This window comes from Phaeodactylum tricornutum, chromosome 7 (genome assembly GCF_000150955.2).
Source record: "Phaeodactylum tricornutum CCAP 1055/1 chromosome 7, whole genome shotgun sequence".
Taxonomy (NCBI): domain Eukaryota; phylum Bacillariophyta; class Bacillariophyceae; order Surirellales; family Neidiaceae; genus Phaeodactylum; species Phaeodactylum tricornutum.
In genome coordinates this window covers 1-212826 of record NC_011675.1, presented here as the reverse complement: position 1 = coordinate 212826, position 212826 = coordinate 1, and the positions used below count along the sequence as shown (strand labels likewise).

Sequence of the window (212826 nt, the reverse complement as noted above, 5' to 3'; positions counted from 1 at the left end):
ACGGCATGCACTTCGTGTTAGAGACAGGGCAATTAAAAAGGTCAAGTCAAAATACTGGAAGCGGTCGCACAAGTACAGCATTGAGTTACCTCATTCTGTCAGAGAAGCACTTCGTATCAATAAGGAAACGGGGACCACATTTTGGCGCAATGGAATTGCGAAAGAAATGAAAAATGTGATGCCTGCGTTTGAATTTCGCGACAATGACCGGATGCCGGTCGGCTACAAGGAAATCAAATGTCACATGATTTTCGATATCAAGGCTTTTTCACTACAAAGAAAAGCACGCCTAGTAGCAGGAGGTCACACGACGGATCCACCAAAAGACACGACATTCGCAAGTGTCGTTTCTTGGGACAGTGTGCGAATCGCGTTCCTATTGGCGGCGTTAAATGACTTGGACATTCTCGCGGCTGACGTACAGAACGCATATTTGAACGCCAAAACAAAAGAGAAAGTCTGGACGCGCGCTGGAAAGGAGTTCGGATCAAACGCCGGACGACCAGTGTTGATTGTTTGTGCACTATATGGATTAAAGTTGAGTGGAGCTAGATGGAGAGACCATATGGCTGCGACCCTACGCGAGGCGGATTATATCAGCAGTAAGGCTGATCCTGATGTTTAAATGCGTCCCGCAACAAAACCAGATGGTTTCAAGTACTGGGAGTACGTTCTCGTGTATTCTGACAATATTCTTGCCATTAGCCATGACCCGAAAAGTATGATGGACTATCTAGAGTCCAAGTACACTCTCAAGAACGGTACCGTTGCGGAGCCAACGACTTATCTTGGAGCTGAGATCAAGAAGTGGCGCATTGAGGGTTCCGACGATCCAGCGAAGATTCGCTGGGCAATGTCTTTGGAGACCTACATCAAGTCGGCTATTGCTGATGTTGAAACAGAGTTGGCAAAAGTTGATAAATGCCTTCCTACGAGGGTATCAACGCCTCTCAGTGCTGGCTATAGGCCAGACCTAGACCAGAGTCCGGAATTGGACGCAAGGAGGGTCACGTATTATCAGGGTCTAGTGGGGGTCCTAAGGTGGATGTGTGAATTGGGCCGGATCGATATTCTGGTGGATGTTGCAATGATGTCTCGCTTTTTGGTGCTACCACGCAAAGGGGCAATTGCAGCAGCTATTTCATATTTTCGCATATCTAAAGGCTCACAAAAGGTCAACCTTGGTTTTTGACGATTCAGTTCCTACATTTGATGCTGAACGGTTTGTTCAGAAAGATTGGTCGGAATTTTACCCGGGTGCAGCGGAGCCGATTCCGCCTAACGTACCGGAACAACGAGGTAGATCAGTGTCAATGACGTGTTTTGTTGATGTGGATCATGCCGGGTGTCGGTTGACTTGCCGGTCACATACAGGAGTATTGATTTACGCAAACCGTGCGCCGATTTTGTGGTAGCAGCAGAACACGCTGGAATCAGCAACGTACTCGGCAGAGTTTTGTGCGATGCGGACGGCAATTGACATGATTGAAGGATTGCGGTATAAGTTGAGGATGCTTGGAGTTGGACTGGACGGACCAACCCATGTGTTGTGTGACAACCAGTCGGTTGTTATCAGTTCGACTGCGCCAGAGACAGCATTGAAGCGGAAGCACAATGCGATAAATTATCACAGAACGCACGAGGCGCAGGCAGCAGGAATTGTCTCAATTGCTAAGGAACCAACAGAGACAAATCTGAGTGATTTTCTGACAAAGAGTGTTCCTGGTCCGCGATTGAGAATGCTGAGTGGTACAGTTCTTTGGTAAAAGACCAAAGGCCAACAACGGGTGTACTAAGGTATTCCAAACCCCTGTGGAAGTTTCCAAAACGGATTCTGAAGCCAGCCTCTGGAAGAGTGTGCTTTATTGGGCTAGATGCGCAAGAGCTTTTGCTGTGTGCGGAGATATTGCGGTTCTAGCTCGAGGGGACTGATTTGATAGAGCCATACTGACCTGGATATGGGGAAGTAAGGTTGAGGACAAATGACCTTAGAGGACATCTCAGGATGAGATGCTAGGGTCATCACATTAGTCTAGTCTTAGGTTTATTCTAAAGCACTTTGCAAGCTGTACTACTAGTCCTCTTGTGTGCTTTGTTAGACTTTGCCATGGCCATGCATTAGATGGTTTCCGCCGCAGCGGAATCATCGGTCAAGCAACAGGACAACAATGAATGGAATCATAGTCCGAATATTGTAGTGCCAATGCTGTACAATCAATTTACATTGCATCATCCAGGTTTCCAAAAATACATTTGTCTAAATTCTAGGAGGGCTGCTCCTGAGCTTGGGCAGCCGCTGCCCTTATTGACGCAATACTGGTCACCCCGGAAGATTCCTCTACACTGCCTTTAGGCAATGCTTTCCAATCTGACTGTGAATAATGAGAGTCCATTATACCATCGTCGCCACGGTTTGATACCATTGACATTGAGCTCATAGCAATCTCTTCAGTCGAAGGTGTACCATGCGAGACAACGACCTGCCGTCCGTTCTCTTTCGGTTTATGAAGCATTTTTGGAACAAAGATAAGTCCGATTATCGCCAGAGTAATCACAAAGACCAACAGAATTCGAAGTAGGTAGTACACGGGAGGATTGTCGACTGTCAGAAGCAACACTGGCAAGCCAACAAGACTCACTTGCATCATTCCCGCTACCACTAAAGCAATGTACTTCGACTCACTAAATTCGCTCTGAATACTCCGGGCCTTGTAAGCTTGAATGTTCGCAAACAAGAGAGCTCCCAGGTTGACAGCAACCAGCGCTGACACAAACGGTACAGAGCGCTGGCCTTCCCTAGTCATGCAGGTCCCATAGCTTGATATGACGCGGTTCCAAGGATCAGTTCCGAGATCGTCTCGTCGTACGTATTCCAACGGCGCAACAACCGTCCAGCAAATCAGTATGATCAAATTGGCTACCATCAGAAGACAGAACGGTAAAATGACGTCCCGCACCGTCACAACTTGCTTGTTGAACCTCTGAGCTGACTCCACCACCCGATTGATTCGCCACAGCTTGCTAAAGAGCGCCGAGAAAACGGTGGAAAAGCCTATAGAGAGCAACCAAGGGGTGGCGATACAAGCTGCCGAACAGGCACCAACACTGTAATTCTCGTTGTCGAAGCCAATTGGAATTATCGAGGAACTCATAATTAGTGCACCAACAGCAACCACAATGAGAAAAATGGGCTGAGAAGCCCGAACTATGTATGTCTTCCGTTTCATCAACACCCATGCCATGACGACAATCGAAAGCGAAGCAAGGATGCAGAATAAGACGTAGCCGAGGATGCGATAATTTCCAACAAAGTTCTGGTCGACAGTCAGTGTGGGTAGAATCAATGGTATTCGCAGCAGCAAAGACAAATTGGTCCCGAAAACCAGGTCTGAGCTATTTCTGTGCGCAGAAGGTTTTCCACCCGATTCCCGACGTAGATTTAAGAGGGTGTCGATGCACACCTCCCCAGATTGGTACGGTAGTTGTCCTACTAAACCATCAGCGAAGCCGCGTTCCAATAGGGATATTTGGTTCGATCCAGCGTCGGCTATAACGTGCGTGAGGTCTCGGTGACTATCAACGTATTTTATCCAAAGGTCTTCGTACTGCATAACAGTTCCGTAGAGCGGAATGATTGCTCCAAGGTCCGGATTTGCCACCTTCAAATCCCTCATATTCTGAAGTGTTAGCGTTATGTTGCCCGCTTCTTCGTACAAAATGGAGTCGGGAGGTTCTGTCCAGGTAGAGCCTAATAGTGCGGATCGTATACCGCGAACTCGCAGCTCCAAATTTGGCGTTTGGATGGAAACCAGTGCGAACATCCCACCGGTGGGTTGGAGTTGCAACAAAACCTTTCCGAGCTGCTCACCAAACGCGACGTTATCGGTTCCAACGTATGCTTGACGATCCGAGTTAGCCGCATCGCTGTCAAAACAAATAACCGACATTCCCGAGTCAAGCGCTCTTCGAATTGGCTCCTTCACGGACTCCTCGTTTACAACCGAAATGGCAAGTCCGTCGAGCGCCTCAGGGTCGCCGGCGAGCCTTTGATCTATCATTCGGTCAATCCATTCTACTTGGGCGGCACCCGTCGGCTCTTCCTGCTCTGGCCCAATCCATACGCATACTACGTTTCCGTAAACATCCGCTCGAGCTTCACAACCTGTCCGGACGGGGTCGAAGAAAGGATTATCTAGGCTCTTCGGCAGAATGCCGAATCGAAAAGTCTCATTAACAGCGCTGACGCATGGTTGTGAAGGCGCAAAGAAGACCAGACAAAGAAGCACGACCAATGCTTCTAGAGTGTTCATGGTAGCGTGTCGCAAGTTATATTGTCGCGTTGCGAGGGGGGGGGGGGGGGGTTAAAAGCATACGCTAATGGTACAGGAATACGAACGGGTAGTGTTCGTGGAGGAAGGACCTTGCTTAAAAGTAATGTAAATTCATGGTAACTGTCAGTCTCCCAGTGTACGAGTGGAGGGCGACCAAAAAAAGCGCGTTTTACTGTTAATATAAAACAATTTTTTCCCTACCTAGCAGGAGCGCAGCCCCTTTGGAAAAGTGAATAGATTTTACCACGACTGACAATATTACTTAGAGATATTTTAACATATTTTGCATACAATTTCGATCTCAGAGTCAAACATTATGGTGTTCCCAGAATTGCAATTCTTGTGATATAGCTCTAATTGGCGAAAGCAAATAAGATTTTGGTCAAAATACCCAACAATGACCGGGAAGGACTTAACATGACAAATGAGAGCCTCAGGATCAGGCTAACTCTTTGGCACCCATGGTATGATTTTTGGTTGGAAACTTCCGACCTAACTATTCTGGTTTCCTAGTGTTGCCGTATTCAGTTGATGATTTTTAACCTATAAGTGTGAAGAAGGGGTGTGCTCCTATTTATGGTGGAAACATACATACTTCATCGAAGATGAAAATCTTATGAAATTTGCGCGGCTAAGCATCTAACTCTTTTGAAAATAGGATTATCAAAGGCCTTATATACAATCAAAAGGGCACTAGTAGAATGGATGAGCGTTTAAGTATGTTATGACACTGGTTAGAGCCAAATTCATGTGGAAAGAAGCGTATGGATGAGGAAGCTTGGGTCCCTCCCTATAAGATCTCACTTGCTCATTCTTGCAATACAACGGGCTTTCAGATATATAAAATGTAGAGGAAAATGCTTTGTTCTACTCTACACCCATGTTTTGGGCTTCTTCAGTACTTTCAACAAGTCATCTTCTGCCGACCCCGACTCGATTCGATGATTGTACTCGTATGCGATTCGTGGAGGCGCCGAAACCATGACACCCTCGACACGCGGATTTGTGTTAGCGAGACCAAATTTGACGCCACGGTCGTACAGTAGGTTAAATTCTAGGTAACGGCCGCGCCGTAGTAGTTGCCATTCCTTTTGCTCCGTTGTATACGACGCTCCCGAACGTCGCTCTACAATGGGCAACCAGGAAGGCATCCAAGCATCGGCCACACCCTCTACAAATGCTTGCGAGGCACGAGTTGCCGTCATGTCGTCGAAAAAGATACCCCCCGTGCCGCGGTGTTCGTTACGTGCGGGTAAATAAAAGTACTCGTCACAAGCTGCTTTCATGTTGGTGTACGAGTAGCCGGGAATGCCATCCGTGTGCGCTTCACACAAGTCCTTGTAAATTTGGTGAAAGTCTCGGATGTCGGCGTCGAACAAATAGTAGGGCGTCAAATCGGCGCCTCCGCCAAACCACGCCATACTTGTCGGGTCGTTGCCGTCATCCGTCGATGAGGAGGATCGCACTTGAAAGACACGAATATCAGAACGAAAGGTAGGTACCATGGGACTGGCCGTGTGCAACACCATACTGAGCGCCGCAGCACTGTAAACGTCACCGGCTTGGATATTCATACCGTTTTCGGGTTGTCGGGAGCGTATCGTGGCGGCGCGTTCGGGCGTCAAGATACCCTGTTCAATCAAAGTCAGTGAACAGGCGCCCTTTTCTATGACGGAACCTCCTTGAAGTACTCGCGTCAAACCGCCACTGGAAAGCTTGCCGGCTTGTGCGTCCTCGTTCGTTTCATCCATCATACCCCAAGCATCTCGCGTAAAGTGGGCACCCGAGGACTGCTCTATCGCTTCCAACTGTACGATGATACGGTTTTGCTTTTCCTTTAAAAACTCCACAAAGTCGGTAAAAATTTCGTTGCTGGACAAGGATGTTTCCGAGGAAACGGCTGTTGATGATGAGGAGGCCGAAAGACACTGTCGGCCTGGGGCGTTCGACGACGCCCCATTGGTTGGAATCCAGGCAGCCGCGGTGGCTAATATTGAGAGCATGTAAAAGAACCTTGGATCTATTCTCGTCATGACGACGGTGGGAGATCGACCTACGTAGATAGGAGGTATCTGTCGCAGTGTCACATTTAGTGGAGTGCTTTCGTCACACGATTGTGGCTTGTTCTCGTTGCTTCCCTGGGAGATCGGTGGCGTCTCGTATATTGTAATGTCAAACGTTGTTGGTGTCACACATTCGTACCTACTTTTGGCAACGCGTGCGCGCATCTAATCGGTCTCCTCCCGCAAGTTGTTCGTTCACATGGCGCGTCAACTCGTTTCCAGCGCGAAAGCTAGGAAAACCTCCTGACTGCGGATCCAATAGTGTTAGAGTTTCCCTGTTACTGGTAACACGTGGAAGTGCGTTGCGGAGGACAACCCAACGCATACTCACGACGTCAATGTCTGTTGTCGTCCGAATTGGGCGATGGCTCCGAAACGTTTGGCCGGCGAGTTGTCGCTACATAGTACGTGAGGGACAGGAACATACATCATACAGGGCCAAGTTCCAGTGTTACAGTTCCAGTTAGTAGGAACGAGGAAAAGGCATTCCGGTCCCGAGCACGAGCGACGGTGGGCAGTGCGTAACATCCGTTCTCCCCCGCCATAATCCATCCTGAATCGAATAAGTGTCCTACTTGAGCGAGACCTGCTACTGTGGCAAGATGTTACAGTACGACGATAACGGATTTTATTTCTTCGCGCTGAGTACGCTCAGCTTTTACTTGGTACCTTGTACGTTCGAATGGGTACATCGGTTGGTCGCGGTCGATGTCCGCCATTCGTCACTCACGTAGGTCACCCGTTCCTTGTCTTTTCTCTCTCTCTCTTTCTCGCTCTCCCACAGCCTGGTATTCCATTCTACAAAAAGTGTTCAACGCCTTTTGGGTCAACGATGAAAAGATTGGTGCCGTCGCGCGGACTTCCGCCGAACAGAAAAAGGCCGATCAGCTCAAAAAGTCGCAAAAGGGCATGAGCGTCCTGCATTCCCAAGGCTTCCTCATCAACGTCGGTATTACCCTCGCGCTCAGTATGCTCTTCGTGTGGCTCTTGTTTATGGTATCGCAGGACGGCGAAGTCAACTCGTTCGATCCCTTCTCCATTCTCGAAATTGATCACGGCTCGGACTCGAAATCGATCAAAAAGGCGTACCGCAACCTCTCGCTCAAATACCATCCCGATAAGAATCCCGGTAACCGCGCGGCGGAAGCCAAATTCATGATGGTCAGTAAGGCCTACGAAACATTGACGGACGAAACGGCCAAGGAAAATTACGAAAAGTACGGCAACCCGGACGGCAAACAGAGTTTGGAAGTGTCCATTGGATTGCCGTCGTTCTTGCTCGACACCAACAACCGTAATCTAGTCCTTATGGTGTACCTTGTCATCATGGTGGGGGTCATTCCCTTTTGCGTTTGGACCTACTACAGTGATTCCTCCAAGTACGGAGAAAAGGATGTCATGTACGATACCTATTCGTGGTTCCATCACACTCTCAACGAACACACGGTCGTCCGAGCCCTCCCGGAAGTCCTCGCGGGTTCCGCCGAATTCCGCAAACGCAACATTCCCCGTGACGCGGACGATAAAAAGGCCGTTTCCGCCGCCGTGACCAACGTCAAATCGCTCATGCCTAAACCCAAGTACAATCATCCCGTCTGCGTCAAGGGCAACGTACTCATGCATTCCCATCTTTTGCGCCAAGACGTCGCCAAAGTGCACGAAGAAGATTTAAAGTACATGCTGCGCTACTCCACTGCACTGATTGATGCCATGATTTCCGTCTGTAAGCATCAAGACTCAATTCAGACGGCGGCTAATTGTATTGAATTCGGACAGTACGTGACCCAGGCCATGTGGACCAAGGATTCGCCGTTGTTGCAGCTACCGCACTTTACGCCGGCAGAAGTAGCACACGTGGATAAAGGCAAGGTCAAGATTGGAACGGTCCAAGAATATCGCGCGCAGGCGGAAGACCAGCGCAAAGGCATGGCCACATTTTCCGACTTGCAGAAGAAGGATATCGCCAACTATCTCCACATTTTCCCGGATATCACGGTTGAATCCAAAGTTTTTGTGGACGACGACGAAGATGACAACGTGTACGAAGGGGATTTGGTAACCATTATGGTTACAATAACTCGGAACAATCTGGCAGACGGTGAAAAGGCGGGTCTCGTGCACGCACCCCGATTTCCCTTTCCCAAGAAGGAAGCTTGGTGGATTATTTTGGGGCAACTTAAGGAGGGCAAGATCATTTCGATTGATAAGGTTGGTAATTCCAACAAGAAGGTGCAACACGCCATCAAGTTCTTGGCACCGCCGCAGGGTACGTACGAATTCGATCTACTTATCAAATCGAACGGATACGTGGGTGTCGACCAAAAATTGAAAGTAGACATGACCACATTGGACAACTCGGCCTTACCGGAATACAAGGTGCATCCGGATGATGCCGAGCTGGACGATGAGCCGACACTGTTCGAGGAGATGCTGAACGCCCACATTGAGCAGGATTCGGATGATGATGATTCGGACGAGGAAGATTCCGATGACGAAGATCAGCCACAAACAGAAGCCGCCAAGAAAAAGGAGCAATTGCGAAAGGCACGGCAAGCTGACAAAGATGACGACGACGATGATTCGGATGACGAAGCGGAAGAGGTGTACGCCGATAAGTAGACTCCTCCGGCGTTACACTTCCTATTTCGGCCCGATACATTTCTAACTATTAAGAACTTATAGGTTGGATTTACATATACAGAACGAAACTAACTGTAAATGGCGGAGCTCAACTAGCTAGCTTGCGCTGGAAGAAGATGCCACGCCACTAGTATGTTCCGCTCCGCTGTTGGTTGACATAGCCGTCATTCCCGTGAACGAATTTACTGTTGGGCGAGTGCCACGGGTGCTCTTCGTACCTGTAAATGTTACTCGTATTGGACGTGAAAAGCGAATCGTCATTTACAGTTAGAGGAAGAACATTGATCCCTGTATGATCACGAATGGAAGACATCCGGGTTATACCATTGCCCTTTCCAAACTACGATCGTGTTCCAGAGTACGATCCAAAAAGTCCATCCGTCGTAGATTTATGCGTGACTTTGATACCGAATCAAACGTTTCCGCGACCTATCGGAACTCGCGCCAGTCGCGACAACATCGTTTCCCACACTGGTGACGATATTCACTTGGATGGACCTCTTTCGGTCGCTGTGGCTGACCAAAACCCCGTCCCCGAATCGTCAATACCGTCATGACGGAGTCGTCGACGCCATCCAGTAGGCGAGACGAAAGTCCAGGTCCTGGATGGTTCACCGCGTACTCCGTTCCAGCGACGCGGCCTGAGGAATCCGAGCTGCCCCTACGAGTTCCGCGGCTCCGTCGCGTGCGTCCGCGTTCCGCAATGAACCACGGCGGGTCGAGCGATACCCTCGCCGATCCGTCGATCCAACTCGGAGCGCCACCGCGGTACTACATGTTCCAGGACTTTTTCCGAGACGGGCGTGACGCGGTCGAAGATGCGCCCGATGATGGCGAGGATGGGTACGGCCAAGAACCTCTACCCAAGCGACTCCGCTGGATACACACTCCCACACAATGTACCGTGGAAAAGGACCAAGACAGTGCGAGCGACCTTACCGCGTCTTCTTCTTTTAATGAAGCCTCCGAGGATGACTTCAGCGAAGACGGAATATCCAACGTCCATGCAACGAAGACGAGTTCCGGAACTAGCAATCAAGAGTATACAGTGTCATTCTTTTCGTTTGGGGACACACCGCTCGCTCACACCCAGGCGCTTCGTAACGGCAACAAGTCTCCTCCACCGCTGCTACTACCGTCACCAACCAGTACAGCACAATCGAGCGTTCCCAATCAAAAAGGGGGCATTGCTCCCAAGAAGCGATTCATGGATCGGTACAGGCAAGCTTCGTGGTCTACCCCCTACGCCGAACAGCACGGTACGGACGTCAGGAGGTATTTATAGATTCACCAGATTTCTCGGCTTTTGTGTTTGATGACAGGAATTGATTGTTCCTGCTAGAAATTCGGAGCAACCGGAGGGCCTTCGAGGCGTGTCCCGCGAAGTCGGCACCGTGTTGGATCGTCGGGCGGCGACCACGTTGGTGGAGGTGTCACTACAAGTGGGAAATGGAAAATGGGGAGGATACCGGTTTGGTGGATGCTCCGGGTTAGTCCCGGATCAATTGGTAGACGGACCACGTGTTTCGCAAATAGATAGCACTGTGTTGTTAACGGTAAACATATTGATGAATATATGCATGCATGCTATTTTGGAGAGTGTCCTACCTGAGACAACTTTGCAAGTGAGCACCTGTCAGAATCAGTTCTTGTAGAACCAATCCGTGTGCTGCAGTTGGAGTCGTATCATGGTTGTTTTGAGATGGATATATGACAGCAGTTGAGTCCGGTAAAGAATGTCAAGCGATAGGTCACTAACGTGAAAAAGAGGATCCAACTGGTTTCTAAATACGCAGAAAGTATTGCTTCAGATGTAAAGACAATGTAGAAGAAGAGTTGTGCTCAAGGGTTGTTCCGCACTACACAATCCATTTCACCAAGAAAATTGGCCGAGGACAATAACTTCTTCTTACCCAATTGCACCCTATAATATGGTGCTAAAACTATCTTTACGTGACATCATAGTTAGCGTGTGCTTCCATTCTATACGTCTACTTGCTTTGCTCACAGAGTTATTGAACGGCAGCACTCGCGAGGCTTCTTCACAGTGCTGGGCGCTCCTATACGATAGCATGTTATATGATAAAGCTACGCCGGACATACAACCCCAGGTAGATTGAACATGCCCACTACTACTGCAATAATTCATGCCAACCTCGACTCCGATGTCAAAACCTCCTCAAATTTCGAAACCGTGGATGCATCTCACATCTTTTCGACAGTGAAAACATTCTCTTGCAAACGGACCCATTTCGTGTTGCACTCCGGGTCGTTCCTAGCCTTCTTGCTTGTGCTTTACAAATATCATCATGTCGAAAACCAGTGCCTGAACCAGTCAATATTTTACATGTGTAAGGTACCAAGAGCAGTGCAGCTTGTCTAGATTCACAGATTGGCGTACGTCTTTGCTTTTGATACTTGAAAATGCCTGTTCCATTCGTGATGTAGGTGGAAGGTAAGAAGAGCGATACAAGCTCAGTCATTGCTTCGTACGAATCTTGTACTTCTCTACGATTATCTACGACAGCCATGCAAATGTCTTGTTGAAAACAAGTAATGTTACAACGAGCTCAAAACACGGTTTGTGCATGAACTGTATTACCCGAGAACACTGGCATTGGGCTCCTCCACGGCCGTCCCAGCGTCGCGAGCAACCGGCGGGTCTTCGAGCCATGTCCCGCTGAGTGGATACCGCGTTGAATTTGACGGAGGTATTACTACGCGGAGGTCGCCAAGGACTGGGAAGGATGCCGGCACGGAGGTCGATGCTCCGGGGTAGTCCCGGATCAATTGGTAGACGAGTGGAGTGGTGTTCGGAATTTTCAACGCGCCAATGGACGTTGGCGTGACCGTGTGGGGATCCAAAAGACACAGTAGCGCCTTGACGGAGTTGGCGTGCCCCACCAGCAGTACCGTTTCTCCACGCGCCAAACGCGGTGCTATGCCGTATTTCCACAACGGTACGATGCGTTGGAGGACGTCAAAAAAGGCTTCCGAGCGGGGCATGACGGCACGCGACGAATCCCAGACAGAATTGCCCTTTTCTATCACGCGACTACGATTGTGCCGATGATGTATGTAAGTTGCCATTTGGCAATGGGCTTGATGCTTCCACGACGAAAACGTGTCCGGATCCATGGGTGGCGGAGGAATTTTGTACGAATAACGCCAAAGGTCTAGCTGGGCCTTGCCGAACAGCTGTTCGGCTTGGAGTTTCGATTGTCCCGTCAACGCTCCGTAGTGGCGCTCGTTCAATCTCCAAGAAGATATTACGGGAATGTCGGTTGTCAAATCGTCGTAGCCTTCACTCCGACGCCCTTGATCATTCAGTTCCTCTAGCATAAGTCGCAACGTGGTTTGGGACCGCTGGAGGAGACTCACGTAGGCACAATCGATCGAGTACCCGTGCAACTTCCGAGCGGCTTGTACCGCTTGTCGTTGACCGTTTTCCGAAAGACCGACGTTGGTCCAGCCCGTGAAGCGTTCCAACTGATTCGACCCCTTGTTCCAGACGGATTGGCCATGTCGGACGACAATGAGTCGACCCGGCAAAGCATCCAAATGACTGGAACGGTGTTGGTCGTCGATGGAATTGGAGGAGCTGTATTGGAACGGTCGCCGAGTGCCTTTTGCAGAAAGTTGTGGATGTAGACGCCGACACGGTACCCTCATGGTCGGCGACAGAAAAAAGTGCCGAGAACGGAATCGGTGCTTCGTCCAAGAGCCTGAAATTCCGATGGTTTTCAGTACCGATGGGACATGGAAACATCAACAACGACTCGGGCCGTTCTATCGAACAATTGACAGAGTTCTATTGTCGCAAAACACATTGTTCCGAATCGCTCTCGCCAGCAGGGAGATTGTGTGGACTACCACCGGAAAAGCAGTACTCCTCTACTAGCTAGTACAGGAAGAGGACTCGACTACACTAGGGCAACGCATGAGAGTATAAAAACAGCAAGCTAGAGGGGTGTTTCCCATTTCATTTGCCAAAACACGAAAACGCGATGGTACGTATTTTACAGTACGAGCAAGGGTGCGAGCGCGAGGGTGTGCGACCAACCCAGGGCGTCAAAAATGCGGACGCAGGCCCATCCCGACATTACGGGGACGACGAAGTTGTCGTCCAAGTGAAAGGGTGGTACCCGTACGCCGAGGACCTTTTTCGGTAGAACGAGGGCGGGAGTGGGGACGGCCAAATCGGCCAAGGCGCCAGCCAGACCCAGGGCCACGGACGCCGCCAACACGGCCGTGTTGGATACGGGGACGGCGCCGAATTTAGCTAGTTTCAAAACTCGGTAATTGAAGGGTACGCAGCAGGCGGCGCCGCCGAGAAATCCCAGTATACCCTTGTTACGACCGAATCCACCCAGACCGTTTTCAATCCGACTCCAGTAGACGTGTCGGGTTTGCCTTCCAAAGTAGGACGCGGTAGGATCGGCAATGGCCAGTTGGCAAATTCCGAGCGTAGCGGCGGTGGGAGGGAAGAGGTAGGCCGTGAGGGTGACACCGGTAAAGAAATAAAAGGAACCGGTGAATTTCCCTTCCATTTCGTGTTTGCGGAGTGACTTTCCGAGCACGAAATGTAGGACGTCGTTCATCCAGCCAAACTCGTTGCGATAACGGAGCAGTTCCATAAGTAACGTGGCACTGGATAAAGCAGCCATGCCGGGGACAAACTTGGACCGGGGAATGACGTGATTAAGCGTGGCGAACAAGAGACCAAAGGACGCGTGCATAAATTTACGCCGCTTGTTGGTGTGGTTGCGATTCTTGAGTGTTTTGGCAATCCGTTTGTGATCGTTCTTGTTGGATCGTGGAATGAGTTTCCACAAGCCGCGCCGAGGCAATTGTTCGTATTCGGTTGTCACCTTCTTGGGACCAACGGCTGCCGACGTGCTCGCTTTCGTACCAGGCGGTGTCGTTTCGGCGGCACTCTGACTGTTGTTAGTCACCACACTGCTGTTGAAGGCGCCTCCCGTGACGGATCGTGCCGTCGACGTGGTCTCTTCCGAGGATTTTATTGAGGATGACGACGCTGTTGTCGATTCCTCCGGCAGTAACGGTGCCGATGGTGACAGTGTTGCGGCTTCCGGATCGAGAGTATCCACGCCATCGTCGACGCTAACGATCGTCTTGGTCGATCCACCCCGAGACAGCGACGCGGAACTACCGCCGTTGCTGCTACTGCTGCTACTGCCCGGTAACGGCGCCGGAAAGGACGTCGATGCTGCCGACAGGGAGCGAGAGAAGGACGACGACGACGCGTCCTTGAAGTAGACCAACGGTGTGGCGTGCCCCCACGGTACGCGCGCACAACTCGGTTCCGGAATCGTCAACACCAACAGTAAGTAACCGTACCACAATGGTCGACGTCCCATGCTACGGGTCGTCATGAATGCCCAAATGAGGAAACCAAGGAGATACCCAAGAGTGGTTACTGGTTTGTTTTGTGAAAGAGTCGAAAAAAAGATGTTTGTGTACACAAGGGGGTCACGGGAATGAGTGTTCAAGTGTATATGTGTGTTTTATTGTGTACACGCGTGAACGCGCTTGATCGACGCCGGACTCGAAGGATGGGGTGAGTGAGAGTGAGTGAACCGGACCAGGCACTCTCTACTAAGAGGCTTTCGCGTGCGGAACACGAACGAACGGAAATTTACAGTTCGTGCCCTCCAGCGGTTCGCAGCGTTGACACCTACCCTCGCCCGCCACGCGTGGGAATCCTACGTAGGAAAGTTACCATTACCTACCTATCTATATAGGTAGCTAGCTAGCTGTACGTAGAGGTAGACCTCCAGCTCTAGGTAGTTTTGAATGTCGACTGTCGTTCCGTACCAAATATATAACCAACGGTCCGATTCCGACGAGCAGCGACGCGTGCGACGACTCCAGACGGAGAACCCGGACATCTTCCAAGTTCCGGGTCTGTCTTAGATCTCCCGCCGTACCAATGGCTGAGACAGACAGACCATGGAGAAACCATCAAAACAATCCCACTCTCTCTTATAGAGATCAAGCCAAAATTCATCATTCCCCTGCCGGATGGGCATTCGATACTAACATACGATACGACACGAGACGAATCGAGAGGGCACAGCAACATGACGGATCCGGAAAGCACCGAATCAAAGGGAAACCACGATAACGGTATCCCGAATCCGGTTTCTACCACGGCCTTGCCCACGCAGACGACGACGAGCGACACGAACTTCAAGTGGCAGTTGCCGACGGGCATTGAAGAGCACATTGAAACGGGTGCGTAGTCGACAGAAGCCTACGTGTCGATTGTTGTTGGTGTTATGTTGTACCGTAGCCCTAGAATCGAATCAAAGGAACGGACAGACTGATTTGACTAACAATATCTTCCCCGCATTCGTTTCTCAGGTTTGATCCACACCGCCATGGGTTTGGCAATCGGCGGTGTAGCCGGAATGATCCTTTTTCGATCCGGTGGTGGCTGGAGAGCGGCGTCACTGGCAGCGGGAGCCGGGGTAGCCCTAGGTTCCACCTACGAACGCGTCCGGTACGTTCCCCCACCGCAACAGCCACAATAATGTCGTAGACAATCAGTGTCTACGCACCACTGCGGCACCCGTATCTCTATGCCTATACCTACATACTCCAATAAAGTTCTAGTTCCCTTTGCCTCTACAACGTTGCCACTTACGAATATCTTACGTATTGGCCTCCGCTTCGGCCATTTTCTTGCGCAAATGAGGAGGAATGTAGCGTTTGGGTGCAGCCCCACCCGTATCCGTCCCGTTTAGGGACGACTCTAGAGACAGATTGGTCGCTGACGTCGTGACGGACGACACCGTGGCTACGGTGACGTCGTCGTGGTAGTGGTCAGGTGGACGCTCGACTTTCGGGATGTTCCGTTTCGATGGAACCGCCTTGGAAGGAGCTGCGGTCGAAGTTTCCTCAATTTTCTTTTGGGACACGCTCGCGTCTCCCCGCAGCTTGTTGCTTGTAGAGGATTCCTGATCAATGCCCATGGCAGCGCGCATGTCCATTTTGAACGACTGAATGTCTCCCCGGTGAATCGCTATCGTTTTGTTGTCGCATATCCAAATCTCCTTGGCCACCTGACCAATCAAACGCATATCGTGCGACACCAATACCAAACCACCCTGGAATTCATTCACTGCCTTAGCCAACGCGTCAATGCTTTCCTGTAAAATGTCGAGAACGATAGACCGACCGTGAGTGTTGCTGGAATGCGTTTGGAATCGCCTTTGCCCAATTCCAAGCTCCCACAGCGTACCATATCCAAGTGGTTCGTCGGCTCATCGAGCAGCAAAATGTGCGGAACGTCGCGACCAAGCTGAGCCAAATAAATAAGTAAAGGTGAGAGATATGCGTCATCCCGAATTCGTCGAACTGCTCGGCGTCCCGCTCATGCCGTATCCGATCCTACCTTGGCAAAGACGACGCGAGACTTTTGTCCGTCGGACAGTTCCCTCATTTTCTGCACCTGCATCGGCCCCGACACTCCAAAACGACCCAAATATTTGCGCTGTTCTTCCCGCGGGTCGTTGGGATACTTGCTCTCGAAAAACTCGAGCGGCGTCATGTCTAAATCCAAAACGTCCACAAAATGCTGCGTAAATCGACCGAGCTTCAAATGTCCGTGGGGTCGAATGTCACCCATGGATGGCTGCAATTCGCTGGACATGAGTTTCATTAGCGTAGTCTGTGAAAGGAAGAAGCACAATCGTATTAGTAGGCGTAATATATCAGCGAGCGATGCTCAGGACCAGCTTCCACCCAGACGCACTTTTCCAGCTCCGTTCGGACCGACTAAGGCCACTCGAGAATCCAAATCCACACCAAAATTAACGTTGGTGTAGAGCTTTTCACAATTTGGATAACCGAAAGAAACGTTGTGAAAGGCCAAAACAGGTGGTGGTAAATGTCCCGGATCAGTGAATTTGAAATTAAGCGGTTTCTCTTCTTCTGGTTTGTCGGTCAAACCCCCACGGATCATCTTTTGCAAAACTTTTTCTTTCGACTGCGCCTGTTTAGCGTTTTTGGACGTTCCGTGGCCAAATCGCGCAATGTACTCTTTCATGGACTTCATCTGTTCCTGTTCCCATTTGAACTGTTTGAGCTGATTCTCTTCCTTTTCCGACTTCGTTTTGATGAACTGGTCGTAGTTGCCATCGTAGTATTGCAATCGCTTTCTATTCGTAAAGTGAATCATGTGCGAACAAACGTTGTTGAGAAAATCTTGCGAATGTGAAACCAGCAACAGAATACGGTTCCATTTCGAAAGATAATCCTCCAACCAAATAACAGCCTCCATATCCAAGTGATTCGTGGGCTCGTCGAGTAGCAGGCATACCGGTTGAATGAACAAGGCCCGCGCTAAGGAAACACGCATACGCCATCCTCCGGAAAAGTCCTTGGTCAACTTGGACTGCATTTCGTGTGTAAAGCCCAAGCCCTTTAGAATAGAACGCGCACGGACCTCCGCAGTACTCGCGTCCAGCGCGTCCAAACGCTCATATACCGCATTCAGCACTTCCATGACATCTTCTTGTTGCTCTTCCGGAGTCTTATCGTCCTCGCTATCCTCTCTACTCACACCGTTGTTACCGCTGTCGTTCACACTGGCGTCAGCCAGTGCCGCGAGCAAGTGATTGAGTTCGTCGGCCTGTTGTTCGAGCCGCAATCGTTCTTCGTCAACTGCCATGACCGCGTCGAGTGCCGTCATAGTATCAGATGGCTCCACTTCTTCAGACAAAAAGAAGATATCAATACCGCGCGGAATCGGAATGGCTCGGGCTCCCAGCGCTCGCAAAAGCGTTGACTTGCCACATCCGTTGCGTCCTACCAAACCGTAGCGATTGCCGTGATTAAGAACAATCTCGGTTTCATCCAGCAGCACGGCTCCCATGTGTTGAAGGGTGAAGTTTTGAACATTAATATCTCGGGACCGAGCGTCGACGCCTTTGCGCGAGGCTGAAAAGGTACAAATGGTACCGGCGGAGGCGAGAGCGTCCGCCTGTACGTGATCGATGCCGTCATCATCCGTCGAGATACCGCCAGCGCTAGCCTGCATAGTTTCTTTGGCTTGTTGAACTAGTTCTGTGGCGGACCGCTTATCTTGGTCGTCGTCATCCTCATCGTCATCTTCTCCTTTGGATTTCTGTTTGGCCTGCTTTTTGGCTTCTCGTGCGGCCTTGGCACGAGCTTTCTTTTCGTCTTTGGACAGCTTTTTTTCGAAAAGTTCCTGCTCGCCACCACCCATGGCCGTAGAATCGAGAATGCTTTCACCCGTCAGAATTTCCTGAGCCGTATCATCGGCCTGATTCCGCAAGTCGCGTTCGAACGCCTCACGCTCTTGCTTGGCCTTTTTCTCCTGCCATTTGCTGGGCATTTTGTACGACAGACTCAACAGTTTCTAATCTCTTTGAGTACTAGCCAGTCGTACTGCTATAAATACCTGACTACGGCAGTGGAATTGAAATAGGCTGCTGCCGATGCAAGCCGAATGTTCCGGGAAAACGATCGGCCATAAGATTTCTTGCCTACTCTTCCGTCGATGAAAGGAAACACGCGGCCATGCCGGTCGAACTCATCCAAGCAAAACTCAACTTTCGCTTCGTCTGAATAGCCCTAGTAACCCTACCCTCAATAAAAATTCGATAGCTTACAACTCTCTAGCTACTCTTGCTACTCAAGCTAGCTTACTGTTAATGTAAGATCTTGGTCTCGTTGCCACGTCCCTTTTCCGGATCACGTCATAGGACAGACGCAGGCGCCAGATGACTGTCCTCGTCGGGTTCATTAAGTTTAACATCATTTCATTGTAAATTGTTATACTGAAAAACACCCTATAAAGCATTCAGGAGGGCTGGTCATAAATACGAAGCCATCAATCCTGATAGGTAATTCGGAACTATAGAAACATAATAAGTTTCTTGCTGCTGACGGGGGATTCTCCACATGATAGAAATATCGGTTCGATCCTAAGAAGAGAAAAACAATCTTGAAGTTGTAGATATAGATTTTGTCAAAAAAAACTATAATAATTAACCAAAGTCTTTGATATTTCCAGAGAGTCTTCTTGACATTTCGAAAAAGCGATCTACAAAACAGCATACAATCTTCTAAAAAAATTAGACCGCGTGTGCGTAGTTCCGTTTTTGTAGACACTTGACTACCGCAACCAACCCAAGTGGGGAGCGCTGACCCCCATCGCATAAAAGAATTGGCCTGCAGAAGCGAAGCTTTTTTTTGATCCGCCCTCTGAAACTCATCTAAAATACCGGAAGTCGCTTTTTGTCTATCCACCATGGTAACGGTAAAAGCTTCCTCACGCCCTACGACATCATCTCCAGCAGATCATCATCATGTGTCTCGATGGGCCAAGTCCGAAGCCTTTTTCTTCAACCAAGGTGCCAATCTCGCCTTTCTCGGTCTCATGCTCGCGCTCAATATACTCATGCTGGTGTGGGGTACGTACGAGTTCACCGGTACGCGGTTCGTCACGGACAGTGACATATTGCGTGTCACTCTGCCCATCGCTCGAGCCGGTGGAAGAGTGGTAACCTGGAATGCTGCCCTCATATTCCTGAGCGGATCCAAGTACCTCTGGACCTGGCTTCGGCAGTCGCCGTTGCATTTGGGCTTTCCCATCGACAACGTCATGCCCTATTATCACAAAATGATCGCTTGGACGATCATCTTTATGGGATGTGTCGTGCACACCATTCCCCAGGTCATCAACTACGCCACCAAAGAGCTACGCATCGAGGGCGGTCCGATTTGGTTGTGGGGGGACGGTCTGGCGACCAAGCAGCTCTTGGTGACGGGAATTTTCCTCTTTTGGATCTTTGCTGGGTTCTTCATGACGACCTTGGAGCGCGTCCGGCGCACGACATGGGGCTTTCGACTATTCTGGGTGGCGCACATGATTAGCATTACCTGCGTATTGCCATTGCTGATCATCCACGGAACGATCCGCGGTAAGCCCATATTGATGTATACGGCATCTTTGCCCATTGCCATTTACATTGTGGATAGCTTTATGCGCCGTATGATGTACAAGACGGTGCAGGCGGGGGTAGTGCGATTCCAAGCGTTCGGTGGCGAAGGGCAAGGTGGTGGCGAAAAGGTCGTTGAGCTGATTCTTCGCAGCAGTGCGTACAAGTATCGTCCGGGTCAGTATGCCGAGATCCAAATTCCCGAGTTGTCGCGATATGAATGGCATCCGTTTACCATTGCAAGCGCCCCAAACAGTGATAATACTGTTTCCTTTTGCATCAAAGCTCTGGGCCGATGGACTAATGGACTGTTCGACCTCGCGGATACATTTCAGGGCGGCGACGTGGAAGAACCGAAAGCGCCGTTGAGCATGACTGTGAATCTCCGCGGTCCATTTGGAGCACCGGCTCAGAACTATCTGAACTACAGACACTTGGTAGTGATTGGATCAGGAATCGGTGTGACCCCGCTTTTATCGGTATGGGCCTACTTGGTGAGGGCGACCAAGGGTCTGGTCAAAAAAGTTCCACCTCCCTCGACTTCTGAGTTTACGGCCCCCAGCTCTTCCTTTATATCCGAGGATATGGACTTGCCCTTTGATGAAGTTGCTGAAGACAGGTTACTGGCATGTGTTGACGTGAATGCGGTTGATGTGATTGAGATGGATCGTCCATTCAAGACACTGCGTGGTAAACTTGCATACTACGCCAGTACTCTTGAAACGATGACAGTCAACATCTGTCTTTTCTTGTTCTCACTTTTCGTGGAGGTCACTGTGTTTAGTGTCTGGCTGTTTGGGTTCGGCAAAGAAGCAGCCTTGATTCAAATCATAGCCTCAACGATCGCGTTAATTATCTTTGGGAGCAAGGTCGCTTTGTCGCTTGTGGTCTATGGCGGTCGATATGTCCGCTCACTTGTCTTCGCTCTGGAAATGGGGATCGTGCTGCTGGACGGGGCTGCGTTGGCCACGGCGGTCTCTACTCGCCACTCTCCAAGTAAGCCTGAAGCCATTTCTTACTTTGTGTTCTACGGTGCATTTATTGCGCTACATTCGGTTCGAATCTTCCATATTTTCTATGCGACGGCGCGTCCACCACATACGGAAGAACCTACTCGGGGCGTGGATGCGATTCACTCTGTAACAGGAATCTGGGTCGCCAAGAAGTACGAGGATATGTCCTTTGCAGCACCGAGTCTTGTCCGCACGCTTCCGGGACTGTCCAAAGTATTCTCGTTGCGTCTCTTTGCGACGCGCGACAAAGAAGAGGATCTGGTGCACCGCAATCCTCTCGCCGATCATGGACCTGATCACATTTTGACTGCCGGGAGACCCGATTGGGATGCTCTGTTGGCCGAAGCTCTCGAAAAGGCCCACACGTCGCATCCAGAGGGTGACGCGGTGGGAGTCTTCTTTTGCGGGGCTCCCGCCATTGCCCGAACGCTGCAGCGAACTGCTCATAAAGTTACGGCCCAGCATCACTACACGGTGCGCCGTGCCACCGGAACAGCTTGTCGTTGTCGAGTGCTGGTCCACAAGGAGAATTTTTGAACGCTGTCGGCACTTAAGGCTGTCGATAATTTGGATATAATGTATTTTAAAAAAGTTCCATGAACCGTTTGCGGGACATGCTCTCCACCATCGTTTGTATATTGCGTATAGATAGTAAAAACAGGATGACGTGTCATTTGACGGACATACGGGAAATGAAACGAAAACACGGGATGTATTTTTTTAATCTTCACAATTTTATGAGAAGATTTTGTTCACCTATACCATCATTGTATCAATATGAGCGGCTGTGGATTAGGAGGATTGAACAAGAGCGCCAGTGGCGTTGTTCTGGGAATGGTACAGCTTCAACTTCCCGTCATCGTCACTCCAGGAGATCTCGCCGAGCAAACGACAAGAATCTGCGAGATAGTCGGCAAAGCGCGTCGAAATATGAGGACGATGGATCTCGTCGTCTTTCCAGAATATTCGCTACAAGGATTGTCCATGGATACCAGGGCGAAGTTCATGTGTCATATGGAAGGGCCAGAGGTTGCCGCCTTTAAAGAGGCATGCAAGAAACATTTTATTTGGGGATGTTTTTCCATCATGGAAAAAAACCCAGACGGCAACCCGTACAATACTGGCATTATCATTGACGATAAAGGTGAGGTCAAGCTATACTATCGTAAACTGCACCCTTGGGTACCAATAGAGCCATGGGAACCAGGTAACATCGGAATTCCCGTATGCGATGGACCAAATGGTTGCAAGCTGGCTTTGATTATTTGCCATGACGGAATGTTTCCCGAGATGGCACGCGAGTGCGCCTACAAGGGAGCCGAAATCATGATCCGTACCGCTGGGTATACGGCACCAATCAAGCATTCTTGGTGCGTAACCAATCAAGCCAATGCCTTTTGTAATCTCATGGTAACAGCCTCAGTTTGCATGTGCGGAAGTGACGGGAGTTTCGATTCCATGGGCCAGGGCATGATTTGCAATTTCGACGGTGTTCCACTCGTGGAGGGCAGCGGGCGTGCTGATGAAATCATTACGGCCGAGGTGCGGCCGGACTTGGTGCGTGAGGCTCGGGTCGGATGGGGTGTGGAGAACAATCCCTACCAATTTGGTCACCGTGGCTACGTTGCGGTCAAGGGTGGTGCTCGTGACTGTCCATATACGTATATGAAGGATATGGTACACGGATCTTATGCCTTGCCTTGGGAGTCCGAGATTGTGCACAAGGATGGTAGCTTATACGGATTCCCTTTCCCAGAAAGAGAATACAAAGGCGAGGAGGTGTCACCAGATGTACGCAAGTTGTAAAAAATGGATACCAAGGTGCACTAAAACGTCTATCCATGCTTTTCCACTGATGGGGTTTGTATGGTTGATGCCCAATGGTGATAGGTGCGAAAAGGAGAGTCATTTGGCCAAGCACAAAGTACAGCAATCTTTATCAAACTGGACTGACCACATTGCACTGGTTATATTGATTGTTAGCGGTAGTGCAGTCGCTGATCGGGATTCCGTCTCTTCAAAAGCGAACGAGCAACAGCCTTGAATCGCATGAATAAATCCGATACCGCTTTTCCAGACACGTCTACGCCTCGTAATGCTGTAAGCCATGCCGTTCATCTTTACTAATCTCGGTTAATTTTTCCATACACTTTCACTCTAGTATCCTCCGTTGGGCAATCAATTGTTGCTTTCGGACTAGCTTTCTTTCGGATGCCGTACCCATTCATACGTGATGTGTGCTATGCTGGAAACTTTGGATCGAAAAGGCCAAAGCAAGAACGGGGTAATTCACATATTGGAAGTGACGTGATCGCCAACGCTTTCGAAGTTCTTTGAAACAGTTAGCAATCGCCCACGCCTTTCTTTAGAGGCCTCGTCGAGGAGAACGACTGTGCACCCTGGTTTGAGGGGCAAGGCCACGCCCCAGAGTTGCAAAAGTGGCGTGTCTATACACCGCAACAACTTTATCAAACACAGGGGTATTTTTCTGTGATGTTACGTGTCTCTACAACCTGGAGGGCCGGGACTAGATTCCTTTTGGTGCAGTCCAGAGCCGATTTTATTTTACTCGAGCAATGCTCCAATCTATAAAGTAATAATGATACAGAGCTCTTAGCGTTGTTGCCTCTTACTCAATCAAACTGCACCCGGCGCTTCTCCGGCGCGTCAGCAAAAACATCGAGCATTGTATACGGCAATTTCGTTGGGGGTGCACTGGTACGACTGTTTCCATCAGCCGGAGACGCTCGGGCGGCGTTTTCTAGCAACACATCTAAATCGGCACGCAGGACACGTTTTGGAATCGGTCCAATCAATGCCGTCTCCACGTCGCCGTTGGCGGAAACGAGGGCCAAGTGTGGGATGGCGTCCACGCCAAAGGCATCAATGAAAGACCACGCCTCGCGCTTGTCAGCATTGACCATGACGAAGTTTACCTTGTCCCCGTACTCTTGTTCAATTTGCAGCAGAGTTGGGGCAATGAGCTTGCAATTTTCACACCATGGTGCCCAGAAGTCCACCACTGTGGGCTTGCCGTTTTTGCCAATCACGGAAAGCGGTGGAGATTCGGCTTGCATGGACATTAACAGTTGTACAGGTTCAATCGGGTGGAAGAACTGCCAGGCGAAATTGGCGAGAGCGAGAGCAATAGATCCCACGGCTACGTTAAGATTTCGACGTCGCAGCGATGCCGCCAGATCCTCATCGGAAGGTGTCGCTTTCGATGCTGTCGTGGAATCATCTCTGTTCGTTGAATCAGCATTCATTGTCAAACCGACTGGGGGATCGGCGTCTTTGTCGAGGTATTTTGGGCGGACAACTTGCCCAAACTGAACACTGTCGCCAAACTGCGATGAAGGAGGAGTCTTTGACGGATCATTCAGTTTCACACTTCCGTTTGTTATAAAAAGGGCTTCGTTGCTGTCGTCGTTCTGAACGGAACTCTGATGCTGGTCTCCAGGAGCTGTGTCGGCGGATGATGAAGACGAAGTGGGCCTGGGATTGCCGCTGGTACTCTGGAGCCGTAATATTGCGGCACACGAAAGACGTCGGCACTCGGTAGGATGAGCAGTGGCAGCAAAAGAATCGGTAGAATGAGATATCAGCGTGATAAAATGAAGTATTGTTAGTAGAAGCCCAGCGTTGGATGGCTGGAAGAACCGCCAGGCTCGAAACTGGAAACGGCCGTCAGTGAGTGTCATGGTGTTGATTCTAGAGGGAGTATGCACTGTCTGCTCCAATGGACCAGAGCTGTAACTATCCGAGTGAGCTCACAGCCAGGTACATTTATATAAGCTACCCCTTGCGTTGTCCTTTTTCGGAGACGAAAGACTTGCGTAACAAAGCCTGTATTTGTACGTTGTTCTTTTCGTTCCGATCTCGGCTTCTGCTGACGGCCCAAATGAATGCTGGTATGATTGTCTCGCAACTCCAGAAGGTCGGGAGGTAGGAGAGTTTTTAATTGGCCTGTAATATCTTCTAAGTGTCCACATGCGTAGTTTTGGGTCCCAGAGTGACGTAGGTCACTCACGCCACGAGGTGGGAGTCGTGTAGTTAGGTTGCCTTTGGTGGCAAAGTCGTCACCGTCGCGGTTCCAAACGACGCTAAATCTGTTCCTTGTTCTGCGAGCAGATCTCACCCGTCCCTCGCTGGCGAGAAGTTCTGACGTGTTCTCACGAACGCAAGTCTCGAACGTGACTGAAAAACGCAATCGTGAGACAACGAATGTCACACCATCCGCTACAAGTTCCAAAGTTTCAAACAAGATTTGTGTTATTCAAAGTATACTACGCGGTAGTTCAGGTCAGCTAAGAGTAACGTGGGTTCTCTTTGTCACACAGTTAGCCAAAATTTGGAACTGCTGTGCTCCCGGGCAATTGGTCCCTTCGACTGTGAATCAAACTTGCGAAGCGTGAGGATTCGCATCCATTTCGGAAGCTTGTTCCGCAGAGAATCTACTCTAGAGAATAGGGTGAGCCATCATTGATGGTATCAGATCATGCTTTTGCGGTTGAATCGTTTCGATACTCCAAGATCCCACTGCAGACGAGCTGGGATTGGGGTGGGCCTCGGCTGCTTGCGCTCAGTTGCCATAAAATTCCTCTCCATCCTTGACTTTTGTTTCAGTCAGCAAAAGTGGCCTTGGCTGGGTCACGGACGATATCTTCCTTGACATCTTGTGTCGCACCATTATTCTATGCGTAATTCCTGGTTCCATTCTAAAGACCAAAAACACTTAAAGATTACGAATCTAAAGAGGAATGTATGCGTTCCACCTGTCACCGAATTTCGAAGAACACAAAAGTTTCAGTCCCACACCAAAAAGTGTTCGCATCTCATTTTTTCTCCATTTCAGATCCCTTCAACTATTCTCACAATTTACAAACCCCAGAGATTATTCACATTTACCTTGCAAAATACAGCCACTTCCAAAAGCTTTAACAATGGCGCTCAACCGATACAACCACAATCCCTTCTTCGGACATGGTGTTGACGAGTTCTTCGCTCCCTCGCCGTTCTTTTCGCGAGACCCGATCTTTGACTTGATGCCGGTTCTCACAAACTTGGAGCGCAACGAGGACATGTCTCTTCTCCGAACCTCTCCCGGCTACGAGATCAGCGAGAACGAAGGAAAGTATCAGATCCACGTGGACGTTCCTGGCGTCAAAGCCGCCGACATGAATGTCGAACTTGAGAACGAGGGCAAGGTTCTTCGCATATCCGGAGGACGAAAGGTCGAGAAAAAAGGCGAAGTTTCGGAGACGCGTTTCGATAAACGCTTTACGATCGGTGACAACATTGATATGGAGAAAATGACGGCTAACCTTGTGGACGGAGTGTTAACTTTGACGGCGCCCAAAAAGGCGAAAGAGGAGAAACCTCTCAAAAAGATTGCGATCACCGAGGGACCCCAGGAAGAAGAAAAGAAAGCCTAGGCATTCCTGCTCAGTTGATTGATAGTTCGCACGTAGGTTTATGTATGCTTAAGTACCCCTAAATTCACAAAAATAATTCTGATTGTATTTACTTGTGATTGCGTCGTTTCTTCGACCCTACAAGACCATTCTGCTTTCCTTTGCTTCGCTTTTTTTCGGTTCTTTCCATAGAGCGCTTATCGGACTTCATGCGCTTATCCACGACCTTGACACCCTTTGCACCCTTGGCGCCTCGGCCTTTTTTGGCAACAACGTATGACTTGCCCGGGCGTTTCGCATCCTGACCCCGAAGAGCCTTGCTGATTGCTTTTAATTTCATTGCCTCTGACATGTCCGAATTGTTTGCCAGTGCCTCTGCCTGCTTTTTGGCGGCCGCGAGCTTGGTTTTGGCTCGTTTCTGCTTTCTTGCGCGGGCCTCTGCAACCTTCGCAATCGGCTTTGCAGATAGAGCAAGCATCTTTTCTTTCATTTTGGCTATGAGTGCAGGCGGGATTGGAAGTTGCGGTCGGTAGTGCTTGTTCTCGTCGTCCACAAACCATTCAGGTAAATCATTGGGATCGTTCCACGCATAGCGATTGTAAGAAGCATCCACAAGGGCTTTCTCTTTACTGCGACGAAGCATCATTGTACCCAGGGCAAGAGTCTGGGCATAGTCATCGCTGTCGTACTCTTCGTGATCGCTATCATATTTCCGATCGTCTACAACTTCCAAAGGCCGCTTGCCTATCATTCTTGATTCTGCTTCGGAAACGATATCGAATCCCGTCCCGTGGTTGTCATCCCTAGATGCATTACCCATCCCGGCCTTAATCAGCTCCCGTGCTTCCAATACAGTCTTTCTTTGGGAATCTGTCATATTCTTTAAACTATCGTCGGCTTCGTCTACAGACTCTTCATCGGCAGGGGCAATCTGAAACTCCCCCTCAAGATCGCCAGATTTTTTGGCACGCTTTGCTTTCTTTCTTTCGTCACGAGCCATTTGCTTCAGTCGTTTTTCGTGCCGCTTTTCCTTGTCCGTCTTCGGCATCATCGCCACTACATCTTCGGCGCTAAGATTAAAACTTTTCGTGCCATTGCTCCGGTTTCCTTTCGAGTCTTCGGGCTCTGAATCCGAACTTCCCGCTTCGTCCTCAACATCCAAAGATTTGTTGGACTGCGTCAACTGCGCCGTTTTCCCAATCGTCTGAAACAAGGGGTTGCTAAACCACCTCGCACTCTTTACCGACGACGGTTCGTCGGAAAATCTGTGAATAAGCGGGTTGGCATCATCGATGCCGGCCTTTTGCTTTTTGCTGCGTTGCATCTGCGCATGCTCTTCCGGGGTCATAGGATCTGCCTCGAAACCGTCGTCCTCTTCATCCTCAGAATCTTGATCTGGACCGTCGCTGTCATCATCGCCTTGTAGCATTTTGGCATATGTTTTTGCGTCACCTTTCATGTAAGCCGTGGAAGTCTGTGCCATTTCTTGGTCTTCGGCGGCTTCTTCTGCTACCTTTAATCGCTGGAGCTTTTTGGAACGTTTTGCCATTTTGGTACCACTTTTGGCTAAGCCATCCTTAGTGTTTTGCAGGTAAGAATCGTACGCCGCATTGAGTTCTTTCTCTCTACGACTTAGCCGGTCGTCGTCTTCGCTGTTCGTATCGTCCTCTTGATCCTCTCCGACTACAATATCGTCATCTGAGTCTCCAAAGAGTTGTTCGTCTGTAAATTGATCAAGATTAACTTCAGAGGCGGCCTGCAGATCTCCTTTGGTGCTGATTTGTGCCAACGAAAACAACTTATCATGGTCAGGCACATCTATCGCGTTCAGGTCCATACCCAAGGCCGAAGCTCGACGGCGCTTGGCAGCGAGAGCACGCTCCTTCTTCTTTCGGCGCTTCTTTTCTCGCTGTCGCCGTTCTCGCATTTGCTGGATTTCTGCTTGAATTTCCTCTTCCTCTTTATCGGAATCGTGTTCTTCGTCGTCGTTGCTGCCAGCTTTTGAGTCGTCGTCATCACCGCCCGATTCGTCCTCTCCTTGACGGTCTTGACGCGCTTTTAAAGCATCTTGCATCTTGGTGCGCCAAGCCAGAAGCCCCTTAAAATCAGACTTGTTTAAGACTTGCAAGTCGCTGACACATTCTTTGATCTCAACGGAGGTCAAGGGATGGTTGAGGAAAAACCCACAATCACAGGAGGGCTCCACCTGCTCATTTTTACCTCCACACTCGTGGCACGTAAAAGCTAGCCCCGTTGACTGACTGAGAATCTGAATCGCTTCTTTAAGTCCAGACGTGTTGACAAAAGACGAAATGTTGTCGACGTGCCGCATTGTCATATCCAAATGTTCGTGATCGTAACCTCCGCGCTTGCGGCGATCTTTATCCCAATTTTTGTGAAAGATTGTCATGTTCGGATTCGCGGACATACTCCCTCCTGTAGTTTCTCCCTCCACGGCTTCAAAGACATGCTTAGGATCTAACAAACGTGGGTCAAGTTTGCTGGGTGCCTTGTATTTTTCACAGACCAAAAAGATTTCGGCCGACTGGGCACGACTAGCTTTGGGCTTGAAGGCTTGTACACCTTGAAATAGCTGCTGCAGTAACCATTGAAACGATGCGTAATCACGCGAGCGATACACTTTGGTAATAAAAGTCCCACCCTTGACTAAATGCTGTGTCGCACACCGCAATGCGTGCAGGGCAATTTCGTTCTGTTCGTAGGCATCCTTTCCGTAATCGGCACCAATATTGGGAGCTCCATCGTGCAAGACAACATCCACTGGTCTTCCCTGAAGCGCATGTTTGATATCGGACTTGCACTTGTCCGTGGTAATGTCACCAATCAAGGTCGTAATATTCTGCGCATTCGCAAAACTCCGAATGGGCAAGATATCGACGGCGATGATGGGGACTGACTTGTTGCAGGTACGCGCCGCAACCTGCGTCCAACCACCAGGTGCTGCACACAAATCTAAAACCGCATTCTGAGCCTTTTCCAAAACAGGGTACTTTCGGTTAATCTGGGTTAGCTTGAAAGCCGCACGCGATCGTAGGCCTTGCTCTTTGGCCACTTGAGAGTAGAGCAAGATGAAACGAATACGGTTTGCAAGACGTGAGAAAGCGTTTCAATCGGGAAAGAGGTCACTCGGTTCTTATTTCAGCTGTGCAACTTACAGCGATAGTACTTGTCCTTATCGTGGAACTTCTTGCGCTTTTCGCCCGCCATGGTAAGCTTGAATCAGGTCTTTTCTTTGAAAACAGCTTTAGCCTTACGCCGACACGACACTGGCTCGGATCGGAAGGAGAGCAACCCAGAAAATCGTTGGTCGGTTTACGCTTCCTTAGAATGAAGGTTTACGGCCAGACGCTCGTCATCTCGCAAAAAACTTGGAAATCCGGGTCCGTATGGCCTCCGCTCGAAGCTTTTTCGGCTGCGATTGACTGTGCTATCATCGCTACGTGCCTGTGAGAGCAGCAATTCCGAAACAGGGTGCCTGACAGTTTACACAGCGGTAAGCAATCATCTTGACCCACTCGAAACGCAGGCAGTTAACTCTCTTCTTGAAAGATTGGAGTGTGGTCGGCAATCGCTATTTGACTCGATTACATAGCTAGATCATGTTTACCTTTTCTCGCTTGGCCGCGCGACGCGTTGCCACTTCGACCCGACGCAACATGGCGGAAATGCCTGTCCCTCAGTCCAGGAATGCCAAGCTCTGGGAAGGACATCCGACCAATGAAGGCTGGGAGACGACCGTGATGTGGTTATACCCCGTCTCGGTCATTTTGTTTGCTGCCGCCCATGGATTGGCGCCCGAAACCGGTATTAGAGCCTGGGCTCAGCAAGAAGCGCGGGCGCGTTTGGAATTGAAAGCGCAAGGCAAGGTTGATTTTGAGTTTGGTAAACATTATCAAAATTTAGAAAAGAACCAGGAAGGAAGTTGGGACAAGTTTACGGAAAAGGCTGTGCGGATGACAGACGAAGATGATGACGACGACGACGACGAATAGATAGGTCGCCTTGACTGTTGCAAATCTGTGTGCTTGCGAGTAAAACGAACATGACAAACCAGAAAGCCAATCATGCCTTTAGATGGGAAAATAGAAAACAGTTTTTCTTATGATTGACCGTTATAACATTAAATTTATCTTTGCATGAACCGCCGTACCGTTTAGACACGCTGTTGTTGTGCGCTATTCTGGTTGTAGCGAGCAATAGCTCCATGCTTCAACAAAAACAATCAAAAAATGAAAGCATTAATCTTGATGTGAAAAAGAAAGTTCTTTCATTGCCTACCTTGATGAGGCTCCGAGAACCTTTCGACCAGGGCTTCTACATACCGTACCATTTCCAGGTCTCGAAGGTCCTGTTGACTCTCATGATTCCACGGGAATGGAGGGTCAAAAGTGTAGGATGCTACCAAAGATCAACGCAACCACAAAGGTGAGACTCTTTTGGTTGAACTTTTTGCTGCAGGCAAGTCCTTCAACTGAAAAGATTCATCAGTAATTACCGTAACATGACGCGACACGTTGTTCGTCGGGCAGGGCAGAATCACTTTTTAGGATGATAAAGCTTGTATTACCGGTGACCCGACCGATGAGGCGAAGAGCGACCCGTACAACGTGAAGGGTCGGGGACATGGGTGGGCGTGGAATAGTGTCCAGATGCTCGCTTACTGTTAGCATCTACACCCAATAGAGCTGCATTCGATGCAACCAAATTGAGCTCAAAATCAAAAAGAATACTTAGTGGAAGCGTAGTAATAATGTTGTGATCACGTATGTTTTACTACTTGCGTATCTCTATAGTATATATTTGGTTCTGCGGCAATGATTCTTGTACACCGTCCCGGGTACTTCGAGTACTCGAACCCAGCGGATAACCAGTGATACCGGTTCTATTACGCTTTCAGTTTGGCCTTTTTGTTGCTTGTTGCTTTCTTTTTCGCCCCACCGTTTTTGATTTGATTGACAAATTCCATAAGTTCCTTGAGTAAGGGTGCGGATAACTTGTCCACGTTGAGTTCGATTTCGTCTTCGGTCGAATTGCGCACAATGGCGGCGGGACACTTCTGTTCCACTTCGACGAGTACCTTGCCCAATTCTTCCTTTTCAATCGTAAAGAGCGATTTCGCGAAATTTCGCTTGTCGGCAAGACTAACTTTGGGATCGGTAGCGCCACCGGCACCGCCGGCGGTGGCGTCCGTCGGGACGCTGCATTGTTCCAGAACCTTGGTGTACTTATCATCCCATTTTTTCTGCAAACTTTCGGCGAGTTTGTAAAAATCCGAACCGTCGGCGTTGTAGGTCATGCAGTTGTTCCATACCTTGCGCACGTCTTCGGCGACGGCAAACAGGGTCGGATAGGATTTGGCCTTGAGTTTGGTCTTGATCGTGCCGAGATCCATGGGCTCTTTAATAATGACGGGATAATCCGTCAAACCTATCGTGATCGATAGAATAACTTTGGTGAGTAGCCGCAAAAAAGTGTGTTTGTAATCGAGTCGTCGCATCCACGGTCGTACCTATTTCTTTCCAAGCCACGGGATCTCGAAACGGCTCGGCATCGGGACGATTGTAGAAGATGTCCACCAGCTTGCTCATGCGCTTCCAGTCATCGTCTGTCGGACTCGACATTGGTGAATTGAGATGGATAGATGAAAGACAGTGAAAACAATCCGAAAGACAGGATACGCCACGAGAGTGGGGCAGCAATTTTGCTTAGGTTACAGTGTGCGTTGATGGGTATCGATAAATCCGTGTGCGGGGGTCGTTTCCGCTTCTGTCCCATGTTTCGGAAGGAGCGCCACCGTCATGGTCGAACCGACGGGCGAGGTACCTTACCGCCCAAACCCGAGCCGGTACTGTTTCGTGTTGTGAGACTAATATAAACCCCCCACCGAACTCGAGGGTTACGATCAGGGGCAGGGTTGACTGCCACACGACGGACGGACGGACGGTGCTTTTACTCCCGGTCAAATTCGCAAGTCGCTCGCCGGCCAAGCGAGCCTAGTGCCTGGTGGTCGTAGTCAATGCCACAACGCCGTCGGTGCTTGGTCCACCTTAAACCTTCTTTCGTTTTGACGGTTCCCTTCTACTGTTTCTACTCGCCTACTCACTGTCGTTTAAGCTAGGGGGAACGTGCTCCTTACAGTAGCTGTAGCTAGTTACTAGTGTAGGGCTAGCTCGAGACGGGACAACCCTACTCGACACAAGTGTTTGATTGATTGATTGATCGATATATCATGCCATCAATTGGCAACCAGGCACTACTGTACTGTACTGCACGAAACAATTACATTCCGTTGTTCGGAGCGTCTATCCCGGGTGTCGCGTTGGTCTGCAAGACTCGCGAATCGCGTTGTTTGATACGTTGTTCAAAGGTTCGTCCCTGGACTCGACACGCCGATCGTCGAATGTCGTCGACCGAGGGAATGTCTCCTCCTCCATCCGGGCCCAGGAGCTTACCCGCGACACGGTATGTTTGCAAAGCCGTGGCCAAGTCTTCGAGGGCCACGCTACTGGCTTCCCGGTCTTGCTTGGCGGTGGCCTTGACGAGTTTCTTCTGCGCCTTTTCGAAATCATCCGCGGCCTTGTTCATTTCCTTGGCAAAGGCGACTTTGACGTTCGTCCCTCCACCCACGAGCGAGCTGGTGTAGAGTCGCATGGGGAGTATGGTATCGTCGGCAATTTTGTTGGCAAAGTCCGTGACGACTAGCCAGTCGCCGGTGCCGATGGCGTCGGCAGCGTCGGGAATGGCGTCGTTACAGCGTTTGATCCGCGGCAAATACCGTTTCTTATTGGTGGGATAGTAGTAATTGGCTCGCAAATTGGGTTCGACGTCGGATTCGGCCTTGGCGACGGCCCGGGCGGCGACTTTTTGTCGTTCCCGTTCTTCCCCCGCCACGTCCCGTATTTTGGAAGGATCCGTCCCGTAGTCTTCCAACAATCCGGCCGACGCCGGTGTGTTTGGGAATAGGAACGCCGACGCCGCGGCGGCGGTGGTCGTCGTCCAGAAGTCACGGCGTGAGACGGCGAGGTTGGTCGGGGGACGCGTTGGCGCGTCGCGGCCGACCGAAACCCACGCCGACGCCAGCGTCGGAAGAATCCACAACGTGGTGGTTGTGGTCGTCCACCGCATAATTCACGACACGATTTGTGGTATGTTGTTGTTGTTGTGTGGATGTGGTGTGTGTGGGTGTGGAGAGAGATACGAGTCGGCGTTGTCGAAAGGAAGAAACGAACGTTGGTTGGAGAATTCCATTCTCGCGAGAATCGGTTGTATCCGTCCGTAACGGGAAGTAGTATACTGTACCGGACTGACTGTGTGTAACGTACTGTACTGTGTGTGTGCGGGCGCACAATCGGTTCGACTGCCTGCCGAGCCACGTCATCTCTCTCGTGGACCGACGGACGGACCGCCAACGATCCCGTGGAGCGATTCGAATCCCGACCACGCCGGCGTTGCCAACCCCACCGGGTCGACGGGTCGACGAGGCTTGGGGGGGGGGGGACTCGAGAGAAAGCCTCTGTGTTGGGTTCCACCCCACTTTTGGACAGGGGGGGAATTGCCAACGGATCTCTCGCTCTTGTCTCGCATTCCCGCTCTACACACGTACAAATGTACAAATACACACAGACACTCACATACACACGTACATTACATACACACACCGACAGACACGCTCGAAACATCCGTACCCAAACACCATACCAACAAATGACCCCCCGTCTCCACCCTTCTCCGCACTGTTGGGTGCGGGACGACTCTACAGGCTACATACACACTGCACAGTTGACAGTCCAACGTCCACACACTCTTTTCCTTTCTCACTCACTAAAGCTTCATTGTGGTGTGTTGACAGTGAACTGCAAGGTCGAGTTGGTCCTTCTCTTCGTTGTCAGTAACTCTTTGGATTCGTAGTAGAAGGGTCGAGTCTCATCATGGCGAAATACGCGTACGCGCCACTGTCCATTGTACGTATGCTGCTGCTCTTAATTTTACTTTTGCTTGTTGTTGTGAAGTGTGGTGTTGGTGCGTGCAACGTCTCACAACTTTCTCTCCCCGTTCCTTCCCACTCGCACATCTATCTATCTATATCTATCTATACATATAACAGGACGACTCGGGCACGTCTCGTCGCAACAACAACAACAACACCCAAAGCGGTTACGACCACAACAACAACAATGGAGACGGCGACCATTTAGTACAGGAACGCATGCCCCTGTGTGTCGGCTTTTGCGTCCTCCTCGCTATTGTCTTTGTCCTGTCCCGCACCGGCGATCAGGACGCCTACACCGTCACCGGCGGCACCCCGGTCCGTCCCGTCACCACGGCTCCCCACGTCGTACCGGTCGCCGCCGACGTGCCCTTTCCGCCATCACCACCCACGACGGACGCCGCCTGCGACTGTCCTATGGACGACAACGCCGTCCTGGCGCGGCTTCGGGAACAGGCGCTCGCGCACTCACCGCCGCACATTATCGAGTGCGCCGCCGCCGAAGCCGGGGCCTCGCAAGATGCCTGTCATCTCCCGCCGGCCACGCGGTTCGCCGCCGTCGGACAAAAGGGCGCCACGCTCTGGATGACGGGATGTTCCGGTGCCGGCAAAACCACCATTGCCACCGCACTCGAAGATCAACTCGTCAAGAGTTACGGGAAACACGTCTACCGTCTGGACGGGGATAACCTCCGCACCGGACTCAACCGTGATTTGGGATTCTCCGAAGCCGATCGCGCCGAGTCGGTCCGACGGACCGGGGAACTCGCCACACTCTTTGCCGACGCCGGTGTCGTCACGCTCGTCGGACTCATCTCGCCCTACCGCAAGGATCGCGACGCCGTACGCAAACGTCACGTCGACCAAGGCATTCCCTTTTACGAAGTATTCCTCGACGTGCCCGTGGATGAACTCAAAAAACGCGATCCCAAGGGACAGTACGCTCGTGTCGAGTCCGGAGAACTCAAACACTTTACCTGCATCGACGACCCCTATGATGAACCCTTGCAACCAGAAATTACCCTCAAAACGCACGAACTCACCATTGAACAGTCGGTGCAGATTCTCTTTCGACGACTCGAACGAGACGGAATTCTGGTCGGGGCGCCCAAACTTAGTCCGCCCGGTCTGCCCAACCCCGACGGGGACGTCTTGGTGGACTTGCACGTTCCCGACGAATCCAAAGAAGCCCGTCGCGCCGAGGCGGCGACCCTCCCCAAGGTCTTGATCAACGACATTGATCTCAACTGGTTGCAAACCATTGGGGAAGGCTGGGCCTCACCGCTCCGAGGTTTCATGCGCGAAGGCACACTGTTGGAAACCCTGCACTTTAATTCGATCCTCACGGATCCCTTCAACCTCACGGGCAACGCCCTGCGACTGGAAACCCGCACGAACTTTGATCACTTTTCCGCCCATCCGGCCCCCCAACGCGTCTCCATGCCCATTCCCATCACCCTCTCCTGTACATCTTTTACCAAGGACCTCATTGACGCCTCGTCCCACAACGCCGTCGCTTTGGTGACACAAATGGGACACACCGTGGCCATTCTACGCGATCCCGAAGTCTACGCCAACCGCAAGGAAGAAATCGTGACGCGTATGTACGGTGTCGTGGATCCGGATCATCCCTACATTCAACACATTTATCGGGGCGGCGACTACTTGATTGGCGGAGAAATCGAACTGCTGGATCGCATCCGCTACAATGACGGCCTCGACCAGTGGCGCAAAACAGCGACGGAGCTCGTGCAAGAGTTCCAGAGCAAAGGGGCCGACACGGTGTACGCCTTCCAAACGCGTAACCCGACCCACGCGGGTCACGCGTACCTGATGCGTTCCGCCGGTGAAGACCTGCGTCGTCAGGGGTACCAGAAACCCGTCCTGTGGTTGAGTCCCCTGGGCGGTTGGACCAAGGCCGACGACGTGCCGCTCGATGTGCGCGTCAAACAGCACGAACAAGTCCTGCAAGCGGGCACCACCCATCCCGGTGGCCTCGATCCGGAATCCACCGTCATGGCTATTTGGCCCGCTCCCATGGTCTACGCCGGACCCACCGAAGTCCAGTTCCACGCCAAGTCACGGCGCTCCGCGGGAGCCTCGTACTTTGTGGTCGGCCGCGATCCCGCCGGAATGAAAGGATCGCCCAACGCGGTGGCGCACCCGGACGATGACCTCTACGACGGTAACCACGGACGTTACGTTCTGCAGAACTCGCCGGGCCTCGGAGATATGAAGATGCTGAGCTTTGTCAAAGTCATGTACGACACCACCGACAATATTATGAAGATTCCGGACGAAGCGCGGCTGGCGGACTTTATCAGTATTTCGGGCAGTAAAATGCGACTGTTGGCCCGGAACGGGGCCACCCCCTGCAGTCCCACCAATATTCCGACGGATCTGGTCGAAGCCAACTGCGTCCCCAGCGGATTCATGGTACCGGACGGTTGGAATCAAGTGGTCGACTACTACCGGAATATTGATGATGTGCAACGCTGGACGCCGTGGAGTCAACCTCGCGTAGATCCCCCCACGGCACCGCGCACCACGTATCAAGGCCAGTTTGGTTCCCGATCCTTCCACCTGACTAGTACAGAATACGAATCCTTCTGGCACGACATTCCCCTGAGTCCATCGGGGCAATCCGAAACCGTAGTCAACATGGTGACGGAAATTCCCATGTATTGCACGGCCAAAATGGAGATTCAAAAGATGCTGTCCAACAGTCCCATTGCTCAGGACACCAACAGCGACGGTTCGCCGCGTCACTACAGCTACGGTACGCCCTTTTTCAACTATGGTCTCATTCCACAAACATGGGAAGATCCCAACCTAAAATCTGCGCAAGGGTACGGTGGGGACAACGATCCGCTCGACGTTATCGAATTGGGGTCGTCGCCCTTGCAAATGGGTGGACTAACGCCGTGTCGGGTGTTGGGATCGTTTGAGCTCATTGACGAAGGCGAAACGGACCACAAGATTCTGTGCATTGCCGTGGACGACAAAGACGCCAACCAAATCCATTCCTTGGAAGATTTGGAGCGTGTCAAGCCGGGTCACTTGGACAAGCTCCGGGATTGGTTGAAGCGGTACAAGACGAGCGAGGGCAAAGCGGAAAACAATTTGGCGTCTGAAACGCCGCGCACCGCGATGGAAGCCGTAGGCGTCATTCAAGAAACGCACGGACGCTGGCGATCATTGTGTGGTAAGGATGGAACGACAGTCTATTCTCTTTCGAGCAAGACGGCCGGTTTCTGGCTCAGCAGTCCGGGGTGTAGGGGAACGTAATCTTACAGTTAGTGTCGCAGTTCCCTCCAGCCCAAAATTACACAAACCCTTATTTACTTTTTAGAAATTTGCCACGAGTCGTATAGTATCTATCGTCTCGAATGTGTAGCTATGGCGATGGGAATAGCACGGTTTTCAGAACGCGCTCGGTCCATTCCTCGCCGTACAAAGACTTCAGCATAGGTCGAGCGGGATCATTGGTAAGTCGATAGTCGAGGTATTCCGCACTCCAGTTGTCCTTCGACTCCAAGTCAGTGTAATCGTGCAGCAGCTGTATATACACCTCCAAGTGGGCTTGGAAAGCTGCCATCAAATCAGTTTGAATAATGATTACAGGATTTCTTTTCTCTCCGGCGTTGTCTTCGCTGGATGCCATACGTGTCCACAGTGCCTTGCTCGACACGTAGCGTTGGACCGCCTCTGGCATATCCCCACCCCAGGGGAAAATCTCGGAAATGTGGTTCGACTGGTACCAATCACTCCAATAGTGTTCGTAGTGTACATCTTCTGTCATTGGCTGGGCATCCAGTAGCAACAAATGCTTTCCCCCCGGTAAAGAAACGAAATCGGCGCCGAACACTGGTAGGTCCGTGGTGGTTGAGGGAAAGATCACCAAATTCAAGACTTGGATTCCGTCGTGATGCGTGACATTCGCGTCATTTCCGGCTTTCAAAGTTTCCAGTAAGGCGTACCTAGCGTAGGCGACTTGGGGGAGGGAACCGCGCAATGCCTGGACCTCCATTTGCACGACACTGCCGGACGGAAGGCCACGGGCAGGTGCCGTGTTCGACGCACATTCCTCCTCCACCGGTTCCTGCACAAAAAGCCCCGATGATTGTAATTTTTCCCAAGCGTGTCGGGAAAATTCCCGGTATAGTCCGGAACCAGTGGGTAAAGCCAAATTCTCCTCATTAACCGTCACTCTGCCGGCATGTTGGCTGGTACCGGAGAACGATGAAGTGAAAGTCAATCCGTTGCGCGGATTCTGTGGATTGACAAAAGCTGTGTTGGTTCGGGCGCCCCTTCCGCTCGCTAGTAGTATACAGAAGAGCGCCGTGACCTCCAAGAAATGTGAAGGGTTTCGAGCAGAGAATATAGCATTGCGTGTCATCATGGTCCACGCAGGAACCAACTTCATAAGTTGTTAACACGATGCACCGACGCGTTTCGGATCCTTACACCACGTTGCTTTGCTCCTCTGGAGTCCGGTGACATTCCAGTCACTTTCGCTCATGACTTACATTATTTATTAAAATGCGAAGACCTCCTAAGGGTTGAATTCAAATGGGCTTTTTTAGACCCGTCTTTATATTTATCACTTAGCCAATGACGACAAGGCAAGTGTGTCGCGAATCCAAAGAGAGTAGACGGATTTGACAGTTAGAAATGGTCCAAGTTTTCCTCGTCACGCACGGTTAAAAAGCAACTATCGGTCGGTAGCAAAAATGTCACGCTGTAGAGCGATGCGCAACGGCCAATCGTGCATGCCTTACATTTACTGCGATTACTAATAGTCGCAAAATCTTTGTTTCAGTTGGAAGAAGTGGAGAACAAGGTGCCATTGTAGTCGTTTGCCTACCAGCCTGAACAACGATTCGGCGCTCGGAGAGGGGCATTGACTTTGAATGAGAAGAAAGATTTCTTACTCTTTCGTAAATCATCGGCAATGTTTGGTACCAATATTCTTTCCGGGTTGATACTTATGCCGCTATCGCAAGCTGTCTCATGGTTGCTTATTTCGCAGCGGTCCAAAAATTTGCTTCCGAACCTTTTCAAAATTTCCATTTTTTACTTCTTCTGGGCTTGTCATAATCGGTATTTGAAGGGAAATCCAAGTGAATTGGGCCAGTACAGTATGGGATTCTTGGCTCTGACTGCATTTTTGCGGACTCCTCCGATGTGTATGGCCGCTACAGTTGTTGTGATGGGCCATTTTTGTTGGCCCCTTTATACTGCCTTCTCGCAGCCCCTGGAGGAGCTTGCCTTGGACGCCAAACTTTCCAAAAAGGTGGACGCCCTTCTGTGGGCCTGTGTTTTTCGAGCATATGTTCTATCCAATCTCGCTTTATGGGGAACTGTACTGAGCAAATTGGTGACCCTCTCATCAAAAGGTGTTTTGGACGCACTGCCCAGTCGCTCCAGTTGCGGCTCCCAGGTACAAATTAATGTGAAGACACGCTCGTGCACATGTTTTCTTTTCTCACTACCACTCCGAAAACTTGGAAACTCCGAGAATGCCTACGCAACATAATAGTATAGTATATATAGTTCACACGCAGCACACATTCAAGGGGTTACAGTTAGTCTTCGCTTATAGCGCGTACTACCCAATTTTGGTGGATACAGAATAGAGAGTTTAGAATCTAGCTAGAGAATGACAGTGTAGTATTTTCATCAAATTTTGAAGGTAAAATTTAAACTCACTGCATAGGGTTAGTCCAACGTGTGACTGTGAATGTGATTTTGTCATTCGACACCAGCCAAAGACCGCTCCTCGCGATAAGCAAGCTTCACAGTCAGCCTCTACAAGTATGCTACTATATAAGGGAAAGACGAAGAGCAGGTCTTTCAGGAATTGTTTGTCTTACATGGCAATTGCTTCGGGCCTTTCCCGTTCAGCTTTGGCTTTTCGTTTGCTTTCTCCTCAAGTCGTGGCTCCACGGGCTTCCAAATTTCCAGGTTCTATTCAAGTCTCCGCTGTCATTTTCGTTGGACTTAGTACGACGCGGAGGAATTGCTCCTTTGTAAGCATGCAGTCCAGCCTGGACACCCCACCGCTAATTGACGTGGACTGCAATCTCATGCATATTGATTTACAACGGTTCCGGATTGACAGCTTGGCAAACGACAAAAGCCTGGCAACACCCTTGGATATTTTGCTCCAGGACGCCGTACAAGAGCAAAATATTGTAGGGATACTTTCTCCCAGCAGTACCATTGAAGAAGCTAAGGCAAGCGCTCATGTTCTACAACAAGTTCCGCTAGATACCTTGGTTATCCGATCGACCGTTGGTGTCCATCCTTATCATATAAACGATGCTAATTTGCGAGATAAAAGTTTAGAGCAGCACATGGAGATTGCAAAAGATCTGTTGCGTTCCAAACCAGTACTCTTTACTGCTGTTGGTGAATGCGGACTTGATGCCTCAGAGGGATTTCCTCCCGTCGCTTCTCAGATACCATGGTTTCAAGCGCAGATTGAAATTGCAGAAGAGTTGCAACTTCCACTTTTTGTCCACGAGCGGCTAGCATTTGATGCGACCATGGATTTACTTCAGAACGTCAATGTCCCCATCATAATTCACTGCTTTACTGGAAGCTCGGGTGAGCTACAAGCTTACATCAAACGTGGTTATTCTGTTTCAATATCTGGTTTCATTTTTAAAGAGGAAGCCGCAGGCATTTGTGAATGCTTGCGTGATGGTGTTGTTCCTTTGGACAAGCTCATGATTGAAACTGACGCCCCGTACATGGGTTTTGCGGGTTGTCGGGATCGTTATGTTGCCAAAAACGATGCATTTGTACAAACCCTGAACTCGAAAAAGCGCAAGCGACTGCTCAATTCAACTTATCCCAACGTGCCCAGTTCTTTGCCAGCGATTTTTACGAAAGTCTTGGAAGAAATGAACACGGGACGAACAGAGAGAGGCTGCGCTAGCTTGTCGGGCTACGAAATGGCATTGCACCTCAACCGCAATGCCAATGGCTTTTTCAAGTTTGGACTAGATATGTAAGGAGTTGACTAGAAACTCCCGTCTAGGTCCAGAAGCCGTCAATGTTTTTGCACTTTAGCTACCTTTTTTCTTCGAACTACCTGAGGGCTCCGCTGACATTAGTCCATATCATGGAGCCTATGTCTGAAATGGCTTCTCGTGTTGTGACTGCGAAGTCCTACATGACTACGTTTAGTTAGCAAAACAGATAGCGATTTCATTTTTTTGATCTTGAAATGATTTCTTATTCCAAGCACATTCCTGCGGTCCCTTTTTACCTTCTGTTAGTATATTTTTACATGACACTGATTCATTTATCAAAGAGTTGACTTGAAAGTGTCGTTCGGTTCTCACAACTTCAACTACTATCCAATGAAAAACATACGACTGACGGAAGCAATCCGAACCCGCGGAAGTCACGAAGCTTCGCGAAAATGCGAATCGGCTGTGCGTTCTGTAGCGACATCTTTGCGTTCTAGCGTTGGAGCTGCAAGCCTGCCGTGTCGTCTGCTCACAAAAAAACCAAAGCAGACCGAGTTCAATAATCAACAAACGCTCCATTAGAATTCTCTACGTAGCTCGCCCCAACCAAAGACTGCGTAAGCGAAGGTTTTTCTTTAAGTCCGGTAAAACATGTTGCCAAACGATATTTCCGAGCGTACCTCCCACCTTCCGGGTAGATCTCCTATGCCAATCCGACGAGTCTTGTCTGAACGACAGCGATTTCTAATTTTCGTAAGAAAACTCTTCGCTGCTCTTGATAGGGATCCGTGCGACGCGGCTCTTCGGAATCGAGCCAAGGCAGTTATCTCTGATTGCATCCAACTTAACAGAGAAGGTGATCCTCTATGTACGCCACTCCATAAAGCGGTAGTACCTCGTCTGCGTAGAGTTGTTGGAGAATCGTATTGGCGAGAAGCAAAGCTCTCCACCGCATACTACTCTCAGAAAAACGGTTTCCTATCTGGAGTTGCAGTGTAGATCGATTTGGGCCACGATGGGACGTGAGTCCACCTTTTTCAACTGCAGACATTGTATACAAATTGTATCTTGAAAGTACTTTCGTTTATGTTGTCTATTAATAAGCACATTCGAAAACATATCTGTTGATACCAAAGAGCATCCCTTTTGAGCATTGAGGGTCTCTTTACAGCTAGTAAGCATCGGCTTCAACAAACCGAGACTACCACTGTCATGTTGAGATGTCCCAACTGGTGGTCAAGCGCCTTTAATGGTTACTGGCTACAAGGATGCTCAAATTCATTTTTTCGCAGCGAAGGAAGGCGTTTAGATGGCTCTAGTGGACACGTGGCAATCAATACTACGGTCTGAAACTTTAAGCCTTCTCTTTTGAAAGCTAGTAGAAATTCCATTCCGTTACATAACAGAAAAACATTAAACCTGTTCGACGGACCCTTCTTCATCGCTGCCATCGTCGATTCGGATAGGATGCTGAGTCACTTGAAGCATCGGAACTTCCTCGGGCTCTTGTTCGCCACAATGACGGACGGGTACTTTCTCGCCTTTGGACTCCTTGTACTCGAGATATTCGTTGACGATGCTGTCATCGGTATCGATCATGAGAAGTTCTTCGGAGGTGAAGTAGCGAGGCAAGATGTACATCCGGACTGGAATACAAGCCTTAATGACAATCGGAAAAGCAATGGCAATGACAGAAATAGATCGAAATACTGTCAAAATTACGAAAAGTCCAAGCTGGATCCCTGTGAACAAGTGCATGCGCTTAGGAGCCATGTACTTAGTGTGTGGCTCGTGGGGGTACTTGGAGGGCTGCATAAAAAACATGAGGAAGCGCTGGAAGAATTGATTGGATGCCAAACTGGCCACTCCCATATATAAGAAGACTCCGTACAAGACTGGCACAGGGATGAGCTTGAGCACATCCAGTGCAAAGAGAGCAGCAAGCACAAGCAAGTGAATTCCCAAATGCGTCAAGCGTGTTTCTTGCACACTGATAATTTTGCCGTTCTCACTACGTTCGGCGAGAGCATTGACGTGGGTGAGGGATCGGACAGTGGCGGCGACCAACCAGGGAAGACCAAGCATAGAGTTGACGGCGATCATAGCAGCAATAACAACCGTGTCCCAATTGTAAGCGTCTCCGTGAGTAAGCTTATTGCTCGGGTGATTGATCAAATGCCAGGTGATACCATCATCCAAGAAAACAAGGATAAATGCCAAAAGAGCCGGAATGGCGGCAAAAAAAGGGATCCAGGACTTTCCGTTGACGGCACCAAGGTCCACAATCCAGGAACGGCGTCCGTACGGTGTAATGTCGGGACAGTCATCGGGGAACGACGTCATGCAATCGGCGGTGCAGCAGATTTGAGTCGGCGTGATGCTATCCGGGACATTGAGGCGCTCCACTTCAACATTGTCGAAGAGTCCGTTGGCGATCAAAGTCCAGATCAGAATGGAGGCAACCACGGCAAAATCGGAGATGAGAGTGCGCCAAGAATCGTTGGGAAAGTAGGGCGAAAACTTAATATCCCTCAGGAAGAAGGCCAACCAGGTTGTTCCCAGACAGAGAACGGCGCTGAGAAACGCTGTGGCCATGTATGAGTAGTCTTCCTGGTCTTCGAATTCGTCATGCGAATCATGGCTGCGGGTGAAGTACCAGTAAATACCTACATCAGAAAAGGGACTACCAAGTGCATCAATCACGAAGATGGACGCAATTAACAGGGCAAAGATTTCGTCGGTGAAGCGCGTAGCATGCTTCATTAGACGGTTCAAATCAACGAAAGCCGCAATGATCAAGAATCCTGCAACCCAGAGTCCAGTCCAGGCATTCAAAGTCAAAAAGTTGACGTCCATGTTGTCCGCAATATCAAAAAGCACGGCACTAAAGGCAAGAACGGGACCGGTTCCACCGTTGATCATGATGGGCTGTCCTCCAATAAGTGCGTAGACAATTCCGCACCAAGCAGTCGCAATGAGCATCTCGACGGCACCAATCGCGTCATTGGTGGTCTATGGAAATGCGGATAAGACAAGAGGATGTGAGGAAGCGTCAAGGTGACGGTGACTCGGTGATACCCCGAAGAACACACGATACTATCGAGAGACGAACACGTGGCGATGACCAATACCATACACACACACAAGTCGGAAAACGCACCTTGGAATAGACGGCACCGAAAGTAATCGCGGGAGCTACAGCCGCAAAGAAGATGAAAAAGGAAACAGCAATCGACTTCTGGTTAAAGTTTGTCATTTCGTTGACCCAGTGCGTTCCAACAGTCTTGCGGAAGTCTTTCACGATACCACGGCCCCAGCCGTTGCCTTGGTTACCATCGTCGTGGTCGAGAAAGTCAATGGTGCGGACTTCGTCTTCATCTTGTTTAGATGTTGACATCTTGAGGTCTTCTTGACTTTCGTGCTTGGGTGGCATTTTGCTGGACGGAAAGGACCAATGTTTGATAGGATCTGGGTTCGCAGTTTCCCGACAGTCAACTAATTGTGAGGGATATGTGGTTTCGTCGGAAGGGTTTTCCCGAAATCTGGTACTGTGAAAACTCAATACGTCAGTATTCGTAGACTTTGTACAGGGCATGGGCTTCGGCAGTAGATGCCAGAGCAGAAATTGATTCTAGTATTGAAGCTTGATGGATCGCTACGTCACACAGAGGAAATGAGCTGCTTTACCACATCAGTGTTTACGGCCGCCATGACGTCGACATAGCTCAAACAGAACGCATACTTTCCGAGCAATCATGCGTGGCGTTGATACAGAATTCGTCAGTTCTGACACAGCCTTACCAAAATAAAGGTATCAGTGTTTCGCATTATACTGAATCTGTTAATGACATTTCAGTATGTGACGTCGCGATTCATATTGTGTTCCGCTTGTAAAAATATAGCTCTACCCGGGGTTGACTCGACTACGTCATCGTTCTGACGTCAGCCGTCGTGGATGTCGTTGGTCGAAACTGCGAAAGAAAACAAACGCACGCACGAGTTTTTGAATGTAGAGTAGGCCTGCTTCGTCCGCGCGATCCTTCGCCGAACCACTTCGTGGTTGAAGGCGAAGCGACCCAACCCAAAAAACGCGTTTCGGTTGCATCATGCCGGGGGAGGTTTTACCAAGGTGTGAATACGCCACCTGCGCGCGTAGCGAGTAGACTCGCAGGCGCATTCAAAAGTGCACGACACATCAGCAGCAAGCCGTAATTGCTAACTGCTAAATTCCCGTGTAGACAGCTCGCAGACAGGACGTCGACAACACAAAATCTCGTTCCGTTTCTTTTACACAGTGTGTGGTACACCAACCTAGTTTACTGTTCTACCATGAAGTTTGCTACTGCTGCTACTGTCACGCTTTTGGCTCTTTCTACGGTAGATGCCTTGAACGTTAAGAAACTCTTTCGTTTCGGAAAAACTTCCCTTCCCAAAGACAGCTCTCCCAAGCCGGCGGCCAAAGGCGGCTACGATCTGGATGTGTCGGAACTCTTTGACGGCAACAATAAGTTCATTGCGGACAAGCTCGCCGGTGACCCCGCGTACTTCGACACCCTCGGAACCGTTCACTCCCCCAAGTACTTGTACATTGGTAGGTTTTGTTTCAGAAACGACGAGGTCCAGGACAATGATGAGGGGCAATCGAATCTATTCTCTCTGTTATTGATATTCATGATGTGGGAGGTTGGTCCCTTCTCGTCAGATTTACATCGTAGTATGGCACTGACACGCTACCTCCTTCTTGCATTGCTTCTTGTTGTTGCGTTGTCTTTCGTCTACTCTAGGCTGCGTCGATGCTCGCGCTCCCCCAAACATGATCATGGGCACGGAAGCCGGTACCATGTTGACGGTCCGCAACATCGCCAACATGGTCGTCAACAACGACTTGGCCGTCATGTCGGCTATTCAATTCGGTATCAACGTACTTAAAATCCCCAACGTAATCCTGTGTGGACACTACGAATGCGGCGGTGTCCGAGCTTCGGTCGCCAATGTCGACCACGCTCCGCCGCTCTCCATCTGGCTCCGTAATATCCGGGATGTCTACCGTTTGCACGCCAAGGAGCTCGACGCCATTAAGGACCCCGAAGAACGTCACCGTCGCCTCGTCGATTTGAACGTCATTGAACAATGCGTCAACCTCTTCAAGACCGGAGTCATCCAGGCTAAGCGCATTGAAAGCTACAAGGATGGCGGTGTGGCCATTCCTCAGGTGCATCCCGTCGTCTTTGACCCTAAAACGGGTGAGGTCAAGAAACTCAAGGTTGACTTTGACAAGTACATGGCCGAGATCAACGGCATTTACGATTTGTACGATCTGGAAAACGCCAAGGTCCCCATGTAGGTCCAAAATTTCGAATTCAAAAATATTTTTTGTTTTTGTGCTACGTTTCTGGCGACAACGGAAGTGACGTGGGGATGTGCTCCGCCCACCAAAAGGGAGACCGTCCTTTTGGGTGCCTACGACCTACTTTTAACTTTACTAAAAACTTGGGTGATTTGTAAAAATGACAAAAACAGCTTGGTCTGTTGTAGCTGCAGTATGCACAGTCGACATATACCGTCCGCGACGAATCGAGTCCCTTGGATGTAATTTTGGTAAACGGCGACGGTCCTTCGCCTTTAGAGTATTACATCTTTTTTAAAATTGAATAGTCAGATAAACTATGCGTGTCCTCTCATGCCCTCCGTGCCTACGAGCAAGGCCAACGAGCTTTCAATTCAACGTTTCCGATGACTTACATTACAGGATTTTGTCCTTGTAGTCTACATTTGCTCTACTGATAATGTTCACCTACTACAGATATGTAAACGACGTAGAACCGCATTCTCTACGATTTTTTACCCCTCTTGGATCCCGAGCCCGATCCTTGAATAAAGTCGGCAGGGTCGGAGGTCGAAGATTGTGAAGCCTGTGCAGCCTTTTGAAACTTGTCCTTGATGCGCTGTTCCACAGGAATATCTTCCTTCGTTGTGGTCGTTTTGGCTTTTCGCGATGCCAGCACGGGTGTTTCTTCTTCCAACTCGCGAGCTTTCCTTTTGGCAATTGATTTGCTCTTGGAAGCCTCTTTTCGATCGGCCACCTTTTTGGTTTTGCGCTCAAACTCCGTTGCGAAGTATTCTCCAGATTCGAGTTGTAGATCGATCTTGCTCGGTTGTTGGGCGGGCGGGAACGGTGTGTATGATTTCTTTGTCTTCCGAACGGAAGGTTTTTTAGTTTGTACGTTTTTCTTTTGGAATTGCGGCAAAAATCGCGACCAGTCCTCGTTCTGAAGTGCCGGGTCCTTCGCGAGCTCTTTCTGAATCATAAGGCGTTTCAGATGGTATACAGGGTGGATATTCTTCAAGCAATCCAAAACCACACGACGAGCCTGCTTCAAACCTTTCCACGAATCACCCATGATGCTAACGGTATTGCCCTGCACCAGAATATAGCAGCCCGTAAGCAACTCCAGGGCCTTCAATGTACTTCCATCTGGACCAAGAAGGCGCTGGCGTCGCTTTACAAAACGCTCCTTGTTTCGAACGAGGCCTCCAATTTTGACAATATCACACTGGTAGTCGTCTTGAAGGATCTTGACCGCTTGTGCCACCGGCAGTGACCGTGCTAGCAATTTCAGCAGGTCTCTCGCCTTCAGGATCACGTATGGGTCCTTCGTCCTTTTCGTTGTCCGTACCGTCATACTTCCTTCCACAAGATTCAATTCACAAGCTACTCCGTGCTGATCTAAATGCCGCGTCACTACGGGCCAAATTTGACGCAAATAGGCTTCACGATACTTTGGAAAAAGAGTTGCGAAGGAACTCTCTTCCAGGAGACGGCCGCCGGGCAATGTGTCGCCACCATCGTCCGCGTTCCATGATGCCAACTTCCAGTGATCGATGTCATCATTGTCCCATGGCTTGTCACGACGATATTTGTTGTGATTCTTCTTGGTGGCATCGGTCGTAGATTTGCTTATATCCGCCATGGTGCTCTGCTTTAAGCTTCCAATTTGGTTGGGATATGTAAAGAACCTGGGTGAGCTTCGGTAGCGTTTTGTTGTCGTCGGAAAGCTGTTTTCAAGCTGGTCGTTTTGCTTGGTTGTCTTGCAATAGCCGACGTCGGACGGACCATTCGACAGTGGCAGTCGTCACTTGGTAAAATGGAGATACTTACATTTGAAGTCCGATGATAGTTGTGATATTTTTTCCTTCTCCGCGTGTTGACATGATCTTGTTCCTCTCTAGTAGTAGGTTATTAATTCAATTCTTGACGCCGGTATCGCTCTATTTGGGACCTCCTTTCCGGCAACTTGGATTGTGATTGGAGGGAGGCAGACAATGAACGCACCTCGCCAGGAATTCCTACCAACGGCTAGCCTTTCACTTCTAGGGATCAATTATTTTGTGTTTCTCTTCCAACCGGTCCTGTGGTGCAGTCGTGCATACACCGCATCGCTCCAAAACCACCAGATACGGCAAACAAACTTGTCCAGACAAAGTTCAAACCGGTCTATGCCTGAGAAAAATTGTAGATTCTTTCTTAATGGTACCTATCATTTCGTTCCCATCAAAAAGTCCGCAGCTCAGTTCACGCCCAAGCCAAATTGAATCGAAATTTCCATCTAAATTGAAGGAAAGACTATGCTTTCACAAAGCAACTCGTGTACAAAGTTGGAATGTGTTTTGCTGTTGACACAAACTGTAAGTTGATCTTCTCGTCCATTGGAGGACCGGGTGCAGCGGACTGGGTACACCGGACTGAAGTGCAATAAGTCAACGTTGTGCAATTATCCTCTCCACGTGGTTTTTGAGAAACACTGGCACTTGATATTCATGATCCTTTTACTTTTCGAAGGAGGCGTGAAAGAATGACCTTGACTATGAACCACTCAAGATCCTATAAATCCCGATCAAGAAAAAAATATCTAACAGGTAACACATCTTTACAAGCCACGATGAGCCTAACAAGCGTGGGCTGTACTCCATGCACATGCTTACGATGGAGATCAAAATCAAGGCTGATTAGACAAGAAAACAAACAACAACAGCTATCGGCAGGTTTACCAATTCCAGGTCGCTCAATCATCTTCCGAGCTAGGCGAAACGAGAAAGTAAAACCGCACTTAAAACATCTGCATGCATATAAACAGCCATGAATATGATATATAGTTGCAGGTATGAAACGCCTGACAATATTGACTGTATATTCTTACATGAAATGAGTACCAACTTCTACATAAATCTGTTGGGTGTGTCTCGAACGAAATCATTCTTCAGGCAAAAGCTCACAATTTCGACAAATCGTCTTTTGTGAAACCCCATCGAGCACCATGTCGAACAGCTTTTCCTCAGATGCAAGCTTGTCGTCTTCTTCCTTTTTGGTAACAGAGTCGATGGTTCGAGGCGACGACTGTAGTATTGCCTCCAGCGTTCCTCCAATAGTGACTCCAGTGCGAGCTACGATGGATCCAGTCCCTACGGCGGTGCATGTGGAAACAGCGAAGGTTTCAATCAAGCGCCGTTTCGACAGCATGAACTATTGTATTGAAGAAGCTATCAAGGCATCCAAGCATCAATACGATGCAGGGCCCTCCGGGTTGTATCTGGAGGTGGCACGTGGCTCGACAAAGCGTCGATTCGATTTCGCCACCGAAAACGCCAAAAAAAAAGAATTCTACATGCAGGACCGTCAGCCATACTACGAACAAGCCGAGCTCCAAAAAATTGTAAAGCCCATTCCTGTGTACGCCACTAAAGAAGGGCAGGCGCATCTTGTTGCTCTAATCGAAGCAGGCGACATGAAGCCTCGACCTTCTCGAGCGACTCCGGCATCACTTTTTCACCAACGAGTCGTGGAATGGGAAACAACGCAGCCATTCCAAACCGAGGTGATTCACGACGAGCAGCATGAAAACGCCTCTCTTCTCAACGGTTCTATCCATTCTATCGAACTCTCGGATGATGAAGACGATGTCGATTCACTATACGATCCCCTGGAGATTTTCGACGATGCAGCGCCGGATCTACCACTTTTGGAAGTGGACGGTCATTTCATCCATACCATGGCCGGACAAATGGATTTTAACCATCCACTACTTTTTGCTGGCAACCAGGCTGCGGCGTCATTAATTCGATACAATGGTAACTGCAACAACGAAGATGTCAGCCTCCCCATACTAGCCATCCCCAAAGTATGGGACGCGAAAGACTTGCTCTATTCGGTGCGATCCAATCGCGGCAGTCACGTACATGAGTCCTCAAAGTTTACCGACAAATTTCAGTACTGTCAATCGGGACAACGGCTGTACAACCGACGCTCTCGTGGTTTGCCTCCGCTCTATGCCGTTTGATAAGAGCACTCACTGACAGCAGAGTATAGCAATGGAAAAAGTCCTGCAAAGAAACCAACGCTGGTAAAGCAGAAGTATACATAAAAACAACCAAACTTAAGGAAATAATCAAAAGACCTCTATTCCACACGAGCCTTTACTCTTCCACGTTCGTGTTTGGTTCTACACAACATCAAAATCATCCAATTCGGAGCAATTGTTTAAAAGCTTTGCCTCGTCGCCTGGCGGAGAGCTATCCGTGTTAGTTGTGGTACCTATTGCGTTTTCTCCGATAGAAGCAGAACGCCGGTATAGCAGGCGCATTTTTGGCATTGCCTCTCCACTACTAGCCTCGCCGACAGAGGAAGATCTGTGAAGAAGCGTCGGACGAGTCAAAAGCGTCGCAGATGCTGACCTCTGTGTAGATCTTGGCCTCGGTACAGCACTGATTGGGAACCCTTTCGATTTAACCCGACGGTGCCCCTTTCCTTTCTCTTCACTATCATGAACCAGGAGATAGTCACGCAACTCGTCAGCGGAGTCTTCGCCAAAATGTTGCAAGCTTTGAGTCAATTGTTCGGGACCGCAGTAGCGGCCAATCGTTTGGACCCACTGGAATGCATTGTTTTTAAAAATTGGACCTTCTGCTTCGCTTTCCATCATCATGCGACTCATGTGACATAAACAATCGTCCAAGTCGGAATAAAATCGAAGACGGAGAGTAGGACCATGGGATGTTTCGATCGTCAAAATATCTTGCTTTATTTTGTGCCATGCTCGAGATACACCTTGAGTATTTATTTCACCATGATGCTGCTGCCAGTACTCCATTTTGGCGACTTGCTGCTCATTGTCATGCGTGTCATCAGTGGCCTCCGAAGGCATGCGTCGCTCAACGTGAATTGATGTTATGTCTGTGAATTGTAGATGGCCCACTACACGGCGTCCCGTTGTGATATCGCACAGACGGAGGCCTTTTCCACCTTTGGTTGCGACAATGGCTTGACGAGCGCCGTCAACCTTCTCATCAAGGTGATGCCCATCCACATCTACTGCATCCAAGTAAATCATTTCGAATCTTGTCATTATAACGTCAACAACCATCCATTTGTCCAGGATAGGTAGTAGCTTTCTGTCGGCACGTCGCATACTTCGAACTAGCCTTGCGTTTGGGGACACGAATGGGCCGTCGTACTCACGCGAGTCCATACTCTGATCATCGACTTGAAAGGTCAAGCGGGAGTGGTCTGGAATACCGTGACTCCCATGAGGGGTCACCTTCTCTTCGGGGAAAGACTTTATATGGCTGACGCCATTTACCAACGCTTTTTGTAAGTCTTTTGAAAATTTGACATTTTTCCCGAGCTTACCAGCCACAAGGATCCCTTGAGCTTGAGCAGACAACTTAGAATATTCGTCCGCCACCATATATTTTCGAGAAGAATTCAGATCGTCAACTCGCCCTGTAGGAGGCCTCTTTTTTGCTTTGATTGCGTCCTTAGGTATCCCATTAACTTCAGCCTTTTCGTCGCCTACAATGGCAACGTCGTTTCCCCGTAGAATCTGAATTCCAAGCATTAGTTTGAGAAGTTCGCCACTGAACTGACCATATTCAGAAGCAATCTTTGGATACTTTCCAATTGCTGCTTCCCACAACTCCACAGCAGTGCCGACGAGCTCGTCGCTCGAAGTCGCATGACGGTGAACCTCATCAAAGACATCGAACGGATCTATAATCTGAGCATGACGTATTGAATCTTTGGCTTTATCTTTCACAGGAAAAAAGTTTTTTGAATCCAAATACGAGACAACTCGGCTTGAGATCCAAAAGCGGAAGAGGCGCAAAGCCACCAGGGATATATAGGGCTCAATGGTGCCGAGTCCCCCGTACACTCTAGAGCCGAACTTGGGACATGAGCATGGTGCAGGAATTTGGCTATCATAGTCGCTGTCGAATGTGGTATCTTTTTCCGCTAGCATGCGTGTGGGGCTTACAATTGGGTGGCAGCATCGCTGGGCTTCCGCAACGAATAGGACAACCAAGCAAACTGACGTAAGCACGCAATCAATGAGAGCAGCAGTAATTAGCATTCGCTCTTTGTTTGTAGTCAAACCTTTGCGCGGCCGAAATGTATAGAAAACAAGGACATTTTTCAGTTGGAACATTATGAACCAAAAAGTAAGGGCCCAGAAGCTTATCGCGTTGTCAAAATCGAATGACACAAAATCATCGCTAACAACGTTGTCCGTGTGTAAGAATCTGCCAGCAAATTTATTGAGAATCAGTGTAAGAATCTCAAGGGGCTCCTATCTTGATCACAAGCACCTTCGCAGACTCACCGCTCCACTCTTTCCCCCACGAAAAAAAAGGCGATCATCGTCCCAAACACATTACTGATAACTTTATACCGCTTGCTCAGGAAGTATTCACGAATTCTCTCGTGAAAAGTAGGAAGAGGTTTCTGGCGTAGACCAGCTGCTACTCGTTTGAGAACAAGAGGATCAATTTTAGGTACGTCATCGACGTCGCTGTGTCCATCTTCTGAGGCGGTGGAATCAATATCATATGTTTGCCCTTGGTTCGAAGCTACAGAGACTGCACTTACAGACTGCACGTCTTTCTCAGTCCTAAAGCTATTGTCAATTCTTGCATCAATGTCTGAAGACTTTTCGTGTATCGGAGGGAGACTATTCAAAGGTATATCCGGTGCTGCACCGCTTAGCGCTGAGCTTGTACTTGCGGCATCGTTGTCGTCAAAGACCAGGAACGGAATTCGTGTGTTGCCTTCGTCAGGTGTCGCTTCATCTTCGTTAATAGTCGATGCATTCCATGCCATGGCTGCCACTCCATCCGATACCGACTTCCGTCGTTGGTGTCGCATTCGTCTACGCTGGGCTGCGCGTTCCACGCGTGTATTATTGGTGAGACTCTTTCCGTCTTTCTTGGATGACTCTCCAGATACTGTTGATGTTGATTCTCGAAAGAGAAAGCCCTGGCTCTTTGTTGTAGATGGTATCTCCGAGTCATCCATAGATCGTTTCGAAGGACGCTTCATACCCGCCATCGCGGCAACACCATCTGAAACGGCCTTTCTCCGATTCAACCTCCTATTTTTCCTTTGCTGTTCTCTACGACTTAGCTGTTCGCGTTCAGTTTCAGGAAGTTTCTCGCGCAGAGACTCTGTATCTAGTTTGACTAAATTTGCAATGATTGGTCCAGATTTGATCTGGTTGTTGGGATAGACGTGACTCAGTGTGCTCGAGTCCTCTAGAACCGTTGAGTCGGTTTTGAACAAAAGATCAATTTCAAATGCCTCGCGCAATTGTTTCTGCTTCTCTTCTTCCAAATGATACAAGGCAATAGCTTCATCAAGACGTCGACGATCTACCAACTGTCCAAGACTAGTACAAAGAGTATAACGAGGCAGGATCTCTGCTGCGACAGCCACAAAAATGGAATAGCACGCAAAAATTGAAATAAGGTATGATCCCATGTTCAGGCCGCCATCGTTGATGGTTTCCCAAAAAATCAAAACCACAGCCAGAGCAACAGCATATCCAAATTGCATAAACTGAATAGAAGCGATCACAAATGCAGGGTCACCGCCCCAGAATAAGCGTCTCTGGTGCTCAGCGAGTTCTTCCTCAATCTCATTGCTGTCGCGTACATCCCATAGCGTCTTCTCAAACATGATCGTTTTAAAAATAGCCTTCATTTTGTTGTACAATGCAAACGAAATAACAATGAAAAGACCCATGCTCAGGAAAAACAACCAAATGAATGAAGTGCCAATAAGAGAAGGCTGCTCCGTCTTCCAAGTGATCATGCCCATGATAAAGTAAAGCAGATTGATTGATGCGGTCAGCAAAAGCCAAGCCACCGTCGACACGTGAACTAATTTGATTAAAACGTGTTTCTCACTGCGTACCAGATAGTCGGAAACCTTGAATTTTAATGGCAAATTGTAGCTTTGCAAAAAATGTACTCTCAGCTCATGGAACCGTACTTGGACCAGTAATTGGTTGTACCGCGCTTTCAAGTGCGGATACCGAACACGATCGACAATGCTCAGCCAGAGATCATGGAAGCTACGACGACTCAATTCAAAAACAAACTCCCCCGTTGTGAGCTTTGGAAGGTTGCTGCTCTTGTCTTCATTGTTGTTCCTTTCTTCGTTTCGCCCCTTGAGGTTTCGCAAACCGTTGAGCTTCGTTCGTACACGGTCAAACTCTTCACGAATTTCCACATAGTGATTCAATTCCAAAGTTTCCGTCTGCACCCACATTCTTTGAGAAATTCGCGTCGTAAAAAAAGCGACAATCACCGTTTGAAACGCATTGAAAATAGCGGTGTAGAACAAGGTGAAATGAACCTTGGCAAAAACCTTCTCTTTAGCAATGTTGATGTCGTCCCAGTAGGAAAGTAACAGCCAAATAAACAGTTCCACCAGGCCCAAAGTTGACACTGCATCGCGAGTGGAGGATTGAGAAAGGACATGGGTTGGATGTGAGCTAGGTGAACATCTATGACACTGTATGCACAAGGTCGCCCGGCACTTACATTCCGCGTATACACCCTCTAAGACGGCCTTGAAAAAAGGTCGACCCACGGCTGCGTGATCCAATCGGTGTCGGAACACCTCAACGGCCATGATAAGCCCGAGGGTCATGACGGAGACGGATAATATGCTGTAATCCGATCTCAGGGACTGCGATCCCGGAGGAAGCGCGGCTAAAAATCGATCGCGCCGATCGTAGCTGTAAACGGTTTCCTTACTTGCATTGCCGGGGCCGTCGATTTCACCGTGTTGGTACGACGGCGACAACATGGTCGATGATTCATCACTGGGCCACATGGCGAACGTGCATCGCCAAGTGATTCCAGTGAATGCAATGCAACCCTTCCAGAACAAAAATAGATTCCAATAGCTCGATTGTATGGACAGTGAGAGCACAGAATCTGTTGAACAGACAACGGAGAGGAATCGTAATTTTGGCAGCGCGCTGCTGATTGGTATGCGAATTCCAAAATGGAACCTTGAATTCGATCGCCATCTACTTTCGGTCGTAAATAAAATGTCACCGAATACCTAAGCTATAAATGAAAGACCAGCGACACAAAAGAGGAACATCAATAAAGACGAAGGGTACCGACGGTGTGATCGTGACCGAAACCCAAGACATCATCGTTTACATTATCTATTTACATCATTTGGATTTTCGGCCATTGTCTCCGAAACCCAGGAAATGGTTGCAAATCGGGGAAACGCTCCAAAGATTGGCTGATTAATAGATCATTAAAGGGACGCCCACTAAAGCGAAAGTGAGTGCATAAATTATTGACAAGACTTTACTGTAGTGCTTGTCAAGTTTTTCATAGTGCCACGACGAACGATTTCGTTTCTTGCTACACAAGGAGGACGAAAAATTTGCCTCGCTCGTCACCAAGGTGTAAAAATCTGAAAGTTGCAGGCATGTACGTGCAGTCGTCTGGCATTGCTGCATGCTTCCAAAGGTTGCTGTAATCTTTCTTGAAAAATTTGCTCTAGAAATTGGACGGCAGCGGTGATGTTGCTCATGAGGTTGCTAATGGTGGTCCAGGCCAGGCCTCGTGCTCAATGGATCGCATTTCATGTTCCAGCTCAAAAATTGTTTCGCCAGTCTCCATGTCCACAATATTCTTAAAGCGAAATTGTTTCCAATGCCTTGCACCCTCTAAAGTATCGGCTTTATCACTGAAGCGTGGATTAACCCAGACGACATTGGCCAATTTGGCATTCTTGAACGCCTGATCAAAGTCGGCAGCATTTTCGCCAATATACATGGCCACGTGATGGCCATCGTAGGGAGGTAAGGTCTCGTCTGTCTCGCGAAAGATCAATGACTGGTCGGCCTTTCCGTTGGCCTGGATATGACCAAATGCAATAATCGCGACCTGGGTGGGATTATGACCTTCGTCGTCCGTTATAACGCTCGTAGTGGCGTCCAAGACGGAATCGTAAAACAAGGCAATCTTTTCGGCGGTACCCCGTGGGCATTTGAATTCAATGTAATCCAGGCCCCGGCAATCAGTCTCGTCCATTCCAAATCTGGTCGCCACGTTATCCCAAGCATTCGTCTCTGATGCTCGAATAAAGGGTTGCTGCCAACGAAAATCGACGACACTGCCACCAGCCCTACAATAAAAGACATTATCGTAATGATCCACCAGTTTGATGTATTCATGTCCCGTCCGGAAGTCAACCCCCATGGCTACATCCCTAACGATAGGGTCTTTCGTGTCCTCATCTTCGTTTTTCTTGTTTGCATCGCGCAAGGCTGTTTGTTCCACTAACCGCGAACGTAGTCCGTCCAGACTATCGTATCGCAATCCGATATGTCCCGGAATCCGTTGCGGGGTAGCACCGTAAGGCAAATGGAATTGCGAGGCTCCACAATTGGCCCACAAGGTTTTCTTTGGGGCATCGGGTGCTAGGTTCTCCGCCTTGCGAGGGTCCATGCCACATCCCAGCAAATCAAAGTAAAAGGGCAAGACGTACTCTTGTGATGGAACGTTCAGATTTACATGTTCGAGTAAAGTCAGTGTTGAGCGATCGACGGGCATCGACGTTGGTGCTACGATTGACGATGAGACCATCTGACGAAAGTTTTCCAGAGGCACTTCGCCTGTTTGCTGTTGATTCCCGGCGCTCTCCGCAGATGCCCTGCAAGTCTGAGAACGTCGGTAGGAGAAGGATAGTGTGGATGCAACGGGAAATCCAACTATATCGGTTTTACCAGAAGTATACAGCAGGGTTGTCGTTGTTGTGAAGGAAGCAACGGGAAGGAGGGTGGATTCTAGCAGGAAAGAATAGAGAGAGATCTCAACCAGAGCAAAAGTGAATCGAGACAGCAACGACGTTTTTTTCGGCATCATTTAGGTACAGCGACCGAGAAGGAGCTGACAAAGAACAAATCCAGCAGCACCAAACAGAAAGGGTGTTTTACTACTCCCTTGTCTTCTCGAGAAAAAGAACTTTGATCCTAAGCTGCTTCACTCTACGAGGGAAATATGTACGCTGGGGCCGGCAATAACTGGAGGGCGCGAATGGCGATCTCTCACTGACTGACTGTGACAAAGCGCAGGGAAACGACACAAGTCTGATTCTTTTCTCACTGTGAGGCTCGTAGGTTTAGGTGTGGGAATGGAACTGACTGTGAATCTTGATGGCTGAGCGACCCTGACGTATACACGCCGATGTCGTTCGATAAGCCAAGCGCTTCGATTGGGTGACTTTCGCAGGAGCGTCCCATTACCACGTAGCGTTTCGCACGCACCCGGAAAGTCAACCTCCAAATGGGAAGTCGTGATTGGCTAAGAGTGAGACGCCAACCCACGAGGTCCTGCATCAATAACGGGTACGTACGCTGTAAATATTTACAACATCGGTTGCTTGTACTGTTCAAGCGAATCCCAGAGTACGAGTAAAAGTAGAAGACGTCTTCAACAACTGCCGAATACACATTAGCAGAGTAACACGACGGACGCCCACGACAACCAAAAATAGACACCTTGCATCCCACCTCTCTCCTTTCCAAACAAGCGACCAACTACCTCTCAAGAAGTGAGCAGGTCTGTGCTTAAGCCACACGCCACTGGAGGACTCGATCTTGTCAGGAACAAGGGTGATTTGTTTCCATTGATCCCTGCGTCTCTTGAACAAAGCCGTCTGCCAGCTTAAGTAGCTTCCCCTCGGCAAAGAGAAGTGCCGAAGCTGGCAGGTAAATCTGCCCTTCTTGATCCGAAAGACAAGCACTTCTGTTTCTCGTGTTCAAGCTGGAGATTTCCTTTTTCTCAAATACCTCTGCACGAGGATCATCATTCTGGTCTGGATAGCTACTTCTTCCCAAATTTGCTACTACCTGCTATCTGCTATCATCTATATTTCCCACAAGCTGACACCCTAGCATGAGAACGCGATCGAGTCGATTGTTCATGGTGCTATTGCACTTGATCGGTTGTCAGCAGCACTATTTTCCGTTACACACCAATAGCAAAGACTATAACAGCGGGGGAAAGACTTCCCAATCAGGAATTGTAGGGGTTCATCCATGGCCTATCGTACTCGAGCATCTGAGACTAGACGATGTTGTTTCGGAAACGGAACCGGTATGGTTGCAGGATCAACAAGATGGGCTATGCCTAGGTCCAACCGGACATTTTACTGAATGCGGGGACGCAACACTCTGGTTTGTGCTTAGAAGAAAGAGAAGGAAAGCTAAGCTGAGAATGGGGATATTTGGCGTTCAAGAAACTATACTCAACGACGAAGACAACGTAGTTGTCTTTCAAGTTGTAGAGACAGAAATCCCGGAGGTCAATGAGCGCTTCACCAGCGATAGCCAGCATCAAGGTCTCACAAAGAGAGAGTCGGAGTCCTCTCGAAGATGGTGGAAACGTCGCCGTCAGGAAGTAATGCCCCCGCTGGAATGTCTCGTAAATACTCGGGGCAGGGCTAGAGATAGCGACGGTAGTGATAGCGGTCTCCAGCAGCCTTCTGTAGTCGATGTTAAGCCTTGTGAAAGTGAATTTGCTTCTCAATCCGCTTGGACGGTGGACACCGATGGGACGCTTCGATCGCTATCTAGCCGGGAAACTGGTGCACCACCATGCCTCTACCGAGGAGTGCATGATGCAACCGGCGCTGTCACAGCCGAAACAGTACTGGCGTCCTGTATCGACCAGAAACTGCAATCAAAGTTGTCGTCAACTTCCGTCGATGTTCCAGTCCAACCTCGACGTCCGGTCAACATGATAATGGTAAGGTACCGTGCGGTGCATGCCAAGAATGGGGATGTGAATACGCCGCCGACACCTTCACCAGCAAGCCCGACAATGACTTCAACGCTAGCTATGCCCACATCACGGGCATCAGCGGATGGTGACGAGCATCCGTCAGTATCGCTGAAATTTTTTCCTGTATCACGACAACACAGTCCGGTGATTCCTACTCAAAATCGTCGGTTAGACCCATCAACCAACAATGGTAGGCAGAGATATGGAGGGCCCTTAAACATTTTGCGTGACACCAATCCTATTCTCTTGCTCGGCAATAGCCAGCATGATTATTCAACTTTCAATGACAAATCCAGAAAAAGGAATGAACGGAACGGAAAGGCCTCGCTGACGCGACGAATTACTGACAGGGAGGCATCGGTGTCCTACAAAACCCGTCCTATTCAGATTCATCCCTACATTGCTGCATCAAAAAATGATGTCTGGACAGATCCCCATACTGGCTTGGAGTATCAAACGGATCTATGTGGCTACCTCGGCCACGATAGGAAAGAAAAGGGCCGACATACCCTCATGGGTGTGGGGCAGTACAAAAAGTTTGTTGTCAAGGTTTACGGCATCGCTTACTATGTTTCCAAACGGGATGTCCTCTCATCAAACCATGTTTTTGAACCCTTCGCTGCCTTGTCGACAGCCGAGCTACGGAAACGACCTGATTTTTACGAGCATTTACGGCATATGCAGAGCCCTGAAAGTCCTGACCGTGGTAGTTTCGAGCGAACGCTCATGATCAAAACCAATATGCAGCTTGCAGCAGAAACGATTCGAAATAGTTTACATGCCGACTGGAAGATGTTGACTGAAGAGGCCAAGCATCTTCTTATCAATTCGAGCATTCAGCCTCGACCGGCCAACCAAGAAACATTGGCTTTAATTCAGAGTCCAAATAATCCGTCACGCTGCAGCTGTTCTCAAGTAGCACCACCCGAGTATCAGGCAGATGCCGACTGTTGTGCGCGCGGTACCGAGCTAGCATTCACTTGGCGGAAAAATGGAGACTTGGAGGTACGTAGTTATCAGCGAATCCGAGATTGTTGATATATATCGTTGTGCATCTTGGCTCACACGCTTTGGTTCTTCATAAAAGGTACGATTGAACCGTCGATTGATGGAGACATTCCAGCGACCCGACATCGCTCAAGCAATCTTTTACGAGTATTTCCGGCAGGATGATCCAATGTCTACAGACTTTGTTGACCATGCCGTAGAGGGCTTCCCTTTTTTGCTGGCTCCTTTGTCACAAGTTAAAGGGTTCTCTATGCCCCAGGGAACTGCCAAATCACCTGACACGGCGAACGCTGTCATTAAGATCATTGGTGGAGTTTTCGAATTTATTTCGTCCCAATCCCACGCTCTGGTTTGTATGGCACAACACGGGGCATCGGAAGCAACAGGCCATGCATTGCACACAGCCAAGACATTCAGCGACGCAGCTCAAAATGTTGCTAAGGAGGTGGATCGACGGAAGGATGCTATGATTAAGTTCACAGTGGCTCTCCCTGAGACACTCAAAGCCTTACCATATTTAATGAAAACTGCTCCGACAACCTTTGTGAGGCTTTTTACGCAAGACAAAGATGCTATCCAGACCGTTTCTGACTGGGTTGGGGTAAAGATTATGACGCCTCCAGAGGAAGCTGAACCTCAACGGAAAGTATCGCAAGGTCGCGCATTTGGATACCCTTTATCCCGATGGTTTGGGGAGGTGTACTACGCGCCTGACGAAATCGGACCCATGGTAATACATCCTGCTACTAACATGACGCGCAAAGTCTTTTTGGCTCTGGTGCACCTTTACCTTTTGCTGCTCTTCATCGTCAGCTTCCCTGGTTCATACGCGACACGTACCAAACTGGTTGTCAGGAAGCACTGCATTGTGCGGGATCTCTCAGATTCGGATAGCGACGCTACAGAGGACGACACCGAAGAAGAAGAAAAGATTAACGATGCAAGTAAAGGAAGGTTAGCCTCTGAAGAAAGAAGGCGCCTCCGCCGCGAATCGGAGTATCCGTCCCAAAGTAACATAGACTTCTCGCGAGCAAGAGGTGTCTTGCGGCCGTCTTTATCCGTAGACCCTCCCGTACGCGAAGAGCAGGCTTCACCTTTGAAGAAGAAAAGCCTGAGCTATTTTCTGTAAAAAGCAATTTATCTGTGAAACAATCCTTCAACGCCTCCTGGCACCAGTTTGAGGATTAACAAATATTGCTGTCGAATCGATTCAGAGAAAATCCAGAACCTGCATTTTGTACCTAGAGGTAACATTTGGGGCACAGCGCAACACCCAAAACAATACGCTATTGTAAAATAATCACCTTTCATCTTATTACACAATTGTAGGTGTACCATAAATGCGTCTGGCTATTGTGACATGGGACTCCTCTTTTTGTGTATACCAGCTTGGCGAGTCTTCGCCACATAGAATGATCGACGTTATTCCACTTCCAGAGCTAGAGAAATACAACGCCGGCAATCCTCATCATTATCTTCTTGCAACCGCTTCTCCAACGCAGGGCGGAGCTTAGCTTCGATCACACTTGAATCGCCTTCACGCATAACTTGAGCCAGGCCTTGCGCTGCCACCATGCGTACATTGGGAACGCGATCATTGAGGCCGCGCAGTAGCAGCACCATTAATTCATTCCACAGGGGGCCATCCTTCAGCGCCACGGCTGCTTCCACGTGACCTTGTATAATTGTCATACGAATGAGGTAGGACGATGAATTTTGGTTGAAAATTTGTACGTGCTCCGGTATCAATTTGGACGTCAACCATTCTTCCCCGGTTGCGCTTACCAACAATGGCATACCGCGGACAATGGCATTGCGGACAGTGGCGACCGGGTCCAGTAGGAGAGTCAACCAAGCGGGCTCCAAAAGAACATTGGCAAAAAAGTCGAGCCCACGAGTTTGGGCCAAATGCGGCAAAAGCCGGGCGACGGCTTCCCGTACGCGCCAATTGCTGGCCTTGGACATTTGCAGCAAACTGGTCACAACGCCCGACAGTGCGGGCAGCAAATGTGCAATCTTGTCGAGATTGGTCAATACTTGTAACTGGACTTCTTGGAATTCGTCTTGTAAAAAGCTTTCGAGCAAGGGACCGAAGCTCTGGAGAATGACCGCATCATCGAGGACGCCGCTGTGCGCGGCGCTCATGAGTGCGAGAGCACACTTGCTGCGGACTTCCATGACCACATCGTCGGCTAACGCCGGCAACAAGGATTGGAGATGGCTCGAAAAGTGAGTCGCTCCGCCCCAAGACACCATTTTGGAAAGGTGACCGACGGAGGCCGCTCGGACTTCCGCTTCCGAGTCCATTAAGAGAGCCACGAAGCAAGCCATAACGACACTTTGCTCGGTCTGCTGGTCAGGATCGTTTTGAAAACCAAGGTTGTTGGCAACGTTGGCGAAATTCTTGGCCAAATTGTTTCGCACACGCCTACGAGTCAAGAAATCACAAACGGTGAGACAGGGAAAGCGACCATTGGGAGGGCTGCATACGCTGCAAGGCGAGCTCTCTCTGCTTTTTTACACGTACCAACTCATATCGGTGGATCCGTCCTTGACCAAGGGCAACCAATTTGTGGCAGTCCACGACGGATGCACAGAAAAGCTGGATCCCGCATCGGCCAAGGACCCGATCGCCAAGAGTCGGACCGAGTCTTGTTCGTCCCGACAGAGTACGGGCAAGGTGGCGGTGCAAAAATCACGTTGCTCGTACCCAGCGACACCGAGAACTTTGCCAATATGCTTGGCTGCTGCCCGCCGCACCATGGGTGTCTCGTCCTGACAGAGATCTTTGTAAAGCGCGAGTAACTCTTCCGAATTACTGTTATTGAGTTGGAGAATAGAAGCTACGACGCCGCAAGCGGAGACTTTGGCGGTGAACCAGTCAGCCGAGCCCAAACGTTTGGCGAGTGCCGTCCAGGGAATGGCGTCCAGCCCGGTCCCTGCCTGTCCAAGGAGTTCGCACAGCGCCACGACGGCTTGATCGCGAACGACTGTTTCCTCTACCGCGGCGAGACGTTCGAGAAGGGGCAAAAAGTCCACAACACAAGCGGGGCCGATGAACTTGGCGACGGCGGGCAGTTCCTGTCCGAGAATAAGCAAGAGTTCGTCCGAAGGAAGCGGCTGCGCGGTACCTATCTGTGTTAGATAGGGTATGAGCGTAGCTTGGGCGTCATCTTTTCCCATAGTAATGGCAACAACGGCTAAACGCTTCATGGCGTCAATTTCGGCTTCGGTCGAGTTGGATTCGAGTTGTGACTGGAAGAGATCAAACGCAGACATATCTTTCAAATCATCAATACCGACAGGAAGAGACCGCGCAAGCTGAATACTTGGCGAGGGAAGAAGGCTCATTCCAGTCATGATGTGTACGCGAGCGATCGAGTGCTGTAAATAGTCAAGTAGTAGCTCCCAAAGCCTTGCGTTACCCGGCGCGTACCAAAGCGCGAGAAGATCGTAACCGTGTTTGGCTCAACCCTTTTGCCCAACTTTCCCCCCCTTGCAACAACAGAGTTTCCTTCCAAGTCTGTCGAGACAATAGCAGCTCTAGATCCAAAAGTAGAAGTGCCGCTATGTCTGCAACCACGGGTGCTTATGGGTAGTATTTGCGCCGGTTGGTCGGTAGCTAACAGTAAAGAGCTAGAGACGTAGAGGCTCCACAGTTCGTGGGGTGTGGGTTTTTGCTTTGGGTGCCGCTCGCGGTACAGGCGCTCGGGAGTGTTTTGTCGTGCTCGGGCAGTCACCTCGTTTTCCCCTCGCACCATAACTAACAGTAACATAACTGTAAGACGAAACCACCGGGATGACCGAGCAACCCCAACGTGGATCGAAAACCGGATGGGGTTGCAGCCTACCGGCGCACCCGGATTTGAGGACGATCGAAACGACCAGCTAAATTAAATATATCTATATATATTTAGCCTTTATGCGACAGAATTCACCTTATTTTTGTTTGTTCAAGTACCAATGATATTTGTACATTTTGCATCTCTGTAAACAAGAAATCCAATCGTGCTCCTGCCGTCACTTCTTAGTCCTAAACAGGGGAATTTCCTATCCATCGCTTACACGTCCATCACGATTTTTGAGCGATGAGAACAGCGAAAACCTTGCACAACATAGGACTGGTCTTCACTGTCAATTTTACACCGTGAATTTTGGCCTTCCCGCGACTGTTTAGTCTTGTCAACACATACGATATTGGTGAGACCGGACGTTTGGTAGATAAGAACGCGAACCAATTGCGTTCATACCCGACTCCTCCTTGCCTATCGAGCCGTGGAAGAGAGACACACTCGGGCGGGCCCAAACCAGGAACACCATCCCGGATAAAACCCGAGAACCAGCCCTGTCCAGCATGAAGTTTGCGACTGTACAGGCGTGTCTTTGGTGGTGTGGATACATCCACTGCCTTCTACACACCAGCTCCTTTGGGCAGGCGACTTCGTGGAGTCCGACACTGCGCCGTCGGACAGTTAATCTGTTTGAAAATTATCAACAAGGTGAGTGCGGAATGCCATGCTGCTGCCGCTTGATCCATTCACTGCTTGCAGCACACGATTTCTGACATTGTTGAGTCCCTTTTCATTGCGTAATCCCTTTGCATTGCAGCGTTGGTGGATATCGATCTGGAGCCCTTTCAGATACTCTATCTCACGAACGATGGTTCCACGGAATCCCCGAATAACATGACCGAGATGGAACTCGTCCAGGGCACACGAGCACACGTGATGCAATTTTTTGCCGCCGACGACGAGTTCGAAACCCTTTCACTGTACCATACCGTACGCTCCGATCGGGAGGCGCTGTTTTGGAATGGGACCAAGGTGGCGTTCCGGGGTACCGCCGTTTACCGGACTATCGGCAACGGCACGGAGGATGCTACCGCATTGGCCTCCAGATTTCGCGACGCGAAATTCATGCAGCAACAGGAGTACTTGTGCTTTATGGAAAAGAACGCTTCGATGTATGTTGAAAGACTACGAAATTCGGGCTGGACAAGTTTGCGAGCAATTATGGTTATGAGCAGTCGAGGGAATATGGTGGAGTACGTTGACGGGAAAATGGTGGAAAGCGTTTCGGGAGGCAGCAGCGGTGAAGACACGTTGTCGCCGTTGTCAGGAGGAGGCGAACCCATGGACGAGTCCATGTCAATGACGATGTATATTGTAGCCATTACCGTTCCAATATCCGTCGTGGTTCTGATGTGCGCGTTCTGTACCTTATACCGACTCCGCTATCACGTCAACTGGCGCAGCACGGCAGCCCCGAAACAAGCCTGGCAAAGCGATCAAAGACTTGGTGCGCATGCCAGCAAAAATTCGTTGCAGCACTCGATCGAGGACGGTAGCGAAACCCTAAGTTGTCGGGAGAAGGATGACGGGTACTGATTGTAGACAATTACAAAAGAACGTGTCAAAAAAACGAAGACACGTGCATGGCAATTCATAATACAGATTGGACAGAATCCTTGCGCTGAAATGATTGGGAGACTAGGAAAACCAATGTCGAAAAGGGGAATTTTGTAAAGTATTGTGACGGAGGATGCCCTGCTTTGCAAGTTGAAATATCAATGACACACCGACAAATGGGATCGAGTAAGGGCTTACCGCGCTTGTCTCGTACTCTTCTTTCAACCTTTGCCAGTGTAATGTAGATCAGCACTAGCATAAATGCTCATGTGGTCAACAAATCTAGTACGGATCGTCGAAATAGATAGTCAAAACAGTCCGCGTGTGTTTTCGACGGAAAATCTTTGTATTGAGTCCAACGGTAGAGTGTACCCCTTTTTGGCTTGTTTGCGAACACGACTACTACTCCGAACTCTAGTGTGGGAACGTGAGAACCGTTTCGCTGACCTTGATGCTTAGAATTTTGGACGCGTTACGGCCAAGGAAATCAAGCGAGTTGCTCTGCCGTGAAAATCATCCTGCTTGACGAACACAGACGTCGACGGAACATTTGGAGACGACCATGAGGAACGCTCATCTCCGGTAACCTTTTCGGAAGCAGCAGAGCGCCGAAAGAACACAGAGCTCATACCACAGGAACAGACGCAAAATACTAGTCGTCAAGAACGCTCTATCTGGACAAACCTGCAACAGCTTTTTCGATACCGATCTACGCAATGTACAATCATTCCATCTCGTCCGAAACAATAAGGCGGTATTTCTGTCGGACTGTTGCTCCTTTAATTGTAATCTCGTCCTTCGCACTATTTCACACGACGCAGTCAGCCTTTGTACCAACACGATCATTCCGACAGGACCATGCGCCTTCCCGAAGGCAGTCGTTCCTCAGCGGTAGTGTTCCGATTCTCCGAAGCATTGCCGTCGACGACGACACCGCCGAGGAGAGTAGTCTACCAAGACAACAAACACCCAGCGATCAAAAGCCATCCGTTAATCAGCTTGTCACCGATCGGTTCCACGAGGATATGCTGAGAGTTTTGGAGTCTCGTAGCCACTTTCTCGCCGATTCGTTAAAGCAAAGTATGCAGCGACATACACGACCCGTCATACTGGACCACAATAGTGATCCAGACGGGGCCGAGCGAGTACTTTCCATGCTGCGGCATTTGCAAAATATCAATGCCGCTACGGAAGAGTCGTTTCAAATTGTCATGCAAGCGTTTGTGAACCGGGGGAGAGTTCGATGGCAAGAACACAACAAAAACGTGATGTGCGCAGCGGATCAGGTCGAAACACTGTTGGAAGAGCTGCTAAGGTCACACCCCAGATCCACCCTATCGATGGAGACTTTCCAATTGGCGCTACAAGCATACGCTACTTGCTCCACCCCGCGCGGCGACCGAGACTACGCAAATCGAGCCGATGAACTTCTCCAGCGGATGGAATCTATGTTTGGACAAGTTTCGGTGGAAGCGTTGGTGCACGTGTTGCACGCATACGCTTGGCAGCAGGCCAATCTACAGGAAGGCGATTGTGCGAGCCGTGCTACTGATCTGCTGAACCAGATAGTCAAGCGCACGAATGACCCCGTTATTCTGATGAAATGTTACAATTGGGTTTTGGAAGCATGGAGTAAGAATGGCTCACCCGGTAGTGCCGATCAGGCCGACGCTGTCTTCAAGAAAGCACAGAGCTTGGCGCAGTCGTTGCCTGTAAGCAAAGAAAAAGCGGCAAAGATGCTCGATGCAGAATCTTATTCCAATGCAATACTCGCCTGGTCAAAGGCCCATGACATTGGTTCTGCGGAAAAATCCCACGAGTTGCTGCTAGAAATGATTGAAAAGTTCGAGACAGGTGCTTTTCCAGAAGAATCCGAGCCTCCGCTTATCGCATTTAACGGTGTCATTTCGGCATGGGGGCGAGTTGGAAAACCGGATAGGGCGCACGACATCTTACGCCTGATGGACAAGCTCCAGACAAAGTGCGAGACTCTGGTGCCCGACTCCTTGTCGTACAATACTGTCTTGCACGCCTATCTTCGCTTAAGAAATCGCAAAAGCTCTTTGGAAAAGTCGTTGGCCCTTTTGAAGCACATGGAAGAGCACAGTGTCAAGCAACCAGCCATCAAGCCAAACGCATTTACATATAATACCCTTGTCAAGTGTTGGGTACAAAGTGGGCATATGGACAGTGGTGAAGAATCGGAGAAGCTCTTGCTGAAAATGGAACGCCTGTGGGCCAACGGAGACCGATCGTTACCACCAAACAATCGAGTATTCAATATGGTTATTAACGCCCACGCCAAGAAGGTCAACGATAGGTCGGCAGCTCGTAAGGCCGAAAAAATTCTATTGCGGATGCGGGCTTCGCCGTCTTGTCAACCCGATATAATCACGATCACCTCCATTCTAGAGTGCTGGTCCAAGTCGGGTGATCCAGATGCTCCATTACGAGCTGAGACACTCTTGCAGGAAGCCTTCGACGAATATTATAAAACGCGTGAACGAGCAATGATGCCCAACTTGAGAACGTTTACCATGGCCATTTTGTGCTTTGCTCAAAATCAAGGTAGCACGGTGAAAGCCAGGGCACTCCTGACGCAGTTAGTTGATTTGTACGAGGAGACTCAAGATCCAGAGTTGAAGCCGAATGAGTATCCCTTCAATTACGTACTTAATTGTGCAGCCAATTCATTAGAAAATCAGACGCAAGCCTTTCAAATCGCAACGCAAACATATCAACAAATGCGACAGTCTCCAACGGTCCGCCCGGATAGTTTTACGTACAACTTTTGGCTCAAATGTTGTAACAATCTGCTCCCACCGAGCGAGCTACGTGCAAAGTGCGTTTCGTACGCTTTTGATGAATGCAAAAAAGACGGACTTTTGACTAAAGAAGTATTGACTCGTCTGTTTCAAGGCAATCCGCCGGCGTTAGTAGACGAATTGCTTGAATTAACGGCGACCCCCGCTACCGCAGCAACTCATCCTTCCCATGTTCGACCGTCATACCGGACACTGTCGGTGCAAGACTTGAATCCGTCCTGGAGTCGAAACGCGTCGCGGCGTTAGCGATATATTAATTGCTTTCTTCTTTTATAAGACACCTAAATGGGGATCGGGAATTCCTGAGTGTATGGTCTTGTATTTAACAAATCCCTCAAATGACAGTCAGAAAGATCTCACAGTCAGCAACTGTTCCAACGAACGAACGCTAACTGTACGTAGACTACTTTTTATGATACTTCAGTTGTTGTCGATCTTTTATGCTTACTGCATGCTAGGAAACAATCACATTATCGATGGTCAGCAATAGAGATGCCTCCTTTACTGCATTTCACGCCGACTGATCAATGGCGGTGCTCTTCTCGTTGCCCAGCTGCATCAGAGTGTCATCAACCTGCTGGACAATCTCCGACGTGGAATAGGCAGCCCCGTCACCGCCTTCAGCATCAATCTGTTCCTTGATCCAGAAGTAGGTCAAACGGAGACCGTCCTTGATTTGCATGGTGGGTTCCCAGCCCAACTTTTCCATGATAAGCTTATTGTTGGAGTTGCGCCCACGCACTCCCATGGGGCCTTCAATGTGCTTGATTGGGAGTTTCTTTGCTTCAAAGGAGAGAGCAATTTGGGCGAATTCAATCATGTCGACCATTTCGGTACTACCGAGATTGATGGGTACATCGCAGTCGGAGAACATGAGACGCAAGACTCCTTCGACACAATCGTCGATGTAGGTAAACGAGCGCGTCTGCTTGCCGTCACCCCACATTTCAAAGTGTTCGGTACTGGTAATGGCTTTGCGGCAAAAGGCGGCGGGGGCCTTTTCACGTCCACCCTTCCAGGTACCACGGGGACCGTAAATGTTGTGGAAGCGAGCGATGCGCACGTTCATGTCGAAATCCCGACCGTACGCAAGAGCCATTTCTTCCGCGTAGAGTTTTTCGAGTCCGTACATGTCTTGGGGGCGTGCTGGCCAGGCATCCGCTTCGATGAGTCCGGGATTGGCTGGGTCTTCCTGCTTGGCTTCGTTGTAGACGCATGCGGAACTGGAGTAGAAGAAATCCTTGACCTTGTTGCGACGAGCGGCTTCGAGCATGTTCATCGAAATGGCCGTGTTGTTAAAGGCGAGCACAGACTCGTTCGATACGATAAAGCCCATACCACCCATGTCCGCGGCGAGATTGTAGACTTGAGCGCAGCCTTCGCAGGCGCTACAGGCAACTTCGAGCTTGCGGAGATCGCCGAGGATGAACTCGTCGCAGAATTCGCTGTTTTCCATGAACTCGTTCTTCTTCCAGTCGACGACAACGACGTAGTAGCCAACCGCCTTGAGACGACGGGCAATGTGCGAGCCGATGAATCCGGCACCGCCGCCGACGCACACTTTCTTGCCTTCACCAGCAGGAAGGGTGAATTCTTTCATAGTCATGTTTGTGACAAGGGAAAACTTGGGTAGCAAATATGTCTGTTGGTCTCGAAAAAGAGTTCGTTGGTCTTTTTTGAGTGTGCTTGATGTATGTCAAAGCAGCACACAAGTGGGGTGAACAAAATCTGCTGGATCTGCAATGACCACATGAGCAGTGGAAGTGACCTGTATGGCCATTCCTCGATGACTGTCGGCGGCGCATCTAAATTTTTTACACAGGACAGACGATTACCAGAAATCGTGTATCCGGAGACTTTGGAACATAGCAAATTATTTCGGGTATTCCCGTAGTTGTGATTGTTTCGCCAGTTCTACGTGTTATTTTCACATCGAATACGTTATAAACAACATCTTCACAATATCTGAGACGACACAGTGTTACAGCACAAGATTCCATATAAAAATGTATGGATTTCCACTGTAGTAAAGTTTGTGAAATCAAGTGTATATTACAGGTTCAGTTATTAACTCTATTCGGAAAAACGCCTTGTTGCAGAAGATATGCAGTGATCAGGGCCACTCTACGTGATAGTCTCAAAAATGTTCTGGTTTTGTAAGCTTTCAGCGATGACGGATGCAGGTACTGAGGCACGCATTCAGCTTTCGCTTGCGACGACGAGTAGTACGGCCCAAGTCCTGCACCACATTGGAACAGTGCCGGGGCAAGATCGGTAGAGAAGTGGTTGAGGGACCTTGCATCTTTTCAGCCGAACGCTTCGCTCTCCGTCATTGGCACATCATGACACTACCGACCAGAGGTGAAACAAAACAGCAAACGTATAATCTAAGCCAAAGATCGCATTCGTGAAACTGCACAGCGGCACTCGCATTGGTCTCGGCAACAGTAGAATCGAGAATTTGTTACGGTTGTTTTCGTTGGCGCAATACCTGCTGAGCAATTGGCTTCCATTCTTTGGCGAGCGAAACTGGTCTTGTAGCCTGAGAGGCGACACCTATGAGCAGTCCACTCAGTCTACGACCATTTTCAATCCACAGGGGCAACGACCTTTCCCGCGTTGACTCCAAAACTTGCATAATACCGACTTTTTCACCATTAAGTATGATTGGTGAAAGATCGATTTTATCAAAGTGAAAAGTAGCGAAACGGTGTAGGACCCGGGGATGGCTCGCCAGATCCCCATGCTTCCAGGTAGCCTTGTATCCGGTATCTGAATAGAGTGTCGCCGTCTCCAAGTGATCATTCCTCGCCAATGACAGGACTATCGCGGCTAGCTTTTGACGGTCTTCTTCACTCACTCGACCGACCATGCCATAATCCAATAGACCTAGTCGACCATCTGGCAATACAAGTACGTTACCGGGATGCGGGTCAGCATTAAACACGCCATCCTGCATCAGTTGAAGACCGTGTACATGAACGAGCGTTTTCAAAACTCGGCCAAGATTGACTTTCGTAGTGCGCTTGGGATTCTTGAGCGCGACGAAATTGTCGGTTCCTCCGAAAGCATTCCGCATCTTTCCTGAAGCCGTTCGTAGTGTAAAGGCGAAATCTCCAGCAGTTTCTCTGACGTTTCCGTACCAGCGAATCAAGCGAGTGACGCCAGGTCCCAACTTCTGCAGCAAAGGAAAGTCCATGGCCAGCAGACTGCCCTCACCGGTACCGCCCCCCTTTTCGAAATGTTCCTTCATACGAGCCAGTAGTATTTGCTGAAGCTCTTTCCCGTCACTCTTACCTAGAGCTTGTGCAAACCGATCTTGCTCGTGCTGAATGACGGAAGCCAAACTGGTACCTTCCAGGTATTCCATGACGAGAACGTTATTATTGCAGATGCCTGTTTCGTTACGGACCATCGGAATTCGGACGAGTGTCGGCTCAACGCCAGAGCGTTGCAGGTTCCGACGGACTGTTCGTAAATTATCAGCTTCGTGATGAAAATCTAGCTCTTGATTATGTCGTGCGCGTAATGATTCCACCAAATCTACTTGCTCGGGTTCGAACCAGCGTGTCACAACCGCTAGATTGTCGAAATCGATTTGAAACGAGCGGGCTACTTCGGGATACTGTACTTTGACAATGACGGGCTCAGATATTGTCCCCGCGTCGACACCATTGGGTAGGCGCAAAGTGGCGCGGTGTGCTTGACCGATACTCGCGGCCCCAATCGGGGTCGGTTCAAAGTCTACAAACATTTCATCCATCGTTCGACCGGTCGATGATTCCACAATATGTACAATATCAGCATAGGGTCGAGCGGGGGCTCCATCTTGAAGCACGCGTAGAGCCGAGACGTAGGCTTCGTTTAAAAATCCGGAACCAACTGTGGATAGAATTTGACCCAGTTTGATGTAAATGCCACCCATGCGTACCATTTTGCGGGAGATCTTCGGTGCCGAACGTTCGTGAAATCGTTGCAAACGCGCTTCATGGTGAGCATCAGGGATTCCCCGCCATCTATCTACATGCCGTTGAAAATTGACGACTTTGTACTCGGCTACTAGTGGCGCGATACTGGACCAGAACTGACAAGTACGTCGCAAACCAGGGTGTAGGGCATACAGAAGAGCCAAGATCGCGGCCGAGGCAAACGCGAGACTTAGAAAAATTTCGCGCCTGTGAGCCACACTGTAAGAAAAAAGCTTTTGGAGACCGCTAATGGCGGAATGCGGTATTGTGCACATCTCATCCTTGAGGGCTGGCAACTTCCACCACATCGCGGACGCTTGCCAAAAAGAGTTTACAGTTAATGGGACGCGCTTGCTAAGACAAAGCGCTTTTGCACGGGAATAAGTTGGGGATGTTTCCGCTATGAGCATTCTGCTTTTCCTTTGCTTGAGCTGAAGCTGCGTTTGTTACCATCACTTTCGGTCGCCCATAGGTTGTGGTTGAAAGACTAGAACAAGCAAGGGCGAAATGGCATACGGTATGTGTGTTGATCAAACTCCTGGTAAGGACAACGTCTCACCAGAAGTTCAATCGCCTACTGCTAAAAGACAAGTCGCTTCCGTCCCACACACAACGAATCACAGCCCCACAGTCCCTACGAATATCCAAGAGTACAATGTAGACTCATAATCTTCGTAGTTCATCGTTTTCCTCAACTGTGATCTCCATTGTCGTTTTGTGTTCTTCAATAATGTGTTCCATTCTACTCCGGAAATTTCAGATTTGCTCGTCGATTACATGTGTGTAGGTGCCGACGTAAAACGGGAAGGAAAATGATTCATCATTATGGCATCGTCAACACTGATTTACTGTTAACATAAACATAAATAAGTCTTGTAAGGGGGGACGGGTTGGCAATGAATAGTCGGGGCATGAAAACCTGCATCTGCGACAACCCGAGAGACATATATAACTTCGTAATTGAGTATATGCGCTCGTTTATACTCCAAAAGCACGCCTATGAAAGATGTAACTATCTGGACGAACTTGATCCCGACAGAACCGCAGAGCTTTCCAAAGGAAACTGGCATCAGGCACAGCACACTAGCAGATCAACTCATGATGCGACGGAACTCAGCGGCTACACGCGAACAGAACGCAAAAAGACTGCCGACCCATGGATATCAAAAGATATCAAATATTTTGGTGCCAAGCTTTCGGATATTTGGACCCAACGCAAAAAAGGCATGCCGGCCATTCACAAAGAAAACTCGTGACATCATGTCTGTACGCGTAGACTTCCACCTTTGGTAAAATTAAAGAGTGGAACTATCAGTTTTTCCGAGAAGTAGCCTCTGTGGCTGCTCGTGGTAAGCCCCTCAAAGTGATCTGGGGGGAATTGACCTTGCGCAATCCTCGGGATTTCTCATCGCGTTAATTTGTGAGGATGTGGTAAGCTAATTGCAGTCACGAAGGGCTTGGGTGCTACAAAACAGCAAACCGTACGATTCAAACGTGCCAAAAAACCTCCGTTCCAAAGGCAAACGAAATGCAGTCGTGGACTGCAGTACATTATGTACGGAGACGTGCTGGTAGTCTTGCCTCGGAACATCCTCCAAAGGCACCACTTTTTGCCTCTCTAGTTCCAAAGCAATCACAAAACGAAAAGACGAAAATCTAAGTAACACTCTAACAACCTTTGCCGCCGTCCCTACCATTGCCGTTGCCATGTCGTTTATGCCTCCTTCCAGCAACTCGGAAACTTTCTCTTTGCTGCCCTCAGCAGTACGAGCAAAAGAAAATCATCAAATGGCGACCAACATCGTTGGCAATTCGGATAACAGCAGCAATGGTGACTTCGTATACGCTGTGTTGGACAAGAAGCTTGATAGTGGCAACGTCGAGTCCAAGTTTGGCAATGCTGTTTCAGTTAAAATTGCCATTCCTACTGACAACGATGCTGATCGTGAAGAGTCTGGCCGCTTGATTCCGTTTTCTGCTTTTCTCACAGAATGCAATCGTGAAACCATGGAGCAATTGGCAGAGCTTCGAAGCCGCATTCTCAATCTAGAAGATCATGTGGATAGTATTCAAACCGACTTGGTAAAGGAACAACGCCGTGGAAATGAACTCCAAGCCACAACTACTGACCTAAAAAGCCAAGTTGATATCCAGGAAAACGAGTTTATGGCACGCCTCAATAATGTTCAAGAGCTCATAAACGATTCTATCGAAAATCAACTCCATTCCTCCGAAAGTTTTAGGGATCGGCTAGCTAGCTTGATGGCTGTAGGGGGGTACAACCCAATTCTTCAGACACGCTCCGCGAAGTCTGTTGAGGAGCGCAATGGTTTCGATTCCAAGGCCAATCTCATTCGATCCGTCAACTCTAACGTTCGAAGCCAACTTGCGGAAGCCGAAGCGATTTTGGAAACAATCAAGAAGCAGATTGCTTTCGAGATCGCGGGGGCTTCCACAAATCAGAATGCGGATAGTGACAAGATTGGCTGTACCGTTTCTACTTAGCTTTCCGCGCGGCTGTTTTGTCATGGCAAACAAAACGGAGTCGTCCGGTATTCGCCTCTGCGAACAGATGAAGCCATTCAGTAGACTATACATATAACAATGACATATTGAAAGCCGTCTATCGAAAAAAACCCAGCTGTCCAAGTGTAACTCGTTTTCGCTGCATCCTGCAATCTCCAACTACATGTTTATGGATTAACTTTTACTCTCTGGAAGCGACTCGTATGGCCAACATGTTGTCACCTTCGTCAAACAAAATGTATCCGTGTAGGCGCAGCAGCTTGTTGATTTCTATGGCGCGTTTTGTCCCGTTGAGTTCGTCTTTCGCGCGCATCACTTTGTGCTCAAAATGAATGACAGGCGGTAGGGCGGACTCAGGCAATTCGTCGAAGAGTGACGGTATTATGACATGTTCGTAACCTTCAACGTCTATCTGTAACATTGCAATGGGAGCATCATCTGGGAGTTGCTTGTCACGTAGCAATTCCGCAATTGTACCGCAAGGGATCTCGTCTTGTATGATGCATTTGTCAAAATCTGCTCCGAAGAACACGCGACTATAGTCACAACCTAAAGTACCCAACTGCTTCCGTGCCCACTTCTCGCGTTTGTTGCAATCAGGGTGCGCTGTTTCCGATACGTCAAATTGACAAAATTTGCATTTCGAGTCACCCAAATACGAGGCCGCCCAGTTCGACAAGACGCGGCACTTCAGCTTTCGGGTAGAGATTACGTCTGAGTAAGTCTCAGTCAAGGCATCAAAGTTAGCTGGGACCGGCTCCACAATTACCGGCAGCCAGTGGTTCAAAAATTTATTGTTGTTTCTGCGCACAAACATTCGATACATTGGGTCGCTGGTTTTGCCATCCATCCCTCCAATTTGAACCGTCAGTAGCATTTGGTTCTTTTCGAGTGCGAATTGGTAGAGAAGCTTTCCAATCGAGTCAAAATTCCTTTTCCTTTCGAGCGCGTACTCTTCGTGCTCATATTTCGTCACCACTTGTTGAACGTCGTCCAGGGACATGAACGGTGTCGGATCTGTTTCCGGTAGTCCGTCCTGGCACGTCGACGATGGCACAAACGCCGCAGTGTTCTTTGGATATTGATAGAACGTAGAGCCTGGATGTTTACTAGCTGTACGTCCTAGTGCCTGCGTTGTTGGCTTGTACTCCTTTACTTCCGGCAGAGTGCTCAAAATATCGTCGGGAACAGATATTTGAATAATGCTTCCGACTCCCACCGTAGCAACCACACCAATTCCCAATAGAGCATACGGTCTATAGCCTTTTGGTTTTTCGGTACGTCTCTTTGAAAGCGAGACCATTGTGAGACGACTGTAAGTGAGATGACAAATGACTGTCGTCTAACGAAACCGCGGCTCGGAAAGAAAGCAAAAAGTCAGCCGGCATCGACGCCGCAGGCCAAACTCACAGTCAGTCGCCGCCGTCGCGCTTCTGCATTTCCATTTCTCAATTATGGTTGGATTATTCCTCGAAGGCAACGATGCTTCACTGTCAGTGCGAATTCTATAATTAATATCGCTCAATTCCATCACATAAGCACGCAAGTCGACAAGTTTGACCGTTATAACTGTTGAGACTTATGAAAATAGTCAAAGTGTACTTCTGGGCATTGTTTGCGACGCATATAAAAGATTAAGGTTCTTTTAGAAATATATGTGGCCTTTGAGACATACTGTTTGTATTTAAACAGGCATCGTCACCCTAGTAATAAACTGCGAATAAAAGACGGAGAAAAAGTCTATTTTTCCTCTCCGGGCATCGTCCGTGCCACACAAAAAGTCGGAGAAGGGTATACAGGCAATGTGACTGGCAATGAAGATCTACCAATTCTGTCTGTTTGGCATGACTCGGCCACTATTGACTGTGAGTTTGCTGGCTGCAGAAGGATTTGTCAACAGGAATCAAAGTGTTTCTTTTTCCAAATTAAACGAGAGAAAGCTTCATTCTGAGAAATATAAACCGAGCTGGGAAATATCGCGATCTCTAGAGGCATATGTCGAGCGTGTCAAGTGTGAAATAGACGACCAGTTCGAAACAGACGAAGGGAGAAAATGCACCGGCGAGCCATCTGTGGATCCGTCGCGACAGGTCCAGGCGAACTACGGAGACTCGGAATGGATTAATGATTGGTAACCGACCAAGGTGTGGCCTGCCCTTCATCCCTTGTGGTTTGAAATATTATGGCGTAATGTACTGCCCAGCGATGCATGTCACTTACTCTTAGCTTCACGCACCTAGAGCAAATTGTAGCTGACTCTTAATTTCTAATTCCACTATTGCTATACATTCATAATTTTTCAAATCAAATTTCGGACCATCTCAAGCTAACTGCAAAATTCAGCTAAATCGCTGCTCGGTGTCGTACGGATCAACCATGGCGTGTAAATGCCGGATGGCGCACTCGGCAAACAAGGTGCGATCCAGGGCGGACGAGCCTGTGGGCAAGGCAGCTGGCGTTCTTCCATATCCCCCTTCAAGTACCGAAACAACGCGGCCCTGGCAACAAATATCGGCAATCTCCAGAATCTTTCTTGTTGTCCATGCATAGTCTTCGGGTTCTAAGTCGAGCCCAACTTTCTCTCCGCCTCGCTCGTGTCGAGCATTTCCCACATCTCCTTTTGCTGCATCAAAACCGGCGCTTATGAGGATGAGATCAGGGTTGAAAGCCCGAAGCGCAGGTAGTAAGCGATTTTGGATTGCATTTCGATACGCAGTTCTTCCGGATGACAGTCCTCCAGGTCTGGGAGATGAATTAGACGCAGCGGTAGAGCCTTCTTCGCTGCCAACATCGCTTGTACGTGAACTATCTTTTGGCGTGGTATCACTTTCTTCGTCTGGACCTTCCTGAGATGTTCGAGTTTTCCGTCTTGTGTTGTGGGTCTTTATCGAAGGTTGCACAGTAGCGGAGTGTTCTTTCCACAAAGGTACAATGGGCACGTTGATGATATTCAATGCAAGGTCATCCTCAGAACCGGTTCCAGGGTAGAACTTATAGGAAAACTGATTTGAACCCCTCTTTTTCCTATCGTTGTCGTAGAGATGTATTGAGAAGAACAAAAGTTTGCTAGGGTCGTGGCATTTTCGAACGATGTCTTCAGTTCCATTTCCATGGTGGACATCAATGTCAACAATTGCGCACCGGCCACACAGGAGCCTATCTTCTGAAATCGCATAAAGAGCGCCTGCGGCAACGTTGTTGAAAATACAGAATCCACAAGATTCACCCCCATCCAGCAAACCATTTATGCCGGCATGATGACCGGGTGGCCGAACTACACAAAAAGCATTGCGATTTCTCCCAACCAAAACGCTAGACAAGGAAGATTTAAAATTAGAAAGTGATTTGCAAGCACGCTTTGAAAATTCAGGAGTCATGACTTACCAATCCACTGCATGCTGCACTGCCCCAGCTGCGCGCCGTGCAGCACGGAGTGACCCTGCACTGAACGATGTATCGGAGTTTACACCCAGCTTGATTCTAGACTCATCTACTTTAATGAGCGATCTCTGAACGAGCGGTGTGAACGGAACTACCGGCGGTGGTGATCCAAAACCATTGTCAGACTCGTCCATTGCGCTGAAGCTCCCCCCTGATTCTCGCAATTGCTTTTCGAGGTCTTTGCTCAATGCATTGACAAATGATAGATAATCTGTACTATGCACTCGACTGAGGAGATCAAGCTTTGCCCTTTCAAATTCTTTGGACACCGTTACCTCGTGAGGGAAAATGCCCGATGTCTCGGTCGCACCGGTAGGGTCACTTGCAGGCAGTACTCGGCGCATAATACTCCTTATTCGATCTGGCGCTTCCCAATCCGTAGCTGATTTCGGGTGATGTTCCAAACATTCGGGGTGATGCAATACGAGCGTTCTAGACTGTGCGGACCGAATTAGCAAAGCAGCTCGCGCATCTCTCCGTTCGCTTGCGGTTTCTTTTAGCCGTTTTTTCAATGCTTTGCTTGGCTTTATCCCTCGATATGATTGTTCCGCGACCCGCAGAACAGCCAACGACCTTTCTTCGTCTAAGAATCCATCCGCTGCTACATCCAAGGGTCGACGGTACTCTTTGCTCAGTGAGCTAGGTCGAGCACCGTTTTCCAAAAGTAATAAAGCGACCGTAGTCCCTCGTTCACCTGCCCGCATCGCCCAGTGAAGGGGAGCCTCGCCCGCCTGGTTTCTGGCATCCAGTAGAGAATTTTTCAGAAGCAAAATTTCCACAACATCTCGATCCCCGGAACGTGCGGCCCAGTGTAGTGGTGTATTTCCCTTTATGTCGGGTCGAGAGGGATCGCAGATACCGGCAGACAAGAGGAGTCTGACAAGTTGGGGAGCCACGATAGCGCTTTGGCCGTAGCTCAATCGTAAAGCACAGGCACTGTGCAACGGAGAATAGCCTGCTTCATCGAGGCCATGCAGCACACTGACATTTTGGCTGGGCATATCCTGCAATTGGCACCTTACGCCATCCAAATCCATTTCGCAGACAGCTTGATGTAGTGGCGTTCGACCATATGCTGTACTCGGGCCACATACCGGATGCAATGCAGCAGGTTTTGATCCTCCTGTCTCTTCCTCCTTAGATTCAACTTTGGCCTTTTCGTAGACTAAGGCTTCGAGCTGCCCATCCCAGGGTGTGACAGGCGAATCTCCACCTCCACGACGAGGTTTATCGTGCGAAACGCCCAAGCTTTCTGGATTCACAATTTGTAGAGCCACTCCCTTTTTCGACGTCAAACTTGACATATTGAACCCATCCCCAAATAGTAATGGTGGCGGTGGGGCTTCATGGAGATTTAGACTTGAACCTTTACTATTTTCTGTGTCGGGTAGAGGCGGTGTCGGAGCTTCATCGTTGCGATCCACCAGAGGTTGAAGCTGCCTTTGTTGCTGTTGCCCTACACCGGCCAACATTCTAGCAGCGGCAATTTCCGCTAGTTTTCGTTTGCCAGTAGCTGCAGGAGACGGTTCCGGAAAGCTGTTTTTGGTGTCTTCCGGATTTGGAGCTGTAATTTTCATGGAATTGTTTCCCATCCAGGAAGAAAAAGAGGATGGGAAAGACGATGAAGAAACCTCCGTTGAAAAGCCATGTGGACGCATTGCACTATACTGCGGATCGGCTGACTTGGACTTTAGCGGAGCGCTACCTCTTGCAGCCACAGATGGGCCCATAGAAGAAGGTTGTGTGCTCGTATGGGACGAAAGGTTGGATATGACCTGTGCGGCGGAAATAGTGGCACTACTGGACCGACGTTCAGGCTTTTGAAGAGAGACCGGAGCGGGACATCGTTGCTTCTTCTGGTGTGAACTTCCGGCAGCACTCCCGCTACCTTGTTTGTCAAGGACACCGCTATCAATGCCCATGTGAACCTGAGTAACGTCGTCTTTCCCTGTGCTTTCGATTGTCTTTTGGAGTTTCTGGAAGTACTTTTGTGCATGCGTACGAGTTTGGACAACCGTCCGAGTTTTGACCTTGGCAGCCACCTTTTTCCATTCCTTACCGTACGTTTGCAGCGCCGACAAGAAAGCTTCGTGTTCGGCCTTGGTCCAGCGGCCCGTGTGTTCCTGCCCAACGTCAACGACCTTACCGGGAGTGTTTGGATTAATACCGATTGCACCGCTACCGGGTGGTACCGTACCGCGGATTGTGGGGGATCCCTCCATACCCCCGTCGTCTTCGTCGTCGCCCATGTTGCTGTCGTCTTGATCGTCGGAATCCTGCGCGTCCACAGGAGTCTCTGTTGCGTGGGCGTAATCGGACTCCGGCTGAGGGGGAAGATATGGATGCGGGAGCAGATCACCCCCTTTGCCGTTGGTCAAATCCAAGAACTGTGTATGAGATGGCGGATCGTCCGAATCATAGCTGGGGGATGCGGTTGGAAAAGACATTGCACAGAAGAGCCGCAAAACAGCAAGTACTGAAGGCGGTTTCCACTCGAAGCACACCAAAGAGAATGTACTGATTCGCGACAACGAACTGGGTCAAAGCCCGTTGGTTCAATTATACGCAATTCCGAAGTCCACAGGTTTAAATGAAAGTATTGCTACTCGAGACAATCGCGTTTATTCGAAATCGTTGCCTCGTAGACTGACTTCCCAGGGCTTAGGATGTACAGCTCAACAAAAGAATCTTTTTGGAAGTCGGTCTCTCTCGTACGCTGCGATGGGGGATAAAAAGATACGTCAGTCACGGATTCAGAACGACTACGGCATTCCTCGTTCGAAAAACGGAGTAATGCCAGCAACTGTTCCCAGCAGAAGTACCCCTCTGCTCCACCGCCACGACGAAAAAACCACACTAGCCATCCAAATAGGAATCTTGCTGACTACACATGTCATCGTAGGGTCCGTCGAACTGGCCAAATTCCTCTCGCGAGAACAATCGTCTCCGTGAGAATCTTGATCCGAATTGACTCTAGGAGTCGAAAGATACTACGGTGTTCTACGTGATTTCTACGCATCAGCTTTCTCGGGTTTCGTAGAATTTTTCCAACGCTCCACAGAGACAATGCCAACCTACCAAGAGGACATCCTTCTTAGAGAAGCTACAGCCTTACCTTTATTTGACAATCGCCGTCAATAGAGACGCGTTTTGCCACTTCTGGAATGTTCGCGCTCGCAGTAGAGTTTGATGGCCGCCGTTTTGCTTTTGAATTCCTTCGTTCCTTCGTTGGATGTCAAGGTAGCCACGGACATCGACAGCGAACGAGGGTTTTGATTTTCGCCGGATCGCGAGGGTCCTTCCATAAGAAGTGTAGTTGATTGGGTCAATTTGTCGTAATCAAGTCGATCCTTCCCGGGCCCAGCGCATAACAATGACCACGGATGACAGACAGACAATGCGATCGAGTTCGGAAACCCTCGCCAGGGGACCCTACCCCTTAAAGACATAGTCAAACCAAGCGGATCCGAATCAATCAACATCAGATATCGCTTGTCAGAAATCTGATGGTGAGTTTGAAGGGACCAACCGATGTGTATCGAGCCTACAATTAGGTTTACCCGAGCAATATCCTTTGGCTTACTATTGACAATTGAAATTCACAAGTTTTCTCTTCGAAACGACACGCCCTCGTACTGCTGTGGTTCCGAATCCATCACGACACAAAGCATGGCAAGATCTCTTCTCATTATTTTGACTGTTACCTTGGTTATGTCGCCGCTAACACACTCGTTCGCTAGATTTCCCACTGCATTTATAACTCGGCCTTTTCTGCGTTCTCAAGGTTTTACCCTCGCAAAGCGATCGCTGACAGTCAGAGGAAAGAGTGACGGCTTTGATTCAGAAAAATTCGTGTCATTACAAAAAGATGCGTCTCATCGGGGACCCAACTTTAGAACAGAAGAAGCTTTTCTGGAAAATCAACAACGAGTGTTCGATGATTTGGCACCATTTTTTGCTTCGGATGAAGCCATTTTGGAGGAGTTGGTTCCAGTGTTTCAACATTTAGGGAAGCGCATCATCCTTTGCGCCTGCACAAGTAGACAAGCTTCAATGGATAAACGCCAGGCACCCAAACCTGATGGGGTGATCAATGAGGACGATACTGAGAAACAGATATTTCCTCGTGATCGTCGGTTGCGGATATTGGATGTTGCGTGTGGAACAGGTCCTTTGTTTGGCGTATTGATCGATGCGGCCAACGCAGCAAACATTTCGTTGGATATTGTCGGTGTTGACCTGTCGAGCGAGATGGTCTCATTGGCAAATGATCATGCCCACCACATATTGGCAACAAACGGGGGAACAGACCATACTATCCAGGTGAACGCCAGCGACATTCTTAAGTATCAACACGGGGAAGGGGAAAAGCTATTCGATATTGTTTCGGCGAATGCTTGTTTCGGCAATTTTTGGAACCAGAGCTCCGTCTTGTCTCATTTGAGCGATATGTTAGCTGTGGACGGATCTTTGTTTGTGACGCACCCCTTGGGCGCGGGCTTTGTCCAGACCCTACACGAAGAAGACCCCAACTCTGTACCCCATTTGCTTCCCACGAGTCCCGGATCTTGGAATAGTCTCTTGAAATGTCTTCCGCTCGAGCTACGAAGTCTGCAAGAAAAAGCAGATATCCTGGGGGAAGTAGACATGAAACCAGCAAAACGACTCTATTTTGCGCACTTGCAACGCGTCCGACGACGGCTATGGACTCACGTACTAAGACTTCGTGGAAAAGTTGACAGTGGGTATGGTAGAGGTGGCAAGAAACTTGGTTTTCCCACAGCAAATTTGCCTTCTCGGCTTTTTCAGAACGCGCTTCAAGACGTCCCTGCTGGTGTTTACTTTGGCTGGGCGCTGTTGGAAAGTGATGAACTGGCGGCTCCAGGGCGAAATATTGCGCATAAGGCAGTGGTCAATGTTGGCTTCTCACCAACTTTTGAAGGACAAGAAAATGCTGAAAAAATTGTGGAAGCACATTTGATGGCAGAAGAACCTCTAACAGACTTCTACAACGAAACAATGCGTCTGCAACTTCATGGCTTTCTACGGCCCGAAATAAAGTTTTCATCGTTTCCGGACTTGATTAAGCAAATAAATGCCGACGTAGTCGATGCCAAGGAGGCATTGGATGTGTCACCATTTGTTGGCTTCAAGTCGGATTTATTTTTCTCCCAGGGGAGGTCGTGGATTGGAAAGGACGGTGGCGATGACAAGGCCAGCTGGGAGTTTGAAGACATCCGACCAGGACTATATGAGGCAGGACAATAATGAAGACTCATCCTACATTACGAAGCATTCTGTTTCTGAATGAATTCATTTATATGTTTGCTTTGATTCTGTTTAATTTTCTCTCTTGGCGAATGGCTTGTGAGCCTTTTCTCGATCGGTTCCTTTTGTTTGTAACTTCGGATTCGGATATTTCCCGAGAATTCCTTCTAAACCTCACGCTCATTGTGGAAGTGCGGCTTGCTCCAGTCCACCGCACCCCAGTCAATATCTTCATACCGACGAGCTGTTCGTGGGCCAGGGTAAGACCTAACGCGAGGTCGAGCTTCGGTCTTGAGAAGCTGAACCAACCATTTTTCGTTTTCTAAATCAGAGCATTCACAGTCAACGTTCAGAACATCAGGAATTTCGTTAAAATCATCCCGATTATCATAACTCGTCCTCGTGTCTTGTTCTTCATCACAGTTAAGTAGAGTTTCCACAGCACAGACAAGAATCGAATCCTCGTCCCCACTGTCCGACTCATTTCCGTCGCTGACCCCGGAATAAAGTGCGGAAACAAACTCCTCCGCGGGATCCTTCACCGCGAGCTGGAAGAACGACTCGTCGTCCTCCTCCTCTTCGTGTCCGATGATGGCTTCGTCGTTGGTGACGTCACTGAAGTACTCGTTTGACGGGTTGACGACAATGATGTCTACCTTCCTGTGTTGGTTGCGTTTGACTTTGTTTCGCTTCAGTTCCTGCAACTCCGTGTGTTCTTCTTCGTACACCACAGCCTTGGACATCTGTTCCTTACACTTCTTGTAGTAATCCTGGAACATGTAGCGGCGTTCAGTGTGATTCGTGCTTCCGTCCAAGGCCTCGGGATTGGAAACGACCATATCGGGAGCCGGACAACGGCGGTGGGCCTTGGAGAAACGACGCTGGGCACGTCTAGCTGGTGATTCAGCGACTTCCACCGCCGCAAACCATCCTTGCCCATTGGCAATGGTATTGTTGTATTCATGATGGCGAATCATAGTGCTGTTGCCTTCAAAAGTCGATGCTTTCAGAATTGTGTGGACCAAAGACGTGAGTGTCGTTTGAGAAGAAAAATTGATCAGGTACGAGGAAGTGTCTCAGAAGGTACATTTTCTACCTAGTACTACGTGAGAGATTTGGTGGCGAACAAGAGAAGTGGCTACTTAGGAGTCGTGAGTGAAACGTTTAGGTTCCTCATCTGTTGTATGTAATGTGGACGTCTGGGAAACTCTATGTGTTATACGCATATACAAATCTCCAGGGAGTGCCTCTGATGAAACTCCCCGAAGGTTTGAAACCGGTTGCACTTAATTAATTTTGCATTCCAATAAGCATGTCGTGTTTTCTCAAATTCCCATCGCCTTCATCATCCCTTTTTCCCCGCCGTTTCAGATACAAAATGAAAACCATCATCACGAATGCACAAACGGCACAGCACGACTGCTGTGGCTTTGCTCAAGTCGCGAGGTAATTTGCATGTCGACAACGTCTTGGGAAAACTCTATGTGTTCTACTATACGCATTCACAAATCTCTAGGGAGTGCGTCCGATGAAACTCCCGGACGGTTTGAAACCGGTTGTACTTAATTGATATTGCATCCCAATAAGCATGTCGTTTTTTCTTGTCTTCCCATCGCTCTCATCCCGAGATCCCCGCCGTTACAGATACAAAATGAAAGCCTCCGTCATCAATGGACAAAACAGCAAAGCACGACTGACGCGGCTTTGCCGATGTCGCTAGGTAATTCACACCCGCGCTGTACGTATGCTGCAGTGAAATCTGTACTTTTTGGTCAGCATTTTTTTCGGACATGGCAAGTAGAAAGCTACCTTTTTTGGTCCCTTCAATGTTAATTAATTCTAGCATTTGCCCAAATAGAGTGTATCCTGTGTCACGTTTGCTAATCTTACTTTTGCACAACCTGTCGATTGCGTTTCGCCAAGGCGAGTCCGGCAGCAGCCCTTCGCTTACGCGCTCCGGCTTGATCAAGGGCCGCCTGAGCAGCAATGCGGTACATTTCGTGAAAGGTTACCGCACTGTATAAGCTGTCGGTCAAATCCAGAACCGTTCTTCGACCCTTGACAAGCTCCATGCCGTAATGGATGAGTTCGCAAGCGTCGTCTCCGCAAATGTGGACTCCAAGAATACGACCAGCCGGTTTTTCGAAGACAATTTTTAGCAGACCGTTGGGGCTGAAGACTCGCCCGCGCAAGCATTCCGCGTACAAAGCCATACCCTCGTCGGCATCAATGCCCATGTCTTTGGCCTGTTGCGTGGAAAGTCCGTAGTATGCAGCTTCTGGGCTCGACCACACACCAGTGGGAAAGGCAAACGGATTCGAGGCCAAAGAGGCTGGATCAAAGGAAATTCCGGCCGATGCAATCCCGTCCACAATGCAAGATGTATCGCCATCTTCACATTGGGGTACAGATTTTCCGGAATCCTTGAACATTTCACCAAACATGGAGGTAATGGATGCTTTGCCTTGTGCGACACCAGTCGAGGCCAAAAACGGACGACCGAGTATATCCCCGGCCGCGTACACATTGCCCGCATTCGCGGTCGTACAGAGTTGCGAGTCCACCAGCACGCCACCATATTCATCTACTTGGATGCCGGCTGCGTTCAAGTTCAGATTGCCTGTGTTTGGTTTGCGGCCCACAGCAGCCAGGTAGGCATCGCATTTGAGTTCGGTGCGTAGACCCGGTGCCCGCGGACCCCCGCCCTTGGCTTCGAGCGCAATGCGAATGGGTGCACGGTCGCTACTAGTCGGGACTTCAAAGTCAGCCGCTTGTGCACCGCGCTCGATATGAATTCCGGACCTAATGAGGTCCGCCACCAATGTAGCTGCAACACTGTAACCAATGGAGACGAAAAAGCAGGATCATTGTGAGACCCACTACGTAGCATGGTTCCACATTTCTCTTTTTCGGAAACGTACTCTTTGTCTAGCCCTATTTTCATAAGTGCATTCCGGGGAACTTGGTCGCGAATAATGAGTGTGACATCGGCACCGAGATTGCGAAAAATCTTAGCAAACTCAACAGCAATAATGCCCGACCCGGTAATGGCTACCGATTTGGGCAAATAGCTTAGCCCGTTGATGGAATCCGAGTCGAAAACCCGTTTTCCATCAAAGGGCACCCCGCCCGGGCGGAAGGGTTGCGAGCCGGTGGCCAACAAAACCCGTTCGGCCTTGACAATCGAACTGGATCCGTCCTTTTGGGAAACGACTAGATTGTCCGTCCCACCGGAATCCGCAAACGCGGCAAATCCTTGTAAGAAAGTGACTCCCGCCATATCTAGTTGTCGCTCAATGTCTTCCGAATTACTCGCGGCCAAATCCACGCACGAGTTAATAATTTCGTTCCAAACAGAGTCTTCCCGCAAACCCATTCCCCGCAAGGTCGATACTTTAATTCGTTTGGACGTATCCCGTAGGGCCTTACTAAAGAGGCCGGTTGGTCCACCAAGACTTAGATCTTGTCCACTAGGCGACTGGAGTGTCCCCGATGCCGTAGGAGCATCGATGAGAATGACGCGTTTGTGGAAGGGTGCCTGAGCGGCGGTAACAGCTGCCAAAGCCCCCACCACTCCAGCTCCAACAATCGCTAAATCGTAAGGCTTGCTGCTATCGTTTAGAGCTGTACTGGTTACCCCGCGTGCAGGAGTACCTCGCTGTCGTGTTTCTATCGTTCGGATAGCGTGGTGAGCTTGGAACGACACAACCGACGTTGCTGATATCAATAGTAGCAAGGTAGGCGAGAGCAGCGTCTTGGAAAGCGATAGCATGCTTATTACGTGCGAGAGATAGCAATGAGTAGACCGGTTTGTGTTTCGTACACGAACTCGTTTTAGTGGCCTCTCCCAAAGATAATGAATGGTTGACTCGTGCGGACTGGATCTTTCTTTTTGGATATACGCATCGGATCGGATCGGATCGTAGCGCAGTGACACTGACACTGCCAGCCACACCACTGAGGCGAGGGTCCACAGGTACACGGAACCGAAGACCTCCATCACAGCGCGACACGGAGACGTCATGGTTGTACTTTCAAGATTCCAAAAATTCGCGGATTCTTCCGTCTGCCCAAGTGTCCTGGATCCGGGTTAGTTAACCTCCAAGCGGAGCGCACGCACGCAAAAAAGGTCACTCCATCTCTCCATGTCCATCTTCGTTTGCGGTTCCGTGTGCTGCGAGCCGTTCTTCACGTCAATCCCCTTTGTACGGCAACCGTCGATGGTACGCATCGAGAAAGCCACCAACAAAGAAAGAGACCAGGAATCAATCAATCAATCAATCAGCGTATTGTCAAGCCGTCCATCTACGCAGGCATTGTATCTCTCGACAGGGAATCTCTTGCTGTCGCTAGTAACTTGCATTAGATCATTTAGCGAGGAACAATTCAGCAATCCAAATATCCGGAACGAAAATGGTCGTTCGAAGAAGGAAAATTGCCGCCGTGCTGTTGCTTACTTTAACACTCTTTTCCAAGGGTGCATCCTTTCAGACCGTGACGTCGTGGGGAGTACACAGTCGCTGTCGTCTTGGTCGACCAGCCGCTAATCCTTATCCAACGCCAACCACTCAAGGGATAGTGGACCTTCAACATGGCAATCCACGTGGGTCCGCGTCCTCCACCTCTCTAAATATGTTCATGGGATCCGACGGTGGACTCTTAGGGATAGGAGGACCGGAGCTGGTAAGTGTATAAAGTTGTGTTGACAGGACACCGTCTGGAGATGACTACGAATGCGGCCACCAGCGCAACAGCATGACTCGCGTTTCGTTCGCTACGATCCTAGATACCGCATTCTCACCTAGTTCTCCCTGCCCTTTGTGCTCAAAACGTATGCTTTGGTTAGTTTACTATTTTACTGGTCGGATACTTTGTGCTAGGCCCGAGTGATCTGTACAAGCTCGTCAAGGAAATTGGCAAATTCATTCAAAACATCCGTTCCCTGGGTACGGATTTGTCGACCACCTTCGAATCAAACATGGAAAATCAATTGCAGCTACAGGAATTGCGCAAAGCTCAGCGTGAACTCACGGACGCCTTTTCGTTCCGTCGATCCATCAACGTGGACGATTCGGAAGCCTTCGCTACCACTGCAACCACACCGCGCGCCGAGGAAGCTTTGGTAGGTGGGGTGGCCGCCCTCGGCAATGATGGAGAGGACAATGCCACCCGCAAACGCAAAAAGATCAAACGTCGCAAACGACAACCGACGGAAGAGGAATTGGCAGCCCAAGCAGAGGCAACAGCCGAGCCCGCCCCACCTTTGTCTACGTCAACATTCAGTACGTCCTCCGTGGCCACGGAGGCACCGATGAGCAGTGTTGGGAACGTTCCCGATTTAATTATGCCAGGAAACACAGAAAGAGAGAGCACGGGTGACCCGTTCGTGAACGACACACCGTATGGGGTGAGCCAGTCTGGATCAGAGTCGAAAATGACTCCGGAAGAAGAAGCCGAAGTGGAACGGGAGTTTGCAAAGTACAGTAGTGACCCGATGCCCAGCAGCAGCAACGATGTCAGTGGCTGGTATGGAGCTCCGGATCAATCGAGGTACGATGCAGACGCGCAAAGTCGCTTTCAGCAGCAAGTGGCTGGAGATTGGAACAAAAGTGTAATGGCGAACGAGGACAAGCTGTCGCCGCTCGCCAAGGTCATGGAAATGTTGGCTGTGCTGGAAAAAGAAAAAGTTGCCAAAACTCGACTTTTGGAAGAAGAATTTCGAAAGAGAGCCGAAATGGAAGACGCATTTTACCAAAAGCAGCGGACGTTATTGGAAGAAGCGGCTGCTCAAGTGCAAACGGATGCATACAGTTCGTTCGGTAAGGGTGGCAAGAGCAGTAAACGAGACGTGGATAACGACAAGAAGAACAGTACTTTTGTCATTTGAACGACGAAAGCATCCCGTCCGTCCCGCTCTTCAATAGTATAGCCATTGCGTTCGATCTGTCGCTACCATCTTACCTAAAAATTTACGCCTAGCTTTGTTTTGAATATCTAAACATTGTACTCTACAACACATACGTAGCATCCTTCTCCGAAAACAATTTCAGTACCGGCTCGGTTCGCTGGAGAAAAAAACGCCAACCACCGATACTTTCCTTAGCTCTCTAAATTCCTTACACGTTGCCCAAAAGGAGCATCCCACATAACTTTTTTGTAGCAATTCGCCGCCACTTACACGGTACTTTTGAATTATGAGGTCACATCATGTCACGCCTTACATCCGGGTTCTCTGGTACCAAAGGTTAGGTTATTACTGTTAGAGGTCCTCCCTCATTTGCCGTTTTCTATTTTTCTTTTCTCTGATGTCGCTCTGTTTCTCTACGCGTACTGTGGAGCAGTCGACGAATTATTCATGAAAAGACGACAAACGGACTTACAGTTAGAGACGAGCCGTCGAAAAGAGTCAACTAGCAGTTGACAGACACCAGTATAAAGGTCACTCTGCTGTATCTTGTTTCAAGATAGGAAATGAGAGAGCTCGAAGGGCAACAGGTGCTCTTCTCCACAAGCACCTAATCGACAACCCTTGTACTCGAAGTTACCTTCTCGCTTTCGTGACCGCCGATTGTCGTTGTGGAGACAAAAGGCGGGATAGAAAGCTGTCTAATCTGCAGAGATTGGAGCTGGCCAAATGGCTGGTACAACCTGCATGGGCCAGGAACTTGTCGGCGCAGGGGTAGAAAAAAATAACCCCGGAAAACGAAAGCGCAACGAAAACGGCGAGCCAGCCCCTGTAGACTCGAATCCGAATGATACCGAGTTCGAAAGCCAAGCCATGATGCTGATCCCAAGCTTGAGAAGCAACAAAGCTCGTCAGCATGCTTTTGTGGCGCCGAAGATTGGCAATTACATGCACACTTCCATTGCGTCTGTAAAGGCCAGCAATGAAATGGATTGGCATATATCGGAAGACCAGCAAAGCGAACATTCCTTTTCGAATGCAGGGTCGTGTGTGGCTACTGCGAAAGCAACCAGAGTGAACTTGGCAGGGAATAAAACTGCGGGAATTGTATCTGACAATGCACAAATCAATTTTTTGCATAAGGTGTCCACCGTTTGCGCCATGAGTGAACTCAAGGGTGCCACAACGAGCAAACGCGCGTCGCCGATTGTAATTTCCACATTGAAACATGATGATCCCGAAGTCGGAATGTTGACCAGAAGTATTGAAGATAACAGGTCACTCGACGCTGCTGGTAAAGAAAGCGTCATTGACACTGCGTCGGTTGGCCTCCCAGAGTGTCGAAAGACTTCATTGAATCACTTTCGTGCGGAGGCCAAAACCAAGTTACGAATAGCTTTACTGGCCAAAAAGCAAGCGTTAGAAGAAGCTCGGGAAGGAATTGTGCAACAACAAGGAAGTGAAAGAGTAAGACGAAAATTTCAGCAAACTTTGCGCCCTATCAACGCCCTTCTAAAAGGAGGTAATGCATCACTACTGATTCGTAACATAAGCACTTCGGGACCGGCTAAACTGGTGCGGTTTTCTGACTGCACGATGCCTGATTTAGAGACCGACGATATCGATATTGAGAAAAAGCAACTTTCCAGCGCACTGCCTTCTTCCCTGTCTTCTCCACCATTGCAAAGGCGCATGGATTTATTGAAACGCAAAATTGAGCTCCAAAAGAGGCTCGTTGAGGCCAAGGACAGAGCAAAACTCTTGGAGCAGAATCAAATTGATGCTAGCAAAAGCGTTGTTCCATCGACTGTCAATGACGAAATGAATAAACCGAGCCGATTAGAGCTTTTGGAACGCAAGAAAAATGCCGAACGGAAGCGTGTAAGGGCTCAAACAGCACACTTGCTACTGAAGCAAAAGCATCTTTTGGAGGAGCAAGACGTTCAAATTGAGCAAACAAAGCTGTCGGTAGAAGACTATAACAATGAAATCACGACCATGAAAGCTGAACTTGCTGCTTCGGCATTGCACGTAGAAGACCTGACTATGCGACGACGCGTGTTGCGTGAATTGAAGGGTAAAGCAGTTGCCAAGCAAATCCAGTTTCGTCAGCAACTACACGAGCTGAGACAGAAAATAAATAATGACGGAAGGGAAATAGCTCCAGCTCCCACGTAGCATAATTCAAAGTCAATAGAAATCGGTTGATCGGGGATTTCTCTTTCCGGTAAGTGCTTTTACCGAGGATTCCCGTGGGGGGAGCTTTGTCAACATGATTCAGTCGAGGTTAGGCATCAAGGTACGCCATATAATCGAGCGTTTTGGTTCTCTGGTTTTGTTGCATGTCGCATGCTTTCCTTTGTTTTGCCATGTTTATTGCTTGGGTTGGGTATAGTGCCTTAATATGTGTGTTGTACCTCTGGAACGTTGCTGCGCGTGTGAGCTCCCTCTATATCACAACACATTAGTTTTGTCCGAGTAATATGAGGCTTAGTAGTAGTTTACACTTCTCGCAGTCGATCCTCCAATTTTTCCAATGCCGCCAGCGTGAGTACCAACTTCTCGTGTTTAAGAATATCGTACACACAAGCCGCGAGATGGTTGCCGACTTTAATCCTGTAAATATTTGAGGACGCTACCCAAAGATTCATTGGCACGCCTTTATATGACTGCGGCTGGCCTTCTTCCTCCGATATGTAGGCGTCCAAAATCAGTGCAGTTGCGCCATCTTTCCCCCCAATATCCCAGGGTTCCAAAAACCGTGTCAGCTCCTTTGTTTTGTGTGATGGTAGCTCTTTCAGGCTATTTAAGATAATCAAATTTCCCTCCAATAGCTTTTGGCTGAGCGCATGCACCAGAGCCAGCTTTCGTACTTTCTTGTTGAGTTTGGTATTGCCATAGTCGGTCACATTCTTGGGGCCATGCGCCTTGGCACCGCCCCGAAAATGCGGTGGGCGGGAATGTCCAGCACGAGCCATACCAGTGCCTTTTTGATTCCGAATTTTTCGACCACTACCGGACACTTCACTGATCGTCTTAGTTTTTGCCTTGCGCCTGCCTCGGGCTTTGGCGCGGTAGTAGTCAACCGATCGTTTCAGTAAATCGACCCGGATAGGATCTCGACCGAAAACAGCGTCGTTGAGCCAGATCGTACCGACTTGCGACGAGTGCTCGGGGGCGAAGAGCGTGTGTATTTGAACGTGAAGGCGTTCAGGTAGCGGAACAGCGTAGACAAGCTCTCCATCGGGTAAGTATACTCCATCATCGTCCAAGTCGTCCCCTTCCGACATGTTATCGTGTTCGTCAACGTCAACATCGATATCTTTATGAACCACTGATTTGGCCGCGAAAGACGATCTCGGATCAAATTTAAGGTTTGGGGGAATCCGACGGACTATGGCCTCACTGCTCAGCACACGAGATCCAGGATGCCCCAAAAACGAGAATTGATCTTCGAGCAGCGGTGCAGAGAGAAAGCTATTTCTGGAGCCTCCAGCGGCCCTCGGTAGCGCCCAGCTAGAATACCTAGCCACTGAGCGAAGCATTGCTAACGTCTTCAAGAGGTGAACAAGAAATACAACGGACCCAGGCACCAGTCAAACCAATGGAATTGCCGCCTATGAGGGACGGAACACGCTGCCGTAGCCCGAAATCGAGCTCCACCCGCTTTTCTAAGCGTGCTTTTCGAACCACACATAAAGCCCTTAACCCTCGTTCGTATGACGACAGACGAGTAAAATCCGGGTGTCGCTTAATCCTCAAGGACGAAGAAACCCAAAGCGACAGAATAAGAAAGGTTCACAAAACGCCGACCATGACAAAGAACCAGCTGCCTTAGGTAGCGAGCTTGAGCCACATTGCTGAAAACATGGATCGTTTTCTCTACTACTTTACAAAACCCGTTACAGGTGTTATCCATCGCAGAAATTTCGAGGTGACAAGGCAGCCAAAATTGAAATTAGGCATTATCAGCAGTAAGAGTCTTGTGGAACGACATACATCGTCGTCATACAACACAGCACCAGAGGTTCGTGGACCCTCCAAGCCTAGCCAGACGTGGGAGCGCAGTGCCAAGCTGGTGAAAAACATTGACGTCAAAAGCGAGCACATGGATGCCATTCGTGAAACCCACGATCCCAGTATGCATCTCAAAACGATCGAGGATGAGCTAATGCAAACAATGGGCGCTGCTCTTGGAAAGCAGGGAGAAAAGATTCTTTACGCAGTTCAAGAAATGAATACTTGCTATACGGCGTACATTGAGGCTTTGCAAAAATGCGCAAAGAACGGCTCGAATCCTGAAGTACTCTCTATAGCTAACCGTTTCAATCAAAGGCGCAAGGAAGCAGTCAAGGCGCGATGGGAACTCATCGTACATCGGCAAGCTATCGGGATGATTGTGAACAACCACGAATTCGTAATGAATCACTATCCTATACCTGAAGCCATTCCTGTTACTGAGCCTGGTAAGAACCTTCAAAGTAAGCCGCCTCCGGCTGCACAGAAAAAGTTCGGAGATCAGCTGGATTGGTGGCAACGGGTAGGTCGGTGGAAGTAGGAAGTCTTGTGCGAACCAAACCGTCCCTCTCCGTCGAATCAGATTGCTACGGATAGGGGAATCAATCGTACATTTCCTCTCGTGAACCAACTATGTATGAGGATTCATTGGAATAAATCAAACAGCCTATTCGCCACGTTTCCGTGACAGTTTGTCACATACAGTCAGCACAGTTTGTGTTCACATCCTCTCTTATGTAAGTCATGTTCGCAACATTCTACAGCTCGGACCAGGCTAGATTTTCTAAATTGGCTAACTGTGAAATCAGACGTCAAATCAACAAAGCATAGTATTAAAATTGGGCGACTGTACTGTTTGGAGCGTTTGGATCAAAATTTCTGGCCGGCGTACGTAAGCAGATCGGAATTGCCCGCCAAAAACCCTCGTTTTTCGAGCGTTGGATACCAGTTTCGCGCTGTTCGCAGGACTCCAATGACAAGACTCCATTTGTACTCCTACATTGCCCTGATCTACTTTATCCAACAGCAAAATTTGCCATGGTAATTGTTGATATTGATACGGCTCTGGAGAAGTTCCCGCAAGCCCTTGCTTGCCAAACTTTCCCTGATATACTCGGTGAGGAGACGCCTCCGAGAGCATATTCGTGTGCTGACCAGGTGCAATCTACCGGCTCGAACAGCGACAATGCCGAATATCTCCTTGATGATCTCCTAGACAGCTTCGATGATGAGGATGATGGTTCTTCTGCCGGTAGCTCTGTAGACAAAGAGGAGAAAGGAGTCGAGCAGTACTACACAAAGTTTGTGAAGAATAGCAAGGAATCTTCAAAAGAGTTCCCTATAGCCAAGGAAATTCTTAGTCGCGGAAAAGCCTCTGAGGTCACTCTAGCTATGATCCACAAACGTATGGCAATTGAAGCAAGCAAATCTGTGGTTTTCAAAAAACATGCTCATTCCGACGAGACGTCGAAAACAGACAGCGATTTGACGATTGAGAAATACGCGATAAAGCAGTATATCGCATTTCCGTCGATCCGGGGAGACGAAGAGTCTACGATCTCGGAAATTACCGACACCGACGATGATAGCGAGTTCAGCGAAGAAAGTAGTGAAGGAACGGGTGATTTGCTCGAGAAGGCTCAAGATAGAGTAATCCAACAGCGCCTTTACGAAGAAGTTAAAGAACTCAAACATGTTTTGGAGACGAAGAATGAAGAGATCGAATCACTCGCTGCGCATCTTCGGCGTGCAACGGCAAGCAAATGCGATCTAGTTATTGCGCATACTGAGCTAGAAAATTATCACGCCCAAAACATCAAAGTCAAAGACAAAAATGTGAAGCAACTCACTAAGTTCAGTTACAGCCTTCTGGAGCTTCGTGCGGAAGTTGAAAAGGTGCGAATCCGCTATCTCAATTCCACATGTCATAATTGGGTTTTTACTTATCTAAATGGTTCTTTATTGCTCTAACAGGAGTTTATGAATGAGATTTCTCATCTCTCCAACGAAATCAAGGAAATGGAGGCTCAGCACCGGAGTGAACTAGATGACTGGGAACGTATGCATCGCAATGAAATGCTGGAAAAGGATTTCCAAATTGCTCAACTCACCCAGGAACTCCATGTCATGAGGAATGAAGGCCTGAAAAGTCCAAAGAAAGCCTTGAGCAAAATCTTCAAAAAGCAGTAGACAATTGACGGATAGGAGTCTTAATCGCATCAGTCACATTTCACAGAAGCTTATTTTTATATAAAATGTTTTACATACACCTGTTTATGCAAGACCAACAATTGTTTTTGCTCTCACTTTTTGCTTTGCCTCAAAATTCTTGGGCCTGATTGAACTACGACGGCTATGGACATGCTCAAAAAACATTGGGGCTGTATAAGGGGTTTGGAATCCGTCGGTAAAGTATCGCATAAGAGAAGTGATGAGCTATGCTTGTCTGCTAGACGAAAGCCTACGGTAAGGTTGGCCATCATAGTCGAAAAAGTGACACTTGATAAAAGACGGACAGCGGACATACCATTAGCGCAAATGCAACGAGTTTACTAGCCAATAAATAGCTCGACAGTTTTGCACTACTGTGTGGCGGGCGAAAAGGAACAAAAGGAATGCAAAGTTGAACGATTGCCATATATCGAGCCATCTCCATGGTGGAACCTGGTCTTAAGACAGAGGCAAGGCGACGGCCTTGGTTGGTTCCAGCGGGTCCTCGACTCTGCAGAATTGGGTTGGCCTGCCTGGCATTGACAACCGTTGTTGGAGGAAGCTCTCAACAATGGGGAACGGGGAGTACTGCAGCTTCGGCTTTGTCATCTGGCGAAAAGCCTGTTGGCAGGTCGTCGCCTTCCAGCCCTTTTCTCGATGACAGGAGAGATCCAGGCGATACTACATACGACGACGTTGAAAGTGAGGCTACAACACCCCCTGTATCTCGGTATACGCATCGATCAAATACAACACCTCCACCGCCTCCACCCGAGGCGCAGTATTCATCGTCTAGGCCCCCGTTTGAATCGACGCGGACACCGATTCACTACCAATTCCAAACACGGTCACCCGAGGGTCGGCAGAAAAAGCCGAATTTTGTCGAACGTGATGATCTACCGCAAACGTATTCCGACCTCATTAAGGACAATTTCGACGACAACGTTGATTCCAACTACGCATCTCCCAGGAACGATGCCATTGGACGGTACATGTCCACGTCGCGAGGCAAGGCGTTACTTTTGTTGAGCTCGGGAACCGTGGGTGGAGCGATAGGAGCCTTTCTTGGAAAGTCGCTTCTGAATCGGCCTTTCGCCTTGTCCATTCCGTTCTTCTTTACGTTTTGGATTGCAGCCAATTTGCGCAATTCGTACGGTGAATTTGTTAAGGCTTTAGGGATGACGCTAATCTTTGCCGTCCAACGTAGCCGTCGCATTCGCAAGACGTATCCCACCTTTTGCCACGTCAAGGCATTGATTGGAGCAGCACAGCGTCGTGAGTTTCCCCCCATTGAAAATCCTTGGGCGTACGTGCCTTTGGAAGAAGGCGACGTTGAGTTCAAAATGCTGTACAGTGTGATTGCCATGGGCTTTGTCGGGTCGGCGTGTGGGGGTAACCTCCCCTTAATTCCGGCATGGATTGGGGCTTTGGCCGGGGCTGGGTCTTTCGCCTTCTGGACCACGGCCCGCAATGCACAAGGAGACTTGGCAAGAACCATAGGTATGCGGGTAGTTTCGCTGGCACAGGAAATTCTGCAGATCAATTATGAACTGGAGCTTCTGAGTAAATTTGGTGTGGTCTCGGGTAAGGTCTTGGACAAGTTGTTGATTCTAGATCGAAAGCACCGCATCAAAGATAGATTGATAGCGGGCACATCGTGGGCGTACGACCGAATATCGAGGACGGCAGCGGAGGTCCAGAACGATATGCAGTCACCGAGCCGAGGGGGGGACGAACGATTTAGTGGCAACCGCAGACCAAGGGACGGCGACGATCGATTCGATCGGAGGGACCCCGCTCAAGGGCGCGAATGGTCGCAAGGTATGAGGCGTCGTCCGCCCACTGAGGAAAGAGAAGAACAACCGTACGGGGACAGCAGAGCTCGTCGATATGACCCTCACGATGGAAGAGGACGCTAGTCAAAGTGCTCGTTATAGTCTCTAGTCTCCGTTCCCTTGAAAGAGAGCGTCCGTTCCCTTGAAAGGATGGACCATGTAATATTGTAGCAAATCTGCAAGTTTATTTGACGCACGAAATTCCCTTTTGCTTGGAAGAATGCACTGGATTGTAGTACGGATCGTCCTCTGGCTAAAAGTGGATTGCTTTAACTACATTCTAAAAAATTGACCACCACAAGTGCGGCTACGCTGGGGGGCTCCACTCCTGATCACGTCGGCTCTGATCGGTCGGTACCTTGGTACCGCATACCGACGTCCACTACTGCTTAGTCAAATTTTCCCAAGATATCCGACTCGCGGAACAAGACCAGTTCTTCGTCGTCAATCTTGATTTTGGTACCTCCGTATTCGGGCAACAAGACCGTGTCTCCCATCTTGAGTGTCGTGGGATGAAGCTGACCGGTGACGTCTTTTTCACCCGGACCACAGGCAACGACTTCTCCCTCGTTCGGGTCCTTGGTCTTGTCCGCCGGCAGGTAAATACCAGCGGCCGTCTGGACTTCCTTGGCAGCCCGTCGGACGAGAATGCGGTCCCCGAGCGGAGCCAAAGAACGAGCGAGAGTCTGTTGTCAAACGAAATGGGGTTGGGACCAGAAAGTGGGAAAAACCGGCACGGGTGAGATTATAGTCTTACTGAACAGTTCGTCTAATGAACAACGCCGGCTATACATATCGTACCGACAACGGCAACGAATGCGCGACAAAAGGATTCGGGAACTGCTCGTTGCCACGGGAACAAAGGTACGAAATCCACATCCACAGAACCCAACAGTCGGGTTGCCGATTGCCTACGCGACACTTACAAGAGTTCGAAACATGATTGCAGTGACTGGATTGGATCAGGTTGTGCTTTGTTGCGATGAATGGATTTGTCAAGGATCTGCGTCGACCGTTTGGGAAAACAGGGGTGCCTGGATGGGTTGGTGGCGATGAACCCAAAACGTCTCACTGTCCGTCGTAGCCAAGAAAGAGCCGCTTTCTACCCACCACGAAAGATCTCGTGGTGTGAGCTCCCCGTGGCCATTCCACCGCCCGTTTTCGTCTTGGTCGTGTGGAATTTATTCCGCGTGTAACTCACAGTCAGAATCAACCAAATGGGTCTTGATCCCACTGAAGCAAACGTGTCACTACGATAGTCGTAACGTCAATGTATGCGCAAATAAGTATATTACTTCGACTCCACGGAGAAACGCAATTGCCAACGTTTCGACCGTTGTTTCCCGGCATTCCTTTGTGTTTGAAACGTGATTTGGAAACGCCGGCAGAAACACTTTTGATATTGGGCGTATGTCTCACGTTTGTTATGTAAAGTAACAAATGGTGCAGGTATGTCACCTTTACGTCCGGGTCTGACTCTCCACAGAGTTCCGGTTATCGAACCGCTTCAAAATGCGGCTGGATTGCGAGTGGAACCGTCCTTGGCGTTGCGCGTCGTTTCGGCTGTGAGAAAGTATCCATTGCGATCGTGCCACGGGTATACCTCTACCTACTGTTGGTTTGCTCCTCCATCATGACGGAAGAGTAGTAGAATTGAAAGGTCACGAAGTGATGGTGGCTGCCAATACGTCCAATTACGTTTACATTCGATCCGAGGAGTACGCGTGGGTCCCGGGTCGGTTGCTGGAACGCGACGGCACCCAAGCCATTGTTTCGGTACCCGTGTTTAAAAATGAAGAGGAGGTACAGTCTGACGGGGGCCGAATTAAACGACACGAAAAGGTGACTGTCGATCTAGCGACCTATCCGAATGCGGCCTTGCTTCTACAGAATGTGGACGAGCATGGCAATCTCAATGAAGTGGAGGATATGGTGGATCTGCCGTTTCTACACGAGGTACGTTCCTGCTTCTGGGTCCTTCCACCTTTCAAAATTTGACCGGGAAGCGCGGAAACGCTTATTTACTGTTGGTCTATGCATACATTTACTGACTTGCCGCTTGTGTACGTACCATCCTTTCCGTACGTAGGCTGCCATCCTCTACAACTTGAAAACTCGGCATCAGCAACAAAAGCCTTATACTCGCACCGGCGATATCGTCATCGCGTGTAACCCGTACCAATGGTTCGAACGATTGTACAATGAAGAAACACGGGTTCACTACTCACGATCCCTCGTCTGGGATCCTCCGGACGGAGATCCGCGTCAGGGTCTGGAACCGCACATTTACGAAGCCAGTGCGCTGGCGTACCGCGGGCTGGCGGTGGACGGGGAGGACCAGTCCATATTGGTGTCGGGAGAATCCGGCGCGGGAAAAACCGAGTCGGTCAAAATTTGTCTCAATCACATTGCGAGCGTTCAGCAAGGGCACGCCCATGGCTCGGATGATGTTGATTTTGAATCGCCCATTGTGCAACGAGTCTTGGACAGCAATCCGCTTCTGGAGGCGTTTGGGAACGCCAAGACGGTCCGCAACGACAACTCCTCGCGGTTCGGAAAGTATATTCGTTTGCAGTTCGACGCGGAGGATCCGGTAGATGCAGCGTACGCGGGTAGATCTGTTCCAAGCTGCAGACTAGCCGGAAGCAAGTGCGAAGTCTACCTCCTCGAAAAATCCCGTGTCGTGACGCACGAGGAGGAAGAACGAACCTATCATATATTTTACCAGCTACTGGCTGCGGATGAGGACGTGAAAACAAAAATTTGGGGAGGACTCGCTGATACCGACAACGAGTCCTTTTCGTACGTTGGATTCACTGATACGGATACGATTGAAGGAAATAGCGACGCCGAAAGGTTTCAACACACAATTGATTCTCTGGCTTTGATCGGTATCAAGGACGAAAAATTGATGAACCTCATGAGAGCTATATGTATTGTCCTTCAACTGGGTAACCTGATCTTTGAAAAAGACGAAAAAGATGACACCCATACCGCCATTACGTCCGAAGATGAATTTACAGCATTGGCAGAACTTATGGACATTCCGAAAGACGAACTCCTTCCAGCTCTTACGATTCGCACGATGCGAGCGCGAAATGAAGAATTCAAAGTTCCACTCAACGAAGTCCAATCCAAAGACTCATGCGATGCCTTTGCAAAGGAAATTTATGCCAAAACCTTTTTGTGGCTGGTGCGCGCCATCAATGATGCTACATGTGCCGAGCTGAATTATGACGGGAAGAAAAAGGCAAATTTTGCAGTAATCGGACTGTTGGATATTTTTGGTTTCGAATCTTTTACAACCAACCGTTTTGAGCAGCTTTGCATCAATTATGCCAATGAAAAGCTTCAACAGAAATTTACACAAGACATATTCCGTTCGGTTCAAGCAGAGTATGAGACAGAAGGAATCGAATTGGAAGAGATCACATACGATGACAACACAGATGTTTTGGATCTCGTGGAAGGGCGCATGGGACTTTTAGCCGTCTTGAATGAGGAATGCGTGCGACCAGGTGGCTCGGATAGAGGATTTGTATCAAAGGTGCAAGCAATGAACAAAGAAAGTCCATGCTTTCTGCGAGAAAAGCAGTTTGAAGAGTGCGTGTTTGGAGTACGACACTTCGCTGGAAGAGTAATCTATGATGCGAATGGCTTCGTAACGAAAAACATGGACACGCTACCCTCAGACCTACAGGATTGCGCGAAAAAAAGCTCGAACATGATTTTGGTGCATGAGCTGAGCAACGAGGCGATGATGAATTCATTGGAGGTAAAAACGAAGAAACCCCGTAAATCGTCACCAAAAGTAAAGAAAGCCCCACCTGCAAAACGCGGAAGCAACCTTGTCGGAGATACTGTTTGGACCAAATTCAAGAGCCAACTTACTTCGCTGATGACGAACTTGACCAAGACAAGGACGCGATACATCCGCTGTATCAAACCCAATCCCTTAAAGGCACCTCTTGTAATGCAGCATGTCTCTACAATTGAACAGCTCAGGTGCGCAGGTGTCGTTGCCGCAGTCACCATCTCGCGTTCTGCCTTCCCCAATAGATTAGAGCACGAAGCTGTGTTGTACCGATTTAAATCTCTTTGGGGTAAGGGTGAGCAGCACTTAGCGGATCTTAAAGTATTGGATATCGATGATCCCGACCTAAAGTCAAGAACTCTCGTCGATCGACTTCTGGGTTCTGCACTCAAAGATCTTCAGAACCAAATAAACGACGAAACTTTAGTGAAGGCGTTTGTCATTGGGAACACAAGGGCTTACTTCCGGGCTGGTGCTCTTGAACATCTTGAGGCTGAGCGAGTGAAAAAGTTGGGTGTTTGGGTTGTAGAGATTCAAAAGATTGCTCGAAAGTACATGGTTCGAGCTCGATACGGAAAAATGCGTTTTTGTACGATTGCGCTTCAATCTTTTGCCCGGAAGCGTCACGCGAGAAGAACATTTACTATATTGCGAAACGCTTCCATTCTTCTTACATGCTGGTATAGATGTATCCGGGCAAAAAGAAAGCTTGCGAAGCTGAGCCGAGATCAAAAGGCGAGCATGATTCAAACACACTGGAGAATGGCTATCGCTATAACGGAACTAAAGCGCTGTCGTAAGGCCGCCGCCGTTATACAGAGTATAGCCAGAGGAGCCTTGCAGCGCCCCAAGTACCGAGTTGCCATCCACGAAAAGCGGGAGGAGGCGAAGTTGGAGAATCAAGTTGTTGCGCTTCAAAGAAAGCTTGAGGAGGCAGAGGCTCGTCGGGTCGAAGCTGAGAGAATGGCCGAGGAGAAGGCACGGAAGGCCATTCAAGAGTTTCGCGAGGCAAACGTTGAGGAAAAGAAGGAAGGCGAAGAGAGTGGGAGGGTCGAGGACGATAGAGAAGCAAACATGTCTGTGGCTCCTTCACTCGCAACTTTAAGCGTAAAGCATGATGTAAATGATGAGGATGTAGGTCCCTCAGCCGGTCAGCTCTCTGCGCAACAACAGACCTTGATGGATGAGAGCGGAAAAATGCTTGAGTACCTTCGAAAAGAAGTTTTCAAACTTCGGAGCCAGAATGCGCAGATGCGCACTGATTTTGACTTGTTGAAAGACAACAACCAAAGGTTGATGGATGCGAACGCTTCGGCGGGAGCTTCCTTTGCCGCGCTTAATCAACACGCAAAACATTTGACGAGGACCAATGACAAGATATCTACAGATCTCTTGAGCTTCAAGCAACAGGTTCAGAAGCTGAGTGTGACCCAGGTTGAGCTGAAGGAAGAGCTTAAAATGAAGCAAGCAACATATACAGCAGAAGTTCATTCAAGGTTACAGTTTCAGAAGGCTCTGTCCAAGATTGTGGATATTGCTCAGGAAAGATGTCGAGATTCGCGGCTTGTCGAAGACATCTTAAGAATCGCAGATGAATGCGAGTCAGATTACATGAGTGGTCCCACGGGCATTGATAGACCAAACGCTCTATTTTCCAGTCCATCAAGCAAGAATGGAACCGATTCAGCTGGACTGATCTCGAGCCTTCGTAGCTTCTGGTCTTAAAACCGCGTTCCCAGCTATGCACATGCTTCGCCACTACTTCACAGAAAAACTTTTTGACTTCATGCATAAAGAGAAAACATGCTTTTCAGTTAGCAACCGGATTGTATTCCTATCAAGTTCATTGACAGCATAGATACTACAGTGATGTCGATGCTCTTTCGAAAATGTGATATAGCACAATAAACAAAATAATCAGTCAACACACAGCCGGCACAGGGTTGACGGTTGCTTATACACACACAATTTTTTTCTAAAATTCTTAGGTGCTTATTTCGGGTCCATTTCCAGCCTGTTTGGAGCTCCTAGATCAAGTTTGTTCGCTGTATTGCTGATAATCCACACTCGAAGCTGCCAGCTTCTCCGAACGCCTTCCCACTCCCTTCGCGTCGGCTGCTGCAACAACGATGTTCTTTCTAAAATGAAATAGAATCGCCGCAAAGAATGCCAGTACGAGAAAGATACCAAGCATCAAATTTGCGAAGGCATGGTTGGTTCCGGCATTGCCAGAGCTGTACGCATGGAAGGTGCCGAATAGAATCAAATTCTGATTCGCAACTACTACCAGAACTCCCAACAGAAACCCCACAGAGAAGGAAGTTGGGAAACGCTTGAGCACGAACGTACCCAGCACACCGAGCACCAAATGGATTATGCCTGTCCATACGGCGGCTAAAACTAGCGCCTTCGACCCGCCCATCGTCTGGAGATTGATCACTGGATCGCGGAAAACGCAGGTCAGCACAGAGAAAACCAATTTAAGAATCCTTCATTGAGAAACTCACTCTCGACGACGGAAAGTACAAAAAACAAAACAGCAAAAAGCAGGCTGAGGCCCCATGCTCGGTGAACGGATCCCTTGGGGTCCCCAGCACATGAAACGAAAACCTTCGACAGGAAGCCATTTGTTGCCCTGACTCCTCGGTCATAGGTTGTATCGTGCGATTCCTCTGCAACACTCATTGCTGTCGCGCAGTTTCAATTCTGAAAAGGCGGACGCAAAATCCAACGTCACTTTGGAGTTTGGTCAGTAACTGTTAGCTCACAGTCAATTAGAGCAGTCCTCCGTGGACGGACGAGGTCGAAAACCTCTTTTTATCCCAGTTGCCACCCACAAACACTTAGAGAGTGACAGCACGGCGAGGACCGACATATGTTAGACATCAAAGTCGGGTTTGACCGTCTGGCGCACCCTTCTTTCAAAATCACGTTTTATATATAAGGGTATTTTTAAGTACAACGGACTCAGAATCCTTACTTATTGTAGCAGCTCCACGTTGAGATCGCCTTGCGGCAGGAATTTCGGGCCCCGACACATTATGTCCATAGTTGATCCTTTTTGCCCCGTGTCGAATCCTCAAAAACCAAGAACTGAATGTAAAGCAGGTAGACAGGTTTGGAGACAAGCACAATATTTCCTATAGTCCATAAGTTAGATTTAAACCGAGCAGTGGCAAAATAAAACTAAGACCGATGTTCACCTTCTCAGGATAAGTGGTCTCCAACTGCAGACTACCAGATTTCTGTAAAGCACTATAACAGTAAAAGTACGCATGCCTTGGTCCTAAATCGAAAACTGATGCTATGCTGCCTATTCAGTGTTCACTTGATATAGAAGCGAAGTCTCTGGAAGGGGATTCAACTAGTGTGTGCGTCCCGGTGCTTGGCAAAACGACATTCAAATGTTTGCTGGACCTATCTATAGTTAAGCAGCTCAGAAAAGTTGGGCAATCACGGCAGTATACAGCAAACAATGTATTGTAAAATGTGCTTCACCATCTTAAAACTAGGATGTGTGTCAACACCGCAAGGCTTACAGCTGGCCATAATTGCTTTTTGGTGAGAGCAAATTCTCCGGCTACCGCCTCGGTAGCAGTTCCGGACTTGGTTGCGGGTATAAGATATGAGAACAGTTCGCTGTCACCACGGTGCGTATGTCACGCTCACCTCGATTTTTGGGTTTGTGCTGTGAATCGAAAAGTATGTAAAGTACAGGCCGAGAAAGCATCAAATATGCACTGATCTGGTAATTTTTTATACGAAAACCATAACAGGCGCTCCAGGAAGACTTTCATCATTTCTTCCGCTAAGGTTTACTTACCCTCAGCAATCATGCTTTCACTGAAAGTTGTATTGATTTTGATTTAAAGCGGATATTTCGACGAGTAACTTTCTCACAGTCAAAGATGAGTCTTATTGTCAATACCAAGCGATCCTAAGCAATCGTCGAAGTTTTCCTTCACTTAATTTTCCTCTACACTCCATTTTTAAAAATCTCTCAGCGTGAAAAGACAGTTTTCGATCAAAACACCCTTTGCTGAGAATCCTGGTAATGATCGGGTTATCAATTAATGTTTTAGCAGATACGAGATTACTCGAGCATTATACCATCTTTGCATGATACTTTTTTAAATGATCTAAGCTGACAGAAATAAATTCAGTTGAGCTTCAAAAAAGAGAGCACAAAGCGATTTAATGGACAAATAAATTCAAATTGGCAAGCAGAATTAACTTGGGCTGGAAATAACCTCAAAATACATTGCAAATCAAATAAATTAGTCGTATCAGATTGAAGCTTGCCTTCGCCATGCAACTCCATACACACGTATAAATGGAAAATTATTCGATCTGTGTTACAAAGTTCAATCTGGCAGATCTATTTCTTTTCAGGCTTTTAACAGCTAATATATCATCCTTTCTCGCATGTGAATCGATTGATTATCTCAATGATAGGGTAATTATAAGCCTGATCAAGACAGAAATAAACTCAGATGAGTAAAAAAGAAAACACAAAGCGATTTTATAGACAAATAAATTCATGTTGGTAACTAGAAATAACTGGTTTGGAAATAACCTCAAAATTAATTGCAAGTCAAATGAATTAGTCATCTCAGAATGAAGCTGGCCTTCGCCATGCAAACTCATACACACGTATAAATGGAAAAATTTTCGATCTGTTATAAAATTTAGTCTTGCAGATCCAGATCTTTGCAGGCTTCTTACGTCTAATTTATCATCCGTTCCCGTTCCCGCATTTGAATCGATTGATTGTCTCTTGGAAGTGAAGCCTGCCTGATCAAGATTACCGAACGTTGCTAGGTTACCTTTCCAGAAAAAAACCTAATTAAAAGGAAAGGTGACTTGGGACAAAAATGCCATTCCGTGGGGAAAAGGTCTTAAAAAACTTGTCAAACAATGGTCTTTTTTTAATGTGTATTCCTCTTCACAGGACTATAACTTTGTACCTTGATATAAGAGAACCGTCAGTCAAAAATTGTCAAGTCCATTCAATTAATACAAAGTCTGTAGATCAATGAATGTACCAGCTGTTTTTTTCACTTCTTCGGCAGTCAATTAATCAAAATACCATAATTTATTCTCCTAAATTCTATATTTTGGATATGGCAACAGATGCAATATGACACCATTTTGTTGACGTGACAAAGAAATAGACGATCTTTAGTGACACGCACAAGACCAGAACGAAAATATTAACCGAATTTAGAGGTCCGCACTATTTCCTGCAATTTACTAATTTGTCTTGGTATCAAAATAGGTTTCAATAGAAGCACTTGAAACTGTATAATGAAAAGAGAATTGCAAGGATTTTCTGTAAAGTAAGGTAAAGGGAAACGTTGTTAAAAATATGGACGGCCACGCGGATTCTTTGTGTTCGACTATATTAGAAGAAAGTTTTTTGCTCAAGATCAAGAGAAAAAATTACTTTACAGACTGACACTTTTTACACATTGCACTAAGTGTTGCGGTATCGGGAAAGACATAAAGTAGTGTCCGATGGTTTTGCACCCTTTCGTTGTACTGAGAATGCAAGCAGTCCAGATGTTGAAGTAGTTCGTCTATACCATACAGTTCGACGCGATTGGGGGAGACGGTGTCAAATAGAGACGCGGATCGCCGCAAAAAGGGCTTACATCCAGTTACGTTACTGCGATACGATTGGAAAATGTGTAGTGCAGTAATTTATACGTAAAGTTTTGCTTAATTTATATTTTTACATTACAAAAGAAAATTTCTATAAGTTTCGCCAAAAGTACTCCGCGACAACCACCACCTTGCAGATACTAACATCATATTCACGCAAATGCTCGTCGTCTCCCGGGTGCCTTTTTCCCACTTTGTGTTGAAGTCGAGCCATTGAGCTGTTGAGCCGGCTCAAGTAACCTTTCCATTTCATCAGCATCTACATTGCGCCTACATTTATAATTTCGACGGTGTCAGTCAAAAATCAGGTTGTCGTAGCTCATCACTTTATTACAAAATCTATTGAATGGTTGTAAAGTTTCTTGGTTTCATTTTTGGGTGCGACAGCTTGCGTAGGTTGTTCCATGATAATGGCGCCTGAGAGTAGTAAGCTTGCAGACATTTCCTTGTACAGTTAACGTAAAAACGTCTCTCGCGCAAAGATTGGAACAAAAAGCGTCAATTCCCTATCCCTGTCCTTACTCACAGTCAAGATCTGCAGTTGTCTCTCCTACGACTTAAGGTATTATTGATGCTCTCTTTTGTTTTATACTTTATACACTTCAACGGGGTTGAATTCAAGAAGACCCTTTATGCTTATCTTTCTCCTGAAGCATTGACTGGGAAACACATTCTACTGTATCACAAAAACTCTCCAATACCTTAGGTATTAACCAACCAAGCAATGAGCTGACTCTGAATGTGAGACTGTGTGATCACGATTTCGTCAGATGTATTTCGGTTGAAATGGTGCACTCACTGTCACTGTCAGTCATTTCAAAAGTAGTGGAGACAGCTGAATGTTTGGCAATGTGACTCTATAGCGTTTATGGTAGAGAAGCAATGGATAAGATCGCATGTAGTCGTTGCGTTGACAGAAACAACCGAGTTCTTCGCAATACGTCCAGGAAAAAGTCCTATGTTTTTCGGATTCGTGTCTCGATGCTCTTGTTCAATCTAACTGTGAATGAAAAAGTTAGACGAACGAGAAATGGACGAAAACCAGTTGCATTTTACAAGGATGAGTCACGTATGTCGATGCCTAAATGTTATGGAGACTCACATTAAATGGGAAAGCACATAAGTCGCAATCACGGCCGTGGCATTTTCTGATCGAGGATAGGGAATGTATGTGACTTCAATGCAGAGAATTCGAGTTTTCCATGAACAAAAATTCTGGTCTCAAAAGCCCTTGACACAATTTCTCGCCCCTGACGCTTACAGTGAATCATCATTGCCGTCTTCCCATCATGCTGATCTTGCGCAACAGAGACGAGGTTCCATTTTCCGACGAGAACGCTGGTTGTCACCGACACCAATGTACTGTCGTAAATGAAGTCCCTGAGATTCCGATATCCGTGGGAACCCTTCCGTGTGGTGGGAGCAGACGAGTGCGCTTCAATACCAATCCAGCAATATGTAACTCTAACTACTTTGTCATCCAAGATAAACAGGATTCCCAACAAAGCCGTAAGACTAAATTCCTATGGTCGAAGCCATTCTGGATGGCTGACGAGAAGCTCGTTAGGTCAAGAGTATTCATGGTAAAGCTAAATAAGGCCGCATCGAGGATTCAGTCGTTTTTCAAAGGAATCATTGCTCGAAAGCTTTATCGTGCGACGTTGGTACTGAGAGCGAAACAAGCGGTTGAACGCATTCGCAACGAGGCTTCCACACTCATACAGTCAGCTGTTCGTCGTTATCAGGGTCGTATGGTCTATTCTCGTATCATTTCGGCAGTCAAGGTTCAATCAAGCGTACGGGCATGGATGACTAGGAGTCACTTCTTGATCGTGAAACTTCGGAATCAACTTGAAAGTATTGAGAATCGGCGCCAGCAAGATTTTCGAATGATCGAGGAATATCGTAAGGAACGGATCCTTGAAATTCACCAATTGTACGCGGACCGCGACGCCCAAACTGCTGAGGCTGAGAGGAAGGTCCTAGAAGCTAGGCTCGTCGTTGAAAGTCTGCAGAAACACAACAAAAAGCTTCGTCTACAGACCAGTAAATTGCAGAATGCCATTAAGCACATGGCCAGAGAGAATCAACTGATGGAGCTGCGGGCTTTATCTGCCGATAAAGAAGTATGTTTATACCGAATAGACTTGCAACGGCTTTCGAACGAGAACAAGCAATGGACCGGAATTACTCTAGAGATGCAACAAAGGAAAAAAGGGTTGGAGGATGCTTTGTACGAAGTGAATGAGCTAATCGAATTTGAAGGTCAAGTTGGAAGAAGTGTCAAGAACCACTTTCGGCAAATGATGAAACACATTCAGGAAAACTGCAGGGACCGTTTGATGCTCCGAGAAGTTTTTATGGGTGGCCTTCCAAAAGAGCAATTATCTGTTTGTGAAGCCGTGTAACGCTCTCAATTCTATAAAGAACTTTTACATAAAATATTTTCCGCCTTCTTGATCATTGATATTTCGCACTAACAGGGAAAACCACGGAACTTTTAAAAACAATCACAATTCTTCTCTTGTCTTGTGCAGTGAAAAACCATTGGAGTCAATCTTTTCGTAGCTGTGGCGCTTCCCGCGTTTAACGCACAACCGTAACACAACAAGAGCGCTACAAGCAACAATCGCCACTGCAATCCAGTGGAAATGGATCCGAGCTATCGCATGCCAAGGGCCGTTTTCAAGCAATGACTCGCCATGGGATATCACCACATCGTCATCCAGCTGCCACGCCGGCGGATCTTCTTCGCGCGGTGGATACTCATGTATAATATCCATATCGTCATCGGTACGAAAGATTATTTCTTGACAGGTGCCAAAAACGGCTTGACTGGAATTTTCCTTGCTTGGTAGCTTTGGAATCCATCCTTCGCGAACGCCACGTAAAAAGTCCCACTCGGCAAATGCACCACCCTCCATTTTTGCAGTCCAATAGAACCATCCACCTGACACTCCCACATTAGCAGTTTCGTAAACGACCATCTGTGCTTGTGCAAAATTGTTCAGGAAGGCCATGCGTTCCGGTGAAATGATTCGATCCGAAAATGCTGCTGTTCCATTCCGGCGAATCGCTTTCATCACCAACCGCAACATGTCCACCACAAGAGTATCGGTTGCACAGCTCCACTCGCTGACAAGTCGCTGCACACCCTTTCCCTGAGACAAACTAGGCTGGCGATTGTGAGGAGGATCCGAGTAGCAGCACGATGCCGCTCCATCTTTGTGAGTTTCTCCTTGGCAGGTAAAGGCAATATGCTGGCGGGGGCTTAGCGCGCGAAACTGTTCAGCAAATACTTGATAGTAATGACTATCCAAGTAAGTGTTCTGGTATCGCTGATGTTGTAGCCCCTCGCTCTCTAAATTGCTGCCTTGTTGTGGTAGCCACCAGGATCCGTCATTGTATTTAGAGGCGCTGAACTGATCGTGAACGAACACCGCTGTCTCCTTTCCGAGCCCATCTCGGACAATGTCCAAGCCATCCTCCATAAATTTTTTGTACACGTCAAAATCGCAATCCAAGAAGGGTTCGTTGAGCAGACCAAAACCTGTGACAACGTCACTCAAACCCTCCTCCACAACACCACGGACGACGTCGCGAATGGATCGAAGCGATCGTTCGACATGCGCTGGATTAGAACTCCAAGGTTGACAAGAGTGCTCTACCTTTTGAACCCCAGAATTATCAAAACCGTTCTGGGAACCGGGCGCAGTGTGTATGTCCGGCCAGACTTCTAGACCCAGCTCTCTGGCCCAACCGCACATGCGGACAAAGTACTTCCATCGATCTCCCGCAATCCAAACGTCTTCGTCTACGTCCCAATCGGTATGATTCGAGCTTGCACTTCTGGGATCCTGGCGTTGTTGGAGAATCCAGTGTGGCAAGGGAACGCGCAAATGTGAGAGACCGGCGTTCCGGAGAGCCACCAAGTCCGATCTTGAAATGAAATTGTCAAAGTGAAAGTTTAACCATTTCTCGCCGATGCTGCGATCTGTAAAAGCCTGGGCCAGTGTCCATTCATCGATAGGATAGTCCAATTCATCAAAGACACTGGTAGAGAGGATGGGCTCGCAAGTCTCTCTTTCTATTGTTGTTTCTGTGTTGTTGGTTTTCGGAATAGCGTTGATAGCGGGACATAGCTTGTAGTCTGGATGATCCGTTGGCGGTGCGCTGAGCTGTCCTTCGTACCAGCACAAGTCGCCTTGTATGTGGCATGAAGTAATGGCAAACTGATAGGGGGTAATGTAACGTTCCAACACCAACCAGCCTCCGAGATTAACGCCTCGAATCCACTTTTTGGGGTCCACGTTAGTCGGAGCTTGCTGCTTCTTGTGTGTCCTTTTGGGTATGGTGCCACTGCTGCTTGCGTGTGCCGTCACCCGATCGTTCATTATTGCGGAAATGAAGTGACTTTCTTGGACAAAGGTATACTCTCTCTAGTTCTTCCGGAAATGAACGAGCGAGCATTGGAGAGAAGTGTCCCTGGCTGGACTGATTGTTCTTTCGGGTTGCCCGCATTCCGGAAGTGCCCCGAGAAAACGAGAAACGCTTGCCACCCTTCTAACAATAGTGGGGGTCGATTCACGATGCCGTACTTGCAAAACGAACCGTGTCGACGTGCAACGTGGTATTATCGACCAATCACATATTGCTGTATCAACACGACTCAAAGAATTGCGGTTCTAGTCCTATACAGTGACGCACACGCATCCGACAGTAAACATCCAATATCGGAGTTTCCCCATTTTCTAACGGTATATTCTCACAATCAATGTGTGTTGTACCAGCTCCACAATTGATGCAACTCTCTCTGCTTGGATCGCAAAGCCAAGACAGTAGTAGTCTAATATATTTATGTTAGGCAGCCTCTACGAAAAGCATGACGATGACACTTCCCGCACATGAGAACAAAACCATATGAGCAAACTATCTATAGCTCGCTACCTATTGTTTGACATTTTCTGTAGAACTTTAGGCGATTCAATCTATACGGATTCTACCAACGCTTTCGAAAGAAAGGTTACTGAACGGATCAACAACAAAGGAGTCCAATGCATCTCCTTTTATGGGTTCCCATTGTTGCTCCCAGCACCATTTTCCAACTCCTAAGTTTTCGCAAGATACTGGTGAAAGCGTGTGGGAATTGAAGAATGGAGCCTTCTGGGAAGTTGAACAAGACGACCATGTTTGTGGTAGTCCAACGCTTGATTGTAGGCCGTAGCGTAGTCCATGGCATCAGGATCCCGCAACAGCAAATTGTTCGGGTTGTTCAACGCAGCTTTCAAGGCGAGATTGAAAAGCTTTCCATAAAATGCGGAGATTTCGGCCAATTCAGCAGGATCGCACATGATTTCTAGAGCCTCCTCAAACCAATTGGGATTCTCCGGAGGCATCTTTGCCTGCGGAGTACTGGCAACTTCACCATCCGTTAAGGTCAGAGGTTCCTCCACAATAGGATCGGCTCGTACATTCCTTAAGATTTCGCTATCCCAACACACAAAGTATAGATCTCCGTCAAGATCGCCGTTAGCAATATGTGCTGGCAAGGGTTTCATTCCGGGAGTAGCGTCGGCAAATATAAGAGCCCCAAAAGGAAGAGAATTGAGCCAGTTCCAATCATCGATTACCATAGCGTTTGGCTTCGTCACCAAGTTCGGCAGCAACCGCCCATCGCTTGGGAAGATGCAAGGCGATCTGGTCACAAAAAGAAGGTTCTCCTGAAACGGTTTGCTTCCTGTCACAAACACATGTCCATGTGGGATCGCACCCGTTGGATCAGCGTACCCTGGCATAAATGTGTGGTGTATGCGGCAACGTGTCTGGGAATAATATTCCCTTTGGTAGCGTTCCATGACAATTGCTGGAACGCCCAAAGTACGCAAGAGGAGAGGAAGCATCTGACTTCTCTCGGCAAAACCGTTTTGTTTCCAAGAGGGAGGAGGATTGTCAAGCAAAGGGTTAAGTAGCTTTCCAAGTGCGTCATTATTCACACTGGGATGCTTTCCTTGATTTGTAACAAGCAAAAATGCTCGAATGTCGTTTTCGGAGTATCGGGAAGGCCCAACCTTACGCATTGAAGGTGTCAGCTGTATCGGAGGCTCACCCACTGGTATCCGTTTGCGAATCAACATGCCTTTAAAAATGCCTAGTCGAGGAGCAACCACTCGAACCTGTGGACCAAGGAGTTGCTTCGCTGCTTTACTATTCCCAAACAACGATGCCAGCAACTCTTCCGAAATAAAGCCGCATCCGTCATTTCCTTCTTCGGCCATCACAACAAAGTCGCTTGCTTGGAGGCAAAACATACCATAGTGCTTCTTCTGCCCAACCGTAAACGTACAAGAAGGACTCTGAAGTAATTCTAGGCGGGCAACGACTTTTCTTGCTGGTAGAATGGAAAAGTCACCAAATTGCAAGAGCAGATTTTGAACAGATATAGGAGCCACACCCGGTCCCGAGATTTTGGTGTAAATCAAGTGCGCGCATTTTAGCGAACCCATCTTGTTGAGCGAGCCCACGCTTGTATCAGCCTGAGCCTTCACGGAAGTCAGAACAAAAGTCTCACCGTTTTTTGAAAAGCGACAGTCAAAAAGCCCTTGAAAATTATGAAGTGGAGTTTCGACTAGCAGCCAACGATGATTCAGAAAATAAGACAACAAGCTATCTCGTTTCATAGTAGCCCCAGCCCGGATCTTTTGTACCAATAAATTGCCTAGAACAGCGTGCCCAGTGCTATTCTCGATGAACATCTTCTCGGTGTCTGATGTTTGAATTGTCGAAGGATGACACCGCTGCTTTTGCATAGGGCAAGCTGGCCTTTTCCTTGCTCCCGAACTTTGTCTTGGGCGAGACGATCTCACGGACGAAGCCTTTTTTCGCCCACGCGCAATCTTATGTTTCTGGACAGGGGTTCGCTGACAGGAATCGGCACGACCTTCACTTTTTCTTTTTTTCGTGGCTGCGGCTTTTGCGAGTTCGGAAGAGGCGTCCTCGAATTCATCGGAATCGTCACTTGAATCATGGTTCCATCGTTCGGTCGTCGAAAGTTGGCGGGACTTTGGGCTACCCTGACACACGAAAGTACACTCTTCGGCTTTCAGCTTAGGATGCCAATTTCGTGATGCCGATCTTAGAAGTAGACGCATTGCGGAGGTCTCGTTGCCTCTTTCTAAGTCATCTATGGCTACGCAATTGACCACCTTCAGATAAGGATGAAGAATCCACTGCGGTATTTCATAAACAGAGTTTTGCTCAGCTGAAGCTGATTCGAACTCAAAATAGCAGTGGCTGCGTTTTTGTATCTCTTGAGTACCATACCATTGTCCCACGTAGGACCTGGTAGCTTGGAAGATGGATATGATCCGGTGACAAGTAGGCTCTTCGTATTCTTCTGTTGCTAACAACACCGAACAACCAACACGGAAGGTTCCCTGGCACAGGTCATTCTTCAAAGAAAAGGATTTGTAGTACACACGGCCAAGTGAGTTACGAAAGCCGAGGAAATCATGGAGTTCAAGGTCCGTGCCCTCACGTTGTCTGGGCGTTCCCAAGGTTTGACCCAAATTGAAATTGGCTTTCGTCCATTGTTTAGATCGTCGATATTCTCGGCGTGGAGGACACGTACGCGACAGACGATCGCGGTGATCTTGGCTGCGGACGTTGTCCGTCTGCTCTTCTGCGACGGATGACCAGCTCACTTTTCCCCCATTCCTATCGATTTGCAACACTTCAGAGTAAGAAATCGAATCCGAATCTTCCCTCACGAGATCAATAACATTTGGGTCCTGTGAATTGGATACAGTACGAGTTCCTGCCACTGGTGGCGTGACAATTTGCCTGGAGGATGCTGCCGATCGCGATACCGCCGCATCCGTAGTCGAACAAGCAAAAGCCTCCGGTGTATTAGGTTCAGGAAAGACTCTGTCCCGCAATTTCGTCGAATGCACTTGCTCCTCCGCAGCTGGCGATTCGATGTCGTCGTGTGTAAGGTCGATCAGGATCGGATGCTTCGTGAGGGGTGAAGAAAATTCTTCCATGATTCAAGGTACGTCTTACTATTGAATTAGTCTCGGAATGCCAAGGGGATGTTAATCCTGTTTCGCACCGATGATGATCGATCAGTGGATGAAAGACTAGGACGAAAAAGGTCACAATTCCCCTCCGTCTGCGAGTTGGCGTGCACGAGACGCAACACGGTGGGACGTTTCACAGTCGATTTGCTGTCCGGGTGTGCTTGGCGACAACCCCAAAAGTTGGGTGAAAGGTTTTGCGGTCCGCAACCTACCTATTATCAATGTTTCGTTGGTAGTAGTGCTCATGTCAGGTTTTCTGGTCTTGTTCAGAAAATTGAAACAAACGCAGAAAAATTCCAAATTTCAAAAAACAAGAAAAGCGCGGGTCTCACAGTCAAATCTCTTCGTGGCTTACTAATAGTCGGCCCCAAGAGGTCCTCTCTCTAGCTAGAATGGCGCAACTACCTACAGGATACCCTAATGTAAATAGTGTGGTCAAAACCCTCGCTTGCCAGTCATTGTAAGAAATTTCTTCCTTGTTATTCGCCAGATAACCAGCCTTGTTCCTCAGCGTGTTTGAAGAGACCAATGATGTCCTGCTTTTCTTGAGTTGTTATGTCGGGATGCCAGAGGTCTATCAAAAGCAAAACCCTTGATTCGTGTGTGTGATTCCAAACTTCGTGATTGTAGGCATCGTCCAAGACCAATGCCTTACCCGGGTGCCACTGCCGCACCACAGGACCTACGCGGATACCAACCGAGGGGCGACCGTCTTGTTCGCTGACCGGAGCTGCGCTTGGCATATTTGCGGGTACGATCAAGGGCAAATGGATGCGGACGCGGAAATTCATGGGAGCCGAATGTGCCGCAATTTTGCTCTGGGCGTGCAGCGTGGAAAAAAAGGCGTACCCAAACGGTGTTCCTTCAAATAGTAGCCCTTCGTCCCGAAAGACTTGCAATATAGTTGCGGTTCGGGGAAAATGCTTTTCAAAATTCGGTTGGACTTTTCCCTTGAGCATGTACGAATGCCAGTCCCAAGTTCCTTTGTGCAATGTGTGTTCGGTATCCGTTTGGTAGTCCGATGCTAGTTTCGGAGCCTTCTCGGCGTATTCGCGTCGTATGGTCTCCCAGTGCTGTTCGAGATACTGCACGGCCTCGGAGACGGTTGGATCTTGGTAAGCCACCCGATTGAAGTCCTGGTCTTTGTCGTATTGCGTCCAAAACGGTAGCGACCGCAGTCCAGGAATGTGCAGTAAGGATGGTGATGGCCTGGTAGTTGAAGTCCGCAACAGAGAAGGACCCTGCACAATCTCACAATGTTCGGGCGGTGTGGACGAGAAACATCGCCACGCGCCCCCACGAGGGTACGGTTTGCCAAGCAAGAATGGTGTGGAATTCGCGCTCGATCGCCCAGCATGGAAAGCAATCCTTGCCAACCGCCCCATTCTCCTTAATTTTGCTTTCACGATCAACGTTTGACTCCGTGCAGCCAGAAAATTGCTTGATCGACAAGATACAGCACGGTGGGAGTGACAGTGGGCGAGCTCAGCCAGCGCGATGGAGTATCGCTGTCAGAGGAAATTTCGCAGATCTTTTACGGTTTCGTCCATCTCCTGGTTGACCATCGGATGACGTACAATTCCGCGGGATTTCTATACCAGAGAAATCGCCAATTGATTGAATCGTGGAACTTGGATCTGCGTTTCACAGGCAGGCAATCTTGGCCCGACTTCCGAGTGGAAATCCTTGGCCCGAGGCAGGTCCGTCTACCACAACTGATCCATTTCGCACAATTCCAACGAAGCAAAACAGCAAAGAGATAAATTGGCGATTATCTAAACACAAACGTGACCTTTTCTTCTCCCGTTCCTAAATAAATGGAAAGTATCAGAAGTAATGGAGAGCCTTGCGCTTCGCCTAAAAGTACGGGTCTGATACGACCTACCGAACAGCCGAGGGTGGTGAGTCCGGTAACGCTGACTCCGACGCCATCGCTGCTTCTCCACCAAACGTCGCTGCGTTGTGGCTCAATAGTATCACCTTCACCCTCCGATCAAGGCGCTAGGATTGGATTGGCAAAGCCTAGTATTTTGGTGACACCATATCGGCATCGACAAGTACAAAGAAAGCGGCAAAGCGAGCGTGATTCGGAAGCCGGGGATCGTTTCATTCCTTCTCGCAGTCGCATAAATACGGCACTCTGCCGGCGTGCTTTATTTCAGCAGCAGCAACAACAGCATGCAGAATTAGGAAGCAAAAGGCTTCGTGATGAAACCATTGACACCGCCCTGGAGCAACCTCCGAGTCAACCGATACAACGGTTGTCAAATGCACTTTTCGGTCTGGATGAGATGAACAAGCAGAGCTGGATGGGTATTGTCGGTTCCGCATCAACGACAAGCAAAAAGCAAAAAAGAAACGGACTCCCGAAGAATCGTGATCCCGATCATGTCATCAATGAGCTGGGACTTTGGATGCATTCCACTGCGTTCGGCAGTGACACAAAACAGGCTAGACGAGTTTTGGATTGCCAACCCGCTGACCTGTTTTATGTACCGGGCCTATTGCGACCACAAGATGCTACCACACCCAGCGACTACCAGCAGCAAGAGCATTCTCCTCGTACTTTACAGCCTGCCACGGGAAGCTTGACAAGTTGGAATGATTTCCACAATGTTTTGGCAATTGCAGGTGATACCGTCGTTCATTTTTGGGACGCTGAGACACGAGAAGTGCAAACACCCCTGATTGTTTGTAGCCAGCGCAGCTGTCAACGCCCAGGATCCTCTAGTTCCGCCCAACACCGTAGCACGGATACGTATCCCGACAGCGATGATCACACCACTGGCGATTGCTACGTTGCTAGTCTCCAGTGGTGTCAAAGCAGCTGTGATCTGCGTCGATTGGCCGTTGGGACACGGGATGGATTAGTACAAATATGGGATACAGAAAGGCAATTTTGTCTGCAAATTCTCAAGGCCCATTCCGGTACTAGGATCACGGCTTTAGCCTGGAACAAATATTCCTGCTCCCTGACAACTGGCGGTGCAGACGCCAACTTACACACTTTTGATCTAAGGGAACGATCGCGTGGATCCGGCGAAGACGGCGCCTTGAGCCAAGTTGCTCGATTCCTCAATATCGGTCGCGGCCACAAGGCCGCAATTCTCAGCCTGATGTGGAATAGCGATGGCACCTCTCTCGCGTCAGCGTCCAGCTGTTATAGCGATACCGCCGTTCGAATATGGGATGTTCGTTCCTACCAACGACGTGGGCTTCAATCTTGCCGAACCACATTGGAACAACCGGTTCAAACAACTGGATCTTCAGCAAGGGATAGAATTACTGCGCTGGCTTGGTGTCCGTTTGAGCGTCAAATTCTGGCTGTGGGCACTGCTCAAGGAAAAATGCAATTGTGGAATGCGACTGGGGAGCGGATGCTTCAATCCAAAGATCTTTCACACCACCGGGGTGAAAAAGCTGAATCAGTCTCTTCCATAGTGTGGAGTCGACAGCAGAAAGAACTTTACTGCACGCAAGGGAAGGCGATTGCTGTTCGTCAATATCCTTGTCTAGAATGTGTTCAAAAGGTGACGTCGGATGTCACTCATCTGAGCCTGCGAGGAAGTCGGGATGGTTCAACCGTTGCCTCAATAGGAGTCGACGAGACCTTGCAAGTTTGGAAAATTAGGAGAAACGTTGGGGACTTCTCCGTCAGCGACGATCGGAGCGTGACTCTATCTAGTCTGTCTCTGGGCATGCCCACAATCCGCTAGTTTCTTCTGGAATAGGTTCATGACCGTGAACTTCCTTTTTATATTAAATTGGCTATGGTGTTTTTCTGAAAGAGAACACGCTCTAATTTTCCGTCCTTACTATTGTTAGCTTCACGCTGTAGTCCTCCTTGTCGAGTCTATTTGTTTACCATAAGGTTAAACGACCGAGAATGAGAAACACTTACTGACAATTTACATTGGGATTCGTCCGACTTCCTACGAACAAGTTTTGCCAGTACCGGTTGAGCATGAAAAAACATATCTATAGTTCGACGGATCAAGCCTCCTATATAAGTATAAACATAGCCAATCAGTGCCATCCTTAGAGGAATGATGGCGTTCGCTGGAAGCCATCAACAACACAAGATACCAACCCCCTGCAATGAAGCCCAGCAAATGTGTGGAGCCAAACAAACTTGTGAAGAGGTTGTTGATCTTGCTCAAATTCTTTTGCGGCGTAAGCGTCACCCAGTCCTTCTCCGCATTCCTCCCACACGATTCCGGCCCTGACATTATGTCATTCAGCAACGCCAAGCAAACGAAAACGCCTATTGCGAGACCGCAACTCGGGACGCTTCGGATTCATGGTCCAGATCAGAACGGTATAGTTGCTGCCTTCTCGCAACTTTTGTACGGACACGGTTGTGGCATTGTGGATAGTGAACAGCATACGGACCACTCGGCAAACCTCTTCTTTCAACGTATTCACTTTGACTATTCCAAGATGCTTACGGATCGTATCTCGCTAGGCAATGGTGTTGACGAAGTCTGCAAACGATTCGACATGAAATCAGCCTTGAATTGGGGCGACGTTCGTCAGCAGGTGGCCATTATGGTTAGCAAGTACGATCATTGTCTTTGGGAACTTTTGTTGAGACACCGTGCTGGTGAGTTGGATTGCGATATTTGTATGATCTTGTCGAATCATCCGGATCTCCAGACTGTTGCCGATGCCTTCCAGGTGCCCTTCCACGTGTTCAAGGTCACCAAAGATACCAAGGAAGCGGTCGAGAAAGAAGAGCTCGAGCTTCTTGCTACGCACAAGGTTGATCTAGTTGTTCTAGCACGGTACATGCAAATTATTACTGATAATTTCTGTGAATCTGTTTCGGTGATCAATATCCACCACTCGTTTCTGCCGGCGTTCATCGGAGGAAAGCCATACCATCGAGCTCATGAACGTGGTGTGAAACTAATCGGTGCTACGGCGCATTATGCGACGGCAGATTTAGACGAAGGCCCGATTATTGAACAGGACATCACCCGCATCTCCCACCGTGATGAAGTTGACGATCTGCTACGCAAGGGGCGGTTGCTGGAGAAAAACGTGCTCGTGCATGCGGTGAAAGCACATATTGAAGATCGCATCATCGTTTACAACAACAAGTGCGTGGTATTTGATGGATAAAAAGAGGGTCGGTGAAGAAACGTCGATGTGGTAGCGATAGTATAATCCGTAAGAGGATCGTTTATTTGTCCGAGCGCTCAGTCAACATCCAATTGTATTTCAAAGGTGTCTTGTGTGGCGCTGCCTCGGAGTATACAAGATATGCCGCGCAATACTCACGTCAACCTGAGGCTCTAGGTGCGACTTGCTTTGTAACGCCTGACGCCTTCCATTTCCTAGGAAAGAGTGGTATCCTCAATCGCGGCTAGACGTTGCTTGGCAGTATACCACAGTCGCCCGCGGTAGGCCGCGTGGCACTGTGCACGGTAAAAGGCGTTCCACCAGTTCACTAACCCTACATTCCATATGCGATGGCGATCCATATTCCCCGAAACATCATGCGCTCCCGTATCATCGTCTTTGAACGAGTCGCTGGCCTCCCATACATCCAAGGGCAATGCCAAATTACCGTAAGGCCCTTGAAGTGGAACGTTGTAGACGTGATTGGCGGTCAGCGACAAGAAAATATCCTCCCCGTTCCACAAAGGACGTGATTCGGATACCATATCCTGTACCACGTGTTGGTACTGGAAGAACGATTCGCACACCTTTCTTTCCACGATCATGAACTTGGTCAATATGACCTCGCTGGGGCCCAGCACATTCTTGGTATCGTATCCGTGTCGTTGCGGTGCCTTCCAATAGTGATAGGCTCGGCCAAACTTTCCGACGACACGGTGGGGATTCCGGGCAAAGGTAGATATCAACTGATTGATGGCGTCACTGGAAAGTTCCTGGTCGTCATCCACGTGAATGACCCAATCGTTGCGAGCCGTTGAGCAGTAATGAAAGCGCAGACTGAGACCCATTCGTTCGTTCGCTTCCGTGGCGTTCAAGTTCCTGACCTTGTCGTGTGGGTATTCGAACGCCGTGACCGGGTTCGAGTGACACAAGAGTATTTCGTCAATCGAATCGTGCGCCGCCAAAGTTTGTACCAGATTACTTTCTCGCACCATCCGCGGTCGACTGTGATTCATAATGACGACGGACACTTTAATATCCGGCGAAATATGGATCGGATCAGTCGGTACCAGCGAGCGTTCGAACACTACCGTTCGTCGTCGCCGCCATCCGATGGTCCAGAGAATGAGGCATACCAACAATAGTACCAAAGACGCCGCGAAGGGTCTGCGGAAATCCCGAGAACGCCATTGGTGTCGCGTTTTGCGTTTTCGTCGGACTACGACTCTCCGAACGGCCGTCCGTGGACCGCAGCTCGGGTCCTCGCCCTTGGCCAATGGCCGGGTGCCGACTTCCACATCGGTCCGGACGTCGTGATCCGCATGCCGGTGTCGTTGGTGCATCCTGGCGGGTTCGCTTTTGGCGTGCGTCAAGGGGGGGTGGGCAAGGAATGCTACGGTACGGCGCACCGTACCTTGCGGGGTGTTCCGTCCAGGGCTTATTGGTACCTACCTACTTTTTCCTTGGCTTCATCCATGCGTCGGTGCCGGGATGGTTTGGACCTATCGGGGCGTTCGGATCTGCCGTATGTTACGAGTGTGACACTGTCGTTCCAATCCAACATAAATTTAGGTTTAAAGTTTTTTTTAAAAAAAGGGGGTCGGCACGATAACGTAAGTAGCAACAATGCTGCTGGAATACAAAAGTCCAGCAAAAAGAGAGAAAAGAAGTATACCTACCTACCTACCTACCTAACTACCAACCACTGTGGCTACAACTAGGCCATCGACACGAAACTTCGTCTCGGACTAGTGATACCGTGACCATGGGCACACCGCAGCCAAGCCACACGACGTTTCGTTTCCGTGTAGCATTGGTCCGAGGGTTTCCAAATCGCTAATCACACGAAACGGACCCTTATTGTGGCCCGGGCAATCCCCAAGGGCTCGGAATTGTTGTCAATCAGAATAGTCCAGTCTCACGATTGGGTATTGGGTCGAAGCGGCATACGTAGTCGTCGAATATATTCCGTTTTGACCAGTCGAGCCACCACGTTCCCGGCTTCGTCGCGGACGTCGACCCCCAAATCCAACGTTTGTTTCGTCCCGGGTTCCATTGTTTGTATACGTTGGAGCAACGCGTCATTGAGAATGAATTCGGCCGTCACGGTTCCCCGTCCCGGTTGTAAATATTGGATGGACGCGGCCTGGTCCCAGACTACGAATTCGTGGGGACCGTGTCGGTTCGTGTCGTTGAGTGCGTGCATGAGTAGGAGCATGTAAACGGGATCGCACATGGCATAGAGACTGCCCCCAAAGTGTACGCCCACAATGTTGCGATTGTACCAAGTGAGAGGCATTTGTACCTTGGCGTACCGAAAGTCGTTGGCGAGGGTGACGACCTTTACACCGGCTCCCACAAAGGGTGGATACCAGTTCATGAGGGTTTGTAGACGACGTGCCGTCCATTGCCAGTGCCAGGTTCCGGAGAAGACCGACCGCAACATTGGTACGGGGGTGGGATTGTACGGCACGGCACGTTGGGGTACACTGGTCGATTGGCGGGGAAAGAACGCAGGAAGGTACCGGTCGTAGGCACACGGGGTGGTTGGAATGGGTTTGGTGGGCAGAGGGAACACCGAACCGAGGGTGGGTTGGGTGATCCGTAGGGTTGCTGGGGGGATGGCAAGGATGGATAACCCGTCCGGAGCTTCGAAGATGTTCTTCCAGTGCGCGCGTTCCTCGAGATTGGAACTCAAATCTCAGTGTCAGTCCGGCGACATGGATCAATAAATGCCGCCTGCCCCGGTGTGTCGTGTGGTTGCGTTCGTTTCGTTTCCAATTCGTCGACGAGTCCCAAAATTGACAGCGAGTCGTGGTTCGATGGCACGATTCCGGTCCGTCGTTCTGTTTGGGCACACGCTAGTTCCCTACCTAGTTACTGCAGAGCCCGGCAGACGCGGGCGCGTCTGGGAATCCGAACCCTGTAAGTACTTCAGAGTGGAACCCGAAAGGGCGCCTGATTGGCTTGCGCCCAATTGTATGTGTTCATCGGTCGGTGGCGGCCCACTCTACTAATAGACAGGCTTTGCCAAACCCAGTACAGCTACAATATATATAAACTGTGTGTCTCCCGGTACCGCACTGGTACCAAGTACCTACTTTACTTTTCTACTTACCGTACCTACCGACTGACTGACTCTTGGTAGAGAAGTCTACGTATCCCTGGTGGATCGTGGGATCGTTGGGGGGCGCACCCTTGGAGGCGCGCTCGCGCACGCGGGGTCGGCTCGAGTCCGACGAATTCCCCCGCCGCTCGCACGAACCGGCCCCGCCACACACGATTTCGGTGGATGGGGGGGCGAGTCGGATGCGTTTTTGGGAATGGGACACTTGTCCATCGAGCGAGTGTGTGTGTGTGTGTATCGCGCCATTCCAGACAACGAGACGTACTGTTCATCCAATTCGTCCGACACTCCAACACTTACGTACAGCCCAACACTCACTTACGGTTAGTGACTCGCCTTTCTCCACCCCCCGGCATTGCCGCATTGCACACACCATGGGACGCGAGGGGACCACGACACGATGGGTCCGATTCCTACGGGGACTGTTCAGCTTGTGGGTTTGTTCGAGTCGTTGTCGTCCTTTCTACCTAGTGTCCGGATGTACATCCGGAGCGTCGCTGCCGGACGAAACGTCGGCCCGTCACCTCGTCTCCCCACACCACACCTCTTACCCTCCCCACCAACCCGCTTGTCCTACGGAACCACTCCACGCCTCCGAAGTCGACGCCACAACGGTCCGTGTCCAAGCATGGACGGATCGAAACGGACACCGCAATCTACAAACCGCCGCACCCATTCCCATTCCCGTCTACGTCACCTACATTTCCCCTCCCAACACGACGCCTTTCAATCCCGTGGAACAGCGCTACTTCGAGATTGCCGTCAATCTACTCAATCGCGATTTCCACAGCACGCCTTTTGTCTTTCGGTTGGAACGTTTCCACGCGGTGGACGCCCCGCAGTGGCGGGCGTGTCCCTTTGCGTCGCCGTCCACGGCCGCCATGACGCAAGCCCTGCACCAGGGCGGCACCGACGCCCTCAACGTCTACGTCTGTCGTCCCGCGGCCTTTTCCGGATGGTCCACACTCCCGCAGTGGCTCGATCTCGACTTTTGGGATCGACGACAAGACGGTATCGTCCTGGCCGAACAAGCCGTCGTGGGAGTGGGGAATCCCTCCTGGCGGAACACCTTGACGCACGAAGTCGGACACTGGCTCGGACTCTTTCATACCTTTGAAAATGGTTGTCGCGCTCCCGGAGATGGAGGTACGTAGCGGTAGAGCGACTCGGCTGCCGGGGTACACACAGTAGTAGAGTACCAATGTACACACACTACAATACATGTTTTTGTATACTTACACACAATCTCATTTATATACTCTCACAATCTCATTTATATACTCTCACGCTCCAGTGAACGATACCGCCGCCGTGGCACAGCCTTCCTACAGCTGTAACGGGAATACCAATACTTGTCCGGATGACGATCCAACCATTGATGCCGGTGTGGATCCACTCGAGAATTGGATGGATTACAGTACGTGCCCGCATCCACACGCGACTCTCGTTCCGTGTCGAGTCACGCCACTGTCGAGAAGCCTTCCTCTCACACGCGCGCCCGTTGCGTCTCTTTTTTTTTTTTTACACCATTCCGTAGCACACTACGGTAATTGTGCCAATAGTTTTACTCCCGGTCAAATTACCCGCATGGTGGCCATGTTTGAAGAATTTCGGACTCTAGATCCCACCAACCACACGACCGACCCGGTAGTGGTCAACAACGCTGCCCCGGTTCCGTCCCCTTCCACCATGGCTCCCAGTATGGACCACGTTTCTTCCACCAATGCCACTATTCCCACGACTCCACCCGTGCCTTCCACCACCCATACAGCCACGGCCCGTCCCAGTACGGCACCCGTCCCAGCCACCATGACCACTACTCCCACCACCGTATCCCTCCCTTCCATTGCGCCCACTCCGCTCTGCACACCGCCTTATCAGTTCTGCAACGTGGCGGCCGGCGCCGTGTGTTGTCGCGAGACGTTGTCGGCCGACCCTTTTACCGTCTTTTACGCCTGCTTGCAAAACACCTGCGTCCCGGCTCAACGCAAATCACGCGTGCCGGAAAAGGACGGTTTGCGGGACCGCGCGGTCGATGACGTGGACCGGATGGACACGTCGCGGGGTGCCACTCCGACGGTGGCGGTGGGCACCATCCGGGGGGGACCCCGGCGGTTGCGGTCTCCACGAGACGGCGTGCAATGAAAGTCAGCGGTCAATGGGACGGGTGGATGGGGAATATAGTATCAGCTGGCGTCGCACACGGGGGATATGTGTGTGGCAAGCCTTGACCCGTCGCAGTTGGATCCGCAAATCTCTCCACCAAATACAGTTCCACCGTCGCCAACGGAACGATTGACACTCCGATACGAAAAAAAATGAACGAACACTACCTTGTCTGGCTCTCCCGACTGTCGTTTCCTGTACCGCTAGTACCAGTATAACGCGCGTATAGACGTCGATTCATGTAGGGAACTCTGCTGTACCATCCTAGAACAGTCGGTACGGTGTGGTAGTGACATTCGGTTTTACAGTTCGAGAGCGGTGGGGGCCGATGTCACTCCAGTATCGAATGGTCCTACCCGCGTTGAGAATAACCGTAAATGGCTCGAACGGTTTGTAATTCAATAATAAAATCACTCGGGAGACATAACTTTGAGTATGAGTTTGGTTTTATCGCTTGACTCTAATTCTACATAGAAACCGTTACTTACAGGCACTTGAGATTAGGCGATACTTTATGTGCAGAAAACTTTGGTAGGGAATCGCTCACCGCCAGCACCCCCTCCTTCGCGTCTCGTGGGATGGCAGTGGGTGGTCTTTCTCTCTTTGGGTCCCGAATCGTCCAGGATCGTGTGATTGTGAGTGTAGGAGCGCGGAGGAGACACCTTTCGTAGCTACTCTCGAGCCAATCGGCCTTGGAGTCTGCTTGTCCTTTCCCACAAGCGAGCATCGGAACGGATTTCTCTTTCCAGGCCCAGTGTTCTGGACTAGTCCGTTCCCGCCCACCGACCAAGCCGACTCTTACTAGAATCGTTGGTGACCACTCCGGCACTCCGCGTACGCCCGGTTTCCGTGCGCCTGTATCCCACAAAACAATAACATGTCGAATGCGCAGCAACAGCAACAACAGTTACACCCACGACGGTCCAGCGCCGCGGTCGGTTCCCGCGGTGCATCGCCGCGTCCCAATGGTACGGAACCGCGTGATGCCTCGCGAGTCTACAAGCGACTGAATTGTCTGGATTGTGGTTACCATCCCGGGAAAGAACTACTCGAGTACGATTACACGTACGATGAGGGTCCCCACAACGCAACCGGGGATCGGCTGAAACCGCAGCAGCCGTATCCGAGAATTCGGGAGCGGGGGGAATACTATATTGATAGCTACAACGATCAACCAGCGGGTTGGACCTTTGGAACCAATGAACAGGTACGTTGTGTATGTGTGTGTGTGTGTACATACAAACAGCGACGGGTTGTGAGTCTCGTCCGACCCGATCTTCCTCTTACACACTCATGCGGTTGTTTACTTTTCGCTCCCTACAAAGAACGGAATTTGGTTCAACTCGGGCGATCAAGCCGGCTCGATCATGTCGTGTATGGTGTGGGTACTCTTGACCTATTCCGCCCTGACCGTCACTCTCTTGGCCATTACGGGAGGCATTCCGGTTATACTCGGTATGATTTATAATCTGCTCGTTGCCATGTCCTTGGCCTGCCACGCCAAGACTTCGCTGACGGACCCCGGCAGCGTCCCGATCCAAGCCATTCCTTCGGAACGGCAACGGCTCCTCAAAGACTCACACTCTATGTGTGGACAGTGCCAAACCTTTAAACCCCCGCATTCGCACCACTGTCGCATTTGCAATCGCTGCATATCCCGCATGGACCATCACTGTCCTTGGATGAACAATTGTGTCGGGGTCGGCAATCTCAAACACTTCTTGCTCTTTTTGCTATACACCTGGACCGCCGCCGCCTTTGCCCTCGCTCTGTTCGGTTGGAACTACTTCTTTTGCGCCGACGAATTCTGCATCTTTCATCCCATTGTGGTACACTTGGTCCGACTCATGACCCTCCTCGCTGTCGGGGCCTTTCTCTTTACCTCCAGTATGCTCATGAACGTTTGTTACGGAATCATGACGGGGATCGGGACTATCGATCGTCTCAAAAAGAAGGCCACCAATACCATGAGTCAGTCGGACGAAGAACCCATTCCGCTCGTGGACGTTTTTGGCATTGCTCCGTACTATACCTGGTGTTTGCCGGTGGATCCCATCTTTGCCGATCACGATCGCGTAGTGGGCTACACCATGCCGCAACGGCTGGACCGGGAACGACAATTTTGCGAAGGTCAACGACCGAGCGTCCATCACCCTCATCCGGCCCTGGAATTGCCCGCCTATATACAGGAGTGTCTACCGGTATGATGCGATGGGATGCGCGAAATAAAGGAAACCACACTGACAACTGCTAGAACTCGTGTGTATATATGTATATATATATAAGTGTGTACGTGTGTGTGTGTGTGTATTGATGTGTCTAGAGTACTACCAACCCGATCGTACTAGAGACTAGCTAACTGTCAACTATCCGCAGTGCTGGTCAGTAGTAGTCGTCATCATCGTCGGCAAAGAGCGTGGCGAAGCAATCGGCAGCGTCGTCCACCAGTTCGTGTTTCAAGACGGCACCTTCCTGATTCTGCCGCGCTTGTGCGGCGTTCACGGTTACACCGTTGGGTAGTCGCACGAGTTCCCGGTGTCGTCGGTACCAGGAGAGTTCTTCCGTATCCACGTCGTGATCGCATTCGCAATGGCGATCGCGGACCCGTCCGACGGCGTCGTCCAGGCCGTCCATGGTATCCACGTCCACCAAGGACTGTCGGAGTACCGCGTCGGCTTGCAAATCGGCGTGTAGGATGCGGTGTAGATGGGTGCGGGGGCACTTGACGGCCGAGCCTTGTCCGCCCAGTTCGGGTGGAAAGGTCCGGGCCAGCGTCAGATACTGGCGGGCCAACGCGAGACGTCCGACACGGGCTTGATCGGCAAAGAGCGCGGGGTACTCGAGCAGGGCTTCGCTGCTCATGACGCCGTCGGCGTGGGTCGTTGCGAGGCACGCTTGGGCGTCGCGGAGCGAGGCGACGCCGCCGTTGGCAAAGATGGGTATCCGTTGGCCGAGGCGGTCGACGACGACGCGAATGGCGTCCCAGTCGGCGGCCCCGGTGAGCGGACCTTTGTGGTGACGGGTACGGCCGTGAATAGTGAGCAAGTGTACCCCGGCGTCGACTAGTTTGGTGTAGAGTCGGAGGGAAGCTTCCAGAGAGGCCTGACGAGTTTCGGCGGGGAGGAGTCGTACCTTGACCGAGAGTGGGACGGACAAGTGTTGGAGTAGGGTATGTACCAAGGGTAGGAGTACGTCTTCTTGTTCCAGCAGAAAGGCTCCGTAATTGCCCCGTTTGGCAATATTCTGGGGACAGCCGCAGTTAATGTCGATGCCGTCGCAGTAGGGTTGCATGGCGAGGGCGCAGGCGACCACGGCTTGGACGTCGCCACCGCATATTTGGGCAATGAGGGGACGATCCTGCGGCGGTCCGTATTGTAGTGTAAACTTGCGACGGTACTCTACGTTGGTAGTGAACAAGCGGGCGTGTATCATGGGCGTAAAGCACAAATTGGTGCCGTAGGAACGACAGAGCAAACGAAAGGGCAAATCGGACTGATCCACCATGGGCGCCAAGACGTACGCGTGTGTCGTGGAACGGTGTTCTTGTTGGTGAGAATGGTGTTTGTGGAGAAGTTTGCGAATCCAGTCGCGGTCGACCGGCAACGGTGTATCCCGGGGTAGCGGCAGATCCGGACCGCGCGACGAGAGGTCCTCCGTCTCGTCCTTCTTTTCTTCCTCGTCTCTCGGGCAACTCGCACACTCATCGTCAGTGTAAGAATCGTCTTCTTCCAACGTCATGCCGAGGGTGGGACGGAGTGGGAGAGAGTAATGTGGGTAGTTGTAGTAGTAGTGTTAGTAACACTAGCGGTGGTGTTGGTGGCATGATTGGTGTGTGAGAGGGGTGTTGTTGGTTCACTGTCAATTGCCGAACTGCACTGGCGTTGCCGAATGTTCGGAATGGTGTCACTGTCGGTAGGGTAGGGTACAAAGCTCCCGTCCCTTTCCCCCACCTTTCCCTGACAATAGGAATACGGAATCGATCGTATTTGTTCGACCTCCCCAACAAATCCTTTCGCACACATGAAAAGAAACACGTGGCCAGCGGAAACGTCGACGACGATTTGGACAGAGCACCAGCGATTCGGACGGTTCCCCATCATTCCCTCATCTACCAGTATGAAGGTATATATACCTCCCATCCGCGTTTGCAAGGACCCTCCCGGAGAACCCATGCTCCGGTGGCTCCACGGGACGTCCTTCCCGTGCCAGCGCGGTCGTACGGTACCGGAGCCGGTCGCGCTACCGTTGCCCTGACGACGCCCACGCGACGGCTTCCGATCGACACATTCACGCTGCCACCGCGGGAAGACCCTTGAAAGGTGGCCTCTCGGACGTTGTATCGACTCGACACGGTTGTCAGTTGACAACAATCACGTTATTACCAACGCTATTGAGAGGATTGATTGTTCCGCTAGACTCATTGGTGACGGACAGAAACGAACCACCGAACCCTACTATTACTAGTGTCGTGCGACTGTAGTCGACGCTCCACGGTATTCACTGTCCACACGAAAAAGGATTCGGTCGGTTCCCCACGACCGCACTTCCATCGTTGCCTTCTCTCTCGTTCGCCGCCACCGGCACCTCCACGGTCCCGACACCGTCACCCGCGTACGGCCATGTCGACGACCATCAATCACGCCGATTCCGGGGGCGGGGCCATGCATCCTCCCGCCAGTGCCGCTCCGTCACTGCCCGACAGTAGCAATCCCAGCAGCAGTAACAGCCATCCCAGCAACGACACTGTTCACAACAACAACAAGCGTCCGGCACCCGACGGGTCCGAAGACGACGAGACGGAGGAATCCAAACTCCAAGCCCGTCGCGAAGCCAACCGCATGCACGCCTTCAAGTCGCGCCAACGTTCCAAACTCCTCCTGTCCGAACTCCAAACCACCGTGGAACTGATCAATCGCGAAAAGGCCGAACTCGAGCGACAGAATGCCGTACTGCGCGCCCAAGTCGAAGTCCTCCAGCAACAGAACGCCACGCTCCTGCAGAATCAGCAAGTCATGCTCGCCCGTATCCCCAACGCCGGAGCCGCCGCGCACCTGCCGTCCAATCTCAACGCCGCCGCCGCTTCCCTCTTTCACCTAAACCCCGCCGCCGCCATGATGTCCGTCATGGCCGGGAACAACAACAGTAACCACAACAGTAACCAAAACAACACTCAGGACGCGGTCAACGCCGCTGCCGCCATGGGAGCCTTTATGAACAGCATGCAACTACAACAGCAGCAACAACATCCCATGCAGGCTTTTTTTCAAGCACAACAGGCTCAGCACCAACAACAACAAGTAATACCGGTGGCACCGCAACCCGCTCAACCCACGGCGCAAGCGCCACCATCCACACCCGCGGGGGCACCCCCGCCGTCCGCGGTACCGGGTCCACCTACCCCCGCAACGAATTTCGCCGTCAACCAACAGCAACCAATCCCTACGGGACAGCCGACGCCGGTCAATCATGCCGATGCCGCCACGGTACCAGCACCGCAACAAGTGCCACCGTCGCATCCTCCCGCCGCCCCGTGAGCGAAAACGGCAGTGACTCGAACGGAACATGGTTTCATACACGCCCTTGGTACGGTGGCCGTGCCTGTGGGGTTTGCCGGCACCCAATCGGGATAGTAGAGGGTAAAATGTTATATGTTTACAAACACATTATTGGGAATTCCGATCACTCCAAAACTCAACAATTGTTCGAAGCCTACGTAGGCAATGGCTACCTCCGTAGTTGGGTAGTTTATTGTAATCCCAGTACCCAATTGCAGGAGCCACTACAGACAGACACCCATAGACCAGGCAGCTATACACCAGATCTCGCGAAATTAGTAAAATCGATGGCGTTCTTCGGCACTGAGATGTAGTGGTGGGTGGCGGCATGTGGCACATTTAATTTTGGCTCTGGAGAGGTAGCAATCGTCTACGGTATTTCCTCCTTCGGGAACCCAACTTGAAAGTCCAAACAGTTTCTCCGAGTTTTTATTCGTGCCAGAGACTAATGTCATATGTATGTCGTATACGACATGAGGGGTGTCACGCAGGAACCTGAGTACCGGTGCAAGAGTGTTCTGTGGGAAAAACAGATCCCCCCCAACCTGCAACCAAAAACATCTTCGTTCTCACTGTCAACAGGCACACACGTTTTGTGGAGTGTTGACACCTTTTTCGGTTCCCTTTCGACTCACTCATAGACGAGACAAGCCAAAGGCATCATCATCATGTTGGCGGCTTCCCGTATCTTGACCCGTCCCGTGGCGCGAGCGTTTGGGCAGGTACGTACATTTGGGGGACGATGGGGGAAAAGTACAGTCTCGTTGGACGTGTCGGATTCTTCGTTCCGTACAATTGGAAAGATTCGTCTACTTGAAATTCCGTTTCCACTATAAATCAGATCAACAGAAACGGAATCTTGCGCCATATCTGACGTTTCTCATTTTTTGCGCTTCGCCTTTTTCGTTGCTCGCTACCATTCCAGCCGAGCGCGTATTCTTTCACAACGTTAGGGAACGGCGGGACTTCCGATCTCATCATCAATGCCGTGGGTTCCGACCGACTCGGCATTGTTTCGGATATAACCGGAATGGTGATTGAGCACGGTGGCAACGTGGGGGAATCGCAGGCAGCCCGCCTCGGGTCACACTTTTCCCTCATGATGCTCGTCAGTGTACCGTCGGAACACCTGGAAGGCCTCCAAACCAAACTACGCAACCTGCCGGACATGAACGCGGCCATTTTTGAAGCACAAGCCGGGAGCAAACCCACGACTCCGGCCACCGGCTGTAAGTAACGGGACGTGCCGCTGTCGTCCAGTGGGTCGTGGTCCCACTAAATCTCACTGCCGCCCGTCTGTTTTGGATTGTTTGCAGATTCTGGATACTTTCGATTGGCGGGAGCCGACAACCCTGGTATCGTACACAAGATCACGTCCGCTTTGGTAAAGCATGGCTTGAGTATTGAAAAGTTGGGCACCGACAAGGAGATTGCTCCGCACGGTGGCACGGTATTGTTCAAAATGACGGGCGTCGCGTCCGCGGCCGCTCCTTTGGCGAACGGGTTCGATATTGCCAAAATTAAGAGCGAGCTGATTGAGTTGGGCGATTCCCTCAACTGCGATGTCTCTATGGAGGATGTGGCCGATGACAAGTACGAAGCTTCGTTCTATGCGGGTTAACAGCAATTTGGTAGGAGAACGGTCATCGTAGCACCAATACAAGCACGACGGGCGTATCGCCATTTTGAATTTGTCTCTCAAGGCTGGAGCCTACCATAGTCCCTTGCCCTTCTAGTCTTAGATATCCTTTCTCACAGTCAAGCTTTATTCCCTATCAAATACCAATCCTCCCTCTAGACAGGAAGGAACGAACGGCGGCACAACGGATCAGTCCATTCGCCTGTCGCCACTTACGAGACACGAAATTGTATGATGGGGCAAATAAGTGTTTTTTTTTAATTGTAATAGTAGTAGGTCTTTACAAACGGCGACCACGACGTCCACTCTTACGACGAGTCGAGTCACTGGGAATGGGCGTCACATCCTCAATACGTCCAATCTTCATTCCGTTTCGCGCCAAGGCACGGAGTGCCGACTGTGCACCGGGTCCGGGGCTCTTCGATTTGTTCCCTCCGGTACCCCGGACTTTGATGTGCAACGCGGTGATGCCCAGTTCCTTGCACCGGACGGCAACGTCCTGTGCGGCCAACATGGCAGCGTACGGGCTGGATTCGTCCCGATCCGCCTTGACTTTCATGCCTCCCGTCACACGCACCAGTGTTTCACGTCCGGACAAATCCGTCACGTGCACAAAGGTGTCGTTGAACGAAGCGAACAAGTGCGCCACGCCGAATACTTCCTCGCCTTCTTGCAGCTTGACGCCGCCCATCGTTTGTGTTGGCTCTTCACTGCAAATATCAATAAAAAAGAAATGACAAATGTGCTTGTTAGAAACGTCACGGAAAGCATCAGCGATGATAATAAAGAAGGAAGAGCTTCCTCGAAACCGCATCTAAAAAAGGATGCCACGAGGAAGAGCACCAAACATTCCATTCTCGAAATTATTCATTCCTTCCTACTCCTACGCTTCATTCTGTCCTCAGTAAACGCACGACGACGCTCTTCCAACGTACCCCGACATGTTGATTTTGTTCAGATTCGATGCGAAAAATTCTATCGATTACAAACACCCGCAAACGAGAGAGAGGAACCGTACAGTACTTTGCAGAGGCGATGGACTCGTCCCTCATGGCCGCGGGCGCAGCGCTATCATTGTCTTGCCGCCTGTTCCCGAAATTAGTAAACAGGTAATTGGACAGGGCGCTGTTTGGGTCGCGGTAGTCCATTTTAGATCCGGGTGTCTTGTGTTATTTCCGGGTGCTACAGCTTATTTGATGCGCCCAATGGAATCGCTTACTGGAACATTTGCAACCTACGAAGCCCGATTTCGTTTATATTCGCTGGCGCACCGACCGACGTTCCTTTTGGCGACGCGACGTACCATTTTATCGCTCCGTTCGGTATTAACAACTGGCGACGTTTAGGGGTTTCCTTCGTTCCGAGCGTAGTCCGGTGTATCTACCGGTGATCCCAATCCAGCAGCAGCACACACACACATTCTCTGGCGTGTGCCTGATCCTAGAGCCATATTGATTAGACAAAACAGCTGCGAACGCCGTAGATCTAAGCAACTTCACAGCATCAACGTCACGATGAGGATGGCGACGGATGCTCCCACCGCTGCACCGTCTCGTACGGAGATGTCCAGTGCACCGTCCGAAGCCGACGTCGAAACCTTACTCTCGCAACGGTTACTCCAAGGTTTTTTGTTGTTGGAGCAACCTTGCCCCGTGTGTGCGACGCCACTCGTCCGACAAGAGGACCCGTTGCCGTCCGACGACAATGCATCGGCAGTTTCTGCCATTGAACCCATCCAGGGTGTCCCATTTTGTGTATGTTGTCGGGCGCATGTCGTCACGCAAGAATCGGAAATTGCTCTGCTCTCTGGCGATTCGGTCGACGAAAATGAATCAGGCGTGGGGCACAAACCCCGTCCCGTCAAGGGTAGTATTTTGGTGGCTGTTCCTTCCCACTCCGTTACCCCGCCCGTTGCCAGCCAGGGTGGTCAACGTGACCAAGGTGACGATTTCGAGGAAGACTTTCTCGAAATACTGACGGAAAATGACAGTACAATCGCCACCGTGGAAGATGTGAAGGAAACGAAGCCGCAATCGATTGAAAGACCTCACGTTGCTCCCGAACCTCACACAAAGCCGTCGCCCCCCACTGGTCGAAGCGTGGACAGTTCCACCCAGGCCACTGCCAAAGTCTCTCAAGTCGTGTTAGACGACCTGAACGAAGACTCTATTGAACTGGTCCGGCAGCCAACCATGGCAAGTGTCCAAGGAGAAATCGACCGGGATGATGAAATCGTCTGTACAACAGATGATCAGGACAAAGAGATTCTTGAAATTGAAGTCATCACCAAAGTTCATTCCATGCTGGATGCCATGGAGGAGTTGACCGTCGATGGCTCGTATATGGCTGGTTCAGTTTACAATAGTGAAGATGAGCATCACGGTGACGAGAATGGGGAAGAGACAGAGTTTATCGTCGGTCTCCAGAAAGAAAAAGAAATGTCCGCTGGCGTCACAACCGAGGACGCAAAATCGTCCAATACCTCGGACAAGTCTGGGAAGCCAAGCAGAGAATCCTTGTCACCTTCAGCCCGAATTGCGCAACGTAACCTCCTTGACTCACGTCACCTCGTTTCGGAAGAAGATCGACCCTACTGGCCCGACTACGCGGAACGGTACGTACCGAAATCGTATGTGTATCAACCTCCTTGTCAGCGTCGGCGAGACTTCTCACCGCGTCTTGTCTTTTCAAACTTGCTTGTTGCGTAGACGCCAAATCGCGACCAAAATTCTGGCGGACAAAATGATGGAGGGTCTGGAATTGCGCGAAGAACAGTGCCAACGCTGTAGCATGCCGATCATGAACGAGGGGCAGTCTGATAGCTCAGGCTTCTGTACCGTCTGCCCAGTGCTCGACGAAAATATGGCCACGAAGAGGCTGGAGGATGAAACACAGGTAGAGCTCGCACGTCGACGAGTCGTCCAAGAGGAAGAAAAGCAGCGACTGGCCCAAAAGAAATTGGAATTGGAAAAATCAATCGACATCCAACGCAAGCTGCGGGCCAAAAAGCACTCTAAACTTGACCAAGTCAAGTCTCGAGCAGTGTCTATGGCGCTGGTTGTAGCAGCTTCCACGACGTCCGTGGAGGTAACGACAGCAAACAACAAGTCATCTAAAGTGTCGCCTTCTTCTCAAAGCCCGAGCTCCGTTGAAACCCCTGCCCTCTGTCCAAAACAAGAAAAAGATGAGGCCTCCAAAGCTGCAATGGATTCAGTCGATGCTCCCCAGGAAGAGCGTCAAGGCCAAAACTCAAAAGCTGCCGACAACATTGAAAAGGACGAAGAGTCAACATTGCAACAAGCGAAGACCACGGGCGCTCAGTCAATCTCGACGAATCCGACGGCTGTGTCTACCTTAGTCCAAGCAAATACCATGTCTGACATCCACACGCCTAAGCTGATGGAGCTCAATGTGAAAACGGTCGAAGTACCTGATGTGTCAATGCAGCGCTCAGTCGTTACAAGAGATTTGCAGCCAGCAGATTGCGTGGAAGCAACGTTGGGTCCCCTAAAGTTTCTCGACTCAGACCATTTCTCCGTCATTCCACCATTGCCTCTCCAAAAAATGAAAGTAGAGAAGGAAGCTGCTCACTTATTGCGTGAAGTAGGCAAAGCGGAAGAGGCAAAACGGGAGTCACTCCGTGTGCTCGACGAGGCCACCAAAGCGCACACGGAAAAAAAGAATCGCGCAGTGGAACTTACAGAGGAAATCGCACGAGAGCAGACACTTGTACTCAAAGAAACGGAGCGCCTGCAACAGCTTGAAGCTCAACAGCTTGAGCAGAATAGAACCCGTACCAGCAGATCAGCGTCTATCAGCAATAAAGACAACGAAGAACTCAAACTACAAGCAGAAATTGAGAAAGCAGAGAAAGCACGCGATGCCGCGGAATTTGAAAGGCAACGCCTTGCAGATGAAAAGCAGGCTCTAGAAGAGTCAAATTTGCTTTCGGAACTAGAAAAAGATGCCAACAAGAAACAGAGAGAAGCTGAGGAGGCCATGGGACGCGCAAAGGCTGCGATCGAGAAGGTAGTTGCTGTCCAGCGCAAAATATTTGCGAAGACAATAGCTGCTGGGGAGGTGTCAGTTGTCGCTGAGGCGGAGAAAATTTCACGCGCAGATACAGAAGACTACCACGAGCGAAACATAAAGCCTTCGGCGTCTGAAGTTTGTCGGGAGCGCTGGGAAACACTCCGGTGCGAAAGCAAGGCCGTCCGAACACGAAGACTATTGTCAGGCTGGACAACCCTTCCAGAGCTTTGCAGGGGACAGGAATGCCAGAGCTCGCCTCTTATCACTAATTCGGAGGAGAAAGAATGTGTTGTCTGTGGAGGCTGTGGTAGTGGGCGTGACGGCGCCTACGCTCAAATGATCAATGGCGACGATGAAAGCGAAGATGGATGCTCTCAAATTATTCTCCTTCAAGAGACAACGCCTTCCGTTCTCAGCTTTCCTACAGACTTTGCTGGGACTTTCAGTGTCGAAGAACATACTACTGCTATCTTGTCGCCAACTCCGAGAAAATGTGTGGAAGAGATCCATAAGGATTTCGAAAGGAAGCGCAATGCGGTCAGTAAGGAAATTGGAAAGAAAATGCTTCAGGGATGGATCTTATTAGACTTGTCATGTCCAAATTGTGTCATGCCCTTGATGACTGATGGAGATGGAGAAAGAGAGATTTGTATCTTGTGCGGGGATGTGGGTCAATTTGGCAACTATGATGATAGCACCAAAGCCACATCGGTGGCAACCACTGTTGATAAGACGGTGCCGTATGCTCAATTAAATGCGAGTGACAAAATTGAAGTCATGTCATCACGCGACTGCTCTACCGTTGGGTTGAATACTCTTTCAACAAAAGAAAATCGGAAGATCTCATGCGTGCTGAGTACGCACACTTCACGCGAAGCGGCAGAAATACCTCGGGCAGCCGTAGAATCAGCAAAAAAAAATGCGAAAGGGGCTCATTCTGTAGAAAGCCAAGTACCTTGTAAAAATCAGCAGAGTACAGGTGATGAAGTCAACTCACTTTCTATCACTGCAAATTCCGGACCAAATTACGTAAAGAAAACCGGTAATGCAGCAAAAACGAGGCTCCCTGCTGTTGTCGAGGAAGATCGAACAAGTTTAGAGACATCTCTTTGTCCGAGTAGGTCTCGAATTGGGAATGTTGAATCGAAATCAGCTCCTGGAAAGGGCAAACTCCAAACTCATCGCAAATTGGACCCCTCCCCGAGGAGTAGCTTCAATCAGAAGAAGCCAAGTCTGAACGCGTGTAAGGAGCCACCATCTACCATTAAGTCACCGACTGTTCGTTCCTTTTCGGATTCGTTCGAGATGTCGAAACGAATTCAGGGTAGCCACCAGCGTCGACACCGTAAGGATCCTGAAGTTTTGGTCACAAGCACATCTGCTGAAACCAAGGTTGTTGAACCCGCGTCTTCTATGGACTTGAGTTTGGGCGGCGATCTAGCATCCTCTACTATCGCTTCGCCAAGCAGTATAAGAAACAAAGCAGGCAGGACACAATCAGACACCAAGCGGTCAGCTGCAAATTCCATAAGTCATATATTGAGTCCGAAGAACCGTCACCGGTCCGAAACTCTTCGTGGAGACCCTCCGGCCATTCAAGGATGTTCACTGGGAAGGCGAAACGCGAAAGAAGTTGAAGGTAGACGAGCAGATGAGCTTCCCACCGAACATTCAAAAACCACTCATGATACGCCAACGTCTGAAGGGGACAGCCAGAGCAAAGTGGAATGGACCAGAAAATTGGCAGAAAGTAACGATGAAAATCGCGAAATTGCTGCCGAAGGCACGGATGACCATCCTATTACAGATGAAGGCCGATTCGAGACAAACGAGTGTATTCGAGGGAGCGAAGACAACAACGGTGTACAGCAGATACCAATCGACTTCAATAGGGGTATCGAGCAGCCTATTGGAGATCTCATTACAGTTGCAAAAGCTCGTCAGCCTTGCTATACGGATATGAGTGTCCGCACTCCAATGGACGACCAATCGAGTAAGGGCATTCCTCTTCACGCGCTACACTTACCATCACCGGGAATGACGGCAGCATCAGCTCCATACTTGTCACCCACAAGCTACAGAGAATCTGCACCTGCTTCTGTAGCCCCGACTCTTGGTAGTTTCCGTCCCAGAATTACTCCCGAAACATCTAGGAGAGACCGGAAAAGGACACTGCTCTCCGGTCTCCGCCCCGCGTTTCCTTACCAATCTGGAATACTCCACAGCAAAGCGAAGCCCCCACAGTCCGATTTTGTTGTGTATGGCGGACCGCTTGAGACACCGGAGCTGTTGGTAACTGGGACCAACGCGTCGGTCACGTCCGAAGCGATCGACACTCTCTTAGCACGGATTGAAGAGACCAAGGCCCAATTGGAAGAGCATCCTGACGGAGACAACTTGGAAAATCAAAACCGTCTGTCGCAACTTTTAGCAAATTTGGCTTCGGCAGCCGAAGCCATGCAGCGGTTCGATGAGCTAGAAGCTATTGACAGATTCGATGAAATGACAGATACCTGGTGTCGTAGCGCGGAACGAATTTGAGAGAGGGAATTGCTAACAGTATAGAAATAGTGAATGTTTTGCTTGCCCTAGTTGCAGCTCGAATATCAGCACCGTAGAGCCGTGAAGGTTTTCGCTTAGGGAGGCAGGCCTGATGTCCCATAACGTCTCTGGTCAAGTAACCTAGCAGGCAATAATATGAAGCAATAAGACAAGCGTTTTTTATCTTTAGTATCCGTCGATACGTTCGCTCAAGTACGAAATCACATCTTTAAGCGGAATTCGGACTTGATCCGTCGTATCCCTATCGCGAATTGTGACGGCGTTATCCGTTTCAATTGTATCAAAGTCAATCGTAACGCAGTAAGGTGTACCGACTTCATCCGCTCGCCGGTACCGCCGTCCAATAGCACCCGCAGCATCATATTGACAGTTCCACCTACGACGAAGTTTATCGAATAAGTCCCGGGCAACCGACACTAGCTCTTCCTTGTTTTTCAACAAAGGCAAGACGGCAACCTTGATGGGTGCAATCTTTGGGTCAAACTTGAGCAAACTACGTTTCTCTCCGCCTACTTCGTCTTCTGCGTACGCCGAGCAAATCAAGGCCAGCATTAGACGATCGACACCGAGCGACGGTTCAATGCAATGCGGAATATATTTTTCTTTGGTCTGTTCGTCGTAGTATTCCAGACCTACAGAATTGAAGCAAATGGCATATGAGTTTAAGAAAGCCCGAAACGCCTCGAGCGTTCCTACGCCGGAGCAGGCTGCCAATAAATACGACCACGCTTTGTAACTTACTCTTGCCGGATCCCTCCGAGTGTTGCGATAAATCGTAATTGCCACGCGCGGCAATTCCCATAAGTTCTTGTTCACCGAACGGAAATCTAAAAGTGATATCGGTACAGGCTTGTGCATAATGCGCTAACTTGTCCCCCTCGTGCACATCCCATCCGAGCAATTCTTCCTGCAATCCAATGGAAAGCAGGAACGCCCTTGAATCATCTATCCATTGCTGATGAAACGCCGGCCAAACTTCATCGCCGGGTGGGATAAAGTATTCGACTTCCATTTGTTCAAATTCGCGTGACCGAAAAATGAAATTTCGGGGGGTGATTTCGTTGCGAAAGGCCTTACCAATCTGGGCAATTCCAAAAGGTATTTTCTGTCGCGAGGTGGTCAGTACGTTTTTGAAATTCAGAAAGATGCCTTGAGCCGTTTCCGGTCGCAAGTAAGCCACGGATGCCGCGTCGGACAAGGCCCCCACTTGCGTTTGGAACATGAGGTTGAAGGCTCGTGGCATGGTGAGTGTTGGTTTACCGGAGCCAGGAGACGGTATTTGGGCCATTTCGGCTTCGGTCGCTTCCACTACTTCACGAAAGTCGAACGGCTCTTGGACGGTTTCGCCTTTGCGGTCCAACGATTTGAGCAGCGCCTTGGCTTGTTTTTTCGCCTCCTTGGCCATGTCCGCTTCATTAGCTTCCTGGACACACAAGTATCCGAGAACTTCTGCTTCGCCACTCACCATGACGGGGGCGTAGAATAGCTGGTCGGCCCGGTACCGGAGTTTGGTTTCCTTACAATCCACCATGGGGTCGGAAAAGCCGTCGACGTGGCCTACCGCGAGTCGTGAAACATGACAAGACAAATTCATGAGTGGCGCGCAACAATAGGCAGACATTCCTTTCCGTTTTCTGTAGTGTTCTCGTACCACTCGATTTCCAGGTCTCCGGATTGTGAATAATGGAGGAGTCGACACCAACGACGTCCTCGCGCATCATGACGAAATTCTTCCACCAGGCATCCTTGACGTTCTTTTTGAGTTCGCTGCCGAGCGGGCCGTAATCATAGAATCCGGCGTAACCGTTATATATTTCGGACGATGGGAAAATGATTCCCCGCCGTTTGCACAAGCCGACGACGTCTTCCATGGAATACGTCAAGGCTTCGGCAACGACTACATCGCTGGGAGCCTCGGCCTCCTTCTTGGACGCCGTCGAAAAGAGCGGGCCGTGACGAGACAAAGGCGTAGTCAGTCTTTGGATCGCCGCACTGGTACTAATGCTAGAAGCAGGACCAACAAACGCACGACAGGACCGCATCCAACAGCAACTACTCAGAATGGCAGCCATGATAAGAGACGATGAACGAAAGAGTGGCATGCTACCAGCGGAATGTGAAGAACAAGCTAGTCTAGTTTTCCGCAGACTTTTGGTTGACAACCAGAATCAACGACTCGAAGGAAAGTCCGGCTTGTGCTGCTTTATTTACAGCGGAAGGTCCGCGGCTTCTTGTTCGTTCACTGTTGTCATCACGCCACGAGGAGTGATGGATGTGTCGTTCCACAATACTCATCGCATCCACTACGTACATCACTGACTGTACGTCCAACCTCTTTCGGCTACCTAACTAACAGTAACAGTAAGTGTAAAGTATCGCTCTCAATCCTTCGTTGTACAAGCGGGGGGACGGAAGGGCGGAAGTCTAGCAGGAAAGAACGTCAGTACGGGACTCGCAAGGATATATGACTATCAAGAGAGGTCTCACAGCAACAGTAGCAGTAGCTGTAAGGAAAATAGAGTACCCGGAGGTGAATCGTTACACTATAACGACACCGCGCGGATATTTCCTGTTTGGAGTCTGACGGTACGCGATACTTTGGCCAATATTCTTCCATTGTGTTCTCGACTGTGCCGACAACGAAGACGTACACAAGCAAAGGAACGAAGCGTCGCCGTGAGTAGGGTGGATGTCCTCCGTATTCTGAAGCTCGTTCGGAATCATGAGCACCTTCGCAGCAGTATCATGCACCAGTACAGTCGTGTCGCGGCACGTACTGCGACCCTTCCTCAAGCGGCGGAGGCAACTCGGCGACCCCCCTTCGACAATTCTCGACAGCGTTCGATCGACTCGCAAAGGGACGACAACATGGTTGCATCAACAATCGCGCGCGTCCACTACGGCAAGATCCGCAGAAGATCAGCCGCTGGTGTCTCTCCGCAACGCCAGACTTTCGTACCGTCCCGAAGATACCTCGGAGGCTCACGTTTCGCAACCCATATCGCTCGACATTTGGCATCCCTCCCGAGGCGGTCACCTACTCCTCGGTCGCAACGGTACGGGCAAGTCACTCATTACGCAGACACTGGCCACGAACGGTACAGGGACGTTGGTGGACGGGGAATACGTCGTGACCGCTCCGCAATGGCACAGTCGTACCGTCACCCACGTCACCTTTCGCTCCCATCAAGACGTCTTGCAGACCTCAGCTCACCTTACCAGTTACAAGGTTATTGCCGAAGGAGGACAAGTAAGCAAGGCCGCGCAATTCCTCATTGTACGATTCGGTCTTTATCCGCTTCTGCATAGGGAAATTTCGACGCTTTCCACGGGAGAAATCCGCAAAGTTCTGCTCGTCCGAGCCTTGGCCACGCGGCCACGGTTATTGATTCTGGACAACGCCTTTGACGGATTGGACGTGGCCAGTCGCGAAAACTTGCTCGACTTGGTCCGTCAAACACTCCGAGGATTCAAGCAAGACATTCTCGTCCAAGGCATCGACGCCAAGAATGCCGCTCGTACGCAGATCTGCCTCGTCACGCAGCGTCCCGAAGAAGTGGCGGACGAATTCACCAACGTGGCGTTTCTCGATCCTCCCCATACGGATCGGGTGTCGCCGGAAACTTCGGCACAGGGTGGCGATTTGCGTACTATGGTACGCAACGGCCAAAGAGCGACACAAATCTTTGCGCAAAGCTTGGGAACGACTTCGCCACTAGAGGAAGGTGACCTCGACGACTCCCCTTGGGACAGTCGAAAAGACGAATACTGGAATGCACCGGGGTTACCGACTTTGACAGAAATGTCCATATGGTGGAACCATGGACGTAAAGATGACGATGACGGCACTTCAAGTACAAACACAACACTCCCACTGGTGGACGCCCAGGGTCTACGAATACAGAAGGGATCCACCGTCGTGCTACAAGAGCTAGATTGGAAAGTCTGGCCATCGCAACACTGGTTGGTGGCCGGCGGCAACGGAGCCGGCAAGTCAACCCTCAGTCGGCTGTTGGCTTATTGTGAAACCGATAGTGATACGGAGGGATATTTGCGCGTACTCCATGGAAAAAGGAATCTACCACAGATCGATATTGATGATGGCCAGCAAACAGTAGTGGGATCGCAGTTTGTACACCGAAGGCCTGGGGTAGGGTGGGTCTCGACTGAATCACATTTGCAGCGTGTTCATGATCAACGTACGGCACGAGAGATTCTGCTGGAAGAAGCTTCTTCTGATTCATACATTGTCCAGACGGTTACGGAGTGGTTTAACTTGACGCACGATCCTAAGCTACTCGAACAACACTTTGCTGACTTATCACAGGGGCAACAGAAGCTTGTTTTATTGGCCGCAGCAATCTCGTCACGTCCACGTATTCTTGTGTTGGATGAGCCCTGCCAAGGTCTCGACATCGTCCACCGACGACTTCTGTTGGGATTGGTGGAGCGACTGTGCCAAGCGACCGACACGAATGACACCGACACCAGTAGTCGAAGCATTACCTTGATTTACATTACACACCATATGGAGGAAGTTCTGCCGTCAATCAATCAAGTCGTGCATCTGAAAGACGGACAAGCAGTCTATCAAGGGTCAAGGAAGCTTTACAACCCGGACTTGCTTTAATAGAATGGGGCGTATTCAACTAATTGTGACCTACTTCTTAGCAGACGTGCTCTTTAATAAAAGGTTGACACTTCCGAATCCGCTCCATCCGATTGACGTTCACGAAGACGCGAGCGTCGACGATACCAATAGATCAAAAGGACACCAAGAAGAATCCCACCAATAATGATCAACGGAATTATGTAACGAGAGCGTTTCGTGTCCTCGTTTCCTCCCTGTTCTTCATCTACGACTACAGTAGGTTGTCTGATGCCGTTGCAGGCATCAATTAAAGCTTGACCATCAATGCGACCAAAACAATCTATTGACGCCCCCGCCTCGACTTCGACAGAGTTCCTGTTGCTGCCAAGATCCATTAAGTCCGATTGAAAAGGATCCACAACGACGCTATCACGCACAGTGACAGTGCCGGTACCACCAACGTAGAAGGCACCGCCCTTGGGCGCAGTGTTGTCCAGAAACTGCACCCCGGTGAGCTGTGTTAGACCAGCAGTATAGAGGCCACCGCCTGTCTTAGTGGCTCTACAATTCTCAAACGTCGTATTGTACAAGCTTAGGATACCAGAACTTAGGATACCAGCACCACTGCCGCTGGCTAGCTGCAGTGACCGTGGCGGAAGTCCTTGGTAGTCGCGCAGGCTACTGTTGAAGACTTGTAAGCCGCGAGCACGGCTCGCTGGGGCCCAACTCAATGTACTGCATCAACAAAGTATCAGCATTTTCAAATGGATGATTGCACTTTCTGCAGTTGGTACTTACTCAAAAAAGCGCAAGTTGTTTCCGGTCAGGTTTGCGCCACTACTGTTGAAGACTTGTAAGCCGCGAGCACGGCTCGCTGGGGCCCAACTCAATGTACTGCATCAACAAAGTATCAGCATTTTCAAATGGATGATTGCACTTTCTGCAGTTGGTACTTACTCAAAAAAGCGCAAGTTGTTTCCGGTCAGGTTTGCGCCACTGTTGATGAGTACGCGGGGGTAGATGGAGCCGCCAGTGAAGCTAATGTCGTCCAAGATAAGCCTTGCGCCTCGGTCTACTTCAAAAACCGAGTTGCCGCACCCCATAACACAAGCATTGTTGTCTTCCACCGCACATGATACCCGTACGACTCGTCCTTCCGCAATGACAGAAGTTTCGAAAACTTCAAGACCGGTGCAAGCATCGGTGGATTTTTCGAAGCGAAAAGGGCACAAGCAAAACTCCTGTCGACCGAAAAAAGATGTATTGACGGCTGTGACCACGCTTCGCATACTGTCGACTGCGGAGCACGCTCCGACATTGCAAGCAGTGCGGTTGACCGGCAGAAAAGAACCGACGACACCAGCATTTTGCTGCGCTTCGACTAGAGCACATGCTGTTGATATCAAAATGGAGTAAATCGTGTACACCTTCATTGCTTTCGTGAAAATGAGAGGAATCGCTGTCGAAACCAACGTATGGTCTCAACCCCGAACTCTCTTGATACGATACATTTTCTATCAATTGCGTATGAGAGCTAATTGAGAAGCTCCAATTGACTCGTGAAAATTATTCGAAACCTAAGAGTGATATCAACTATATCAATTGCGCCTACATTTAATTGACTGGGGTCCTGCGTTACTTTGATGTAATTGCGTTTTGCATGTTAAATTTATCATTGCTAGTATATTGAAGGGGTTCTTGTTTGGCCTCGGTTCTTTCTTACGGCCTCGTACATGTTGTTTGTCGCAATCCTGGTGCTTTTGAATGAGAACGAAGAGGACCTCTCCTACCAGTCGCGACAGCTCTTTATATAAATAAAGCCAATTATACTACATTTTGACTCTCCTGCGTTCCTGACGCCGGTATTGCGTAATATAATTAGGGCGTTCTTCCCATCGGTTTCGTAGGCTCTCCAGCTCTCGGCAGGATATTGGGAACTTCTCCTTTGTCGCTGACTACGCCATTAGCTAACTGTTTGTATCCCGATTGAACTAGGATTCCATGTGCTGCGAATCAGCAACGCAAGAAAGATTAATGTTTCCCTTTGAAAAAATTCGCTTATGTGTTACTGCTAGTTGCTCAAAACATTTCAACCATTTCTTCCTCTTTTAAAGCGTGAAAGGATCAACCCAGCGCAACAACCACCTAATATTATATCAGCTTTTCACACAACTAGAGTAGGGCACCGAGTGTGAGAGCTAAAACTACCGCCAGTTTTGTATGATCCCTGAATCCGACCCCTGACGTGAGGCACGTGTCCTTTAAGATTCCGCCTATGCCCAAGCTACTGCAGCGGATTAAAACATTACCTTCCAGATAAATGGAATTCCGCGGATTTGTGGATACCAGTGAACTAGTCGGCTCTCCAACAATTATTTCTCTCAACACCACTTCACCACGTTCTGCGTACAAAGCGCCACCTCTAGCAGCTGTATTGTCCCAGAATCTACTGAAAGTCATGTTGACCAAACCGGCGGAAAAGATGCCTCCCCCAGCCTTTGCAGCTACGCAACGCTCAAATACTGTGTCCTGCAAATGCAATTCTCCGAAGCTCAGAATTCCAGCACCGTTGCCATTGGCTGCCTGCAGTGAACGTGACCCTATCTTTTCTATGACCTCGCCCACTAAATCTCGTCGAGACGGTAGATCTGTGACGCTTGTACTGTTGAACACATCAGCTCACAACGTGTGAGACTAAGGATGCGTGGTGAAGCATGCAAGGAACAACTTTCGATGGGCTGACAAGTCCACGTGTAAAGACTACTTACTCGAAAAACTTGAGGTTGTTTCCAGTCAGGATTGCGCCACCCGAGACAAGCACCCTCGAAAATAAACGTCCACCAGTGAAGCTAATACCGGTTAACGAGAGCGAACTTCCTCGCTGAATCTCGAACGCCAAGCGACTGCAACCCATCAAGCACGAATCTAATTCAGTGGACGCACAGGTTACATGCACATTCCGACCGTTTTCGATAAAAATCGTATCAACACGAACTCCTGTACAGGCTTCTGCGGAACGAAAGTCAAAAGGGCACAAGCAGAATTTTTCTCGAGTCCAAAAATCGGTCATGATAGCTGCGGCCAAGTTTTGCATAGAATCAAAGGTCCAGCATGTCTGGAGCGAGCAAGGTGCCCCCTGGGGACTCGGCGGCTGCGTCGGCCTTGGTGTTGCGAATGGAGTCTGGCTTGGAGCAAAACTAGAGCTGGGTACCGCCGAAATTATCGGAGTTCTACTAGGAATCGAGCCAGGAGCGGCGATCGGTTCATCACTGGGCACTTGAGTCCTAGCATCCTGTCCAAGCGATGGGCGGTAAACCATAAAACACACACAGAGTATGGGCCAAGTAAGCTTCATGGTTTAAGGGTCCACTAGATTGTAGAGATATAGAAACTGTTTTGAGGGCCGCAACACAAAAGGAATATATGGGCAACCTTGCGTCGTCCTGTCTCAACCTCGTAGAAGGTAGTGTTACCGCTGGCTGTGGGCTTTCTTATCACGCTCCCCAGTTCATCAAAATTAAACCGTGCGTGCGCACTCCCCGTACATGCACACATCTTTTCGAACACGGGAGAAGTGCCATCGACCTCTACTATTGCAACGCGATAGCAGGGCTTTTCCGTAGTTAAGCTCGGGAGACTCCATATGAGAGTGCAAATCATAACGTAGCTGAGGTCATGAGAACGCCATGAAAAAGCTTTTTTCAGAAAACTGGAACTTCGCTGACAGCGAAGAAGAATCTCTCATTTGAAAACGAAACGGGCTGCCTCGAGGCTGTATCATTCCATTTCGAGTGTTTTGTTCCTGTTCTCACATAGAAAAGCAGTGGGTTGGGTGCGTGCGGTAAGATGACGAACAAACGGTTATAGCGACCATTAACACTTGCGTAGTTCCTGTGATAGCCACGAACAATGTTCACTGTCATACTGTAAATCGACTTTCTCGGTCTCCATTTGTTGATGGCTCGACACTTAGTGCAAATAGCTGAAGGATACAGTTGCATTTGAAACACGAGAGCAGGAATTTACCTGAACTTGGAGTAGCGTCGCTTTTTCAAGCACGCTTCGAAACATGTTCGGCTAACAGTCTTTTTTTGATAGTAGGGCAAAGCCAAGGTTACAATTCGCATGAAATAAGTAGCGGAAGAGAGAAGAATGCTGCTCACAGTAATGTTTAAGTAACAGTAAGTGAAAAACAAGAAATCGATTTGGGCGAAAGCATGACAGAAGTCCACGCCAAAAGTGAACAGCAAAGCCAACCAACAGTGAATGTAAAACAGAGGAGCAAATCAGGATTGGATGGTGCCCGCGCAAGATGTTGGCCGCTCACTGGCTAGCTAGAGCTAGAGTGAGGTAGAACTGACTAAAACAAAATGACTAACAGTAAATTTTCCTTTTTTTTTGTAATACTACGCTGTAACAAAAGGGCATACATTTCACCAGCCGCGCTCTCTTTTTTCGACGTCACGCAGAATGTGATCATGTTTCAGGGTTGTTGTTACAGCAGCCCATGCTCCGAACATGAACAACCATGATCTGCAATATAATAAGCGCTAGCCCCAACAGGCCATCCAAGCGACAATTGTGCTCCCGATCGCAAGGACCGTGTTACGGATAGTGGCGTTAGATGTCACTTCCACCGGGCTCGCCGAAGGGGTCCCTTCCGTCGTAAAAACAGGAGCAGCAGTCGGACTTCCAGCTTCGCGGCAGTCACACAAACCGGGAGCTATGCCCTGAACCAACGGGCATTGAAAGGCAGGGATCATTCCAGATAGACCGGCCATACTCGCTTCACCGCACGTAGCAGTTTGGTCGCCACCACTAATGACACCATCAGGGTTTCCGACAACACGGCCTTCACCACAGATGAAGCACAAATTCGAAGCAGCTGGCATTGTCGAAGGCATACTGGAGGTAGCCCCACCTTCAACCGGAGCTTGAATGGGAGTGCCCGAAGGGACATCACTGGGCATGTCGCTAGGTATCTGAGCCTGGACAATAGCGGCGACCAACGCTACGGCAAAACATCGAAGCTGCATGGTAGAACCAATTGGGTCGTCGGTTCAAAGAGAGTCAATTTTGGAGCTAGAATTTGTATTATGTTTAAACCAGGAGCTGCCGGTCGGGTTTTGGGTCCGCGGTCACGCGTAAAAATAGTGAATGACCTTAAGTCGGAGTCACTATGTCGATAGACATTTCAAGCTGTCCTTCATTTCAATAGCAATATTGTATAGAAGTACATGTCGACAAAGATTAAAAAGCTTTCTCCTTTTTACTAATGCCTCCAAAGGCCCAATCGATTCGCCCCAACGCCTTTCTTGTGACATCTGGAGCATTCACTGTCAACAACTTTTTTCGTGTTTTCTGTCTTTCTGTTAAACATGTATCGGATAAATGCTGAGCCATTAATAGCTCTCGTTTTTATGGTACCTTCCTAGCTAGCGTAGGCCAAGAACCATGCTAAGACCCTAGCCGAGGAGGATCTTGCTTCCCTGACGCTGATTGAGGAGCAGGGTAGTAGCAAAAGGAAGCTTGACTATAAATTCATAGAGAACGAACATACAATGATAATTACTACGAAGAGGCAAGTTCCGTCTGCAAAAGAACACGTTCCATACGCAAGAGAACCTTGGTTGCTTGCGTCCTCTCTGTCCACAAAAAATGACATCAACCAATTGGGAAACAAAAGTTTTTGTAAAACATTCATTTCATATTCTAAGCAATACAGAAAGCCTCCATTTTACGGAGTACGCATGGTTCTTACGAATATCGACTCAGTCGGGACTGGGATTCATCGAGGCTAGCAACACTCTGCCCAGTGAATTATCCGTAGAACAGGAAATGAACCGGTCTGCAAAGCCATCGTAGACTTTTTGTCCTTTAAGCCACGTACCAATGACTCTACCCCGCAAAGACATTGTGCCCAAGTAGCTATCCTTCCATCGATGGTATTCTGTGCTGTTGCCGTTGGGCGGCCCAGTGTACTGGGGGTCCCAAGCCACGAAGTCCGCTTGATGACCGATCGCAATTTTTCCCTTTATATCGCTCATTCCCGTCGGCAATGTGGAAGGGCTAAGCGACCACCACCGTGCCATGTCGACCAAGGAATAGTCGAGCCCTCGCATTTGAGAGGCAGTCCAAGTAGCCGGCAACTGATATTGTAGAGAAGTCAGCCCAGCCCAGGCATCTTTTACGTTCAATGTGTCCAGGTTGCGCATCTTCGACGGACATGGACTATGGTCGGATGTCACCATGGATATCAAGCCGCCACGAATGCCAGTGTTCCACAACAACTCGCGATTGGCTTTGTTTCGAATTGGTGGAAAACACTTGAGACGCGTTTCACCGTCAGGAATGCTGTCACAGTCAAACAGTAGGTAATGCGAGCAAGTTTCCACAGAAATATTTTGCTCCTTTGCGAATTTCTCAAGGTGCTTCTTCGTTGCAGCAATGATTTCCAGACAAGATGCTTCGCTCAAATGGACAATATGCATTTTGCAATGCATGGTCTGATCACAAACAACCTGCACGGCATTTTGTTCCCACTGGGGTGGACGCGACTGAACATGTGCTTTATAGGATTTTAGAGATTGCCCACGGTACGCATCCTCTAAACGTTCTTGGCAAACGTCCAGGGACATGAGCTCCGCGTGTACCAAAATAGGTCGATCGTATGTGCCGCATATCTTGGCCGCTTCAGCAAGCTGCGCAGGCGATACCGACTCGTAGCCAGCATTCGGTGGAAGGGGAGACAAAAAGGCCTTGAGCCCGAAGACTCCTGCGCTCAAGAGGGCCTTGAGCTCGAACGCATCATTTTTCAGATTGCTGGGTACACGCCACCCCAGTACGCAACGTCCGCCAGTAGAGTCGTATCGAGTGCAGCTTCAATTTCCTGCTCCAAAGCATCCACAGTCGTAGTTGATGGTATAGAATTCAAAGGCATTCCCACTAGAGTGGTGATTCCTCCGGCAGCAGCTGCTCGGGTGGCCGTGTGATATCCTTCCCAATCCCGACCGAGTTCGCTAATATGACAATGGACGTCGATCATACCGGGTGACAAAACCATGGATGGACCCAGATTGACAAATTCGCAGTTCTCAGACTGAGAAAGTCGGCAAGCTTCCGCCTCTGTAACGTTTGTGAGAATGTCTGCAATCAAGCCTTCTGAATTGACGACAACGGCGGCAGGCTGTTCCATGATGATTGATTCCTGACCGTTTCCGAATGGTGGTGACGTAGCAGTAACCACTCGTCCACTCCATAAAACTGTGGGGGGACACCACGCTTTTGGAGCTACTGCACGTCCCACGGAATGTACGCGAGGTGAGAGATGGGTTGCGACGCGATTCATAGCAGCGCTTCTGAAGACTGCCGTCGCAGTCACCGCCAATAGAAGGCACACCACCGATTCAACGAGGAAATCAAAAACCCACCAGGGACAACCAATATACTCTTTCGATTCGCTTCGAATTGCCCCAGTCACTGGATTGTCATCCGCAAGCACATAGTACCCAAACGGGAGGACTGGATAGGGATAATTTCGGTAGGGAGTGACGGTAAAAGATGGTCAGATTCTGTAGAGCGGATGTCATGTTTGTGTTTCCGATAAAATGTCGTCCGTGCGGGTTGTGACTGTGAATCGATTCCCGGGGTAATTGTAACACGAATGAGAACAGAGATTAACGTCCAGAATACGGCACTCTGTTGATACTTCTACTGCGAATAGCAATCCGAACTAAGTTTCCAAGCCAATCCGTCCCGGAAACAAGACGGGTGAGAATATGTACGTAAACAGTCTTTCCTATAGACAAGTTGCCATTGCTAACTACGAAAAGCGTTCGTCCATTCCATTTGGCACAATCCTGTCACAGCTTTCTTTATTGATGAAGCGCACCATCCCATTTGCAGAAAAGACCAACAATGCGTTTGCTTTCCACCATCCATGACAGCAACTCCAGCTTCCGTGAGCTCTATACTAGGTTCGGCTCCCCTGCTGGTTCTGCTCCGGATCGTATTCGGGAAAGGCTTGCAAAAACGATTGCTGTACGGATTCCCAAATCGCAACCCGCTCGCTCAGACCTTCCTTCATGGCGCTCGCCATGACCTTGACGGACTGGTTCCAAGTTGTGCGTCGATCGTACGCTACACGATTGATTTCGGACTTGAGTCGTTGACCGATTTCCTCACATTCCTGAACGGTATCGGTGGCCATGGCGTCCATCCGGACGGCATCCATGGGATCCATACCATTGTAAAGGTGTGATTGTTGCCCGTAGGGTTGTTGTCCGTAGGCCGCGTTGCGTTGTTGCGCATAAAATTGCGACGCGCGCTGATCCGCCCGTGACCGTTCCTTGTATCGTTTCTGAATTGCGTGACGCCGATCCTGCAAGGCCATGCGAACGTACCGACACGTCTTGTACTGGTGCGTAAACGCGTTGAGGGCAGCCGACAACTCCAACGCCGTGCGTTTCGAGCGGCGCGAGGACCGCAACAAACCGCTGCTCAGTAAATCAATGGGTTGGGATAACTCCCGGTCCGTGTTGACGACTTCCTTGGCGAGCCGGGACATTTCCATCCCGACGCCACCGGAGAGTTCGGCGCCTTCGCGCAAGAGTGTGACGGCGCCTTCGAGCTTGGGGACGGCTTGCATGACGGCACCCATGCGCACCGATTCGGCACTCTGCAGGGCGAGTAGTTCGGCGTCGTCCTCCCCGTGTTCCTGTAAGCGTTCCGAGGTCTGTTCCGATACCTTGACGGCGGCTCCGACACTGGCGTTGGCGAGGCGCGTCAACGCGTTGTTGGAACATTCCGGCCAAGCCGTGCCGAGATCGTCCTGAAGCGACAAAAAGAGACGGAGGGTATGGGAGCGCGCGACGATTGGATGAGTAATTAGCTGATTGAGATAGACTTGGAGCTCGGCCGTCCGGAGCAAGGCGAATTCGGCCGATTGTTGGGTGGAGGCTTCTTCAATGGCGCGCGCGGCGTGTTTGTCGGGACTGTACGGAACGAGGAAACCACACACAAGTGAGGACGATCTGCGTTGGATCAACTCAACGGGACAACGCTATTTAGAAAGGCCACGCGACGTACCGTGGGGGCAAGATAGCCCCGGGGCATTCTTGGCGGAGGCGATCTTCCAAGGCGACGACGTGTCGAAAGCGACGTCTCACTTGCCAGTGCCCTGCAGAGACCTGCGGATTGACGTCCCCGGGAGGGAGCAGCTGCGCCACAATTTGGTAACTCCAAAAGGGGGCACCCCCCAAGAAGCGCGCTGCGGATTGCAACCAGAGTGGGTCGGTAACGAGTATTTTGGCGTACACCGGTACGACCGGTGGTGGTTGCGTGACGACCATTCGTGGGGCGTGCGGAGGATACAGAGTGGGGAGTTGTGCAGGGCGTGCCGTGGTCGGGGGTCCGATGCCGCCGCCAGCGATTGGTGGTGACGCACGATACACGGGTCTGTTACCGACGTGTCCCGTCCCTCCGTAAGTATTTGAAGGCGGCGGCAAGGGTGCGGACGGGGCGGAACGGGGATCGTGGTCTCGATAAAAACCCTCAGCCACGGGACGTGGGTGATTGTTGACGCCGGACGCGGACTGCTCGTGGGCGTACGAGGGGGGCTGCGTGTGAATGTAGGGCACGGGAGGAGAGTGGTGTTGGAAATGTTGTTGCGGTTGTGAATGGTATGGATATCCTTGTGCATTGTGCGTGTCCGGAACAGCCGGAGTGTGGGAATACGCAGAGGATGGTCCGTGCGGGTGTGGATGACTCGTAGCTACGCTACTGTTCAAGTTGACCGACTGCATTTGGTCCTGGAGCCTTTGACTTTCTTGTCGTTGTTGTTGCTCCTGCTGTTCTCTTTGTTGTTGTTGTTGTTGCTGTCTTTGTTGTTGTTCCTTACGTTCCTCTTCTTGTCGTTGCTGTTCCTCTTCTGCTCTTCCTTCGTTGCTGCTCTTCCTTTCGTTGCTGTTCTTCTCGTTCTCGCTGTTCCGCATCCACGGAAGCAAAGAGATCATTGGCGTGATTGTCGTCATCGTTAGGGTTGTCCGTATCGGTCGACAACAATCCCGACTGCCACAACGAGGCCAACGGTGGCGGCGTGGGGGCCGCCGTATTCGTTTCGTCGGGGACACTGCCGAACAAATCGTCCGACGTCGCTTCGTCACCTTCGCCCGTGAGAGACGCGAGTAGCGCACTCGGCGTCGACGTCGGGACGGACTCGTCCGTCTCGTGCATGTCGATCGCGGTTACGGAAGATACGTATGTACGGGGCAGTGCAATACAACCGAGCGATACACAATACAATATGCAATCCAATACTGTAGAGTATCAAACAGAGTCGGGCAGCTACAACACGGTCGGTGTAGAACTGGACTGACAGTAAATACAACTGACAAGTGAATGGGAACCGGAGTAGGATATGGAGAACTGCAGGTACCGTAACCAACAGCAAGGAACAACAACACACGGGGACGGGGGGTCACGATTCGATAGAGGAACGGCAACGTGGCGGGTGCCGCCCGTAGGCGGGGCGGGGGCCGCGTACCGTACGGGAGAGATCCCACACCGAGACACACGACGCGATCCTACGGTACGGTATAGTGGCCGTTGCGGAAGGATTTCCAACAGCTTCGTGCGTCCGCGGTAGGGTACCCACGAACGGCAGCACACACTCCTGCGGGAGAAATGTGCACGATGTGGTCGGAACAACCCTCTACGAGGGCTCTGTGAGCCATGTCGGTCGATGGACGCACTACTATTGATCGGATATCTGTGTACCAACGGGAAGTAGCCTAGAGAGCATAGACGGACATTTTCCCGATATGGTATTCTCCCGACTATAGCTTCCAGCGGTATAAATAGAAATTGTCTTTACGGACTAGATACGGCATGAATGACTGCATGGAAGGGTCCAACGCCATCACTTCCATAATTGGCAGTTGCTTTCTCAAAAAATCTTTGTCATGAACGAACCACCGAAAGTGTCCAGGGCAATTCCGTCCGAACGCGTTGGGCTATACGCCAAGACCTCACACGATTTGGTGTCGAGCCAAACAATCCGATCCGCGGGGAGTGCAACACATTCCCTGCCAACCAACCTCCCTCGCATTCTTTGCTCCCCATCAAATCCCACCGTTTCGTTGGGACTCTCTCTCTCTCCATTTCTAATATCCTACCAATATTCCTCCTCTACCCCCTCGAATCATTCCTACCGTTTTCTATATACTCTCCTTTCTGCAGGTTTCCCTTGCGCAAGGGCAGACCCTGCGATCGACTCCGCACTCGCGACCCTTTCCCGTACCACGCTCCATCAACAATGGTACTCTTCCAACACCGGTCCCAACCTTCACGACCCACCCTGGCCGTGTGTGTTCGTGACCCTTCCCTCACTTCCGTTACCAGCCAGGATTCCGAGATTGACAGTACCACGCCGGCCCACGGTACGCGTCGCCGCCACGCACTCGTCCGCTGGCGGAGCCGTCGCGAGATCTCCACGGTCGCCTCCACTGCTCCCCACCACCCCAATCTACCCCGACCACACGGTCCCACACTCCGTCCTTTGGAACGTTCACGGTCACTCGCGAGCATCATCAAACCCGCTTCCGTCCGTTCCCTCGTACAACGTCCGTCTCCGGATCGTCACGCCGTATACCGGGAACTCGGGATGGGTCCCTTACGGTTTGCTCCCGCTCCCGACGTACCGTCCACGTCACTGCATGATCTCACCGTCCCGCAACGTCTCGTCGTGCGGATCTTGTGGGAACAGTGGCGGGACCGGAATCCTGCCGACGTATCGGCCGAATGGGAACACTGGTGTTTGTGCTTTGCCCGGTGCAGTCCGGGAGCAGCCAATTTTGATTCCCGGAACGCCTGGAAAGTCATGAAGCATTTCGATAAGCGTTACGTCAATCTCAAAGCCGTCACGCTGGAATCGCGGTTGGCCGCCAAGACCGTCGTTCCCGTTCCGGGCCTACGCACACACCAGGGTTTGGACGTTGTCTACGTACGCCCGTCACGCTTCCATCCCAAAACGGACAACGTCCCCGCGATTCTTGATCCTCTCGTGTACGTGCTCATGAACATGACCGTCACCCACGAATCCGCGTCGACCAACGGCCTTTGCATAGTCCTCAACATGGAACAGTGGACCATGCGGCATTATACGACCGATTTTCTCCGACGCTTTTGGGCCGTTTTTCAGGGCTTCAGGGCTCCCGTCCGGGTTCGTCAAGTCCTGATCGTCGACCCACCATCCTGGTTTGCGACTATTGGGAGACTCATGACGTCGTCCATGATGACTGACGACTTTGCCGCACGCGTACACCGGACGCCGTCCGCCGCGCTCGGCCAATACCTGGCTGACGGCTATACGCAACACTTGCCGGACGATATGGTGGGCGGCAGCGTTCCCACCGCCGACCTGGTACGGGACTATCTCGCGTTCCGCAAATACGTCGAAGCCGTTGAAGAAGTCCCACCGTCGACGCGGCCTCCGCTGACCCGTGGTTTCCAGTCGGAACGCCGCGTTCGCTTCGAATTTCCTACTTTCAAATAGATCTTGCGTTTGCCAAATCTAATTTTGTAACAAGCTAGCTAATGTAAAAACTATCCGAAGTGTTGTTCAGGAACTGTTCTACAAAATTACGCAAGCGCAACCGCCATCTTTAACAATAGCAGGGTTTTCCGCTGAAGGACCCTTTGATGACGGCGGAGGGATAAAAGAGGTTCCTTCTGTCGCTTGGCTCTCCGTCGATTTGGTCTTCTTGGGGCGCGGTTTTCTCTTGCGGGGCAAAGACCCACCGCCAACCTCGTCTGGGCTCGTCGTGGTACCGGAGCGGCCTTGCTCGTCGGGGTTCTCCCTATCAATCGGTTCCGCTGTCGGGGGAGGCTGAGTCTTGCGTCGTGCAAGACGACGCTCTTCACGTTTTTGCCGTCGCTCTTCTTCCGAAGATACACTTTCGTAACCTTCCTCTATGCGCTTATCGTGCTTTACCCGGTACGCGTACGTTTGGTAGGGACTTGGGTCTACACAGTACGGACACGGGCACTTTTCTAGAATCTTAGGCATCCCACCGGGACGATCCAGTCGCATACGACGCTCCCAGGCCTTTTCAGCCACGTCATGGCTGATGGATTGCAAAGGACGATGCTTCAGAACTGCTTCTTCCATATCTTTCTTCAATCGTTCTTTGTACTTTTCCGGATCAATCCGCGGGGGTCGCTTTTTCGGCAACTTAACATCCTCGATATTGGAGTAGCAAACCATTGGTTTAACGATCATTGATTCACCACCTTCGTTTTCTTCCTTACGACCAAGGACAAGTTTGTCGACTTTGTGCTGCCCTTCACCGACTCGTCCATTTAGCTCCAACAGCTGCTGCATTCGTGCGCTTATTTTTTCTGTTTCCAAATCCCAGTCTTCCTCCAGCTCGGGGCAATTGGAAACAACCTTTTCGGGCATGCGAGTTTCAGCTCCAGTACGAGCTGCTTCGTGAATCACCGACATATGATTTGACCGCCACTGAATGGCCAACAGCCCCGACGACTTCCATGCTTCTTCGGCAGTCTTTTCGCACGCCACAGCCTCGATAGTATGCTCGTTCAATCGCGTGAGACGACCCATGGCCGCCGCATCAACGCAAATGTTGGAGAATTCGTTCTTATACTGCTCTTTTTCCTTGATTTTTGTCATTTTGTGTTCGCCTCCCGCTGCGAGACGACTTTCCCGATCCGTAGCCTTTTTGGAAACGAGTTCGGCCAGGGCGAAGCTCAGCTGCGGTGCACCGCGTTTCTGTTCCTCTACCTCGGGTTCCGTTTCTTTCATTTGTAGTTCGCCACCTGTTTCTTCGAGTCGGTTCTCCCGACTGGTAGCGGCGGCGGTAATGGCGGACATTAGATTCAAACGCGGCAAGGAGGCTGGTGGACATAGGTCTGTGCTGTTTGTCAAAGAATTTTGGATGGAAACAGGACTTGTGGGGCTGCCGTTCCGACGAGGCGACGATGGCTTGACAGGCTCGGACTTCAAGGAGTCTGACATCTTCTGCAAGGCAATTGCTGCTTCCATTTGTCGATTTTCGTTCTGCAATTGCTCCTCCGGTGACATACCCGTGACCGATTCTGAAGGGCCTCCAAGCGATGGAGGAGACGTACTGGAAGAAGAAAAGGAAGCCTTTTTCGTAGTCGATGAACGCGTTTTGATTTGCTGCAGTAGTTGTTCATTTAACCCGACGGGAGATTCTGCAAGCGGCTTGAGAGAGGCGTTGGACGGAGGTTTAGACGGAGTTTTAGACGAAGTTGAAGCCGGGCATTCCGTCATCGAACAGGTGTTATCAGCCGCCGGGTTGTCGTAAGCCTTTTTTTTGGGAACTCGTCGTACTTTGCGCACTAGTCTTTTTTTCGGCTGCGCTGATGGCTCAGTAGATTCCCTAGTAGATTCTACTGCCAATGCTTGCTGCTTCGCTATCGCCGCTTCCATGGCCTTAATTTCGTCCTCCAGACGTTGGCGCTCCAAATCGGCTTTCGTCTTCGCGATTTCTCGCGACAACATCAGCTTCTGCTGTTCGACTTGATGCTGGGGCTGCTTTCCCGAGTTCCTCATACTTGCGTTCATTTTTGAAGCGATCATAGCTTACAGAGGCCTGACCAGTGGATGCTGATACAAAAAGTTTGCATGCATTGCCTTGTTTTGGCCAAATAGTAGCCAGTTCCCCGAAACGCTCCGGATGCGGTGATTTCGTCGACGAAGCCAAGCTTTACCTAGGAAAAAGGCCCAGTGAAATATTATGACTCCTCCAATGACTTTTCGATAAACCAACGAACTCTGTCAAAAAGATGTGGCAATCGAACATTGTAATTCACAGTCACAGACAAGGGCAATGGCTTTGCCTGCTTGACAATGGACCGAATTGATGAACAAACGGGTTAACGCACGTTTCCGAAATATTGTGTATGCAGTCCCATCAAAGAAATTGATTCGTAGAACTTCCTGTGGGATACCGGTAACATTCCCCGCACGTGACAATCGTCAGTCTCCAACTTTGCGGGTTTTTAAAATCAAACGATGGCGGTAGCTACCGTCAAGGATCATGAAAGCCGCCTTAACGACCCTCCGTTATTCTGTCGCGTGTCAAGGACTAACAACACTTACTAACTGGGAACAGCGAATCTAAGAATCCGCCACTATCTACAGATGTCGACTATGCAATGCTGGTTGGCGATCCTTCTCAACTTGTCAACTTTAGTGTCAGCATTCGTTCCTGCACTACCAAACAACGTTGCAGTGGTCTGTACAAAGGTGAATCTGTTCAACGCAATTTCGAAACCCCAAACGCCCAAAGTTCAGGTGCCCGAAGACTTTGAAATTCCCGAGCCCCGCCCATTATCGGTAACGGAGGGAACTGACGTAAGCAAGCTTCTTAAAAATTCTCTTGGACTAGTTGTGCGTTTGGGGACAGGGGCGTTCGTCCTCGGGTGGCAGATTGACGATCTGTTCTACAAGGGTGAGGAGTATTCTCTTAAACTGGGACCCCTTTCCTTGCGTGATTCGAGCTCGGTGCTAGCCGACGCCCCGCGTCCTTCCAAGCCTTTGATCGTTTACGAATACGATGCCTCTCCGTACTGTAAACGTGTCAGAGAAATGGTGAATATATTGGATTTAACCGTCGAGTATCGTCCATGCCCTGGTGCGCGACAAGGAGCCTTTTCAGAAAAGCTTTTCAAGCAGACAGGCCGCAGGACTGTACCCTTCCTGGTGGACCCAAACAAAGGGGTCGAAATGTTTGATAGCAACACTATCATCAACTATTTGGTGGACACGTACGGTCCAGCACGGGAAGTTTTTGATCGCAAAGCACTATGGCCAGTCACTGCGGAAGGTTTTGCCGTGAGTACAGCCACTACGACCGCCGTCTTGGCCGGCATGCCGGGAGCTCAAAGACAAAAAAATGCCCGGCCCGACAATGAAAACATGCAGCCGCTCGAATTTTGGGCTTATGAATGTTCACCCTTTTGTCGACCCGTCAAAGAAAAGCTCTGTAGCTTGTGCCTCCCTCACACGCTTGTGAGCTGTTCGCGAGGTTCTGCGAATCGAGATCGAATGGTAGAAAAAACAGGCCGCTTCCAAGTACCTTACCTTGTGGATCCGAATACAGGCGTGGACATGTTTGAAGGTGCGGCCATGGTGGATTACCTCGACAAAGTCTACACTATAAAAGATTAGATTCTTTTCATTCAAATAGTGAGTACCTCCAAAAGGGTAATTAGCTTACTAGCATATAGGGTCGTTCACAGGCAACCCACAGCTGCCAAGCTCAGGGATGAAAATGCCCGTTTCATTTTCTTTTCACTAAGCAACAGGCGCCGCCAGAGATGGTGCAGCTCCTCAAAATAGCCGTTTCCCACGAGTGCCACACTCCGGGCCAAGCGCTGTCTGAGTGCAAGGGTCTTGACCCAGAGAGCGCTATGATACAGTGCGTGCACAGCATTGTGCAAAAGTATCATTTCGACTGGAAAGAACCTGTTTGAGAAGCACAGTTTCCTCTTTTGTACAGCGCTCATTTACATGTAATGGAATGCACAAGATTGAGTCAAAATAGCACAATTCTCGTTCCAAAGCAGGATACCGAGGAGAGCTAACTGTAAGCGAGCACAACCAACTTCAAACAATGAAAATAGGGTGATATGAGAAGTCTGTGAAGGAACAAGCTGATTCCCAAGGATGGAGAAGACGCGGCTCTTCATTGGTAGGGAAAAGCTTTTCTAGGTTGTTCATTATCAGGTAACATAGCATCCAATTCCAAACTGGAAGCCTTTGTCAATCTGCACTGCCACAAAGAGGCTCGGTTGAAGCACACCGCGTGCACAGGTAGAACTGAAATCTGCCAACAAAACCTCGGTGGCTCCATGGATCAAGGGAACCTGCTAACGTCTTTTAAATCAAATGTCTTTGTACAGTGCTGTTTGTTCTAACTCTATGATTATTTTTGCTCTAGCTCATGCCGTCGACTCTACAAACGTTTTGGTTCCCGCTGACCGGTTTAACCCTTGGCGTTTGGAATTTCCATCGATAGCAGTGGAAGGAAGAGAAAGCACAATTTCCAAAAAGCTATCACAGTCAAGCACAGGAGTCAGTCCCGGCAATCCCGAACTTCAACAGCGGTGTCCGTCATTCACAAGCAACGTCATCCAAGGTCTGGCTGGCGGTGAGGTCATTCTTGCGAAATAGTCGCCGGCGGGTACGAACAAGCATGGGGTGCGTGCGCGTTGGAAACGAATGGTGTCGATGAGGGCTTCGGAAAGGGATGATCCTGCGATCGGCCACATCACGTGCGACGGATGACACGTACGTCATCAATCTTCAAGGTTCGAGACACGTTTTTCGCAAGCGCGTATGAAATAGTTCCGATTTTACGAAATACGACAGAAAGAATTCGAGTGGGAGAGCCAATAAGGAGCGGTATTGGGTACCGGGTTTCCGTCAACCATGACGAAACAGGGCCGTTCCGTGACTTTTTGTGCCGGAGACGAAATTCGTTGTCCCGACGTCCTGCGCAGTAGAGTCACTCCAACAAGTCCCTGCACGCCCCAACGGAGAGTAGTCTCTACACATAGATAGTCCAAGAGCAACCACAGGCGGAACGCACACGAAGGCTCATACAAATAAGCAACGATTGCCTTCCGACCGAAGCCCACGCTCGCTCTTCCTTCGTCGTCATTCTCGTCCCGTTGACAAGCGTTGCCAAGCACAGCAAGGCTCGCCTGGCGATTTCGCACAAGTTTCCGGTCTCCACGAGGAGATTCTCGTTCCCATCGTCCGGCAATAACGAGAAAGGACCCCGCTGCCAAGGCCAACTAGAAGCAACACCGCGTTCGGGACGGCTCGGGGTTGCCAACGTGTCTGAAGTCGACATTATCAGAGAAGCTCGGGAACTTTTTGTCTCGTTCAAAAAGTCGACCGCGTTTTTCTCGGAATCGCAACGCATATTTTGAAATTCACACAATCATGTCGCCTCCCTTCTTGATTGAAGATGAGTCTTTGGAGTCCGGGGAAGACGTTGTCTCCCTAGCCACTCGCTTTTTGAAAAAGGCAAGCTACGAAGAGCCGGATCGGTCCGACTATTCTATCATGTCTGTCGCCGTCATGACGTTGGGTCTCATTATGATTATCGAACTTTTGCGACACCGACTCGATCACGCGGCCATGGGCAAGCCCTTCTTCACGGCCGTTCTCCAAGGCGTCTACGCCGAACGTAAGTGGAATACTCTGCCTCGAGCTTCGGTGACTATACCCCGACGCTATTGCACACCTTCTCTTGCACCATCCCAATGTCTCACCCTGGCTCTCGTTCGGCAGTTTCCACACTCGGTTTGGTCGAGCTTTTCATTTGGATTCTACTCACCTACTGGGAAACGATCAACATACCCAAGGAAAAGGTCTTTGCCAAAGTGCACTTTACACTCTTTTACACGGCAGTCTTCAACGCCTTTCAGACCGTCGTGGTGGCCTTCTTCTCGACGCGCGTTTCCGAAACGATGTGGGTCCAGACCGAAGCTTTGGAACTCAACCATTACGTAGAAATTCGCGAAGAATTCGAACGGGTACAACGGGAGCTACTAAGGCTCCGCTCGCTTTCTTTTACCGGTGGGGTGGTCAAGCGCGCAACGACGCTGGCCCAACACCAGTCCGCCGGCAGCGACAGTACGAGCTCCGACGATCCCGAAAATCGCGATGCGGACAGCACTGTCAATCGCGGCACCATGGAAACCGAAGATGCCGTGACATTCAGTAGACAAGGCTTTACCATCATCTGGAACGGTCTGGCGGACCGGATCCGGTACCCTCGTCTCAAAGCAAGGTACAATGCCCTCCTTCTGCAAGTCCGCTTTCACGAACTCCGAGTACACTTTTTGCAAGCTTACGATTTGCCGCTCAAATTCAAGGTTTCCGACTACCTGATTCGGTCAGAGCAGCAAGTCTTAATACATCTGGTACACGTTTCCACCTTTGCCTGGCTCTTGTTGGCCGCACTCATCAATATACTCTACTTTGCCATGGGAATCGTCACTTGGGAGTCGGGCGATCCAACCTTGGTCGGTACCTCCTTGACGTGGATTTTCTTTGCCGGTATGGCTGCCTTTATCCTCATCACCTGGCTAGTTTACAACAAGATGAAGCAAATTTTCAAAACGATCATGCACGAAAAGACTCTCTGGAATGTGCACACTGACAACACAGGGCAAGTCCGTGACGATCTCGCCAAGTCGCAGCGCTCATTATTCTGGGGTGGCGACCCGAATCTCGTCATTGCCGCCATTCAATTTATGCAATTTGGCTACGCTGTTGCCTTGGCGGTAGTCCTTATCTTTTGGGACTCCATCAAGAAAGGCGACGTAACCATGTTCTGGTACCTGGTAGGAATCTTTGGCTGCTACACGGTGTTCGTCATGGTGACGGCTCAACTTCTCCCACGCTTTACACTTTGCACGTCGCTGGGTCAGCTTGTCAATCGCCGGCGTTTGCAAGAAGCTGCCGCACTCTATCATCTTGAGGAAGAAAAGCAGCGCCGGTTGGAATTGGAACAACCCAATTGGAAGGAGGCACTCGTGTTGCAGAAATCGTTGAGGTCCTTCAGCATGATGAGTTCACGCATGCTCGGAATGGATCCGGTACCCGTAGCGTCCGCTCCGGTTGCGGCTATTGCATTGATTGAAAAGAAAAAAGTGGCGACGGGCGATTTGATTGCTAATTTAGTCCGCAGCGATACGGACAGTCTACGGTCATCCTTACCCGACTCGGAACGTGAACAGCTTTCGCGTCGTGAGAATCAACGATCAAATCGTCGTATGCGTAAAAAGGCCATGTCGGAAGGCGTTTCCTCCATGCTTCGCAAGACAACGGTCGGCCAAACGCGAGCCTGGGACGACTCTTCCGATTTGTACGAAGAGTCTGTATCGTCGGAGGCGCTCTCGGCCCACGACACACAAGTGGAACATTTGAGGGCCCGCCGAGTGCGTCACGAGGAGCGCCGTAAAGCCTCTTCGGACGGTGCATCTACCATGCCGTGGAATAACTCGACCAGCGTAAATGCCGAAGAAGAAAAAGCCATGGAACTGGATGACCTCAAGCCCCTTGAAGTTCGTGTCCAGCATGGAAAAATCCAAGAGTACGATGATGAAGATGGCCACTCGGACGTGGATGACGTTCCCGAAGCGGATCCTTCGATGGTCAAAGCTACTCACTCGTTGCAGTATGTGACGCCGCCGACCTTGAAGCAGACGCTACGCGAATACTACCTTGGCAAACAATACATGTCGATTAGCCACGTATTTGGTACCTTATTTGCGTTTTTCTTTGTGGGGCAACGGATAGAGCGTTTCCTGCATACCGATGGCGTGGTGGGCAACGATTTTGTGTCCTTTGATTTTGACAATCCAATTACCTTTTGGGCGTTCACCTTTTGGCTTCTCATGTTCTTGCTTAACGATGGACTCATTTTGCTTTGCCTCAAGCCAGACAAAGGAGGTTACCGAGCCGCCGGTCGGAAAGAACGAAAGATTCTCACCAGTGCATCGCTGGACATCTTACTATCATCCGTGTGTCTCGCAATCTTCTTCGTGGCGGAAGGCCAACGCTGTTGTGAGTCTGACGGAAACGACACGATCGACACTGGCCTAGACGATGTCTTTCGGCCGGCTTCATGCGAATGTCCAGTATTTGGATCTCGTCTCTACGGTGGTCTAGGAAACATAGAGCCTTATATTTCTCTGATAGGGTTGCGTTTATTCCGTCGATGGTTGGCAAAGCAGCTTCTTTGGATGGTAGATATGCAATCTCCGAATGCTGCTCTTCATAACAAAGATCATTTTGGTTCCCCCGATGACCACATTGATCCCTTTGATGTTTTTGGAGGACAAGGCCATGAGGAAACGGAAGAAAATAGGACACCAATTGAAATGTGGCAGACTGCTATTGGCAAATACCCCGATATTGTGGCAAAATACGGAGAATTCAGTGGAGAACTTCTTCAGGCCATGCTTGGCCTGACTCCGGTACCTGGTGACGATGAATCGAGCTCAGCATCAAAATCGCAATCAGGTTCTTTGTCTCGTACCATGTCTGAAAGAGTCTTTGGACCCCCGGCTTCCTTTCACAAGCCTTCGACATCGGAACGTATCGCCGACAAGTCGTTTGCTGACACAGTCAAGGTGTATTCTCTTGGCAAAGAGTATACCGGTCTTTCGGTAGGTGCCCAACAAATTATTGTTGCTGGAAAAGTAGGTAAAGCCGTTACTCCTGTCGAAATAAGCGCACTTGGAAGTCTCCCGGAAATGATTCCAGAAGAAGGATCGACCGCCAGCAGTGTAGGTCAGAGCAGCACAAACAAGAAGGAATTTACCAGGTTCCAAGTAGACGAAAATTCTCCCCCTATTTTGGAATCGCTCTCCGCTCTGACTTCCCCCACTGCGCGACTTGTCCGAAGCATGCGACGATGTGGACGTAAGTTATTGCCAATTCTTGACAATTGGACGGCTGTTGACGTTGTCATGACACGCTTCGAGATGGTCTATTTCGATGCCACTGATGACATGGAAAAAACGTCAGAATGTGTTCGAGAGGCTTTGGCAGCAACTCATGGTGGAAAGGGCCTCCGCCTTTGCGACATTGCGGCTGGTCGACGTGTAGTGGGGCACCTGTTACTCGCCGACGTGAAAACAATTCATGTCTCACGGGAATTATTGGGTAGTCGCGAAAAAGAACAGGACGATGTTCATTGCCAAGATAAGATGCACGTTGAGTTCTGGCACCAGAAGATGGTGGCGATGGACCATGCATGGTGCAAGACAAAGGAAGATCGTCTCAAAATCGAAACCATTCGAGGTCGCACCCTATATCTTCGTTTTTATTCTGACCTCGACGATGATGCCAATCACGCTCTAGGCATTGAGAAGATCGAGGAATCGGGTTCAATCTTGAAGAACAATGCGTTCCAGTGGGTTCAGACGATCGGGCGATTCTGCGGCCCGGCCAAGTTGGCGCAATCCCTTCCTCATTTTGGCGACGACAATGACGACGAACTTCGAGACTATCTGATTGTCCATCGACACTACCACGACGGCGATCCCAAAGCCAATCGTTTTGGTTTCGGGCGGCCGACATTGACTCGGCTATCGCCTGCTCCGCGCGAGAACGAATTCAGTCTAGAACAGTCACATCTTGACCGTTCGCATCCTGCCAGTACAATTGATGAAGTGGAACAGAAAACAGACTCATCGGACTCGGAGAAATTAGATGTCGTGTAGAAGTATTCCTTAGACACTCCGAGAAACAGCTAAGCCAAGGAGATATATCAGAAAATTAAACTAATTACTATTAGAAATTCATCGACAAAAAGTGCATATACTGTGCTGACCCGGTGGAATGTTCATCCTCGTAATACCATATACGTAGAGTAGCTTCCTCCCAATAGACGATGAGGCTGCAAGTTACGCCGCGCTTGCTGCTCGGAAATATAACGTTCCGACTGAGGCAATTTCTCACGTCGCAATGCGCAAGTACGAAGGAACTTGCCGCAGCCTTGGCTCTGACAACTGTCGTCGCTGGCATACATGACCGAATATTCATCTTCGTGGTCCATCTCTTTTAGCAAGAGACTCCGGTGCATGTGGCGAGAAGCCATGTCGTTGCCAAAGTACCAAGATCGATCTAACCAAACAATTTCTTGTGGGCGGTCGTCTTCTGGCGTCAGCGCTTCAACAGAAAACGATGAGGAGCAAGTGGTCCATGCTTCCGTTGACGACGAGCTAAAAGAACGCAAGTCTGGATAGTCTTCCCCCAGTGGAGCATAATTTGATTTGCTCTGGCTCCCAATCAGAATTGTTGATAACGTGTTTTGTTTCTCATCGTAGCAGAATTGGACGTAGGGTGCTGGTTCGGGCTGGAGAAGCACGGTAGTCGGCGGTTTTTTGGAAAGAGATGAGCCGACATCGGATTCTCCCGTCTCTGGCCTGGTCCTTGCTGAGCATTCCGAGCCCGAAAACGCCTTAAACCAACTAGAGGAATCTCCGTCGATGTACATAATTTGGCAGAATAAATGTTTTCAGTAAATGCCCTGCAGTTACGTGCTTTTTGTGAGTTGTGCAGTGACAATACATCACACGTTGCCTACCTACCAACGTCAATCGTGGCCGCTACATCGTGCCTTTGGTCGGAATGACAACGGCTCGAAAGCGTCTCCAAGCGCGATATTACTGTAGGCTCGGAGACATGCGCTATGCACTTTCCCAGCGGAGCTCGACCCCAGTTTTTGTAGGTTTTCGCTCGGTCAGTCGTGCCCACTCCGTATTTGCGGGAAATGCCTCATTTTTTGAATTGCAGTGTCATGCAATTTATACATGGCAGAGGCGTGGAGAGGAGAATTGCGGGAAAACCGGCAGGAAAAATCGTGGGATGCAATCTATAAATATCGATAAGTGGCCTATTATCTAAAGAAAGACGATTTGCGGCACTATTTATATGACTGCCGTTTCATTTGGTATTTCCTTATATTCTCGACTTCAGTGCGACTATCATTGCGGCTAAACTTCTCGAAATAAATTTCAAATTTGTTACTTCTTGTGGTTCATTTATTCGCGTTCACACAAGTGCGTCCCATCGCTGAAGTCGCCGAGGTTTAGGGTATCGCCTCACACATTTCATCCACAAACGCCTGGGAACAGCAAAGTGCATTGCTCAGTTTTGCTATGACAAAGTACAATACCCGCATAGCCCGTCACCATGAAGGCTTGCTTCGCAATAAGTGTATGGATTCTGCTGTGGCTAGGACCGCAAGCGATCGGCGCCAAGCCAGCTCAAAGTCTCCGATCTCGGAAAGTGCTTTCCAACGACAACAAACGCCGGAAGAATGAGCCACTCGGGCAGGTCGTCACTTTCGAGGAACTATTGAGGGAAAACGGACTGTTTGAAGTTTTGCCGGAAGTCGCTGCGATGAGTTTGCCGCCAACACATGCTCCGACAAATACAACACCGATGGCGCCCACTAGGATTCCAAAGGGTTCGCCGACTAAGAACCCCAGTGGTGCACCGACGCAAGCTCCGATAGTCACAGCCAACACGCCAATGGTAAATCTGTCGGTGTCACCAGTGTCGGCAGAGACTCCTGTACGCACTTCAAAGAGTCCCACTTCAGTACCAACAGACATTGGCGATCCCACTTTGCAACCTACGATCGGTTCTATACCTCCGATAGAGATACCGACGGGCGCACCGTTGCAAAGCATTGCTTTTTTCATCGCAAACACGCCGCGATTTTCAATCTTGGAGGAAGCACTCGTAGCAGCCAACCTTCTCGATACTTTCAGCAGAGATATTCAGCTAACTGTGTTCGCACCGAACGATGCCGCATTCGAAACATTAGACCTAGTCTTTTTGGAGGCATTATTGACCAATCCGGGATTTGGTCTCCACCTGTTTCAGCTGCTCACTTACCATGGAATTTTGGGCTCCTTTCCCTCAGCCAGTTTGACAAGCGGTCGAGAGCTCGCTTCGCTCCTTGACGGTTCAGACCTCACAGTTTCGATAATCTCAGGGAGCATATTCCTCAATACCACAGCGGTGGTAAGTGGTGTCTCGGGGGCCTTTCCATCTAGGCTAATCGAGACAAATGTACAGGTATCAAATGGAATTCTCCACGAAATGGAGATGGTCTTGTTACCCAACTTTGCCTTCTTTTATATTTTCGACGTTTTGCAACAAGGTGTAGCAACTTTCAGTACTCTTTCTTCTCTCATCATTCAGGCTGACCTTGAGCAAATTCTTCAAGAAAAAGAAATGACGGTGCTTGCCCCCAATAACGATGCGTTTGCCATGCTACCAAGCCAGACTTTTGCTTTCCTGCAGAACCCAACGAATGTCGACACCCTTCGTCAAGTCCTGACCTATCATTTGTCAACTGATGTATTCAATTCCCTTCAACTGATTGATACTGACAGTTTGAACACATTGGAGGGAAGCACAGTCGCGGTTACGGCTATATACGATCCGGAATCTGCAATGTTGGTGAACCTATTTTTCAATTTTGTTGGAGGGGTTAGATTTAATGTATTGGCAGCAAATGGAATAGTTCATGAAATTGGCGGACTCCTTGTTCCTCCAAATGCCAGTGTTCCTGGGGTTGGCATGTTCAGCATGCAGGCTGTGACTGAGTATCTGGAGATACTTGCTTCAGCCAATCACACTTGAGAGAGATCTGGGTTCATGTCATGAACGCGTAGGGGACAAACCGGCATTAATTTATACTTTCCTTCTGGATGCAGCTGTTGGCTTTCTTCAAATCTTCGTCACAACTTGTAGCCCTTATTGCAACCAACTTTGCCTATACTGTTAACAAGCTTTGTGATTATTTTTGCTAAACCGTATAAATAATTCCTGGATTCTTCTGATGAGGAAAAAGCGCCAGTTAGCAGCAGGCAATAAAATGGCAAATATGCTCCATCCATACTTTATTCATGTATTTTTGTCCAAACACATTGTCACTCGACGTCTGGTAATCGGACTCCTCTTCACATTTCTCGCTTTGCCCTCATTTTATTAGGTCTGCATAGGCAATAAACCACCTACATCAGAAAAAATAATCCCAAAACTAGTGATTCTCCAGGTGCCGTGCCAACAACATGTAAAAATAAGTGTTCACAGTCAGGAGGAATTCACAGCCACGGATTGCCTCGTCGAAGTAGAGTTTAGATTACTTAACGGCCAGTTTATATTTAATAGATTAAGTATCTATCCGTTGGAATTGCATTCTGACTGCGATCGTATCATTAGTTAAAGTTTTAGCGAAAGCAGAAAATATATTGATTTCGGAGTCTGCTCAACGAAAACAGAATGGTTTTAATTATGTCGCACTACATATAAAAACCTAATAATGATTCAAGCGGAGTCACTAAGCTCACGGATACAATGAAAATGACAGTTTTATGTTGTGATTTTACCTTTTGGCAATAGACAAATAATTAGCTCAACTCTCAACGGTTTTCAGCACATGGTTAATTTCTCGCCAAATTAGCGACGGAGCTCGCGTTGACGTTCCAAAGGCATGACAACATGAAATTCGACTTGTATATGCCATCACATTATCGATGACTCGAAAAATATAAACATTCAAACGTCATCGTAGTTCTTTGACGCAAACCATGAGAGTGCAATTTGGATTGATTACTGCCTTGGTTATTGGTGAAACTATTTTCAGTGAGGCACAGGGAGCTAATCATCGTCGTTTGCGCAATCAAGATGGCACGCAAGCTCGTTTAGCGGAGAAAACGACTCGCATTCAGGGAATTTCCCCAGGTTTCAGCGACGAGTTCATGGCGATGTTCCTCTCGAGTCAAAGCCTGAGCATCCCCACTAGCTCACCAACGCTCCGCCCAACAAGGGCTCCGACACCAAATCCTACCGAGGCCACGATTGCCGAGGTTCCGACTCGGCTTCCGACTGTGGAGCCGACTCCCAACCCAACCGAGTCTCCAACGTTCCGCCCAACAAAGGCAAGAAGCACGAAGGCTCCGACACCAGGTCCTAGTGAGGCCACGATTGCCGAGATTCCGACCCAACTTCCAAATGCGGAGCCGACTGTCGCACCCACTGGAGTTCCAACATTCCGCCCAACAAAGGCAAGAAGCACAAAGGCACCAACACCAAGTCCGAGCGCTGCCACGATTTTCGAAGTCCCGACACCACCTCCGACTCCTCTTCCAACTGTGGAGCCAACTACGTCACCCACTGGTGTTCCAACTTCCCGCCCCACGACAAAGGCTCCGACTCCAAGTCCCAGCGTGGCCACTATCGTGGAAATACCGACCCAAGTACCGGCTGAGGCGCCTGTCGCACCCACTGGAGTTCCCACCAAGGTTCCTACAGCTCCTGTAGGAAAGTCGACGCTGCCCCCCTCAGCAAAAGTGACCGCGGCTCCGTCTACTAGGCTATCGAAGAGTCCCTCTACCTTCAATCCCAAAGCTTCTTCCACGACAGCTCCAACCGCCAAAGGAGCCAGCGGTGGGATTACAATGGCCCCACATGTCAAAAGCCCAACCAAGTCGACTTCAACTCCTTCTCCCAAGACCTCCCCAAGTAAAACTTACAACCCCAAGTCATCTTCTACAGCAGCTCCATCAACCAGCGACGGCGGTGCGACGACGACGGCCCCATCTTCTGTTACGCCTAAAGCCAGCAAGGCTCCATCTTCCAGTGTTAATACCGAGTTGACCCCGTCTCCAATAAATGTTTCTGCCAAATCGTCCACACCTCCTTCTCTTGGAATTACTTCCTGGACAGAAATGGTCAAAGGTTCCTCGGTAACTACAGCGAGTGATCCTGCAGATACCAGCGACGAAACAGTGGACACATGGTTCAATACAGGAAAGATTGAACTGACTGAAAAGGGCACTTCCCCGGAGCAACCCTTGGGACCTATGGATCGAACACGTGATCCACTGGTTTAGCTCTCTGAGTGCGGTAGCTTTCGCATTCTGGGGACTACCTCAGTCAAGTGTTACTCTCATCTCTCTCCTTCATTCTACGTTCCAGAAATGGAATACCGAATGAGAAATTGTTTGCATAATTTAATTTACTGAAGTCTTATTTGCGTCTCCTATTTTCAATATGTAACCAGGATAGTCTCAACAGATCTGAGCGGTTTAGTGATTTCGGAGCATGATCTTACAGTTAGGCATTCCAGCTAAGCCATAAGCTCTCAAGGACGGTGAGTCTTCGTACAGCTGCGTCCGGAGAATCTCTGCAAGTCTCCATTACTGCCTGCTGTGAGTCATATCAATGGTACGCAAGCGAATTCAATCTTTCAGCCCAAGTTACGTTTTTTTCCCGACTTGATGCATATCTGCGCCATGACAGCCTCTGTTGGGAGTACAGTGCTAACGAAGATAGAATTTGGTTGAGCTCAATTTCGGTCGGTAATGCATGCCGTAGCGTCTCCAAGCTTCAACAGCGGATGTGAGCAATGATTGATTCATTATGGAAGCAACCCTTTTTGCTTTTCGCTATAGATACAGTATTGATTGTCATTTTCCTTTCCACGCCATCACCAGTACTTCTTGTTAGTCCACATGCAGCTGTATCCAGTTCACAACCCATGTGTGAATTATTTGACGTTGAAACACTGTCTAGGATAACAGTTGCCTAAGCCTTACAGTTAGCGTGGTTTGTATGTAAGCAGGTAAAAACACTGGTGAAGCAACCGACAGTGAAGCGACAACTTCCTACTTCCTTGTCTCTCGATGTAACGGTAACCCAGCCCTTCAAGATTCAAGCGAGGGCAGGAAATCAACGAACCGTCCCGCTGGCGTATGAGAATCAGCACATAGTAACAATGTTAAACGGTCTTGATCCATATGGTGATTGTTTCGCCGATTCGTTCTGGCACAATAGGGCCTTCTCCTCGTAAAAACGTTTTGAAACCGCTAAAGGTTATGTAATTTCTGACCGTTTAGAAATATGACAGATTCAAGCGATTTGAGTGCGTTAAAGTTACTTTCTTTATGGACTTTACAGTTAATGTATGGCCCTCTTCGTTCGTACTTCCTTGCGCTAGCCGCTCACAAAATCCTTGTGGCACAATTCTTTCGGTCGCCGATCAAAAAGAAAATATGAAACTCTCCACCGTTCTATTCGTACTGCCTTTTCTTGGCTCCACTGCAGGGGCGCTCCTCCGAAAGAACGGCCCAAAACGTTTTCGAAGCCGTTTGATTGTGCCTTCAAGCAAAATCTCCTCTTCGACCGTTGCGTCGAAAAGCGACGTTGGCAACTCTGAGCCATTTGACAACTTTGAAGGCTTTGTCAATCTCCTATCAGATACAGATATGAGTATTTTACACACTCCCACCGCCTCTCCTGCAGATGGCGGTGGAATCACCGCTACAGGCCCTCCAGCTGCGAACGTTGCTCCTACACTATCTCCGGTCGAATCGCAACGAGCGTCCCTATGACAGCGGCTCCCACAAATTCTCCCGTCGCAGGAAGCCCAACTAGTGCTACCATAATTCCTGCAACAGATAGTCCAACAGGATCCACTACGACCCCGGTTGGTTCAGCTCCATCAAGTAGCCCTGTTGAGGGTATCCCCATGGATCCACCTACGGACTCAGGCATGGTCTCAATTGAAGGACTCGTGTCCTCTCGCGAATCGCTTGCCATCTTAGAGACAGCTCTCATCCAGAGTAATCTATTGTCTGTTCTAGAGGATCCGGGGCCCTATACTTTGCTGGCTCCAACTACCGCGGCATTTAGCGCTATTGATATGAATGTCCTGGAGTTATTGCTCACTCCTGAATTCAACTTTCAACTGAAAGACATTTTGCTGTATCACGTAATTGGTGAGACTTTCTTAAGGTCTGATCTTGTGGATGATGAAGAACTTGCCACCCTGTCCGATGGTACACTTGGGGTTGTGGTCAACAATGGAGAAGTTTTCTTTATGTCGGAAGCTGCTTCCGATAAAGCGGTTGCCGATGCAACAAGTAGTACAGTCATTTCTCCATCAAAAGTTGTCACAGCAGACTTGCTTGCCAGAAACGGAGTTGTCCACGAAATCGACACCGTTTTCTTGCCTTCCTGGGCATACTTGAATCTGCTTCAACAGCTCGAGCAGGACGAAGACTTTTCGACGCTCGTGGAGTTCTTGAGCCTGGCAAAACTGAGTGAATCTATTTCTTTGACCCGAAGTTTCACGTTTTTCGCACCCACAAACGACGCTTTCGAGCTCCTCAGTAAAGATCAGCTCGATTTCCTTCGCGATCCAGCAAATCTTTTGAGTCTGCAAAACATTTTGTGGTTCCATTTGAGCCCACAAGTCTATAATCATGAAGTAACAGTCGGTACCGTGCAGTTGCCCACGGCGCAAGGAACACCACTGCAAGCTGTGTCAGACGGCATCAGTCTCCCCACCTTTCAGACAGACGCCGGAGTTGAAGAAATACTGCTGAATCTGGCAGGAAATATATATGCCGTAAATCGTGTCTTGCTGCCCATTTCAAGACAGTAGCCGACCTAGGAGAGTTGTTTTCTCCATGTAAACAAAGGTCCTCCTCGCTCACATATTCTTGAATGTGAATTTGAACTGCGAAGTAACAAAATTCTATAAATTATCCTTGTCACAGATGTGTTGCTCTTTACGGGAAGACGATATAGAAATCGTCAATACTGATTTGATAGAGCCATACTGACCCGGATTTGGGGAAGTATGGTGGGACAAATGACCTTAGAGGACATCTCAGGATGAGATGCTAGGGTCATCACTTTAGTCTAGTCTTGTGCACATCGGATGATGTGCTCACTTTATTTTATTCTAAAGCACTCTGCAAGCTGTACTACTAGTCCTCTTGTGTTCTTTGTTAGACTTCGCCATGGCCATACATTAGATTGTTTCCGCCGCAGCGGAATCGTCGGTCAAGCAACAGGACAACGATGAATGGAATCATAGTCCGAATATCGTAGTGCCGATGAACAGAGCACCACGTGGATATTAAAAGAATACTGCACTTGCTTGACATTCGTTTGGTGTAGCGATTGTCAGTAGTGAGCAAATCCAGTGGTAGTGGATCTGGTGATGTGACATAGGTAGTATGTCACAGCCCCTATAATTTAACCTTGTGTTGCGTACCTTCACGTCATGTATAGAATGTACTGTAAATATGGACCTATGTATCCACTACGGTGAGATTAACAGAGTTTATCAGACCCAATGCATACACGGATGTGTAGGTGATGTTTCTTGCCTTCGTGGGGAGCAACGGGTGAGAAAGTGGCTTGTTTGATACAGCTTTCATGGGTCTTCCCCATGGTTGCGGAACCGTACGGATCGAAACGATCGCACGGGTATTGAGCCGCTGTGGTCGGAATGGCCGGAACTAGCCTTAAATGGCGAGAACTTGCCGTTGTGTACGGTGTGAAAGTAGACTGTTGTTTAAGTTATATACACACCCAACTGAGTGTGTCTTACAACAGACGGCCATTGTGTATGGTTAGGTCATAAGTTATGACTGGTAATTTCGATATTTGTCGTTGGGTATGACACCGAAACCATAACCAATTTATCGGTGAGCTATGCTGGATAGCGTATAATACTAAGGCCGCTGTCCATAAGCATGCTAGAAAAGTTATGTCATTGTGTATGACTCCCTTTTATTTAGCCAAACTATTGGTGAGTTACATTGGATGATGTAGAAAACTAGCCAGTTCCACTGGTGGGCCACTGGATTTGCTCAAACACGGATATGTGTGGCACTTATGGCCTGGAACGGAAGGTAGCCGAGCCTGGAGGCTTGTGTCGGCTCCTGCGGTCCGTGCGGCTTTTCCGATGGCGTTTTACTGCTTTTGAATTGCGTTGCTTTGTTTCGTTGTTCTTTCCTTCGTTGAAATTGTTCTTGATATCATGGCTGCTGACGGTGCTAATGCGTTTCGTGGTGCGCTCGGGCGGATTGGATGGTCTGTTCCTGCGGCGAACGTGTTTACGAACAAAGGTTTTGATGCGATGGACTCCCTTGGCTTGGTTACTTGTGACCGTCTCAAGGATATCTGCAAGATCATTCGTCGCGGTACCGATGGTGTGGCCTCAGTGCCAGCTGCTGGTGGAAACGCTGCGGTGGCGGCGGCGCCTGGCACCCCTGGGATAGCGATCCCCATGATGTGGGAGTACAAGCTAAGCGGAATGCATCTCTGGGTGTCTGAGCGTCTCCGACAGGGGACTCCGGTTGTTGCGGCGGACTTTACTGCGGCTATCGGAAACCTGTACACCAGGAAGGTGCGTGAACTAGAAGAAGCGAAGGATGAGGAGGATGTTCAAGTCAAGCCTCCGGCTCCGTTCTCGAAGGAAACGAAGTAGATTCCGTTCTTCAAGTTGTTGGTCAACTATTTGAGCTCCGTGACGGGTGTTAACAAAGTGCCATTGGATTATGTCGTCCGGAAAGATGACAACGTCGCTGCACCGGATACCGAGTTCGAGACGGAGCACGAGAAGTTGGTGCTGTTGACTCCCCATACGGGGACGGCGTTCGACAAGGGCAACGGGAAAGTTTGGATCCAGGTGAAACAGTTGACTGTAAACGGTCCAGCGTGGACTTATGTTGCGCCTTTCGAGAAGAAACGCGACGGTCGTGGAGCGGTCAAGGCTTTGAATAGTCACTATGAAGCTGATGCGGTGATGTCCAAGTCCAAGGCGGCTGCATTCGATGTGCTCGAGCATACCACCTACACTGGCGAGCGTCGTAACTTTGGGATGGAAAAGTACACAAATGCTTTGTCAATGGCGTTCCAGACTCTTGACACGTACGGCGAGACATTGACGGAGTGTCCAGGAAGGAGGATGTCTTCTTGCGCAATCACCATTGCACAGATCCTAAGATGCTCTCGGGATGTCACGGTATCCTACCTAATGACATGTCTTGTGGACATACAATGTACAAGGATGGAGATCCACGTGTGATTGGAGACAAGACACGAGATGGGAACGTGGAGTTTATGTCGGCCTTATTGAACAACACCACATATTCGCGGCACAATCAAGGATGTGCCATAGTAGGAATCCCGGGCACAAGAAACACAAGTATTTGATAAGGAACAGTCCCACAAGTCAAAAGAAGCAAGTAGCAGGCATGATTCGCTATTCACTGAGTGACTCTGTGTGGGATTTATATTTAGAGGAAACATATCTATGTGGGGTAAGGTTATTTGATACATGATAAGAGGTCCTTCATCTGGATGAAGAGACCAGTTCTCAAGGATCAGATGTAGAATAATCTTCCCTCTTTGTTTTAGAAAGTCATTGATCCAAATATTGCATTAGCATAGGTCCTCATATCCGCTGTCTAACCCGTGGGGAGCGTCGTAAGCAAGTTGAGTTTTACAGTCCCTAGGCTCGCTTAGGTGTATCGCAGGTCGTTCGTAATAACGCCCAACCTTCGTTTACCAGACTTTGTCGACACAGCGTTTTCCTGTTTTTCGTACGTACATTGGTTGTACTACGTAACACGGGAATTGCGGTAATTCAAGGCGACGCGGACCGCATGTGTAATTTTGCAAAGGCGGCCGATTATTTGGCCTTGTTTACTAACACCAATACCTCTCAGAAGACAGGTTGGTCAATTTCAAGCACTCAGCGGACTAGTAACAACAAGAAGAAGCCGGCTATTTGAGCGGGCAATTATACTCTGTCAGGATTTTATCCATTTTGAGTCTTGGATGTGACTGAGTGATTGTTGACAGATGGGCAGAACATTTGTCATGGGTGGTGTTGACAGATGGACAGACTATTTGTGATGATGTCACTACTTGTGGTGATGTCACTTGTGATGATGTGGTGTTAACTGTGATGATGCATGGAGTGATTGATATGAATTTATGATAATGAGGGCCTCCTGTGAGGTTCTCAGATTACAGATTACTAGAAATTGCCTTTTTGATTGTGATCTCCCCTTTGTTGATCTTTTCAACAAGCTGCAGCCAAGGGATCTGATCAATCCCTATCTCAGCTTGTCATACTCCAAATGAATGGCATCAACTTTTGGATAAGGAAAAAGACAAAGTCCGAGCCAAGCGAGCGGCCGCGAAGTCCTCTCGCAACAAGAACAAGCGCTCAGCTGCGGCAATCACTCATTCAAGTGAGAAACCTGACAAGGGGAGTGCAGATGATGTAACCAATGCAGGTGATCAGTTTGCTCTCTTGAACAAGAAGAAAAAAAGGAAGACTGTTGGTTTTGAAGGCGAAACAAGCAATTGACTTGTTGGGGTCGACAAGATGTTGTCGGCTACCCTAGTTCGAGGCCTGATGAAGCTATCAATTGCTGGATTGCGGTCCAGTAAAAGATGGACCAAAGATAAGGGCGGCCGTGGCAATGGTCGCATGATTTCGGGATCTAGAAGTTTGAGATCTGAAGGTTGAGTGGATCTTGACTCCCATGCAGATACATGTATTATGGGGAAGGTGTTTCATATATACAGCGCAACCGGGCAGAAATGCACGGTTATGCCGTATTCGGATAAGTATAAACCGAGAGTTGTTGATGTTGCTGATGGATGTACTGCGTTTGACGACCCGGTCACTGGTGAGAAGTTCATTTTGGATGTGTTCCAAGTGTTGGACATGACAGGTGACTTACAGGACCCTTCGTTGCTGTGTCCAAATCAATTGCGGGCAAATGGTTTAATTGTGGATGATGTCCCCTAACATTTGTGTCACAACTGCGAATCAACTCACTCTATTTATATTCCTGAGATGAAATTACGTATTTCTTTGGAATTACAGGGAGTTATGTCAGGGTTCCAGGCACGGTGGCCTACCCAGACGGAGATTGAGACTTGCGTTCATGTCAAGCTCACTGCACAGGAAGCCTTGTTCTGACAAGCTAGAACAACAAGAGCGTTTGAAAGAGACTCAGTTGTCTAACATAGCTGGCACCGTGTCTATGTTATTTTCGAGTCGAAAATCAGAGATCTCAGCAGTCTTATCGTCCATCAGCTCTACGCTTGTGGATGATGACTTTGTTTGTGGAATGGAACAGTCTGTTTGGATCATGTCGGCTGTGGCTAGTAGTACTGTGCGTACCAAGTTGCGGCATTCAACAATGGAACCAATGGAACTATCTCATTGTTGGGGCATTGGCCTCTTGATGGCACAGAAAACTTTGAGAGTGACAACCCAGAAAGGTTTGCGGACTGCTGTTCATCCATTATATCGCCGGTATTGCACGCAACAGCAGCAGCTTTGTTGCAATTGTCTGAACTCCAAATTTTACTCTGACACCATGTTTTCTTCATTGGTTTCTCTGCGAGGAAATACTTGTGGGCAAATCTTTGTGAATGATTTGAACTATAGTAAGTTTATACCATTGAAGAGCAAGGGTGACGCTGGAATGGCGTTGGAAGAACTCTTTCAGGACGTTGGGGTGCCAATGCATATGCACACCGAAGGAGCAAAAGAGCTCAATACTGGGCACTGGCGGAAAGTTTGCCAGAGCTACGGTCTGGTGAAGCAGACCATGTCTGAACCACTGACCCCGTGGCAAAACCGGGCGGAATCGGAGATCCGGGAACTTAAGAAACAAGTGCTTTGTATTATGTCCCATGAGGGTATTCCGCAAAGATTTTGGGATTATGTAGCCAAGTACATTTCGGAGATTTGGTCTTGGACTGCTCACCCATTGTACAATCTCAAAGGTAGGATGCCCATCAAGCATGTCACCGGGGAGACCCCGGATATCACGGAGTGGCTGGAGTACAGAATGTACCAGCCTGTGTGGTACTTGGACCCTGGGGACTTTCCAGAGGAGAAGAAATTGCTTGGCCGGTGGTTGGGTCCTGCACACAGAGTCGGACAGGCGTTCTGTTGCTGGATTGTTCCCAAGTTGGGACATGTGATTGCACGGTCTACGGTGCAGCCAGTTTCAGAAGACAAGCATGGATTGGACAGTTTCAAGACTAGGTTGAAGAATTTTGACAATTCAGTCCAGGACTTCCTCAACAGGGGTGACACGCACATACCGGATGGTGGCATTAGCTGGAAAGCTGACTGTGTGTACGCTGCAATCAATGAAGATATCAACCCCATAGAACAGGAGTCCACCATGCCAGAGGCCAATGAATACACAGAAGAATCCTTTGATAAGTATCTCTTGGCAGAAGTAGTGTTAGCATTGGGGGACGGAAAGCAGCGGGCCAAAGTTACCGGTTGAAAGCGAGATACGGATGGAAACCCCGTTGGCGTTGCAAATTCTAACCCAATTTTAGATACCCCTGTTTACACAGTCGAGTTCCCGGATGGGACCAAAAAGGAGTATTCCGCTAACATTATTGCAGAGTCCCTGTACTCTGAAGTCGATCAAGATGGACGGCAGTTCCAATTGATTGACGAGATCATTGACCATTCTTCCGACGCGTCTGCAGTCTCTCGGGACGACATCCAATTGGCATTTGCGTCGGACGACGAAAGGTTGGAAGCTTTTGATTCAATGGAAAGACGGGACATCCACGTGGGAGCGCCTTGCCAACCTCAAGGAATCAAACCCTGTGCAAGTTGCTGAATATGCAGTTGCTAACAAGCTTGCAGAGGAACCGGCGTTTATCTGGTGGATCAAAGACATTCTACAACGTCGCGATCGGATTATTTCTAAGGTAAAAGCCCCGTACTGGAAACGCACTCACAAATTTGGTATTCGTGTTCCCAAGTCCATAAAGGAAGCATTAGAGGTTGACGCGGAAACGGGGACCGATTTCTGGAAACGTGCAATTGAGAAAGAGATGGCTAATGTTATGCCAGCATTCAAGTTCCTCAAAGGGGACGAAACTCTCCTGGTTGGTTGTCAGAAAATTGACTGTCATATTATATTTGATGTGAAACTTGATTTGACTTGCAAGGCACGGTATGTGGCTGGGGGACACATGACGGAAGCACCGGCTGCATTGACTTATTTGTTGGTAGTGTCTAGAGAAAGTGTACGGATTGCATTTATGGCGGCAGCGTTAAACGGGTTGGACATTTTGGCGGCGGATGCGCAGAATGCTTATCTAAACGCGGACTGTCGGGAAAGTGTGTATACCATTGCGGGTCCGGAGTTTGGTGCAGCTAGACAGGGGCTTCAAGTGTTAATTGTTCAAGCATTATATGGTTTAAAGAGTTCCGGCGCGGCATGGCATGCGCACTTAGCGCAAACAATGTCTGATTTGAAGTTTTGACCCTGCGTGGCGGATCCTGATGTTTGGTTGCGTCCCGCTGTCAAAGGCAATGGGGACAAATACTATGAATATGTACTCATTTATGTTGATGACATTTTGGCACTTTCAGAGAAGCCGGATCGGATTATGGAAACGTTATCAGGTCTCTATAAGTTTGAAAGAAGACCCGAAGACCCGGAAGAAGTATGATCCTCCCGATCATTATTTGGGTGCTAATGTTGGAAAGTATAAATTGTCAGGAGCTACCAAAGAGCATTGGTACATGAGTTCGGATGACTATGTGAAAGCTGCAGTAACCAACATTGAGCACAAGCTTTTCAAAATTGGGCAGAGGTTTACCATTCGGTCGGGACACATGGTTATGTCACAATCATACCATCCGGAATTGGATGTATCACCAGTGTTGGGAGCGGAGAAGGCTAATTATTACCAAAATCTGATTGGAATCTTGCGATGGGCAGTTGAATTGGGGCGGATTGATATCTTTGCGCAAGTGTCGATGCTGTCGCAATATCTCGCTCAGCCCAGGGAGGGACATTTGGATCAAGTGTTCCACATATTTGGATATCTGAAGGTACATGGTCGATCTAAAGTTGTTTTTGACGATACATTTATTTTGTGGAAAGACAAGTTTACTCAGTGTGATTGGCAGGATTTCTATCCCAACGCGAAAGAACCGATTCCAGGTAATATGCCGGAGCCTCGTGGAAAGGAAGTTCAGTTGAATGCTTTTGTTGATGCTGATCATGCGGGTGACCAGGTGACGCGTCGTTCGAGAATGGGTGTTTTGATATTTGTGAACAAGGCACCGGTGATATGGTTTTCGAAGCGACAGAACACTGTGGAAACGTCTATGTTTGGTTCGGAATTTGTTGCGATGAAGATTGCAACGGAGCTATTGATTGGTTTGCGGTACAAACTTCGAATGATGGATTTGCCTCTGGATGGACCGGCAAATGTTTTCGGGGACAATCAATCAGTAGTTACCAATGCGTCGCGATCGGAGTTGGTCTTGAAGAAGAAACATGTTAGCATTTGCTATCATCGTGTGAGAGAAGCGTGTGCAGCTGACATCATTTGGATTGCTCATTAGAGTACCAAAACAAACTTAGCGGATTTGCTAACAAAGAATTTGGATGGTCATCGGATTCAAGAACTAGTTTCGAGGATCTTGTATTGACTTTATTTGGGTCCCTTGCTTTGTAAGAAGCATCGTACCTCCCACCATGCGGAATTGCATTACAAGAGTGGGTTTCTGTGAGCATTGCTACAACGTGGATATGTGTTTTTATATTTGTTTTTAAAGACGGTTGTCAATTTGGTGGTTGATCATGGATTTGGTCATGATCCCAGATGCTGGACGGATTGTTTGGTCACCTTATCATTCTGAGTTACGAATAATAATGTGAGGGGACTGAGCAAATCCAGTGGTAGCGGATCTGGTGATGTGACATAGGTAGTATGTCACAGCCCCTATAATTTAACCTTGTGTTGCGTATCTTCACGTCATGTATGGAATGTACTGTAAATATGGACCTACGTATCCACTACGGTGAGATTAACAGAGTAGGAAGAACATCAATCGACCTTACAGTTAGCTCCAATAAGCTTGAGTCCTTAAGACATTCCTTGACCAATACAAACCCAAGAGGGAATCTGTGTTTTTTCGCTTACCTCCTTTACTTGAGATGATTCGGAGTACCGGACGACCTTATTTTTAGTAAAGCGGTAAAAACCCAGACCCTTCCCTCGTACGGTGAACGTGGTTTTCTCTACCAGAAACCAACCTCGCAGCGCGGTCCGCACCTGTTGAACACTTTTGCTTCGTTAAAAGTCCACCACCACCCTCATCGTCCCCTGTCGGTCCTCTCGAACGAAGGACCCCGTATCCGCTTTCCTTTCTAGTAGTTTCTGTAGACGAAGAAGAAACAGTCAATATGCCGACTAACGCTATGCACCGCAACTGTGAGTTTAAACGAGACGTAGAGAAGAAGATGGCCCATGGTGGAGATGCTGTCGATCTGCGATGGCGTCGAGATTCCTTTCGCCCACCAAGTGATGTTCCACGATTGGCAGGTTTTTGTCGTATCGCTAAACATCTTTAGTCGTACCCACACGAATAAGACAAACTCCGCCAATCCGGATGCATATTGCCCGCCTTCTGCAAATTTTGCGGAAGAATCTAATTTTGTTCCGACTGTATCACTCACGGAGTTGTTTTCTGCCTTTTACAGATAGCAAAACCTCCAAGACGCCCCGTCGTCCCTTCGAGAAGGAACGTTTGGACGCCGAGCTTAAGCTGGTGGGAGAATATGGCCTGCGTTGCAAGCGCGAAATCTGGCGTGTTCAGTTCGCTCTGGCGAAGCTGCGCAAGGCCGCCCGTACCTTGTTGACTCTCGACCCGAGCGATCCCAAGAGAATCTTCGAGGGAGCTGCGCTTCTCCGTCGTATGAATCGTTACGGTCTTTTAGCGGATGATGAACTCGAGCTTGATACCGTCCTTCAGTTGACAACCCAGAAGTTACTGGAACGGCGCTTGCAGACGAAGGTCTACAAGCAAGGTCTAGCCAAATCCATTCACCACGCCCGTGTTTTGATCCGTCAACGTCACATCCGTGTCGGATCTCAGCTAGTCAACGTGCCCTCATTCAATGTGCGTACCGCTTCGGAAAAGCACATTGACTTTTCTACTAACTCTCCTTACGGACAGGGAGCTCCTGGACGTGTCGCCCGTAAGCGTGCGGCCAGCCGAGCTGCCGGAGGAGGAGACGAGGAGGAGTAAAACCCTCTGCTGTAATTTCCAATTCTGCAAATGCATGTTTGCACACCCCGAGAAGGAAGAGCCAGTTTCTTTTGCTTAACACTAGCTCTTGTTAGATCAACAACCTCAAAATTAAAATAGGATTTCCGCATCCACTTTTCTCCACTTGACTCTCGCAAAATCCGAAATGTATAAGTCATGCAGCGAGACTAACTACCCATGTTATGAGGGTAAAGAGTCTCATTTTCGCTGAGGCTGACTCTGTTGATAGCCAGACCATCGGCCGCTTTTTCCTTTCTAACGGGCACCCATCTGCTGCGCATGTCGTACACATACATACATCCATTGTCAACAAAAAGTGCAAAAGTCGACGTACCACGATAGCGGCATTCCGCTCCCTTTTTATAAAAACTAAAAGGTACCGTCGTGCTCGCAGATCCACTTCGAATATGGGGATGGGTAGAGTAAGGAGTAGGGTGGCCCTCGCGTGGTGTTGGATCGCGGCATTTGTGTGTGGTACTTCCAACGCCTTTGTACCACCGGTGTATTCGCACGCCTTTGAGCGTCCGGAAAAGCACAAGGCCGCCTTTCGCATCTCTATGGTTCGAAACATCGATCTTCCGGAATGCCTGGTCTTTTACGGAGTCGAATCCTTTCGTACCAACGACGTTGGCTTGCGTAGTTTACTGGACGAATGCGAACAGACTGGGACAGCAGTGGTCCTGATTGGTAATCAAGCGCAGTTTACAGCTCCCTTGCTGACACCCGTACAGTTCCGTGCGACAGTACACCCACCGCCAAACCCGTACGATTTATTGGTCGCCTTGGAAAGTGTAACGATCCAGCCTCGCCCCTTTGGCGGTTCGGCGGGATTTGGCCAAAAGCCGGCCGACCCGGAACGTACCCCGCTGCCCGCCCGCACAGTCGTTCTTTGTACGACACTAGACCAAACGCGTGCCGCCCGGGCCGTGGGAACACGTGTGGTGTGTTTGGAGGACAACGATTTGGCGGACGCCGTAGTGGACGGCATCGACTTTTGGTTGGACGACATTGCCACCCCCGGATCGTTTTGGTTGAATCCTCCACACCCCAAAGACGACCAAGGGAACAAGGTCGATCCGGAATGGTTGGTAGAAAACTATCTTCTACCTGAACAGCATGAGTGTGCAGACAGGATCGACAATGGGAAAGATATAGACGAGGACGACATGCGCCGGATATTGGCCGACCTGGCGCCTCTCCAGTGACACGCTGGTGGAGCCACAGGAGACTGCAAGACACCGCTAGCGTCTACTGTAAGCGTTAAACCCTCCACACGTAAACGACAACCAAAGGAATAAGGCCGATCCAGATGGGTTTGCGGCAAGGCACGTTCAGATACCGAGCGAAGGCAAGCCATGGGATCCGGAGGTATTGGCTGGACAAGTCGGAGAGCATGCCTGCCGAGGACGAGTAATAGCACAACCACGGGTACGACTCGGGTTTTTGTTGTTTTTAGATTTTACGACACGTTTTGTGTCGGCGGCGGCAGCAGCAGCAAAGCTTTCTGTATGCGAGAATAAATATCACAGTATATAAAATATAGCTCTGGGAGGTCAAGTACATACGAACAAAAGGTGGTGTCGGACTCGTTCCTCCACTCCCCCTTGAATCTCTGGGACAACATGTAACCTATTCCTTTTTGAGTGGCTGTCCGAGCATGAGTTGTTCCTTGTTGGTAGCGCAAGTTTGTTTGCATTCGGGCAAGCACACGGCTCTCGATTTCTGTTCCGTGCCTTTGGGTTTGGTGCATTCGTAGACACACTTGCTCAAACATGCCTCGTATGTGGGATCTTTCTTGGTGCCCTTGACCGAAGAGTCGACATCTTTAGCAGCAGCGGTGGTAGGTATGGTCCACGCCAACGCTAGAACACTGCCAAAGACACGGCGAGATTGCAGTGGGTCTACCGTGTCGGGCGGCGCCCGGAAACTCGATGGCGGTGGGGCCCAGGCCTGTACACCCGTGACCCACGCCGTAGCCACAGCCGCAAAGACGACGACAGTCCACAGCAGAGACAGTGACTTCATAAAGTTTGTGGGAATGTCCGTAGACGGAGGGGGTATACACACAACGGCATTCACAGAGAATGTGTGCACCCGATCCATTACCGCACTGCCTTGACTCCCACGAACATTGTCGTCCTCGCAGGGAAGGCTGACTGACATTACCTTTGTTTGGCTCGTACGATTGTGGTCAGGTGGGTGTGCGTACGTGTAAGGGATTGGGATCGGAAAACTCACACCACAATCTACAGACAGATAGACAGATACAGACTTTACCCCTACCGAAAAACCCTCAGGGAAAGTCCTGTCTACGCGGTTCCCCTAACTGTAAAAAAGCAGTGGGCGTAATCCACAGAGAGACCCGGATGGACATTCTCCAAGGTACGATTATCTTCGAGACACTCAAAAGTTACATTGGTGTGTACATAAACATCCCCATCCGCGAATCGTGGAGTCGGGATGACTACCACTGTCACTAGAGGAGCATTTTCTAGGGCGAGAACCGTTCGCGTTCGAATAGGATGTGTTTGTACCTTCCCTTTTTGGTACGGACAACCCTCTCGCCACCCAAAAAAGTTTGTGTTGCCGTGCCGTTCAGAAAACGTCACTTGTCGCTCCAATCATCCTCGCAATGCAGAGACGAGCACGACGCTGAAGTTGATCAACCTTACGGCGGACGGGGCCGACGCCTCTGATACGTGCGGGTCACACGTGACCCCGTCCCATGACGCCTTCTCCTGGGCGCGTAGTGCGTCTCGCGTTTGGCCTGCTCGTGGCGTACGCCGTCTACGCAGCCGGGATACTGGCACGGGCCCTCGAGACGGTGTTGAAGAATGCTACGGAGACTCTGGCCAACGCGTCGGAGCCTTCGTCGGCAAAAACGTGGAAAAAGCCCACCGTGGCTTCCACTGTGCGCGACCGGAAAATCCTACACGTGGGACACTTTGGACTGGGCCATCGGCTAAGCAAACTAACGGCAGCTTATGATTTAGCCGACTCGCTGTCGAAGCGTACCCGCCAAGTAATTCCACTCCAAGTGTACTGGGGTACGTGTGGTGACGACCTTGAGCTTTTTGAATATTTGTTTGGATCGAGTCTCCTTGGACCGTCGGGTCATGGCAAGACAACACCCACACAATCGTTTACGTCTCGCAAGACGGTCCTACTCCGCAACGACGTGCTAGGGTATTACGCGGGACAAAATTACAAGAATGCGCGTGTTGCGTTGAACGACGAGATTCTGGCTACCTGGCAACGTAAACTGCATCGTGATGTAGAATTGTTCCGACAGTTGGTCCGGGACTTTCGCTTCCGTCACGAAATAGAAGCCTTTCAGGTCAGGAGCAAATGGCACGACCATCACGTTATTGGTGTGCATTTACGCCTCGGCAATGGAGAGCTTGACCACTTCGTCGCGTCGTCTCGAAACAGCGCGCTCCCCACCAGTGAGTTTCTCCACAATTTGAGTCGTTCGATTCACCAATACGTCCTTCAGCAGAAAATATCCAAGCCGTTGGTGTTTGTGTCCACCGACACGGCGTTGGCTATACCTACACTCACCGAGCACTTGGAAGCTTACTCCGTTGCCGTCGTGACGGCCGAGCAGCCCCGCATCGAACCCGGTCGCGGTGTCTCGTACCAAGCCTGGAAGTTGGGGGAGTCCTGTCGTCTGGGCTGGAAAGCCAGTACCATAGATATGCTGCTATTGGCATACTCGGACACACTCGTCGCTACTTCACGTTCCACCTTTACCCAAATCTTACCACGGTCCCTGGTACAGGACAACCAGAAACAGTTTTGTGAAGTAAACGACGCAGGTATCGCTTGGCAGTGTTGCAACGACGAAACAACGTGGCTGCTGCGGAACGATGCTTCCCGCGTGGTGGACGTGGCTTGGCTAGAAGTGCTTGATCCCTCGGAGACGGCCACGCTAGTACACAAGGTTATGGTGCATTTGCCCGACGTGGAACCGGAACCGCGACTAGCCGAAGTAGAACTTTTCGTGCGATATAACGATAGCGACACCAGGGCTAGCGCGGATGAGGTAACTTTGGCGTATGGTTCCAGGATTAACCCGAAATATCGAAATTCTCGAAACTACACCACCGCATGGACATGGAGATAAATGAGGTTTCGAGTAGCGAAAAAACGATGTCTCATTCTAATTGCTCGTTTTTGATCTTTGTGCTTCGAAGTCTATTCCTATAGCAACATCGAACACTCGACACATTCGCTTCCCTGCAAAAGTTACTAAAGTCAATTGTGAAGCATGTCGATTAAATTCGGCTCCGGGCAAGGGCTTCATAGGCTTGAGACTCGTTGGCCATACTCTAGCTCTCCAGAGATACATATTATTTATGTTACGCTACAAAATAGAGATATCTGTAAAAATTGGTGTAGCATGCCATGCGTTGGAACGGTCGACGCAAGTTGCCTTCCCAGAAATTCACCTGTGGTCACAAGAGATACAGGCTTCGCATACCGCGCACAAAGGTAGTGATGGGAAAGCAGAAATCCGAAACAGATTGCAATTCTTTTTCTACATAACATAATTTCTTCGGTAAGCCTGTCCGAATAGAAAACAAATAAGGCATCTGTGCAATCATCTGTTGTTGATTGGACGAATCATATGGTCTGAGAACTTCGACTTGGGCGAACGCAAAGTGTGTCATTTCCTGTTTTTCAGGAAGTCGTATCACTTGGCCGAGGTTACAACCAGCTTGCGTAGTCTCACATTGCCAGAAACGTAGACGACGATCAATCAATACTTGAAGGCATCTGCTTTCGTCAGCACTCGAGGTACAGCAATATTCCCTCGCTAGAGTGTATTGACAGAGCGAAAAATGAACAACAACCGGGGATCCGGCGCGGACAACGAGCGTGATATGAACGACGTCGCCCGTGCGCTAAGCGAAGGATTGCTACAGATAGCAGCGGAAGTTTCGAGTCAACGGGGTGACAGCGGGAGTCAGTCTGGGCAAATCTTTCGTATGGAAGGTTTGGCGACGCCGAGTAGTCAGGGAGTTGGCGTAACCACAGGCAGTTTGCCGCTTCGAGACCAAGACGCTGTTAGTACACTTGTACAAAGACTAGCACAGGGAATGCAGACCTCTGCAGCCCAAGGCGGACCACCCCAGCCAAGTGGACTGTCTCAGCCAAATACGGGTGTGGCCCTCTCTACTCCATCTTCTACTCTTGATGTGAATCAGCTGGTGGCAATGATCCAACTCGTCGCGGCACTCAGCGCAAACAGCAGTTTGATTGCAGAGAACACCAACCAGTCCCTGGAGTTGCTAAGGCAGCTACAAGTAGCTTCTCACCACGCCCAGCTAGCGTCGGTTCATCAGCAAAATATCCAGCTCCTAAATCATCTTCGGACAGTGCAGAATGGGCTGGTGTCCGGCTCAAGTGAAATAGTTCCAAACCCAGTAAGGCCGACGAACTCACAAGCCATTACAACCGCAGACTTTATGAAGGAACTTCGGCAGAATATTGTTCCGGTGTCATTCCAAGCACAGCACTTTCAGCCAGCCAATATCGGAACACAGGCAATCCCTGGCAACGTTGGCAGTGGACCTTCGAATTCCACTGCACCGCAAAACAATAGAATTCCGGTCGAAAACATAACCACACGCTGCCCAGAACTTGCTACCTTTCCTCAAAACATTCATCAAGGAGACGCGAGTATTTCTGGATCTCCTGAAAGTCGTCACGCTTTGCTGAGCTCGCCCATACACCGGCAGATACCAGTGCAACTACGGATGGAAGGCTACGAACCATTTCCGAAAAAGTTGTATCGCATTCTCGAAGACGCAGAGCGTCACGGACAGGAAACAATCATTTCCTGGATGCCTTCTGGAAAGTCACTAAGGATCCATGATCCTGACACTTTTATGAAGGAAATTGCCCCATTGCATTTTCGGCATTCGAAATACACGTCCTTTATGCGGCAGTTGCAAATGTACGACTTCGTACGCGCAGCCGAAGGAGCGTACATTGACTGCTATGCGCATCGAGATTTCCAGAAAGGAAAGCCAGAATTATTGTCCAATTTACGACGAGTTCAGGTAAAGTTGAAAAGGCCTCCCAAGAGTGAAGCGGGCGATGAAAACGCGGACTAATAAAAGCAAACCCTCCACCAGAGCTAGAGAGCGGTGACAAAGGTGTCTCTCGAAGTCTGATTCCATCGAGAGGGAAATGATCGTTGGATGCAGGAAGAACAGCGTTGCTCAAAGCGAACCCGTCCTACACATGCGTCGGAAAATTGCCAACATTAAATTGATGTTGTAGCAACAGACAAAGGTGTGGCACAGTTTCACGAGGCCCTCCTTTTAGCCGCGATGTCTCGATTTATGAACAGTCCTTTCCTTTTTGCCAGAAGGACCGTGAAAGTGTCGACCACGGCCATGTGGTGCGGCAGCGTGGGCTCCCGTGCAAAAGATAGGTCGCCATTTCCAGGAAACCAAAATCTTTTAAAAATTGACTACCCCCATGGTCTCGAGGTATTTAGCCGAGAAAAACTGTTTCTATGTGTATTCCATTTCGAAGTCCACGACATTGAATTTCAATGCCAGATCTGAAAGAACCAATAAACGAATTGGTGCGTCATTCCCCCGCCACTTGGTCTTTTTCTCTCCAATTAATATAACATAATGAAAATTATGGAAATTGATTCACGTGACAACAAAAACCTTCAGCACTAGAAAATCCACTACCTGTTGACATCTACTCACAGTCACATTCCATCGGATGGACTTGGAACTACAAAGAATCTCAGCCATTCGGACCTTCAATACTCTCCGCGCATTGACCAACGAGTCCGGAGCTATGAGGCGCGCTATACTAAATCCATTTAGGGAATTGTGGTTGCGAATCCTAAAATTGCTAGTATAAATCGCAATCGAGGTCTACCTTGCTTGTGTATTTTCCAATGCTGTCTAGCATAGACCCAGTTCAAAAGTGATTTTGCCGTGAGTAATTGAAACTTATTTGAATGGACGAGCACAGACATATCCTTAACAAATATGGTCAGTGTATCCCATACCCAAAAGAGGATGTATGCAATGGAGAGGACAGGTAGTAACTGCACGTAAACTTTGGCACCAGAGAATCTCATGAATTTTTTTAGATAAGACTTCCTTTGCAACTTGGAATCCCACAACCTCCACCATGTTTGATAACCCGGACACGCAAGCACACGTGCATCTCAAATCATTCACACACAATACGTAGTCCGCAACACCTTTTGAAATTTGAACCTGAATCGTGTACAGTCTGACATGGGAAGGTGAGAAAGGTTTTTCTCGTATGCAAGAAGATTTGTTGGTCTTCTTTTGGATTTAGGAACTGATTCTCTAGGACGTTTCTACTTCTGATTTTCTTGGTTTTGAATTGGCTTTTCCGATTTTTAGAGAAATTGTGTTTACCGCTACGGATGTCAGCGTTTTAAATCGACGCCTGCGCCGGGCCGACGCGTCGCGCGCCCAACTCGCTGTTTCGCTGGATCCCTGTCAACAAGATGTCCAGTCTAGAGTACAATCCTGCTTTCCAAGCACGATATGGACCGCTTCAAAATCCTATACAAGAAACAGTCCCGTGGACTCACCTAGTTAGTTCTCATGGTTGGACTGGATAAAACTAGCCAGTACCTTTGATTTCCCTGACATGTCGCAAGAGCAGAGCGAGTTCCCATCCAGTTACGGACAAGACGAATACAAGTTCGATCCCAGAAACTCCCGCTGAAACGGACGGTCCATAAAGCACTCGTTTTCATTGTGCTTTTATCTTAGCAAAAAACGGCACCATGGCGAATGAACAAGCCTTGACCGATCAGGAGCTGTATCGCCAGCTCACCCGTGAAATCATGGACGAGCAGGACCTGCAACAATCGCGTGGCATCTCCACACCGGGACTACCTCGGGCGGAGGTTACGAATACCGGGAACCCCCGTCTTTTTGCGGAAGGAGAATCGTTTCGTGCCAGCGGTATATCCCCTGCAAGACGTATTTTGTTGGCTCGACGCTCGGCAGGAAATTCCCAAACATCTCGTGCAGCAAATGGAATACAAAGATTCAAAATGAAGGGAAAGCGGAATGCTTCTCACGATTTCCACTCGCAGTCCAGGCAGCAAATCCTTCTGAAGCAAAATGCTTTTCCACGAAGACTGGAGAATTGCTCCGATGGGAGTCCGCTTCCATCCGGGTCGAATCGTTGTGTTTCCCAAACATCGACTTCGTCTTCTCTTCCGTCGCGCTCGATGATGTATATGCCGACGATTGTTCCCCCGTCCGCGATGGATACACTTCCGGGGCGTCCCGCAACATTTGTCAAAAATGTGTCGCCTGATTTACTTCCGGGACGCCCCGCATCGTTTGCCCGGCCTTTGCCACCTGGGAGCCGCGTGGCTTTGGCTGCTGCTGCGGCTTTACCCCCTGGTATGTACCGTCAGCTCACAGCAGCTCCGGCCGTTGTTGCCGTCGGTCACGAGCAGAAACAATCACACGTCCCAGAACTCAAGAAGAGTGCCTTGACTCGGAAGACTACTTTGGGTCAAGATAATGTTAGCAGCATAGATGAGCTACAGGAAAGCTTCCCCCAAAAGCTATATCGTCTGCTGATGGAAACAGAGGAAGCTGGAATGGCGGACATCATCTCCTTTATGCCGTCTGGTAAAACGTTTAGTATTCACAAGCCCGACCAGTTTATGAAAATGATTGTGCCGCACTTTTTCCAGCATTCCAGGCTCAGCTCTTTTACACGGCAACTGCAACTCTACCAATTTCGCAGGATTGTGGAAGGAACTTCGGTGGACTGCTATTTCAACGCCAATTTTTCCAAGGGAAAGCCTAACCTTCTACAAAAGGTTCAACGCACCAAGCGATTGTCCAAAGGAAAGGTGATCACACCCGCGGTTGTGTGTGAGTCGGTCGATGACCAAGCAGACCCAATTGCTGCTCAAACGGAAGATTCCTGCTCCCGAGATAGTGAATGAGTCTCCCTGATGACGCCCATTATGGCTTGAGTAGTGTCTATATCGTGTTTATGTACCGGCCACGTCGGTTTTGATGATTTTGTAATACGTTAGACTTTGTCCAATGCTCTCTGATTCAGAATATCTAGAGTCTTTTTAGCCTTATGGTTGTCGTGAATACTTTCATTTCGATTTTATTCTTTAAGACGTTTATACCCACGTAGATCGATAAGGACTAGAGGCAGCATTGTGCTTTGCATTGGTCCCTTTGAGCATACGAGTATATATATTTCGACCGCAGTCGGCAAAAGCAATGAATCTAATTAGTAGCTGTGCAAATACGCAGTCCTTTCGTTGTTTTTCTCACGATTGGCCGTGATTCAGTGCATGTTGGAGACGTTGATACATTTTCTCAGGAAAATTGCTGATGTAGATCGTTATTAGAGCCACTTCTGGGTGAAGACCCTGGAAGTAAGAGCGATCCATTCGAGGATTCAAATCAAATGTATGCAGTGAGTAACCTGAAACAGACTGTACAGATTCGAGTGAACTATGAGAATACACTTACATTAGCTATGAGTCGCCTAATCCCCACAGACTTTGGCGAAAGCGCTACAGTCCTACCGTTTTACCCCTCTCAAAGTGATCTCGGCCAATAGTCAAAATTTAAATTTGTATTCTTGTAAATTCTGAAATATGCACACGACAAACAACCCCATCCCTGGATTTCGGAAAAAGTGCGAAGTTTTCCAATTATTTTTTACAGTTCTTACCTTTTACAGTGGTACCTCAGGAGCTGCAGAACAGCGGGTGTCGAGGAAAGAGACCGCACGCTCTGAATCTCTAGCTAGGGGTTCCTTCGATAGCTTCACCGGAGGGCTGATTGATATATTGCGAACATTTGCGGAAGGCGCGTTGTCACAGGGATAAATGTCAAATCCAGTAATCAATGTATCACCATGCCCTGTCCCATGTTCCTTGCCAATGTGGCTATCGAAAGAGCATCCGATCGTTGATCCCATTGCAGTTTCGAATAACACGTTGGCATAGTTCAAGTAGTACCGAACACCCTACAATGAATCAGCTTGCGAGCCAGAGCAGTAGTTGGAAGTCCAAAGAAGCTGATGGCAGCTTTCTACTTTCTGCATCCCACAAGCATCCTTCGTAGCGCTGCATAATCGCAGTCTCGAGAAGAACCTTGTTGAGCAGTACAGTCTACCGGCTGACGCGACGGTTCTCGCTTGTTTATATGTACAAATACTTGCGATGATGCTAGGGGCTGACCAAGTAGAAGGAGAAGGAAATCACCACACTGCTGACCATATCCAACCGCGAGATGACAACGAGATTCGTTTTGCTTGTTGTTGGAGACGTTTTCGTTGCTTCAAAGCACACTTCCGGACGGCGGTTGACGTCCAATCGACCTCTCTGCTACCACAAGCTGTGCCTTGGGTGTCGTGACGCACGTGGGAATGAGATTGAACCAAAGCATTTTGCCGGAAGGACAGAGTGAAGCGAGATGTCGAGCAGTAGATATCCGACAAAATTGGGATCCATACTTGGTGCGTTCCAATGCAGGAAGTATCCAAGCCGGTTGTGACCGCGTCACACTGTCCAACGCTGGTCGAATGGGAGCAACCGTTTTTGCGGCGCTTGCACCGACAAGGATTCTCCGACACGAATCGCCCAAGTGTGTGGTTCTCTTCCGGACGAAAGCGCTTGTAAGAAGAGTTTTGCTGCTTGCTATCGGGGTATGGAGGAATAGAACAACGCGGGTCATTCAGAAACGCCTCTGTTGTTCGCTTCGAAGGGATAGTGGACTGGACTCGAATACAAGAAAGGTGGGGACAGAAAAGGGGACAGGAAGGAGTGGTGGCTCGTTTAGGGAAACGAGGGCGGTGTGGAACGGCGGCTGCACCGTACGTTACCGTAAGCGCGGCTTGAGTTGACCGAGTACCTTTGTTTACGCTTTGAAGGAGAACCCTGCGGTCCATTCTCATTCGTTCGTTATTGTACCGATCTACGACGAAGAGGGGAAGAATTATTTCCGACTACAATGTGTTGTACCTACGAACGGGCCTAACGGTAGAGATTCGCAAAAGAGGGACAGCGCTCTCCAGAATCTCACGTTACAATCGTTTCGGTCACTTGTTACGTATCTACGATTGGATTGGTGTCAACAACAACAACAAGTGAACGAACGAACGACCCGACTGCTCTTACCGCCCCGCAATCGGACTTGGGTCTTCTGAAGAACGGGAGACCGAGTGGTTCGGCACGGGGAGCGTACCGACCGTAGGGTTTAGGCGAACCCGCTGACTCCGATACCTTCGCGTTCCGTTCCCTTCCGAAGGAATGGGAGCGAAGGAAAAAAGGCCGTCGGAACGAAACATGGGTTCGCACCTTAAGGAAGTTGACGTGTGTTTGAGCGAAGTCTGGTTCGTCAGAGTAGAGTCAATTGGATCGTACTCTTGCCGGTAGCCCGCTTCGTCGAAGGCGACCATGGTCGTAAATCGAAAGCATCACGGAACTGCGACATGGAACTCCATTTGCAATTATAGGTACCCGGATTTATTTAAAGGGATGCACGGATCTTCGGCTAAACACGAAACCATCTCCGAAATACGTTATGTCGATGTTCGAGACAGCATGCCGAATGTACCCGCGTGGCCCTCCAAAGTGATATCTGGGGGTGATATATCACTGCAGGATTGGCGCTCGCGAGAGCCGGCGACGAACGCAGGAAAAAGTCGTGCGCCTACCGGCGTGAATACTCCCAACACACAAAATCGTCTCCATTTCCTCTCGCATGGCTTCCCATAGTTTTGGTTCACGTAGCAAGGCAGGTAGGTAGGCAGGTAGACATCTATCCTTCCTAGCGTACCCATGGGGGATCCTCCACAACCCAATGTGGAAGACATCCTCCATCGGTTGCTGCAGATAGCACTACAGTCGTCGTCCGGTATTGCAAGCTCTGCATCTCCGTCCGAGGCGCTGGCGCCCCTCAGCACGACCCGATCCGTTGAGGAAGCGCTGTTGCGTCTTCTCGTGGGATCCACTAGCGAGGCAGGACCAGATCAGCAAGCAAGACAACCGGCGCACCGGGCCCAACCACTCCTTCTACCGCCCCCTAACTCGCTCTCCGGCGACCAGTCCATGACGGGTACCAGTGCGCACGCGAACGCTTTCCCACAGGATCCCGTACCCAACATTCTCGCACGGCTCCAAGCCTTGTCCAATCCTTCTAGACAATCCGGCTATTATCCGGAGTATGCCTCGCTGAGTCACGCATCGCAGGATCTGTTGCAGCTGCTCGCACTTAACCAGCAACAAGCGCTCCAACAACAACAACAACAACAACAACAGCAGTATCTGCAGACGTCTCTACAAAGCACTGCTGCCGCGTTGCAGTACGTTGCCTTGAATAGCCAAGCTCAAGCGAAACAAAGTCTGTCCGAAAATTCACCGCGTATTCCACTACCCGCCCTGCCTACCTCGCCAATCTCTAGCTCGGGGTGGGCCAACGGGGTCGCCAGGTCGCCGTCGCTCACGATGGCATCCTTTGCGACCTTGCCGGCACAAGCTTCTACCGGACGGAAACCATCCCCAACATCCTTCCCTCGTCCACAATCCCATCGAGACGCGGACGGGCCCGAACCCTTTCCACAAAAGCTCTTTCGCCTTTTGAACGAAGCCGAACGCTTAGGTTTCGACAACATTATATCATTCATGCCATCGGGGAAATCGTTTTGTATACATCAACCACACCAATTCATCAAAGAAGTTGCACCTAATTACTTCCGGCATTCCAAGCTCAGTTCCTTTACCCGGCAGCTGCAGTTGTATCAGTTCTCGCGCACGGTGGAGGGTGCCAGTGTGGACTGTTATGTCCACATCGACTTTCAGAAGGGGCATCCGGAGCTGCTGTATAAGATTCGTAGAGCCAGCGTGTCCAAAAAGTAGTACTTCATCGGGGAAAACGTGCCTTGGTGTATGGGATACACGGGCACTCACTTCTTTTTGTTCGGTGGTAGATGCACAACCTGCGGCAACCGTGCGCCGGTGTACAATTGATACTCACATTCAACTCAGTCCAAAAATGAAAGATATGACACGTCCCTTATTTCAAGTCCATTCAATGGAATACGAGCATATCTTTATGCATAACAAGTAGACATTGGTTTGCTTCCTCGGAAAACACTTAGGATCGGTCCGCAAATTGCGAAAACGACACCTGCGTGTCCTTTTACGATAGCTTTCTTTTCAATAAGATTCATACCGCACAAAACTAGTCTCGTTTGGAAAAAGTCGTCCTGTAGGCTTGTTAGGAGCGATGACGATGTATAGTTCTAGAGTGTGGCAGAAGGGGGGGGGGGCATGTAGGTAGAGTATGCGTTCAGATAGCCTAACAGCCGGTGGTATTGAAGAACACAAAACGACGATGGAGATCACAGTTAAGGAAAACGATGAACTACGAAGATTATGAGTCTACAATGTACTCTTGGATATTCGTAGGGACTGTGGGGCTGTGATTCGTTGTGTGTGGGACGGAAGCGACTTGGAGTTTAGCAGTAGGCGATTGAACTTCTGGTAAGACGCTGTCCTTACCAGGAGTTGGATCAACACACCCTCGCTGCAAATGAGAAGTTGCTATGTCATTGGTTGATGACTGTTCGAGAAGGTAGTGCGAGCGCATTTTGCGATGATGTGCGGGAGAATGATGCTTGGAGAAATAGTCGGCCAAATTCGTAAGGCCGGGTCGCCAGTAAATAATAAACTGTTTTTGTTCGACGCGGTCTTTCACCCAGTAGAAACGCATGTCAATGGCTTTAGAACGGCGTTGTTTGATGGTTTGGTTTGCAATACCGGAGGCACAGGCGTTGTCGGTCTGGATAGGTGTAGGCGGCTGAATGTGGCCAAGCTCGTCGAGAGTGACCCGGAAAGCGGTGGCGTCCTTGGCGTTGTAAAAGAGGGCACCGAGTTCGGCTTCGGTGGCCGACGAAAGAACAACGGACATGATGGAGCTATGCGTATGAATGGCGCCATTATTGGGAGGGTCTGGATCAGTCGGAGCGGGAGCAGCATTGGGATCGTTGGGTCGACTGCTGAGGAAAAAATGACCTGCAGCACGAGAACGGGCTTTCGACTCGGAAAGGTAGGACGCGTCACTATGAATGTGTAAACACATGTCGCTAGCCCGAAACCGTACCGTAGCGTGTGGGTGAGTGGCACAGTAGTCAAGTAAATGTTCGGCAGCGTGAAGGGTCGCTTGGGTTGCAGTTGACTGTGCCGATGCCAGAGTGCCGAGAGCCACGAGAATGGTCGAGTCGACAGCCCTAGCGTAGTAAAGTAGGGTTCCGATGATTTCTTGCAGGTGGGTCTTGTCGGACGCATTGAGAGGTTCAGTGGTATCAGGAACTGGAGTGAGTTGGGTGGCAACGCCATAGGTCGGTGGGGTCCAAGGGTGTGGCGCATGTTGAGGCTTGAGAGGGGGCGATCGTTGGAAGCGGGTTAGGGCTTGGTCGATGTATTCGGGCATGGACATGTCGAGGGTTCGATTGTCATAATCCCAAGCGAGTGTGAGACCGAGATAACGAGTGCCGTCCCAGTCAATGGTGATGGTGTAGAGCGCTTGTAGGGTGTCGATAAGGTGTTGCGCGTGTTCGTTGCCAGTGTACTTAACGCCAAAGTCGTCGACAACTAGGGTAAATTGGATAGGGCGCGTGACGTGGCGAAAAAGGCCGGCAGTGTGCTTGGTCTTGACGTAGCCGTGCCGAGCAAGGTGTTCAACCAGGCGATCATGAGCGAGAATGCCGGCTTGGGGAAGGCCGTACATACCTTTGCGAATTTCGACGGTAACGGAATTGTTGTGTATGAGTGGGGTCAACTGGTAATGAGCCAAGATGGTCGGGGGAATATCGGGGACCGGGATGCGCATGTATTCGTAGCGAGCCATGGGTGTGCCTAGATAGAAATCCTTGATGTCTATGCACATGAACTTTGCCGCGGGTGTGGAGAGGACACTGTTGAACAGGATCTTGGCGGTGGTGATGTCCGCGGTGGGAGTGCTAACCTTTCCGGGGTACTGAACTAAGTTGCCACCGACGGTAAACCGGATTCGCTTGGGTTCCGATTTCTGAGGGCGAATGCTGGCAACAATGCGTAAGTAGGTTGCCTTGCGGCCGGGAGGAATGGCATTATGCGCGATAAAGTGCATGGTTTGGCTGCCGGTGGAACTGTGGGGCGGGTTACCTTGAGTGAGCCGTCCAATTTCGTTGGCGGCGGCGCGAATCCAATCGGGAGCGTCGGGGCCGGAGCGCAGGTGCCGATATTCCAATGAGGCGCCGGTGGCGGGGTCGACAACAGCGTTGGCAGAGGCCGGGACAAGAAAGGGCCGGGTGCGGGTGTTGTGTGGATGCGCTGGTACTAGGGTTGGGGTTGCCGGTTGTGTGCGTGCTTTGCGGCGGCGACGGCCTGGGTTGCCGGTGCGAGAGTGATAGGTGGCTATGGTGGGCACCCTCGGAGGTGCGGCGGCCGGAATGGGCACCCTCGGAAGTGCAGGGGCATGTTCGGCCGTGACGAGAGGAACGGCAAAGCGGACCTGAGAAGGGGGAGGTGCTGGGGCAGGAGGACGGACCGGAGGCGTGGGAGCGGATGTAGGGACGGCGGCGGCCGGGGCGGCCACGGTGGCAAAGAGATTGGCAAGTTGGGTGAGTGCCTGATGCTGGGTGGCGTCGAGGGGGGCGAATGGAGACGCAGGGGAGGGATTCTGGAGGGCATGGATCAGGTCGCGGGCGGCGGCCAGGGCGCGGTCGGTGGACGAAGCGGTGGGCATGGGAATGCGGGTCGGGAACCAGGAAAGGGTGTCAGCAACGCGTTCGGCACGTGTTTCCGTGACCCAGACTCGGTGGCAGCGGTAATGGTGCAGGGCGGGGCCGAGGTACCAACCTTCGACAGCATGGGGGGCCCAAGTTTCGCGGACGGACGGCTTGACATGGACGAGGACGCGAGTACCGGGAGGAGCAAGCGGGGTGCGGTTGTAATCGAAAGCACCATGAAGCTGGGCGTGTGCGGACAGCTTGGGATTGATGCGGGAGCGACGAAGAAGATTGAGGGTGATAAGGGCTTGTGGGAGGAGGCGGTCCCAAAGGTGTAATGGAAAATCCGGGTTAGTGGTGCAGAGGCCAGCAATAAAGTGGTTCTTGAAGGTGCGGATGGCCCGCTCGGCTGCATTACGACGGTGTAGATGGGGGGGTGCCAGCTGAAAGTCAACGTGTTCTGAGGTCATAAAGGACTGGAGGGCTGCAGAGGCTTCATTGTCCAGACGCTGGAGTTGGGGACGGAGGCCACGCTGGGTGAAAAGGGTATGAGCGCGTTTGTAGGCGGCCAGTATCTCCGGGCCGGACTTGTTCTTCATGAGTTCGACGTGGATGGCGTTGCTGTCGTAATCATAAAGCACAAGCATGTCGTTGTGGCCTGCACTGGACGGAGTGAGGAAACGTCCCGGTTGGTCTGTGTAGATTTGGCCGGTAACACGCTGGTGCGCAGCGAAGACGTGGTGCGTGCGTGTGACCGGTGGGGCATCGGGAGGATCCCTGTCAGGCTCGTGGTCGACGGGAGGTGTCGTTGTGGTAGGAGGACTGACCGGGGGAAGCTTGGTGGAGCGAAGGTTAGCTCGTTGTTGGTCGAGGTGACCCTTGATCATGGCAGAGGAGCTGGGTGGATGCTTGCGGATTTGCCGGGATGAAAGGTCCGGAAAGGTGGCGAGATGGCCCAAGTCAAGTGCCTGGCACCACGTGGAAAGTGCCGGGGAGAAGAGTGAGGCATGGATAAAAGCAATGCGGTCGGCAAGGGGTGTGTGTGGAACAAGGGCATGGGCCGTCGCGGGAGAGGGAGCTGGGGCAAGATCAAGGTGCCAAAGGCCAGTGTGGGGGGAGCGGGCCCCAGAGAGCAGCAGGGTAGCGTCGCGATGAATGTCGAGGCGAGTGGCAGAGAAGGTGGCCGTGCAGCCGTCATCGCACAGTTGCCCAATGGAGAGGAGCGGATGGGAAGCGAGCCCAGGAAAAATGTGGGCTTGGCAGGCGGCAGGGGAGAAACCAGGCAGGGCCAGGGTGGCAATGTGGCTGGAGCGGAGGACGGCGCCATTTGGGACACGGACGGCGAGGCTGGGGTTTGCTGGGTGCTTGTGGGTGTGAGGGCAGTCGACCGTAATGTAGTGGCCGGTGCAGCCAGTGTCGGCAATGGCGGAGGTGTGTGTACTAGGCGGGGAGGGGACTACAGACGAATTAAGACTAGTAATATGATGTAAAGAATCGGTATTACTAGTTTTAATCGTCGGCGTAGCCGTCCCTCCTTCCTATTCAGGAGGCCTGGGGGCAGTCCAAATCTTGGTTGATCCGCCAAGAGTGTTGGTGGCCGTCGCGTCGTCGCGATGGCCAGGGGCCTTGTTTTTGCACGTGGCGCTTGTGTGGCGCCGGTTCTTGCTGGTTCCGTGAGTCCAGCAATACGTCATTTCTGGAGAGGAGACGGAAGTCTGGGACACAGAGAGCGCGGAGAAAGGAAGGCTAAGGGTGTCGGAAACCGTGGCTGGAGCCAGAGAGGGAGTGGCCGCGAGAAGATTGGCGTAGCCAAGGGATCCAGTGGTGGCGGTGAGGCGCCGGTCTTCGTCGGCGAGAGTGAAATGCTGATGGAAGTTGGCAAGGGTGTGAGAAACAAGGGGTAATTTGCGCCAGTCTTTGCAGTCCTGAGGGAAGAGGCCGGAGTGAGCTAGGACGTCGTAGCCGGCACGAACGGCGGCGGCCTCGGAGATGGGGTCGTTGCCGTCGATGGAAAACGCGATAGCTTCGTCAAGCTGTAAGAAAACAGTCTCGATGGGTTCGGCAGTGTTCCATGGGGTGTACATGGATTGGAAATTTTTCTGGAGGTCGGCAGGCTTAATGGTACCATATTTGGTCCAGAGGTGCGAAAGGAGGTCGAGGCAGGTAACGGTGCTGAATTCGAAAATGGGATGTGCAAGGGCGCGTACGTAAATCTTCGGGAGGGCGTCGAGAAGTTGCTGGCGGAGGGCATTATTGACAGCGACGTACAGGTTGTAGACGTCGGCATTGCGTTGGTGGATGCGGTTGAACTCGGTGATTTGCGGTTGCGTGGTGCCGACGGGAGGGTTGGCCGGAGGGGCGACGGGAATGTCGAATGGGACGTCGCTGATGTCGGCGTAGGCGCGGGCGGTAAGCGTGAGGGCCATGTGGCCGTGGGCGCCACCACCATTGAGCGTAGGGATGGCGGCGGCGTTGGTACTGAGTTGACGTTGGGCCACTTTGAGAGTGGCGTAGGTCGGCGGAACGGTGGTGGTGGCGATTGGATCGAGGACTTTGTGAGGGAAGTCGCTCATTTTGAACTGGGCGGAGGTCGACATCAGGACTGAAGAGAAGGCGGATGGGCGGTAGGGCAGGGGTGGGAGCTGAAAGACGGAGGGGTTGCTTCGTAGTTCTATTGAAGAACACAAAACGACGATGGAGATCACAGTTAAGGAAAACGATGAACTACGAAGATTATGAGTCTACAATGTACTCTTGGATATTCGTAGGGACTGTGGGGCTGTGATTCGTTGTGTGTGGGACGGAAGCGACTTGGAGTTTAGCAGTAGGCGATTGAACTTCTGGTAAGACGCTGTCCTTACCAGGAGTTGGATCAACAGGTGGAGCTGCTGGAGATTGTCACAAAGAAGGATGTTTCAGAAAGCGCAGAACAGAAACAAAAAGTCTTTTGTCATTCAGACAAAATTGTTTATCTGATCCATTCGAATGGAAGTAAGTAATCGGTCTGTCGCTGCAAGCTTGCGCAAACTGCTTTCTGCCATTTTCAGAACAAAACTGCGTACGTTGCGTTTTTCGTTTACGCGAACCGGAAACGAAGCCGCCTACATCACTTTCTTGGCTCCCGGTAAAAAGTCCTCTCCTCACGAACAAAACAGTGCAATACCCATTCTCACTGCCGCAGCATCCTTCAGTAGCATTGATGAAGAGGCGAGCCAAAGTTTGGAGCTGCAGAGGCCAAAGCATTCAACAGGTTATAGGTGACGATTTGATACGGGTTCGGATCGAAAATACTGAACCCAGTAAAACGACTTCCAAACTCTGATCCACCCATGCTACACCCTGCTCGTGTTCGATCCCAGTGGTTTGGCCGCAACAATGGTAGCTCTTGTCAGTGAACAACAGAGTGTACCTCCTTTCCTTGTCATGATACTTGGAACCCCCAGCAACGAATCAAAATCACAAACTTCTGCAACCGACCGTCATAATAACGCTCCTTTACGAGAAAAACTCGTCATGAAGACATCCGGACAAAGCCGTACTCTCCCATTTTTGGGCTAGCTTCATGAAAAGATGCTGTTACTCAAAGCTGATACTGCTCCTCTAAAGAGTACACCAACTTCCAATACTATGCCCCAAACTGGACATGAAATCTTTCACCGGACGCAGTCTGCGTTGATGAAGAAACTCATTTTCTCCATTGATGTCTCTTCGATTTCCGACACACTAAACATTCTCGAGTTTTTTTGAGGATGGGAGTGCACAAAGGAGGCGAGACGAAGGATGGTGAATTGCTCCGATCTTCGTGGCTGATGTTTTGAATGGACTTCCAGTTGAAGAGTGAATCGTTTGTAATTCAAGACCCCAATCAATATTGACCAGGTCGTCTTTGAAATCCAATCCGTCTATCCTTTTTGAATTTCCGGAGATTATGCAAGTGATTGCGCCTCCGTGGCTTCTGAAGCCGAAAAGCCCAAATCGTTTGTGAAGTAATGCCCACGTCCACACGTGCTGTTACAGTATCATCATTTGCTTCCAACAATCAAATTCTTGAAGATCCAACAAACCGCAAAGAAATACCTATTGATCAACATCAAGAAATAAAATGTTATTTCGGGATAGGCAGTGTGGTGCAAAAAGCATGGTGCTAATATCGCCGGTTACGCGAAACACGCGCCTGGAGTTCTTGCTGTCCAAGTCAAAGATCGTTGAAACGGCTATGAAAGATACGTAATCTCTGGCTAGATTGCAGGAATGAAACTTACCAGTAGAAAGTGAAGGTTAAGTTTAAGCTGTGACAGCTCTTGGAATTGTTTGCTCATGCAGTGAAACACCGAAGCCGACAAGCGTCTGTCGTTCCTCGTTCGGCTGACATTGCCGATCTCGTAAGATTTAGAACTGAAGTACAAATTCCTCCCTGTCATCTATCATGTCCAATATGGCTTGGATGCCAAAAAGTGGAAAAGCTAATAAATCGAAGGCCGTTTGCCAAAAATCACGCAACGAACGACTATGTCTTTTGGCCTTCGCCATGGCCACAGCTCTTTAGCTTTCCGTTGAAGATCGCATAAAAGACCCTATGAAAAGCACGATACGCAGGACGCGAACTATACGACTAATTCCAGTACCACGCAGTTGAACAGTCCTTTGTTGTCAGTTCCTTAAACGAGAGACACCACAACTAACCAGCATACTTGAAATGATGTCATCTGTATCGCTTTGGATTTCTCAGAAACGTCGCACTGATATCTTTTCGTATATATATTTCATACTTATGTCGTAGAGAAATCGTAGAAGTCTTTAGAGCCTCTTTAAAGGGTGGGTTGCAGTGACGTGATCAGTCTTTATATCACAGCACTCGCTTTACCAAAGCGGGTACTTTACTAACATGTAAGCCAAGTTGATCAGATGGGGCAGATGAAAAAGAACGTTTTCCCTGGTTTAGCCAAGTTAAATTGGGACCTAATAATGGACCGCTTCCACATCTCTCAACTACTTGCTAGCACTCATTTCGAGAGCGGTCTGTAAAGAAATCTCCAGCTACCGATATTTTTGTCGAAACTCATTTACAGTTACTGTTAATCTAAAAATGCAGATGAAGCTGCGCTCTATTAGATGATTGTTCACAAGTTTCGTCATTGACTGTCAGACAATACCGACACATTTTTTCCAGATCCGCTGGTGCAACGAGTGACGAAAGTTGCAATTTGCGTATGACGTTTGTTTAATCACCAAGGAATATGTAACTTTCCTAAATCTTTCAAGTGTTTCTGTTGAAGCGGTATTTCATAATTGAAAACTACAATGCGGAACCAAATTTGCGGTATTCCGGTTTCCTTAGTTAGAGTTTCAGGGATGATCTCCTTCGGTGAGGTTTAGGGATGATCTCCTTCGGTGAGTTTCGGGGATGATCTCCTTCGGTGAATTTCAGAAAGCAATAAATCGAATCGTTAATTAAAGCGCGCCATTGCACAGAAAAAACCAAAATGACGACTGTGATTCGGCATCTGGTTCTATCCATCTGGCGAAATGAGCTGGGTCATCACAATCTCTGACGAAAGCACAAGAATCGTTGCTGCGTTTCCTCTTTCGTTCACCACACTAGAGAGACAAAGTGATATATAAGCTTTAAAGACGGCCATGAGCGACGAAGATTCCGCTCACAGCAACGAACAAGAGCTCAGACGGCTACTTAGTGAACGCCTTGCTGCATTCGCTTTGGCTTCTCAGAGAAAAAGTTCGAGTAACCAGACTCGAAACCTTCCAACTCCCGCTCTACCCGCAAATTATTCTCAAGCTCAAGACATGCCAATTGAACACCCAATTCAGCCATACATGGAAGAGCTTAAGAGGGTCCATCTTGCAGCGGCGGCGGGAAGTCTCGAAAATGCGCTTCGAATTTTGCTATGTACGTTGGCCAATCCAACGTTCAGACTGAATCCTCCTCCCTACGGACAGAGCACGACTAGCAATAGCAACGAGACGACTTCAGAAGTAGTTTCCCGACGACCATTCGTGTCGGAGGAAAACGAGGCGCCGGATCCAAATGTTTTCGTCAACAAAATCTTGGCCATACAGCAAGGAATGCCGGTCCTTGATGGGGGGGCTCCTCCGGTGCAAGTTGCATCAAGGGGTCTAGAAACTTCTCAACAACTTCAGGCTCGGCTTCTTTTGCAATTCCTTGTCGGGATAAATAATCAGCAGCAACATCGTAAGCAATCACCAGTCACTCCGAAACCAGACCTTGGAAATGAGACCAGAGAACTAGTTGCGGCAAACTTCCTGGTCGGGATGAGGGACAAACTCGAAAGTGCTGTGGATGCCAGCGGAAGAACTCGTATATCTCATAGACCAAGAGCTTCCATAGGTATTGACGAAAGGGTGACAGTAGCAGACAAAGCCAGAGCGGGTAATCACTCTCTTTCCAGGATATTTGCAACGGTCATTTCCGTTGCGGCAAAGCCCGCACCCATTTCCTTGCGTGAAAGACCAACCGAAGAGTCCTGTCGAACCACTTCAGGTTCAAGCTCATCAGATTTGTGCGTGATAGAGCGAAGGAGCGCTCGGGAGGGTCCTGAAGCGTTTCCGCAAAAGCTGTACCGTTTGTTAGAAGAAGCAGTGGACCTCGGCAACGAAGACATTGTGTCCTGGATGCCTGGCGGATTATCGTTCCGGATACATAAGCCAAGAGTGTTTGTGAGAGATATTGCACCTAAGTACTTTCGACACACCAAGATAAGTTCGTTTATGCGACAACTGCAAATGTACAGCTTTCACCGAATATGCGAAGGTGGTATCGTGGATGTATACATGCATCCCAACTTCAAGCGCGGATTCCCGGATCGCCTTCACCTAATACAAAGGGCCGGGACAACAGCATTGAAAGGCAAGTAAAAATCGCTGTTTAATACGACGCTGTAGCAGAAGTGATAGAAGCCACTTCCGTATCGTTTTCTCCAACAACGAAAATGCGCAACATTAACTTACCCATGAAAAGTGAGGTAAGGTTTCACAAACTTGAACAATGGAAAGTAGAGAGGTGCAAAGTCTCGATGACGCAAGGATTGTTTGCTTACTCTTTCTTCCTGAATTGCAATCCACCTTTTCAGCTTCAAGACTCCGTGGGCCCGTTCAAAGCATCGGTCCTCATTGTGTATCCAAATTACACTGATGGACAGTCTATTCGTGGAACGATGTGAAATGGAGATTGCTGGGGAGCTCTGTCCCTTCGTCTTCACTCATTGTCGGAGGTGGCTTTGGCCGGCGGAATATTGCGATAATGCAAACTTCACCTTTCCGCTTTTCTTCGCCTTTCTGGGTCGAGAACCCGTTTCCTTAAAACATCGATTAAAAATTGTATACTTAAAATTTCGCACAAACGCGTCATTTACGATGATGTCAGAGGGTAATTTGTACTTCAGAGATTCTTCGCCCGTTAGGAAGTGTTCTCGAAATGTTCGCGCTAACTGCAATAAGGTCGAGTTTTGATGGACAGCTATCCACCAGATGTTTTGCACAGTCGTCCGGTCCGATGCAGAATATGTGCGCCTTAAGCATTAGTGCAATATTTTCTCCAGCCAAAGTGTGCAATCTGATGCGCTCAATGCCTCCCACCGAATATGGTAGCAGTACTCTATAGCTAACTCACAGTCAATAGGATGACTTTTTCCGTGCAAAAAATGACTACAGTATTCACTTTCTCTTCCGTTACGAGCAATCCTTTCTATTGAAGGCCATGTTGAGCTCTCAATAATTTTGCCTCATATCTCCCGGATACTGCTAAAATTGTACTCATTTGTCAAGCATACTCCTGGAGCACTTTCATGAAGGAGCACATAAACCGTAGGAGTTTTTGGTCCGCCCCCGGATGCTTGTAGGGTTTAATTTTTCAACTTTAAGTGCCACATTTTTCGGTAACAGTTACGTAAGTTATCTGCAACACAGTGCTTGGAGTAGTTCGTCATACAGCGTGTCTAGCTAGGCCTCGCCAATTGTCCAGCAATGATGCCCCTGTGGAAGCCATTTCTAATCGAAATACGGGCTCGAATGCGATAAACGCACTGGATTGGACATTTCAAATTGACTTCTTTCTCAGGCTGTTTATTTCATCCAATGGTCCATTCTAACAACTAAAACTGCATGAGGTAAAGGGAAGGGCAAAATACTAGAAAGTAAAGCTACCATTTTACTGTCAGCCAAGCATTACGGACAGCATACTATCTACAAGTGATCCAGAAAGTCGCAAAACGACTTACAGTTTGGCAAGTTACAAAACCATGATGGGTAAATCAAACTGCTGTTCGAACTATCATAACACTAAACCGTAAAGATGATGTCTTACTCGCGAGGTTTTTGCGGTATTGAGTGTGTCTCTAGATAGGATGTCTTTGGAATAGGTTGTGCTAATGGAGAGTATCTGACAGTGAATCAGACCATTTAAACTTTTCTATGTATTATACATAGTTACTTTCTTTTGAAATGTAAAATTGACTGACTGTGAGTTCAATTTCCGTGTGACTGGGGGTGCTGTGGGATATCGAGTCGCGGTGTGGTCGCTATTTGCTTTTCTCAGCTGTCTAACATATATTATATGTAATCTAAGCTCATCCATTAAATAAATACATCAACGATGAAGGTGTTATTGGACTGCAAGACTCAACCGAGGCAAAAAGGACGAGGGCAGTCGGAAGAAAAGGGCACAATGGCGCAGTAGAAGTCTTCAGAGGTTATCGAACGACTGGGACCACTTTTCAGTTCAGAGACTATCTCGCATTCTTTCTTGGTCTCCCTCCCTCCGCCCAATCCAATTATTTCTGATTATCACCAGCGTCATGGGGAACAAGATAAGCTTAGAGGAAGAGCTTGTAAACTTGCGGATTACGAGCAAGCAAATGCATCGGTCGTCCAAAAAATGTGAGAAGAACGAAAAGGCAGCTTTGGAAAAGCTTAAAAAGGTATGACACTGGAAATCTACCAGAAGTTCAATTCAATCTGTAATCTTTATAAATCGCAGGAACTCACGCGTAGTCGACTCTTCGAACAGGCGATTCAACAAGGAAATTCGGAAGGAGCTCGGATTTACGGACAAGATGCCATTCGCGAAAAGAACCAATCTCTAAATCATTTGCGGATGGCATCGCGCTTGGACGCTTGCTGTTCACGAATCGAAACAGCAGTCCGTATGAATGCTGTTTCGGATAGCATGAAAGGCGTGGTGAAAGGGATGGGCAGGTCCATGGCGAGTATGGATATTGAGAAACTCAGCTCCACGATGGATAAATTTGAGCAGCAGTTTGAAGATCTTGATGTCAAGACGCAGTACATGGAGGGTGCTATGAATGCTACTACAGCGACATCGACACCTGCGGAACAAGTCGACGAACTTATTGGGCGAGTGGCGGATGAAAATAATCTCGAATTGGGAGAAGCGTTCTCGGAAGCAGGTCCGATTGCAAAAAAGACGCCCGATGTGAAGGAGCCTACAAAGCCCGAATCGAATGATCTGGAAGCCCGGCTGGCTAATTTACGCAATTAAATACGCACACTCTCTAGCGAGTATCTAATTGCTTTTGTTGAAACTAGAACGAATCTCGACATCCTTTTAGCAACGTCTTGTAAATGCGGGTCTAGAGAGGACTAGAGCGGTAGTTTTGAATGCTAGACATACAGTTAATGGCACACCAGTGACAAGGAGTTCTCCTATCATTCCAACATATGCGTCGCTCTTAGAATGAATTGACAACAGGGATATTGATCAAGTAAACTCACAGTGCGCACTATCTGATATGTGATCTCAACATTGGAGCCTGATGTCGTGCATATTCCGAAATGAAAGCGTAGAGACAAGGAATAGTCTACACATGGACCCTTTCAGAGAAAGGTAAAGCTAGCCCACCGGGTGTATTAGCAGGTCATGGTCGAATTTCCACGAAACATTCTGTTTCTGCTTGCGAACATAATTTACAAGGCCACTGTAATACGGTCGGAATCGAATGATCATCGACCAAGTGCCGAACCACTTCCAACTCTTGAAAGAAGTTACAGCTGGTGTAGGCTCCTTGCCAGGAAGTTCCGTCACGGTGCAAGTGGACGCAGTTTCCGTGAGGAATGAGTTCGGATTCTTTTTCCGTCGCTTTGGGCAAGTTCTTCAAGCCCGGTGCAACCTTTTGGTCAAACAAAGTAATTAGTATCTGTCGAATATTACGCGAGCTCTCATCGATCCAATCGGTATGCATCTTTAATTTAAGCAAGTAGCCGCTCAAAAAATCAACGCTTTGATCAAAGTCTTGCAAGAAGGCATCGGTCCAGTTAAAACGGACAACTCGTAGCCAAGCGTTGGCAATGGAAGCCACCGACATGCGGGGCACGGCAGGCATCGGCATCGTTGATGACGGTCGTAACAATAGGTTTGTACTTGCGGGAGAGATCCGCCGATACCAGGGAGGGCGTACCAAAGCCCAATGCGTGGGGCTGAACCCATCTGTCTTGCGTTTCGAACAACTCAATGACCATTAATAAGGCCGCTTTTCCGCTTGCTAGAGAATGTCCGACCAACCACAAATTAATCTATCCCGTTGAGAATCTTTCAACAATTTGTTGCAAATCGTCCGTGTATGTTTTCAGCATCCATCGGGTCGATTTGAGTATACCGGCGTGTGCCATGCCATCCTGATGTTCGGTGGCGGCTAGCATGGCGTCGGACAAGAAGTCACCTACTTCTTTGGTACCACGGATCGTGAGGACGACTTCGAGCGGTTCGGGACGAAAGAAGAAGGGCAAGTACTGATGAATGAGCAATTTCCGCTCAGGTGTCAGGAAGCATTTTGTGTTTGTCGGGGCGGGACTGGCGATCTTACGGACGACCAAAAAGTGGGCCGGTTGGTTGGGTTGACTGGAGGTGGTACAGTTGCGTAGGGCAAAGGCGTCGTTGTCCACACTCCGCAGATGTTCCTGAATGAGATGATAGTCGTCCACGTAAGCGAGATGAGAGAGAAAGAGTGCATCGCCCAATTGTACGGCCTCGCTGACGGGCAGTGGGGTCATAAATCGATGCTGGCGTCGTTTCCAAACGGGATTCTTGCCGGATTTTCTTCGTGCTGCAGAAAATAGGTGAGTTGCAGTAGATTGAAACGCTCCCAAATTTCGTTCTGTATGTCTCCAAAGGTTTTCTGCATTTCTTCCTTCATGGAGATGATGCTTTGCTGGAAAAGTTTGAAAATTTGTTGGCGAGTTTGTTCTTGTGCGGGAGAACCCAAGGTGTTCACAATGTGGGTGACGAATTTCTGACTCTCGTCGTGTGCCTTGTCGTTATTGCCGTTGCTGTTGTCGTTCGAATACATACTCAGAGATGGTGTCGATCAAAAGAGGGAAGCGAGCTTTCAAAAGAGATCGGTGTCTTCCGATTCGTAGGAACCAACAAGGCGATCAAAGGGATTGTCGGAAGGATCGGGATTGTCGAATAGTTGCGAAAAGAACGGAACGGACGACCCGAGATTGACCCAGGCATAGTCGCCGGTAATGGCAGTACTGGGGGGTTGGTGTCGTAGTTGTTGGGGTCGTCGTGGGATCCGACTCGTGGGAAGCTTCCTCTGAGGGAATATCCGTCCCGATCACCATCCTATCCAGCCCCATTCGTCCCGCCACCGCTGACCCGTCATTCACTAACCAGTGTGGACAATACGGCATGACTTTTGGGACGAGCAAGGTTTGGTGGTTGTGTCGCGCACTCACAGTCAACTCCACGATTTACAGTCAGTGCGTGTGTTCTACCGTAGGAATCTAAGGATTGTCGTCCTTTGGGGGGAGATCTCCAATTTTCACCCTCGGTGTCCCGTGAACGCCGAGCCACGAAAGACGTCTACAGGATCCGTGGTTTCCCTTTCCTTTGGCAACGCAGCGTCTTCGTTCGGTTCGGGTGCCGCGTATACTGTGACTTGTGAATGATCCTTGCTTGACACACGCCGAGGGAATGCAAAGTTCTTTCGCACTGTTAGCGAAATTACCTTTGGTACCATGCGATACCGACTTTACTGTTAGTCACGAGTAAAATCGGAATGGAAGGAGGAATGGTTGGGATTGACTGTGACTGCGAACGGTACTCAAAAGTCATTTGTTAACCCCTACAATTCAACATTCGTGGAGGGTCTTGTTCGAGCGGTGTGAACGGACGCACATGTACTGACTGTGACTGTACTATCGCGAGCCACGGTTGTGGTCCGTCTCCCACCAGTACCTTTCGCTTTTTGGTGCCTCTCTAGAGAGTATGGTAGAGCTAATCCAACATATTAACATAACTGGAACTGTATCCTACCGGTACCATACCTCATCCATTCCCTGACAATTTTTTACTTTTCTACTTCGAGCAATCCAAGCTCTCTGCGCAGTACACTCTCTTCGCTCGAATAATCCCCCACGTCCCGTCGTTGCTAATCTCGTTCGGACTTGTTTTTGGAATATGTTCATGTCCCGCTTATTCTTCTCGTTCGTCGTCGTTGTCGTTGCCTCGTTATCTCCGTACGCGGCCGCGAGCGACGCCGAAGGCCTCGCGTATCTGGCTTCCAACCGCGCCCAACCCGGAGTCATCGAGTTGCCTTCTGGTTTGCAGTACAAGCCACTGGTCAACGGGACGGGCGCCTACCATCCCGGTGCCTCCACACCCTGTTCCTGTCACTACGCCGGAACCTTGCTGGATGGAAGCACCTTTGACAGTTCCTACGATCGCGACGAACCCACCACGTTCGCACCCAATCAAGTCATTGCCGGATGGACCGAAGCCATGCAGCGTATGGTGCAAGGCGACCAGTGGGAACTCTACATTCCTTCCGAACTCGCGTACGGTGAACGCGGCAGTCCACCGCGCATTCCCCCCAACGCCGTCCTCATCTTTCGTATAGAAATCTTGGAAATTCTGGGAGCCGACGTCGTGCCGGCCTTTCGGTGTGACGTCGTCTCGCGCGAAGGTTGCCGTGATCAGGAAATCGCCTATTTGGACAAGATTCATGCCTGGGAGGTGGAACGGAAAACGACCGAGTTGCAACGACTCCAACGGATGGTGGACGCCAAGGTCAAACCAGAACTCAAACTATGGATGGAACGACGTATTCATTTGTTGCAGCAAATGGTGGGTCCCCCGGCGACATCTGATGACGCGGAA

At 49.5% G+C, this 212826-nt stretch overlaps 88 protein-coding genes across 88 annotated transcripts; 46 read left to right on the top strand and 42 right to left on the bottom strand.

Annotated features, from left to right (window-relative positions):
• Positions 1-2261: 2261 nt before the first annotated feature.
• Positions 2262-4424, bottom strand: PHATRDRAFT_54411 (predicted protein). Its single transcript, XM_002179568.1, has 2 exons — positions 2455-4424; positions 2262-2417 (listed from the first exon to the last, which is right to left on the bottom strand). The coding sequence occupies exons 1-2, from the start codon at positions 4308-4310 to the stop codon at positions 2393-2395; spliced, it is 1881 nt and encodes a 626-aa protein (XP_002179604.1). The 5' UTR covers positions 4311-4424; the 3' UTR covers positions 2262-2392.
• A 779-nt stretch (positions 4425-5203) lies between these two features.
• On the bottom strand, positions 5204-6082 carry HemF_3 (coproporphyrinogen oxidase; the record flags this gene model as incomplete). Its single annotated transcript, XM_002179567.1, has 1 exon — positions 5204-6082. The coding sequence occupies one exon, from the start codon at positions 6080-6082 to the stop codon at positions 5204-5206; it is 879 nt and encodes a 292-aa protein (XP_002179603.1).
• Positions 6083-6952: 870 nt separating this feature from the next.
• On the top strand, positions 6953-9093 carry PHATRDRAFT_27039 (predicted protein). The gene is made up of 2 exons (XM_002179778.1): positions 6953-7066; positions 7179-9093. The coding sequence occupies exons 1-2, from the start codon at positions 6997-6999 to the stop codon at positions 9011-9013; spliced, it is 1905 nt and encodes a 634-aa protein (XP_002179814.1). The 5' UTR covers positions 6953-6996; the 3' UTR covers positions 9014-9093.
• Positions 9094-9336: 243 nt separating this feature from the next.
• PHATRDRAFT_35165 (predicted protein) lies at positions 9337-10528 on the top strand (the record flags this gene model as incomplete). Its single annotated transcript, XM_002179777.1, has 3 exons — positions 9337-9584; positions 9614-10293; positions 10377-10528. The coding sequence occupies 3 exons, from the start codon at positions 9337-9339 to the stop codon at positions 10526-10528; spliced, it is 1080 nt and encodes a 359-aa protein (XP_002179813.1).
• A 1104-nt stretch (positions 10529-11632) lies between these two features.
• PGAM_7 (phosphoglycerate mutase) lies at positions 11633-12706 on the bottom strand (the record flags this gene model as incomplete). The annotated part of the gene is made up of 1 exon (XM_002179566.1): positions 11633-12706. The coding sequence occupies one exon, from the start codon at positions 12704-12706 to the stop codon at positions 11633-11635; it is 1074 nt and encodes a 357-aa protein (XP_002179602.1).
• Positions 12707-12977: 271 nt separating this feature from the next.
• Positions 12978-14548, bottom strand: PHATRDRAFT_45453 (predicted protein). The gene has a single exon (XM_002179565.1). The coding sequence runs from the start codon at positions 14428-14430 to the stop codon at positions 13054-13056; it is 1377 nt and encodes a 458-aa protein (XP_002179601.1). The 5' UTR covers positions 14431-14548; the 3' UTR covers positions 12978-13053.
• A 1472-nt stretch (positions 14549-16020) lies between these two features.
• Fru5_1 (frustulin 5) lies at positions 16021-18101 on the bottom strand (the record flags this gene model as incomplete). The annotated part of the gene is made up of 5 exons (XM_002179564.1): positions 16030-16209; positions 16302-16361; positions 16455-16730; positions 16815-17612; positions 17727-17975. Coding segments are annotated over 5 exons (1563 nt in total), but the record flags the coding sequence as incomplete, so codon positions are not given.
• Positions 18102-19257: 1156 nt separating this feature from the next.
• On the top strand, positions 19258-21653 carry FRE4 (ferric reductase). Its single transcript, XM_002179776.1, has one exon. It carries the CDS (start codon positions 19338-19340, stop codon positions 21576-21578), a length of 2241 nt encoding a protein of 746 aa, XP_002179812.1. The 5' UTR covers positions 19258-19337; the 3' UTR covers positions 21579-21653.
• Positions 21654-21818: 165 nt separating this feature from the next.
• Positions 21819-22847, top strand: PHATRDRAFT_45451 (formamidase; the record flags this gene model as incomplete). The annotated part of the gene is made up of 1 exon (XM_002179775.1): positions 21819-22847. One exon carries the CDS (start codon positions 21819-21821, stop codon positions 22845-22847), a length of 1029 nt encoding a protein of 342 aa, XP_002179811.1.
• Positions 22848-23581: 734 nt separating this feature from the next.
• Positions 23582-24811, bottom strand: PHATRDRAFT_45450 (predicted protein). The gene has a single exon (XM_002179563.1). The coding sequence runs from the start codon at positions 24740-24742 to the stop codon at positions 23675-23677; it is 1068 nt and encodes a 355-aa protein (XP_002179599.1). The 5' UTR covers positions 24743-24811; the 3' UTR covers positions 23582-23674.
• Positions 24812-25984: 1173 nt separating this feature from the next.
• HSP20A (heat shock protein Hsp20) lies at positions 25985-26476 on the top strand (the record flags this gene model as incomplete). The annotated part of the gene is made up of 1 exon (XM_002179774.1): positions 25985-26476. The coding sequence occupies one exon, from the start codon at positions 25985-25987 to the stop codon at positions 26474-26476; it is 492 nt and encodes a 163-aa protein (XP_002179810.1).
• Positions 26477-28910: 2434 nt separating this feature from the next.
• On the bottom strand, positions 28911-29537 carry PHATRDRAFT_11894 (predicted protein; the record flags this gene model as incomplete). The annotated part of the gene is made up of 1 exon (XM_002179562.1): positions 28911-29537. A coding segment is annotated over one exon (627 nt), but the record flags the coding sequence as incomplete, so codon positions are not given.
• A 538-nt stretch (positions 29538-30075) lies between these two features.
• On the top strand, positions 30076-30468 carry PHATRDRAFT_35156 (predicted protein; the record flags this gene model as incomplete). Its single annotated transcript, XM_002179773.1, has 1 exon — positions 30076-30468. One exon carries the CDS (start codon positions 30076-30078, stop codon positions 30466-30468), a length of 393 nt encoding a protein of 130 aa, XP_002179809.1.
• Positions 30469-31682: 1214 nt separating this feature from the next.
• PHATRDRAFT_7969 (predicted protein) lies at positions 31683-31895 on the bottom strand (the record flags this gene model as incomplete). Its single annotated transcript, XM_002179561.1, has 1 exon — positions 31683-31895. A coding segment is annotated over one exon (213 nt), but the record flags the coding sequence as incomplete, so codon positions are not given.
• An 860-nt stretch (positions 31896-32755) lies between these two features.
• Positions 32756-33601, bottom strand: PHATRDRAFT_35154 (predicted protein; the record flags this gene model as incomplete). The annotated part of the gene is made up of 1 exon (XM_002179560.1): positions 32756-33601. One exon carries the CDS (start codon positions 33599-33601, stop codon positions 32756-32758), a length of 846 nt encoding a protein of 281 aa, XP_002179596.1.
• A 1319-nt stretch (positions 33602-34920) lies between these two features.
• PHATRDRAFT_19901 (predicted protein) lies at positions 34921-37833 on the top strand. The gene has a single exon (XM_002179772.1). It carries the CDS (start codon positions 35049-35051, stop codon positions 37749-37751), a length of 2703 nt encoding a protein of 900 aa, XP_002179808.1. The 5' UTR covers positions 34921-35048; the 3' UTR covers positions 37752-37833.
• Positions 37834-37860: 27 nt separating this feature from the next.
• HY2 (predicted protein) lies at positions 37861-38889 on the bottom strand (the record flags this gene model as incomplete). The annotated part of the gene is made up of 1 exon (XM_002179559.1): positions 37861-38889. One exon carries the CDS (start codon positions 38887-38889, stop codon positions 37861-37863), a length of 1029 nt encoding a protein of 342 aa, XP_002179595.1.
• Positions 38890-39417: 528 nt separating this feature from the next.
• PHATRDRAFT_35151 (predicted protein) lies at positions 39418-40002 on the top strand (the record flags this gene model as incomplete). Its single annotated transcript, XM_002179771.1, has 1 exon — positions 39418-40002. The coding sequence occupies one exon, from the start codon at positions 39418-39420 to the stop codon at positions 40000-40002; it is 585 nt and encodes a 194-aa protein (XP_002179807.1).
• A 337-nt stretch (positions 40003-40339) lies between these two features.
• Positions 40340-41485, top strand: PHATRDRAFT_35150 (predicted protein; the record flags this gene model as incomplete). The annotated part of the gene is made up of 1 exon (XM_002179770.1): positions 40340-41485. One exon carries the CDS (start codon positions 40340-40342, stop codon positions 41483-41485), a length of 1146 nt encoding a protein of 381 aa, XP_002179806.1.
• A 503-nt stretch (positions 41486-41988) lies between these two features.
• On the bottom strand, positions 41989-44895 carry PHATRDRAFT_54405 (predicted protein). The gene is made up of 2 exons (XM_002179558.1): positions 44607-44895; positions 41989-44458 (listed from the first exon to the last, which is right to left on the bottom strand). The coding sequence occupies exons 1-2, from the start codon at positions 44877-44879 to the stop codon at positions 42860-42862; spliced, it is 1872 nt and encodes a 623-aa protein (XP_002179594.1). The 5' UTR covers positions 44880-44895; the 3' UTR covers positions 41989-42859.
• An 833-nt stretch (positions 44896-45728) lies between these two features.
• PHATRDRAFT_45443 (predicted protein) lies at positions 45729-46958 on the top strand. Its single transcript, XM_002179769.1, has 2 exons — positions 45729-46037; positions 46231-46958. Exons 1-2 carry the CDS (start codon positions 45776-45778, stop codon positions 46788-46790), a joined length of 822 nt encoding a protein of 273 aa, XP_002179805.1. The 5' UTR covers positions 45729-45775; the 3' UTR covers positions 46791-46958.
• Positions 46959-47277: 319 nt separating this feature from the next.
• On the bottom strand, positions 47278-48426 carry PHATRDRAFT_45441 (predicted protein; the record flags this gene model as incomplete). Its single annotated transcript, XM_002179557.1, has 1 exon — positions 47278-48426. The coding sequence occupies exon 1, from the start codon at positions 48415-48417 to the stop codon at positions 47278-47280; it is 1140 nt and encodes a 379-aa protein (XP_002179593.1). The 5' UTR covers positions 48418-48426.
• Positions 48427-49761: 1335 nt separating this feature from the next.
• On the top strand, positions 49762-50781 carry PHATRDRAFT_35145 (predicted protein; the record flags this gene model as incomplete). The annotated part of the gene is made up of 1 exon (XM_002179768.1): positions 49762-50781. The coding sequence occupies one exon, from the start codon at positions 49762-49764 to the stop codon at positions 50779-50781; it is 1020 nt and encodes a 339-aa protein (XP_002179804.1).
• Positions 50782-50859: 78 nt separating this feature from the next.
• PHATRDRAFT_45440 (predicted protein) lies at positions 50860-55699 on the bottom strand. Its single transcript, XM_002179556.1, has 3 exons — positions 55322-55699; positions 53101-55225; positions 50860-53020 (listed from the first exon to the last, which is right to left on the bottom strand). Exons 1-3 carry the CDS (start codon positions 55614-55616, stop codon positions 50944-50946), a joined length of 4497 nt encoding a protein of 1498 aa, XP_002179592.1. The 5' UTR covers positions 55617-55699; the 3' UTR covers positions 50860-50943.
• A 636-nt stretch (positions 55700-56335) lies between these two features.
• On the bottom strand, positions 56336-57797 carry PHATRDRAFT_45439 (predicted protein; the record flags this gene model as incomplete). The annotated part of the gene is made up of 1 exon (XM_002179555.1): positions 56336-57797. Exon 1 carries the CDS (start codon positions 57674-57676, stop codon positions 56336-56338), a length of 1341 nt encoding a protein of 446 aa, XP_002179591.1. The 5' UTR covers positions 57677-57797.
• Positions 57798-59029: 1232 nt separating this feature from the next.
• Positions 59030-61733, top strand: PHATRDRAFT_45438 (predicted protein; the record flags this gene model as incomplete). Its single annotated transcript, XM_002179767.1, has 2 exons — positions 59030-60601; positions 60684-61733. 2 exons carry the CDS (start codon positions 59030-59032, stop codon positions 61731-61733), a joined length of 2622 nt encoding a protein of 873 aa, XP_002179803.1.
• A 293-nt stretch (positions 61734-62026) lies between these two features.
• On the bottom strand, positions 62027-63883 carry PHATRDRAFT_12174 (predicted protein; the record flags this gene model as incomplete). Its single annotated transcript, XM_002179554.1, has 2 exons — positions 62027-63032; positions 63132-63883. 2 exons carry the CDS (start codon positions 63881-63883, stop codon positions 62027-62029), a joined length of 1758 nt encoding a protein of 585 aa, XP_002179590.1.
• A 1060-nt stretch (positions 63884-64943) lies between these two features.
• PHATRDRAFT_45436 (predicted protein) lies at positions 64944-65991 on the top strand (the record flags this gene model as incomplete). The annotated part of the gene is made up of 2 exons (XM_002179766.1): positions 64944-65103; positions 65213-65991. The coding sequence occupies exons 1-2, from the start codon at positions 64959-64961 to the stop codon at positions 65989-65991; spliced, it is 924 nt and encodes a 307-aa protein (XP_002179802.1). The 5' UTR covers positions 64944-64958.
• Positions 65992-66613: 622 nt separating this feature from the next.
• Positions 66614-69254, top strand: PHATRDRAFT_45435 (predicted protein). The gene has a single exon (XM_002179765.1). It carries the CDS (start codon positions 66729-66731, stop codon positions 69081-69083), a length of 2355 nt encoding a protein of 784 aa, XP_002179801.1. The 5' UTR covers positions 66614-66728; the 3' UTR covers positions 69084-69254.
• Positions 69255-69306: 52 nt separating this feature from the next.
• PHATRDRAFT_45434 (nad-dependent epimerase/dehydratase) lies at positions 69307-70512 on the bottom strand. The gene has a single exon (XM_002179553.1). It carries the CDS (start codon positions 70441-70443, stop codon positions 69349-69351), a length of 1095 nt encoding a protein of 364 aa, XP_002179589.1. The 5' UTR covers positions 70444-70512; the 3' UTR covers positions 69307-69348.
• A 1191-nt stretch (positions 70513-71703) lies between these two features.
• On the bottom strand, positions 71704-72804 carry PHATRDRAFT_12044 (predicted protein; the record flags this gene model as incomplete). The annotated part of the gene is made up of 2 exons (XM_002179552.1): positions 71704-71871; positions 72175-72804. Coding segments are annotated over 2 exons (798 nt in total), but the record flags the coding sequence as incomplete, so codon positions are not given.
• A 1708-nt stretch (positions 72805-74512) lies between these two features.
• Positions 74513-75330, top strand: PHATRDRAFT_45432 (predicted protein; the record flags this gene model as incomplete). Its single annotated transcript, XM_002179764.1, has 1 exon — positions 74513-75330. One exon carries the CDS (start codon positions 74513-74515, stop codon positions 75308-75310), a length of 798 nt encoding a protein of 265 aa, XP_002179800.1. The 3' UTR covers positions 75311-75330.
• Positions 75331-75512: 182 nt separating this feature from the next.
• PHATRDRAFT_35135 (predicted protein) lies at positions 75513-76634 on the bottom strand (the record flags this gene model as incomplete). The annotated part of the gene is made up of 1 exon (XM_002179551.1): positions 75513-76634. The coding sequence occupies one exon, from the start codon at positions 76632-76634 to the stop codon at positions 75513-75515; it is 1122 nt and encodes a 373-aa protein (XP_002179587.1).
• A 960-nt stretch (positions 76635-77594) lies between these two features.
• Positions 77595-81219, bottom strand: PHATRDRAFT_45431 (predicted protein; the record flags this gene model as incomplete). Its single annotated transcript, XM_002179550.1, has 2 exons — positions 77595-78643; positions 78716-81219. The coding sequence occupies 2 exons, from the start codon at positions 81217-81219 to the stop codon at positions 77671-77673; spliced, it is 3477 nt and encodes a 1158-aa protein (XP_002179586.1). The 3' UTR covers positions 77595-77670.
• Positions 81220-83488: 2269 nt separating this feature from the next.
• Positions 83489-83947, top strand: PHATRDRAFT_12172 (predicted protein; the record flags this gene model as incomplete). Its single annotated transcript, XM_002179763.1, has 1 exon — positions 83489-83947. A coding segment is annotated over one exon (459 nt), but the record flags the coding sequence as incomplete, so codon positions are not given.
• An 86-nt stretch (positions 83948-84033) lies between these two features.
• Positions 84034-85017, bottom strand: PHATRDRAFT_45429 (predicted protein; the record flags this gene model as incomplete). Its single annotated transcript, XM_002179549.1, has 1 exon — positions 84034-85017. One exon carries the CDS (start codon positions 85015-85017, stop codon positions 84208-84210), a length of 810 nt encoding a protein of 269 aa, XP_002179585.1. The 3' UTR covers positions 84034-84207.
• A 494-nt stretch (positions 85018-85511) lies between these two features.
• PHATRDRAFT_45428 (predicted protein) lies at positions 85512-88040 on the bottom strand (the record flags this gene model as incomplete). The annotated part of the gene is made up of 2 exons (XM_002179548.1): positions 85512-86875; positions 86962-88040. 2 exons carry the CDS (start codon positions 88038-88040, stop codon positions 85927-85929), a joined length of 2028 nt encoding a protein of 675 aa, XP_002179584.1. The 3' UTR covers positions 85512-85926.
• A 259-nt stretch (positions 88041-88299) lies between these two features.
• PHATRDRAFT_45427 (predicted protein) lies at positions 88300-90056 on the top strand. Its single transcript, XM_002179762.1, has 2 exons — positions 88300-88723; positions 88887-90056. Exons 1-2 carry the CDS (start codon positions 88454-88456, stop codon positions 89925-89927), a joined length of 1311 nt encoding a protein of 436 aa, XP_002179798.1. The 5' UTR covers positions 88300-88453; the 3' UTR covers positions 89928-90056.
• A 377-nt stretch (positions 90057-90433) lies between these two features.
• PHATRDRAFT_45426 (predicted protein) lies at positions 90434-92123 on the top strand (the record flags this gene model as incomplete). Its single annotated transcript, XM_002179761.1, has 1 exon — positions 90434-92123. The coding sequence occupies exon 1, from the start codon at positions 90675-90677 to the stop codon at positions 92121-92123; it is 1449 nt and encodes a 482-aa protein (XP_002179797.1). The 5' UTR covers positions 90434-90674.
• A 323-nt stretch (positions 92124-92446) lies between these two features.
• On the bottom strand, positions 92447-93001 carry PHATRDRAFT_12238 (predicted protein; the record flags this gene model as incomplete). The annotated part of the gene is made up of 1 exon (XM_002179547.1): positions 92447-93001. A coding segment is annotated over one exon (555 nt), but the record flags the coding sequence as incomplete, so codon positions are not given.
• A 762-nt stretch (positions 93002-93763) lies between these two features.
• Positions 93764-94537, top strand: PHATRDRAFT_45424 (predicted protein). Its single transcript, XM_002179760.1, has one exon. The coding sequence runs from the start codon at positions 93814-93816 to the stop codon at positions 94501-94503; it is 690 nt and encodes a 229-aa protein (XP_002179796.1). The 5' UTR covers positions 93764-93813; the 3' UTR covers positions 94504-94537.
• Positions 94538-95000: 463 nt separating this feature from the next.
• On the top strand, positions 95001-96152 carry PHATRDRAFT_35126 (predicted protein; the record flags this gene model as incomplete). Its single annotated transcript, XM_002179759.1, has 2 exons — positions 95001-95858; positions 95937-96152. 2 exons carry the CDS (start codon positions 95001-95003, stop codon positions 96150-96152), a joined length of 1074 nt encoding a protein of 357 aa, XP_002179795.1.
• Positions 96153-96538: 386 nt separating this feature from the next.
• On the top strand, positions 96539-98203 carry PHATRDRAFT_45423 (predicted protein). Its single transcript, XM_002179758.1, has one exon. It carries the CDS (start codon positions 96617-96619, stop codon positions 98090-98092), a length of 1476 nt encoding a protein of 491 aa, XP_002179794.1. The 5' UTR covers positions 96539-96616; the 3' UTR covers positions 98093-98203.
• Positions 98204-98397: 194 nt separating this feature from the next.
• PHATRDRAFT_12004 (predicted protein) lies at positions 98398-98688 on the bottom strand (the record flags this gene model as incomplete). The annotated part of the gene is made up of 1 exon (XM_002179546.1): positions 98398-98688. A coding segment is annotated over one exon (291 nt), but the record flags the coding sequence as incomplete, so codon positions are not given.
• A 991-nt stretch (positions 98689-99679) lies between these two features.
• Positions 99680-102668, top strand: myoC3 (predicted protein; the record flags this gene model as incomplete). The annotated part of the gene is made up of 3 exons (XM_002179757.1): positions 99680-99964; positions 100098-102502; positions 102563-102668. Coding segments are annotated over 3 exons (2796 nt in total), but the record flags the coding sequence as incomplete, so codon positions are not given.
• A 1186-nt stretch (positions 102669-103854) lies between these two features.
• Positions 103855-104552, bottom strand: PHATRDRAFT_45420 (predicted protein; the record flags this gene model as incomplete). Its single annotated transcript, XM_002179545.1, has 2 exons — positions 104330-104552; positions 103855-104261 (listed from the first exon to the last, which is right to left on the bottom strand). The coding sequence occupies exons 1-2, from the start codon at positions 104505-104507 to the stop codon at positions 103855-103857; spliced, it is 585 nt and encodes a 194-aa protein (XP_002179581.1). The 5' UTR covers positions 104508-104552.
• A 4223-nt stretch (positions 104553-108775) lies between these two features.
• PHATRDRAFT_45419 (predicted protein) lies at positions 108776-109945 on the top strand (the record flags this gene model as incomplete). Its single annotated transcript, XM_002179756.1, has 1 exon — positions 108776-109945. One exon carries the CDS (start codon positions 108776-108778, stop codon positions 109892-109894), a length of 1119 nt encoding a protein of 372 aa, XP_002179792.1. The 3' UTR covers positions 109895-109945.
• Positions 109946-109996: 51 nt separating this feature from the next.
• On the bottom strand, positions 109997-112546 carry PHATRDRAFT_56510 (predicted protein; the record flags this gene model as incomplete). Its single annotated transcript, XM_002179544.1, has 2 exons — positions 109997-111925; positions 112481-112546. The coding sequence occupies 2 exons, from the start codon at positions 112544-112546 to the stop codon at positions 109997-109999; spliced, it is 1995 nt and encodes a 664-aa protein (XP_002179580.1).
• Positions 112547-112594: 48 nt separating this feature from the next.
• On the bottom strand, positions 112595-115525 carry PHATRDRAFT_45417 (predicted protein; the record flags this gene model as incomplete). Its single annotated transcript, XM_002179543.1, has 1 exon — positions 112595-115525. The coding sequence occupies one exon, from the start codon at positions 115523-115525 to the stop codon at positions 112595-112597; it is 2931 nt and encodes a 976-aa protein (XP_002179579.1).
• Positions 115526-116040: 515 nt separating this feature from the next.
• On the bottom strand, positions 116041-116946 carry PHATRDRAFT_35118 (predicted protein; the record flags this gene model as incomplete). The annotated part of the gene is made up of 1 exon (XM_002179542.1): positions 116041-116946. One exon carries the CDS (start codon positions 116944-116946, stop codon positions 116041-116043), a length of 906 nt encoding a protein of 301 aa, XP_002179578.1.
• A 351-nt stretch (positions 116947-117297) lies between these two features.
• On the top strand, positions 117298-119348 carry PHATRDRAFT_45416 (predicted protein). Its single transcript, XM_002179755.1, has one exon. The coding sequence runs from the start codon at positions 117379-117381 to the stop codon at positions 119275-119277; it is 1899 nt and encodes a 632-aa protein (XP_002179791.1). The 5' UTR covers positions 117298-117378; the 3' UTR covers positions 119278-119348.
• Positions 119349-119791: 443 nt separating this feature from the next.
• Positions 119792-120685, top strand: PHATRDRAFT_12031 (predicted protein; the record flags this gene model as incomplete). Its single annotated transcript, XM_002179754.1, has 1 exon — positions 119792-120685. One exon carries the CDS (start codon positions 119792-119794, stop codon positions 120683-120685), a length of 894 nt encoding a protein of 297 aa, XP_002179790.1.
• Positions 120686-120900: 215 nt separating this feature from the next.
• On the bottom strand, positions 120901-122113 carry PHATRDRAFT_45414 (predicted protein; the record flags this gene model as incomplete). Its single annotated transcript, XM_002179541.1, has 1 exon — positions 120901-122113. Exon 1 carries the CDS (start codon positions 122026-122028, stop codon positions 120901-120903), a length of 1128 nt encoding a protein of 375 aa, XP_002179577.1. The 5' UTR covers positions 122029-122113.
• Positions 122114-122340: 227 nt separating this feature from the next.
• Positions 122341-123131, bottom strand: PHATRDRAFT_45413 (predicted protein; the record flags this gene model as incomplete). Its single annotated transcript, XM_002179540.1, has 1 exon — positions 122341-123131. The coding sequence occupies one exon, from the start codon at positions 123129-123131 to the stop codon at positions 122604-122606; it is 528 nt and encodes a 175-aa protein (XP_002179576.1). The 3' UTR covers positions 122341-122603.
• A 915-nt stretch (positions 123132-124046) lies between these two features.
• PHATRDRAFT_45412 (predicted protein) lies at positions 124047-125957 on the top strand (the record flags this gene model as incomplete). The annotated part of the gene is made up of 3 exons (XM_002179753.1): positions 124047-124958; positions 125107-125229; positions 125350-125957. The coding sequence occupies exons 1-3, from the start codon at positions 124187-124189 to the stop codon at positions 125955-125957; spliced, it is 1503 nt and encodes a 500-aa protein (XP_002179789.1). The 5' UTR covers positions 124047-124186.
• A 614-nt stretch (positions 125958-126571) lies between these two features.
• Positions 126572-128185, top strand: PHATRDRAFT_45411 (predicted protein; the record flags this gene model as incomplete). The annotated part of the gene is made up of 3 exons (XM_002179752.1): positions 126572-127185; positions 127225-127233; positions 127304-128185. Exons 1-3 carry the CDS (start codon positions 126856-126858, stop codon positions 128183-128185), a joined length of 1221 nt encoding a protein of 406 aa, XP_002179788.1. The 5' UTR covers positions 126572-126855.
• A 613-nt stretch (positions 128186-128798) lies between these two features.
• On the bottom strand, positions 128799-129497 carry PHATRDRAFT_3015 (predicted protein; the record flags this gene model as incomplete). Its single annotated transcript, XM_002179539.1, has 1 exon — positions 128799-129497. A coding segment is annotated over one exon (699 nt), but the record flags the coding sequence as incomplete, so codon positions are not given.
• A 779-nt stretch (positions 129498-130276) lies between these two features.
• PHATRDRAFT_45409 (predicted protein) lies at positions 130277-131649 on the top strand. The gene has a single exon (XM_002179751.1). It carries the CDS (start codon positions 130598-130600, stop codon positions 131510-131512), a length of 915 nt encoding a protein of 304 aa, XP_002179787.1. The 5' UTR covers positions 130277-130597; the 3' UTR covers positions 131513-131649.
• Positions 131650-132125: 476 nt separating this feature from the next.
• PHATRDRAFT_45408 (predicted protein) lies at positions 132126-133305 on the top strand. Its single transcript, XM_002179750.1, has 3 exons — positions 132126-132255; positions 132459-132762; positions 132850-133305. Exons 1-3 carry the CDS (start codon positions 132202-132204, stop codon positions 133152-133154), a joined length of 663 nt encoding a protein of 220 aa, XP_002179786.1. The 5' UTR covers positions 132126-132201; the 3' UTR covers positions 133155-133305.
• A 103-nt stretch (positions 133306-133408) lies between these two features.
• Positions 133409-134187, bottom strand: PHATRDRAFT_50886 (predicted protein). Its single transcript, XM_002179538.1, has 2 exons — positions 134108-134187; positions 133409-133882 (listed from the first exon to the last, which is right to left on the bottom strand). Exons 1-2 carry the CDS (start codon positions 134113-134115, stop codon positions 133453-133455), a joined length of 438 nt encoding a protein of 145 aa, XP_002179574.1. The 5' UTR covers positions 134116-134187; the 3' UTR covers positions 133409-133452.
• A 138-nt stretch (positions 134188-134325) lies between these two features.
• PHATRDRAFT_45406 (predicted protein) lies at positions 134326-139745 on the top strand (the record flags this gene model as incomplete). Its single annotated transcript, XM_002179749.1, has 2 exons — positions 134326-135786; positions 135881-139745. Exons 1-2 carry the CDS (start codon positions 134687-134689, stop codon positions 139743-139745), a joined length of 4965 nt encoding a protein of 1654 aa, XP_002179785.1. The 5' UTR covers positions 134326-134686.
• A 158-nt stretch (positions 139746-139903) lies between these two features.
• PHATRDRAFT_50885 (predicted protein) lies at positions 139904-142068 on the bottom strand. The gene is made up of 3 exons (XM_002179537.1): positions 141418-142068; positions 140508-141323; positions 139904-140473 (listed from the first exon to the last, which is right to left on the bottom strand). The coding sequence occupies exons 1-3, from the start codon at positions 141866-141868 to the stop codon at positions 139932-139934; spliced, it is 1809 nt and encodes a 602-aa protein (XP_002179573.1). The 5' UTR covers positions 141869-142068; the 3' UTR covers positions 139904-139931.
• A 420-nt stretch (positions 142069-142488) lies between these two features.
• Positions 142489-144396, top strand: PHATRDRAFT_45404 (predicted protein; the record flags this gene model as incomplete). The annotated part of the gene is made up of 1 exon (XM_002179748.1): positions 142489-144396. One exon carries the CDS (start codon positions 142489-142491, stop codon positions 144394-144396), a length of 1908 nt encoding a protein of 635 aa, XP_002179784.1.
• A 13-nt stretch (positions 144397-144409) lies between these two features.
• PHATRDRAFT_45403 (predicted protein) lies at positions 144410-145863 on the bottom strand. The gene is made up of 4 exons (XM_002179536.1): positions 145315-145863; positions 145156-145251; positions 144720-145092; positions 144410-144628 (listed from the first exon to the last, which is right to left on the bottom strand). Exons 1-4 carry the CDS (start codon positions 145788-145790, stop codon positions 144623-144625), a joined length of 951 nt encoding a protein of 316 aa, XP_002179572.1. The 5' UTR covers positions 145791-145863; the 3' UTR covers positions 144410-144622.
• Positions 145864-146529: 666 nt separating this feature from the next.
• Positions 146530-147712, bottom strand: PHATRDRAFT_45402 (predicted protein; the record flags this gene model as incomplete). The annotated part of the gene is made up of 2 exons (XM_002179535.1): positions 146530-147019; positions 147126-147712. The coding sequence occupies 2 exons, from the start codon at positions 147710-147712 to the stop codon at positions 146530-146532; spliced, it is 1077 nt and encodes a 358-aa protein (XP_002179571.1).
• Positions 147713-148907: 1195 nt separating this feature from the next.
• On the bottom strand, positions 148908-149393 carry PHATRDRAFT_35102 (predicted protein; the record flags this gene model as incomplete). The annotated part of the gene is made up of 1 exon (XM_002179534.1): positions 148908-149393. One exon carries the CDS (start codon positions 149391-149393, stop codon positions 148908-148910), a length of 486 nt encoding a protein of 161 aa, XP_002179570.1.
• Positions 149394-149822: 429 nt separating this feature from the next.
• Positions 149823-151946, bottom strand: PHATRDRAFT_35101 (predicted protein; the record flags this gene model as incomplete). Its single annotated transcript, XM_002179533.1, has 4 exons — positions 149823-149890; positions 150248-151179; positions 151203-151878; positions 151910-151946. The coding sequence occupies 4 exons, from the start codon at positions 151944-151946 to the stop codon at positions 149823-149825; spliced, it is 1713 nt and encodes a 570-aa protein (XP_002179569.1).
• A 383-nt stretch (positions 151947-152329) lies between these two features.
• PHATRDRAFT_45401 (predicted protein) lies at positions 152330-155090 on the bottom strand (the record flags this gene model as incomplete). The annotated part of the gene is made up of 5 exons (XM_002179532.1): positions 152330-153350; positions 153445-154212; positions 154256-154673; positions 154734-154940; positions 155012-155090. 5 exons carry the CDS (start codon positions 155088-155090, stop codon positions 152330-152332), a joined length of 2493 nt encoding a protein of 830 aa, XP_002179568.1.
• Positions 155091-155671: 581 nt separating this feature from the next.
• Positions 155672-156910, top strand: PHATRDRAFT_35099 (predicted protein; the record flags this gene model as incomplete). Its single annotated transcript, XM_002179747.1, has 1 exon — positions 155672-156910. The coding sequence occupies one exon, from the start codon at positions 155672-155674 to the stop codon at positions 156908-156910; it is 1239 nt and encodes a 412-aa protein (XP_002179783.1).
• A 78-nt stretch (positions 156911-156988) lies between these two features.
• PHATRDRAFT_35098 (predicted protein) lies at positions 156989-158965 on the bottom strand (the record flags this gene model as incomplete). The annotated part of the gene is made up of 1 exon (XM_002179531.1): positions 156989-158965. One exon carries the CDS (start codon positions 158963-158965, stop codon positions 156989-156991), a length of 1977 nt encoding a protein of 658 aa, XP_002179567.1.
• A 441-nt stretch (positions 158966-159406) lies between these two features.
• PHATRDRAFT_45400 (predicted protein) lies at positions 159407-160573 on the top strand (the record flags this gene model as incomplete). Its single annotated transcript, XM_002179746.1, has 1 exon — positions 159407-160573. Exon 1 carries the CDS (start codon positions 159545-159547, stop codon positions 160571-160573), a length of 1029 nt encoding a protein of 342 aa, XP_002179782.1. The 5' UTR covers positions 159407-159544.
• Positions 160574-162355: 1782 nt separating this feature from the next.
• PHATRDRAFT_45399 (predicted protein) lies at positions 162356-166653 on the top strand (the record flags this gene model as incomplete). The annotated part of the gene is made up of 2 exons (XM_002179745.1): positions 162356-162602; positions 162707-166653. 2 exons carry the CDS (start codon positions 162356-162358, stop codon positions 166651-166653), a joined length of 4194 nt encoding a protein of 1397 aa, XP_002179781.1.
• A 122-nt stretch (positions 166654-166775) lies between these two features.
• On the bottom strand, positions 166776-167429 carry PHATRDRAFT_35095 (predicted protein; the record flags this gene model as incomplete). The annotated part of the gene is made up of 1 exon (XM_002179530.1): positions 166776-167429. One exon carries the CDS (start codon positions 167427-167429, stop codon positions 166776-166778), a length of 654 nt encoding a protein of 217 aa, XP_002179566.1.
• Positions 167430-168127: 698 nt separating this feature from the next.
• On the top strand, positions 168128-170014 carry PHATRDRAFT_54396 (fasciclin domain-containing protein; the record flags this gene model as incomplete). Its single annotated transcript, XM_002179744.1, has 1 exon — positions 168128-170014. One exon carries the CDS (start codon positions 168128-168130, stop codon positions 169589-169591), a length of 1464 nt encoding a protein of 487 aa, XP_002179780.1. The 3' UTR covers positions 169592-170014.
• Positions 170015-173007: 2993 nt separating this feature from the next.
• Positions 173008-174516, top strand: PHATRDRAFT_54395 (fasciclin domain-containing protein; the record flags this gene model as incomplete). Its single annotated transcript, XM_002179743.1, has 2 exons — positions 173008-173336; positions 173417-174516. 2 exons carry the CDS (start codon positions 173008-173010, stop codon positions 174399-174401), a joined length of 1314 nt encoding a protein of 437 aa, XP_002179779.1. The 3' UTR covers positions 174402-174516.
• A 1274-nt stretch (positions 174517-175790) lies between these two features.
• On the top strand, positions 175791-176840 carry PHATRDRAFT_35092 (predicted protein; the record flags this gene model as incomplete). The annotated part of the gene is made up of 2 exons (XM_002179742.1): positions 175791-176159; positions 176256-176840. The coding sequence occupies 2 exons, from the start codon at positions 175791-175793 to the stop codon at positions 176838-176840; spliced, it is 954 nt and encodes a 317-aa protein (XP_002179778.1).
• Positions 176841-183320: 6480 nt separating this feature from the next.
• Positions 183321-183821, top strand: PHATRDRAFT_6847 (predicted protein; the record flags this gene model as incomplete). Its single annotated transcript, XM_002179741.1, has 1 exon — positions 183321-183821. A coding segment is annotated over one exon (501 nt), but the record flags the coding sequence as incomplete, so codon positions are not given.
• Positions 183822-184294: 473 nt separating this feature from the next.
• On the top strand, positions 184295-185092 carry PHATRDRAFT_35090 (predicted protein; the record flags this gene model as incomplete). The annotated part of the gene is made up of 1 exon (XM_002179740.1): positions 184295-185092. The coding sequence occupies one exon, from the start codon at positions 184295-184297 to the stop codon at positions 185090-185092; it is 798 nt and encodes a 265-aa protein (XP_002179776.1).
• A 424-nt stretch (positions 185093-185516) lies between these two features.
• On the bottom strand, positions 185517-185912 carry PHATRDRAFT_35089 (predicted protein; the record flags this gene model as incomplete). The annotated part of the gene is made up of 1 exon (XM_002179529.1): positions 185517-185912. The coding sequence occupies one exon, from the start codon at positions 185910-185912 to the stop codon at positions 185517-185519; it is 396 nt and encodes a 131-aa protein (XP_002179565.1).
• A 770-nt stretch (positions 185913-186682) lies between these two features.
• Positions 186683-188069, top strand: PHATRDRAFT_45394 (predicted protein). Its single transcript, XM_002179739.1, has 2 exons — positions 186683-186934; positions 187045-188069. Exon 2 carries the CDS (start codon positions 187585-187587, stop codon positions 188011-188013), a length of 429 nt encoding a protein of 142 aa, XP_002179775.1. The 5' UTR covers positions 186683-186934; positions 187045-187584; the 3' UTR covers positions 188014-188069.
• A 542-nt stretch (positions 188070-188611) lies between these two features.
• On the top strand, positions 188612-190563 carry PHATRDRAFT_45393 (predicted protein). Its single transcript, XM_002179738.1, has one exon. It carries the CDS (start codon positions 188732-188734, stop codon positions 190007-190009), a length of 1278 nt encoding a protein of 425 aa, XP_002179774.1. The 5' UTR covers positions 188612-188731; the 3' UTR covers positions 190010-190563.
• Positions 190564-191595: 1032 nt separating this feature from the next.
• On the top strand, positions 191596-193034 carry PHATRDRAFT_45392 (predicted protein). Its single transcript, XM_002179737.1, has one exon. The coding sequence runs from the start codon at positions 191692-191694 to the stop codon at positions 192877-192879; it is 1188 nt and encodes a 395-aa protein (XP_002179773.1). The 5' UTR covers positions 191596-191691; the 3' UTR covers positions 192880-193034.
• A 1875-nt stretch (positions 193035-194909) lies between these two features.
• On the top strand, positions 194910-197053 carry PHATRDRAFT_45391 (predicted protein). The gene is made up of 2 exons (XM_002179736.1): positions 194910-195021; positions 195082-197053. The coding sequence occupies exon 2, from the start codon at positions 195745-195747 to the stop codon at positions 196819-196821; it is 1077 nt and encodes a 358-aa protein (XP_002179772.1). The 5' UTR covers positions 194910-195021; positions 195082-195744; the 3' UTR covers positions 196822-197053.
• Positions 197054-198594: 1541 nt separating this feature from the next.
• On the bottom strand, positions 198595-202396 carry PHATRDRAFT_45390 (predicted protein). Its single transcript, XM_002179528.1, has 3 exons — positions 201315-202396; positions 199376-201149; positions 198595-199332 (listed from the first exon to the last, which is right to left on the bottom strand). Exons 1-3 carry the CDS (start codon positions 202271-202273, stop codon positions 199285-199287), a joined length of 2781 nt encoding a protein of 926 aa, XP_002179564.1. The 5' UTR covers positions 202274-202396; the 3' UTR covers positions 198595-199284.
• A 2879-nt stretch (positions 202397-205275) lies between these two features.
• Positions 205276-206682, top strand: PHATRDRAFT_45389 (predicted protein). Its single transcript, XM_002179735.1, has one exon. The coding sequence runs from the start codon at positions 205314-205316 to the stop codon at positions 206565-206567; it is 1254 nt and encodes a 417-aa protein (XP_002179771.1). The 5' UTR covers positions 205276-205313; the 3' UTR covers positions 206568-206682.
• A 1822-nt stretch (positions 206683-208504) lies between these two features.
• PHATRDRAFT_11901 (predicted protein) lies at positions 208505-209097 on the top strand (the record flags this gene model as incomplete). Its single annotated transcript, XM_002179734.1, has 2 exons — positions 208505-208627; positions 208717-209097. Coding segments are annotated over 2 exons (504 nt in total), but the record flags the coding sequence as incomplete, so codon positions are not given.
• A 1142-nt stretch (positions 209098-210239) lies between these two features.
• PHATRDRAFT_35081 (predicted protein) lies at positions 210240-210716 on the bottom strand (the record flags this gene model as incomplete). The annotated part of the gene is made up of 1 exon (XM_002179527.1): positions 210240-210716. One exon carries the CDS (start codon positions 210714-210716, stop codon positions 210240-210242), a length of 477 nt encoding a protein of 158 aa, XP_002179563.1.
• Positions 210717-212196: 1480 nt separating this feature from the next.
• On the top strand, positions 212197-212583 carry PHATRDRAFT_12088 (predicted protein; the record flags this gene model as incomplete). The annotated part of the gene is made up of 1 exon (XM_002179733.1): positions 212197-212583. A coding segment is annotated over one exon (387 nt), but the record flags the coding sequence as incomplete, so codon positions are not given.
• Between the last annotated feature and the right edge of the window lie 243 nt (positions 212584-212826).

What these genes read in the sequence shown, in the direction of transcription:
- PHATRDRAFT_45423 (XM_002179758.1), top strand. Translation starts at nt 96,617, where the DNA reads ATGGTGGAACCTGGTCTTAAGACAGAGGCAAGGCGACGGCCTTGGTTG.
- PHATRDRAFT_45389 (XM_002179735.1), top strand. Translation starts at nt 205,314, where the DNA reads ATGAGCGACGAAGATTCCGCTCACAGCAACGAACAAGAGCTCAGACGG.
- PHATRDRAFT_45434 (XM_002179553.1), bottom strand. Translation starts at nt 70,443, where the DNA reads ATGACTATGAAAGAATTCACCCTTCCTGCTGGTGAAGGCAAGAAAGTG.
- PHATRDRAFT_45450 (XM_002179563.1), bottom strand. Translation starts at nt 24,742, where the DNA reads ATGACACTCACTGACGGCCGTTTCCAGTTTCGAGCCTGGCGGTTCTTC.
- PHATRDRAFT_54411 (XM_002179568.1), bottom strand. Translation starts at nt 4,310, where the DNA reads ATGAACACTCTAGAAGCATTGGTCGTGCTTCTTTGTCTGGTCTTCTTT. An exon ending in GTCTCGCATGGTACACCTTC is followed by an intron (nt 2,418 to 2,454) that starts GACTGAAGAGAT and finishes ATGTCAATGGTA; the next exon opens with TCAAACCGTGGCGACGATGG.
- PHATRDRAFT_45408 (XM_002179750.1), top strand. Translation starts at nt 132,202, where the DNA reads ATGTTGGCGGCTTCCCGTATCTTGACCCGTCCCGTGGCGCGAGCGTTT. An exon ending in TGGCGCGAGCGTTTGGGCAG is followed by an intron (nt 132,256 to 132,458) that starts GTACGTACATTT and finishes CTACCATTCCAG; the next exon opens with CCGAGCGCGTATTCTTTCAC. An exon ending in CACGACTCCGGCCACCGGCT is followed by an intron (nt 132,763 to 132,849) that starts GTAAGTAACGGG and finishes GATTGTTTGCAG; the next exon opens with ATTCTGGATACTTTCGATTG.
- PHATRDRAFT_45409 (XM_002179751.1), top strand. Translation starts at nt 130,598, where the DNA reads ATGTCGACGACCATCAATCACGCCGATTCCGGGGGCGGGGCCATGCAT.
- PHATRDRAFT_27039 (XM_002179778.1), top strand. Translation starts at nt 6,997, where the DNA reads ATGTTACAGTACGACGATAACGGATTTTATTTCTTCGCGCTGAGTACG. An exon ending in CAGCTTTTACTTGGTACCTT is followed by an intron (nt 7,067 to 7,178) that starts GTACGTTCGAAT and finishes GCTCTCCCACAG; the next exon opens with CCTGGTATTCCATTCTACAA.
- PHATRDRAFT_50885 (XM_002179537.1), bottom strand. Translation starts at nt 141,868, where the DNA reads ATGCCACTCTTTCGTTCATCGTCTCTTATCATGGCTGCCATTCTGAGT. An exon ending in GGAGACCTGGAAATCGAGTG is followed by an intron (nt 141,324 to 141,417) that starts GTACGAGAACAC and finishes GACTCGCGGTAG; the next exon opens with GCCACGTCGACGGCTTTTCC. An exon ending in CTCGGAGGGATCCGGCAAGA is followed by an intron (nt 140,474 to 140,507) that starts GTAAGTTACAAA and finishes ATTTATTGGCAG; the next exon opens with CCTGCTCCGGCGTAGGAACG.
- PHATRDRAFT_45443 (XM_002179769.1), top strand. Translation starts at nt 45,776, where the DNA reads ATGAAGTTTGCTACTGCTGCTACTGTCACGCTTTTGGCTCTTTCTACG. An exon ending in CCCCAAGTACTTGTACATTG is followed by an intron (nt 46,038 to 46,230) that starts GTAGGTTTTGTT and finishes CGTCTACTCTAG; the next exon opens with GCTGCGTCGATGCTCGCGCT.
- PHATRDRAFT_19901 (XM_002179772.1), top strand. Translation starts at nt 35,049, where the DNA reads ATGACGGGATGTTCCGGTGCCGGCAAAACCACCATTGCCACCGCACTC.
- PHATRDRAFT_45427 (XM_002179762.1), top strand. Translation starts at nt 88,454, where the DNA reads ATGGTCGTTCGAAGAAGGAAAATTGCCGCCGTGCTGTTGCTTACTTTA. An exon ending in GGATAGGAGGACCGGAGCTG is followed by an intron (nt 88,724 to 88,886) that starts GTAAGTGTATAA and finishes TGCTTTGGTTAG; the next exon opens with TTTACTATTTTACTGGTCGG.
- PHATRDRAFT_45394 (XM_002179739.1), top strand. Translation starts at nt 187,585, where the DNA reads ATGCTGCTATTGGCATACTCGGACACACTCGTCGCTACTTCACGTTCC.
- PHATRDRAFT_45392 (XM_002179737.1), top strand. Translation starts at nt 191,692, where the DNA reads ATGGCGAATGAACAAGCCTTGACCGATCAGGAGCTGTATCGCCAGCTC.
- PHATRDRAFT_54405 (XM_002179558.1), bottom strand. Translation starts at nt 44,879, where the DNA reads ATGCCACCCAAGCACGAAAGTCAAGAAGACCTCAAGATGTCAACATCT. An exon ending in TCGGTGCCGTCTATTCCAAG is followed by an intron (nt 44,459 to 44,606) that starts GTGCGTTTTCCG and finishes GCATTTCCATAG; the next exon opens with ACCACCAATGACGCGATTGG.
- PHATRDRAFT_45393 (XM_002179738.1), top strand. Translation starts at nt 188,732, where the DNA reads ATGAACAACAACCGGGGATCCGGCGCGGACAACGAGCGTGATATGAAC.
- PHATRDRAFT_45390 (XM_002179528.1), bottom strand. Translation starts at nt 202,273, where the DNA reads ATGTCGACCTCCGCCCAGTTCAAAATGAGCGACTTCCCTCACAAAGTC. An exon ending in CGGCGCCACACAAGCGCCAC is followed by an intron (nt 201,150 to 201,314) that starts GTGCAAAAACAA and finishes TCATATTACTAG; the next exon opens with TCTTAATTCGTCTGTAGTCC. An exon ending in CGGCCGCCGCACCTCCGAGG is followed by an intron (nt 199,333 to 199,375) that starts GTGCCCACCATA and finishes CCGGCAACCCAG; the next exon opens with GCCGTCGCCGCCGCAAAGCA.
- PHATRDRAFT_45424 (XM_002179760.1), top strand. Translation starts at nt 93,814, where the DNA reads ATGGATCGTTTTCTCTACTACTTTACAAAACCCGTTACAGGTGTTATC.
- PHATRDRAFT_45391 (XM_002179736.1), top strand. Translation starts at nt 195,745, where the DNA reads ATGGGGGATCCTCCACAACCCAATGTGGAAGACATCCTCCATCGGTTG.
- PHATRDRAFT_45435 (XM_002179765.1), top strand. Translation starts at nt 66,729, where the DNA reads ATGTACAATCATTCCATCTCGTCCGAAACAATAAGGCGGTATTTCTGT.
- FRE4 (XM_002179776.1), top strand. Translation starts at nt 19,338, where the DNA reads ATGGTAACGGTAAAAGCTTCCTCACGCCCTACGACATCATCTCCAGCA.
- PHATRDRAFT_45403 (XM_002179536.1), bottom strand. Translation starts at nt 145,790, where the DNA reads ATGAAGGTGTACACGATTTACTCCATTTTGATATCAACAGCATGTGCT. An exon ending in AACAACTTGCGCTTTTTTGA is followed by an intron (nt 145,252 to 145,314) that starts GTAAGTACCAAC and finishes TTGTTGATGCAG; the next exon opens with TACATTGAGTTGGGCCCCAG. An exon ending in AACAACTTGCGCTTTTTTGA is followed by an intron (nt 145,093 to 145,155) that starts GTAAGTACCAAC and finishes TTGTTGATGCAG; the next exon opens with TACATTGAGTTGGGCCCCAG.
- PHATRDRAFT_45453 (XM_002179565.1), bottom strand. Translation starts at nt 14,430, where the DNA reads ATGACGACCCGTAGCATGGGACGTCGACCATTGTGGTACGGTTACTTA.
- PHATRDRAFT_45440 (XM_002179556.1), bottom strand. Translation starts at nt 55,616, where the DNA reads ATGTGGCCCAGTGATGAATCATCGACCATGTTGTCGCCGTCGTACCAA. An exon ending in AGAGGGTGTATACGCGGAAT is followed by an intron (nt 55,226 to 55,321) that starts GTAAGTGCCGGG and finishes CTCGCGATGCAG; the next exon opens with TGTCAACTTTGGGCCTGGTG. An exon ending in GTGGGGGAAAGAGTGGAGCG is followed by an intron (nt 53,021 to 53,100) that starts GTGAGTCTGCGA and finishes ATTTGCTGGCAG; the next exon opens with ATTCTTACACACGGACAACG.
- PHATRDRAFT_45416 (XM_002179755.1), top strand. Translation starts at nt 117,379, where the DNA reads ATGGAAAGTATCAGAAGTAATGGAGAGCCTTGCGCTTCGCCTAAAAGT.